Source organism: Xiphophorus hellerii, chromosome 15 (assembly GCF_003331165.1).
Source record: "Xiphophorus hellerii strain 12219 chromosome 15, Xiphophorus_hellerii-4.1, whole genome shotgun sequence".
NCBI classification, from domain to species: domain Eukaryota; kingdom Metazoa; phylum Chordata; class Actinopteri; order Cyprinodontiformes; family Poeciliidae; genus Xiphophorus; species Xiphophorus hellerii.
Window position 1 is genome coordinate 14944111 of NC_045686.1, and position 270826 is coordinate 15214936.

Consider the following 270826-nt stretch of genomic DNA (forward strand, 5'->3'; position numbering starts at 1 on the left):
GTAAGGGAAGATTTATTTCACAGTTGGAATCATGATCTGGGTTTCACTCAAAGTGAAACAATGAAGGAAATTGCAACTTAAACTCAATTCTTTCAAATGGAGCAGGAGATGGATGGACAGATTGAGCCTTTGCAGTAATGTAAGTATCTTAATTTGACCTCTGGCCTTTGGTAATTACACCGTGTTCCAAATTAGTATGCAAGTGATATTTTCTCAGATTTTCTTAAATTGTCAATGGTCAGTATAATTTTCAAGTCATGAACTATTACAGTATAAATCAAATTTTACTGAACAAAGCTCCCCATGAGAACAGTATTTTTTTCAAAAAGAAAAAACTCAAAATGCATTGCTCCAAATTATTATGCACAGCAGATTTTCTAAACATTTTATGGATAATAAAGAATTGCAAACGGTCGTTCTTTGAATGTGCAGCATTAAGTGGTCACATGTACTAAAATCAAAAGCTATTTCTATCAAAAACATCTTAACAGACCAAGTTACATATTAACATAGGAGCCCTTCTTTGATATCACCTTCACAATTCTTGTATCCATTGAACTTCTGAGTTTGTGGAGTTTCTGCTTGAATTTCTTTGCAGGATGTCAGAAAACCTTCCCAGAGCTGCTGTTTTGATATGAACTGCATTCCACCCTCAGATCTTCTGCTTGAGGAAACTCCAAATGTTCTCAATAGGGTTGAGGTCAGAGGAGGAGTACATCTTGTTTTTTATTTCAGACTTCAAATTCATCTGTGTTTTAGTCATTTTGTATTTTTTTGTTGCAATTTTATTTGTAATACCTTTTCATATATTTGCTTAACATCCCTTAAATAATAGCTTTCCCAAAAAACAAACAAACAAAACATCTTACAGAAGGTTAGAACTGCCCTTTGGAAATCATATGCTTGTAAAAGTCATGAAGGATTATGTGGTTAATACACCATGGCTCCTACACCAGATTAGATGCTGGAACATTTCCTCATCTTGCTCGCCCTTGGATTTTGGAAAACGACTGGAAGAAAAACATTGTAATTCTGGTGTAACAGCAGGAAAAACAGAAGACAGCAAAATGACTAACCTTGATTTTTTTTTCCTGTGTTGCTCTTACTGAAGAAAAAAAAGCAAGAGAAAAACAACAGCTGCAGAAAAAAAGCTCTCTCTCTCTCCCCTCTCTTTTGTGTGCACACTGGAAAGAGCAGACGATGACCTTTGGGTTTTACCACTGAAAGGATGAATATGGAAAGACAATGTCAAGTGGGAACAAATTCTCATGCACGGCCCATCGGCAGGAATGGAAATGAGATAAGCATGAGATTAGCAGTTGGTCTGAAACAAGAAACCAATGATTCAACTTCTGCGTTGGATCAGTGATCAAATCTTGTGATTTTCAGAGATTAAAAAGTGAGGCTTTGCAGATGCCAATTTACAACCCCCCCCCCACACACACACCCACGCCTGCTCACAGCGACAGACACCCCTTTAGAATTATTCATTCATAAATCTAAAGGTTGCGACTGGAATTAATCTCAAGACGCGGGTGAGTGTAAGTCACCGGATGCAAATATGACAGCTTTATTAGAAAACTAGATTGCTTAGATTTGTCTGAATTAATGTGACACTTTCTTTGATTAAATACCACTTTTTTCTCTTCACTTACTGTGGATTGGGACTGAAGGGGAAAAGCAAAGAACGCAGAAGAATATGGACATTTCACTCTCAAAATAATTTGCTTATATTGCTTTTGACCGACAACCTAATGCACAACGCTGCGATGGCTTTTAATTAGGTTTTCTTTTGTTTATGGAGCAGGTGGGCTCTGACTATCATCTGAACAAACAGCTACATTTGATTCATATCATGTGCAATAACACTAAATCTGCCTGCAGGGTCACTACAGAGCATCCACCTTTCTGGACGCAGCATCGATCGGAGTATCGATCAGTCTGCTGAAGGATTGACTGGAAATAAGTACGCAGCAATTTTGTCAATCAATTAATTGCTTTAACTGAACTGCATTCCAGCAATTCAAAGACAGCAATACAAACGATTGTTCGAGGAGCTCCTGATAAGCAGCAGCGCTTTCTGGCAGGAAAGCAACGTTGTGCAGATGTTTGGCTTAGCGTGAGCTAGATGACACGACTTTGAGATGTTCAGTTTTCTTAAATTATACAAAACAACACGGAAACGGATCACGCAAGTGAGTCTACTGTTGCTTGGTAAGATAAATGTCCACTCCTCACTGGAGTGGACAACCTAGGTGGCAGGTTCGGGTTGGTGACAATTCAGACAGACCGATGCTGTGGGTTTCTAGCAGCAATAGGATTCGATTTAAAAAAAACACATAATTCTTGTGGATCCAGAAGCGGTACCGTGAGACACACTGGGTGGAGTAAGAGGAGGAGGACAGTTCTAAATGTGAGTGTTTCGGAAACTGAGCCAGTAGGGACACTGTCGCAGCCCAGGCAGGATGACTAAAGCATGAAAGGAGGGTTGGGCAGATTCCCTGGAGAGAGATGGGAAGAGGGGGCTGGCATGGAGGGGGGCTGGCATAGTGAAGGTGTAGCAGGAACATTTGCTGCAGCACATCCACAAATTGATGGCTGAGTTCATCAGATGCAAGAAACAGGCAGAGAACAACAAGACGATCACTAATACATTTTGTTTTCTACAATGTAACCGTGAGATGTCGCTCCACTGGACGAATGAGCTGTCTTTAAGTGGAAATCCAGCACTGATAGATGAACAAAATACATTCGAGTCAAAATATCTCAACCTCAATTTTATTTCGCTCGTCACAAAGAAGTTAAAAGTGATCTGAACCACACAAGTTCTTATGCAAAACCGTAAGAAAGAAAATACTAAGATTATTCCAAAAATAATATTGTTTTCTCTCTTTTTGTCTCTTTTAAATGCTGTTTGAGCTCCAGCTGGTGCTTCACTCTCATGTGGGATTGGGCTTTGCAGCTTTTCTGTGTTCATCAGTGTGTGTTTGTGTCCATTCCTTCACTGCTGTGCTCACAGCAGGAGCCAAGCTTCTTAAGGGAAGCACACAACATCAAGCAGCAGCAAGATTTGTGTGTAAATGTAAGTCGCAGGGCTTGCGCGAGTCAGGGTTTGAGTGTGCGTTTGTGTGTGTGCTTGGGTGTGTGTCTGTGTGCTAAACGTGCCGGGGTGTATTTAGGGGCATCATTGTGCCGTGTTTTCCATGTGGGCCTTGGTGCGTGGTAGACATGGGAGTGGGATCCCTTTGATCGTGACAGCTGCATGGAGAAACAGATTACCTTTCACTGCTGCAGTGACAGAAAGCCACACTCTGTTTGACAAACCTCACCAGCAAATTTAATATCCTGCTCGTTTCCACTGACAAACACTGTCATACAGGGAGCTGGATGAGGAGTCAGATGAAATAAATAATCTGACAATAGGTGTCCTTCAATGAAAGAAAACCAGGAGGGGGGGACTGAGATTTGATGCACTCTTTTAAAATTAGCATTTTTTGCGTAATATCACGAGCCAACTCCATTTTTTAAATGAGTCACTGACTAAACTCATACCTGTTGCTGTTGTACCGCCTTTGACTTTAGGTTAGCAACTTACATGGGCCAGTACCGCTACTTTTTCAGTCTTCTGCCTGCTCATATGGGCACAGAGCAGCAAATAACGCATCTGAACTGCTAGTTATTAAACTTTACGATGTTCTAAAAACATTTAATTTGGCAATAACACCATTTTATTCACACCCCAAAATACATTTTTAGACAAATAATCCAAATGGAAAAAAAAGAAAAAAGTATCAGTACACATACTAGCATTAGCCTAACATAGCTAAGCACCTTACATTGAAAACAGGTATTGTAGGAGCAAAACTTAAGCTATTATAGAAGTTTGTAGCTGTTTGGGTCTTGTCAGCTTTAATTTTAAAGAAAAGATGTTCAAATTATGAAGCCACGAATGTTTTACCTGTTGGATTTTCAAGAGTATGCATTACTTGTAATGACATATTTGAATTTAGACACACAGTGGCACTGTTGACCCAGCCAGAAGGTGATGTGTTTGAATCCTAACCAGGGGTCTTTCTGCCTGGAGCTCACATGTCCATTGAAACCTAAATGAAAGAAAACAAGTTAAATAAGTTCCTTAAAAAGTCAGATATCATCTAACGCAAAGGTTTTTAGCACAGCTGTGTTTGTTTGCTTAAACAAATCCAGTTGATATAAATAGTAATGCCTGCTGCTCATTGAATGCATTTGGTTTTTAAACTAAAGCATCTCTAAAAGGAGCTGCACAAAGAATAATAGATCCACTTACTTAAAAACTAAACTTAATGGTTGTTTCTCAACCTGAATGAGGCCATAACCAATTCCAACAATGAGGGATTCAGTCACCTAATCAGGAATTTGCACAGGTTTTCCACTGAAACAGAGCTGATGTGTGCAGGTTGAAGATCAGATCAAATGATGACTTTTCTGCTTCATATTCAATTTAAGCGTAAAGCCTTTATTCTGTCTCTGATGTGATGTAGCTTTTCCAAACAAAGGTTCCACAGTTCAAGACCCACATCAAAAGAAACTATACTCTCCTCCTGAACTCCCACCATTCTCAGTTCTGTCTTCTTCTTTTTTCTTTTTTTCCCCTTTCCTCAACATCACCAGGATCAAACAGATTTGCAGAACAAAGTGGTGGATAGTTTCTCTTCCTCCAAATAAGGTCGGAGAGGCAGCCTCACATTGTGTTTATTTGATCTGTCAAATTACCAATCACAGCAGCCTAAACCTTACAGGAGTGGGCTTTTGAAAAGGGAAGAGGACAAACTGAGCTCTTCAGACTGAATTTGGCAGTGGACGGTCGGGGCAATGAGAGCAGAAAAATAAATAAATTCTGCCAAAAGAAGTGTTCAAATATTGATTCCTTTATTGATGTTTGCATTGTCTGGAAAAAACTGTAATTTAATTGAAGTTAGCTACAGGTTAACACCAACACAGCTCTACTTATTAAATAAAAATACATCAGCCCTTCTGACCCCATTTAGCTGAAATGACTTCTTGTAACTACTAATTTTCTGACATCATTCTGAGGAAAGTTTGTCCCAATCCTTTCTTTGAGCTGTGAGACGTTTTAGGAGATCTGTTTCAAATCACCCCCACAAAATGTAAAGTAGATCAAATCTGGGCACGGCTCTTTCCGTTTCCATTTTGTAACGGCATTTTAAAGCTTTTGGAAATTTCTTTCAGCTTGTGGCGGTCTGCTTTCAGAGTGAACTCGCACAGATGGACAGACCTCGGGCTGGTAAGGATTGTTTTGAAAGTCCTGCACTCTTTTATTATTTTCCATACAGGAAAAAAAAAGCTGATTTCAAATTCTTTCGAGATTTTCTAAAATGCCTCACAAACCTCCTTGACGTGATACTCTGTGTTTTTGTTTTTTTTTAATATGGAGGGGTTCCCTTGTTGATTTCTCACCAAAACTTGCGTCTTTAAAATAATTTTATTCTTTCCTTTGGTTTTTGTTATTTATAATATTCAAATACTAACAGATGAGTAGAGAAAAGGAAAAGAAATCCAGTATGGGAGAAGTGAGCACAAACTGGTGTCTGACAGAGGTAGACTGATGCAGGGACATTATCCCAGGTGGAAACAGGATAAGTTGAACAGAAATACAGAGCAGGCAGTAACAGGGGCAGCTGGAGCAAGGGCGGTAGAGAACGAGTAGAGTATGACAAGAATCACAAGAACAACCTCAAGCAAAAACATTGAACCAGGTAAAAAGAAATGACAAACCCCCCCCCCACAAAAATTAGTCGTTAAAAAGATAAAAAATAATATGTGTACTCCAGAACTTGCAGATATATTGACAATTTAGAACTGACATTTTGAGTGCACACGGCAAATTTCCTAAATTGCAATCATGGCAAATGGATGTTTACAGTTCTCCGCACTCGCGATGTAATAATTTGGACTTGAACTTTGCGAGCTGTCTTTAGTTGTGAATGTGAAGCTCAGTGTTGCGCAACATTTTTAATAAAGCTCTGGTAAAACAGATACTCCAAGACCTGTCGGGTGAGAGCTGTGATTAAAAGTGAAAACTGAGAACTTCTGGCGATAAATGCTGCCAACGGGAATAATGAGTCATTATCACTTCATTTCTCATCCAGATTTTTTCTTCCAAAACGTGTGAAATAAGTTGCCTCTGAAATCCAATGTAGGCACAGAAAGTTCAGGACCATGCCTCATACCTGGCACAGACAGGTGTGTGTCACATCAGCAATGTCGTATGTGTGGGTGTGTGTGTGTGTGGTTTCCTCCTGGTGTGGCTCAGTTTTGTATAATGCACCCAGCCTGAGGGCTGATGTTGCCAGGTTGTGTAAATAAATTAAAGCAACAAATTACGTTTAAAAGCTTCTCCCTCAGGCCAGGGAAAACTAAGATCCATTATTCATAGCTTTTACTGCCGGGAATCCAAACCAGGTGTGTGTGCAGGGGTGTGTGTCGGTGTGTGTCAGTACTTTTTTGTCAATTATTTAGAGATTAACCGCCTTTACCTCATCACATTATCTCACTGATGAAATTAACTGTCATCTATATTTTGATGGCAGCGATGAAACTACAACAGGGGCTGTTGAACCTCTTTTTCCATTTTGACACTTGTTATGTTGGTGTGGTGTTTCCATATGCATCAGTTTCAGGTAAACAGAATCAGAATATATAGTACAGACCAAAAGTTTGGACACACCTTTTAATTCAATGAGTTTCCTTTATTTTCATGACTATTGACATTGTAGATTCACACTGAAGGCATCAAAACTATGAATAACACGTGGAAATATGCACTAAACAAAAAAGTGTAAAACAACTGAAAATAGCCCTTATATTCTAGTTTCTTCAAAGTAGCAACCTTTTGCTGTGATTACTGCTTTGCACACACTCTGCATTTTCTTGATGAGCTTCAAGAGGTAGTCACCTGAAATGGTTTTCACTTCATAGGTGTGCCCCGTCAGGTTAATAAGTGGGATTTCTTGCCTTATAAATAGTCATGAAAATAAAGAAAACCCATTGAATTAGAAGGTGTGTCCAAACTTTTGGTCTGCACTGTATATATTAGTGTGATTTAAAGCGCCACATTTGATTTGAAGTAATGAAAAACATGAGATTTTGTACCAATTTCTTTAAGAGTTCAATGGACTTGTAGACTTTTATTTAATGCACTTTTTCTACAAGACTTGTAGATTTGTAGACTTTTCTGCTTTTCGTAACTAAATTGACTCTTACTTCAGTTGCAGATCATTAATGTCACAATAATTATTTGGGGCTAGTGCATTAAACCATGGGTGAAATGATGCAATAAACAATTCTTGATTTTTAATAAATTTAAAAAACAAGAACTGGATGATGCCTACATGTCAATTTTACTTGGGGTTTTTCTTCTAGCCTATACTTTGCGGGCTGGAATGTATATATGACCCCTCACAAATATTGTCCCTCCGCATAAACAAGCTTCTGTCATGATTCTAGCTGGATATATGACCTGTCTTCTTGGTGGAGCTCCTTTAAAGTGGTTGTTTTATTGGCACAGACCCAGCTCTTAAGCATGGTTCATAAATTTTCAAGTGTTGTGGTTGGAGCTTTGGGGAGGCCATCCCGGTAGTTTAATGTTAGCCTGCTTTATCCATTCTAAAACCAATTTTAATATGTGATTGAGGTCATTGTGCTACTGAAACACTATTGAATACATTTCCAGCCTCGAATAAAAGAAAATTGATTAGAATTTCAATAAAACACAAAGTTTTACATATTTAAGCTAAATACTTGATAGAAAAAAAACCTAATCACAATGAAAACAGGTATACTTGGCAAAATCAAAGTAAGGCTTTTCAACGTAAGATTACAGTGCAAACTGTTGAGCATGGTGGTAGTGGCATCATATTGATGGTACCTTTGCACTAATATCTCAAAGATCCTCTGACTCACCTCGGATCCACTGCTAGCACAGGTTGAAACATGAACACAATTGGGTGTAAAACAGAGCAATGACTCCAATCATTCATCAAAACTGGCTGTGGGAAGCTAAATGCTGTGTTACATTAAGTTGCATCCTGGCCTCAACCATACCAGGAACCGATCAATTTAAATGATCTCTTCCATTTCTGGTAAGAAGACTGATAAAATGTCCTATCAGAAGTTTGTTGATGGCTGCAAAAACAACAAGGTTTCTCTGCAATCTGCTAAATTTGCATAAACTTAGCAAATTTAGCTAAGTTTATGCAAATTTATGCAAGTTAAGTTTATGCATAAGGTTTTTAGTAAACCTTATGCTTGTTGCCTCAATGCTAGCGTTAATGATTAATTTTAAATTTATTTTTAAAACGTCACAATGGATTAAAACTTGCACACTCAGTTTCTGAAAACATTTTAAGACGACCTTCATAACAAGGGCAAGACACGTCGCTTCTTTATAATTGGGGGGGAAAAAAATTGAAAACTCCTAAAACACACACACAAAAAAAAGGAATGAGCAAAAGTGACTAATTAGAAAAGAAATAAAACTACACATAACAAGTGACAAAAAAATAAATTAGGGTGAAACCATCAGGCACAGTGTACCACAAAGACGCAATAAAATATAAAACAGGAATAAAGTAGCATTTTAAACCTTCAGAGCTTATTGACTTCCAACTTCATATTTTTGTATTTTCCAGAGTGCTTAGTGCCATGTTTCTAGCATTTTTATGTTTCTGAGTCTGCAGGGATCCTCTGCGAAGGACTGGCTCCTTTTCATGCAGACTTCCTCCTGTTACTGTTTATTTTATTTTTTCTTGTTGCCTCATAATTTGGCTAAAGTTGACATGGGAACAGTGTAGCCATAGGTCACATTCTCCTCAAACCACCTGCTGCGAGGGTAAATGGAAAGACTGGAGAGCGAAAGGGAAGAAGGGAGAGAGAGGTAAATATAGGTTACTGTTTTTCTAATGCCACGGTGGCTAACAGCGTGCTTCTGTATTTCTACAACAAAAAGCCCTGAAAGGCCATAAATTATGTCCAAGTGTTTAAGTAGCAACACAAAAACTGCATCTCAGTTTTTCCAACCAACTAAGCAACTGCAATTTCAAAAGAATACATTTTTGTTGACAATTTAAGACTTACGAATTTGGTTTTTAGCTACATAAATGTGACTTGAATATTATTAAGAAGCTCTTGTACTGTTCAAAACACTTATTTATTCTTTATATATTTGCAAATGGAGATGGCGTGGACTAAAAGTGAAAAAAGGAAACTGTCAAAACTTAGCAGCAGGTTTTTTTGATAAATTACAAAGCAGTTTGTCATGAACCTTACTGCAAAAAGAACAAACTCTTCTGTATCTTCATTTTTTAGCAAGGATACTGACCCAAACTTAGTACTAACATCATGTGAGTCTCTTCCAGAAAAGAAATCAAAGACAATATTTTAAAGTAATATTTTTTTAATGATCAGATGACAGCTAAGGATAGTCAGAGAATACAATTTCTGATGCTATGATGTGTATGATTCTCCTCCACCTCCTTCCAGTTCCTCACATCTCCCTTTTTGGATGCTTATCGTTGCCCAGTGCTTTCCCACCTCCTCTCCCTCAGAGTTCTTCTGAACCGAGAGCTGCAAAACAGTGAGAGAAAAAACATAAATAATGTATGTAATGAAATACGTCCAGCGATTTAAATTCTCGCAAATGTAGTTCTTTAAATGCAAAAACCCCTCCCCAAAAAACCCCACTAAGAATAACTCAAAAGCTGAATGCATAAATTTATTATTATGCATGTTCTTTTTTTCTGTTTTGTTCATTGGCCTTGAACATATCCACCTTTAAATAAAGTTTTTCTTCTGCCTGTTATAATTAACCAGTAATTCTGCTATAATAAAGCAGTTAATTACTACAAATTTTTTTTGAAGAATTAAACCTGATAGTTTAATGTTAATCTTGAATAAGAATGTTTACAGAGTATTTTCACCGTGTTATAATGAGTTATAACTTATATATTTATGTTAATTAAAACTCCTGACATGTAATTATGAGGGTAAAAATGTATGAGCTTAATAAATGATCAAATGGGGTAATAAAAAAGACTATTCATTTTTAGTAAACCTTATATTTTTGTGGTGGTGAATTAGTGTGAGGGATGTTTTCTTACATGTGAAGGTTTCAGTAAGCTGATGAATACCTTCCTCTTCCTCATCAGGAGCCACCAAACTTGCTGCGAAGGACCAAATCATCTCCAGCCAGTCGTCGCTCTCCTGGGGCGTGATGTCACTGTGAACTCCAGCCGGGCTTGGCTTTAGTGAACGAAGAGCAGCTGAAATAAAATACAATTTAAGAGAAAGAGGTTGCATAACTCTGAATGGCTGGAGGTGAACTTTGATCTTCAGCTAATTGTACATTGAGGGTACTTTTATCTGAAGTGGATTTTTTTTTAGGCTTTGTGTGAACTTTGTGTGTGACTCACATCGACTGGTGATCATCAGCAACAAAAAGTGAGTTTTCTAACAAGCAGCTTTTGCACCTTTTTTTTAAACAAAACTCATGTGTGAACACAGTATGTTAACTATTTTTTACATCTGCTCATTTTTCCATCACCTCCACCCCTCATTATACTGTCCTACATTCAGGGACGTTTAAGACTTTTCAGACATCACTAGTTTGCAGCCAACTTTATGTTCAATTTCCTCTCACACTGCTACCAGTACCAATATCCCGTCCTGCATTTGGATATTTTATCACTCTTGGGAAAAATTTCCAGTTAAGTATGGGAGGATTTGGCATCTGTACCATCACTTTCAGCTTTGCGGTGGAGAAGGAAGCATATTTAACAGGGAATCCTTCCCTATAGTGAGGCATAAATATAATGGGCCTCCTCTTTGACAGCAAAACGCACTTTTTGCATTTGAGCTGCATTTAGAAAATTTCACAACTTCCTTCGATCTCTAAGCAACCACCCAATTTGGAGTTGTGTGCACTTTGTGCTGCATACTGATTGTGCATTTCAGCTGCTTTGTGAGGTACTCTTTGGTTTCATCCAGTGCAGTGGTAGAACAGGATGGAATATAAATCCCTTGAAGCGCTACGAAGCACTGTGCGTGTTGTGAAGTTGTAATCTTCTTGTCATGAGAACAGTCTACTTCTCCTCCTTAAAATCCTTCTCTCCTTACTACGTCCTTGATGTATTCCAGCAGAGAACATCCATGTTTAATGTCACAGTGAAGGAAGCCTTAAGCAACCTCACAACTTAGTTCATATTAAATTGAAATAATTTATTTAGAGTTTTAAAAATATAATGATTTAAGATCACGATGCTATTATATTCTGTAGACTCGAGAATTTTTAAGCCACAATGTGCCTGGGATCGTGATAAAAGTTGTTTTTTTTTTCACAGTCAGATGTGTGAGAAGGACTTGTACTCTATCATGTTACATAAGTCGAGTGTGACACTAACAAATGAAGGGAGCGTGTTTCATCTTACCTCGAGCCTTCAAGCCTCTCTTTGCGATGGCAGAAGGAGGAGGGAGCCCTGGGCAGGAGACGCGGGTTAAAGACAATCAAAACAACAGCATGGTGTGGAGAGAAAGCAAGAAACAAGTAGGCAAAAAAAAAGAGAGAAAATGTACAGAAACATACAATATGCCCACAACATGTTTTATCAAAATGAACAATTTTGTTGAGAGTTGGAAAACAAGAAAACATCACGCATAACTTTTCAAACGTGCTCCTATATGTTGCTGATTGCATGCAGAATAATACAATTGCAGGAAAAAGCAACACACATGCCAAGAATAATGTTAAGCATTTTACCTGGTCTTCTGTCTCTGACATTGTCTGTACAGATATAAGGCAATCTCTCACTGACATTTTCCATTACAGTACAACAAGCAACCAAAAAATAAATAAATAAATAAATTCCACCACAAAACGATTGGTACACATGATGAATGATGACACAGTCTTGTTTTATTTTAGTCTTCAGACATGTGCTTTTTCGAACAAATATTTTATTGAAAAAACTGTCAATCAAAAAAAAACCCTGTCTGTATAAAGGATAAAGAAAACCTATCAGAGATTGGTGTAATCTGTCTCTTATTCTGAGCATGCAAGATTCTCTGTCTATGTTTTCCACCACTGTCAGAATCAGAATACAAGATTAGAAAATATGTTCAATAATTAGCAGTATTTCACCAATTTCAATCAAAAATTAGTATTTATAGGCGAATTGAACATGCACAGCAAGAGATAAGCAAATGTCATGGGAAAATGCTTCAAAAAACATAATTCAGGTTAAATTTATAGTGTTGACTAAAGGTTTTAAATGTGTCACTACAAATTATTTTAGAGGTTTTTTTTATCTTTTAGATGTATCCAGTTGACAGTAATTATATGATTTCCAACTGTAGTTGGAAATCATATAGTCAAGTTGAAATCAAATCATCAAGTTGAATATCTCCAACTTTATTGGAAATCATACAATTTCCAATAAAGTTGGAAATTATAAAAAAAATATAGAATTTTTTTCTAATCACCAAACTTACGATATGTAAGCACCAGCAAGTGGACACAAAACAATCTAAGAGACCAGCTGAACAGAAACATGTTCATTAAGACTGTGAGAGAGCGAGAGAAAGCAAGACTTCTATCGGGGAAAAAACCTGAAGGCAAAACAGCGTACAAGCAGCGTACATGTCCAAATCTGAGAGCCACCTTGACCTAAGAGATACACAGTTCTTACTACAGCAAAAGAAAAGGATGAAGGGATTTGTCAGCAGAATATTGACGCATTTTTTAAAAAAAATGTAATGTTCTCCCTCAGAGATAAATCAAACAGAAAATCTCTTCTTAATTTCTTTTTTCAAACAAGCTTTGCTGCTGTTATTGTTCTTCTGCTTATCATCTGACAGGTTGTCTTTGCCACTGTGGATAGGTGGGACTGTCACAAAAATCTTAGCTGCTGCTAAAAGCATCTCTAGAGAACCCTAGAAGGCCCCCGGGGGCAGGTATGACAAATTTCTGGTCAAGTGGACATCAGACAAGGAGATATATATATATAGAGAGAGAGAGAGAGTGAGAGAGAGAGAGTGAGTGAGTTCGGAAACTGGCCTTCTACTCTACTTGGTGCATTTTGTAATATTTCCAAATGCAACTGTGAGAATGTGAATTGTTATCTGCGTTAATTTAAGAGGCTGCATAGCGTGTGGCTGTTAGCACAATTCCTCCAGAGCAACAGGGTTTCTGGTTTAAATCTTCCCATGCAGAGTATTCCAGTCTCTTCTCCTCATAACACCAGAATTTGATTGGCTCAATTTAATGTTTTTCTGCGTGTAACCAGTTGAAATGTTACGCCTAATGTATTTTCTAGGCTTGCTCCCTGGTAATGATCATAAAAAAAATCCAATTAGTGGTATGTGGAAGGTAAATCCTGCAATAATTACAGTCAAAAGCATTATTTTTATGTGTGAAAATAAATTATTGTATTATTTAAGGAGGAAATTTTTACTGCAGAAAATTACAGTTGTCATTAATAACCATGGCTCGGTCCTAAAATGCTTTAATCCGTAAGTTAAACGCACAAATATCTTTCACTTGGTGCTTACATGTAAAAATAACCATTTAATCATCAAGCAGTAATCATGTAGCATTTCTGCAGTGCAGTTCTTTTCCATTTTCTCTCAGGGACTAGTGAATTGGCAGATTCATCACTTGTGTCTGCGTGTTGTGATAAGTGTCGCCTCCAAAGTGCTAAATGCATTGTTTTAATTATCTCTGTGGATCTCTTTAATTTTCCCTCTGGCAGATGGAAGTTGCTTTCTGCCTGTTTCTCTCTCAGTGTGGGGGAGTTGCAAAGGCTAATGGAGCCTCATAAACAACTGATTAATGTTGTAACATCTCTTTGATTGGCACTCAACCCACAGGCAGAAAATCCTAAAATGGATGGACTTTCCTTTTGATAATTACCTTTTCTGTGATATCATTTGGTCTCCGTTGCTTCCTTAAAGCGTCGGCTCTTTCCTCTATTATCTTTTGAAATGTATTTCATCTCGCTTTGATGTCGATTTCCTCTGTGTTTTTTCTCTTTTATTCTTCCTGCTCTGCAAAACCGCTTTCAGATTTTTTAAGTCTGCTAAGAATCTTGAGATCAAAAAGGTATAAACAAAAGAGAAGAAAAACGATACATTTTGCTCCGGCAGCTAAAAACTGTAAACAAACCAGAAGACAATGGGAATAAATGAAAGCAATTGGTTAAAAAAGTAATATGATATTTATTACATGACATAATTCATTTACAGGTAACAGATATTGAACTGACAATAGCTTGAAACAACTATATTTTGCTAAGAACCAGTGAAAAAGTTTATTTTTCACTATTTCCAGTGATCTTGCTCAATGCATCATTTCTCCTCTTTTCCATTTCATTGATCTCAGTCAATGTCTCCTCTAAATTACTTTCTTTTTTACGTAGTTTGTCAGTTTGTGTTTTTATCTTCTATCTGCTGCTTTTACACTCAAATACATTTTATTTATCTCTTTATTATTTATTTATCTTTTATGTATATATTTTTGCATTAATCGGGACCAGCTATTGACACCTTTACCCACGCCTGATGGTTTCAGATAAGGATTAGGGTTCGGTATAAGCAGATTTATGTTCATGCCTCATTTGGTATGAGGCTCCAACAATTTTTCTGCAGGATTTTCAACGATTCATCTTAGCTTTCGTATAAAGACGTCTCTCTATGTTGTCACATGCACCCACTGGTGTTTTTACTGCCACGTTGTTGTTTTTGAGATCACTGCATCCGACTTTTAAACTTTTGCATCCATGCATGCATGCGGCACTCCGCGGGCAGTTAGTGCAGTCAAACAGTGGTTTAGTTGTTGGTTTACCAGGTGATAAACACACGGGGTCGTCACAGTATGATGTGTAGTCTTGGTGTGATGGGATGGCATGAGGATGAGGAGGGAGTGATTGGGTGGAGGGTCAAAGAAAAAGGAAAGTGAAGACAAAGAGTTAAAGATGGGTTTGTTGAATGTGCAGGACAGGAGCATCCTTCCACTGAAGGATTATCCAGGTACATGAACAGGTGAAGTGGTGGGATGGAGAAATCTATGCAGCAGAAGATTTGCCGCATCATTTTTCTCATGTTGGTATGTGAACATCAAGGGGATTCTAATAAGGATGCTCTTTAAATACTATATGCAGCAAATTTTGGGGGGAAGAAAAACCATAGATTGTTGCTGCCATAGCAACATTGATCAGCTAGATAACTTCGCAAAGCTTATTAATATTTTGTAAATACTTAGAGATAGATTACGAGGTACATCGTAGAAATAAAAACACACACAGAACACTTTGTATCATTAATGTGTTTGTTTTTTTAACAAATGAAAAGGGAAAACTAAAGTGCGCTCTGGTCACTGATAAAATATAGCATGGCCATGTGGTAGTAAAGAGCAATAAAGGAGTGTGACTGTGTATTTCTCAAAACGCTAATGTTATCTTGTTTCTAATTAAAACAACCTCATCGTGTATCATCTTCTGATGTTTAGCACCCCTGAGGCGTTATAAATATAGCCAGAAGGATCCACTGACTGTGTAAAAATAGCCACACTGTGGGTTTTCACATAAATTCATATGCACAATTTTTTGGTGAAAAATTGTCTGGACTGAATAAGGAATTTCTCAAACTTGATCTCATCATGAATCGCAAACCACAGTTAAGTTAGATAAAGCAAAAAAATAAATAAAAAAATCACTTATTTATATACGTATAAGTGCCTTTGAGCATGATCATACATCTGGTGCTTAAAGTGTCTTTTTAACATTTTAAAGTGCTTTATAAACTTATTAACCTCTTCAATTTGTTCACATTATGACAGCTCACAATCACAGACACCGATGTTTGGATTTTATGTGACAGCCAAAAAAGTTGCACACAATTATGAAATGGAAGGCAAATTCAGGGAACTGTAATGAATCATTTCTAGATTGGATTCATGCTGCACCTACAGCCAAAACATTTTGAGGTTATCTCTCTACGAGCTTTGCATATCTAGAGACTGAGGAGTTTTTGTCCATTTTTAATTTGTTAAAAAGTTCAAACCTATTCAGTTTCAGTAGAGAGTGTCTGTAAAAATCCATTTTCAAGTCTTGCTGCAGAAATCTAAAACATCTTCCCTAAAACTCCGACCTGCCATTTTTCTCCACTCTAAAAATAATAAATTATAATTTCCCTTCCCCATCACAACTACGAACTGCTTTGTCTTGGTCAATCACATAAAACTCCAACAAAATGTGTAATTATGGAAAAGGGCGATTTATTTATTTGGTTTTTACTCGTCAGTGGAGCCTCATCATGGAGCCAATGGACAGACGATCTCATAAGAAAAGAGGACATAAAAAGAAGAGATCCTAATTGTTACATTCGCTTCAATCTTTCACTAACGTAGCTGCAAGCTCGATGAAATTCACTTACCCGTTATCTCGTGGCAATGAAGTAATTAAAGCGTGATCACAGAAAACCAAATGTGATCACTCAGTACAATTAAGTTGTAAAATGAAGACAAGATATGTGAGGGGGAAGAAAAACGCTCCTAATTTCTGCACCAGAAAACTGTGTCGACTGTGTTATTAAACAAATCGCGCTACTTTAAGCTCTTTGCCCTAATCATAAAGTGTGGTTATGGTTTTAAAACACGTCTTAGCAGCGGGTGGTACCCTTTGAATCACTTCGACAAGCTGTGTGAGTCAGCTTTTTAAACGGGGGGCGAATGTGGATGGAGCTCAGCGTACAAAGAGCTACTGTGCTGCTGTATTAATTGCACAAAAGAGGAAGCTAATTAAAGTTAACTTGGAGCCGAAGGTGTGAGTGGGAGAAAAAAACAGGAAAGAGTCATTTTCAAAGTATCTCCTTGAAATGAAGGGGAAACGCCTTTCATTCTGCTGCTTTAACGCCTTAACTTGCAGTATCCCATCCATGAGACAAATCTAGTTTGTGTGAACACTCTGCCTTTTTCGTCGCCAGTTAAGGGGTTAACCAGCTACAGTTGAAGCAGTGCAGATATTAAAGTTGATGAGTTTAATAAAATAGGGGGGTGAAAATGACGACCATCACGACAGCACGTCCACTTTTGAAGTCGTCTTCAAAAATGTCTCACGGGTTTATCGGTGGAGAATGAATTTATATGACTGCAATGCAAAAAATACATCAAGGGTGAGAAGGTGAAAGTTGTTATTAGGTGCAAAGAAAAAAAAAGAGAAAAAGAAAAATCTTAAAGCCACATTATAATCCCACTTAGATGGCATTATAACAATTATTTAAAAGAATTGAGCATAAAGGATATTGTATGAGGTTACTGGGTGTTTGAAAATACATAATTGTTACCTGCTAGGGTCTTATAATCAAGCAGATCAAACAGTACGATGGCCACACCCGACCATGTGAGGACCAGGGCCACAACCAGCAGCCAGGCCATGGGCGAACTGAAGGTTAAAATGATGTCATCCAAAAACGCCCTCTGATTGGACCGGGACGGCGGGCCAGCCTCTCCACCTCTGGTCTGACCGCTCATTGTTGAAAGGAGCTGGAGACAAATTGAGAAAAAAAACAGTCATTTTACACAAAGTCATAATGTTTATTACCAGTTTATATAAAGCTGAAACCAGATGTTAAGGTGATGATGTCAGCAACACTGGCGTTAAATTAGGAATCAAAAGTCCTTTAAGGTCAAAAGCACTGCTTTACTGTGCTACAGCAACAAGGTTTTGTCTTAAATAATATCAGACAATCAGCTTTAATGTGTTACTTTTTTACTGTGATTGGAAATCTGGTAAAAAGCGTCACACACACATTTTGCCATCTTAGAGCCAAACCTGAAATGATTCTGATGCCAAAGTAATAGCTTCTTCGATGCAACCTTGATCAAAATGGACGTCTTACTCCTGTTAGTTTATCTAGAGTTTATCTAGAGAAACTTCTACAAGTTTATAAATTATGAATTGCTTAGTCTTATTCCTTAGAGAAACTGTGAAAATGTGAAGTACTTTTGTTGTTGCTTTGTTTTTTGCTTTTCTTCTGTTTTCTTTGTTTTGTTTGTATTTCCTCTAATCCATGCAAAGCACTTTGAAATGCGTTGTTGCTGAAAATGTGCTACATAGATAAAATCACCTTATGTTACCCCTTGATTTGATAAAGATTGCATATTGCTGCTCAAGCTATTTTAGTATAGTCAACATTAAAATGAAAATGTTTTTCTTGACGATCGTCCAAGACACAAGACGCATTGCTTAAGACAAATCATTTTTTAAAACATCTTTTGGTATTGTTGAATCATAAGCAAACTGTATCATGTAGTGCTGGGCTCGTCCCACAATAAATTCATGTCAGCGAAGCCAAAACTGTGCAGCTTCAGTCTGTGCAAACTGAAATATAAACTGTATGATTAACAAGCCAACATGCAGGAGGTGTTTATTCACGCAGATGATGGTGACTCATTAGAATATGTTCGGTTTATCCACGCAAGTGTGCGCGATATGAGGAGGCACGATGAATCAGAGGGAGAGAAAATAATGAGAGGGGAGACAGATTACATCAAGAGCGTGAGATGAATTACTTCTCCAAAGAAACTTTTCATCATCCTGTGGCAGAGAGGATGAGCTCTGATAACACGATTATGTGCAAGTGTTGAGCTGTTTCACTTAATTTATTTTTCTGTTTCCTTGTTTGACTCTCGTAGTCCACATCCATCGTTACAAAGAGATAATTACTTTTTGTCACATGCACAAGGGCTTCTCTCTGAAGGTACAGCCGAAGTGTTCATTACACCTGTCTAGTTTAGAGAATCAGGAGACAATTCTGTGTAAGTGGAGAAAATGTTCCTGCCGATAGACATGCATTAAGGGAGGCATAAGTTCAAGCCAACTTATGCCTGCAATCTGTGTCTGATTGGGTAAATTAGCTACATTATGGCATCTTCTATAGCTTCCACCTTTGATTGCAAAGAAAAGATTAGTTTAACTGCACTTATGACAGCAGGTCCATGCACAAGAAAGAAGACCACTGTTAGAGAAAGATGATAAAAACACTGTTCTGGTGACATCTATCAAAAAATTCTCTATGTATTACATAATTATTTTGAGATAATAGCCAGTAATGCATTTCCTTAATTACCCCTCTGTGGGACAATAAGGGCTTTCTCTACTCTATTCTTTTTCAAAAATAATAAGCACAACATGTTTGCCACGCGTTCTGGTTTTAACGTCACGGTTCGGTACATTTTTGGAACACTTCACACAAGAAAAATGAGTGAAAATATATTCAGTATACATTAAGTTTGGTCAGCAGAAAAGAAAAAATATTTCAATTTCTGAAATTTATTTGAAGGTTCTAAAACTTAAAAATGCAAAAAAAAAAAAAAATGAAGAGCTGAGTGGGGAATTAGCGTTCTTAGAATAAAGCAGCATTAGCAGGCAGAGCCAACGAACACATGCGCAGATGGACAGAAGGACAGATTAATATAACCATCTAAAAATTGTCAATGTTGAGAAGAAAACATGTTTAAAAAATTTTGGAGGTGTTTAGAAAACCTGAATGCAGCTGGCTTTGTCCACTGGTCTCTAGGAATCCTCTTATTAGAGGTCAGCCTTTGCCCTTTTGTTGGCAGACCTGCTGTCACCTGGAACCTCGTCCTCCCTATCAGAGGGCTGCATAAAAGCTTCAGTGATCCAGGGGGACATTCCTTCCCCCTGGGCATTTCTGTGATGTGGTTGACTCTAATATAGAAATTTTGTTTTCTATTCAGATAGGACTTAGATAGGACATTTCGTTTTCAAGCCAGAAGGAGTGCAATCCTCTGTTGTTTTGGCCTTGGAAATCTTGAAGTTTTCTTCTTTATTTGTGCTTCCCTTCTGTTTGTAAAGCCTTGAGCCAGTACTAAAATAAATAACAGAGATGCTAAGTTGAGTTTTTGTTTTTTAAGTTACTGGATTCACTTGTGTTACCCTAGACTCTATCTATAGGTTGTAAATTAAGTCGGGGCTCATTTGAGATATTTTTATTGAACAAGGCAATGTTTAACAAGATTGAATTTTGGGTTTGTTTTATTATCTTTAGTGAAAACTGTGCCGGATAAGCAGCTGTTAACAGATTGTGACATGCTTTCTGAAGCATTTTGGTCCAGTCTGACATTATTCCTCAGGAATTAAATTCTGCTGTATAGGAATCACCACAGATCAGGCAAAGAGGATACAGCAACTTAAAGGGATTCAACTTTATACATCAATGCCATAATGACTCTAAAGTTCAGCAAAGCATGATCCATACCAATGTGAATGCAAAGGCTGATAGTGTTGAGGTTTTTATTTGATTGATTTCCTCACCTGTCTTTGTCTCATAAACTTTTTATCCTACATTTACTACCTTAATTAGTTATGTCACACTTGGATCATGTTCACTGCTTATACTTGGGTAACTGTTTCTGTGGACCCATTGTAAGTTTGTCTGCTTGGTGGGGGACGCTGCATAGTTGATGTTTTCAAAATCAGACTTATTCATTTTATGGATATGTTTATCTTTACAACCTACTTCCATGCCCTTTTTGCCAAAGTATCTCACGGATGGCTCACTGGTTTTCCCGCAGTCATACAGAACACAAGTAAATACCACTAAAGATCAAATGTCAACAACAAAAAAAAACTAAACAAGGATGAAAGCACAAACATTTGTATTTTCGGCTCATTAGCGATTCTTAGCAACACGCTGCCATGTAAACTAATGTACTGTGCGATAAAGGAAGCGTATTATTTTATTCAGATGGGGAAACGCTATGTGAAGTGATTTGGTTTCGTAGCAAAGTCTGGCCAGTAGTTTTAAGATATATCTGTTGTTAACAATGTGGAGAACTGATGTGCTTTGATTTTGTGGTTGACCTTTCCATTGCTCCATTCATTTAACGAACTGCAAAATCAATTTAGCATAGCTTTACTCCCACACACTGATGTACATTTCTGCATGCGTCTGAGTGACGAGGGCCAAACACTGGTGTGTAAAAAAAAAGCAAGAACCCCCCCCCCCCCCCCCCCCCACTGGAATGGATAAGATATTGCTGAAAGTAACTGTGCATGTAATCAAAGGATCTCCATCGATCAAAGGAAGTGCTGACCCATTGAGCATTGTTACAATGATTGAAGACTGGAGTGTCATCAACGTGTCTTGCAGCAGACTGAACACAAAGCTGCATTTTGCGAGTCTCCTCGTGTGCAATGTATCATTTTCCCCTTTCAGACCAAAATCCATGCCAAAGTCTGCGGCTATTTTCTCTTTCAAATGCGTCTGTCCTCTTCGCAAATGACCCGGCCCACCTGTTGTTTCTGCTACATGCTGGGCTGATCTTCACACACGCTCACAGACACCAACTGTTGTTGCCTTGCTCGCGCCACGGGAGGGAACAGAATTAGAACAATGTGGGTGCAGTCTAGTTTCTGGCATTTGAGGGCAAATGAAAGGCAAGAAAAACTCTTGACAATGTGACTGACTGAGCAATGTGAGAGTGTGTAGAACAAAACCCACAGCTAACTGTTCCTCTTTTAAAGAAGTACAAAGCGTCTTGGAATAAAAAACTCATTGTTCACTGTTGCAGCTTAGTCACCTGAATGCAAAACAAATTATAATTTGAGTGAATTTATTCATTATTCATACATTCAGTAGTTATCTTGTTGTTCCTCTACAAAATCACTAACACCACCTTCGCCAACAATCCTTACAAAACAAGTGCAAGTGAGGCTATTTTACCTTTTCTTTTCCTTTTAGAAGGACCCCTGATTTTCTCATAATACCTAATTGTGATGTTAGCTAAATAAATCTATTCCATTTAAAGATTAGATTTTTTTTAATCTATAGTTTTTAGTTTGAGGTTGTGCTACTGCAACAAACAGATACATTTATTTTAATCAACTTTTTACGCAGCTCTTTCATTGGTGCCGATAAATATACAGGGTCATCCGGTGAAAGAAAAAAACATTTTAACCAAATAATGTTTAATTAACTGATTATTATTGAATGGGATAACGCATATGTTTAGTTTTTACTGACGTTACATTTTGGGTTCTTTTCTTCTTCTTTCATTTTGTTGGACAAGTTCTCCTGAAGGAGAACCAGAGAACAAGCAATTACCAAGTCGAATCATTATCATCTGTTCACAGAACCTGTGTGCAATGATCACTCCAGCCTGCTAACACGGCCTTTTCTCCGGTGACACATGAAGCCGTTAAAGGAAGAGTGTGCATACTCCTAACACTGTACATTTTAGAGGATGCAGTCCATATTCACAAACAATTAAAGATGCTATTTTGAAACTACATTTTAAAATCACTTAATGTTGCAGGGAAATAAGTTAAAAAGGAAAAGAAGAGGAGAAAAAAAAAACAGTTAATGATTTAACATCAAAGTAGGATATTTATAAAAAAAAACTGTAATTTCCAGCCTGGATTTCACAGTCCCCTATGAATACCAAGACACTTCCAAGAGATCTCAAGTTGTTTAAAGGAAAGAGGAAATGTGCTGCATAGATATCTACTGTTTGAAGTTCTTTAGAAATACCAAATACTTTGAACTCCTCAAGCTGTAGAAATAGAACATGTTGCTTCCTTTTTATGGGGTCATGAGCTAAAAGAGTTGGAAAGCGCTGGCGGAGAAGAAGCAAAACAGAATAAAGCCTGAATATTGTCTGGTATTGAATTATAGAAATGGGTGAAATTTATCAGAGACTGTCATCACCTCAATGAAAAAGAAGACTGACTGAAAAATCCTCCGATAAAAGGATCTGAAATGTGAGTCAGCGCCCGTCTGACTTGAAGTTTCATCTCAGAGAAGTCAATACAATTTAATCCATCTTCCTTTCTAGCGTACACAAAACGGCAAACTCTGGTTTTGAACGTTTTTTCGCGACATCTATGTATCAAAGTCAACATAGCAGTAAATAAAACAGGTGAAGGTGGTTATGAGGAAGGCAGAGGACTGAACAATCCAAATGGAGCAAAAAAAAAACAACAAAAAGAAAAACAAATAAGGTTGGTAATCAGGTCAAGAGTCATACACAAATTAGTGTTGACTATGGCCAGGTCTGTTAGCTTTTCTTCATTACTAACTGAAATATTTGTATGTATTCAGATTATCCTAATCTAAAGATTAGGATAATTAGGAAAGAAATATATTTAACGGCATAATAAAACATCAAAACAGAAGAAATCTTTGAGCGGGCAAGTACTTGTTTAAATTAATTTTTTATGAATGAAAATAAAAGAAACTACCTCTATTTAATTACGATTTTAATATAAAATACTTAATTATCTGAATGACAAGTGAAAGATGAGAAAATTGTAGAAGTATTTTTGTAATCATATTCTTCAAGCCCTAACAAAAGGTCGAACTTGAGTCCTAATACTTGGTGAAAACAATAACATGCAGCTTTTCCGTCATGCATACTTTAAAAAAAATAATTGTACAGAATAACTTGGAACGCCCTCACCTTTCACACAAATCAATATGATCACAGCAAATATCAGGCAGGGCTAAATAGTTTTATAAGTATCTTACTTTTTGAGTTTGACGAATGTTCGCAGACAACTTTTGGTCCTCAGAAATCCTGGGAAAGGCTGCGTTACCAGGGAAACCAGCATGTAACTCCTTCCTAAAATCACTTTCTGTCTCACTCGATTGAAAGAAAGGCAACGTTCAAATCCGGCAGCAATAAGCCCGCAACAGTTGTGCTGAGCTGGATCACAGCAGGTCTAATAATACACTGAATAGGCCCCCCAGCAGGAGAAAATGAAAGATCCCTTAAAATAATGTTGCTTTTACTCCCCGTTGTGGTGTGTATCTCTTGACTCTTGCGGCTTATATCCAAGAAATTAAGTCAAGGGTTCAGAAATTTAATGGAATCCCGAAGACAGGCAGAAGTTTTGGATGAATAGAAAGGAGCAGAGAGAGGGAGGTCAACCCTCTGAGAGTCACGCCGCCCCTCTGAGGGTCCAAAATAGAGGTAGAGAGTCAATGAGATAGGAGAGCAGCGGGGTTGAGAAGGAAAACACTCTGGTTTATTAACTTGAAGTTCACATGTTGAAATCATTTATTTTATTTATGTAACTGCATGTTCAACATAATTTAGCAACATTACTCTTTTGACTGTTGCCTCCATAATAACAAATGCATTAGTTGTCTCTTCCTGCTCGCTGGATTGTTATAATCTAAATGGTGGCAATACTTTACTCTACACTGCTCTAACTACAAGAAAGTACTTTAAACCATGAAATCTCTCCTATATTTTATCCACGGAACGTTTCTTAAGAACTCAGGCTGGTCAAGCAGAGGTCAATCTGAGGACTAAATAAGTGAATAAATATTCTGCCAAGCCCCGCGTGAGTTTCTAAGCCTTGTCAGAAGCTGTTTCCGAGGCCCATTTGAAATTACGCTGTGTGTGTCCATGTGTACGAGCTGTGGGAGGGAGTAACCTGACCCCCAGCCTTGCCCTGGGAGCCCGCACTGCCGAGGCTATAATTAGAGACGCAGACAGCAGCTGGTGTTAACATTGGGCTGGACTGCTTTAGATGTAGGGCGCGTGGAGGCACAGGAACGCTTGCCGGCACCAAACCAACACAACCTGTGTTTGCTCTGAGGTGAAACCACACACCTTTAACAGACGGAGAGGGACGCCACCTGAAAATTCTGCTTAGACAATTGGCTGAACTTTGAACTACAAAGAACCAAGAATAGGTTTAAGCTAGAAAACATGCAAAAAGTTACTGTGTATCATGAAAAGAGACATTTTATTATTAGTTTTGTTTGCATTACAGGATGTGAAAAAAAGAAATATCCTAATATTATGTTTTTTGATTAGGAAGTTTTGTTTTCTTCAGAAGGTATCGTCTTCATTATGATTAATCCTTTCTTAATTATCCAGTCACATATTTTTTTTCTACATGGATGAATCCATAGATTCTTCTTATATAGTCATAAATTTCACCAAGGGCAACAATATAATATAAATGTGAAATGTTTTCTCCATAGTGGGCAGCTAAAACAAAACCTGGTTCTTAAATTCCCGTCCTGTAATCATCGTGTAGCATGCAGCTTTAGCCAGGTAGGTTTATGAGACAATAATTACTTTTTCAATTAGTTAGATGGCATCACTTCTTATAAAACTATAGATAAACTTGATCTGACACGGATTGGGAATTATTTTGTTTTATTAATAGCTAAAGTGACAAATCCATCGTGTTTCTCTACTCGCTTGTCTGAAGTAAATAACTGTCAGGATCTTTTGTATTTTTTCTGGGTTTGTAGTTTCGTTCATTTGTTATCTCTGTCTGCCTGAGTTATTTTTATTTCGTTAAGATCAACCTCGTGTCTGTTGTACTTTACAACAGTCCACTCTTAGTTATTTTGTGTGTTTGCCATGTATTTCATGTCTTGTTGGCGCTATCTCTCCTTGCTCACCTGCGCCATCTCTCTCTCTCTCTGTTATCTAATTTTTTAGTAACCTTTCAAAATCTATTTGCTGCCTCTGCCTGTTTGCAGAAACATAACAATGCTGATTATTAAAGATGAAATAAAATGGCAAATGCACTTTATAATTTCTAATAATATTTGGACATGTTACAGAAATTGCACAGGGATTCACCTTAAACTTTATTAAACTTACTCTAATCAACTGTACTTTCTGAACAACTGTAGTCATAAAAGGAGCAGGTACAGTACAGTACATGCAGGTAATTTAAGACTGCTGTTTTTTCTCCGTATGAATCAGGATTTTGAAGAGATCTGACATGAAACTCCATATTTATATATTATATATTATTATTTATATATGCATATATGTTTTCAGTTAATCCAGGCAATCACATTCAAATATGAGGGATAATCCAGTTTCTAAGGAGGGAGAGTTTTATTGCTTCTCAGTGCCTGGTACAGGAGAGAAGACTGATTGTAGCACCGGTATCACACGGCTAACTGCGCTACTGGACCAGTTCTAGGCTCTAAGGAGTGGGGAAGCAAGAATAACAACACCAGAGACCGCTGCTTTAAATGCAAAAAGCCGGCAATTTACTGAATGCAAAACACACATGAAACACAATACACAAAACCCCCCTAAAAAAAGAAGAAAAAGAAAAATGTATCACTTCTTTTTACTCACTAGTTCACCTAGCTTATTTCAGTAAAACTAATCTAATTTAGTTAGACCAGTCTCTTTTTCCTAGGTTATTTTAGTCAAACTAATTTAAGTTAGTTAGACCAGTCTCCTTTTCTTAGGTTGCACCTATTTTAGGATTCCTATTTTTCTCTGAGTTAACTCGCTTTTCTTTCCTTTCACAGGTAAGGAAATACCTTCAAACAAATCAAAGTGGACCACAATTATTCAATTCACATTCAGAGACATAACATATGAAAAGCCAAGTATGCCACTTTAAACTCAAGTTCAAGTCCAAATGTGAATTCAGGTTCTCAGTTCAATGAAAAGCTTCAGTTTTGATTCAGTCCAAAAAAATAATGATAATTTCACCAGTTCTTAAATCAGTTCTTAATCCTGTTCTGTTCGGTTTGAACCAGTTCCTGAAGTTCCTACCGCTCCGGCAGCGAATTATCATACGCAGGAGAGTCCTTCCCTGATATGATGGAAAAGATGAATTGAAGGTCTAGGTCTGGCTCGCCATCTTGAATCCCGTCTGTGAATGTGGACGTCGCACACGGCAGACCAATCTTCGCTCCGACCGAGCTTCCAACCGAACAAAAAACCTGACCTGTGTAACAGGCCACAAACACGACAAAACTCTTTTTAAATCCTTAAATTATACAAATAAATTCTTCTTCATAAACTCAACATATTAACTGGATAACCGTTTATACATTAACCTGATCACAGTTTATAACGGAGCATTTCTTTCAAACAGCTACGTCTTAAGCGTTAGCTTTCTGCCAAAAGGAAAAGTACAACACGGTGAATACGTAAGAAAATAAACACAAAACTCACCAAAACCGATGTAACTCAGTTCTCATAAAATCCCAGTCAGTTTCCGACCAGGTAAATTATGTCTTCTTAACTATAATATTAACTTTTTTTTTCCGTTAATCAATCAACTGCTCTTTTCCTCCGATTCCTCCTCTGCTCTCTCCCTCTGGTTTGTGCACCGCAGCGTCACCCAGGCGTCGCGTCTGTGACGCTGGTTCCTTAAAGGGGCAGCGACGTTATTCTCTGTTCAGACTTTTAATCCGCTATTTATTCTTATTTATGTCAGATTTTAACATGGGCAAGTATTTATTCCTATTTATTCAGATTTTAACTGAGCAGCTATTTATTCCTATTTGTCAGATTTTAACGTGGGTTACATGATGTTTTATCCAACCACATTCAGTCTTCTCTGCACCTCGGCTTGTAAGCAAGGACAATTTCACACCGCAGGCAGCTACAAGATGCAGCTGGATATGATGTGACCAAGAAGTTGCTATAGCGCCTCCAGGTGAACTTTCGATACTCATGTTTGGAAATTCAGACCTTTTGATGTTTGCCAGACAGGCAGATAATCCAGCTTGTTCTACATAAATGATGTGAGGATGACACCCCGAGGATGATAAGCCTTTGGATTTGACTGTGGAGACTGCAGGGCGGATAGCACACACACTTTTGAAGACATGGATGCAGCCTCCGGATTTCTGGGTTCAACAACAACAACAACAAAAATAAATAAATAACGAGACAAATATAACCAAATATAGGAAGTAGGAAGAACATGTGAACAGATCATTACGATGACCTTTTTTGTTAAAGAATAAGAAAATATATATATGTTTTTGTTAATCGTCTGTACCTCACAATGATACATAAAACTGCTAGAAGGGGTTGTAAACTTTATTCAGTCTCTGACAGACACCAAATCAGAAGGGAACATCAGAGTGCTGTAACCTTTGAGTGAACTTTCTACAATTCTTACTATTTTTAACAAACTCGTGCCTCAGGCTTTTTGGGTGGTTGAATGGCCAAATTCAGGGCAAACATGAGCGTGTTTGTGTTTAAAGAAATCAGACGTTTTGCTTTGCTTATATGTCTTGAGCTTCAAAGTTACCTTTAAAGGTCAAACTAAAGTAGGACTCTGCGGAACATAAAAAAACAGGACTTAGAAAAATGTTAAATCTTAATGTTGCCTTTACATTAAAAATGTTTCTAAAGCGGCCTAGAAAGTGAAAATGTTAGACTTGAAAGTGGAAACATCTAAAGAAATGTGAATATCATGAAAACGCTAGAAATGTTTGGCTGCCCACATCAGAAAGTGAAACTTATATGCAGCCGATACACATAGTTAATGTAATTTTGATGATTGTTGCATACATTAATAAAAGCCCACAATTCAATGTCTCAGAGTCCACGAATTGCTTTATCTGCTGTATCTGACATGAAAGTACTTAGAGAATTAAAATGCTTGTATCTTCACTGTGCAGCGTGTTAGAGGTCTTAACCCAAAAAGCACATGGTGAACATGAGGGAGTTATTGGAGCAGATGTGAGGAACACTAAAGTCATTCATCATGTGTCTAGTTCTCCATAACTCTCTCTACACCCTCTTTACTGCCTGACTTCTTCACCCTCCAACTTTCTTTCCTTTCTAGTCTTCATTTCCCTCCACACTTTCTTCAGCTGCTAACTTTCTGTTCTCCCTTCACCTTTTGGTCCCTTCCGCCTTCGCCTTTCTATTTGTTTTGTTTTGTTCTTTAAAAAAAAACTTGTTCTTTTTACTTGTGTAATCCTTTACTGATTACTTTCATCTCTCTGCATACTTTGCTCATCTGTCTTTGTCACTATTTATCTACACTTTGCCTTGCCAGTCTATTCTTCGCACTCTCCGAGCAAGAAAACACACACGCCCAACACTTCTTATTAAATTAGTAATAATGTCACCATGCTTCCTCCCAGGAGGCTAGTGTTATTGACTTCATTATGCAAATGCAAGCCAGCCCAAAGCTATACCGCTGATGGGGTAGGACACACATGCACAAACTGTTTGTAGGGCAAGTGAGCTGGCCAGGAATAATTTCTTGCTGCTTTTGATAATTATGTCAACCAGTGAAGTTGATGTGTGTATTAACATGAAAATCTGCTAAGCCCAAAAGTCCTGCGGCTTGTGTTGTCTCTCTATTCATGCGACAAAGAGTCAGACTAGAATGGAATCAAAGAGAGAAGTCAATAAAACCACTTAATTATATTTATATATCAAATATCACATCAATACAATAAAATAGCATCAGTTGTCATTCTTAAATGTGAAGATTAAACCATAAGTTTACATACACTGAATCAAAAGACTTTCTCTCACAGCCTGAAGTTAAACCAGACCAAAGTTCTCTTGTTTTACATCAGTTAGAATCAACCAAATTATTTCCATTTGCAAAATTTCACAAAGGGAACAAGATTAGATTTATAGGTTAGCTGAGACATTATCGTTTTTAACAGTGAAACCTACGGTGGCCCTGAGGTGCAAACCACTTCAGCAAATTGGAAGCACAATTACAACATTAACGAAAGCACTACAACATTAACGAAAGCACTACAGCATTAATGAAAGCACTACAACATTAACGAAACGGAAGAGGTATGTCCCATTGGGAGACCTAAGAAATCGCTGATTGGACTACGGCTCGTTTTATTTTGAGCCGGAAGTTACTCTGGTGTGCTTCGTTTTAATGAGAAGCAAAGCAAGCGGGAGTATGGTCATGTTGCCATGTATTGCCCAAACTGTGGAAAAGAGCTGGTTGAGCCGTCACCAAACTTTTGTAGCAGTTGTGGCAAGAGGCTTTGGATCACCGAGAACATTCATGTTTTTAAAAAACACGTTAAAGCCAGAATAACCCCCGGTTCAAAAGTAAAAACGAGCTGAAGTCCAATCAGTGATTTCTTAGGTCTCCCACTGGGACATACCTCTTCCGTTTCGTTAATGTTGTAGTGCTTTCATTAATGTTGTAGTGCTTTCGTTAATGTTGTAGTGCTTTTGTAATTTGTAATTGTGCTTTCAATTTGCTGAAGTGTTTTGCACCTCAGGGCCACCGTAGAAACCTGTCCTGCACAGACACCGACTGAAAAGCCACTCAGAGATGAGGAAGCCATTACTCCAAAGAAAAATAAAATGGAAATAAAAAAAAAGTCAGATTACAGTTTTCAATTACACACATAGAGAAAGATCTTCATTTTTGGAAACATATCCACTGATCTGATGGCTGTAATGACCTTTGGCTTTGTATGAAAAACAAATACTTGTACCATCTTAATTGTGAAGTAGGGGGGTGGCAGCATCATGACAGGCTGTTCTGAGTTGGTACGCTTCATAAAATAGATGCCATCATAAGGAAAGAACACTATGCAGCAATATATCAACCATTAAATCTTGTGGACAAATGAGTCTTTGAAAAATTAACCCAATGCATACAGCTTAAATGGTTATGAAGTGGCTTGGACAACAAAGTCAGTGTTTTGGTGTGGCCAACACAAAGTTCTCATTTTCATCCTATGATGAAGTTGTGGGCAGATTTGAAAAGGTGGTGGGTGAACAAGACGGCCCAAAAATCTGACTCATTCTATTCCGTTCTGAGGTTTTGATCCACTGTGGAGTCACATTTTTGAGCCGTGTAACGCCATTGGTCGCTGCCATTTCTAAAATTCCCAGTGATTTTGTAACACTCCAGGGAGCTAAAAAAATCAACAGATGTAAAAGCCAAAATGGACGTGTCCAACAAGCACCTGTTTTGCCAGAGAGCTTCCACGTCTTTTATAGTTTGGCCAGGAAAATGAAACCCTCTCATCTCTGAGCATGATCAGCTCATGTGAACTGCAGCTCTCTCTGCAGTTCTGGCACCGGCTGCAAAGAGTTGAGCCACTATGCTGTGCTTTGACACAAATTCACAGACCTTCAAACATCCCGCGGTGCGCACAATACATGCATAGGCCTGCGTATACAAGCACACAGTTTCTGCCACACTATTGGCAGTGGTAAGGAGGACAGATGGACATACGGCAGAGAGCAGAGACAAGACGGAAATTAAAGTCACAGTTGAGTAATTACAGTTTGACGTCTGACTTTATGTGGCGTTTATGTAGACCGACTGAATAACATTCAGGAGATGTTGTGTTCTTGAGCGTTATCTGTGTAGATATGATATATTTTCTTTTTTATTATATTGTAAAATAATATATTGTTAAAAATATATATATATACAGTTTGGAGTAAGTGTTCTTGAGTCAAATAGTTTATTCAACTTGAAGCCCAAGGAAGACTAGAAGTTATTTCTATACTAAAACGTCTCAGAATTCATTAAAAAATAAGGTCAAAGGAATTAAACATATTTTTGGCAGAACTTCTTATAAATGTTTAATTCCTTTGACCTTTTCTTAAATGAATTCTGAGGTGTTTTAGTACAGAAATAACTTCTATTCTTACATCACAGGACAAAACATACCCTCACCACATCTTTAACAAAATTTATTTATTACTTTCAGTGTTCATAGATTTGATCCTGATTTAAATCTCTGTGTATCCGAAGAATTCCTACTTTTCAAATATTTTAAAAAATAAAATATCCCAGGCACAAAGCTAATGTTTTACCTCCAGGCTGTCTGCTCAAAGAACATTAAGAGTGAAGAGCTGCACTCCAAAGAAACCCATCAATATCCTCTCGTCTACATTTTTGTCTCACATTTTTTTCTCTCACATTTTTTTGTCTTGTGTCATCTCTCTCAATCTGTTTGCTTTTGGACTATAGTTTTACAGAACTTCTTCCATAAATCTATTTTCAGTGGCTTAAAAAAAATCTGTCAAACATTGTACTCTTCAAATAACATCTTGTCTTTTCATTACTTTCCTCCTTTCTTCACTCTATGAAGAAGTTTTTATATGACGCCTATGCTCATATAAAAACTCTTGATAATGAGGTTCTGTTGGAAGGTCATTTGAGGTTAATATCTCCGTATCACTGCAGTATATAAAACTGTCAGAAATGAATTGTTTATTTGTTGAATGCTTCATTGTGTTTTTATTTATTGTTTCAATGACCGTGAACGGATTACTGCCACCACTGGACTCAAGAACATTGGAGGCATATTTCTCTAGTGACAATTGCTGCCTCTGCTTGCAACTCCAACAAATGAGTCTTGGTTTTTAACACACCCCGCATTACATAATTACAAAAAAAAAATAGCCTGGTTTTGTTTTGTATAAATGAATTTGTTTGTAGTTTATATCAAAAAACACTATTTCATATGGACATTAAAGTCTTGAAGTTGTGTAACAACCCATAAATTTAATGTTATCTGCATGCATATAAGGAACTATGTGGCTCTTGTCCACATATATGGCTCCTCCTAACTTCAGCCCTGCTGTTATAATTCATATGTTTGTACTTGAGTCTGGAAAATAAAATTATCTAAGTCCTTCTTTGAATACTGTATCACATGTATCAACAAAGAATAAATGCAAAAAGCCCTCTCCATGTCCCCTTCAATTACCTTTCCCAGTCTTGTTATGAGCAGAGACTGCATTTAACTTTAATCATGGTTACCGCTCGTATCAAAACAACTTCCTCACCAACATCACTATTGGAAGCTACGGTAAGTACACTAAATATATGACAAAATGGAAAACAAAGAAACAAACAAAAAATCTTCTAAGATATCATAAATAATCTCAGAACTTTTAAAACAATGGGACATGGGATTCTGAAGCTGCTGCTTTTCTAACCGCCTAAGGAGGCAGATGTGCCGCCATGACTTGGGTGGGTATTCGTTTTCACCATTTTTTTGGTTGCCCAATACAATAACAAGCTAAAATCATTTCTGTTTGCGTCTCTGCTTGTCAAATTGCATGATGCTAATTTCATCTCTTTCTTTATTAAGGGAAGCAACCCACTTTCCATATCCAAGGAAATCCACAAATGGCTTGCTTTAACTGCAACAGGAAAGTGTGTAATCGGCAATTTAAGCACGCATAAACTGACTGTGGAAGTCACAAATATAGTCACAGTATATACTATCCTTAGTCGATATAAAAGCACATAATAGAGCAGATAATGTCGAAATAGAGCCTTATTGAATTCAGGTGGAAAGTTCCAGAGTCTTCAGAAATCAATTTACTCTTGTATAGACTTAGAGACAGTTTAGTTGTTCGGCATTACAGCGCTTTATATAACAGAAACTGATTCAAAATTCAGAGACAAGGTTTCTATGCAGACTTTAGGTTAAGTTCAAAAGTAGAGATATGATCATCTAAGTAAAGTGGATGTAAATGGGCATCCTTGGAAGAAAATGGGCTTTTAGAGCCAAATGCATTCAACAGAAAGCCATCTGGGAGTGGATTTAATAAGGTGACATATAAAGCTCCCTGTGATTCTCATTATGCTTTTTGTTTAAGATGAAAATGACAAGCACACTGAGTTGCATTCAGCTCGGGTGAGCCACTGCAGCAATATCCAGGCCTAATAGCACTTAAAATTCTGCCTGCAGGCACACACACATGCACACACACACACGACTGAGTGCGTGCTGCTGTGCAAGCCCTCGAACATCCACGCTTTTTAGGCCAGCCTGTTACGAAGGCGAAAGGCTTCCTCAGACAGGGAGCACAAATAAAACCGAATTAGCGTGTGAATCATGGAATAAATGACTGCGCCCACAAAGCAGAGGTAAAAGATAGACACGGACTGACACTAACACACACAACCTGTCTTTGTTGTGCTGCACACACAATACACTTTCTAAAAACCAGTTTGCTTTTAAAGGATGAGGTTTGGGTCTTTGTCCAGTGGTGTTTTCTGAAGTTATGTCGTCCTTCTCAGAGGTGGACAAAATATCAGAATTATCCTCTTGAAGGACTAAAGTTTTCCTTATTTTTATGCAATTCAACATGCCAGAGAAGTAAAAATAACCTCTGAGACGCAGGAGAGGGAATAAAGTAACAGCGGCTCACCTCTCAGTTTTTCTTACAACATTTACTGAAAGCACAGTTGGTTGTAATAAAATTACAGGAACACCTGCAGTGCTGTAATTAATTACCTGACTAATGATCATAGTTGCAAAGAGACCTTGGCTGTTAGAAGAAAATAACATAATTCTTAAAGGGAAATAAATGCTGGTGTTCAAGAAACCCCGTCAATTCTTTAGCTTCTTTTGAAATGTAATAAGGCATAATTCATTATTCCGCTATTTGATGTAACTTTACCTTATTATCTTTACACCTGCAGTGATAAAGATGTCCAGAAGCTTTCAGATTTCAAGGACTAAAACTTCATCAAACAAATTCCAAACCATTGCCACATTTCCTGATTGTCATTGTAAATCCCCTCGTGACTCAACCAGCAAAACCTTTTCATCCAGTAACTACTGACTGTTCTCCACAGCTGTTGCGCTCTAAGTGCATTTCAGAATTGCTGGTCAGGTAGGAACCATGCAGATCATCAGAGACCTGGAGGCTTAGTATTATCTAACTGGCAGCGTTTGGTTTCTCTGTCTTCTTAAAATATAAGTGCAGAAACATTTGACTATTTCCCATAAGATTCGCTATGGATTCACAATATACATGTATAGATGCAGACAGTGCCAAGCCACTGTCAAGAACAAATTCACCACCATCTTGAGGACTGGGAGTGTTTCTGAACAAAGCGAATGATGCTGAGTAAGGCGAAAGCTGTTTTCTTGCTAGACAAGCACATCAAGAGATTAGAGGCTATCTTTTAACGTGTTGCTGAGTCTGGACCTCTGTGAGCCCGTCCTAAATATTAGAGCAGAAACGTATTTGTCAGATTAAACAGCTTGACTCTCTAATAACAACAGCAGAACATTAAGCCCCTCCCACCTTAAGGGATTTCTGCATTCTGACTTTCCTATGTGTACAAGAAAATGATGAAGAAAGCTTTTGCTAACAATTTCTGCTTTTGGTTTTACTTAATCTTTTTCAGTTATCACAGTTAAGTTAGTTGTTTTTGCTCTGTACCGTTCGCAGTTTAGTCCTGCTTGTTGATGAGATTATGATCCTTGGATACATGCGCTGTACCATCTCTCTTTGTTGGAACAAACTTAAATCGTTGAATATTTTTGATTTACATTGAGTGGAGTTTTTTGTTTTTATTGTATAATTGCTTAAGTGCAATGTAACCATAGACAGTATCAGCTTGAATTTATGCCAATCCGTACAATATTTGACTAAAACATTAAAATTGGTTTGGGAATGAATAAAGAGAACTAATTCTAAGACTCTGGAATTGACCCGACCTGAGCTTAATTAAAAATGCATGACCTAATCCCAGTCTGTGCCAGAAAACTATTTAGTTCAAATAAGATCCAATATTTCTTATCAGAGGTCTAATATCTCTGATATTAGACGATCCCAAACGTGTGTAGTTTCTCTGCTACTTATCTATCTTAATGATATTGTGAGTTTATGTATTTACAGTTTTGACCATTTGTGCACCCAGTGTTTGTTCTTTGTTGTGAGATGCCGGTATGTAAATAAACTCAGTTGCATTGAACTGAATTTCAACTGCACATTCTCTGTCTAATTCATTTTGTATTTTCATCTTTTTAATGCTGTCTGTGTTTTTAGTCTGGTGTTAAATGAAAATAAAATAGGCTTTTCTTCTCGAGCAGTTCCCTGCTCCTGACCCTCTTGAGCTTCACTCCCTCTACGTTCCCCGTTTTGTGAACTATTTTTTCTCTTTATTTCTTACTCTCTCTTCTCTGGTTCCATCTGTGCTATGCCTATTGGATTTAATCCGTTCATTTTAATTTTATCCATTTCAATTGTCATCACGAAAGGACAAAAGTAATAAGTTTCCAGCTGCCTAGTCACTGGAAAGGACACACTTTGACATATTGCAAGGGATCTACATGCAGATTATTTTTAGACAAGCAAATGTGAGGAAACAGAAGAGGGTCTGTGTTTTTCTTGAGTGTGTACGCGTGGGCTGAGAGGCTGACAGGAGCAGCAATCCTCTGACATCTGGCTCAGAGAGATAAAGTTATGAACACATACTATCTAGGTATCTCTAGGATGCTGTTTTCTATCTTTCCCTGTGTTTTCATTTTGCTGTTTCTCTCCGGCTCTTTCTATTACATTTTATCGGTGTCAAACTCCAGCGTGGACTTGCTGATGACAGGAATATGTTGACAACACCGCAGACTTTCAAGCGGACAGTAATCTGAAAATGACAAGACAATTTAGATCTTATTCAGTGTTTATTGGCCAAATGTGTAGAGTCTAACACAGACATATCTAATGTCTACTTGCCTTCTTTCAGTGTTAAATTCTTCTTGGCCTTGTGCGTGACGCATTCAGTGTTTGCCATTGTGTCAAAAATAGTCGTGCAAGAGTCTATAATGTATGTATGAACTTTTGTGCATTTTTTTTTTTGCTTTTCCATTTTACATCACACCAAATCTGTACTGGATCCTATCACTAAATGTTCCTGTTCAAGCTGTTTTATTGATTTTTTATTTTCCTTATAATAAAAAAAATCAAATAAATATTTGTGTGTATATGTCAATGTGAGTTAGTTCTGTTAATTCTGAAAATGTGACATACAAAATAATTAACTCCCCCCTAATCCTAAAAGAAACAGAACAAATAAACAAACATTATTGCTGTTTGGATGAAACACAAGCAGTAACAGACTGATGCGTTTAAAAACTTTAATCATAATAAAAAGATTCCGCATTAATTATTCATTTGGGCTGTTCCTATTTCACATGGATGATTATAAAACAAATAACCCTGAGTGATTTTTAAAACCAGAATTGGATGTATTAATTTCTTTAATCCACATAGAATCAAAATTATGCACACAGCCTCAAATGTTTCCCTCTTAGCAGTTCGCCATGAACACACAAAGCAAAACAGACCCCTAGCATGACGCTACCGCTGCCGTGCTCAACATGCTGAACATTCCTTCTGTCATAGTGACCTAATAGCAAAAAAAACCCATGTACTTTGGAAGTGATAAGGTAGATTAAAATTGAGTTTTTGGAATGATCCTGACAACAACCCTGATTAAAACGTAGACCAATAAAAGATGTCTCATGCCTACATTGGTTGTATGTATCATCACTGTAAATTTATTTAAAATATATACATATCTGTGATAAGTAATTATTAAAGATATTAGATTTTAAAAAAAAACATTTTTTAAAATATGATTACATCCATTGGAAATTTATGTTTACTCTAAAATCAACCAGTAATTATTATCTTCAGAGCACCTACTTCATGTCGTGGCATCATCTTCGGGAGGCGCAACCCCAATTAGCCTGGTCAGTGACCTTAATAAAGAGTAGATGATGATGTGTGGCAGGGAATAAAAATTGAACAAGCGAAATTGCTGAGCAACGGAGAGGAAGACGGCGAAACAGAAAGGAGGGGAAAGAGCAGGGAACGGCTGAAGTAAGGCTGACAATGTATAAAAAAAGAAGTTTAGAGGGAAACGTGGCGGTGGATTTGATGGATTGATGACTAAGTAAGACGATAAATAGAAGAAGAGACTGAAGGATGAATGGGTGGATGCCTCGACACATGGCCCCAGGGAATCAGTCATTATACATGCACCTGTCACTCAAGATTAGAGGCATAATTAAACTCCTGTCGCACGGCGTGGGGCTCCGGAGTGTGCTTGCGCGTGAATGTGTATTTGTTTGCGCACGCATCCTTATACCTGGGAGTTGTTTTTCCGTGTGTGTGCGTGCGTGCGTGCGTGGGAGGGACACACTGTGACAGAGATTGATGGCGAGGGGAAAGCAGGCCATTATGTTGTGTAGCTAAAGCACTGATACCCTCTCCACCTCAGTGTCTGTTTAAGCTACTGGCCATATTATAGGCGTGGCACAATTGACCCCTGAAGCGCGCAGACTTTCACTGACTCCTCCACTTTTAAATTGGAAACAAAGTGGTCAATTTTATATGAATCTGGGCTCAATCCACAACTGGAGTGCCCGCTGCAGGAAAAAAAAAACCCACAAGACTGTAGAGTGAAATTAGGTGTCATATACAGACGAGACACTCTAAAACGCTCAGCCGAGACAATTTCTAATTTAGAGGCAATCCGGGGCAATTTTTTGACAAGCCAAAAGAACCGTTCTTTATAGCTTTAATAGTGAACCCTTGAGGTTGTTTTTTTTTTTTTTTTTGGATATATGTAAAAAGGGGATGGATACGCAGTCTTTCCAGTCCAAAGAGGAGTCCCCAGTGAATCAGGGAGGTGACACACTTGATTCACCAGTTTATCATCAAGGTTCAGAGGGCCGTGCTCAGCAGCAGCTGCAAACCGATGCAAAAGAAGCATCTTTGCCCTGTCAATGTTTGTGTTTTGGAGAGTAAAAGAAGCCCACTGCTCCCCCGCAGAGCCGAGCTTCAGCCTCAGCAAGTCAGCCAGCAGCAACTACAACAGGGGAGAACCTCTTTAGGCTGCCCTTCAAAGTAAAAGCTTCACTTTATCGGCTGTGGCTCCATGATGCAGGACAGCCAGAAGAAAGGCGTCAAGCTAAATATTAGCTGAAGTTATACCTGCGTTAATTAAACAAGGGTAAAATTAGCGTCGACAGCTAGCATGCAGCACTTGTCTTGCTCGTTTGATTTTTCACATCTTCAAGGACGCTGCAGAAACCACATGAACGTCAGGAAATGTGAAGCCCAAACCTCAATTTGATCAAATATAAATTAGTACTGACTCTGAGGCTACGAAGGTGAGTTTTTAGTTTCTCATTAATGTGGGTTGAACAAATTGTGGCTAATGACGCTCAAGTTTTTTTTTTGTTGTTGTTGTTGTTGGGTTTTTGTGTGTTAGTAATTTTGGAGGTTAACACGTTCACACCGTACAGAAACCACCTTTTGACCTTAACGTGAAAGCTTTGTCTGGATACTACAGTGTTTTGTTTTTGCACTTTTATGACTATGTTCTTTGATTAATTAATTAACTCTACTCATTTTAATCTGTTGGCATTTACCTCGCAGATTATTTAAATATGTATAATTTTAAAGCAACTCGTGCTGCATTATATTGACTAAAAACTCGGCGCAGCTTCAGGAACCTCGACTTACTTCAGGTTAGCCATCCTGCAGATTCTTCCAAGGTGGATGTTGAAATTTCCTACTTCCGACAAAACATACACAACTTGCCACTATTAAAAACAACCCCTTGTAAAAAAAAAACAAAAAAAAAACGGAACCACGTCAAAGCAGCGAAAGAACAAGTTACTTGTTCTGCTGTGTGAAAAAGAAAAAAAATTAATAATAACGCTGTCACATTCGGCACCTTTATTTTGGAAATCCGCACCAGAACAGCAGCATGGAGGAGTGCTGTTTGACTTGACAGATGGCAGGCGGGAGACGCTCCTCACGGCTGTCTCTCTCGGTCCGTTGGTCCATCCCGGTTCCCATTGTCTCCCCCTCCCCAGTTCTTCAAGACAAATCCTGAGGCAAGAAACTGAACCCGGACGTCATTTGGCTCGGATCCGCTTTTGCGCGTCACGTCTGGAGACTTACTTTCGACCTGGAATTTAACAACGCGAAATTCTGCGCGAAATTCGGACACCAGTGTGTTTCTTTTTGTTGTTGTTGCTTTTGTGTTTATTATTGTGGAAGTGTTTTTTTTTGTTGTTGTTTTTTTTAAATCATAAAGAAGAAGGCTGGGGATAATCGGATCACGGTTCTCACCAAGAGAGAGAGAGAGAGAGAACTGGTTGTGGACCTGAAGGGGAGATGATCCTAAGGAAGGGGACTCATTAGACAGAAGAGCCACAGAAATCATCTTCCAGGAGGCTGACGTATATCAGGAGACCCTATCAACGCTTCCACTCTCCACTGCCTGTCTGGATAGAGTCAGGACATTTAGTGGAAAAACTCGTGTGGAAAGAAGACAGCGGTGTTTAGGAGAGGATGTTGCCGCTACGTGCCCATCCCCTGAGATAAGAAGAGGAGAGGAGCCCGACTGTGCGTTGGGGAGGATTAAAGAAGAAGAAGAAAAAAAAAGATAGACAGATGCCAGAACCACTTTCACTTGTTTCCTCCACCTGGAAACATATTACCCTTACCAAAACAGGCAATTGGGGCTTTTAATCGGATTATTGAGCGAGAGATCTGAGAGATCTGTGGGAATATATCCAGCCAGTTCCACCATCTGTCTGGTGCTGTCCAGGATTGTGCCAATTCAGCAGGGATAACGATGAGCTGAGCCCTGAACGGATTACCGGTTCAACTAGGTGAAGTCCGGAGGAGCCGAATGGACACAGCTGGAACATTTTCTCGTCAATGCAGTGGAGTTTTAATTGAGTTTACAATAGGAGAAGACCTGTTTGATTTTTCTCCACCTCCCCTGCTAAAGATGCTCATTGCCTGTCTCTTATTCAAGATAAATATCAACTTGTTGTCTTGAATTGTGCTAAACTGTCCTAAAGGGCCTCTTTCCACACTCGATCCCTGACCTGTGTTTTAAGAAAAGGAGACCACTCATCAGCTTTTCATCTGGATGAAGTAGTCAGCCCTGATTGCTGTGAGCACCAGAGAGCACAGGGGCTGTGCTTTGCTCTCTGAGGCCCCCAAGCAGTGCCTCCACCCGGGGCTGCCAGACAGCCAGACAGCCCCTCGCTGGAGGGGCGGGTGGAGGTGAAGGAGAGACTTTGGGAATTATCTAGAGTTTCTGGACTTCTGCATAGAAGGAGGAGGAGGAGGAGGAGGAGGACATCATGGGGTGTTGCAGCGGCAGGTGCACCTTGGCCTTCATCTGTGGCATGCAGCTGGTAAGTGCCGAGATTACTATTGATCCTGTAACGGAGATGATCGATCAGGAGGGAGAAAAGCGGTTTTTTTTTCTTTCTTTTTTTATCTTGTAAGAGCTTGACAAACAAATAAGCTGTCAAGTGGCAGGAGGATCCTAGACGTGGCAGGGAAGCGGGAGACAGGTGGGTGCATGGATTACTCAAAGGTTACAAATTCAGAAGGTAACAGGAGTGTAAAAGGTCACGAAATAGGAGGTGAAATAAATGAAAGGTGATCTCAAAAGCAGTGTGTGGGTGGGTGGGGGGGTACTCTTTGCTGAGTTGCGAATGGGGGGCTGGGGAAGGAAAGGGGACAGGAGTGAAGCAGGAAAATATCCAACGCAAAGCATCACCAGCTGCTTATCTGCTCCTTGGTGTACCGCTCTTTCTCCTTTCACCATCTGGGTCGTCTGGAAGTGGTACCAGGGTGGGATGAAGGGGCAGGGCTGTTTGCATGCATCCCCACCCGAAAACTCTGGAAATGATAACAAAGAGCTCCTTCGTGGTTTGGCAGGGACCTGCTGCTGTAATGCAGAGCACTTCATCAGTTTATGGGATTTTTCTCCTTTTTCTTGACAAATAAGATCAGATATAGAGACATGGCTGTAAAAATATTTGATTTGAGTAAATTTATTTTCACTTAAGTTAAAGAATCCAGTGTTTATCAATAAGTCTTTTTTCACAAGTTTGCTTTAAAATGAAGGTCTATTTGAAGTTCCGATTAGTAATCTACAATTATTTTTTTTAGTATAGACCTGACTCGGCACAGCAGCCTGTTTATTTAAGCCATTGGTCACCGGACTGGGCGAGGATCCGTATTTATCTAGTCAACATGTGCAGCAGAGTAGGTTAATGATGGCAGTAAAGAAGGACAAAAACCACGAGAACAGCAGCCAAGTTTGTCAACTGGAGGAAAATCAAGTCTAAATAACCATTTGACACCAGATGCCAACTGGTTGTTTGGGAGTGATAGCAGAACAAAGCTTTTCCTCCATCATTACAAACTTAAACATGTGGAGTTTGTTGAATCTTACTGGGACTTTCACTGGAAGTGTGGGCTTTGGTTGAATGAGACTAAGATTAAGACAAAGATTGTTAGATTTGAATCTCTTGTAGGGTTTGGTTAATTATATACAGAAGCGCCTCATGCCCTGTAAAGTAGAGTTGCTGAACTGTAATACTGTTGGTCTCCTTCAAATACCAAAATGTTCTTAGAGTGCATGACGCCAGGGAGTTTTTAAACATCAGGAGATTTGAAATAAAAATATGTAGTGGTTTGTGCCAAAAAGAAAACAGAAAATGGAATAAAGTGATAATGATACATGTAACCAAATCAACAAAGAAATACTTCATCTGACACAAAATCAACCTGTTCAATGGCTGCAGCATTCCCCAGAGCTAAATCCCATAGAACAGAGAGGAGCCAGTTCTCAGGATGATCGATGGAGATTCTGCAAAGAGGAACGTTTAAGAATCCCTCTCCCTCTTTAGAAGATATTCTTCTGGCAACATTACTGACAATAGGGTTGCCAATAATCGTATCACTGATTTTGTACAAAACAGTTATTTTTTTTAAGTTCTATTTTTGCATAAATGCACTTATTTCAAAGGTTGAATTTCTCTAAAACTTATTCAGAGACGGATTATGCTTCTACAATAAATTGTGACTTTATTCTAATGCTTTTTAAAAAAAATTACACATCTTTATGACAATAAACGTGGACCTGCGTCTAAAAATTCAGTTGCTTTTTGATTTAAGAAAGGCACACACTCCCGTCTGCGCCGTGTCAGCTCTAACCCTAACCGCAGTCGCCCCACCTGCCAATCGCCTGCCAATCAACCAGTGTCGCCTCCCCCTTAAAGTTTGGAACGGACCCACTTTCGGCCTGACCTCGGGTATAAAACGCGGTCTTGCAAACAATTTCCTGTTGAACTTTGACCACAGGTCTGTTGTTAGTTCTGTGCTGGCGGATCAGCAAACTGCTGCGTTTTGCAAGTCTCCTGTTTGAACCGATGAACCGTAAAGTCAGACCCAGGCTCCTCCTGGGAAGGGTTAGATCTCACTAAGTGGGCACCCAGGACAGATGAGCTAATAGAGCAATAGTGTTTGTAGCAACATTTGGATGGAGCACGCCTGCTGTTTGTGCATTCATTCATTCATTCATTCATTCATTCATTCGTCCATCCATTCCCTTTCTTCCCTTAAACCACCGCTGGAGGGATGCTGAAGTGGGAGCGTGCTAAATATGTTGTAGCACAAGTGGTGCTGGGAGCAGACATTGCCCCACTTCAGGCCTATAAATAGTGTTATCAATTATTATTATTAGATGGCTCGGTTTCTAACGGATCTGAAATCAGCTCAAAGGCTCTCATGGAAAATCTTGAAAGTGATCACTAACTCTAACACAGCCTCTAAATAGCAGTGGAGCTCAAATCCATCACTATCATTAAACAACAGACTTGAAGAAAATGCAGTAGTGCTCTGTCAAGTGTGCTCCCTCGCCTGAGAGCACATCTCGAACCGGAAAACATACGTGACGATGTTAAAAAAAATCTCTGTAAAGTTTTTTTTGTGTGTTTTAAGAGTGCAGTTTCTTCTTTAAAATGGACAGCTTGTCCTGCTTTGTACAACAGATGCTAGTTGTTTCACATTCCAAAATAACAACCTAAGTATTTCTGAGTATGAGCATTTTGAAAATGTGTTGCTTTTTTGTTTTGCCAAGGTTATGGCAGAAAACAAGTATCTCTACAGTGCATTGTGTCTCTCTCTCTGTGTTTGTGTTTTCCACAGATTTTTTTCAAATAGCATCTGAAAAGTGGTATGTGTTATGCATTTGAATTGAGCTCTCCTGAGTAAATAATTTGCAGAAGCACATTTAGCTGCAAATACAGCTGCAATCCTTTGGACTGTGTCTCTACTGTAAAGTATATATATATATATATATATATTTTTTTTTTTTTGTAAAATAACTCAACCTGATTCAGAGTGGATGGAGGGCATCTGTGAACAGCAATTGTCAAATTTTAACACATATTAACAATTGAAATTAAGTTTGGACTTTGACTAGGCCATGCTAACACAAAAAAAATCTCTTGGTTTTCAGGGCTGCTTTTCAAGGCTTACCGTCTGCCGTGTTTTAGATGTGTCACATCTCCAGCACATTTGATTTAAAGGAAGGATTTGAAGATCATGCAGTTCCATTCCTTTTCAAGTGGTACTTTGTTGGTAAAAATAAAAGCTATAGTAAAGTAAATGTTGCTTTATATTAAGTATGGACCAGCTGCAGCTGTTTTCACACTGAATAGGAGTTAGAGAGATTCCATAAGTGCCTTCTTGCCCCATTCTAAGAAAGATACTGGAACATCACCTAATTCAAGATTTTATGTGCATGACCCATATTGTGAGAGAGCGCGCTTGGAAAAGACCCATTGTGCTGTGAAATAGCACAACGCTGGGCACATTGTGACTTGAAAGACCGCGACACAGCTGTGTCAGGGAACTTGTTTACATCAGAATGCTAATGATATTGCCTCATGCGGCGCACATACATGAAACACACCACTGTGCTGTAAATGGGGGTGCAGCGTCGGTGATATAATGGTAGCGCTCGCGCGTCTGCATCCGTGCTTGTGAATGAGATTCTGTCACAGAGATAGTCATTGTGTCTAATGCAGTGGAACTAATGCTGTGCCACAGTCAACAACATGTTTTGCTCTGTTAACTGTTGTAATAGCTAAGCCGGCTGATACAACCACTAGCTGAGCTCGAGGTCCAACGCTGCTGTATGTTTACAGCTAGGTGTGTGGTTAGCACCGTTTCGGCTTTCCTCGGCTAATCTTCAATATGTTTGCCCAAAACGCACAGTCCACTCTGTCCTTTGTTTTTAATCGGTGAGGGTCTTTTGAACAGGTGACCCAGGTAAGGAAAATAGAACAGTTCTGGTCAGAGTGTCTGAAGTACTAGAACTGATGGCCTATGTAACTTAACAGCACCTTTTCAACCCGCCTCATTAGCCAGGTTAATTGCTAAGACGCCATGTCACTACAGCTGAACAGGGATCAATGATCTGCGTTTGGACATACTGTATATCTTCATGTGCAAGACGTTTTTAGTCTAACCAGCCGACTTTCTGCTTGATTCAGATTTATATGCGGTAAGCTTATTAATTATTTCTAACATTACAAAGGGATTTAATAGAGTTGCAGTTTGCTTTTCTGCAACATGCAACTGTTGGTCTTAATAATTGGTTGAAAAACCTACAGAAACATACTTTGTCTTTATTTGTCTCAATATTTGTGTTTGAAACGCTGTAAGCATCTAAAACTAGAGCCTGAAATCATAATAGGTTGTCATCAATTATTCTGTTAGTCATTTTCAGTTACACTTTAGTAAATAATTTGAGGTAAACCTTTTGTCCTACACTATTATTGCCACTTTTGTAGAAATGTACACAGCAGCTTTCAATGAATTTCTTTTCTATGGACTTGCAACTTTTTTTATTTTATGTCCTTTATTTATTTATCTATTTTTTTGTCCTTCATTGTGTAATTTTTGTTACACAATGAAGGTCCTTATTTTGTACCAATATCAAGACCACCGGAGACACGGCTCATGTAATGAAAAATCAACCTTTTAATTGACCATCAGAGAAAACTGCTAATAATGTGTTGGCATCACTCAGTGGTCTTTGGTCTGCTGCCGCCGCCTGACAGGTTGTCATTCTGCAAGGTGACTGCACTGGTTTGTTTGATCCAGTTAACCGTGGCTGTCTGAGTCCATTCATTCACTTCAGCTACAAGCTGAGAGCCCTCCTAAAGGAAAGATATACTTTAAGAAAAGGATTGCAAAGAGTATAGTTTGATAATAATAAGACAATTCTCTTAAAAAAACAATTTGGATGAGGAGTTCAACAAGAGGACTGCCAATCAAACAATTATTGTTCAAGGTCTGTTTGTAAGAAACATAAAACCCTGAGGTCAATATTTTTAGAGGGATATCTTAAATTAGCAGCTTTTGCTTATTTTGTAATTATAAAGAAAGGACTCAATTTAAAAGTTTTTCCCAGGTAACTGTCGCTGCTGTCACTTTTGCCAGCGCACACAAAGATATGGGCTGCGTGTAGATATTGACAAGAGTCCAGAACAGGAAAAAATGACAAAATTTATTTCCTACTGGTTCTGAGGCTAAGATAGTAAAATGGACAGCAAAGCTGACTTGAAGATGAAACCTTGTTCTGTGAACGTAAATGAAAGAATCTGTACAATTTATCTTACATCCACTAACTTTTGAATCTGCTTCTCATAAAAGTTTGAAACAGCTAAGCGAATCGTCCAAAGGTTTCAAATCCCACCTCTAACATCTATCCGTACAGTATTTCATACCTTGGATTTTTTTGTTCCCTGAAGACAGTTACCAATGACAAACAGTTTCCTCCTATCTAATAAGAAAAGACAACAAGGGAAAACTCGCTGCTCCAGCAGGCAAAAACATGTGCATTTTTAACTTTGTTGTAAATCCTTGGACCTTTGATCTAGCAGTTGCGTCCAGGAATTGTTTTGTTTAATTTTCAATTCAAAGTTAAACATTGTAAAGACCCAACAAGCAAAGCATAAAAATAAACCACGAGGACAACTTTAGGAAAAAATGAACTGTGGGTAAAAAAGATCTGTCAAAAATAAATTGCGATTAAAAACTGTTAGCTTAGGCTACTTAAGTTCAAAATATGAGTTTAGCAGAGAAGGCTGAAACCATGTTGCATATTATCGATCGGGCAGAAAGTTAGTTCTCCTTCTGCACAACTCACATCTCTGTCATATAAGCTGGTAGTAATACACTGATGGTAATATTACAAAGGGCCCACAAATCCCTGTACCGATAGTCCATTTGTCTACTTGGCAACAGCACAGAATGGATTCTTATAGGATGCTTTCAAATGAAGGTGGAAATTCTCACTGAAAAGCCTTTTTCGGTTGCACTATTCCTTTGGAAACTAAGTATATTTTACTTTTAAAAAAGTAATATTTTTGTAATATTTTATGTACTGTTTCTTTTGGGTTAAATGAAGAAAAAAATCTTGATTTATCGGGTCTAAATCCTACTCTAATAAAGAAACAAGAGGCATGTGAGCCCCTTAAGCGCTCGTACAGTAACACCGTCAAGAACAAATCACGGAGTTATAAAACTGTGCAGTCCGATAATTAACCCAAACTGTCCAGTGCCGAGGCCAAAACCAAAGACAAAATCATAAAGATTAATGGAACTGAACAGAGCAAACAGACTGTAGCAGATCAGATGGTGTTTACACCGACACCTTTCCTCTCTCACACACACAGACATTCCTCAGCACTGGTGACTCACCGTCTGTGTCCGTGGTGGAGGTCCTCTTGGCTATATCGGTCCACATCTCCCACCAGCAGCTGTCACAAAAGCGATGACTCAATTGTCCAGTGGCTCAGCGGGGGGAATAATAATGTCATCAAAGGTCTCAGGGGTGCATAACGTTGACACAGCTATAATTGTGTTGCATGTGTGCGTGTTAATGAAACGGTGTAAATAAAATGAAATTACAAGTTTGTAATTCAGTGTCTATGATAAACTATAATGCAATGTCAAAAGAGACAATTAATGTTCAGCATATAAAACTATGTAAATTAAGATGCTGTCACATGCTTGTTTGAGACAGTCATACCGAATTTGCCTGATAATGAATTGTATGTGTATGAATAACGTACAGTGTGATTATTGGACACAGGAAACTTAAATCCAGACACACAGAGTGGGCCACAGGCTATCTCAGATGCACTGTTTGTCTGTCAGTGGAAGTACATTCCTGTGACATTTCCACCACTGAGGGACATAATGAATAATTTACATCTTGGAAGTGACATGAATGCAGAAATGGCATCTCTCTGGTAGTGCTGATTGAAGAAACAGTGACTGTGCAAATCCTTCTAGAACCCAGAAATTGATCTAACGAAAGAGAAAACACAGATAGTGAAAAATAATCTCTCTTTTAAAAAAAAAAAAATGAAATAGCCCAAACAATACAGGGCAACATCATTTTGCATCAGTTAGGAAAGGAAATAAGACTTCCTGTTGAGTTTGCTTCATTACCTCAGAAGTGATTTGGTACAGTTTAACTTTGTTATTGCAGCTTTTTACAAAAGGTCCCTCCACACGGCTGAATTCAAACTTAACTCCCAGATCATTTTTATCGGAGATACTCGGTCACCTGTTATTTTGCGATCAGCATTCCTCTCATGCTGTTCACGTTATAAAGCGTATCCGCTTTAAGTGTGCTTGAGTCAAAAGCAAATGCAGCCCTCATCTCTGTGTGGAGACTAGCATAATCTTTACTCTTCCCTCCTCATTGCAGCAATGTAAGGAGATAAAGAGGCTTTCCTATCTTTTATGTACGACACTGCATTCAACAAGGCCCTCGCACAATCTCAGCTCTGGCTCTATAGATTTCCTGTCGCGTTCTCCTTTTCACAGCTCTAATTTGTCAGCCTCTCTCCCCCCAGGTCTCAATCTTTTTATACGTGCCCACCTTTTGTGTCGGCGCCTTCCTGGCCGTTTTCATGTCTTTATTTATCTCCACCTCATCTGCTTTTCTTTACGAGGAATGCAGCTCCTCGACCAGTGACTTGACTGGCGGCTCGTTCAATGTGCTCAAAAAGAGTCTGTGCACAAAACAAGTTTCCTCTTGCTGGTGCTGATGAGGTGCATGTAGCTGGAGCGCTAGAGCGCAAACCTTTTAGATCCCTGACAGCTCCATTCCTATTCTCAAGGTTGCTGCTTCTGACAAAGGAATGTCGTGCTTTCCTGGCTTCCAGTTGTCAACAAAAAACCAAATTCCTGATTTTATTTAAAATAGGACACTTTTTTTTTTGTTTATTCTTGAGTTTTAGGTTTTCCTCTTTCCCATTGGAAAACTTGCATAACCAATGAGAGTTTGGCTCTAAACTTTGCGGTGATATGTACACATGTATGTTAAAATTTAGTACATGTATAGAATATCCAAGAAAAGGAAAATATAAGCAAGTATTTTTGTCTTTTTTTGAATTAGAGAAGTAGGAAAAGTAGAAAACTTGAAAATTTCACTTATAAAATACAGGAATATTTCTAGAGTACATTAACAGTGCCACTTTTGTTGATCTTTTTTACATTTGAACTTGTATGAAATAATATATGTACTTGATTATGTTTCAATGTATCAGACAACACAATTCCATTGAAAACCTCACATTCATGACTGAATTTAATTTGCTTTGTTTTGATTCCATTCAATTCAGTTTAGTTCCTTTTAGTTAAATGCAGCTAAATTTAATTTGGTTAGTTTCATCATGATTTGATATTATGTTCAGCTCAGTTCAATGCAATTCCTTTCCGTTCAATTCAGTTTAACTTGAATTTGATTTGGTTCAGTTCATTTTAGTTTAATTTAAATCAGTATGGTTTGATTTACTTCAAATCAAACTGAATTGGGATGTGTTCAGTTCAGTTTTGTCCTAATTCGGTTTGATGCAATCCAACTTGGCTTGATTCAATTCAGTTCATTTTAATTTGCTCTGATTTGATTAAATCCAATTCGATTCACTTTAAGAAAATTTCAAATTCAAGTTGTTTTTACACCAGTTCCATTGTCAGTTTGTTTCAATTCAGCAATTTCATCACAAAAAAAAGCCTTTATGAAAAATGTTAAGAAAACTAAATTTTAATCAGAGCTGCGAAAGGTTATTTAAAATCTGTTGGGTCAACTCCATCCACTGAACAAACCTAAACAGAACTGAACTCAGTCAGTGTTTTGATAATGCTTCTAAGTCTCATATGATTATTTTAAAAAGCATTTATTAACTTGTATGCAGAGGCCATGTGGAGAAAGAAGAGAAATGAAGGACCCATGCTGCTTCCTTAAAAAACCCTTAACTTAACTCTGTGAAAATCTAATTATTTCTCACCAGTGCTAACAAAAACACACAGAGTCAGTGTCTCTTATCATAGTTATCTCACACCAGCAACACAGAAAGTGCTCAGTAGTATATTACACACATGCTGCCTGTTTGGCTAAAATGGACTTTGACCCCCTATTTTAAATTTGGACCAACCCATATGGCACAGATGGATAATGAAGGCACAAAAAGCCTGGGCTGAATAGGTCACATGAAAAGAGGTCTGAGTCATCTGAATCATATTGCAGCATTTCAATATTCAAAGTACACCCGATTACTTGGTTTGCGCAGTTATTTAAAGCTTTTGAAGCCTTAATGGAGCCTGTCTATACAATGCATTCTTAGCAACTGTATGCAAGGCTCTGAGAGACTGCTATTAGAGTCTTATATTTGTTTCTTTACCTGCTTTATAGCTAGCAAGTAACCATTTCCAACATGATTTAGTATTTCCCCCCCCCTCTATGTTCATTGTCATTTGTCTAAAGGTTTTATTTAGACACATCACGACTACTGCAAGCTTTCGTTGCTGAGCTCGTTTGCAGGTTTTTCTGAATACAGAGACGAACACTAAAGGTTTCAACTAGCCTGCCTCATTCCTTGTTACAACGCAGAGGTAATGTTGTTGCTGCACTAATTATTCCCACACATTTACATCTGCAGTGGCTAATCTCTCCCCAGATGGTAACTCTTCTATTAACTGTCAGCTTCTCTGAGAGATTTCAGGGCACAGTGCACGGCCACCGTCAGCTCAGACAATACATCACCTCTGCTCCGGCTAACAGATACTTTTAATTACTTAGCTGGAACATCTGCTTCCTATACTTTTTTTTAAAAAAATGCTTGCAGTCAATGAAACTAGTTCTCCTTTTCTTAGTTGTCAGTATTGATTTTGCTCTGTTGTGCTTCTTGCACCCACATATGCCTATTTATTTTATAGTTGCATACTTCACACAAATCAATGGCTAAATTGACAGTTTTCCATATCTGGAGCATTGGTGGACAAGCTCTACACTACAACTTAGTCGAAACTGGTTAGTATCAGTAAAGATCTCTGCAGTTGTAAAGTGTCTTGATGATCTCAAAAGACCCAATATGTCTTTCTGCCCCATATCATACCATATGTGGTTACTTTAGACCAGGGCATCCTGCATGTTTTAGTTCTCTCCCTGGATCAAGTGATGGCTCGGTAGAAGGCCTAGGAGAACACTGACATGCTGAAAAGGTTGTTACTACCACCAGGAAGAGAACTAAAACGTGCAGGATGCCGGCCCTCGAGGACCGACTTTGGGCACCCCTGCTTTAGACAGATTTCCCTACTGTGCTGCACAATAATTGCCCCTTGTGAATATTAAATATGACTCATTGATTGATCCCCAAACAGCTCATTAAGTTCTCAATTTCAATTAGTACATTTAAACCTGGATAAAATCCTGCTGTTGGAACAAAATGCAGTCCGATATAATATTTATACCTTTATTTCTATCACCTGAAGACTAGATGTGTTCTAAAAATGAGCTCTCTCATGATCCGTCCTCGATGGATGTCTTGTGGCTGTACACACTCATATCCATGTTATCATCTGAGCGCCGAGACGCCGTCTTGGCTTGTATTATATTTAGATTCATTAATCACTGTGACAACGAAAGAATGTTACACCAAGCAATGCTCATGTTCCAGTAGCATTTATTGATTTTCATACACGTCTTCTTTCTGAAAAATCGTGAAAGAACTTTTAATTACATCTCTGTGCATTATAACAACCACAAAGCATCCATTTCAGAAGCTAATATAGGAACCGAAGAATACTTTATTATGAAATAGATCAAATGTGATGCTCATGTAAATGAATGGAATATTATGGTTTGTTTTATTTGCAGGCAGACTTGGCTTGCCTGGTCAGCACAGTCTGCTTTTGGTTAGATTGACAGGAAAATCAGCAGCCTTATTAAGGACGTACTAAACAGCAACATTATGCGAAATTAGCACACTGCAACGTGCTAAGTTTAGCAAGGAGCGGACTCAGTTGATTTATCCAGTTAATATTGCAACTTAGCATCCAAATAATTGGAAAGACTATGAGCAGCTGATAAGAATGCCAATTTTGTTGCTGGTATGTAGGTATTTAAGTCTTTTTATTTTATGGTTTCTAGTTAGATGTGATTCAGAGGATCCAACAGGAAAACTGGATTCCAGACTGAAATGAGACCATCCCATTTTCTGTTTCGGTACAGTGAGCAACAACTTTGAGGAGAGGCTGATTGATGGTGCTGATTAATGTTTAAAGACTCATGAATCTGATGGCTGATGTTCCAAGAAGATATTTTTTACACTCAACACAGTGGACCCCCTGTATTTGTGGTAGTACAACCACCTTCATTTGGCCACTTCTTAGCAAAGATACTTTGCATGTGTCTGCAGTTTAATCATCTTTATCGCAGATCATTTAACTGAACCACCAACACATTGAAACCAGAAAGTTTTATTTATTTATTTTTCATTTAACAGAGGTTACACCTCATGACACAAAGTTGACATTAGTTACGTTGCTTCTAAAGGACTTGTCAGCACCAGCTACAGTGCAGAGCTTCACTTTCCCTTTTTCTTTGGTATAAATATGAAATACCCCCTTCCATATGTTTTAAAGATAATATGTTACTTTCGGGGGACATGGTTGCAACGCTTGTAAATACATATAAAGCCTTCCAGAAATGTTACAAATCTATGATTATGTATCAGCTGGCACTGTCATTTCAAAGCCGCCTGTAAAACCCTGGAAGAGTGGAATCAGTAGAAAGGAAAACCTTTTTGTTCCACACTGAAAAGCTGACTCAATCTATATTCTTCTGCAGCTCAATGAAGGCTTTAAATGTGATCCCTTACTACACAGTTGAATTATTTGTTTTATAGAGTCAGTGATCCTGACATGAATATTGTTAAATCACTTTCACAGCATAGACTATGGTTGTGCTTGTAGAACCATCCATTATGTCATTTTATGAATGTAAATTATTCTATGACTTTGAGGATATATTTTCAGTCAGTTTTGGAAGTATCTGCTTAAAAACTAATGTAATAAAAAAATGTACCAAGTTTCACACAGTGTATTTTCACTCTTTACACATTTTATATTTAAGATATAGTCAGATTTTTTTAAAATTACATCTTTCCAAAATAATCTATAATGACAAATTGAAACAAGTGTTTAGCCATTTTTGCAAATTAGATGAAAAAGTCAGCATTTAACTAACCAGGTATTTAAGTAATAACACCCTTTGCTATGACACTTAAAAATTTGTTCATTTGCATGTGATTTCCACTTATCCTGAAGAACCTTCTGCACCTCGATTGAAGCCAGTCTGTTGTACATTTATGATTTAGAATGGATCAAGCTTATCTGTACAGCGTCTCACTTTAAGCAGAGCATATCAGAGAAGATACTATGCAATGAATTCAAAAGAGCTGCCTGTAGGCCTTTGAGGCCAGATTGTGTGTCAAAGGGAAAGATGCAAAAAAAAAAAAAAAAAAAGATTTGACAGCACTGAGGATCCCCTCAGGTTTCCTTTGTATGGAAACAGAAAGAGTTGGACTCTGAATAATCATGGGTAACGATCCTGGTCACAAAAGTGACCAAGAACCCAACAGGGGTTTAGGCAGTGCTGCAGTGTTTCAGTGTGGGGATAGGGAAACCATCCATGAGGTCACGCATGGCAACTGCCTTCCAGCAATTAGTCCTTTATGATGTCATGACCTGACATAAATTTGTTATAAAAGTATTACTGATTAAACTTTAGCTTTAATAACATAAAGCTACATCATTTTTAAAGTTTAATCAGTAATACTTTTTTAGCTACAGGATTTTGACATCAAGGTGATACAAGTGCAGGAGGAAACACTGCAAGTTGCTCCCGAAACCACATTTCCTGCTTGCTGCCTCATCTATAAGCGTTAACAGCGTTTCCTGCTTGTGTGACCCTTAACCTTTACTGTGTATCTCATGGTGGCCCCCTGCTCCGCCATTATGACCAGTAACTTCCTGTGAGTCAGCCCATGACACAATAAAGCACTTCTCAAAAAAGCCTGATTAAAAAGCATTAAATACATAAAACTTAGATTCACATGAGCGCTGGGTCAACAGATTATTACGAAAAGGTACATTTTAATTTTTTTAATAAAAGAATTTACAAAGGGAAACATCCAATATAGATTTCTCATCGTCAGTGGTATATTTCAATTATTTCTGCTTATGTGCTTAGATAAGATGCTTATGCTGTCTCTGTTTTAGGAATGACATGACACAAAAGCTATGACAGATGTAGTTGATGTCCAAATAAATAAATAAATTTATTGTACATGTTCTCAATTTTATGAGAACATGTACTTTGAGTTTCCATTAGCTGTAGACTTAATCCTCTAAAGTGTCATAGATAAATTCTTGAAATATATCTATTTATGTTTAGTGAGTCTATATGGCAGTTTCCCCTTATAGCTTTTAAATACTGAAACAAATTAAATTTATTGAAATGTACCTGTGATGAAATATTCTTTTTCCACAAAATTCAAAGGGAAATACATTGTGTCAAATATTTTATTTTAATTTCCAAATATTTTATAAACAACAAATAAATCACATTATTATTATTATTATTATTGTTATTATTATTATTAATAATAACAATAATTAATATTGTTATTAATTATATTAATAATTATATTAATTATATTAATAATTATTGTTAATTAACAATAATTATTAACAATTATTATTGTTAATAATAACAATAATAATAATAATAATAATATTGTTATCATTATTATTATTATTATTATTATTATCTATCCATCCATTTTCTGTACACCCTGGTCCCTAGTGGGGTTGGGAGGTGCTGGTGTCTATCTCCAGCGAACGTTTCGGGCGAGAGGCGGGGTTCATCCTGGACAGATCGCCAGTCTGTCGCAGGGCAACACAGAAACAGACAGGACACACAACCATACACACTCACACCTAGTGAAAATTTAGAAAGACGTATTAACCTAACAGTCATGCTTTTGGACAGTGGGAGGAAGCCGGAGTACCCGGAGAGAACCCATGCGTGCACAGAGAGAACATGCAAACTTATATCTTCGTGGCGCGGTCCATGCTAGCGAAATTAAGTTAATATGTTAACTTAAGTTCGGAAGCAGGGCCACGTCCAGACCACACCTCTAATTATAATATAATTAGATAAATACATATTATGTATTTATCTAATTTCATCCCTTTGTCCCATCCATCCATTTTCTTACACCCTTATCCCATTGAGATCTGTGCTGGTGCCCATCTCCAGTGGTCAACTGGTGAGAGGCAGGGTACACCCTGGACAGGTCGCCAGTCCATCACAGAGACAAACAATCATATACACACAAACGCAGACCTAAGGAGAATTTAGAGAGACCAATTAACCTGAACACATTTCATGTTTTTGGACTGTGGGAGGAAGCCGGAGCACCCGGAGAGAACCCACGCCTGCACAGGGAGAACATGCAAACTCCATGCAGAAAAAAGGCCTGGAATTGAACCCAGGACCTTCTTCCTGCAAGGCAACAGTGCTACCAACTGCACCACTGTGCATCATGCCTTCTTTAATAGATCTTTAAACTTATATCTTTGCGGTGTAGTCTGTGCTTGTGAAAGTCAACATGTTACCCCCACACTAAGTCTTCACTTCTTCACCTCCCTTGATCCCCTCATTCCCCCATCCTTTCATCCCTTCTTCAATAAATCTTTAAACGTCAATCTTTATGAGGTGGTCCTTGCAAGTGGATTGCAAATCTTCATCCATCCATACATCCATCCATTATGGTGAGAAGCTTCATGATCTTGGCCCCTAGCATAAACAAGCGTTACTCATTTTCTTCAGCAGGCTGCTTTCTCTTCCATTTTTCCGGTTTCTTCAAACCCAGAGCATGTCGAAGCTTTTTCAGTAAAGGCTTCTTTACCGGGAGGGGAGCCATTGCTTCGGCAACTATCTCCTGATCCTTCCGTTTTAGCTCCTCAGAGAGCTCATAATTGCGTGAAAGTTGGCGTTCAATTTCAGCTGTTGACGCATCCAGCTCTTTCCTGTATTTGACTTCATTTAAAAAGAGGTCGCGTTTAACTTCATCCAGTTCCTTCTGTAGTATGTTCTTCTCGGCGTGGAGGAATTTGGCTCTCTTTCCGTTACGTATCTCGACCTCTGCATGACGATATCTCTCATCCCTATGCTCCTGCTCCATTGTTTCTATTTCTTTTCTAAGGGCTAAAATTTCAACTTCAAACTTCTGGACCATTTCTAGACTTGCGTCTTTGGCTTGGTCCAGCTCTTTCTGGATGCATCTCTGTGCCTCTAGGGAATCGTCTTGCACTGAAGCCATTTTTTGACAAAGAGTTGCATTCTCAGCTTGCAACTCTGAGTAAAGCATTTGGTTGATTTTCACTATCTCAGCATGAGATTCTCTGTCGTCTTTCAGCTCCCTCTCCAGTGAACATATCCGTTTCTTATGAGTTAAAACATCCATTTCAAATTTCTTTGTCATTTCCCGGTTTGCCTCTTTGGCTTGGTCCAGCTCTTCCTGGATGTATCTCTGTGTCTCTAGGGAATCGTCGTGCACTGCAGCCATTTTTTGACAAAGAGTTGCATTCTCAGCTTGCAGCTCTGAGTAAAGCATTTGATTGATTTTCACTATCTCAGCATGAGATTCTCTGTCGTCTTTCAGCTCCCTCTCCAGTGAACATATCCGTTTCTCATAAGTTAAAACATCCATTTCAAATTTCTTTGTCATTTCCCGGTTTACCTCTTTGACTTGGTCCAGCTTGCTCTGGAGACATGTCTTCAGTTCTGTACTCTGTCCTGTGTTTCCATCTTTTATCATCTTAAAAAACCTCTTGTTCGTATTTGTTCGAGAGTTAGCTGTTCTTTCTATGTCCAGCTCTTCCTGTAAAGTTGCCACCTGTTCTGACAGATTAATAATGTCAGTTTCTAGCTTAGCAAGGACTTCCTGATATAAGGCCGTACTTTCCTGCATTTCTCGCTGTAAAAGTGCCTCTTTTTCTTGAGAAGATTGTAGCTGATATTGGAGGGCTTTATTTTCCACGAGGAGCTCAGAAAACACGATGTCCTCACTGGCATTGGATCCTTGTTTTGCTTCACTGCACACGCCAACGTCGTTTTCACTAAACTCGCATTTTTTTAGTTTGAGTTTTGCGTCATGCAGTTCTTTTTCCAAGTTGTTTGCTCTTTGGTGTTCCTCGTTGAACCTGGCTCTTTCTGAATTCAAGAGCGTCTTTAGCCTGTTAATTTCCTTTTCAAAGGAATCACCGCTTTGGGTATCTTTGCCTTGGATCCAGGCATCCTGACTATGCTTGTTTTTCCGTCCGTCTTCCTGGCATTGAATCTCCTCTTCGAAGAATTCCTTCGTCTGAGTCTCCATTTTTCTCAAAAACTGTCTCAAAAATTATCCAAACAGGGTTTTCTGTAGAAGCAGTCGTCACTGGACCTTGTGCTTTCTGACAAGCACAAGAACTAATCGTTGAACTTCAAGTGAAGTTCTGTGGTGACATCACAACATGTCTTGTGACATCATAGGATTGTCCAGGCTATGGTAACCTTTGACAGTGTTCTAGAATTCTGCACCTTGTTTATTTTTAAAAAATGAACGTGTAATGAAGAGATCTTCATTATTCTATTCATTTATTTTTACTTAAATCACTGTATAGCACTTTCAAAAGCACTTTTTGCACTTTATTAACAAGCACTTTATTTAGCACTGCACTTTAAGCATAGATTTGCACATAAATAACAATTTGCACACAAGAAGTCTTAATTGTATTTATTGAGCATTTTTAGTGATTAGCATGTAGCCTTTTGTTCTGGGCTCTGCACAGCTGCTCCTCATTGAGAGGTGAGGTGGTTGCCTGTGAAGGGAGGATAATTGTTACTCAGAGCAATGAGCTACTGGTGGGTAAAACTGAGCAAATGTTTGTGCGTAATCTGTTAAGTGTGGATTTCTAATATGAAGTGACTCACCTGTCTTTTCTGTGTCCTCTCCAGGGTGTTTGGACAAATACCGCCCCAGGGCTCCAGACACCACATATAGTTTCCGGGAGAGGCCATTGAAAAGTGTGTGTCGAGGGGAGGAGATTGTTTATGGGTTTTGTGGTGTTTCATTATGGTGTACTGTAATGATAAAACATAAAATATTTATAAAAAGTGAAAATATTTGTATTTAGTAAAAGGTATTTTATTTAAATAGGTGGAGATTGATGAATTGAGACTCCCCCGTGAATTAAAGGTGGTTTGGTCCGTCACAGCTGGGACTATTTAAGGCTGCAGTTTCACCTGTGAAGTGTTGTTGATGCTGTGTGAAGAATAAACCACTGCTGTTTCCACCTGACTGCCTCAGCTTTTCGTCCTCACTGTAAAATCCAACCGCAAAAGGCCGCCTTGTTATAGAATGAAAATGAATTAAGAGTTCCAACCATATTTTATACAAATAATGAAATGAAATGAAATCATCCAAAGTTTCTGTACTTTCTGTGCTTTTTATTCAAGAATATGATCTGATAACATTATCTTGAGTTGATTTTTATTTTTTACACTTTTATATCCTCATTATAAAGTAATTACTAACAGTCTGGTCTCGCTGAGAAGCAGCAGTCCTGCTCACCTCCCTCTGCCCACCCTGGACATTTTGAGCCGTGACGTATTTACTTTCGGGAGGACGTGATTTTTCACACAGGTGCATCATCTGCTTGCCAGTGCGACTATTTGGGGAAGATAAGCTGCGCCTCTTCACTCCTGAGCCGTTTTATGTTTCTTCCTTCAGCATCCTCACTGGTTGATGCGCAGTTTTAGTCTGTGCAGCCAAAAAGAAAAAAGAGGAAACAAATTGCTACTTCTGCCTGCGAGTTTGTGAATAACTCTTGAGATTTTTAGGGCACCTTTTCCAAAGCAAAAAGATATTAGACAGACAAGGGCTGAAAAAGATGCTTTATTGTTCTAAACAAATAGTTCACTCCTTGTTCTTTGGATGCCTGGCTTTTCTTGCTGTGACCTCTGTTGTGAACGCAGAAGGTAAGAGAATATTTCAAACTTTTATTGCTAATGGAGTCATATTTTGGAGACTTTTTAAGGTAGTTTTCAAAACATCGTTTTAGGTGCATGCCAAAACATAAAAAAATAAAGATGTAAGCGATAAGAAATAGTGACGCACAAAACGTCCGCTTTTGCGCCCTGGTGCGCAATAGTTTGGTACACTGTAAAACACAAACTGTTGGGATAATAACAGTGACAAAAAAATTATCCAAGACATTTAAAATGGAATAGTTTTACTCATGACATTGAGGTGAAATTGCATAAATGTTACCCCAAAGGACCTCTAAGTTATTTCATTGATCAAATTTCAAAATGACAGAACAGGTTAAAATATAACTAGTATTAAAGATATAACTTGCTGTTTTCTCTTTTGCAGTAGAATCACAATTAAGAACCCTTGTTTCTTTTATAATGTAATCTTGTGGTAAAAAATAACAGAAAAGAAAGCTTGGTTTTAGCTAATGTATGAAATATGACTGAAATAATACTGATAATAAAGCTTTTAAAATATAATCTAGGAAGGTGGCATATAAATTTTTAAAAAAGCGTTTGTGAAAGCACAGTTAGCTAGAACTGTCACTAAACTAGATAAAACTTAAGTTTTTGATCCACTCATCTTTCTTAATCAACAATCTTTAAAACTTTTGCTAGGCTATTTTGTTTATAATGCAACCCATACATAATGTGAAAAATGTTTACTGTGTTGACACCCTGAATAAATATGCAATGCACTTTTCAAGTAGTAATTTTATTTCTTAAGCTAAAAAATAACCCAACCTGGCTCTCCAATAAAATATGGCTGCCCTTCATGTTAAAGGAATACATTTTTCACCTTTTATTTGAAAAAAAACAAAAAACTAGGCACTTTAACTGAGGTTGTAAATGAATAGTTTTAATGAATCTTTATCACCCTTCAAATCCTGTTAAAAAGATTAAAACCTCATGCAAAAAATGTTTTTTGTTGGTCCAGAAATTACTATTCTAAAAAAAAGTATTAAAACGATGATTAGAAACATGTAAACAGAAGCATTTTTGCGAACATCTCTTGACAGATTCAGAGCAAAACACTACATCTCCTTCTCAGTGTTAAAAGCTGAGGAGTACCAAACAATTAAGAGTGTGAATCCTGTCCTTATTTTTATACGTCAAACTTACTGGATGGAATAGCTAGTGCATGATACAGTGGGTGGTAGTGTAAAAAAGGCCAAATGCCTGCATTAACTGGAGGCTAAAAGATGAGGTAACTTTAGTAATGCAGAAAAAGATGCAATCTTAAAACCTACAGCGTACCTATAAAACCTGAAAAAATCGATTGAGACAGCAAAATGGAATATGTAGAAAAAACAGTCCAAGATGCTCGAAGGTACTGTGACTTTGCGTGATCTAGATTTTGTAAATGTCTTTTTCAGAGATTTTATCATATATCCAGCGTATACCATCCAGGACTATGTATGGTATAACAATCAGACAAAAAGAGATGTTACATATACGTTTAGGAAAACTAACACTTACATTGTTTGTTTCCACAAATTTCTCAGAAGCAATTTGTAATAAATGTAAAATATTTCCAATCTAAATTTGACTAGTCAGAAATGCTTTAAAAATGTCCTCTGTGTTTTTACAAATAAAATGAAGCTTTCATAAATTTTAAAGCGCGTTTAAGAGTTTACAGTATGTTCATTGTGAAATTATCCAGATTGGGTAAAGATCAAATGCAGTCCAGGCTAATTAAAAGCCACAATTGGCGTTTTGTTTTGCGCCAACAAGAAACTCCAGAAGCAGATGCTATTTTTTGAACTATAAGGCTGGCCAGTCGTGGTACTTCACCTACAAGTCCTTCATTTCTTGTGGCCTTTTCTTTCTTCTACCCAAAACTCTGAAATCTAAATCATTTTTCGGGGCCAAATCAATGTTTTTATAACTGAGTGAAATTTTTATTATGGTACATTTGATTTGTCTCGGAAGCTGAAGCTTAGAAATGAGCTCACACCAAAGTTGAGCCTGTTCTAGTTTAAGTCTGAAAGCCAGTGGGATTTGTTTGTTGTTGTTTCCTGAGGAACGTAACGCAGAATTTGTTTCTGTTTATGCACATGGACAAAAGTGAGTTGTTGCTTCATGTGTCAATGATTTAATAAGTTTTGAAAGGCGAAAATAAGAAAAGTTAATGAGAATAATATCAGAAGATCGAGGTGCCTGAGACATTATACCCATCTTAATTTTTTGCTTCCAGGCTTTACTCATCCTGTTGTTCTTAACTGCTTGTTCCTGGTAATAGTCTTTATGGATACCAAATTGAAATACACCTGCACCAAATAAATGATCTTGATCCAATTTAACAAAACAGAAAAGGGTGCATAATCTGGTGATTTGTGCTGAATGCTTGGTCTTTTCTCTTTGCTGCCGCTTAGCAGACATTCTGCCGTGTCTTTCACACAATTTCTCAAGGCCACTTTCGCATATAAGTTCATTATTCAAATTTAACTTCTTTTTATGTTCTATTAATTAAATGATTTGCCTTTACTGGCTTTTAGCTGGTTGCAGAGCTTTCTGTGTGCTTTTCAGGTGTTGTTTATTTCCACTTTTTAATCTTGGTTTATTTTTTTCTACTTTTACCAGATGCTTTTTTAACTTAACCTGGAATATTATTTACTCCCATATGACTGTCCTTTTTTCAAAGACACTGGCATTTTTTCCCAATATAGTGCGATTATTTGTTAACATTAACACTAACATCACGGATGGTTTCATAGCTACATGTCACATCTGCTAATTAGACGTTTCAATGCAAATTTTCCTAATTGCAAGTTGGCAGTGACCACTCCATTTCATAATTTCTGTTCTTAAATTGCAGAACAATGTGTGATTGTTTTTATTTATTTATTTTTGCTGAAACACAAGGGATTGTATGAAAAACAATGAGAAGCATCACAGTTCAGAAAACAGTTAAATGGTTGGCCTGACGTTCTGTGACTTTAAATCAATCAGCACTGAATCACAGAAAGTGGCACTTCGAGCCCTTCACTCCGTGGATGCTCTTAATCAGCAGAACTCCAATTGTCTCGACAAGGTTCTAAAGAGATCTCGCATGGTTCATAAAAAAGGCAGTAAACTTCCCTTTGAGAGCATTACAATTTTTAGACTGCTTTCAGCATGCACAACACTTCAGTGGTTACATGGTGGTTGATTATTGTGGTGTCTGAAAATCTGGGTCACGAGTGCTGTATGGAGGAGTTAGATAGTAACAACACTTTATTTATGAAAATGGCCCATCCGGATTTGCATTATTTGGTCTTCAGAGAACTTAAAATAGCACTGACCACACTAGGTTCATTCCAAGATGCTGAGAAGGAAAACAAAGTAAAAAAAAATGTTGGGAAGAAGCACACACCTCCAAATTGGGCACATGAGTAACAACAGGAAGTTGTGACTTCCTCATCCTTCAGTTCAGATGCAATTTGTTGCTGTCATTCCGTTAAAGAGACACCCTTATCATGTTCAGTGGTGAGGAAGAAAGATGGCAATTCAATTAATTAATATAGCCAATTCACAACATGTCATCGCAAGGCACTTTCTAAAAAAAACTGTCCAATTAAATCCTAGATCCTTTCCAGTTTCACCTAGTTATAAAATAATAATCAGTTTATTATTCAAATTGGTCAAAGAAAATTCTTTCTAAGGAAACCCAGCATATTGCATCAAGCCAATAACTTTGCAGCAAATCCTCATACATGCATGTAGTGGCAGTGGAAAGGAAAACTCCTCTTCAACAGGAAGAAACCTCCTGCAGAAACTCACTCGACCCATCTGCCACGACCAACTGGGAGTTTGAGAGACGGAGCACATACACAAAAAAGCAAAAGGAGCACTCACCCAGAAACATTTCTGTCTTTCTATGTTGGAGAAAAGTAGAAAGTTAATGGCAGTAGTAGCTCCTTTATCGGCTTCATCTAGGAGCGAAACACTAAAACAGATAAACTCTGAGCCATTTTTCAAGCGTACACTATAGGACAAAAGAGCACAGCAAAAGCTCAGTCGATAGCTTTGTCTACAGAAGAAGTGGTTTTACAGCTTATATAAATATCTCACAATTGTCACATAGCTCATGAAAAACTGCTTTAATCGTGACAGAGTGGTCAGCTCAGATCACTCAGTGAAATCTGATATAAAATTACTGTGCAGTACATATCATATTCAGTGACATCATTTCACAATGTTGATATACTGATGGAAAATGTTGAAGGTGCTACTCCCTGACAGTGGAGGTTAAGAATCCTCTCAGACTGTGCAAGACGCTTGTGCAGATGGTAACCATCACAAGGACTGTTGTGACATGACAGCCAAAAAGCTGCAGAACCAACCTGTGCATCAGGATCATAACCAGCTTCACAGTCAGATGAGGTTGTACATGGTAAATGACCAGCACATGTATAGTACTTTATCAAGTCCACAGGACCCCGCAGTGCTTCACACTACATTCCCAAGCTGTTGCAGCCACAGCTGCCCTGGGGCGGTTTGATAAAAGTAGGTTTTCTAGATTCAGAGGTGAATGACTTGGAAGCAGTCCTAACCTTGTGTGAAGAGAGCATGATCAATAGTCCAATTGCTCAAAAATGATTCTTTGGTAGAAAGAATCTGTGTTTTCAGCGGATTCAGATTTTCTAAGTCACCTTTTTTAACCTGCTGGATTTACAGTACATCAACACACACTGGTCTGGTGACAGCAAATTGAAACAACAACATGACGCAGAGGTCATGTGCTGGATTTGAGCGTGTGATAGCAGAGGCGCATAGAGCCGCAGAGATCCGTATCGATGGTGCTGGAAGCTGACCTTGTGTGTGACCACCACTGATGGATGAGCTGGGATTCTGTTTGGTCAAATGCTGCCTCAGTATTTATTTACACACAGGCAGGGAGCTTGTTTTTTTTATTTCCTGCTGCTTTAGTTTATTACACCTCAAACTTTGTTGCTGACTTTTTCTTTACCTTTTTTTATTTTTTATTAAGCCCCTTTTTAAGGTGAGAGTTATCCTATTTCTCTCTAAGAATTTATATCCTGTCAAAGCCGTTGTTGCCGTTGTTGTTGCGGTGGGTCCCAAAGTCTCCACCCGTCCTGTTGTTTTGAACTCATTACGTCAAACTGCTCTTCAAATCATAATGGGCAAAAAAATAGAGCCCTGAGTTTCATTACACTTAATTATGAGAGATCAATGTGACGAGTGTAAGACACACACCTTCTGTTTCGGGGTAAAGCTGAATTGTTCTCTGAACAACACTGCTATTTTGCTGAGCTTAATACATTTTGGGAGACACTTGTTCAGCAAAGAGGAGTTTAGATTTATCAAAACTGTATATGCAGCCTAGAAAACAAGATGAATGAGTCACTGGGCTTCCAGGTGGGAGTAGTAATATCATTTTGTTTTGAGAATTTTTCTTGACATGTGCTACAGAATTACATTCTATTTCCACCACCAGCTACAAACCGCATCTCATCTTATCTTAGCAACAAACATCATCTAATGCTGTCTGAAAGGTTTTTCTTACAGGTGCCGCGTGCAATGCTATAAACTTGTACATTTATGCTATGTCCCTTTTCATTCTGTTCACAGTCTTTCTTTCTTATGCTGCCCTCCTGTATGTTTCTTTACTCATGTAGTAAATTTTTTCCCCCCCTTCATCTTTCATTGTTTTCCTCAAGGCCATTCCTTCTCCTGTTCCTTATTCTCCCTTTCACTGTTCTGCAAAGTCTCTCTGGGGACACTCGAGTTGCTCAGGGAGTTGTGGAAACAATGTCTGTGTCTGCATCCTGTAGGGACAGCCTTTGTGTAGTTGTCAGCTTGTGTGCGTGCGTGTGCGTGCATGTGTGTTTCCATGCACGGACAACGGAGGTTGTGGAGCGTGATAAGTCGTGCCCCAGAAGCTCTTCAACTGGGATAAGATGCCAAGGGATTGAGCCTTATAAGAAGGGATTGTTGGATGAAGCAGATTTAATGTGTGGGTGTGGACCAATACTGGCATTTGAATGAATGAATTAGTGAATAAATGAAAGAGATGGGATGGGGCCATGTGATTTAACAAGTGGAGGACAATAATAAGAAGAAATGAAGTGATGATGGATAGGAAGTGAAGATATGGAGTACAGTTGAGACCAGATATTGACATGGATTCCTCACTTTGTTTCTGTAACTAAGCCTTTCCTGTTATTGGTTAGTAATGGCTGCCAAATGCCAGAATCATGACAGAGAATGTCTTCAAGCTCAAAGGTTTTTATATACATTTTCTTAATATTTGCCTTTTTAAACTGTATGACTAGGTTATCTCTCCAACAATTGGTTTGCTGGACTTTCCTCCTGTCAAAGCTGCCAGTTTTGTGGGACACCTTCCTCATGTAGACCTTTCAGCTTTACATCTGGATCTGCTTCCCGCTAATTTTTCTGTGCACTTTGAATGACAACAAACAATGCCATTAAACACTACTTTAAAAGTCTTCCTTTTCAGGTCAAACCGTATACATTCCAGCAATATATTATTGAAATTTGTCATATTTAGGATTAAGAAAATTGGATCTTTATTGTAGGACTGTTGTAAACAAATATTTTAGTAATCTAGTCATCTATCGATTATTCCTATGATTAATCGAGTAATCGGATAAAAAAAAAGATAAAGTAAAACATTGGTAAATCTAACATAACAGCAGTATTACTATTGCATATCAACATCAGTAAAATTTTTAGCAGTTGAGCGTCCCTAACAATAACTTTTCTGTAGTTTAGAAAATTAACTCGTAACAATAATAGCTCACTTTCCAAGTTAAATTGAAGAAAAGTTATACAAAAATCTGAAATTATATACAATTTATTAAACACAAATACGCTCATAAAAAATGTCTATACTCCAGCTTTTCGTTTATGCATTCATCTTCAGTCAATTTAATAGATGAACTCTCACCTTGCCTAGACATTTACAGCTTTTGTGTTCATGTTAGCGACGGGATTTGACACCTTTGTTCCATGATGAGCTTCGCCACCCATTTGTTGAGACCGGGATGATATGAAATAAATTTTCCGGTTCGTCCGTAAAGCCACACTTAAGTTAATCATCTAATGCACAGCCGCCTGCAGAGTTCAGTCTATCCGCTCACCTGTATAGATACACCTGCAGCGTTCTTCCCCGCTGTTCGCTCTGAACACCGGCCACCAGGCAGCAGCTCCGGGAGGACAAAAGAGTGCTGTACTTCAGGCATCGCGCCAGTCATTTTAAGGATGCTTATTGGTCCCCCGAAAAATGACAAAGACTCGGACATTATCATCAATCAATAAAATCCTCCCAGGCCGAACTTGAAAACTGGACGTTATGCTGCTAACACTTAGCTTTTGTCAACAACTCAGAAGTCAGAGCGCTGCGCAACGCAAGTAATAACCCGGTGCGCTAAATAATTAAATATAACTTAACGAAGCTTTGAAGCAGATACATTTTCCTCGAGGAATTTTAATAATCGAGGTACTCGAATCACTCGAGGAATCGTTTCAGCCCTACTTTATTCTATATTCCTCTGTGTCTTCATATACTCTCACAAAAGGACTTGATAACGGTGCACTCTATCGATGAGCTTAGGAGGATTTTTTAGATCTAATTTTCTTAGTCAGTTTGGCGCTAGTACATTGCTTAGCACAGGTCTGGGTTCTGCAGTACCATTTACCATTAAGGACTGAGCCTTAGTGTTGGTAAAATGTAAAAATACTCAGGATGATTATTATGCAGCTCTGTGGCGGCTTTTTATTCTTCTTCTTAACAGCTACTGCTCATAGATTCACAGACAGATTTGATAAGCTGGTTTTACAAGTTGACATAGTAAAACATTTCTGTGGTTACATGCAATTGTTAGGGGAATCGGTGCAACCGTAGCATTTGAAAAGGTTAGTCTTGCTGTTCAAAGTCAGAAAGTTGAGGTTTGGTTCAATAATGAGATGGAAAAATCCAGAAACATATTCTTGCAGCTCTAACAGTTTTTTCTGCTTTGTTCTGAAGCTAACTAAATAATTACCTCCCTCTGTTTCAAAGTAAAATGCTTACAAAGCGTTACACTGTAAATCTGGCACCTTCATCTGGGTCTTCTTGTACATGTCTCTGTTCTCTTTGCCTGCTGTACAGAAACACAATGCGGTACCATTTGCTTGCAATCACAGGAAGTAATCTCTTTTTAAAATGACTAGATCAAAGGTGATCGCCAGCAAATCGATCGATACGTGTGATGATAATTGATACATCAGCACACAAAGTAAATTAGTGTGCAAAAAGTCTACCGTCATTCTTCTCTCCTTTATGTTTTGCTTTATTTCTGATTTTCACTGGATTTGTTGTAGTACTTTTGAAGGAATATGTTGTTCGACCACCAAGTTATAAATCATTCAAGCACAAAAAAGGTCTGAAATACAAGGATTATTCAGTGAAGGGTCATCACTCTTCCTTATTCTACTTAAGCGGTGCACAAACGTTTTGGCTTGGTGCAGCACCATCACTGGTAAAATACAGGAACAGTGCAATTAAAAACAGACATCTAAATAAAGATTCGCTCTAGCTTAAAAGTTTAGCTTGACAAAAATTTAAAAAATTTGTCTCCAGAGAGAAAGTTCTAGTCTCCAGTGAGTGGAGGGTTTCTGCATTCTTGTAGAATTCAGACTAATCACAGGAATACATGTTGGTCTCAATTGCTAACAGTAGAAATACTGTTTTCCACAGTGACAGTTTTGGGAGCAAATTGCTAGACATGGGCTGGTATCCAAATTAAAGACCTACCATGGTATTTAAAAAGTCACCATCTCACCATTTCTGCACTTTAAGCCCTTTTCATGACATCCGAGAGAAAGAGAGAGGGCAGGGCTCTTTTTCTCTCCATGTAAACAAAGCACTTCCCTTCTCCCGTCTGTTGCTGCATGCTGTCAGTAGATACTTCTTTTCACAAGTGAAACCTTGACTTAAATGCTTTTTGACAAACTGTGTGATTTCTGAAAGGACAGAGGCAGCAAGGAGGGCTTGAAGTCAACCTGCTGTTGTTCCGCCTCTGAGCTGGCCGAGTGGGGTTGTAGTAGCAGCCTCGCAATGATTGACTTATGAAAGGTTAAGCCGGCTTCTGCAGATCCAGGTTTTGATGAAGCAATGACAAAAGGTCTGAGAGAACAGCTGGCTGCAGGACTTAAGGCTTAAAATACAATGCCGCGCGGCGCGGTGAGTCTTTTGATGCTCGTCGAGTCTTGCCTTTGGCACATTGTATGGGTTGTGCTGAAGTGCGGGGGTGACTGGGCAGATCACTGGACTCCAAGCATTGTGAGTCCAGTGACCTAAATTTAGGTAAAACAACAATAGATGGATTTTTTTTTTTTCTCAAGTCACATTCCTACTAAATCTAACTTTTCAGAAATGGAGATTTCTGACAAATGTTAGGGCTGAATTATGTGAAGCTGTTCATAAATAAAGCCAGTTTTGTTACCTATATTAGTGATTTGATATGTTTAATTGTATCACAATATTTGAAAAGAAAGTAGATTTTAAGCTTTATATTCAGAGCATCTAGAGCTAACATAAATTGAATTTCACTCAATAATTTATGACTCTGGCCATCAGCACACTTACATGTGTTCTTATGAATTCGTACTATTTTTGTCCCTCAAACTTAACATACTTTCAGAACTTCATAACATCCCTACAAACAACTGAGTGAACCGAACATTATCAGCTAATAGTTAAATTAATAATGCATAGCACCCTAAGAGCTTGATATTTCTGTTGGTTACTATTATTAGTTCTTAATTGATTAAATCTCCTGAATGTGTTTCTGACAATTAATCTAAAAGTGAGAGCTGAGTCCACCTCAAGGATGATGTCAGACAGGACTAGAAATCAGTTTTCTCTTCGTTCTCATCTCCTTCCAAGAAAAAAAAAAGTAGTAGTTTGGCTACCACTGTAGTTTTTTTAATTAAGAGAAAAAGCTATTGCATCTCATGTGATTTGCTTTCTGGAAAAGTATGGTTGAGAAGAAGTTGATGGTTTTAGTTCTAATTAAACTTCAGTGCATTTGTAAGATTGCATAGCACCATGCATAATGCAATGACTTCCCAAACAAACACTCGCTCGTTATTCTCACAGGTTCGCTTATCATTCAGAGTTTAGCTTGAAATAAACATATTTCTGCAATGTCTGGGAGGATAATTAAAATGACAGTGCAGCTGTATTTTGAAGGAAAAAAAAACACATCTTTGCTCATTTCTGTGTCTGACGCTTTATCAAATCTCCCTGTTTCCACTTACATAACGGATTTATTTTTTCTTGTACTTCATCTAGTTAGTTTGAGATGCTTCTGGGCCAGAAAGCGCTCAGAAGCTTCAAAACCTCAGCACGTCTGGTGATGTCTTGGCCTAGTTGGTGCATCAGAAACTTGTCACAATTATGCCAAAATTATCCTCCAGTGGGATTATTAAAAAATAAGATTAATAAAAGATCTTGACTGTTTCCAAAATGCTGAGACAAACAGCAGTCGATATTTAAAGGTTTAGAGCACAAGCTTGCACTGGCCTCAGTTAATTACTGCTATTCAGGTTATCCGCTAGCATCTCTTTCTTTAATAAATGTACAATGTTTCTATAATTGCAACTGAGATTTTACAGATTAAATTATCATAATAATCTCCTATGCTGTCAAATGTTGTTGTTAATGTAATTAATACGATAGGGACACGCGAATCAGATTAAATCTCCTAAAAGTCCTTCAACTTCCTTAAAAATGGATATAAAATGATAAAAAGGGGTATCGAGCGTTTCCACTGCTTCCATTTTGATGAGTACATTTATTTATTCTTTTAAAACTAAAGATCAAGCGCATCATTTTACAACCCCGATAACAGTCAGACCCCGCTTTTTGGTCGCATGAAAAGGCTTTCTTATCTGCAGTGGGTCACATTTCCACTCCTGCCTGCCAAGCTCTTCTGTCACCACTCCAACAGCAGTCGTTATTTTGATCTATAAATATATCACTTGGCTTTGTTCTTTGAGAGACACAAATGACAAAAAAATAAATAAAAAAATAAAAAAATTGTCATGCAAGACACACATTCATATTCATGCGCACACACTCATGCAGATACAGTTTTGGTGTTGTCGTCTGCAGCAGAGCCTTTGCAGAATGAATCCGAAGAATCCTCTTCACCTCACATGGCCCCCAGAAGATGCCAGTAAAGGAGAATTTTGTTTCACTTTTGAATCCCTTTAAGGTACAAAGAAGGTATTGAGTGATGCATGAGAGCAAAAAGAGCTTGGCATTACACTTTCATCCTCACCTGTAATAATTTTCCCTCCACTGCTCATTCCCTCTCTCATGCCCTCCTTTCGTCCCTTTCCTCTGCGCCCCTCTTCCCTCTCAGCATGAATTGATTTAGTCCTATTACCTTACACACCTGCCATCTGCTTTGGCTCCACATCCATCTCCCTTTCACATAGATACATAGATTTCCCAAGTAATGCTTTTTTATTTGTTTTTTTCCAGCTCTCACTGTCACACACAAATACGCAGGTGCTGTAGTCTGATCCGGCGATCTCCTGTATCTTTGAACGTGGCAGCCAAAGAGAAACGGATACAGGCGAAACGGATACAGGCTCAGCTTACAGCAAAGCTTTGTATCAGCATATCACACTACAGATCAGTCTTATGGAAACGGAAGCCCAGTTCGGGCTTCAGTACGGTGGCAGTGGAGAGAACGCTGTATGCTGTTTTTGTAAAATTTCAAACAAGATTTGTCGATCATGTGACTGATTGTTCTGCTTCACCACCTGGCTCACATGTATTTGAGATTTTAACAGTGAAAGAATTGATTTATTCTTTTATCTGTGCAACTTTTGATTCATAATACGAGGATCCCGGTTTTGCTGTTTAAGGGTAATTCAGGATTGCAGGTTCACAATCGATAATATCAGTGATATATTTGGTTACTTGGATGGATTCTATCTGCACTCGAATCCCAGACCTCTTGTATGTTTTGGTTGCTGAGATGCTATCGCTCTTAGAGAGAGTGGCGGGAACTTTGTGTAAAATTCAGACTAATCACAATTGATATTTCAATAATAGCATCACGGTTACATATTTTTCTGATACTGTGCAATCCCAGAAACAGAGATTTATATCATATCTTTATATTATCTATTTATAAATTTAAGTATAAAATCCAAATGCATGTGTCCATCTAATTTTGACATAAGTAGTCACCCAAAAACAAAAGATATTCATTTTAAGAAAATCTGATTTTCTGATATATTTTTTTAAACTTCATCCTCTTAAATATATATATATATATATATATTAAATATTTAGAGATTTTGAATCAATTTTTGATCACTCGAAAAGAAAGTTGCTTAATTACAAGTAAATAAAAAATAATCTTGTTTTACTAATTAAACAAAATATTTAAATAAGTACAGGTAATGTGATATCAGTGATGGCTAGTCTGACCACTTTTAGCTGAAATAGCATCATCTTGTCTCAGCCTGATAAAAAGTTAGCTCCACTTCTCAGCTGTGAGGATTGCCTGGATGCACAGGCTGTAACAAGTCGGCCCACTATGAGAACAACTGTGCCCAGTCTATATCACGCCTGATATAGACTCATATGTGAGCACTGTTATTTCAGTGCTCTCATGAGCACTGCGCTGAGGCAGCGGTTTTACTGAGGATCACAAAAAACTGAACTCATAATACCCCGAAAAAAAACCCAACAAAAAACCCCCCAAATCTCTCCCCCTGAATTCGACATAATCACTCACAAAGTCTGATGAAGGCTAACCAATATCATTTGGCAATCTGTGGGCCTTTTGCCGGCCTTTGGTGAGATTGATTGATATAAAGGGAGACGATGTGTCATGCCGATACTGTCAGCTGTCCAATCCCCAGAAAGGATTTTATGATTGATGGCGGGCAGTCAGCACTGAGAGCTCTCACACCTCTGCACTGCACTCTCAGCACTCACTGTGATTACATCTGAGGGCGTGTGTGTGTGTAGGCGGCGCACCACTGTAGCGATGTGTGTGTGTCTTCACGTGTTGGGTTGATTACACTGGCAAGTGTCTGGCTGCTTATATCAACTAGTGCCGCACGTGTGAAGGTGATGATGCACACTGGCCATGCGTGATTTTGTGAATTGGTGTGTTTTTGTTCATGTTGCTGTGGAGACCTGAGTACTAGTAGCGATAATGTGTGACTAAAGAAGAAGGGATGACAGTGAAGGACAAGATGGGATGTGGAGAGAAAAAGGGGCGAAATGCACACAGGCCTGGGTTGAAGAAAGGAAAGCAGGAAAGACGTATAGATAATCTTAACTGGAAAGAAAAAGGAAGGGATGGATAAAGATTCAAAGTGGAAGAGAAGAGTATGGAAGTAATGTTAAAGCGGTGTTGAAAATTGATGTAATAGAAAGGTGGGATGTATGCAGAAAGTGTGGCAGGAAGGCTCCTATATCACCAAGTAGGCCTGGGATTCTTTAAAAATAAAGTGCTTTGTGTCATTTTGTGGTGTTATGTGCAGCTTAGCCGATTTATATTCATGTCCTCAAAGCATGAGGCAATAGGATCAGTTTGCATGAGAACCCAGAAAACGTTACAATGCGTTTTAGAAATCGCCTCCATTTTTCAAAGCTGAAGTCCCTACCTACGTAAAATATTTCATACTGCTGCAGGCTGCTAGCTTACAGTATGATCCAAATTTACTTTAAGTACATTTGCTAAGTAGAGAAAAAACTATTTTATGTGTTGTTTTTGTAAACCATTGTAACTAATGTTACTAATAATATTTGCTGTAAAATAAATGCAACTGAAACACTTTTTTATCACACACATTACTTTTTAGGTTGATCTGCGTGTCAAAGAATTTCTGAGTGATAAAGCTGCCCTTCCAAATTCCCTACCGCATAAAAATCTGCAAGAACTTCAACTATTTCCTTTACCAGTAATCAAAATGGGAAAGACAATAGTATCATTCAGATTTGTGTTGCTCTTTATCATTTGAAAAGTTTGAGTCTTTGTCAAATAATGAAGGATTTTTAATAAAAAGATGAATTTCTTTTTGGGTTTTTTGTGATTTCAGCAGCTATGGAGGGCACTGTAACTGAGAAACATTTCCTATCAGTGAAAGCAGTTTGTCAATGTAGTCGCAGTATTAAATCAGCTGTGGAAATACAGATTTAATTGAACAAGATCCCACACCGGTGGCGCTTTCATTTGGCCTTGAGGTCATTTGAAATGAACTGAGATGAAATCCCAGCCACCATGTTCTCCATGCTAACAGAGGAGAGGGACTGCACAGCTTCTGAGCTGCACAGAGTTCAAAGCTGCAGCCTCCATGACAACACGGGGCTGCATCAGTGCTCATGGGTTGGACAGCGTCTTCTCACATTTGTGAAGGTAGCATTAATGACTACCTGTAGTGCAGGTCTGTCGCGTAGCTCATATAATTGCTTGACCAAATTTTTGCAGGTTTTCGACTGATATTTTAAAATTTATCATTGGTAATGAGCTGCGAGGCTTTAAGGTCGGCACGCCTCCTGGCCGTCGCCCTGATCTTTAGCTCCCTCCGCCAATTCTTATTCAGAGTCAAGTGGGATCTCTGGCCAGTCCACTCTAAAATATTAAAATTACTTCCATTCAGAAGAGACATGCAGATAAAACAAAGACAGAGGTATGGATAATTTTGGGCTTAACTGTATCATTATGTATGAGCTGAGTCACAAGATTTCTGCAGCAAGCTGTTCTTATGGTTTGATGCCATTTTAATGAAATGCCAAAGAAAGTGCTGGACTGACTGAATTTTTTTCCGGCTCCATGGGATATATGCTCTGATTCTACTGAGCGGTACGGCGTATCAGTGAGATATTTTGCCTGTTTCCATTATAAAAGCGGCCAATACCGCACCATTTCTGGGTCCCCATCAGTTGTGGCTAATGGTATGGTACGGTCAGACAATACAGTCCGTTGATTGGGGGACAGGAAGATGTACCAGCACGTTTGTTGTCGCGCTAGTATGACAGCAGTTTAGTCGTTTGAGTTTTGCTCCAGTGACGGCGGAAACGCAGTCCTGAATATGGATTGAGGACTGAACCACACCAACCCTTGGCATACTGCACAGTGGAAACGAGGCGACAGAGTAATACTGCGTCTCCCCACCCCGACGTGTTGCTACATCCTGCCAATCAGGTGGTTGATTAAAAGATCCTACACTTTTTCTGGGACTTTTTGTTTTAAATTCTGTCCAAGAAGAACTTCGAAATTACTACAAAATGTAAAAGTCTCTTGAATTTCACTACAAATCTTAAAAGGGGCATTGCATGCATAACCCCTAACGCTAAGCAGAACAGGCCTCTAGATTTAAAACATCATAAATGGCTTAAATGCAATATGCTTGTGTGCGTTTCTGCACAGTAAACACTAAAGAGTTTTCACGTTTACGTGCGCCCTTCTGGTCGTACGCCACTGAGAGCGAACGGGTCCTCAGTGATAGCAGTAATATAAAACACAGCCACATTTTCTGCCCCATAACAACCGGCTGGAGGGAGAGAAGTGCCTGGCGTCCATTGATGTAATGAGTACCTGGAGCACAATAAAACGTATTTAAATGATGTGACAGTGGCGGCCGTTTGGTTCATTGTTTGGCCAGAAAACTACAGGTTCTATTCATGTCTCCCATTAAGGCTGGGAGACGAGAGTTAATTTAGGTTTGGCCTCGACCCGCACACACCAAATCACACGTGTGTAATTGTCTTCTGAGTTAAGGAGGAAGCTGAAACACTTTGGTGTAAACCGAAAGTCGCTGATGATTTTGACAACTGCAGCCACCTCTCTGCACTGCTCGAAATTTAGATCAACAGTTTCCCAAAGGTGATCCATTTTTTTTTTTTTTTACCCTCAAAACCCAACACACACTTTGTAGGCTGGTCACGTGAAGACACACATGCAACACAGCACAACCACTAATGATGTGGTTGATTTCATTCGCCTCCCTTGTGGTTATTCCGAGAGAAGGAGAGGCCAGTATCTACTTACCAATCGGTGTGTGCGCGAACTTAATGTTCCCCAGCCCGCTGGGCGTCCATCTGTGGGTTTATCTGGTGTCATTCCTACCTTTTCCTCCCAGCACACGTGCACACACTCAAAATTACTAAAAAACACTCGTGAATCACACTGTGTGCGCTGCCATTACTGTGCTCAGGCACACACACAAGCCGGGCCAATGCACTCATCATCAAGCATGCAGACCGGAGCGCACATACATGCACTTACGCAGTAAACAAGAACCCACGAGTACAATGCAGGTACTTCCTAATTCTTCCGATTTATCATGCAGAAACCAAGCCACTCACACACAAGCCTACACAGTCGCCAGCGCACATTTTATTCTCATAAAAGCACTGCCTGCATAGATCGGCCATTAAGATATAAGAGTGTATGAATGGAAACCCATTGGTGGGCTTCTAATTCATTTACGGATTGACTGAGGAGAGTTGCTGGGTTTGTGTGGCTACCTCGAATAGTGACACAGAAACTGATTACGAGAAGGAGGGGATGATGGAGGTGTCGGGAGGAGGAAGGTGGGGAGGGAAAAAATGGGTAAGAGAGAGATAATAGGAAAGGGGGAACATTGTAGATGGGGAGAGCAGGTAAGAAAGAGAAGAAGATGAAAGAGGGATAGGCAGAGGCAAGCGAGCTGGAAGCCAGACAAAGAGGACAGGTTTTTATTTTTTATTTTTCTTGGTGGAGGGGAGAGAAAAAAAAAGAATGAGAGGAGAAAGGGAGAGCCACTGGAAGGGATGAAAGATAAAGAAGGGGAGAAAAGACAATAAGCAAAGGAAGCCAAAGCCATTAAAGAGCCAGGAGACGAAAAGCACAAATTGCATAACTCCTGACATATGCTGGATATCACTGCACCTTTACTGGGATTCTACCTTGCACCGTTTCAGAATCTGTGAACAAGCTTTAAATAAGATATCCTTATAGAAATCTGAACTTCCAGTAATTTTTTCCAGCATTTGCCTTTGCCTGTTTGTCCTCTTTTATCAAGACCACTCAGAGTTAAGGACAAATAAGCAGGTACAAATACTTCAACAACTCAGAGCTTCTTGTTGTTAAAGTTTTCCTAAATCAATGTCCGTTCATTCATGGTTTGGGTGTGTCAGGCTAAAAAAGATTGACTCAGTCATTTAACAGAAATTGTACATTTTCCTCGCCTGTTATTGGTGATCAGCGGGGCATAAACAAACAAACAAAAAAAAAACAAGTAAGGATTATACATCTGTCTGACAGAGAGGAAGGTATCGAAGAATCCAGATTCCCAACTCAATAGTTAGTCTGCAGCATTGCAGCGCAAAGATAAGATCCCAGCAAAGAGTTCGAGGAGGTGGTGGGAAACAAAAGAAACCAAAGAAGAGCAAGGAAAGGGGGAGTTGATGTGTATGATATTAATGATAATCAGTTGATCAATCACTGCAAATGACGATAAAGAGCTTCTGGTGCAACCTGCAATTATTCCTAATGATACCATTCATCCCAGTATCAGCACACACCGAGGAGCAACACACACGTTCCTGTTCAAGGCAGGATAATCATATCTGATTGATAGTCTGAGAGAGACGCTGTCCTCCAGCTGTGTCTGCATGTCTGTTTCCATGCTGTCTGTCTTTGTTTGTGCTTAACCTGCTGTATTGAGAATAACGTAAACAAGACTAAAAAAAAAAAAAAGTTAAAACCTTCATTTGGTTTTGGGGAAATTAATGATATGTAATTAACCTGGAGAGATAGTCATGAGATAACAGCTTTGAGCAGAAATCCTGCTAATCCTACTGACTAAATTTCAGCCAAAAACGACTTGAATTCAAAACCAAAATAGAGTATTAATATTACTACTGCCGATAAAAAAAAAAAAAAAAAGGTGAATGGTAAATGAACTGAACTTGAAGCGTTTTTCTGGTCATACTGACCACTCAAAGTGGTGTGGTTACTAATAGCTATAATAATGTTTTATCACATTATTACCAAACCTGACACATTTGTCGGTTGCCATCATAAAGTCAAAATAAAATATGTCAATTTTTGACAGGTAAAATTTGCATCTTCTCAAAAATGTATTATTTTCCTCTAGACATGTGACATTAAAAACTAAACCACAATAAAAAAGAGCAAAGTGTAAAGAAATAACTTTAAGACCAACAGTATTCAGTCATTGCTAATGTCATCCTAGTTATGTATTAAATGTCTAACAACTTTCTATGATGGATAAAGCTCTTGCTTATCTTGTTGAACATTTTATTCACACATTAAAGGAAGCAAGGATACTCTGTATGTCTCTCTGAATTGAGAGTCTCTACCCTCAACCCAGTTAATTACAAGTAGTAAGGTTTATATTTTTATTAGCCTAATTAAGGTATGATCTCATTAATAAACAACAAGACAAGATAAAATGAAACATTCTCCATTGCTGCCCCTACCGAGAATGGGGAATGTTTTCAAGAGCTTTCAAAGTAATATCTAAGCCAAATAAATATTTATTTTTTATAATAAGTTTATTGCATTCTCAGAAGAGAGAAGATTTTGACAGCCAAATTTACTAAATTGTGTCACTGCATTAATACCTAACATTAATATGAGGGTGTTATTCTAGGAGAGAGGGAAAAGAAAGAGATATTCAGAGTTTTAAAACGACACAAAATGTTAATTTCACAAGCACTGGAAGACGTGAACGCATCTTGATACTTGTCTCGCATCCTTTAGGCAAGAGAGGAAGCAAGAATGTAAACAATATATGATTGTAGATAAATCATTTCCAGGCTGCCAGAGCCAAGGGTTACAAAATTCAAGATTTCTATTAAAGAAAAAAAAACAACTCGCATTGAAGGTTTAACTCATTTGTCACCATATGACGTTCAGTATGGATTTTTTTTAAAGCCATGAATTTCCAAATTAGCAAAAAAAAAAAAAAAAGATCCGCCAAGAGGAACAAAGGTATTTTGATGTTCCTTGGTCAGAGCTTTTGTTTTTCAGGCCACTGCATGTTAGAGTGAAAGTTTTACTGGTTTTCAATTCGTCACTTTTCAAAAATTGTGGGATACCTCGATTGCCCCAATACGTCTTCGCTAAACATAATTTAGTGTGATTCTTACAATGCAATCTACAATGTAAAATTAGACCCCATCCCATAGTGTTTTTGTTATAGCTTTTGGACAGAGTGAGAGCAACATCCTGGTGACAGAAAAACAAAGGGAGCATTTGCAGAAATAAATAAAGACAGAGGGGTGGACAGTCAGAGACACAGACGGGTGGAATGCTCCAAATACCAGACTGATTACCCGGTGTTTCTGACATTTAAATGCCACGTTTACATAAAGAAATGTTTCCTAGGAATATTAATCACTCTGCTTAATTTGCAAAGAAATGTGAGGCGCATCCACAGTGCCGCCGGCAGTGAGGAGCTGAAGAATTGAGGAAAAATGAACTTTTGAAGAATTAAATGTAAAGTTAAATATGAAGTTAAAACACACTGTATATAATGACACATAAGTTCTGTTTTTCCTCACTCTTTGAGATAAAATCAGACAAATTTTATGTTTCATGTCCGATTGGATTCTCAATTCTTTATTTCTAATTGCTCGACCCCAGAATAATCAGTAAGTAACTTTAAATTCAGAAACACAAATAAGATTACTTTGCCTTTAAACAAGCTAGGAAAGCCCCTATAATGCTTTTATGTCTTTTTATGCTCTGATAGAGAATCTAACAACGTTTGAGTTAAACGGAGGCAAACCGGTGGACGTATTTGAAACAGACACATCACTTCCTTGCGTGACATCCTGGAAAATCAAAGACAAGATATCTGGAAGAGAACTGTGGACCTCTACGAGTTTGATTCTTGGCTCCAATTACCAGATGCCTAAAGGTGTGAGATTCATCTGGAGGCAGTGCGACTGAACCTCAGAAAAAGCAAAAAACATCTTGTCAAAATGTTGGCTGAAGCTGGTAAGGGATAGTTATTATCCACTGTGAAATGAGTCTTTTACCAACTTGAGCAGGAAGGCTGCTGAGAGAGGAAGACGCTTTTACCACAAAGTGCCATAAAAAGGCAGAGTTTGAAAAAGCACTCAGGGTCAAACATCTTGAGTTTTGGAGACATGTCCCGACTGATGAAACTGAAAGTAGCTGCGTAAAGACTGCTGCTACATTTGGAGGGAAAAATTGGAGAAGTTTGCAAGCCAGAGAGAACACCATCTCAACTTTGAAGTGTGGTGTTGTCAACATCTTTTTGCGAGGGCGTTTTGCTACAGGGTTCCTCCCATAGAAAAAAAAAAACAAAAAACACCTGACGTAACCTGACCCAGTTACATCAGCCCTTCTAGGACCAACGGGCCAAAATTCCAGCAAACAATTGTCAAAAGCTTGTTAAAGGATGACCAAACCGTTTCACCCAAAACATACAACTTAAAGGGACAATTCCACCAAATATGTGAAATCTGCAATGTTTTCTCTTTCATTATTCTGCCATTTTGGAATTAGGAATAAGTTTGGTTTAATGTACTGTCAAAGAGGGAAGAAAACATTTATTGTACATTCACATTTAGTTAGGTCAACAATACATGGCAGGATAGAGTAAACATTTTCAGCAGACTCAAGGTTATTTCAGCCTGATTGTTATCCTTTAAGTAAATTGTGCGAACACGGAACAGCCCTTTGAGTTAATAGGTAAAAATCATTCTGTCTACTTTGAAACATCTTCACCATACTGCAGGCTCTCAACATCTGCCAGTGTGTTTTGTTTATTACTTGCTCAAAAGTGAGCTGGAGCCCCGAGTGTGTTCCAGAGCTGGAGTACTTCGTCCTGTATTGTTTCAAGCTGAGAATAAAAATGGCAAAAACAGACACCAAGACAAGTGCAGCACAAAGGGAATAAATTTGGTGGTTGAAGGGAATATTTTTCAAAGGTAAGATTTCCACTCAGACGCTTTGTGAGATCCAAACCTCTGTCACTTTTTTATTTTTTTCGGTTTCGGGATTATTATAGTAAATTAGGTGAGAAAATGGATTTTGCCTCAGGGCCAGCCAGTTCCTCATCACGTTTCTCAGTAGACCGTCTAGGGATGTATAGTAAAGATGAGTGACCATAATGACAGCCCGGCAGTGCTTTTTCTCTTCAGCTCTTCTTTTATTAAGATACTGCCATCTTGATCCATGTCGGTTGTTTCACATGACACATCAGGGTGCTTACTGAGTGGCGCTAACTGGCAAACACCGCCTCGAACCTCTCTGTCCATCTGCTGACTGCTTTGGCAGCCAGATTTATGAGACCTGACATTATGACAGGCCAACAAAAGTGTGGACCCAAGGAATCGAATGCCAGACGGATGGCGATATGAGCTATGACTAATGGAGTGCCACTGTTTTTAATATAATCTGTGAAGCACTCGTGTAGAGTGGTCACCTTTCATAGGGATGATGAAATTGGGTTTTATATTTTATTCATATTGACCGTTTTCTATGAAATAAATTCTAGAAGAGATGTTTTATGTCTGAGTTTTGCTGGTGCTTGAGTTCAAGGATTGGTCAGGGAAAGTGTGACCTCAGTACATGGAGAAATGCTTATTTTACTTAAAAGCCTTGCATTTCGTTGAAGAGTTGTTAAAACCTAAAAGAAAATAATCATCTGTAGCGATGATAAAAAGCATGCCTCATTCACTGACTAAAACAGGCACCCGACTTGAAATCATTGAGTTTCAGGTTTTATATCAAAACCTTGAACTTCTGATGAAAGTTTGAGTCTTGATAGCTCATCCCTAAGGTCATCAGGCTCTAAAGAGAAATATTCCCTGAAGCCCTGTTCTTCTATATCCCCTACTAAAGAACAGAAAACATGTTAAGACTATGACAAACAATACCATACCAATGAAACAAAACAAACAGAGCGGAACTGCGAGTTAATTTAAAAATGAAAAACTGGCTCTTTGAAGGGAACCAAATCTTCAGGATCCATTTTTGAAAATGTGAATTTCTCCAAGAACACGCCATTTTATCCCCCAATATATGTTTATATTAATTTAGAGAATCATGTGAGAAAAAAAAAGTGATTTGATCGTCTTCTGCACCATTAAATACAACAATTAAGGGAACACACTCATGGTAAACAGCACTGAACAGAAACCATGTTAGGAGCAAGAAGAAACACCATGTCTGTCCTTCTTCTTATATTTCTGACTTTCTTTTCCATCCCCGTGTTGTTTCGTTAACATAATAACTTTGGAATATTATTTACACTAAACGCTCGTGAGCTTGCAAACATATTTGATTGTTTAGGCTGACCAAAATGTTTTAGTGATTACACATTAAGCTACACCGGTAGCTAATGATCTGGTTACATTCTAGCATAAACTTGGGGAAACTTACCTCAGAGTTCAATCTCTCGCTAAGCTCTAGGGTCATTATCTTCCTAAGTGTTTTTAATTCTGCCGTTTTGTTTGCAGTCGGGAAACTTTCCGAGCTTCCAAGTCTACAAGTGGCTTTTCTGCAAAGGCAACTCGAGTGGGAATTTCAGGTGAAACTTTATGCATAAATGACTGAGGAAATTATGCCCATTACTGATACGATTGAACAGTTCTGATGACAGTGAGTGGGCCAGAATGGGGGAAATTGGATATTTAATGGAGAGATTTTCACCTGTGATCGTCATTGCGCTTCTCTGTCGGCGCTCGCATTTTGTCTCCCTCTTTCACTCCACCGCTGGTCTCTTCATTCTCCCTCTCTTCTCATTTCTTTTCATCTGGTCGCTCTTGCTTTGCTCATCCCCCTCTGCCCCCCGCCCTGCTGTCCTAGCTGTTTTCTCTGGGAGTAGTCTAAGTAGCCACAAACGCTCCCTAATAGCCTCCAATGGAGATGAATTGATCCCTGTGTGAAAAAAAGATCAATGGGGGATTGCTTTTGCTGCACACAGTGCCGTAATGTGCATGCTGGCAGACTTAATTAAGTTAACAATAAACTTTATTAGCAGGATAAAAGTTAATGATAACAGAGGCAGACATAAATGTAGGTTCGGTGAGAAATGACAGGGAGGTGAGAAGAGCGTTCACTTCAGTGTGATTCTTCTTGGCTTATGTGTTGATAGTCGTGATTCTTCCTGTGTGACTCATGAAAGCAATTTTGGACATTTTTGAGCTTCTTCTGGCCGTGCTGAGCTCCACTTTCGATATCACCTCTCCTCCTCCACCACTTTCGCCAGCCTCTTCTTTCCAGCTATCTCATCCATTCGAACTGATCTTTGCCTCCCTCGTTCCTCCACCCCGTGTCCCTCGCTCCCTCTCTCCGCCGTCCTGTAATGGGTTGAGGAGGAGAATTTGATCAGCAGTTTCCAAAGGTCACACAACCAGGCGAGAAGTCTCAGCCAACGAGCCGGGGTGAGGCATGAAGGATGCAAGAGGAGAGAGAGAGCGCGAGAAGGACGGCGCTTTTACAAAAATATTCACACCTACTACTGACATTTTTAATATCTTGTCACATTACAGACACAGTCAGATCCTATTTGAAAGACCAACAGAAAATAGTAACTGATAGGTGGCTTGGGAAGGAAAGTGCCTCAGAATTTCTTTGAAAAATAAATCTCTGAAAGTGATTTGATTATATTAGCTGGAGAGCGTCGCTGACCATTCATTTTCAGGTCTTGCCACGGTCTCCGAATTGCATTTGGGTCAAGACTTTGACTTTGTAGTTCCAACATAAATGTGATATAATCAAAACAACTCTATTATACTAAAGTCACTGCATATTTTGTTGTCCTATTGTTGAGTCTTTTGCAGCCTCTCAAAGATCTTTAATAGGAAATGGTCCTGTATATACTGTAGCTTCCAACAGACTCTGATTAGGTAGTGATTTTGAAAAACAATAAAATAAAATAGCGTCCCCACAGCATGACGCTGCTGCCACCATGCTTCAAAGCAGGGACAGTGACATGAGGTGTATGTTTTTTGGACTGACGCAGCGTTTTGATATTTTGTATCGCCTCAACGTTTAGCAAACTGAAAATATGACTTTTCATTCCCAGATTTGATTCTTGGTTGGATTTCAGTTGTCCTATATTCTTACTATGTACATTTGATGGACTGAATAGTGCTTCCTAGATGCTTGGTATATATATTTTTTATAACCCGGCCCTGCTTTATCCTTGCATCATTTTCCATCCACTACACAGTTTTTCTCTTCTCTCTCTTCTTGTTTATCTGTTACATAAAATCCCACCAAAACACATTGAATTTAGATTTGGTTTTTTATGTTACAGAATGTTAAAAAAAACGATAACAAAAAACTATATATAGCTGTAGCAAAACTTTTGCTAGGCAGGTAGGAGAGAAGTGCAGAGAGACGAGAAGGAGAGATGGAATATTGGCAACGGAGACAGTGGAAGTAGTAGCGAAGGAGGGGCGAATCTGTGCAGTAATGGAGGGAAAATGGGAGGAGGCAGATGAGGTAATTTACTGTTTTATGACACAACATATCTGGTAACAGATGAACACATATTAAATATGTAGGAGAGCAGAGTAAGGAGAGTGGGGGCTGACGATATGATTTGGAAAAGAGGATGGGAGGAAATGAACAAGTGGAGAATAAGAAACCAAAACGAGTGGCCAGGTGAAGAAGGAGCTGTGGCAGAGCACAACATGTGACGATTCATTTCATTCACTTACCGATTCTGTCTCATCATCCTTCCCGGCGACAGCCGCATCTTAATCACCCCCTGATCTCCTCATGCCCTCTCATCAGAGCTCCCAGCCTTTCTCCCACCCTGTCTTATTTCCATCTCTTTTCCTACTTAGGATAAAAGACACTTTCATCCCTCTGCAGGGCCTCATAATAGGCACAGAGAGACTAAACTGTCTGGAGCAATAATAACTCTTTCTTATCATTCTATCATTCATAATCAAACAGAGCAAAATCTTTCCCAAAAGCAGCGGAGGCGCCTTTCCTCCCGCCTCCACTGCCCCCTTCATCAGACACTAATCTATTCAGAGGCTGTTTGAGCATCACTCTCTCTGTAACAACAGCTACATATGTGGTCTATTTGTGGCCAAGGAGAAGAATTAGGTAACTAAATATAACATGCAAACCTCCAGTCTGGTTTTTATTTTTTACTTGTATTTTTAGATGCAGGCATCAAAGTGGTGCTGCTTTTTGACCCTCCCGCCTAAAACGACGGAGATTCAGACCGACTTACGGGCGTTTTGAAGTTCGGTTTGTAGATTTTATTTTATTTTTTAGATGAAGCTGTTTCTGTTGAACAGTTATGATTAGCAGGGCTGCTTTGCATTAATATTCCCATCTACTGTATATGCAGCGCACAAACCAGTGTTTCAAGGCAAGGAGAATGAAGCTACAGCCAAGCTAGCCGTTACATGTCAGCTGTGTGGTGGAAATAAACCAAAGCACATTGTTTCTTATTTCGAAATATTTTGAGGCAGTCCTTTTTACAAAAAAAATAATATCTGCATAATGAAGTGTGCATTATTCAAGCCAACAAAACAGTATGAAGGTTAACAGGTTGACCGAAGGCGGCATACCAAGTCCTTCTCTGCTTTCTCAACCATGCTCAAGCTAAACAATGTTACACCGAGTAAAACTCCCAAAGGCATCGGAAATATTTACAGTGAAATCCAGCCATCTTTCTAAATCTTTTTGCCATGAACACACGATGTCCACTGGTGGATTTCCGGTTGCAGCACAGGACAAGCTTAATGTAGCTCTGCTCCGAGCGACAGCGCCGAAATGAACATCTCTCTCTGCAGCTTCAAAGCGCGTCGCAGCAGATCCCGCAGGACCATGCGAGGCAGCTTGAAGCGCCACCTGTACCAGTCTTTCATCAGCTGCACGTATGGCAGAAAACCTAGGATATCTGCTAATGTATCTGCTGCTACCGAATAGACGTCTCATTATATCCCTCCCTCCCCCGCGTTTCCTCTTGGATTTAATGTTACAGGGAAACCGAGGCGATTTCACACTTTATTCAAAGCTTTTCAGTCGTTTGATAGGTGCAAAGGATGCCGACTTAAGGGGGCCTGTGAGCATGCTTTCCTTCTTTCTTTCTTTTTTTTTTTTGTGTGTCAGGAGAACTGAGAGGCCGGATAACAAAGAACGACAAACCAAGGAGGTTGATGTTGGTTGTTTTTGCAACTGAGCCATGTAATGAGAATTTCACGTGAAAAGATGAGTGCGACTCAAAGGAACAGATGGTTTGGGTTATTGCTCTTATATGTTCCTATATTAGCCGAAGTTAAAGCAATCTGCAGCGGGGAACGTTTAGTTTTGTCATGACTAATCCATCACCGTAACATCTTCTTTATCCCTCGCTCTTGCATTTTGTGTAGCTTAGAGTTATTTCGGAGCAGAGCCAGTAAGTAAATGCATCCCCAGCTGGAACGAAGACTGTTTATATTATTGGTGATGAAAGAAGGTGGGGGGGGGCCCCCCAGGGGCCTCTGTAATGGGCTGGGAGGCCTTTGACTTTTTTTCTAATGGCCTCCGTTTCTGTGTGTGTCCACGCTTTGCGAGAGAGGCACACAGTTGCAGCACTTTATAATTGTCAATAGGAGGACACACTTCCACATAATACAATGAAGCAAGCACACAAAGAAGCTGAGAAAGAGAGCCTGCGCATAAAGGCTAGTCACACAAAGAGGCACAATGTCCCTCATTCGTCTTCTCTTTTCGATCTTTTTCCCTCCTTTCTCACACACACGCACACACACGCACGTCGTGCACTCTGTGGTGCCAGCTGGGCCCAGTGTGTCCAGTAACAGCAGGTGCTGTCAAGTGCAAGCACAACAGACCTCCCATGACATGGAAAAACACACACACACCCACAGGAGTGGATGCACATATGTCACCGCACCAAACAGAATAATTCATCCACCTTCTTCTACCTCTTTTAATTCTTACATTCCCTGCCTTGTAATTAAAACTCATATCTGATTGCTTTGGTATTGCTCTGTATTGAGACACAAAGTGTGTGTGTGTGTGTGTTTGTGTTTTCCATTTGGCTGCAGTGTTACCATATGGCCTCACATTAGGGCTCTCTAGACTCATTCGTGCAGAAAGTTGTGTGCCAAGAGAATAGAGATAACTCAGAATAACATTATCTCTTTTTTTTTTAAGTTAAAGTTTGTTTTGTATTTTCTCCGCTTGCGTCTTTCTTGTTTCTCTGTGTCGCCACCTCACTAACGCCCTCTCCCTGTCTCTGCGAGTTCATAAATTTAGCAGCGCTGCACCGACTTCATTAACCATCTCAGCATGAGGCTCCAGTGACTGAAGGATAATAATCCCAAACACACACACACACGCGCACACCCACGCACAAACACTGTACTCGCTCCACACTGAGCGCTTGAAAGATATGTATGTACAACTGATTACAATTTACTTCATTACAATGAAGCATTTGGGATTCAAGGTATATTCTGATTAACATCTCCCTTCCTCTTGAGGGAGTTCATTATAACGGTGCACACTCATTTGAAGTTTAGTGCAAAACTAGGCCTACAACTAACCCCCTGGGGCAAAATTACATTAAATAGAGCTTTTGGTTTAAACAATGTAAAAACTAGGTTGAAATGTGACAAGTAGAATATGTCATCAAAAAGATGTCTACGTGTGTCTAAATTTAATTATTTAGACACTATTACTCCTTAAAAAACTGTTTTTTGTACAGCAGTACAGAACACAGTACTGCACTGTTTATAATTAAAAAGACAAACACTGTGTTGTCTTTTTAAAGCTTAATACACATTATGCACACAAAAAAATTGTATGTGCAATCAAAAATATTTCTATAGCTATTTCTGATAACTGTACAGTATATTTTTATTGTAATTGTGTTTATTTTGTATTTTGTATTTTATTTTTTAACACTTTTGTGTGAACCTACATACAGTATTTTGATTTTGCTGTTACACTTGAATTTCCCCACTGTTGAGCTATAAAGGCTATATCCATCTCTATTTGTATTGGATAGATTTTGACTTTTATGATTTGAAAAAATGAGACCAACATAATTCAATGTCATATATATACATTTTGATTCAGCAATAACATAATAGGAGAAGAAATGTAAAAAAGTTGTAATGCCAACCCTTTGATGAAACATTATTTCTGTTAAATGCACACTTAACTTGAATAATAGTGAATGTTGTCACTTGAAATAAAGTTAAACTTTCCTAGCAAAATTATTCTGACATTTCAAATGGTTAAAAATGTCAGAATATCATTCATAAAAAAATTTAAAAAAAGATCTCTGATTGTCAATTTGGTGAAGAGGACTAACAAAATCCCCTGCATATTTTCTACGGCACTGTAAAGACAGTCATCAATAATTTGAGAAGATATTGGCAGCATTATAGAAAGCAAAGGTGTCTTAAAAATGGATAAAAAGACAAAACAGAATCTGGCTGATGTGGCTGTGAAATGTCCCGCAGTAAAATATAGTGGTGCTGGCATCCTGACCCGACATTACGTTCCTTCAAACTGAAGCAGGATGTTTGTCGGGGTGAATGAAATTATGAGCCGAACAAAATATCAGTCGGTTTTGATCTCAAACTTTCAGGTGTCTGCTAGAAAACTGAAAGAGAGAGTTTCTTTTGCTTGATATGGACTAAGCCATTAAAATCACAAAAAGTCTGACTCTGATGTGTTTTATCAGTTTGTGGAGCAGTGAGAAGTCTTTAAATATTCTGTCTTAACCAAAAGAGGTGAACTTTGTACGTTTCTGAACTCATGGGATACTTGTGAGAAACATACCTAAAAATCTCCTTATAGTTTTAAGTCAGAGTGTATGCCTATGTGTGTATGCCTGTGATAAAATGTTGGCCTAATGGTCTTCGTGATTTTGTAAGTGCGTTGAAAATCAGCGGTACAGTAATAATGGAAAAAAATCATTCTTGATTTAATTAGATCTTGTTTCCAAGGAGCTTGCAGTTCTTCTCATTATTTTAAGCGGTCTTGCACAAGACTGTTTTCAGAGAAAATTTCTTTTATTTGTATTTTGTTTAGACTTATCCCTGACCTATGAATCATTCAAGCATAAGAATGCTACAAAGTTGAAGGCATAGGTGGTTTAAATCCAATGGTGAGCCTAAAATCTGTGGCAATTTTGGTCTTTTTGTGATTTATTTGACCTGCTCTTCTTCCTGAGTTTAGCCAGCCCATTTTGATGTCAAATGGACTGACTTTAGTCAGTCAAACTGATAATTAAAATAAAAAAATTGGGGTCACAATTTTTGAATTTATTCTAGATTATTTAAAATCAACTTCACTTTGGTGTTTTATATTAATTTCAAGCTGGGAAAAAATGTCCAACCGTACAGTTATTGTTGTTAACACTGCACGGTATGTAGCATTTTATCATCATTAAAATCTATGGACTGTTTTTATTTGATATAATTTTTTTAGTATCATAATAGTTTCTGTACATGTGGCATAACGTAGGACAATGATCCATCCATCCATTTGTCTTTGTTCCGTTTGGTCCTTCATCCATCACAGTCTGTGTTTTTTGCAAGTTTTAAATCTATAAACGTAGTTAAAAATGACAAAAAACTTTGAAAATAGGTGTGCAAAGAAAAAGGAAATTTATTTTGAAGAACCCTTCTCTCTATCTATACCTTAAACCAGGAGCTAGCTACTCAGACACTTTGGTTCTTGCCACTTCGACCGTCTATTTACCCCGTGTGTTTTTTTTTTTTTTGTCTCCTGTGTTGTTAGTCAGACTTTTGACCAGCTATATTTGTGATTCTGAAACTATAACCTTTTAGAAACTTTGTTAAAATGAAACACAGTTGAGCAGTGCCATGCCTGAGAGCGAGACGCCACTTCCTTTTGACTTCAGTGTTGATTCAGTTTCTGTTCTTTGACTCACACCTTCATATTTCATGTAAATCAGTATGGTATCGTTTCATGCTAACACCCACTTAATGCCGATAGTTTTCTTGTGGAGACGACCCACAGCTGTCAGATTGTTTTAACAATCTCCTGTGTCCCTCCCACAGGTCAGCGTGTTGGAGCGCCAGGTGATCGATTTCCTGGGCTACCAATGGGCCCCCATCCTGACCAACTTCCTACACATCATTGTCGTAATCCTGGGCCTCTTCGGCACTATTCAGTTCAGGCCCAAATATGTCACTGGAGTAAGTTTTGCACACTCAACAAAAAAAAGCCCACACAGTAAGCTATATCATGAATTCATCAAAAGCTTGTTGTTCAGTGATACTGGTCCCTGCTTTAAGAATTACGGTTCTGAGTGATGCTGAAGTCAGAGTTTAACGGTAGGATCTTTTTATCCCAGAGGACCTCAATCTAGAAACGACTCCCCTACTTTACTCTTACAGACAACGCTTAGTGAGATGACTCAGACGATGGAAGCTGTATAAATCCTTTCTTTTCTTCCTTCCTTCCTATAAGTCTCTTTTTTTACGCACAGAAACTCACCATCCATTCTCTCGTCCTGTCGGATTTGATTCAGGAGATTGGTTGCGCTCTCCGCTCTTGTTTTTCTTTGTCTGCGTTTTAATAACATCAAAAGCAGAGCCTCCCTCTGTCTTCTTTTTTTTTTTCTTCTCCCTCCATCTCACTCTCTCCTCAAGCAAGACGTGACCATGTTTTCCTTTTAATTCAACCAAACCACAGCTTGTCGGATCTTCTTTTCTGTGTCTGACTCTTCTCTCCTCTGTGTGTCTCCCTCTGTGTGCGCAGTATGCGGCCTGGCTCGTCATCTGGATGACCTGGAATGTTTTCATCATTTGTTTTTACCTGGAGGTTGGAGATCTGTCCAGAGTAAGCAAACATTTTTTTTTTCATTCTTTCTTGTCAAAGTATTTCTGTTGCACATGTCTGGAATAAGGACGACTCTCACCGAGTTGCGGAGTTTCGTCATTGTTATTTGAGAAATTTCTGAGGTTAAATCTAAGACATGCCGGTCTTAGACATCTAAGACTAAAAAGCAGAGTACAAACTATTCAATAAATTCTTATTAAAGGGAAAAGCCCAGCAGTGCATTGATCCCTTTAAGAAGAGTTGTTCCTCACCCTCGTATGTCTTGCTCGTCTCTGCCGCAGCTGTTATCCAAGAAAGCAGTAAACACTTTCCTGAGACAATCTGTTCAAACTTGAGCAATCACCCGAACAGCTCTGCTGTCACCAACACCAAATTACTCAGCGGGTCTTGGTATGCTACTAAAATTATGCATCATATGGCTCTTTGTGAGAGTAATTTTTTTTCCCACATTTGCATTATCTAGTCAACTAGTGGCAAAAACAAGTAAAACAGATTTTTTTTTAAAGATACTCTCAGGTTGAAAGGCAGTTGAACACATAACACAAACACAGCCGAGCAATGAAGTTCTGGGTTTTCACTGCAGGATTTCACAGTACACACATTCAGGACTCAGTCTTATTGTTGTCTGCTCATATCATATTGTCACACTTATTAGATCAGTAAATGTCATATTCTGCTTCTATCACCTTAAACAATTACAATGTTTACCAGTAATGGCAAATGTAATGATGTGCTGCTCTGTAGGTGCATTTTATGAGACAACAGAAATGATTGGACTCATTATAGCTCTGCTCTGTCTGCTATGGAACAGAATTGCCAGACCATAAGGCTTTTTTTTTTTTAACCAATTGGCTCAAAATGATCACTGATTATTTTTGAGAATGAAATCGGCCTTTTCCAGAGAGCTCTGGATTTCCACGTGCTTTATTGTTGCTAAATATTTTCTGTATCTGCGAGAGCAGCAGGCACCAGCTCAAGTAAATATCAAAATGTTGCCTTTATCCTTTAGTGTAGCAGCAGCGATAGCTCTCATGAAAGATCATTTCTAAATAATTAAGCTCCCGTGTTGAATAAAGATGATAGTTCTGTCCTTGATTGGAAAAAGTCATTTGATTTTGGCTGGAAACCATCTCCAGCTGCTTTGACAGACTCTTTATCTGTGCTTTACTTTAGATTAGACACATTTATTCATCCAGCTGTTAGATGTGCTAATTTACACCTTGAATCACCTTCTATGGGCTTAGAATGATAACTGAACCCAAAGTGGTTTGCCCAACTAGAGCAAATAAACCTTTCTTTAACTTTAGGCATATTCTTTTTTGAATCAGTTTTAGTGATAAAACTAATTATTTAGATGCAAATTTAAATAATCTTTTTTAACTGTAACAACAGTGAAATGATTCAAATTAGCGTTTTCGAATCTTCTCGTCAGCCTTCCATTACTGATTCCTTATAGTAACATTAGAGGTGACGTCACACTGTGTGGGAGTTTAGTCACTGTAAAACAGGGATTTATGATCCGTTTTTTAAAAAAATGATCATGTAGTTGACATTTTCTTTAGCGTTTATATTGGCAATTAGTGTGGTAAAGCCAGTTTCTGTGTGTTTTTTCTAGAAAATGTAGATCAGTACCTTAAATTTCGGACAATAAAGCCAGCCTTCGAATTATCTGCTAAAGTCTTTTTCACAATTCAAAAGTCTGGGCCAGGTTGAACAGCAGAGTTGTTTCCAAATAAAATGTCATTTGTATTTAAACACTTCACTTATTCTGAAAATAGCTAACCTTTAGACTTTTTCCATCAGTAAAAATTTGAACACCAAAGAGTGCCGCCCGATGCTCTCTCTTAAATTTAACGATTCAGTAAATAGACAAATATCCATTTTGTTTAGCGTTTGACCTCCTGGTCTACAAATTCACAAGAGGATTTTTCATTGCCTCCCTACTGAGTCAAGATTTTTAGAAAATTATCTACACAGACGTAAAATAAAACATTATCATCAGCGTTACTTAATAAATGAATGCATGCTAGATTTATGGGAATACCTTGGAAATATTTAGGAACGCTAGACATCTGAACTAAGCAGGTAATTTAAGCAATAAAGTAAATTATTCCAAAACTGCAGACAAAGATTTATTTGATTTGCATAACTATCTTCTGAATTCATCACATGAAGTGGATGAATTATAACCACATAAAACATGAGTTGTGGAAATGTTTTCAGATTGAGGAGAGTCATGGAACTTTGCATTTTCCTGTAACCACATTTTATACTTGTAGACAGATGCAGATGAGCATCAAAACCCATCAATCAGTCTGGACTTAGATGAAATCTTTCTGTATGAAAACAGAAAACTGTATCTATTGTAAAGAGAGACACTATTTCCTACCACTATTGTTAAGAGATTAAGTCCACCAGCATAAGTTATTACTGCTAAATCATACGATGTACTTAGTTTTCACACACTGAAAACTTCAGTGTGTGAAACTTCAGTGTCTTCAGTGGCTAAAAATCATCAGTCTCTTGTTTTCTCTTGTTCTCATTGAACACACTGAGTCTAGTACAGCTGGTAAAAACTGGATCATTTTTAGGATGTTTTGACATCTAAAACTCAAAAGGGGATGCAGTTTCTTTTTTTTATCAACTCTATACATGTTTATTTTAACTGAAGTTTAATCAACTTTGACAGTTGATTAAAGCAATCAGTACCTCCATAAAGAGTCAAAATCAGTGGATGAGTGTGCTGATTATGTTTGATTGCACTGTGGAAAAAAAACAAACAAAAAAAAACAACGATTTTCCCACCATAATTTTCAGTGATTTACTTCATTCTGCTCAATGCTTCTGTAACATGTTTCTTGTTGGTTTGTTAAATTGCATCAAATTGCATTTCCCAAACACACATCATTCTTATTCTTCGTCTTATTGCTCCCCCCATCTTTCCAATCATAAGTACAATTTATCGGGACTTGAGTAAATGCTGTAGTTGATTTTATTATTTATTGGCTCTTTCTCTCTTAGGTGCCTAACCCCTGGTCGATAGACTCACTCCCCTCTTTGACATTCACACACACAGGTGCACCCCCCCCCCCCCCCCCCCCCCCCCCCCACACACACACACACTGTGAGCCTTGTTAAGTTTTGTTGCCATCCAGACAGTACCTAAAAGTTTTACAGTGAGCCATACACCATCTTCCTGTTTTTCATTGATCATTTATTCTCCTCATTGCCCAGCAGTTGTAAAAAAAAAACCTCACTTTGTTTTGGAGCTGATGCTTTGTTTTGTTTTTTTTCCTTAATCATATCAGTCGTATGAGCCAGTTCATATGTCTCAAATGTGAGATAATAACAATGTTACTCTTTCATTCTGGTGTTAAATTACAAAAGTAATTTGAAATGGTTTTATCTCCCTTGACCAGAATCAAAATGTGGATTTTATTAACAGCAAAGCACCCTGTTAATTACCAACACATTTATCAATTATCTTCTGACCAATTAGAGTCAAGCACACCCAGATCAGACGGCAAACAGATTTTTTTTTTTATGACCGGAGCTGTTTCTGTTCGCCTCGCTCAAGGACTCGACAACCTTGACCCAGTTAGTGTTGGAAAAGGGGGCCACAAAGTCCCAGTCAGCCCCCCCCTCCCCACCCCTTTACTCCGACTGGTTCCACCAGCTGCTGTGCAGCGTGAGACGCACAGATCAGCTCCAGATGCTGGGTTTGTTTACTGATCTGAGGGCTAATATTGCACTGACTCACACATTAAACACATTTGGCTGAGGTGTGATTATTTTTTTTATCGCTATAGAAAATCACACTATTGCAGAATGCATTTCTGAACTTTACACAGCTGCTGTTGGAAGATGATGTTGTGTTTATTAGATTAGAGATTGACATATTTTGGATACTGGAAGCCAACGAAAGTCCCTGTACAAAATAAACTTTTATTTATTTTTACATTTAACAATTAAAGTCTATCAAGATAGAGAAGTAATATGTGACAAAGGCGTGATTTTAGGCAGTTTATTTGTATGTTGCTTTGGGGTGAAACATTCTTAGTCTTGGAAATTTTGGGCAAATATTTAATAAAAAATAAAGATTGTGGACTCCAATTTCCAGATGTATTTGAAGGTGGCACGTTCATCTGTTATTATAGACAAGCATAAACACCATGATGATGTCCAGCTGTCATACAGTTCAATAAGGAAAAAGCTTAGTAAAATAACAAAAAACCGAAGTAAAGATACGACAGCCTCGTGGGTGTGTTTGCTGCAGGACGGACTGGTGCAATTTTACAAAACAGATTGCATCACGAGAAAATAACATTACGTGGAAAAATAAACATCTTAAATAATCAGCCGGGAAGTTAAGGCTTGGGGGCAAATGGATCTTCCAAATAAGCTATGACTCCAAGCATGGACCTAAAATAGTTGCATTTTGGCTCAGGGATAATAAAACCGATGTTTGGGAGGATCACAAAGCGCAGACCTTAACCTAATAGAGAATTTCCCGTCAGAGTTGAGTAGATGTGAGCGATTGAGGCAGCCTACAAAGCAGACTCAGTTACAGCAGTTCTGACAGGAGACATGGGCCAAAGTTCCAGCAAGCTATATTGTGGAAAACTTGAGAAAGGAAATTCAAAATATTTTGACTTAAATCATGTAGTACAAAGGCTACAGGATACAGATTAAATGTATAAAAAGAACAGTTGAGTCGGATTTTACATCAGACTTGGAGAAAGAAAGGTTGCCTTTTTACCGTATGTAGACTTCTGGCCTTACCTGCGGAGTACATCTCATTTATTCCTCATAAACGCAATTCACTGTCAAAGTGATATGACATTTTCTCAGTCTTCTCTCAATTTATGCATATTGCACTAACTTGTCAGTATTCAGTAGGTGAATCCTGGGATGTAAATGAAATCTCTATCAACCTTCCTCTCTTTCTTTCCTCTTTTCTTCTCTGTCTCTCTTCCCCCGTCCTGTGCATCGCTCTCTTCATCTCGACGTAATTCATTCCTTCCCTCCCTCTACTCAACCTATAATCAAGTCTTTTTCATGTTGCTGCGCTAAGTGCCATGTGAGTGTGTCGCATACACCTCTTCATCTCTCACCCGCTTCGGCTCTACTTCCTTTCTTTTGCCGAGACCTGACAGTCAGGAGACCCGCTCCCTGTCATGACGACACCGCCATATATGATCAGCAGCAGCTGATAATGCAGGTTTTTGCGTGATGGCCAGCAGATAAATTAAGTGATAAATTAAGTGATTACTTTATTCACTCGGGCCAATCGTTTCGGCTTGCATCGTTGTAATGAAAGTGATGTCCTCCATTTTTTCTTCGTTCCAAAGATCTGTCATCTGTTTATGAAACGAATTGAGGCTGCTTTGATTTTTGCCATTTCATCAGTGACTCTTGGATTAGTGATGTTGCTTTGATGCTATTTTCAGAGCAAACGCCCTGCTTTCTTTTTTTTTTTTTTTCTCTTTTCCATGAATAGACCTGATACCCAGACTCGGTTTCCGAGCTCCAGCAGCATACTTTTATCAGAGCAATAATCAGCCTGTTTGCAAGCAGAGAGAACGCCTGAAGCCCCAGATTCAAATCCCTAAAAACATTTATCCGTGTTGCATTACAGAAAATATTGCAGGTAACCATAGGAAGCGGTTTCATTCTAATTCATGATGACACTTGTGCCTGCTGTGTGTTTCTCTTTTTTTTTTTTTTCTCCCCTGACAGACTGATGTCTCATCAGTGAACCTCAAACATCCTCTCTGTTTTGTTGCATAACAACAAAGCCAAAAGTATTCATGAAACCTGTCAGACACTTCTGACATCTTCTCCGGAAATGGAAGCAAAGGTGGAGGAACAGAAAGATGATCATTGTGACGGGAAAAAAAAAAATAAAAATAGCGAAGTGAGTTTCAGGAGAGCGGATTGTTTCTCTTCTGGATGAGTCATCGACATTTTCTTCGAGGGAAGTATTTCATAATTTCATAATTATTCAGGATTGAGGATTGACTCTTGACATTAATAAAGTTCAAAGTCCAGTTCAACTTAGAGTTTGGCTGCAATGCAGTCAACACAATGTTTGTTGGTATTAACTTTGATCGTCTGAAGAAATCACTGTAAAAACAAACAGAATGTAACAGGATATTAATATTGAAATGGTTTTAAAAGGAGGAGCAAACTAGGTAATTCAGTAGAAAGCAGATATTCACATGCACTTAAAATTTTCTTGCACTTTGTCTTGTAACCTTACTTTAATGGCATGTTGTCTTGTCTTTCCCATTTTGAGGAGCGACTAAGAGACATTATCCTCTGGTGTGACCTCATAGTTATGCTCAAAGAAAATAAAATTAATGGAGTTTTAACAACATTTAACACCACTTAGTATTTAAAACACTCAGTGTTTTAAATAGTAAGACATTTAACATTATCTTTACAAGAATTAGTACAACTATTTGAGATTTTGTGATTTTTAAAGAAAAAAATGTTAAAGTGGGATTTTTTTTAAAAAAAGTGCTTAAATTAAAGGTCAGATTTTTCTAAATTTTTCACTTTAAATTTGCAGATTGTTGTGAATTTAAATTCATGTGATTACAGTTGAGCTTTCATGTCTTCCTTTTTTCAGTCGGAGGCATCCCTCATTATTAAAACCCAAAATGAAGGTCATATATTCTTTTTTGAAATCTATGAAGTGCCAAACCAAGAGCGAAAACCCATTTCATACCCTCCGTAGTCTTTCAACACAGAGCACATTTATTAATATTCTGGTCATTTTGAACCAGAAATAGTCATAATAATCACTATTATGACCAGGAAATAGTGTCACTTTGCGACTCAGTTACATTTTTAGACTCCTAAAAATTTTTATATGCACTAGGAGGGATATTTGAAATTGGTTTTGGTTTACATTTTGACTTAAATTCTTGACAAACAACTTAATGTGATTAGATTTAATGTTAATTCATTTTTTTAACCAGCGGTATTTTGTTGGCACTTCCAATCTAACGTGGACATCCACTTTCCACGGGGCCCCCATGGAGCCCCAGAGGCGAGATAAGGTATCCCCTCCTGTCTTGACAGTAATTTGAGTTAAAGCCCAAGATTTACACCACATATCACTCTGTCACACTCCCATCCTCCCTGTCACTCGCTACCACACTATCTAATATAGCAGCAACGCCACAAAATTAATCTTGAAAAAGATTTCTGTTGTGGCATGCCTGACAGGTTTGGAGAGGAGCCGGTGGATGTAGAGCTACTGTCAGTGGAGCTTGGCAACACACGCACACACACACACACCCCCACGCCTTCACGTATGCAACACATACTGTATACGCGCTCACTGTCAGACAGCTAACTGTCACGAGTCCAGTGTGTCACATTAAAGATGTAGCCACCCTCTGGGCGTCAGATGGCACCCGGGTGCAGACGCATGGACACATACTGTACATGCATACACAAGCTCAGCTGTCAGTCATCCACCATCGAGGTGGGAGGTTTGTCCCACATGATTTTTAAAAATTGTTTTAGCACAAAAAAGTGTGAATATGTGAAGTGTGTGCATGCATGTGTTTTTTTATTTTTTTATTTTTCTTTGAAGCTGTTATTTATTGCATAAATCACATGAAAAGTGAGCGTACTCGCGTCGACATGTCGAAGTCTCAAAATGACGTCGGACTTCCACATCCGCTTGGATAATAACAGTCGGACAAAGAGGAGAACAGTGACAAGAAGGCAAAGATATGAAAAGTGAATTACAAAAAAAAAAAAAAAAAAAAACAATGAAGAAAAGGTGTCTATAACAAGAGTGGCATCACTCTTGTTATAGACCTTTCTGGCAGCCAGAGCGTCAGAAAGGTTTAGACAGGCGAAGGTGTGATATGAGTTATTGAAGATGATTTGTTTTGGAAGAGAAGCTGCATAAAAATGAGGAAGAGTTGTGAATTTGGGACAACAATGAGTTGAAACTAAAAGTTTGCTCAAGAAAAAAAAAAAGTCAAGACATCTGTCATGTCAAAGGCAAGACGAACCAAAAGTACCTTTCATATCGGTTTCATATCAACTTCAATGCCTGTTGTCAGCTTCTTACTGCTGAAGATAAATGACGCCATATGATCAAGCTGCAAACCGTAGTCTTTCTATCCTGGGAGAAAGTAAAAAAACAGATAGCTGGGACCAGTCTGAATGCTAATAGCTACTTACTTTACCTCAACTTCCCCCGCACCCCTCAGACCCGCGGTATTCATTCAGCGCTGCCGATTGAGACGATGAATGAGAGGATCCCACACATTTAATCACAGGCGTTCTAGTTAAAACATCCACCCCGATTCACTGAGTTAATCCATCAACCCTGACCGTGTTTGATCAATGGATGCATTTGCTGAAATCATGGCATGAAATTGCCCTTTTGTCCCCCCATCAACACCTCTCTAGCGGGACCTTTTTCTACTAGCTAATTTTTATCATTTGAGCCCTGAGCTCTTGTTACTGGCGATTCCATTTGGTTATTCGTTGTTTGCTCTAATGTGAGAGAACAAGAGGGTTGAACACAGATTGCCTGTGAAAAATATCTTGGTATGCTGAAACTACAGAAGCTAATTTCACTAGGACTAAAACACACAGCCCAGCTCCTGAACAGTGGACCCTCGCTAACAGCCCCTCTGCAAAACACTTTGAACTTTACACAGTATAATCAGGCAAAATCCTTTCTCCTGGCAACTGCCAAACCCAGACTCTTCTGCTGGATTGCCAGACAGAGAGGAGAGATATGACTTGTCTCTTCAGAGGAAAATGTCTTCACTGATGCTCTTTTTACACTATTATGAGACAATATGAAGGCCACATGAAGTATGGAGAGGTACTGACACTGCAGGGAGTGGGAGACCTTCGCACCTCAGCATTCACCGAAACCACGCAGTCGTTTTAGGATTCCTACCACTTCGTGGCTGAGTTTCTGTCATTCCCAATCCGAAGAGCATGATGGCCTGAAATACCGTCTTGCAAGGCACGCCTGTAAAAATGGGTTATGGTATTTCAAAAGGTTATACACAATGTGTCCACATAGCTGGAAATGACAGTAATTAACTAGAAATGGTAGTTAATTTTACTCAAGAACAATTGGTGTTTTTTATTGTCGTTTATTTAATGTTTTGATTTATTTTCAGCCTTTACTATGTGCCTTATATAAATGTTTTATTTCATGAGATGAAACTCACGCCTTTTCAAGTAAAGTGGATAAAGTTATGTTTTTGTAAGATATCGAGGAAGTGAGCTGAGTTAGTTAAGCACAGCAGCATATTTTCAGAATCAGTGATTGTGGAGAGAGATAACAAAGATATCTTGTCTAGTGCTGTAAATCTTAAGTTCTGACCAACATTTGAATCGTTTGATAAAAGGCTTTCTTTGTTCTTTGTAAAGAACTCCAAGAAATAAAACCTTCTTCACACATCGGTTGCACCTTCTTGGAGTAAATCAGATACTCCGCTGGCAGCCTTGTGATTTGTAATTCACGCATGGCAAAAAAAAACAACAAAAAAAACGTGGATCAGAGAAATGTCGACTCGTTCTCAGACACAACAGCAGACATTAGATTTTTTTAAGGATTCAGATTTATTGTATAACCCACTTAGTAGCACTAGAAAATCGTATTTTAATGGGTTAAATGTGATTGGAGGGATTACAAGCAACCTCTTTCCACAATCTCTGGCCTTCATAAAAATTGGATGCCTCCGGAGTGCTTTAATTGTTCCACCATTTAAAAGATTGACGACATTAGAACGACTGCGTCGGAGCATTTTATTAGAAATGGTAATGGGTTTGGTATGGGTAAGGTCAGGGTTAAGACCTCATCGTTATGTACCCTCCAGCAAATTTGCAGAGACAGACCCCGCAAACAATTCCCCAACACCTTCACCCCCAACCAACCTGATACGAGAGAAGTGCTTCGAGCATTACGGGTTAAGACCTCATCTGACACCCATGGGAAATTATGGAAAACCAATGTAGTGAGATGCACCGTGACTGATTGTGCTGGTGTGAAATAACACAGACACAAACACATGGAAAGAGACAGCGGAGAGAAAGAATCTGAAGGAAAAACAGACAATGCAGTAGATAAAGATACAGATTTAAAAAAAAAAACGGGCTCAGGAGAAAGTAAGTGAAATGTTAGAATCAATGAGGTTTTTATCAATTCCAATGGACTTTATTTATTTTTTAATACCTACCACAGAGTGCAAAACCTGAAGTTACTCTATCAACAGATAAGCTAACCTGGGTAATGGGCATGTCAGTGTAAGTGGATGGACATGTCTCGCTCTGGTCGCAGTTGGTCCATACTCTTTGGATTTTTAGATGATGGATGAACAGCGTTTTGTGAGATATACATAGGATGTTATAAAATTTTATCTCATCTTTGTGCTTTAAAAATCTCCACAACTTCATCACCAATCTGTCTGCAAAGTTCCTTGTTCTTTGTGATGCTGTTTGTTTATTAATATTCTCTAATAAACCTTTGAGGTCTTCACAGAATAACTGGATTTATGCTGAGAATAAATGACAGGACTTCTGGCAAATGATTATGGTACATTATATTTAGGGGTGTTGGAATAAAGCTCACATAATGTATATGCACTAAACTGAGAAATTTGAGAAAAAAGGTCTCTAATTTACGGTAAAATTCCAGAAGCCATATAAATACGGTAAAATCTGTATATGTTTAATGTATAAATATGATAAAATTCTGGCTGCCTGATAAAACAGCTGCCTGTGTTTTACCATAAATTAGAGACATTTTTTACAGTGTACACTACAGTACTACACTGCTCAAATTATGTATAGTTTTTCATCCACTTCACCACTGTGCACTTCTTAGTGTTGTTTATCTTATCAAACCCAAATAAAACACACTGAACGTTGCAAAACGCAAAAAACAGTTAATGTCCAAATCCAGAAGTTGTTGATCATAACAAATGAAATAAGTAGAACTAAAACTCCTTTACTGAAGCACAAATAAGCAACAAGTTGCTAGAAGAAAAGCCGGTCACAAATTTGTCTTATTTTGAAACACATCCTGTGAGTAGGAAAAGGAAATAGGAGCATGTTGTTAAAGATCATAAAACCATATCTGGATGTGTTCCAGTGTTACACGTGTTTAGCACAGTTTTTCCAGCTGGAATGCACACGGAGAAAATTAGATTTTCCTCTATTTTCAATTTGTTTATACAGTAATTGTTTGACCCCACTCTCCGGGGTTTCAGGCATGATTAAAATGCTGCCACTTCTCCCCTCGTTGACTATCAGACAATCAGATGATAGACCATTCTGAAAGGTCTTTTTTTTCACCTCTTCTCTTCTACCTCCTGGGAGTGAAAGACAAAGGAAAATACGGAGGTGGGAAATTGAGGGGAAATTGAGAGAGAGCGGCAGACGGGGAGGGAGAAGGCCGGGAGGCATGAAGAGAGGGAGAGGTGAGGAGGAAGGCAGAGCGAAAACAGATGTGGCTCATTGAAGCGGTTCTAGCCCACAGTCAGAGACAAAGACCTGAGAGCATGAGTGCATGATCCTCCACTGGCACACGGGAAATTATAGATAGTGTGTGTTACGGAGAGTGTGAGGGGAGAGAAGAAGGATAGATTATTTTACAGTATTTAGAGATGGTGTTTGCTAATATTTTTTTTTTCCTATGGCTGAATCCCAAACATTTTATAAATCACCAAGCAAATTAATCTCAAGATGTTTTCAGAGCTATGACTTCATCCGCCTTGTATTACAAATTCAAACAAATAGGATCAATATATCTCTGCCAGGGCTCAGCTGCTTTTTAATTTGTTTATTTCCCACTGTTGGTAAAGGAGTTATATGGCTGCTATCTGCTGCATCTCTCAATATCTGCAGGGTTTCATATTTGTGAGGTATAAGATTAATTTGTAATATATTGTAAGTATCAAATTTCCACCTGTTCTGCTTTGATCCTAGCATCGGTGGTGCACAGACACACTAAAAATGACTGAGTTGGAGGCAACATTTTATAGTTGCATTGGGGGAGTTAAATATGAGGAAAGTACCTCCTCTTCCAGTTCTGTATAACAGCACAAACACACGACATATGCAAAACCGCTATTATTAATTTGCCAGAAAACAAAGTCGTAATGAAGAACAATGTCTCGAAGCCAAGTAAACCTTTGCTGCTTCCGTAGGGTTTGAGAGCAAAAGTAGCAACCAACTGTGACCAAATGCAATGACAAGAAGGAAAGACATGAGCAATGACCACAGCTTGATGTGGAAAGCATTTAAGACAGATGTTCAGACCTACAACACACATAATGCAATGTATTTCTGCAGATGGCAGTAGGACCACACGGAGGAGACAGAGGAACACAGATATGTTTATTATACTCTTAGGATATGGTAACAGTTTTGACATTCATGTTAAAGCATACTGGCAGATATTTTACTTTTGTCTTTATCTAATAAATAATGACGTTTTGTTTACATACTTTGATATTAACATTATAAAAACAAGACCAGATCATTTTTATTATGTTTATGTACGCAAAACCTAGACTTGAAGGAGGACACCTGTTCCCCTTGAGTGTCCCTTTGGAAACACAAATATTTTTTACTTTTGGACTAGTTCCTAACAGCCTCAGCAATGCAAACATACGTATAACCAAATAAGCTAGCTCATATTTGAGATGCTAGAAGCTGCTTTTTGTTATTGAGCAGTAAAGTAAGGAGAGCTAACCTTGATAGCATAATGATTTACTGTGCAACCACAATGTTGTTTAGTGAAAATTTTTCACCAAGTTATTACAAATTCTTTTTTTAAAAACTGGCCTTTTAAAAAACTAGAGGTTTATGCTGGCAAGCAGCTACCTCACTGGGTTGGGTGAAGTGAGTGAGGTATTTCAACTGCTTTTAGCCAATTTCCCTTTCTATTTTTCAAAATCCTATTTTGTTAAGCAATTTTTATTAATCAGAAAATTGTATATTTTTTAGCAGGCTGAAATGTTCCTAAAATCATTGTTCTTATGAAGCTTTTTTTTTTTTTGTCCCAGTGGGCCACAGGTGGTTTTGGACAAATAAATGCTGAACAGTTTGACCATGTTGTGGCACTTTTCTTCTTCTATTCACATTTTCATTACACTCACAAATAAAGACTGTACAGCAGAATTAGCAGCACTGAATCCCGCCTGATCTTAATGACATTTTGCCAAATTCAGCCTTTAACTGTGGAGTACATTTGTGTGTGTGTGTGTGTGTGTGTGCGGTTCTTAAATAGCCTCATTAGGTAAGCACTGATGGATAATACCTTAGTGAAATAATTACTACCCTTTCCTGGCCCCTTTTAACGGAGAGTAAAAGAGATTGAGCACAGAGAAAGAAGGAAGGAAGGGACATGAGGGAGGGAAAGGAATATAAAGAGAAAGTGGGGAAAGCTATGAAGAAGCCAGTGACAGACAGAGGAAGAGTGATGGCAAAGAATGAGCAGGGGAGAAATTTGCAGAGACTTTATTCATTAAAAAGAGGAGCACAACAAGGGGAGATGGTATTAATCAGAGCTCTGTGCTAATGAGGCATTTACTCATTATACAGAAATAGAGAGAGGCTTAGGAAGAAAAAGACAAGAGAGGGAAGGATAGACTGCAACGCAAATTAATAGAAAGCGAACAGGGGTGAAAACAGGGAGGCTGTTGCAGAAAGGTGAAAGAGTCAAGTGTGTTTGAGGTGAAGCCCGAAACGAATCTGAAGAGTGAAGCAATGCTCTCTGAAAGCAATCGGGAGCCGCCACTGCTTAAATTCACTTTCAAAGGTTTAAAGCTCGAATGAGTAATTTAAATAGAGTGACAGTATACGAGCGTGACAGTAAAAATTACAACTTCCCCGCGTTTATGGGAGAGTGGCTGCAGGCTATAGTTTTATCACAAATGGCACAATTTCTAGGAACAAAAAAGCTATTTCATTTTGATGGCAAAACACAAGAAATTATGGCTTTCATAATGGTTTTTATATCATATTGTCATTTTTTTCTCTTTCAGCATAACTTTAAAGAACAGAGAGGCCTTTTATTCAGTTAATAGCTGATTGAACATGTTAGATGTCTGTTTCTACCATTGGCAGGCAATAATCTGCAATAATCCTTTTTTGGTAACTTAGTTGTTATTTTGCTTTATTTGGCACTCTTAGCTAATTGATTGGGTTTCTTTAAGACGATTCCAACTAAAAAGATCGAATGGGAACCTGATCATACAATTTGATTTGTAACTTCAGAAGAACTTCCTGTGGTGTAATAAAATATTACAAAACATGATAATAAGGAAATTCACATGAGCAAAATCACATATTATGTCCATCTGTAACCTTCAGAGCTACATAAAATATGGTAGCTTGACTAAAATTGTATATATTTTATGTAAAACATTTTGTTATTCTTTCATAAAAGAAGACAAACTCTCCATGATTAGAAATTTTATCTTATATGAAGCAGAAAAAAGGTGACTTATTTCTTTTTCTGAACTATTGGCATTGATCAAAGCCATGCTGTGATTGTGAGATCTGCTGGATAACCACAGGTTTGTGTGCAAGACGGTTCTTTTTCTCTGCAGTGACTAAAACCACTAACTCTGATCCCAGTAACGACATGTAAACAGTGAAACTAAACGATTGCACTTGATCAAGTTAAAAATGTTTGTGCATGTGCACCAAGTGGCCAGGTGTGTGAACTGTAATAGCCCAAAATGACAGATTGAGATTGCTCCATCGTTGTTTTAAAATATGATCAAAGATGGATAATATGTGTGACCCTTGCTGTCAGGGCAGCAACAGGTTGGGCAGGGGCAGCACTGGTCTGGTCCTTACTACATCCTTTGTTTACCTTGATACCAAAAATCTATTTTGATACCAAATTATGTTTTTAATTGTGAGAGAATTCAGTATTGGTCTAAATGGTTGATTTGCTTTGGCATTTTTTTTGTCGCCGTGCAAAAGCTGCTACACCACCCATAATGTACCACTTCATCCCCATGGTTTTCAGTTTTCTGCATAACTTTTCCTGTGCCTCAAACCAAAAGCAGTTGCCTTTCAGTTGCTGACCCTTACGTGACACCAGAAACAGAAAACCTCTCTACTCTCTCTGACTGAAAGCCTGGAAAACAGCCTTTAATAATCTGCAAACCAAACTCTACTCTGTTTTTCTTCTTTTTTTTTCTCTAACCTCCTCCCATCATTTTTCCCTTTTCCCCGACCTAATGTACGTGGCGGTGCATGATTCAAATCTAATCTCAGTTATCCTTCATCATTAGAATTATAAATTCCACATCTATTTTTAGTTCTAACCCCCACAATCCAGTTTGATTAAGCCACGGTTAAAGCTTGCTCTGACTTTCAGTCTGCTCTGTCCTCTCTCTCAGGATGTAATTCAACTCACCTTCTTTCTGTCTGTCTCTGACCGTCTGCCTGTCTGTCTGCCCTAGGAGTCTGACCTTGTCCTGACGTTCAACCTGTCCATGCATCGTTCCTGGTGGATGGAGAACGGCCCCGGGTGCAGGGTGACACCTATCACCCCTCCTCCCTCCTGGGCACCAGAGGACCATCGATATATATCTATATCTGACTGTCTTATGAACTTTGAGTTCATAGAAGTGGCTCATTCCTCACTGCAGATACTCCTGGCTGTGAGTATTCGTCTTAAATGAGTGTTCTCTTGAGTCTTTTTTATTTTTTTTGGCAAAAGTCTTAAAACCTACAGAAATAGGAAGTGTTTGCAGCATGTGCTTCTGTAATTACAGTTTGCAGCAGCTCTAAAAGATTCTGCATCTTTTTGCTTGTAACACCAACTTTGCTTTCTGAATTTTACAAACAAAAAGTGGTAATTAGGTTATTGGAATATGAAATATCTTCGCCAAAGTCTGGGAGAGCTATTTTAACACCAATAAATGAAGAGCAGCTGCATAAAACAGCCTTGACTTGCCTTTTTAAATCTCATGACCATCCAGGGAAGGAATAATTGTTGTGAAGAGAAGTTTTTGTTGAAATCCAAAACGATTTTATTGAACATCCTGATACATTGAATTTCTCATTTTCTAAAGCATTACTGATTACTTTGATCATCTTTGAGATGCTGATAGAAATCGAGAGTGAAACCGGTTGACGCATGATTTACTCCTGCACTAATCACCATAATCATCTTCCAATTCTGGACATGTTTTTAGTGTATTCCTACTTTTGCATTTTTGAACTTCGAACTGTTTTACGAATGAGTGGTTTGCAGATTGGAGCGGTGAAATACACGCTAAATTATTTTGTGAACAGTTGCCTTTAGGTGAATATCGAGTTGATGTGTTTGTGTTACACTGTACAGTATTTCAAAATTCCTTAAATTACACAGCAGCAAATCACGCCTCTTTTCTGTTAATGGAAAGTGCCACTTTATCTGTGTTCTCCATGTTTAACTCTGTGCAATTTTTACATATTTGGTTCAAAATCAGTCATTCCCTGTTTTCTTCCGCTTTTCTTACCTATTCCCTAACGAAAAGAGAAACCAGGAGTAGAAATGAGGCAGACCTGACACTTTTTATCTTTGTTTCCTACGTCGCCCAGCTCTTTTTTTTTTCTTTTTTTTTGCTGAATCCTCACATGCAATAAACAAGCGGGTGTTTTTATTCAGTCTGTATGCATCACGACTCTTACAGAATGAGTGAAAGTCTTTTCTCTCTTTTCTTTTTTTTCCTTTTTCTTTCTGGATCTTTGTCCCTTATGCACCGCTGTTCCCTCTCATCATGTGCTTACTGTGACTCTCCGTAAATCGATAGTGGTACTTATATCGTGGCTGAGTGCCAGGCTACCAAACAGCTTTACTACTGTCTCACAGTAATTGGTGTGTTGAAACACTGTCATGCTCCCTGAGCACAAACTCAGCAGTCTGACGGGTTCACTGGCTGACTGGCTGCCTGGTTTAAGGCCCATCACTAAGTGAGCGGTTAGTGTTTTATTGGGCTGCACAATGAACTGTAGGACTAGTTGTCTCCATGCCTACTAGTTAGGTGCCTGATTTCCAGATAACTGACAGGGAGAAAAATTAATAAGGGGGTGGGTGTCAGTTGGAATATTTTAGACTTCAAGAAAACTGAGTTCATGTGGATAGAATTACTAAGAAAAGAAATCTAATGAAGATATTTGTGGATAGTCTGTCTGGGGGTGGGAGGATACCCACTGAGGCTCAGCAGCTGTCAAGATCTTTTCCAGAGCATGCTTTTGTTTGGGTCGGTGGTCTTTTGGGCAAGATGTGATGGACTAGTTTGCCTGTCTGACTGGCTCACTGGCGGTCTGATTGTCCATGTAGCTCAACCAGTTATGATGTACTCTGCCACTACTTCAGCTCCGTAAGGTGTTCTGTGTTTCTACAAGTGACACAGACATTTTTCTCAAGAACTGACAACAGCCTCCATATTTGGCTTGTCTCACAGATTTTAGTAAGCACATGTACTTACATGTAGCAATACTGTACAGATGCGTCTAATGGGATGTTAATAATTTCCCAATAAAACCTGCTGTTCATGGAGTGCTAATAGAAAGTTTTGTGGAGGGAAAAACTGTGGTAGAAAATATTTCACAAGCAACAAGATCAAGGCTGTGGCGTCCAGGGCGTTATAAAGTTGTCCTTGTTTTAAAAGGCTTCTGAACTAGAGATAGCATCAATCAGAGTCATGTCAGCTACAGGTGTGTGTTTTATTCCAAGTCCAAAGTCTGAGCAGCGGTCTTCAAGGAAATTGTAGGTCACTTCATGCTGTCCTCTGCTGACAATGAAGAGACCTGACTCCAGCTCACTCTGCCAAAAAACTAACACTACCTCACTAATATCCCTATGAAGTTTGTTGTGTCTATGTCTGAGATAGTCCAGATTTGAGCTGTTTCTCCATACCTGGTGAATTAAAAAATAGCTATATCTTACTGTAAAAGAGTGGGCAGAATATTTTTCTTCTATGTTCTGATGTTCACTTGTGCTGAAGCAGAACACAACTCCTTCTGGGCCATTGCTGTAACACACCGGGGACATCTTTAATCACCCCTTTTTTTTCAAGCTCTGTTTTACCTGCTAATGGAAAAGGCAAGTAATAATTAAATTAGAAAAAAAAAGACAAATACCTAAGTAGAGGCTTTCTACAGGCGCGGTGGTGTTGTAATTGCAGTGATTAACCAAAGTGGAGGAACTAATCAGTGAACTCACCTACTGTTGTTTGTTTTGTTGAAGAAAACCTGCAGACAGTCAGGCCTTCGGTGCACACGACTAAATAACCTTGGCTAGAAATGATTCCAAGTGCTCACACTTGAGATGATCATCGGCTGGTTTGAGTGATTAATTTGTCAGAAAATAAGGTGCAAGTCACAGTCGTTCAGGTGAAACTTTATACACTGAAAAATATGTTTAATTTATACGACACATTTAAATACAGCTTAACCTGCCCAAAGTAGCAACACACATCATAATTGTACAAATACTTCAAATGTTAACAACAAATAGTCAAATAAATTTTGATAATCACTGAGAAACCAGTCATGTCCCCAAATTGGGCGAATTGTATCTTCGCCCAATACAAATGAAGCTGGACTATGTCATCTAGCCTCAGCAAGCACTTGGACTAGTGATTGGAATATGCTAACTTTGGAAAAGTAAAGCAAACTTCATAAAATACCTATTTCCATTTTAAATTTTACTTTTAGAGAACAAAAAGTCACATAACTTATTAATTTGACAGTCTCCTTTTCCTCACTATTAACATAGTGGTGCAACAAGCAGCGCGCAGAGTAAGACGCTCATCCAACAGCACATTTAGAGCACACAGCACAAGTATTGCAATGACCAGCTTCTCTTTAACTAAACAGCTCTGCAATGCGTTAGCTTCATCTGATTTATAAATGAATCTAGCAGCACAAAACCACGGGAGACGTGGAGCGGAACCCACTGTAACTGATGTGGATCGAGTTGCTGCTCATTTTGTACTTTGAATATTTTTAGTCATCTCTTACCTGTACCTACTGTACCTCAATATGTTTTGTACCAACTGCATTAGTTAGAACCAGGCTTTGTGACATTTTGTATCCACTTTGAAAACCAATGTTTCTACACAATCTACTGGAGTTTACTTATGTGGTAATGTAAGACCATCTACCAGTAGGAGTTTGCTCAGTTATTTTGGTTATAATTTGTTATACCGCCTAAAAATATGCTCTCTTTCTAAAATTAATTATCTTCATAATTTATGAAAACACCTAACCAACAGGAGATATAAAGATATGCTCTACAGTACAGTACATGGCCATGAAATATTAGCCCAAACTTCTACAAAATTTAATTAGCTTGCTCTAAAAGGGAAAAGTGTTGGTAAGATACGGGGTTACAAATTGCAGAAAGGTTGGGTTTACCTGACCTAACCTCATAAATATCACAGTAAAGTGGGCACACAGACCGCTATCAATGCTTCATCATCACACAATCAAACCACAAACCTGACTTGCCCTTTGAAACCTTGATCGTTACGGCGCCGTCACTAGCTCCTCAGCCAGAACTCACAGGAGATTTTCTCAGTCCTGGCTGAAAGTGTTTTATGAAATAAGCTCAAGCCATTCACCTCCTTCTTTGCTTATTATCACATTTAGCTAGCTCTTGTGCCAGTGAACTGGAAAGGAATGGGCCACCTCTGATTATATGCGTTTTCCATGACATTTTTACTAGAGTAGCTCCGATACATCGTTCCATCTGCACATGCCTTTCTTTATACATCTTTGCTTAATATATTGAGCATTGAAGGTTTATACAAGCATTTTTTTAACTCTCGCTGTTTGCAAACCCACAGAGAAACATTACAATGCGAAAATGTAATCTCTTTTTTATGATTTCTCGTAATATTTTATGCCAATTCACAGAAAGTAGCTAATGATTTTCTTAGAATACAGAGGGGGGGAAATGCTATTTTGTATTGGCAATAATGATGAAATGTCTTGTTTGCTCATTCTCCGAAAAGAGCAAGCATTAGTATGTGTAAGTGTTTCATTTTCATTTTAACAAACCGAACTGAATGTCACCAAAGCCAGAAAATAATGCAGCGTTAATGCCAAGCTGTATTCAGTCCAGACTGCTTATCATTCAATTATCGGGGAAGAGAAAGGAAAGAGAAACCACAATGCTAAAGAATTGAATGCCAGTCAAGCAAAGCAAATGTCGTGCTCTGCAGGTTTAATTCTGTTTTTGCTGAATAAGTTAAACTCTTCATTCCTTTTGTTTGTTTCTAGGATGTACCAAAATTCCTGAATCATTTAAACAAAGATCAGAAAGAGGAGCAAAGCTGTTCCATGCAAGTTTAAAGTCACCAGATGAAAACCCAACACCCTCCGAGGACGCCGGCTTTCCTTCCGTTTACTTGGCGCCGCTGCAAACTGTGCATAGTTTTTGCACAAGCATCAAAGTGTACAAACACGTTTAGATGAAAGCGATTAGATGTAATCACTGATTGAGGCATTACGGGGATGTGTCGGTGCAGCTCACAGAGGCAAAATATTTTCATCTCGAGTAATTTATCAGGGAGCAAAGAGGTGGGGGGCATCTGGAGGGGGGGAACCCAGGCGAAATGTTAGTTTGTGTTAGTTGGAGTTATCAACACATAAGCAGATTTAATTCAGTGGATGTGACACCTCCATCACAGCACAGTTTATCTTCTGGAGGAGAGCACAGCTGTAATGGACTCTATCGCTGCAGATGAATGCATTTTCCATCACAGATTAATGTTTCCACCACAAAGCAAGATTACAACAATCACCTACAACATTAAAAACCTTGACAGGTGAGGCAAATTCTATTGATTATCTCATTATAGCCCTGTGTGTCAAGAAAGGGGATATATTAGGCGGCTCTTGAATCTAAAGCTGAGGCGGTTGGATTACGACACTGATGTTTTGTGTTTTGTATGCACTGATTACTAAATGGTGGTTTAAGCAAAGGCGGACAACGAATTAGTGGCGGTCCATGGATAACCGAGCTTCGCTGATGAGTTTAGTGATTAAAGGCCGGATGCTCTGGTCAATTCCCACAGAAGACTCACTGATCTGTTGCAGAAACAACTAAATGACAAAAAAAAAAAAATCAAACATATATAATTGTAAACCACAAATACCTTAACTTACAGGATTTAGGCCTTTCAAAGTCTATCAAAGAACCAAAGTCATTTATTTAATGACGCTAGCAGGTTTTTAGATCAAGATTAATTAAATCTGACCAACAAGATGTAAAAGTTTAATTAGGATTATGTAATAGAGCCAAAATAAAACAACCTTTGGAATCATGCCTACCTAAAACAAAAAAGCATTATAAAATATGAATACTGATATAGCATATATAACAGTGGCGAGAGACGGCATAAAGCACTAGAGGCGTCAACAGTCAGATCATCTGGGGAATCTTAGATGTTGTTTGTGAGCATAAAGTTCTGTAGGTCAGAAAATGTGTTGTTTTATCATGCTTTTTACATCTAATGTGTCTTTCTCATCATAACACATCTGCTGTGGTACTTGGCCTCAATATGAAAATAAAAGCAGCATAGTCACTCACAATAATTAGCAGAAGGAGGAACTAACATTTTCTCAAATGAATGGTGAGTTATGTATAATTACTTTGATCTCACATCCTACCACAGCATGTGTTTGATGTGACTTTTAGGACCAAACTACATATTGATTTTAATCAACCAAGTGCAGACTTACGTACTTTCTGATTTGACACCCAGTGTCCTTAGAAATGCATTTTCAAAATTATGGTATTTTAACTCAGTAATACTCTCACCATCAAAACATGGATTGTTTATGAGTGAAATAAAACAAAAGTAAAAAATATGTTTGTTGTGGCACAGCTGAGAGAGAGTAACTATGCTGGTCAAAACTGGAGAGGAAAGCTTGATATTGCCAGCTCCTGGGTTTCACAAGAGAAATTATTTAACGATCACCAGACCAGTGTTAATGTCGTAATTCTTTATTAAGTAAAACTTTGAGGAAAATTGTCACCTTCATTGCAGCTCTCTTACCATTTGTTGTATTAAAACGTGTGAAGTTGGAAAACCCATTCACACATACAGACATTCATAAATGCCAGTGAAGTGAACAGGCCTGTCATTCCTTTTCTGTATTTCCTTTGTAGAGCTGTTTGACAGCGTAAGGAGAGATAGTGGGACATTTGACTAATGGCGTGAAACGTTGTCACTAATACATCCCGCAAACAAACATATTTGCTACAATTTAAGTTTCAGCAGAAACATGTTGAATAATGTGGGACAGATAACAGGAAGTTAAACTGTATCTCTTTGTCATGTTGGGAATTGGTAGTTATGACCAGCGTGCTAATTGATTTTTTTTTTTTTTCTTTTGTCGTTCTCATTATGGTGTGAAAAAAATGCTGTACAGTCAGCTTTCTGTCCTGCAGCTGTTTTGGCGAAATGCTGCTTCACCTTCCTCATCTCTGCTGGAGGACAAACCGTGCCACTGGGTGAGTGGCCTGCAGATGCCCTCCTCTGGCATCTGTCCCTGCTTTCTAAAGGTCTCATCCCATGATGCTTACTCTGAAAGTTTTTTGGGCTGTGGCTATGCAGAACACACGTAGATTCTCCTTCCCTGCTGAACACCAGCTGTTTGACATTCGTCTAAATACTCCCTTTGCTGCTTTCAAAACTTCCAGGTGCTCTCGGTGTCTTTGCCAAGTGAGCATTTGGGACTTGATTATTGTCGGAAAGAATGATGATTCAGTCATCTTTTTTCAGTTTAATGGGATCTCTTTGCCAGCATTGCTCACTAAAGATGTAGAGTAGCCCTTGTCCTTAATGGGATTTCCTCTGCAAGATGACAGAAATCCACAAAAAGCTGACATGTCCAGGCAGAGACTGCACCACATTTTACTTTGGTTTGTATGACAATACTCACCTTGAGGAGTAAATGAACACATGTATTTTCTTGGTATAAGAAGTAAATGTCATAAATGTTGATTCTAATAATTCATTGGAGATAAATAAACTGCTCTATGCCTAATTGAATTGGACATCTAGTCTAAATACAAATAATTTTCTTGTCCTCTTCTTATTCAATGAGGGCTCATCTTCTGATTATTTGCAAAAGCAAATAATTTTCTCAAACGATTGGAGGATACTAGTATTTTGCAAAGGAAGATGAGATACAGTACTTGCCACTAGGAGTGAGCACCGATTGCAATTTTCTGGCCGATAATCAATTACCGATCTTTAAAAAGCCTGACCTACCGTTTCTGATTCTGGCTGACACTCATATTTTTGTCTTAAATGTTGCTAAATATAGCAAGAAAGTCAATGAGTCAGTGGAGTGACTACTGTCCACTGCAAATGTGCAGACATGACCTGGTGGGCCGGTCTGTCAGTCAAAGTTTTCTCACGGGACAACAGAAGAGGACAGTGGTTGATTTTTAGACCTTTGCTGAGGTAGATAATATTGGTAGATAAGATCGGCTTCATATGTAAATATCGGCCAATCTCCATAAATTAATGAAATCAGCGTACCCCTACTTGCCACTTCTATTAGTAATAATGTTGAAAAGACATCCAAACAGCATCTCAGCTCCACTGTAAAGTTGTCTACACTTAACTCTAAAAAGGTTGGTAGATGTGAAAGTGTTTGTTAGAGCATCAAACAGATGGCTACATTTAGCTAAAATTAGCTGTAATAATCATGCGGCACGGACTTCAGAGTCACCTTGGATCTGTTTTGTTGTGAGGGCACAGCCTGCACAATTCTAAAAAGAAAGTACTCCAGCTGTCAGTTCTAAGACGATCTGACCTTTGCAAGATTCTAAAATTATTTGAATCCCACAAGACTACAAACTCACACACCGCGGTTTTCACTATGCTCCAATGCACGCTGCAAAACTCTAGATGCATGCACAATATAGTAAGCTTTAAAATTTAGAATTTTTATTTGATGTTTATGTGACAGATCGAATCCTGCAAAGTTCAAAATTCTGCCTATTTTAGTCTCCTTTTTCCAATTCTCAGCTGGTCGAAATGTGAATGTTTTTCTTCTTTCAGCTGGTCGAAATGTGAATGTTTTTCTTCTTTCAGCTGGCCAAAGGGATTGTCTATTTAATCATTAACATTGCCATTTTTTCTCAAAAAATAGCCAAACAAGTGAAGAACCGTACAAATCAACCTTTGCGATCAGTAACACTTTTAAGAAGTCATTTGTTCTGATCCTGCACCTAAGTGTGTGGTGCTTAATCAGAGGTTTGTCAAAGCATATTAGTGTCCAAAACACTGAGATTTTACTCATGTGCAAAGTTGTGATTCTTTCATCTCATATTTGAAAATTTGTCAATTCGCAATACATAAAAAAGATCTTTACCATGTAGATTTGAACAAAATATGACATTCTGAAGAGATTTCACCATCTCAGAAAGAAAAATGAGGTCACTGGTCGTGTAAAAATGCTTTGTGAAAAGGAGTCAGTGGCAGAAATAATTCCAAGGAGACACAGCTTGCTTTTTTTTAAGTTTAAAAACCACATGAAAGACTTGAAGCGAAGCAAACCTTGAACATTTTAAATTCACAAGCTCACAAGGTGAGTGTTTCAGTTTGATTTTTAGAAATTATAGGTCCATGTCTTGTTAAAAAAAAACTCCATGTTGCTTACCAGTCCAAAAAAAAATGAACTAGAACTTGCATTACAAAGTACAGTGCTCAAGGACAACACTAAGGTTCTTACATAGTAAAATTATGTCACCTGTAAAATATACTTTTCATGTCCAATGCACTTTTAAGCTTATGGGCCATTTATGATCAGCTTGTGATCAGGCAGTGAGGTGCAGTATAGCTTATGTATGATTAGCAAAAGGGATGATGATAGAGATGAAGAGGCTGACAGAAATATATCCATATATGCTATGTGCAGACCACCTCAAGGTACGGTGGCGCTTCTTTTCACGTTCCTGAGAATTGAAATTATCCCAACTTCCTAACTCAGACCTCCCTTCTAGCAGATATGGTGCCACACAGCCATGCCAATTAGTACATTGAAGTTATGAGGGCAGTGACGCTTGAGTGGACTTATTTCTGTGCGAGCATAAATGGACCTTCATCCTCCAAAGTGATATTGGATTACCTGTTGCCTACTGGAGGTAAAAATATACACCAATCATAACAGACAAATCAAAACAGTCGTTTCACCAGCTAAATCCTCAGCTAAAAGTTAGGCAACCTGCACTGTTTTGAGACTAGCCACAGTTTGTATTGACTGTTTTTAATTATATCAGTTTAGTTCATGCTGTACCAGCAGGTATTAATGCTATCTATTATTTCACAGTCGTGGGGGGGCGTCTCCAAATGCGAATGACACACCAGAGTTACAACGCTGAGCTGTCACAGTTGTTGCCGTTTTAATCACAAAGACATTCTCACAGGCAGATCCACACAATGGGAAATAGGCACACGCCCCATCTTCAGTAGAGACAAAGCCTTTGCTTTTTGACATCAGTATTTTAAGCCATGATCAGGTCACGGTGGAAATACTCCAGGCCAATAAAACCACTTTTTAAAATTTTTTATTAATCTTTTCTGAAAGGCAGCGAGGAAATAAAGATAGTCTTGTTATATCTTTCCAGGTAAGAGCTTTGCCATGTCTCATTTCATTCCGTTTAATCTGTGCACTTAATTACCTTTAATGCAGACTAATCTGGTATTAATGCCAAATGGAAGCCATAAAATAAATTTACCAAGAAGCTTTGGATGAACTTATTAAGGCTAAGCTTGATAACATGGCTGTAAATAACTGTGTGTATTACAGTCACAAATTGAGAAGACCTTGCGGGACTGGAGGGTTTAAGCCCATTTTGCAGTCATTTTACTTGCTAACATTGGTTCAGGACGTTCTGCTCAACTCGAGCTCTGAACGAGGAACGTTTTTTTTTTTTTTGATTCAACCAAACAAAGACAGACATGGAAGAGCATCTATTACAGGTTTTTATTCCTTAGGCTTTTATTACCTTAGGCTGATGCTGTGAGATTTGCTGACTTCCTGTTGAATTACTTACATTTAACATGTTTACCATGGCAACGGGCATCTGCTCTTCTGTACGTTTCAGAGACACTAAAAGATTTTTTTTTAAAGTACTCCAGCTGGGATTTTTTTTCACTTTCCCTATAGAAACAGTCTTTGCTGTGTTGCAAACTGCTATGAGCTGAAGTGGACGAGTGCAACAAGATTTTGCTTGTCAGGCCGATCACTGCGAGGATCCTGTCAGAGCTCATGCTGAAGTAGAGATATTTCCATTTCTCACCCATCACACTGAACAGTCGTCGGTTCGTATTCAGTAAGTATAGTTCAGAGACAAAGTAAAAAGAAAAAAGAATCATACAGCAGCTTGCTTGAATTCAAACCCATGTGACTGTGACCTGAAGCCAGAAAACAGAACAATTGCCTTGACGAAAAGCTCAAATGTAACAACTTCTTCATTCTAGATACACCTTACAAATGTTTTATTTTATTTTTTCACATTACAATAGCAAACTTGGATTGAATTTATTGCGTTTACGAGGCACCAGTAGTGCATATTTGGGGCGTAGAAGAAATATCCTATCAATATATAAAAAGATACAAAACAATTTCCCAGGCTTTGTTCAAATTATTGCTTAAAAAAAAAAACAAAGCAGTTTGTCAAAACTGCAAATCTACCGAGGCCTAAACTGTAAGAAGAGCGTTCCTCACTGAAGCAGCGAAGAGGCCCAGGTAACTCTGGAGGAGCTGCACGGATCCACAGCTCAGGTGTGAGAGTTTGACGACAGAACAGCTTGAAATTTTCAAACCACGTGTGATTTTCCTTCCACGACTACACAATAATGAGCCACTTTTGTGGGGGACCTATGACAAAATAATGACAACAAAATCTAATAAAGTTTGTGGTTGAAAACATACAAACAAATTCAATGGGTTCAAAAACTCTTATAACGTTTTGTTCAGACTAACTCAGACAAAAGGTCAGTGTCTGCTAAGTTAGGGAAATCACACATCTTCTGACAGAATAAAGATGTGATTTATTTAGCTGCAGAGTTAGATAATAACAGAAACCTTGTTGAATTACATATTCCATTAGTTTTAAAATCACTTAACGTTGTAGTCTGTAACTTGTTAAAGTCAAAGTGCTGACAACTTCATTTTTAAAGCGGTGGGATCAAATGATTAGAATGTGACAAATTTTCAGCTCAGTGTTAGTTTCAATATAATCACTTTATAAAGATAAGCTCAGTTAAAAAAAATTATGATAGCAATTTAAATTAACTGATTTATATCTCTTCATATAAAATTTGATATCACAATAATTGATTCAATTAGTTCTTCCAGCTAACTTTTTTGTCAAAAGGACTTTTCTTCAACGTGGTTTGGTTTCATATTATACTTAATGCTTTCAGAGTCAAGGAATGCAGTTTCTATAGAAGCAAATACAAATCATTCATATTCCCCTCTAAGTTTATGTGAAGTTAATATAAATATTTTGAGTTGAGATGTGAGGATGGAGTTTGTTCTTAAAGACTTTAAGGCTCCAGAAAGGCTAAAAACTTTTTTTTTTTACAGAGGGAGAGATGCTATAAAAAAATATATATATATATATTTTTTATCTTTTTATGCCCCACAACTTGTTAGGCTGTTGATTTAATTAAACTTTTGCAATGTGACATATCTAAGAGAAGAAAAGTAGCCTGTGAATCTCTGCTGCCAATCTCGGATGTGGCTCTGCTGTGCTGCAGTATCTGCAACTACATCTTTTATAGTAACTTTTTATTGGTGCTACACATCAACTCCTCTACACAGAGCAGCTTTCACTCCGAGGTGTTAGTCGGTGTTCGCTGCAGGGTCTCTGCCGTATTTAATCTAAGTTCATCGTTGTTGGACTATTTCACAATCAGTTGTTTCACAGGGAGAATGAGGTTCTTCCAGTTGAATCCAGTAGTTTATTGTCCACAAAATATAACTTTTCTTGCTTAAGGATGAAATATCTGTTCATGGACAGGACTTCTTGCTTGAGAGTCAGATGAGCTGACTGAAGAGCTCCCTCCTTTCTACCGGCACGCCTCCTTTCAAATCGACAGTGGGGCATTTCAACTGGAAAATCAGGACTGGGTCGCTCCGGTGTTGGTGGACATTCGCTCCGAATGAATTGGAGCTTGTCTGTGCATAATATTCAATGGAGAGCAATCAGGCTGTACACACATTTACAAGTGTTTTGTTAACGGACTTCCATTTGCAAACAGCAGAAGCTGATTGAACAAAAATGCCTTGTTGGGTGCTGTGTTGGTGCAGGGATTAAGCAGAACCCACATGAGGAGGCCTTAGTCCTTGCAGGGATTCAAACCTGAAATGGTTTGAACCATTTCAGGTTCAAACCATTTCAGGTTTGAATCCCAGCCTGGTGACTTTTGTTGCATGTCTTTCCTCTCTCTCATTACCTACTTTCCTGTCTCAGGATTCAAATAAAGTAACAAAAAACTTTAAAAAATACCTTGTTGATGCCAGAGAAGAATTGGCAGTCTGCTTCAAGAAGATAGCAAAACATTAGTTGTTAAAATAATGTCTTGTTATAGCAAAAGTATGCAGAATGCCATCTTTGAACACACAATATGTCAAATCTTGAAAAAGACAGGACTAAGACCTTACTGACTCCTACTCATGTCAATGTAAAATGTTTGATAGTTGTACTGATTTGGTCTTCAGGTACTTGATGTATTTCATACACAGTTATGCATATAAAGTTTCAAAATCCTTTTAAAAATATTGCAGCCTTTGTGACTTACCAAACTCACATAAAATCTACAAGCACAAAACATTCCCAGCTCTGCGACATTGAAAAGATAAGCCATGCATACCACAAGCCCGCATCAATATCGCCACATCTCAGCCGTCACATTTGATTTTTCTGCCTTTGTGGTGAGATAGAATCAGATTTATTGTAAACAGGATATTATGTTTACATGTAGCAGCAACCCTTGAGTTTGTGGGATATTAACAGGATATTGATGTGCAGAGTAAATGTGCTCTTCCGAGGCCTAACGACGGCTCTGTATCACAAGGGTGGGCACGACTCTGTGCCGTGTTCGGTCACGCTAACTAAACTGCACCCTAAAGTCATTTTCAGAGGCAATGAGCCTGCAGAAACCCGAGCAGGCTCCAGATCTACTCCAACTCCAAGTGCCTCCCCAAACTCTTTATGGTCTCTTAAACAACATTCTGACTTTGTAATGGTAAAAGTCTCCTTTAGATGGATGCTAATAAAAAAAAGAAATGCTTCCTGGGGGATCGGCAGCCTATAGAAGAAGCTGCATGTGAAGCTGATGTCATCTTAATCTTTCAAATTCTGAACGTCACCCAACAGCATTGACAGCTGAGATGTTGCAGTCAGGAAAGGTTATCTGTGTCTTCTCTCAGTGGTCATATCTGCTATGTAAAGGCCATTGATTGTTTTTTTTCTCTCTCGTTGATCTGTTGTGCTGATAATGTTGGCTTGTTGTCTGAAATGGACTGGAGAATGATAAGAAAAAGAGAAAAGTTGGAAGGATTTAATGGTAACAAAAACGGAAGAAGAAAGGAGGAAGGGCTGTGTGAGAAACTGAGTGGGAGGAGTGGGAAGGGGGCTTTGGGAGCTGAACATTATTTATACTAAATGAGGTCAAGACCTTGAGATATACACTGAATCCCAAATGCTGTTTCCCCACAATCACCGTCTTTGCCAAGTGTTTGTGTGCGCCCGTGAGGATGTGCTGGCATTAGTCCACGCAGTCGATAGAAAACCTGCCGGGTCAATGTTATTTTCCCCCCATTACTTAAAGGCTGATTTGAGCATTAGAGCCTCTTTATTCCAGATAATAATACTTCAAACAAACACGTATGGCCACATGCTCCTCTCTCCGCCCACATTTTCTCCTTTCTGCTCCTTTAAAAAAAGTCCAAGGGTAACAAGGTCGCTAAAACGCCGACCTTACAGTGACTGCACCTTCCTATATCTTTGCCTCAGTTGGCCACTTGCTATCTGTTACCTTGGAAACAGACAACCAATGAGAAAGCCGATCGGAGAGGTAAGGTGCTCTCACCAATTTGGACCGCTGCATCACTTTCTAAATACCACTGACAAGCAGAGCACATTATTAACTGTTCCCTCGTTTTGGTAACAGCAGAGCAAATCTGCTGTTTCTCATCACATAGCACCTGTTTTTATTTATTTATTTTTAGTTAGTTCATGATAAGGGAGTGTGAGGTGAGGACATCTGTTTGTGGAAGGTTTTCCTAATAATACAGGAAGAATTACAGAGCTCTAAACCTCAACTGAGAAACACCAATTTAATTTCCGTTTTTGTCAGTTTCTTTATTAAACATATGCAGCATTCTGCATGCAAATGTAGATAAGACTATTTCTTTTAAGTTTCAAAATTGAAGACGCATATTAAGGCACTTTTTGCATATAGCCCCGGCATTAAAATCAAGGCTAACCTTGTGGTTGTTTTTGAAGTTGTTGTTCAGTGTAGGTGTGAGCGTGTGTGTGTGTGTATATGAGAGAGGAGATTCAAGTGCTCTATTTTGGAGCTGTTCTGCTCCACTTACACCAGCACCTGTTTGCCCTGTCTGTTCCAACTATTGCATTTTTCTAAACATACTGCCTTTTTTTTTGTCACTCTTTCTGTGTTGCGTTAAGAATAATCCTCATTGTTTTGCACTTGTTTTGTTTTCTTGCTTCTGTCTTCATCTGCAGTTGGCGGGGTTTATCTACGCCTGTTATGTGGTCAAGCTTATTTCTGAAGAAGAAGATAGTTGTAAGTACCAAACACACACTCTCAAATGCATGCAAATAAAAATACATGCGCAAAATGAAGTGGCTTGGTGCTGTCCTGTTTCCATCCCAACACCAAATTGACTAATGGTTAGTAAAATCAGAACCAGTTTGCCTTGGTAGATCCTGGCAGAGGAAAACTACCCTTGACAACACAGCTCCTTGGGTCTTTGCAGCAATCAATCACCTGACTGTGTTGAAGTGGTGATTCACAGAGGAGTAAAAAAGTGACTTGTGAGTGAGAAATAAACAGTGTTTCCATACAAAGAGACAGAAGCACATGGAATGCAAATTCAGCTAATGATGGCATATTTCCAATTAGCTTGCTCACCTAAATGGATTTTTTGTCATGTACTGTTACATAAATTACATCAGGGTGGCAGCCACTAAAAGCAGGAAAACATTGCACACTGTCGGCTATCACAAAGGTATTTTAAAAACTATAATATCATAACATAATGAATGCCCTTTAGTCCTTCTTTTGTTGCCAAAGCAGTCCTGACCCCAACTTTCCTGTGTCTATCAAAACAGTGTGTAACCAGTTTAAGAAGGAAACCTCCAATTAGCTTTTCTCAGCTAGCTTAGCAACAGCAGTCTAACTTGTAACTTACTTTACAGTTATTCCTGATGCAGCAAGATGAAACTTAAGCTTAGCTACAACTGCAAATTGGACTCAAACATGGTAATGAGAGCAAAAAATATGTGGGCACAAACTGGCTACCATCCTGATTAGCTAAACTAAGCTTTGTTCAATTGGCGTACATGTTTTATGTGGTAATCGTAGTTCTGTATGTAACTTAGCTCCAACCTAATCACACATTTTAATTGAATAGTTTTAACCAAGGCAATTTACAAAATATGCATTGCAGGGTGTTGTGAATGGAGGAATCCCTAACATCTTTTGCCGGTCCAGATTTATTACGTATAGTCGGGTTGCTAATGGAGATATTTAAAGTGAACACGCAGAGTTGATTGGGAAAAGCTCCTGACTTTTTGATGGTGTTAAGCCTTTAAGTGGTGACATAAAGTTTTTATTTACTCTTCTTTGTGGAGTAAATGCTGATTTTACAGTATAATAGCCAGAGAAAGATTGCCCTTTTGGAATAGCTTGTAGCAAAATCAATTTCCCCTCGTTTTAGTCTGCTGCTGGGTGCAGAATAATCAAGGGAAAAGAAAAGCTCAATTTAGACCTTTAAATAAGTGCATCTGAGTTTTTGTCTCTAAACTTGGTAAGCATTCGATTTTCATAAGAGGTGTCAATGTAGCATATTTTCTTTCAATTTGCAAAATTGAAAATGACAAAGCTGCTCTGTGGGCCTTTTACCACCCATGTCAAATAATTTTAGTTTTTATTTTTCTATCAAAGACTAAATTAAATGTGCTTCGGGTCACTTTAACGCCACTCCACTTGTTATTTCTATGCACAGATAATGCTCAAATTAAACTACTAATGCTCAGAAAATGGCAAGCATTGTTGTTGGAATCATTTATGTGAGTATTTTTAATTTCACACCAGATTGCTAAAGTAATTTGTGGAGCCAAACACTTAAACTTAGACACAGTAATGCTCTTTTATTGAAGCCTAAAGCAAAGCCCACTCGCCCCCTTTATTGCCAAGGTGTCCAACTCTCACAATTTTACTGTGAAACCTGTTACCTCACCACACACTTAAACCTCACGGCATATAAAAGGAAATAATTCACTTTTTACTACAAATGGAGCAAAATCTGCGAGAAAAAAACTACAAGGTGGAAAAAGCTTTTTTTCTAATTTGGTGTGAAGTAATGTTCAGGGTTTTTATTTATTTATTTATTTTATCAAACAGCGAGCAGCGTCCAGGGCACAGGGCATTTTACACAGATGGTACATCTACAGTAACTGCATTAGTGGCTCATAACTATTAATTTTCCCTGACTCGTAAAAAGGGTAGGTCACAATCAAACAGCAAATTACCCTGTTGTTTTCTCTTCCTCACACAGGTGACCTCCTTTTCTATGGTTTTACTGAAGGATCCAAAATATTTGTCTTAAGACTTGATTTCTGACCATTTTGGTCTAAAATGCCTCAAATAATTAGATTTTATTGTTGTATTCAATTAATGCTGGAGGCAGCAAGTTCTATTCTTTTCCTCCTCACCTCACCAAACCATTATCATCCATTCATTTATCCTGATTCATCCCTATTTACCAACCAACCTACCCATCCATCCATCCAGCTGGAACATTGAACTTTCATTCCAAATAATCAGGTGATCAATGGGCTAGGGAAAAAATAAAGGAAGATAGTGGCATCCAACAAAACCTACTCAGTTGCTACGCAGTTGCACCATGTAAAGTTTACATCCTTCATCCTAATAAACATAAATAACAACATGCATTGCTCCAAATATTTCACAAAATGCACCTGATTTCTTCAACTGTAGACCAATGCCAACATCACTTTTAAATATGCCATCATTCATTGCAAGATGAGGAACAGTGTGACAGGTACGTGCAAGAAAAATTGAGCTAGTTTGTTGAATGCCAAAAAGTTAGTCAGCATGTCAGTAAATAAACATAGTTGTACCAATTCTTACGTCTGAGTGTTTTCTGCCCTTACAAGGTTAGAACATAAAAACCTCTTTAAATGTCAGCTGTTGTTTCAACCGTCTCATTATAAGTGCAAATCTGAATTTTGGCAGACCTGCTGTGCTTACAGACAGCTGCTCAGCTCTGACCACACGCTCTTTGGAGAGGTTTAGCGAATGGCTATGTGTGGCAAAGTAAGAGCTTTAAGTGGTTTTACATCTGAACCATTACCCTTCTTTCCCGTTCAAACATCTTTCCCTCATTGGTCATTCTCTCATAACAAAGCGGACAGCAGGAACGAATGCACTTTGGGCTTTTGTAACGTCAAGTGAAACTTTTACACAAAGGATAATTGTATTAGAAAAACTCAGAGAAAGTGAGCAGGCACAGAGTGTGGAGGATGGAGTGATCTTCGTAGATTCTTTCTTTATGTTGTTATGCTTAAAACCAGCATTCCCCAAGCAGTGCAATAAAATAGATGTGAAAACATTCGCCAATCTATTCAAATCTCTTTATTTTATCTGTGCATCAGTGCAGCAAATCCAATTTATGAGAGTGCAGGAAGGACACTGGCCTCCAGTTAGTATTTTAAGTCAGCAAAAATATATATTTAAAGGAATAATAAGAGATTGAAATGACTCAATGTTGCATGTCAATTCTGTGATTTTTCTATTTAAAATGCAGTGTGCGTGTGTGCATTAACATTAATGAGCCCATTAACCCGAGACCATCGTTTCCTTTATTCAGTTAAAGTTGGTGGGGCTGCTCTTCCACTAGATCAATACCCAGCCATGTCTTATTCAACACCGGGCCAAAGATGCTGTTTGCTAACGCATAAATATTGATAGGTAATGCATGCAGATGGGATGAGTGGAAATGGATTTCTGAAGTGAGCAGAGCAGAGAGGTTTTTCTGTTTTTCCTCCATGCTTAAACCTGATTGGGGGCTGAGATTGACAGTGTGAAATTGTTTCCGTCCCTTTAAAAGGAAAACAAAAACTGAAGGTCAGCGCAGAAAGGCTCTTTATGCACCCGGAGCTTCTTAATGAGGTCCCAGCAATATTTCACACTGTCACATTGTTAAAGTTAGAAAAACAGCTGTAATTTATCACTGTTCTCATCCCATTTTATTAGGGAGTAATTGAATTTCAGTGAGTTTTGAGATAAGGGTTTTCTGTGGGGGGTTTTTTCCCCCCCCAACATTGGATTTTAACAAGCTTGTGGATGGCAATAAACCAAAAATGCCACATTAGCTTTTGCCTTCCATTTCTAAATAATTAATGTCTAACAGTTGTCTGTGTTTGGCCTTTCCTCAATTGTTGTGTTTTGCCCTGTGGCTATTGGTCCCGTGAATTTCTGTTCATTTTCCATCCCCAAAGAGAGTCTGTTGGAGCTTAAAAGCAGACTTTGATAGGACAGAGCTTGAGGGATGTGTTTTGTTTTAATTTGAGCATTTCACTGCTTGGCGTTGTGGAATAATACTGCTTAAAATGTGCATTTATTCAAATGGGAAGAAGTTTGAAATGATTATCAGCTTCATCTTTGTTACTGCATCTTTTTTTGAAGATTTGGTTGTTGTCCATCCATCTGTCTATCCATCCATCCTTCCTTCCTTCCTGTTTACATCCAACAAATAGGGCATTGTTGGGTACATATTAACGAGGTCTCCAAGCTATTTTTGGCCCACCTTGTTGAAAATAATTGATAAGTGTTTGTTATTAATTGACATAGTTCAATAAGCACATTATATAATCATTCATTTGTATTTGTTTGAGAGCTTTGGCTTTGTAACATCTCATATATGGGAACTTAAAGTTTAGATTGTCTTCATGTTTTTACTTTTTTTCTTTTTTCTTTTTTTTTATCCTGAATTGCAGCAATGACCACATTAGAGCACCAAGTACTTCTTAACTGCTCAACATCAACACACTGAAATAAATTGTAATTAAAAATTAATAAGAATTAACAAGTGTCAGAAGCATTATATGCTTGTAATACACAGATAAAACTCTCCAGAATGATTAGGATATCCATGGTAATCTTCTTGTTGCTGAGCCTGAAGTCTTGCACGGCTTGTGGAATGTGGTGGGTGAAAAATCGTCCTGATAATGCAGCGTGGAAGAATAAACACTAATCAGCGGGCTTTGTGGGTAAATGTGCCTTGGGTGAAGAAGCTAATACTCACTTAAGGACAGATGAAGGTTTTAAATTGCTGAGAAAGCTAATTACTCTGATAATTATTGTATGTGTATATATGTCTGTGTGATACTTTGTGCAGGTAGAAGTGTGCACTACTTTTCATTACAGTCAGTCTTATCGCTCTCAAACCAGCGCAGACAGATTTCTATCAAACACAGTGGTAAACAAAGCCGCACAGGTAATTAGGGTTATATTCAGGAGATCAGTCTGTGAGAACAGAGTACAATAGGACATTTTGGTCTCAAGCAAATATTGAAAAATTTAATTAGGACAGCTATTTTATTTTATTTTTTTTAAATGGGAATCTTAATCTTGCTGCCACTCCCATCCAATTTTCTCCGATTGTGGAGAGAATGGGACAGTCCATACCCGTCTGAATAGCTTATCTGAGGCTTAAATTGAGTCTTAAAAGATTGACAGGCAGCACATTGACAGGTTTAGAGGCTCCATTTCCTCTAATGTTTAGAGGACGAAATTCTGTGGAGACAATTTTACTGCAGCATGAATCAGCAGGAAAGTCTTACTTTCTACACCCATGCTTCCCATAAGAGGGGTCCAGTCATTTGACAGGACAATCACAATTAGTTTGAGCTTTAGAAGTGGAAGTATGAAACCACTACTGAGTAAATGTCATCTGATTATTGCTGTTGTGAAGCATGAAATGTCTACAGTTCTTAAGGAGGTAGAAAATGTTGATACATTTTGACAAGTAATATAATCATTTTAATGAGATAACATGCTTAAAGAGTCAGACATTTACACAAAACACCACTTATTACACTGCCTCTTTGCAAGCTGGACCACAACCACACGTTTTGTTGCTAATAACAGTCTGGTCACATAATTCTGGTCATTCTCTATATCAAAATAGTTTGTTTATGAAATGGGTTTCCTGCCATGAACCCGGATTTTGAACATGTATTACAACATTTTTATGGTGTTTGTGTATGTGCATGTTGGCTTAGTGTTACCGTAATGTAATATTATCCTTCTTTTCATCATAAAGCCTAATTTCTTGAGTGTATTGAATTTTCCCAAGTGGGTAGCTGAAAATGTTAAAACAAGTAATAGGTCTTGTACTTGTTAAGTTCAAATACATTCTTGAGTCAATCAGAACCCCGTACTAAAAGGATTTTGGTGAATGTATGTTGTATTTGAGCCTGGATGTATAATCTTTCTGGACACTAGTTGCCTCTCCACCAACAGAAGGGTTGTTTTCCTTCTCAGAAACACTTCTAGTTGAACACATCATTTTTTGTTATTTTTATCTTTCACACCAGGTGTCCAAAGGCATGTGGAAATACAGTTAAGTCCAAAAATATTCATACCCCTGACAAATTAGGCTTTATGTAGTGTTTTAATTTTACCAAGATGTTTCGGTAACACTTTATTTGACGGGTTGTGAATAAGACTGTCATGACACCGTTATAAACATGGCATAACACCTGTTAAACTTTAGATTTAATAACATAAAGCTACATAATTTTTAAAGTTTAATCAGTAATACTTTTATAACAAATTTATCTTAAATCATGATTTCTTGGTTAATGTCAAGTTGTCATAACAAAGACATTTTGAATAACGTCAGCTTTGTATTAAAAGTGTCATGATTTACCAAATGACACTTTATGACAACAGTCATAAATATTCATGAAGACTTACTCATGTTCATGACAGGTTGTTATGTCATGTTTATGACGGTGTCATGACAGTCTTATTCACAACCCGTCAAATAAAGTGTTACCGATGTTTCTTCTGGCTAGACGTAATATAAGTACTTTGGAGTGTACTAGCTAGAGTCCTGACTTGAATCCTATAGAGCATCAAAGATTTTTTAGGTGACACCTCTTGGCTCTTCCAACCCAAAAGACTTTACCATCAAATATAATCTAAAAATAACACTGGAAACATTCAGAAAGCTTAAGGGGAATCATTGTTGTAATACCACAAAAAGATGCATTTCAGTTAATTATTGGGAATTGCATTAATAATTTTCAACATGTCATCTTTTTGAATATAGAAAAAAAGCAAAGAAAGTGTTTGCTTCTTTTACATTGTATTGCCTTTTGAGAGACGTCTGTCTCATCTCTCAACGGTACGACTAGGTTATAATCAAACTGCTTCCATGGAGTGACTCCTAGCTCGACAATGCCAACACTAGTGTCTTGCACAGCGTGCTTCACAGACGTTGCTGGAGGCGCTTTAGAAGAGCTCCTTTTCAGATAACAACTCTCAGCCAAAGCAACAGAAAATTCTGAATGGTTGAAGTCATTCTTGAGTCCATCTTGACGTGCAACATTAGAAAATAATTTATTCTATTAAACTGGGACAGTAGCATTTATTAATTTAGAACACAATCAGTGTTTGTCCAACATCTGAACCTGATACATTCAATGCCTTCAATGGATTATATTTAGCATAACATTCTCTAACACATTCCTTCAAACGTTGCCATTCAGAGCTTGTTTCTGTAATAAAATCACCTCTCTATGCATGGTGCTTGCCGCAGTCTTCATTTTGAGGCTTACATTTCAGATTTATTGAAAACTTATGAAAAAAATGATACCTACTTTTCATCTCCACAGTGACATGCAAATCCACATTGTACTTGATGTTACGAAACCTCGCTGAATAAATGAGAAAGTGTCCCGCTGATCAAGACAAGAAAGTACTCTTTTATGAGCTCTACAACATCAAAGAAAAGGCAAAAATGGAAACACTTCCTCTTTTCAAAAGTCCGGGCTCTCTGCTTCAGACAGAGGAGAGCACCCACCTGCTGGCAGCTTCTCAGCTCAGGAGTCTGTGGAGTTATTCTAGATAATTTAGAAGTTAAGTGCACTCCCTGGGCATAAATATATTTCTGCATAATTCTCACTCTCCCTCTTAAAAATGGAATTAGATTTGCATCAAAGTGTTTTCATACAGATGGAGCCAAATTTTCTCTGGAAGGCATTTAAAAGACTTAGTGGTTTGAGTATAAGATGTACCAACAACACCTTGGTAGGTGTGAAGCCTAAAGAAATAATTCATTCATGGCAGGAGGTTAACCCGTCTAATCCCACATTTTTTCCTGCAAAATAAGTACATGCATTTCAATCCTTGGACCTCCCTAACACATGTTATACAGTAGCACAGTGCTGTCTATGTATTATGCTAGCGGCAACAATTGTTGCCAGGCTTATATTCACTCTTCTTATGATTGAAAGATGAATGAATTAATATTTTTTTCTTTATATATCAGTAGAAGACACTTGAAAGAACATATGTACAAAATATTTCATTTCTATTTTTTTATTAAAGTATTTTACTGACTTTCTCTTGCACACGTTTGTGACACACATTTACCTCCAGTGTTACAGGCAGGAAGTAAAGAGGTATGGTCATGTGACCTTTCACACTAGATACATGGAATTGATATTGCTTAGAGTAGACACTCTATTATTTGATTTAAAAACTTCAATTAGCTGCTAAAAGTCAAAACAATTCTTCTACAGCTTCCAGAAGTTAGAAAAAATGTCTGGCGACAGTTGTTGCCGGTGGGATTAAACGAGTTAACAAATGTTAACCAACAAAGTAGGCTCTAATTCAGTGTTGTATAAAGTACTGAAATCTCAGAGTCAAGTAAAAGTATAGGTACCTCTCCAAAATATGACTTTGGTAAAAGTCCAAGTCACTGACTGAAATGTTACTTGAGTTAAAGTCTTAAAGTATCTGAAACTTCTTGTACTTAAGTTTGGAAATTGCTGTAAAAATGGATGTACTCAAGTAATGTAATGAAAAGTACAAGTAAAAAGTAAAACAAGGCAAATGCAGTTTGAATGACATTTTTGTATATTTTGGTAAACTTGTCAAATACACTTAAAATAATGTACACAACCAAGTGCAGGCAAAATTAAACCTGCTAATAAATATACCTGCAGGCATCATTTAGTTAAGAAAATTAGGTGCTTTACCTATAGCACAAGGTTAACTTAACCTGCTTTACAACTGAACCAGCTTCTTAGTAAACCCTCCAGGACAGAAAATACAAAGTTTTTGTAAGCCTTAAGTTTTCCCTTCAAGTAAGGTCAGTGCTGAAAATGAGAAAAATAAATAGTACAGAAAATGCGGCCAACATGAAGAAAAAGAGCTGTTACGATTACTCTACTTCACAAATCAGTGAATCAGTCAATCCTACAGTCAGTAGGTGGTGCACACAACTGGTCATTATGCAAAAGAAAAAAAGAATTGGGAGGGAAATGCAGCTTATTGGCATCTGTAAACCTGGTTTTGAACTTGCATGCCTTTCCTATATTCGTTAAATTTAGTCTAAATTGCTATCGCTATGGCTTCTGTCCCCCCTTGAACAGAGGAGTCTAGGTAGCCTGCTACAGTCAACATTAGGCCTAAGCTAAATACACCACGTGTGGAACTGAAACAATGCCAAACAAAGTTCATTTATGGTCAAGATTTCACAATACAGTAGTGTCTAGTGACCAAGCTATAGTTACTGAAACAGGAGGATTATAACCATTTCATAAGAAGTTACCTCGATGTGTTTCTTCAAGTTGGACGGGGAGTTTTTGTAAGATTGAATTTCCACATCTTCGGGCAGGAATAACATACACTGCATGCGGTACGACGAATCTTTAACACCCACGAAAGAGTGTATTGTGTTTAAATAAGGCCATGGGCTCTCATCACCAGCTGGTGGTTCCCCTGGAGCCGTGTCCGACGTAGTTGCAGTCGTTGTGGTCTCCCTCTCCTCCTCCATGTGACTGCTGCTGATTGCGAGACTTGCTTTGTGTTTAATGGGAGAAGCGAAACAGGTGTATTCTATTGGTGGTGATGAACAAGCCCAGGCAAGCAGGCTACCGACTTTGTTCGGTAGCCTGCTTGCTACTTGCTAATCAGTAGGTGGGGTCAAAACACTTGCGTTTCTCTCTCTCGCTTTTTTGTAACGAGTAACTAAACCACACATTGAAAATGTATCGGAGTAAAAGTATGCGATTAAGTTCGGAAATATAGTGAAGTAAAAGTGAAAGTTATCAAAAATTTTCATACTCGAGGAAAGTATGAAGTACTCCAAAATATACTTAAGTAAAGTAGTGAAGTGTTTTTACTTCGTTACTATACAACACTGCTCTAATTACTATTGTGTGTTTGTTTCTGTGTAGTTGATTTTATAGGAGGATTTGACTCCTATGGTTACCAGGGACCCCAGAAGACCTCCCACCTCCAGCTACAGCCTATGTACATGTGAGTATAGTTGGATTGTGCATGTTTGCCTGCATTTTATGTCGCTTTTTGCTTTTTGAAATGTTACATCCAGTCAGATGGGGGGGTAAAATACCATGTGCTGGTCAGCTACATCAATAAAACCACCAACTGGTAAAGTGTATAACATTGATTTTCTTGTTTCAGTGCAAAGTTCTGCTGTAAAACCTTGAGTGTTGGCATTCATTTGGATGTTATTTCGATAAATACCACCCGCATAAGGTGGTTTCAGACGAAAGCATATGGCCATAGCAACAGCACCACATAATAGCGGCCAGCCACTGCAGAACAATGCGCTCAGCCGTATCGCTGGGAGTGCATAGAAACAAGAAAAGCCTCTAAACTCTACAGAATTTAATCCATGAAACTGTGGTATGTACTGGAACAGCGCTAATCAATGCAGGCTGCACATCTAGTAATCCAAAAAATAAAATCAGTGAAAATATTTATATGTTGTTGTTTTTTTTTTTCTTCTCATAGACATTAAATACTAGCTCAAACATTTTTTTTCATCACAAATAGTACCTTGAAATGTACCCAGAATATGTAATTACTTCATCCCTCTTCAGCTTTTATAAATTGTATGATGTTACAACCACAACATTAATGTGCAGTTTTGTAAGACTTTTTTATGTGTTAATCCAACACAACAACTTTTAATTAACGTAGAGGTTAAATAAAAGGAAATATTGCAAGATTTTCAATTTTTTATAAAAGTCTGAAAAGGGTGTTAATAATTGTTGAACCTTTCACTCACAGCTGCAATTCTTTGGGGCTATCTCTTCACCAGCTTTTCCCATCTAGAGACTAAATTTTTGCTCATTATTTTTTGCAAAATAGCTCACACTAAGACTGGATGGAGAAGAACTGTGACTGTTAATTGTCAAATCTTGCCCCAGTATGTTTTTTGACAGGGCGATTCACATAAATGTGTTTTTATCTAAATCATTCCATTGTAGCTCTGGCCGTGCATTTTTGGTCTTTGCCCTGTGGGAAAGTAAACCTCAATCCAGTTTCAAGCCCTTTTCAGCATCTAACATATTTTTTTTCCAAGATTGCTTTGTATGTAGCTCCTTCTATCTTTCTATAAACTTTAACCAGATTCCCTATCCCATAGCATGATGCAGCCATCACCAAGATTCACAGATGATGTTACATATAATAGTCATGTCAATTAGATTCTCACAACAAAATGAAAATCATGCATAAATAGCCATCCATTTTGCAATGATGTGCTTTTGGTGTTGTCCTAACACAGAAGATTGAAGTTGATGGTTTAGGCACTAGTACTATAAAGATTGTATGAATTAGAAATCTAGCTTATTTCCATAAAAAGACATAGAAATGTTCCCGGATTTTACTTTCTATATTAGTCAGCTGTGTTCAGGGTTCAGGTTTCATTTATATTTCCTACATACATAAGCCACTGTGCATAATATGGCATGAACACATTGAGTGTTGAAGGATAGCATTTACCAGACCTTGGTCAGTTCTTTCATCACTTAGTCTCTTTAAAGGAGGGTTATCGTCTAGCTGTGAAGCGGATTTTGATCCAGTAGAATTTTTTGTTTCTCTACTTCTTGTTTTTATTTAAAATTTAAATTGTAGCTTCCTGTTTTTCTTGAGCCATTTGTGGGACAGAGTGCCACTAAGTTGTCTCAGAAATGCATCTAGGTGCAGACTGGCACACCATCTGCATCAGCCTCAAAGTCTAACTCTGCCCTGCGGGAAGCGCTGAGCCACACAGATAAAGCTACTGTAATGTACCAAACAACGAGATGAAATAACAGTGATTTGGCTGATGTGCACCAGACAGATTATCAATACCAGTTTGTATTAGACAAGGGCCGGAGCAAATTAGAGGGAGATGCAGAGGTGTGGAGATGGAAGAATGGTGGATGAAGAGAATGAGAGAAACAAAGTGATGGATGACACATAGGACTAAACAAAGAAGAAAGCAATAAAGGACTATTCTGTAGTTTTATATGTCCCCAGTGGAAGCCATAACCCAGATCATAAATCACCAAGCCTCTAAATAATGCCTGGAAACACAAACACACCTCAGCTGGAGTGCAAATACAAATATCTATGCACAAACAGTGCATACACACTCCTCACTGTGCACACAGACATCCAGACACAGTATTTGTGCTGATAGACAGCTTTTGCTCATAAACATGTTAATCCACGCGTTCTCGCAGACGAACCCTGAAATGCACACTCTCATCCACAAACACCATCAATATGCTATCATTGTTCTCCAGCCGTCCTCCCCTCTGTTTGGTGTTTATTGGCTCTGGCCGGAGGGAGTAATAAAATAGCATCAGCCATCCCATCCCAAAGGAATCTCTCTGTGCCATGGATATATACAGACACACTACCATGACACATGAAGCTAATAACACAGCCGTCAGCATCTCTAAAGCACTAGAAACATATTTTTATTCAAATCTCCGGCATTACTTGCTTGTTAACCATTGTAAGATGAGAAGAGGAAATAAAACATGACACCTACAGTTGCACCTATAAATAATTCAATCCCCTCTGCAATTTAGGTTTGCACATCAGGTCTGGTCCCAGACACTCCTGATGCAAACAATCAAGGGCTTCATCTGAAGAAGGTGTTCTTGGAATAGAACACGTAAAACCTGGTCTGGTTTCATTGCACGTTAGAAATATAGCTAAAAAGTTCAAAGATGACGTCACGGACTTGCACAAACAAGGATAATTCTGAAAAGAGACAGCAAAGGCTCCGCCGGATACAGCTGGAGCATTGTTTGCAACTTTAAAGTCTTCTGAGGAAGAGGAAGAGGAATCCTGAATCCTGAGATAATAGGTGGTCTAAGACCCTTTACTGACGACCTTCAGCAAGATGTAGACAAGGTGTATACCAATCGCTTGACTTGGACTTTAAGTCATATACCGCTGCTGACCCCAAAGCATAAAAAATGCAGCTCCAATTTGCTCACAGCTTTATACATTAGCCAAAGTGTTTGGGGGGATTTTGCCTTATGGATCAATCAGTTAAAACTGGAACTTTTAGAACCTGTGGATCAGAGTTAAGCACTGAAAAGAAGCATGGTGGTTGCTAAGTGATCTTCTACGGCTGCTCTGCTTCCTCTGGCACAGTAAATACTGGGTGAAAATGTCATGCCTGCTGTGAGGATGCTGAAGGTTGGGTGCCATTACCCCTTCAAAACAGGACAGTGAACACAAGGATAAGTCCTTTGCAGCTAGGCTGGGAAGATACTAAGATTTCCATTATAGCTGCCTGACATGAACTCTACAAAAATTGCTGGGGGGAATCAAACAGGAGGGCAGCCAAATGCAAACCCAAGAAAACTAACACTCTGGAGTATTTTGTTCATTAGGTAGAGGCCAATAAATGCCTCCAGAAGGTGATGTCAGGCTTTGAATCACATTTGCAGCCATACCAGCTGAAGACTGCTCTATAAAATACTTAGCATACTGGACATGATTGCAGTGTCGTGGAAAAAAACTATTTCCAAGCACTGTTCAGGTAAAATCACTCAATCAGGTTTATTCATGAATTGCGCACAACTCAGAGAGCTCACAGGACAGTCAATAATGAAGCAAGTCTGAAACGGAAAGCTCTGCCAGTCAGAGCCAACACATGAGTTTTGTACAAAGGGATAAGGGATCCAAAGCATGGGAATCAGACTGGTTCCCATGCAGCTGGGGAAAACCAATGTCCAACCTTGTGCATGTAACCCAAACAGCTTTAACTTGGTGGGAATATACAGAACTTAGAATAAACATATAGCAATACAACTAGCAGGTGTGACCTAATTGTAATTTTTCCACATCAGCAGCAATTATTATTAATATAACATGTTTTAATTTGGAGCAAGCAGTTACAATATCTGTTTATCCTAGGAGGCTAATTGTGATTGGATCTAAGTTATTGTCTCTGAATGTCGACAAATGCTAACAAAACATCAAACTGGGAGCAAAACAACATATTGGGCAATAAGGCTCATATAACAGATGTTCAGTGTGGCTCAACAGAAAACCTACTGTAACATGGCCATCCACCTAAACTCATAAGAATTCAATGAAGGCATTTGGCCCTTAGTCAGAACCAACCAGGAAGCCCATAACTCTGGAAGAGCTGCCGAGATCCACAGCTCAGGTGGTAAAGTCTGGACAACTATTAGGCTGCTATCTGGTCTTTGAGCGGAGAGAAAAGTGTGAAGAAAGAAACTTTCTATAAGAAACTTCCATTTTAAGTTTACTTAAAGATGGGACACCAGCTGAACTTGTTATGTGCAAAATGCTACGTGTGGTGCAACTCTAATATTCCTCTATCAGCAGAGGCAGAAAAGCAGATCAGTGGTACACTTATTATTTTGACAATCGCAAAAATGTGAGCTGCTATCTGTTTCTATGAAATGCACCAAATATATTCTTCTCTCATGTACAGTATGTTTAATTTTTAAAGGAGAACCGCTCAAGAAAGCCAGTACACCCACCAGAGTGTTAAGACGTCTCTGGAGTGTTATTATCTCGCACGGAACACATGGGACAAGTACTTCTGATGTTCTCTTCAAGCAACATTATGCTGTTAAGCTTATTTGTCAGAGCAATTACTTACTCAAGGATAATATTGAGCAAAATGAGTTGTGCAGTATTTCATCATAAACCCATTAGCCTTCTATCTTTTCAGTTTTACTGAATGTTTCTGCTTTACAGGCTTCAAAGTTCTCATTGTTTGATAACATCTTAAGTATGCCGACGTATATTTTCAGTGAATGAATTTATGCTATAAATTTGCATCATGGCTGTCAAATCTGATTTTGTTGTTCTCCTCTCTTTTTTTGAAGGTCAAAATAAACCCAGAAGCCACTCCAGAGGAGCTGCCTTACCAACTACCACTGCTAAGAGCCCTGTGTTTACCACTCCAACTCTCTTCTAACAAACAGAGACAGAGGCATAGGCAGAGGATAGATCACAGTCTCCATTTCTTACCCCAAATACCCTGAAAAGCTCAATCAGATGGGATCCTCTGGCTCCGGTTGTCTACTGATGGAGTCCCTGATGAAATACTGGCATCATGTGGCCGAAAGTGGTAACTGCAACACTTGTGAGCCGCACTTATTTCATATTTTTGGAGTCCTGTTATTATTTGCCTCTGTTTTTTTTTTTTCTTTTTTTTTCTTTGCAAACGAATATCAGTGTTGTAAGGGGATGAAATAAGGTTGGCTTTTCCTCAGGCCTTCTGGAAGAATCTAAAATCCTGCTGACAAATCTCAGAACTGAGTCCAGTACCTTCAAGATACAGTACGAAAATGTTCCGGCTCAATACTCCTTGAGTTGTTTCACGCAGATACGCCTGACCAAAGACTTAAAAAAAGAGAAAACACTCTAAAATCTAACTGAGCTTTTTCTGCTCTCGGTGCCTGACAGTTTACTTACCGGACTTCCTACCAGGAACCTGCAAAGGAGGACAGACATCGCTTTTCTAAAACCTACCTTTTCCTGCTGCATTCAGGATCTCATCATTGACTGCAAAAGGTGAAACTGCGAAGGAAGCCCAGGCTCGCTTTTCACCTGTGTTTTATGAATGTCAACTAACGGTGTGATGTGACGACTTACAGGCTCGCAGCTCACACATGCATGTGGACAAGATAAGCACGCATGCACACTTACACAGGTCCTTCTTACTAATGTGAATTTTAACAATGTTTACAAAAAGTGATGCTGTCTACTCGACAGAAAGTGTGGACAGAAATGGACAGAGGTGACCCAGTTCCTCACCTTTAAGCTGCAGCGTATCGAGACGACCGAGGCTCGTCTTGCCGCCCTGTCTAAATATTTTGTCTTCCACTCAAGACAGACGCAAAGAGGTCGACAGAAAGAGCAAAGCTCCTCCTATCCGTCCTATCTACAGACCCTTAAAAAAGTAACAATTTGAGTTTTTTCACATTAAAGGCATAAACTTCAACATGTTTTAATGTGATATACAAAGACAAAGTAGGACATTGGTGGTAAAATGAAGGAAAAAGGACATGTTATTCAAAATATTTTGCATAGAAAAATCTCAATCATTTTATGTGCTTTTGTAGACAATGCCTTTTAATTCAATACCCCTAAATAAAGTCCAGTCCAACCAACAGCAGTCACACCTTAATTAGCTACTAAGTAGACACCACTGTTGAGTGATATAAGCTCAGAAAATCTGTTTATTATGGGAAAACAGAATAGAACAGCATCATCATGGCCAACCAAGACCATCCCATTCACCTAGGTGGAACAAGGGGAGCATGAATCAGAGAACCAGCTAAGAGGGTCATTGTAGCTCTGGAGAAGCTGCAGAGACTGGCAACTTCTCCAGTATTCCAGGATAATATTTTGACAGGGTAACTATTAGCTAGGAACAAAACAACTCTGGCCTTTGAGAATGGGGGGAAGAGTGAACGGTTGATCTTTACAACATTCAATCCTACTTGATCAGTGCTTGGTCAAACATCTGGGCGACAATGAGAGTCTTCAAATAAATAATTGGTGAGGGAGATGCGACAACCAACTCATCTCAGGGGACTTGCCAAAACCTCTGGATAAACAACATGCGTGTTGTTGGCATCACAGGAAGCTCGGGCAGGCAAGCCGATGAGAGTGATCGGAAGAAAGTTAGAAGCTTTGAAACCTTGGGACTGATGCAGAGGTTCCACTTCAGTCCCAGAGAAATTTCTTAAATGTTAGCCAAAGCTAATATGGAGTAGCATATTCATGTATTAAAGTGGTCCAGTGAAAGTCCAGATGTAAATTCAATTGAAAAATCTTTGACCACACTTAAAAATACATGGTCCCAGATGCTCTCCATCCAATCTGACTGAGTTTGAGCTTCTTGGCAAATATACATGTGAAAATACAAATCCATAACAGACCCTTATGACTTTTTTTCTTTAAAACTTGGAAAATGGCATGTCTTTATCCTTCAGTGTTACAGCTGTGCTTTGTGTTGGTCTATCACATGAAATTCCAACATAGTATATTAAAATTTGTAACTGTAGCATGAAAAATTTTCACTTTTTCACCATTTTATCAGGTGAAAATTAGCTTTTTTTGCAACTTTTATCAACTGGCAAACATTAATTGTTCAAATCAGCTGAAACTAATGCTTACACACATCCCCAGTAGAAAAGACAATCGCAGTCATTTGAGTCTCGACGTGAACTGAAGCTTTAGGTACACATGGAAAACATAACACAGTTCTAAATCAAACAATTTGGTTTGTTATTTGTTGATTTATTTCAAATTCCTGATTTGACAACTGATGAAATCATGACAAGCAGAGGCTGATTGCTGAAAGAATCCCGCATACTGTATTTGGCCTCTTTTAAACAGGCAGGAGGTTTAGCAAGCCCCTTCTGTCACCTCACACCTCAAATTTTTCTCAAGATGAAAGTGCCAACTAATCCCGCTCATGAGCCACAGACTGGGACCAAAAACAGGTTGAGGCTTACTTTTTTATGATTTATGTAAGAAAAAGTGAAGATGTTGCAAGAGAAGAAAACCCAGACATACACCAGTTGTTTTTGCTCTTCTACCTTTGTTGGGAAACACAACTAAAGTCTTACACATTTTCATTAACTGGACCAAAAGTTTGAGGCCTTTTGCTGAAGACACCCTCCTCTCGACGTACAGAAGGACTGCTACCCTGGTTTAATCTGCAGTTCTCTTCAGCAGTTTTACCCGTTTTGTAACAAAACTTTGTGGTTTACGTTCCGAGTCGCTCCGCCTGGAGGACACAGACGGGCATTTTTGTGTGTTTGCATGAGGTGTTTCCAAACTGTTGCATATTTAATCTCATGCCTCGCGTGATTCACTGGCTTCATAAAAACAAGCAAAAAACAAACAAAAAAATAATAATAGGGGGAGCTATTTGGATTGCTGGGTGCTCCTCGGCTTTCTTCGAAGGGTCCTCAATGTGAACTTTGTGCGTTTTTTGTTGTTTTCTATAAATACGAGTCTGCAGAGTTTAGGAGAACGTAGGCACCACAATGTACAATGATGAAATGTAACTTTGATCTTCTAGACGTTTTTTTTTTTTTTAAATTAACATGTGGCTGTGTGTACTGTTTTTTCTAGTTGACTATTAATGTATGATGTTGTGTATAAGTGGGGAAAAAAACTAGATTTTATTTCTTCTAACTGTACAGAATATATGAAATGAGAGAGCTTGAGAAAAATAGACTGAAAAAACTTAGCTGGACTAAAGTCTAGTTATGTCAGGGGTGGAAATTCATTTCAAGTACATTGCTAAGGCTGCAAAATCCGTTGTCATTTCAATGTTCTCAAGATATTTCTTTTATTAACTAAAACTGACTTGTGGTGAAATGTTTTTGCTCCAAGATTTAAATTGGATTAGTATTATTCGGACCAAAAAACAATTAATTTATTTGCCTCTGAAGAAGGTACTTAATTTAAACTCAACTGATACTGTAACAAGTAACAATATCAGCATTTTAACAGGAAACAACCCTTCAACAAGTCAGAAAGGTGCATAAAAAAGGTGTGAGTGTGTGTGTTTGCTCTTTGTTTTCTGAGTTATGGTGAACTGTACAACCCTTAACCCAGACCCAGGAAAATCCAATCTGGACCAGACCACAACGAAGCAGAAATTTAAACTGAAGAAGGCAGAGCTCCCTGCAGGTCACTGACCAGTAGCTGGAGAAATAACTGAAGACTTTGTGTAGATCTGAATCTTTACTACCATAAAAAGACTAACAATACCTTTTAAATTTATTGACCCTTAAAGATGTGTAAAAAGCCATGAAGCAACTAGATCCTTTATTGCAGTAGCATCATGATCTAATTTAACAAATTCCAATTTTGACTAGAGTAAATTTATTCAGAGGGAGAAAATGTTCCTCATCAAGAGATAATTTGTTTTTAATAAAATCATTGTCACCACTGTTAATGGCATCCATAAAGGTGAGCAAAAGATGCGGAAAAACTCCTTTCAGATTTATTTTCTGTTTTTGTTTTACACGTAAAGGTTTCAGTTTATCAAATAATGCTAACATCCAATAAATATAGCAAAAAAAACAAACGGTTTTTAAAGGATGATATTGTGGATTAAAGGAAAGGCTTACCAAACCAACCTGGCACTATGTGAAATAGTAATACTGCCTACTTACTGTAATCCTTACTGGCCACTTTGCTTTGTTACGTTTGGTGAACTTTCACTTACCCAATTACTGAATGAGCTATAGAATCAAGACATTGATTAAGTAGAACCTATTTGATCATGTGAAGCAAGCAAAAAGCCTCATCAGTGACCAAACTTTGACTTAAAGAAATCCAAGACAGGTGAGAAACAGTCATTTAAGTCTGCACCAGTCTGCAAAGAGTTGCAAAGTCCCACTTAAAATACCTCAATGTTTTTTGGGGTTTTTTTTCAAAGTCGCAACAAAAAACCCAGAGTAAAATTTAGAGCACTTTAAGACTTACTTGTCTCAACAATAAGACAGAGAGATTGGGCAAAAATTGTATTTATGGGAGAGTTTCGAGGTAACTGCTGGCCAAATAAAGCACAAAGACCTTACATTTGTTTTAGAACATCTTAATGTTCTATAACAACATTATAGAATGTTGTTATAGATAAGACTTCGAGATAAATATTCTTTAGACTGAAGAGACCAAAATACTTTTCTGAACATGTGCTTCTTGTTACATCTGGTGCAAAACTATCAAGGCATTTCAAGAAAAAAAAATATTTCAAAAGAACTTGCACATAACTGCAATTTAAAAATAGTGGCATGTTTAAAACAACAGAAATATGGACCTGGTAGGCCAAACATAAGTTCATATTGCTGCAATAAAAACTGAGGGTGGCAAAAAAAATCTCCATTCCTCACTCTGGGCACATCCAGGAATTTTTTCAACGTGAGTATATGGTTTTCGCCATAAAATATGAATTTATTTACCAGTGGTGCCCATAAATTAGGAGGGTGCTGCAAAGCCTTATCAATAAACATTTATTCAAGCTATTACAAAGTTCTGATGGAAATCCCTTTATTTCCAGGAGGTTTCTCAAGAGTGCAGCTCAAATATTTGCTTTATCTTAACTGATTTAGTGCATTAAGGTGAATATTTTGGTTCTGGGTTGATTTGTTACAGTTTGCCACAGACTATAACCATGTGTGTTAGCTCCTGTTTTTATGCTGGTTTTCCCACAGGTGACTGTACATAAACTAGACAGCTGGGATTAAAGTAGAGTGTGGAGAATGAAGGTGTGCTTTGTCCTCTCTTCTCTGTTATCACCTCTGACGGCTTACAACATTTATTTTGAATGATGTTACTTTTTCAGTGCTGTGGAGTTCACTGCTTTAAAACCTGAAGCAAAAGACAACAACCAAAATTTGTAGATCATTCATGGAACAATGTTGCTGTTGTTTTCCGCTGTTCTGGCAGTAGAACATAGCAAAACATGCTCCTCTAGTCAACAAAGGGTCATTTAGAATAATGTCAATGAAGTAAAACTCAAACATTCAATTTTATGCTACACAAATATCCAGTTTTATGTGGAACAAGAAAAATAAATAAATTGGGGATTTTCATAAGTAGTATGCTGCTTTTTACACTTAACGTTACTGAATGCCTGTTCTAAAAATCCAATCAGAACAACTAAGACCGTTGATGGCAACAAAACATTCCTGCAGAGCTATCAACCCAAATAGAGAGGCTGCTGCCAAAAAAAAACAGTCCAAAAAAGTGTCCATTCAATATACTTTCATTCCAATATTTGTCACTGGAATGAGATAAGACCATTTCGAGTTAGAGTAGGAGTTTTAGAGTAAAATGATGCAATAGCAAGCAACAACCAGCATCAAGCTAGATTGGTTCAAACAAAAGTTCCTTGCTCATCTTTACAGGACCCTGTGTTCTTGCAGCTGAAATATTTTTCAAACTGTTGTAAATCATTGTAAATTTGATTTCTGCTGATAGGCGTCATCTGCCAAGCCAAGGTATCTCTCTCCTAACCCTCCTGTACACACCTCATTAGCGATGACAAACAGGCAACAGCAAGGTTTTCTTTCTCAAAACTACTAAAAGATCTTGTACGGAACAAAAAGACATGCAATACAGGAAGTGTAAACTGTAATGTAAAAAGAAACATATACCAAATATGCTAACCTTATTTTCTTTACATTTATCCAAAGTGACTTACAAGGGAGGATCAACAATGCAATTCATAACAAAAGCTAACAACAAGTTAGCTGTACATCCCTGCTAGAGTTGGCAGGTATGTAGAGTATAGGAGCAACCACTGCTAATGTCACTTTCAAAATAAGGTCTGTCAATTTTTCAAAGCATCCTATTTAGCATAAATATAATCTTTTTCATCCAGATTTTGAATCTCAGTATGTGCAAGGGATAATAAGGTGAGTGGTTTCAAGAGAAAGTGACAGTGAACCATGAGTTTAAATGCTATATGCATAAAGCAAAATCCGCCTGCTTAAGAATATTTAGTTGGCACAGAGTTGAGGAGGAGTCAATGTGATCTTTTCCTGTCAATAACGGCCCTGGACAGTAAGGGTCATCCTGATAAGAAGCCCCAGTGTCTCAAGTCAGAAATGTAAACACTCAAGGTTCCCAAGACAAGGAATAATTGCCAATGTGACATTCACTTTTTATATAACTACATGAGAAACACTTTTAAATTTAAACTGACTTTGTGTAATGTCAGTTGATCTTGATCAAGCTTGAATTTATTCTAACAGTTTCATAAGAACATGTTCTTTATTAAAACACAATGACTGACTAGTCTTTTTAAATGGTTAACAGTTTATAAAAAATAATAATTGAACTTTGGAAAAGTAAAGAGCTGAGGAAACCCTGTGGCATTTTTAGTAGAGAAACACCACTGAAAAATGGGACACGCACTACAGTTATCCATGCAAAGTAATAATAATCATGTTGTGCTATGCAAATGCTTTGTCTGTGCTCATGAAGATATAGATATCACATACAGCGCATGCCATATCTGAAACCCTCACAAGGTGATCAGGCAATCATCAAGTTTAAAAAAAAGAAAAAAGAGAGATGACACCAGTGCAAAAAGTTATTTACTCTGTCCTTATAACACACACCACATTTTACACCCTTCATCCCAATCAATTTGGAGGAACATTGTACCTGACAAGAATTAATTTTCTGCTAAATGTTTTTCTCCCAACGTTTGACTCTCAAAAAAATGTTTTTAGATTTTCCAGTATGTGGTAAGCAAGACGTGTAACAGTCCAGGGCACTCCAATAGCTTAACAATCTTAATAAAACTAAAACACAAGTAAACAGAAATAAGCACTTCACTTCAGACAAATATAAGCAATTTTTGAAATCTTACATAGAAACCAGGCTAAATAAAATAAATTACACAGTAATAATTAATCAAAGGTTAAGATATTTCAAAGAGAAATGGTGAAGTAGACTTTTTTATTTATTGTTTTAAAACTTTTATCTACATTTAGCATAGGACAAGGACCTGTAACTTTTTCAATCCAATGCTGACATTTTTGCCCCCACTCCTACTAAATAAAATGTGTCCTGGAAGTAAAGAAACAACGAAGGAGCGTAGGAAGGAAAGAAGGAGGAAATGAGACAAACAAGGGCAGAAGAGATTATATGAGGCAAAAAACAATGAAGAACACAGTTTTAAAATACTAAGGTCAGGTTTTGTACTTTTCCAGGTAACACTGTATCTCGTAGTTACTTTTCCTGATCTGATTCAGCTTTAGTCGTCTCTTGGTTGCAGCACCTCCTTTGGCCACTAGGTTTCCCATCGGCCTATCAACGCTCTCCTCTGTGCTTACGACAAAGTCGGGAAGCAGCAGGCTGCTCGCTTTGTTTTGTTTTGGTAGTAGGAGTTGGAGGAGCAGAGGAAGGCCGACAGACAGAGGTCCTCGTGGGGCAGACCTGCTCGCTAAATGGGGAGAGCTAATTCGGGGATGGAAGATGACGAACCGATAGCTGACGCCTGCGAGATGCCGAGCTTTATAAGCGATTTCGAAGAGGGAAGGGGGAAATTGTCCCGCAACCAGCCGACAGGAACTTCCATCACGGACGGTGAAGTTGAGGTGCCAGTAGGGGGCCTGAGCCGATCTGTCATCCGTTCAAACTCCCGCTTGTCCCTCGACGGAGGCGACGGGAGGACGTGGAAGAGGAGAGGCGAGGGAGAGAGGGATGCGGAGGGCAACAACAACAACAACTGCAACAGCGGAGGAGTCGGAGCAGCAGGGAGGAGGAGGAGGGCGAGCGCTGTGGAGGTTCTGAGGAGGAATTTCGGCGATACCAAGTCGCCCTCTCGCTGTTTCAGTGCAAAAAGTCGGATGCAGAGCGGAGTGGAACATGGAGCAGGCGGAGAAAGTGGTAATAACGACTGTAAGGACGTAGATGGAGCAGAATGTGGTGAGTGTCCAAAGTCGGACGTAGAGACGGGAGGAGCAGGTGATAAAAACGAGCTGCCTTCAAACGAGTTGACGACTTCAGATGTTACAGGAGTTAAATATTTAACGGTCAGAGAGAAGTGCCACCCTAAAACTGAAGACGACAGCAACACTGTGACTTTAAGTGAGTCGTTCAGTGCCAAAGAGCACGTTTACTGTACGGTATACTGCATTGCCAACGAGACTCATCGGACAGATGCTGAAATCACGGACCGCTACGATGACGCTGTCACATCTGACGAAACAGAAACAGACTTGGAGACCGTAACGGTGGGGGACCAGGGCACCGAACCGGTGCTGTACACGCTGGATGACCTGGTGGACCCGTTCGGGGACATATCCCACCGCCTGGATAGGGTGCAGGCCGGTGCGGAGAGTCACATAGAGGATTGCCGGGTGTGCCTGGAGGAGAAACCCATCGCATCCCTGCCCTGCTGCGGGAAGGCCTTGTGTGAGGAGTGTCTGAAAATCTACGTCAGCTCCCTGGTTGGTGTTCTAGTAGTGGCGTTTCTTTCTTGAGCCCATTATTCTGCACCCGGTCATACAAGTCCAGCTCAGTAAATTAAAATATAATCAGATACCTAACTCGTTTCTCACGGTCAAGTCAAAGAGTACAAGTATTTGTTGTTCTCAGGATGACTTATTAACAGATACAACTTTATTGTCCACCAAGGTGGAAATTTTCCTTCGGGTCTCCAGCCGTAAAATGAAAAACATTCATATAATCACAGTATCAACTATTTCTACATAGAATAAAACACTTTCTTTAAGGATTTTTTTTTTTCGATGTATTGGCCACAAATGAAAACAAAACATTCATTTTCTTAAATAACATAAATGGGGACAAGGCCACTGAAATAGGATATTTAATACAGAAATACACAATAATTCAATAATGAGAAGGACTTTTGTGTAGCAGATAGTCACTGACACACTCCACAAGGAAGGAAAGCGGAAAAAGATGCCTTTTCACAGAGTACTTTATCCTAGTATATTAATAGAAAGTAGAGTGGAAGGAAAAAGTGTGGTTGAAAATGTGTACAAGTATCACAGGCATTGTGAAGCAAAGCCATTCATTATTTTTAGGGAGAGTCACAAGTTGTGAACTGCAGCTGGAGTCAGTGTTTTTTTTTTTAGAGCCACTACACAAAGATGTATTCTGGATATGTGCTACTACCGCATTGGGGTAAAGGCACTCCTGAACAAGTTATACAATTAAATGTTTTGCCTTGGGTGTGGAGATAAAGTACTGGACTGTTACTTAGTGGCCCAAACTTTTCTTTTCAGATGAAAGCAAATTTTGCATTCCATTTGGAAAAGAAGGTCATGGAGTCAGGAGGAACAGGGGGGAGTCACAGAATCTGACATTTTGTTGCATCTTAGTTGCGCCACATGCTTATCATCTCCATGCTGTGCTGATACAGCAGGTCCTGCACAAAGAGTATGTTTTTTAAAGTAATGTGTTTGCACACATTACTTGTGTAAAATGCATTTTACATTTTTAATGTAAAATGCTTCTTGTATTTTACATTTTTTAAATGTTCAGAAGGCTGCTATTTTTGTTTTTAAAATACCCATTTAAACAAGTGGTCTTATGTAATATTGGAATTTTCTGAGAAAAACGTTTTTGGGATTTTCAAAAGCTGTAAAACAGAAACATCAAAATTTAAACTCTTGAAGTACATTAATTTGTGGAAAAATTAATGTACGTGACATATGAGTTTGCCTCTGGATTTTATTATTGCAACAATAATTTAATGATATTAGCAGTTTTGGAACTTTGCCTGTCTACAAGTATTTATGTACCAGTACAATTACACAATAATGAGTTCATGAGAATAAGATAAGCTCATGATATTTTTTATCAACTTCAAAGACATACATTATTTTCTCTTATTTTTTGAGAATAGTATGAATGCATTCATTTTATTTTCGACAGTATTTTCAGACAGTGCTTCTAGAGTCCATAATCATTGTAGAATAATTCAGCCAAAGGGATTGCAATACAGCGCAGCAGCCCTGACTTATCGATGTAACTTCAGGTTCTATTCTAGACTTTGGATACTTCACTTCCTACATACACTGTGGTCATTTATGCCGGAAACCTAATATGCTCTGGGGCGGGCTAGGTTTCCAGATTAGAGGTCAAGAGCATTAAGCACATCTCTCAATCAATACGCTGTGAGCAGTGAAAGGTGAAAGAGATGATAATGCAAAAAACGAAATTTCCCTTTTTGTTCTCAAAGAGTTATTGGGTCTATAAACAGAGCTCATAACTATGTAGCTAAAACAGAGACCAGTTCCTCTGAAGTTTGGTACTGTTAGAAGCTGAAGATCAAGAAGTAAAATCAAGGACTTTATACTGTTAAAATTTCTATTTCTGAACATATCTATATTTATCTAAATTTAAAAGTAGAACGTGCCATACTCTTCAAAGGGTGGTCTTTGTACATTTGTGTTAAATTCACAAATCACCTATAACACCACACGGCAGAAACTGAACTTAGACATTTATCATATCCCCACCAACTCGAATGAGTCACTTTTACCTTTAAACGTTGTTGCACAAATATCACAGTGGCACCTGCAGTGTGTAAAGTAAACAAAAAAAACCCCATGCAAATACAAAACATTAGACACATTCATGCTTGGATCATTTGACTGCAATATTAGTATGTTTTTTATTATGTGTATTTGTTAGCTTTTCGTATTGATTACTTCCTGCACGCTTCTCCTTTGTGATTGGTCCTTTCTTTGCCAGCTGCTCCTGTTTTCCAAGCACACATCCTGTGTTGTCCTGCAGCATAGACGGCTAGCTTGGCGATTCATCTGAAAACACAGTTTTCAATGTTAGGGTTAGTTACGGTGGATCTTTTAAGAAAAACCTGAACATGTTGAACCTGCGATGTTGAATAGGAACTATGTTTGATCTATTTTTGAATCTAGCCTCAATTTAAGATTATATCTATGCCAATAAAGCATTGAAGAAGATTGGTTTTGCTAAGTAGATCTTAAATTGTGTTCTTATAAGAGTAGAATAATGTTGTCCCAATTTGTTTAAAAATAATAAGGTATTCCTCAAATTAGCACCAAATAAAAGTCTTATTAACAGAGTGACGCACTGGTTGAGCCATATTGTCCCTATCCATATTGTGATGGGTTCTGATGGCGGTTGATCATCCGCTCCTGGATAAGTAGGGAAAAGGAGGGTTGCTGTCGCCTATCTTAGATACAGTCACTGCTGAGAAGTATCCAGCAGCTGGTTGATGAGTCTTAGAGCACGTTCTTCTTTGTCACGCTTTCATACGCCATATTTAGCATCCCAGAGGCATTTGAGTCCGGCCTCCAGTTTTGGGAAATTCACCAGAAGCTGACCCCACTTGTTTAAAATACTTAATAGAATATCTAGATTAAGAGGTCGACCTAAGATGTTCACTATTAACTAACAAGCGGAGGACTGTGTTATGAAATGTTAACTAAGAAGTTAGAAGTCAGCACCTGAAGGTCTCTTTGTCTTGTGACAAATACATATTTTGTGAATCTAGGTCAAGACACCAGAAGAAGCTCAAACAGTTTATATAACAGCCGACTTTGGAAACTGTGGAGAGTATTCAGATCCTGGCTCCAAATGGTTTGCTTTTATTCTGAAGTACATCATCTGATGCTGTTAACACTTTAACAAAGCGACAGATGAGGGCCCATCCTCTTCTAGATTACTTCCTAAAGACACGTCTTCTTTGTAGATGCCGGGAATATTTTTGTTGGCACACCAGCAGAACCATTTTCCCAGTAATTTAGTGTGATAAATCAAGCATATTAATAATCGACAGGTGAAAATTCACTTCCTTTAATAAGCATTTTACAGTAGAATAAGAATCTGCTCTTACTTTAGACCTCTTTGGATGGATTATTTTTGTTCTTAAAGCCTCCCTTCTGTCATGAGATGGTATCTTCTAAACACTTTCCCTGGTTCAATAAACATTTATGCAGCTTCCCAGATCACTCAGGCCGCATGGAAGTTGCAACCGTTGCTCTAATCTGCTTTAATCTGTTTATGTAAAACTATTTAATCAGTCATTTGAAGTAGATTTTGTCTGCTGTTGTGCTACTTTGATAACAGGTCGTGAATAATAGTACAGTCACAGCCAAAGGTGCACCATCTGATAAGCAAGCCAAACATGAAAACGGTCATGAAAAAACTTGCCTGGAGGCGGTGTTCTTATTCTGGTGAATGGACTGCAGGCTGATTTTAGCACACAGGCCTGGTGTCGAGCATATAGAGTAAGCATTATGTCAGAGAGGGTTGGTGGAGAAGGGGTCGTGCTGGTTTAGCTCCAAAACCATGTTTCAACAGTGATTAAAGTTGCAAAATACTTGCTATTTTTTAGCCACTTCGTAACGGTGGAAAATTTTTAGAGAATACACATTCAGTAATATCTTACCACACAACAAATTCCTCATTATCAGTGGTTATCAAGCAAAGATGAAGCCAAATGGAAAAAAAAAACTATGTGGAAATTTTTTTTACCTACTGTCACAACCAGACCCAATTGATCAGATGAATTTGCCATCAACAATTACATCAAATGCAGAAGCTTTAACAGTTTGCTTCTTTGGCGCATACGCTGTATGGTAACAGTTTAAAAATGGAAAATCATCTGAATTAACATAAGAGATTTTTACTAACCATTAAAATCAGTCAGTTGCATCATTCCCAAGGAATTTGTAGTTTATTATTCTGAAGTTAGACAGATTATTAACTACAGGCAATCTTTTAATACAGCTATCAGTCTTTTAAAAGCAGACATCCCATTAAATCCAGACCAAAGCCCAGATAAAGTGAAAAAAAGCCACAAGTGCTTAATTTTAGACTGTAAGGCACATTAAATGTTACAGTTCATCACAATACAATAACAAAGACTGGACAATACATTCATGTTTGAGATGAGATAAAACTATCTTTTTCTTATCCAAAGAAAATTTTACCTGGTGCAGGCACTTAGGTACAAAATCCATAACCATTAGCTACATTCGCATTTAGAACCAAGGTTTGCGCATAATATCAAGTTTTTACCTGTTTTTAGCAACTATGAGCTCGACTGTGTAATATCCTAAACAAACCTCCCAACAGAAGTGTTGCAATGGCCCAGTCAAAGTCAAGACCTTACTGTTACAGTAATGCTGTGTTGGAACTAAAGAGAACTAGTCATAAACAGATACTTGAGAAACTCGATGAACCAAATAAGTTTGGGACAAAATTCCTCCCTAATGGGGGTGAACTGATGAAGTCATGCAGAAAACAGCAGCTTGAAACTATGACTGCTAAAGGTTAACGTAAGACCTGCTGAATTCTTGGAGGAAATCGATTTCCACTCGCAGCTTTTTCTTTTGAGCTTTGCTTTTGTTCAATAAATAATCCTAATGGGAAATATGTTGTGTAAGGTTGGGGTTGGATTTAGCTAAAAATAACTCAGCTCCATTCTTGTGTGAAATGAGAGGCTACGAGAGGGGTCACTGTAGGTTAAATGTCAATTTTATTTAACATCGGATCACCCTGTTGGAAGTCGCACAATAAAAATGCCTTTCCAGGAATCAGAATCTATTTCAGGAGTCAAACGGATCTTATCGATATTTCTGGTTGCAGCATATTATGTTGACCTAGTTTGATTCATGCCGTTGATGCAAAATATTTAGCACCCGTTATCTAAGGCTGGACACATTCGGCCTCATATCACACTGTCCACACAATAATGTGGCGCGTGTTTGTGAGAAGAAACCCGTCGAACCAGTCCCACCAGGCAGTGCCCTGTTGTATTTGAAAACAAACAACACGGCTTTCAGGCCTGCAAGGATAGAGGTTCATAGTCAGTAAATGGTGCTTATTATGTGCATGAGCTTGCAGGTGTGTGTGTGGGTGGGGGTGTGTGTCTGTGTGTGTGTGTACTTATGCACAGGTTCCAAAGCAAACATTTAGCATGGCTCCATGAAAGGCTGCAGGTATTTTCTGAGAACCACAATCTCCAGGGGGCTTGATGGACAAGTGTAAGAAGCCAGGCAGGTTGATAAAAAAGAATATCATTCACAAAAGAAAGAATGGACATAGGAATGATTAGATCCTCTAAGATGGATAAAAGGCAGCAGGGCAGTAAGTGATAAAGGACTGATGAAGACCTGATTCCCCTACTTTTGATCTTCACTGTTGGGTCATGGGATAAGAGTACTGTTCCTTGCTAATATCAGGTTTGGTAAGTTGATTTGCAGTGATACCATGCTTTTTCAATTTTTGGAAGATGGGATTTCAGGATAGTCTTTAAGATTTTAGTTTGAGATATTGATCTGGTGTGTTGTTTTTATTTTAATGATGCCGTTTGTCCACCAGAGTTCTGTAAAGGTGCATTCACATCAGTCCTATTTAGTTTGCTTTAATCAAACTCTAGGTTGACTGCCTAGAAAATCTATTTTGTTTGGGGATGTGTTAATGCGCAATCAAACTCTAATTTGGTCAAAAAAAAACAAACAAACTGTGGTCTGACTACAAATCTAGGTTTCAGTTCGATTAAAGTGAACTCTGCTGCTGTTCAAATGCACATTTGAATGCCAAACGGGTGAAGACCACTCCAAAAACAGGAAGTGGACTATAGCAGAGGGCATAATGAGTAAAAACAACCAAAGCAAACATGAGTCTGCCTCTAAGAAGAGAAATGGTTTGTGGTCTTCTACCAATGTCTAAACAGAAATCCTACAACCATTGACATCTGACACTTCTCTACTTTTGCTTAGATTTCACGAAGAAGGAAATTGTGCTCTTTTCTTTTTCTGAGATTCCTGTGTTGTTTTCTTCAGTAGTTCTTGATGCAGTGTCACCGCAGGTTTTTGGGTTTTTGGTTGATTTGCACCAGCTGAAAACAAATGTTGCAATTTTGGTCATCAGTCGAACTGCAGCTATCGGCCTATCAGGTGTGGAAGCACCTAAGAAACCTCTGAGGCCTTGACAGAACAATTACACACAGTCGGATTAATAATTAGGCAATCTCTGTGAATTATTTTTTTTGGATTCAGTTTTAGATTTAGATTTTTTTAGGGGTCTCATAATACAAAAGTACACACGTATGGAAAAACTATGCATCAAACTCCACTTGGTGCTGATAATCTCATGAAAAATGAAAAAAAAAAAGTGAAAAAGTTCTAGTGGTATGAATAGTTTTTTATACCTGTGCCTGTCTGACTATAATATTGATCAACTCCAGTGCATTAAATTATTAAAAATAATAATTCCAGCAGATTTTGTAGTAAAGCACACTAAAACATCAAACCTCACATTTGTGTATTTTTATCTTCCACGCTGTTTCATTCACCATGCCACTTATCTACTTTGCACTCCTATTCTGGGGTAAATTATTCACTAGGTTTTGTGAATTCATTCAGCATGTACAGTAGAAGCTTCCTAGTCAGACAACCCCACCGTGGCCAAGCCCTCACACTCATACACTGAAGAACAGCTGATGCTGCAGAAAAGAACAGACGCGTTGCTTCTCATTGAAATTGGCAGCTCTTTTTTTTTTATTATTATTTGATTTATTTCAGGTGAAGGAGGGCAATGTTGTCATCAACTGTCCAATCACGGAGTGTACCGGCACCCTGGAGGAGGGATTAATAATTTCCCACTTGAGCAGGGAAGGGGTGGTAAAGTACCGCTACTTTTTGCAGCTAAGTCAGCTGGACTCGAGCACAAAACCCTGTCCCCAGTGCAGCCACTTCACCTCTCTGAAGGAAAGCAGCACGAACCGCAACGACCACAAATACAAGGTAAGATTGCACGCTCGCCTTTGACTGCTAAATAGAGAAAAAAGAAGCAAGAAGGTATATCTGCGTTCAGGGACCTGTGCGGCAGGCTTTTGTCACTTCTAACGGTCACCAGGAAATGACTCCAGTGGATTTGATTGTGTTTCTGTCCACATCAGGCATTAACATACATTGACAGGTCTGTTTTTCCGGTCTAATTGCCAGTTAGCTTGCATTTCCACCTGCCTCCAATGCCACTTGTTGTCACTTGTGTGCTGCATGTGAACAACAAACAGGATATCAGTGTATCTAATATATGGTTTCAATCTAATATCTTAGTAAGCAAGCGGGTAGCAAAACCCAGAAATCTCTTTCTTGAGGATGTTAAAACATTCTGTGGATGAGGTGATGCATAGTTAGGGAGTTTCAGATCTGCAATGTGATCTCCACCCAGTGGGACTTGACTATCCTGATTAGCTCCCTTGAATCACCTCCATTAAGCAATGCAGACGAGCAGCAACTCCCATGTGATGACTTCATCTCTAAGCCCAAGACTAAATACCCTACAAGAAAGTTCGTTGGATCTGCTTGTGCCGGGACTTTGCTCTGCCATTTAATGACCAATATATCAACACTAAAAGTGAGCACTGGGATGTCGAAGAATGAAAGTAACCACCTCTAGGTGTATCATAATTATAATGTGCTTGGTTGTTTTCAATGACTTCCCTTCTGTTCTCGTAATCCCTTTCAGTACAACCATTTGTCTCTTTAAAATTGTTTCATCGTCCTGCTTTCCTGCCATAGATCCAGTGCATCAGCTGCCAGTTTGTGTGGTGTTTTAAATGCCACGCGCCCTGGCATGATGGAATCAAGTGTCGCGACTACATTCAAGGGGACAAGCTGCTACGAACCTGGGCGAGTGTCATCGAGCATGGGCAGAGGAACGCCCAGAAGTGTCCACGGTGCAAGGTAATAGCTCAGAGCAGTGTTTTGGGTTGTAGCTCTCGTGCTGATTTTGCATGGTAGGCTGGATCCGGCTGCCGCATCGGTTGGGAAGTTGATTGATGAAACGTGGGAGTGATATAGAACGAACGAATCATTAAAGGTTTGGAAGCATGAAAACTGGGATGGGATGATGGATGAACTGCTGGTGGGAGGGAGCACATGTGGAACAGATGAGTAACGATGCACACATGGGTCTCCTACGTCGAAAATCAGATTCTGCTGCATTAGAGTTATGGTATTATCTGTACAGCAACTTGTCTCGTGATTCAAATTTGGTTAAGTAGGCTTTTTTTTTTTTTCTTTATTCGTCTCTTCTCTTTAGATCCACATCCAGCGAACAGAGGGATGTGATCACATGGCCTGTTCCCAGTGTGGCACTAACTTCTGTTACCGCTGTGGAGAGCGTTACCGAAGCCTCAGGTTCCATTCTCTCTGCTGCTTTTCACTCTGGCTGCTCCCTTTGTCCGTTATCCCCTTTCTGAGTCCATCTTTCGCGATCTTGCGACAGATTCTTCGGGGACCACAATTCCAACCTCAGTGTGTTTGGCTGCAAGTACCGATTCTTCCCTGATAGGCCCCACGTCAGGCGGCTACTTAGAGGCTCTGTCTTTGGTGAGTATTTATTCTTCTATTTTAAACTCTTCGTTGCTCTTGTCAACTACAACTACACAAATAGTTTATTGAAATTTTTCTCAGGTCATACACCATAATAAACCCACTCCTCTTTACCCAGTCAAATCGGGAGAGGGCTGTAATCATAAAAAATAAAAACATTTGCTCAAAGAGTTTCAACCCCTATATTTACATAGACAAAACAAAGGGACACATGGCACTTTTTTTTGCATTTAATCTTTTTCTGGTATTTCATAGAATTGCATTTTTAAACTGTATAATAAGTGATAGTTTTTAGTTATTGCTACAGAAGCTTTTCACAGCAGTGTGCAGGAATTTTGTCTCATTCTTTGTGACGGAATTAGAATAACTGAGTCAGGTTAGGAAGCTCTGTTGAATTGAATTATATTTATTTTGGTACGGACAAGTGTTACATTTTCACACATATCATACACTTTACTGCTAACTAAAAAGCTAGCTACACTAAACGTAATGTAAAAGATGATTCATAAACATTAGCTCGGCTTACTCTGAAGTGCTATACCAACTTGATTTTTAGCAGAAGCTAATGCTAAACACTAAATTCAACTATATTGATAATCACCATGTGACATCTTCTACAGCATAGCTTATCACCCTCAACAGGGTCAAATTGTTATTGTACACATGTCTGTGTTTGCACTTTAGGAAATGATTATTTGGAACTGATGTTTTGCTCATTGTTTCAGTTCTATAGTTGAGTATTGCTAGCGTTAACTTTGTTGCTGATTTTGCATAATTGACCTCTGTAGGGCATCGGTTGAAAAGGTTAAACCAACAGTGGAAGAAAACTTGTAAAAGTAACAGTCCCATAATTGTTTTATTTATTTGATAAATAAAACATCATCATGTAAAGTGTAGTGCATGTACTAAATATCTGATTTCAGTTGTAAATGACCTGCAACCTCACTCAAAGTCACACTGGCATTAAAGTTAAACGTTTCTCCAGCCACTGCCAAAAGCCACTGAGCTTATGATCCTGTGCTGAAAGCAAGCAGATAAACAAACTGTTTTTAGCAATTAGCATGTCTTTGCTCAAGCTGATCAAGGCCGATTCTAGTCACCAGTCGTGCAATCCGGTCGTTCTTACTGCCCATAATTTACAGAAAACATAGAAACCTATGTTGTATATTCTTTAAAGTACACAAACAATCTGACAGTCGGACAATCTTGCAACATAGTAGATAGGGTAAAATCTATCTGCAACAATATTATTTAAATAAAGCCCAAAGTTTTAGCAGCATAGAGTACATTTACCTTACTTTCATGGTATGTTCGCCCATTTTTTCATACTTAACACAATTTTGTCTTAATCTATTAGATTTAGCGCAATAGTTATCAGTATGCAAATGTATATCAAATATATCAGATCAGAACTTTGCCAATATTGATTTAAACATTACTTTAAACCTTCAACTATTGTTTGACTTGCCTTTTGTGGCATGTCTTGCCGGTTTTTAATGAAAACAATGTGACATTTTGCTTTAAAGTTCTCAGATATAACTTGTGTTCCTCACTGCACCACCCACATAGCTTTCTGTCCTGAACCAGAGAAGATCTTGCATGATTCTGTCTTAGTTATGATAATTAACAGTTATCAGATCTTTGAAGCAGTGAGACTCGGAGAAGCTGGAATCCTGACACGATTTTCTTGAACTCGCCAAGAAAAATGCACAGTTATCTCAGCGGGTGGCCACCAGTTTTACCCTATAACAGGAGTCATTTGCACATTGCAGCTCTGATTTTGGATTTAATGAGAAGGCAGAGCCTTTCGTTGGTTGTTGCAGTAACCTTGTTTCCTTTCTCCTTCTTCTCTCTTTGCAGCTGCTAAATCGCTGTTAGCTCCGCTGGTCTTCGTGCTGATGATAGTAGTTGGAGCTCTCGCTCTGGTGATAGGTAACACAGCTGCACACATGAACACACGTGCACCGGCCAAACACTTCCTCGCTAAATGCCTCATGTGACTAAGAGAAGCATAACGCTTTCTTAGTGTAGCAAAGCAGCTGCTCTGCACAGGGGAGGCTGAAGTTGTAGATTCAAACTGCAACTAGCCTCTGATGATGATGGTTTCCTTGGGTTGCATTTACATCATCATCGACAGAGATGACACTGACTCATTCGTCGGGGTGCACTGGGAGCTATCTATACTTCAGATGAACTGTAATTAGTGTTAATCTTTTTACTCTGTTGGTAAATCTGACAGATGATCTTCTGAACACTAATGTGCTTTGATGGAAGATTTATATTTGCTTTAATCCAATCAGTTTTGCGCTGCTGTCTTTCTACTTCTCAGCTCAATTAATTTTTCATCTGTGGGATAAGCATGAGTGTGGAATAATCAAATTAATACCTTATAATTACATGTTCATGTCGTTAAAAAACGTGTATCTTTATATTCCTATATATGGTGCGGCTGGGAAAGTATTTGCCCCAATTATATCACACATAAAATTAATACCTAAGCAGTCCTAAAAATTATGATTTGATTTATTATAAACAATTTTTAACTATGCTAAGCTTTCCAAACCAACCTGGTGTTGTGAGGTCACTTAAAAGAACATGTCTGACAACATGAAAATCTCAAAAAGCAACATATCATGGCACACCAGAATTCAAGAGCAGATTCCAGGCAGACAGGAAAGGGCGACAAAACTATTCCCGAGGTTTTGAAACTTGGAAATAGATCCATTATCCACAAAGGGAGAAGACGTGGAACGTCGATAAACCGTCCCAGGAGTGGCCAGCCTGCAAGAATTACTCCCAGAGAGCATTGATAACTCATCCAGGAGGTCACAAAAGAACCCAGAACAACACCCAACCTCACTTTCCTCAGTTTAGGTCAGTGTTCATGATTCAGCAGTAAGAAAGCGCGAAAGATTTCCAAGGAGAAAACCACAGCTGACCAAAACAGCTGTGGTTTTGGCTCATCTTAAATTTGCTGGAAACATCTAGATCATCCCCAAGACTTGAGAAAATATTTCCCGCCAACTCACGAGACAAAAGTGCATCCTGTTAAAAACTAAACTAAACTAAAACAGCATTTCAGAAGTCGAAAATAAAAACAGAAAGTCATACATGGTGGTGGCAGTGTGATGGTGTGGAGCGCTGTACCATAAAATCCTGAAGGAGATTGTCCAGCCATCAGTTTGTGACCCAAATCTCAAACCCCCTTTGGTTATGCAGCCGTTTCGGTTTTGGGTAGTTTTTTTTTTTTTCTCTTAATAAAGTAAATCGTCATTTAAAAACTAACTTTTGTATTTCATCAGTTTGATATTAAAAACAGAAGAAATTTTTTAGAAGGCAAAGGCTTTTTCACACCATATCTATACTAATTGGAAAATGGCAATTCTCGTCCATTCTCTGTAGGTTTGTTTGTTTTCCCCGTCTACTACTTTTGTAAAAAGAGGAAGAAGGAGCAGGAGCAGCAAACCCGAGGCTCCGGGCGCTGGATCTAGCCCCCTCCTTTCCGAGAAAAGGCCGACACCCACATCTCCTCAGGGACAGATGCGCCAGCCGAGAAAACTCAGAAGAGTCAGACTTCACAAAACACACACGGGCTGTTGGAGTGGTACTTTCTTGGAGCGGAGTGAGCCCTTGACAATTGCACACCAACACATGGAGTTTATTTATATTGCATGAGACCGCTGTTGAAATATGAAGGCTGGATGTCGAAGCAGAAGAGCAACCCAAATCTAGTTGGACTGAATTATAAGGCAACAAGAGCATTGTCGCATAGTAAAGAAAGAATTGTGGTCAGGTTATAGCACACGCTCTCCACGTTTGTTTTTATTATTATTATTTTGCCTCAGATTTAATGACAAATAACACAATCCAAATCAAAAAACGAAGTTTTTATGTTTGAAGGAGGCTTTGGGGAGTTTTGGATAAACAAACTTTCCATACACTCTTCATGGGGATAAATGCCGTCATTAATTCTGGGCTTTGAAAACTCATTTGTAGAGTTCTCAGGTTGTCAAGCAGCCCAACTATTGGCTTAATTCTGGCCCTTTTTTTCATATCAGAAAAAGGTTTTATAATCAGATGAGGCAGAGACTGAGCTGTCCGGTCTTAATTATAAGAAGGGTCTTTGGAGAATTCAGGATGAGGCTTGTAAACCTCTGGACTGGTGAAAGAACAATTCACAATCATTATTAAAGGCCTATCATTAATATTACATGCAGGACAGTGATGATTGTATGTAAACGTCTGACCAGAGTCGTTGGAGAGCAGCAGATACATGACAGACAAATTATTCTCATGCGCTTCTTCATTTTTCGCTAATCTAGTCAGGACCGAAAAATTTTCACTGCGATTTGAGTCTCACACTCAGGAAGATGATGTGAAAAAAGTCTAGTGATACATGAGATAAATTTGGATCATAATTTCTCGTTATAAGGTGTGAAAATCAGTCGGGTGTGTGCGCCCAGTTCTAGAAATTGAGGTTGAGTCCTAATGAAACGCTGAAAGCAGCAACCCCCTTCCGCCTGGTTTGTGTTCTGACACTCCGTCTGTCCTTCCATCCCTGTTTTTGGCTCTGATACAGACGTCATCCATTCTCCACCTGCTTTCCGTGTCATCAAAAACAGCTACCAAAAAAAAAAAAAAGGCAGCTGTGCCAAAACAAAATGCTGAATGTGGTGCAACATACAATTGATCTGGTTGCCGTGTTGTTTTGTTATCTTTTAGGATTTTTTGTACCGTTGCTCTCCTGCCATCCCATTCATGCTGTCTGAACTTTTTCACATTTTCTCATGTTACCAAACATTAAGGAAAAGAAAATGATAGATGGTTGTAGTTTAACAAAAAAAACTTGTGAAAGGTGTGACATGCGTTTAAAGTCTACTTTATCAGGCTGTAATACAACAGATTGTCTTCAGTCAGAGGCTTCTTCAGATCTGCTGTAATATAGACTGCTTCAAGAGATCCTTCCTGCCCACAGCCATCATCATCTACAATAAATCTCTGGAGAAACATAGATAATATGAGTCACAACATTCATTTTCCTTTTGAAATTAATTATTTTATTTATATTAATTGACACTGTATTTTACTTAGTGGTATCAGACTGAATGGGCTAAAAGCAAATGTCTGATGCCTTTTTCAGATTTTTTTATACATTGCTCCCTTCTTAACTCAAACTCGCCTACCAGATGCTTGGTGCGGGTCTATCCCATAAAATCAAAATAATATAGCTTGACAAAATGTTAAAAAGTTCAATGGTTCTGTAGTTGTACTTGTGCCTCCTGGGGAGACAAACTTAAAGGTCGAAATGTCAGTTTAGTGCAGATGAAAGAGTGCAGAGAATGATTTAAAAAAAAATACTGCCCTTTCTATTTACCTTGTGCAGCCTGGTTAGTGCTTTATCAATGAGTTCAACAGGGTTTTGTATAGCGTTATTATTTCTAAGATAGTCAGATTTCATAGTTTATAAGATGTGATCCAGAAGGACTGGTTCTTTTTATGAACCTGAAATATTTTTTTTTAACTTTGAAGGAAGAATGTAAGTCTCTGCCAGGGAATCGATTTCAAAAGGTTTAAAGGTCAGCTGACGGTCTCCTATCGCAAGCTTCTCTCTGAATTTTAAGGAAGTTTTATTATAAAAAAAAGAAAAAAAAAAAGAAAGGTTAACCATCTTTATGCTCCTAAGCTTTGGGTTTCTATGAACACCAAATTTGGAGTCATTCATGCCTGTCCTTTTAACGATCTGCTTTTGTTTCCGTGCTCTTTCACGTGGAATTCACAAAAGAAAGCTGAAAATTGATGGCCGAGTTGTGTCACTGCACCTGTAAATCTGTAAATGTCGCAGCGCTGAATCTACACTCAAGGATTAATGACATCAATTTAAGAAGAAAAGACAGGATTTATCTTTGTGCTTGTCAAACATTTGTCAGTAAAAAAAAAAGCTTTTAGTTGAGCTTTATCCCAGGGACATGACACATTTTCTACATCTGGAGTGTTAAGAAGTGTCAAATAAAGTTACACTGTAATAATAGAGTTCACAACGTACACTCACATTATATCCCTGCACGGTCCTTTTGTGTAGTTTTTAGTAGTCCTATAGGTTTGGGTTGAATCCTCTCTCAGGGAGTTTGTTTTGTGTTCACTGGACCCAGATCCCAACCCGGACATTAGCTGTGCCAAAGAAATTGCTGAACAGCACCGTGGACTCTGAATGCTTCCTGGTAGGCTTGCCAGCTGCTGCCGCGCTAAACATATTGGATTCCAGGAAGCAAAGTGCACTGCGGCTTCAAAAGGAGATCAGAGTTGTGTTTTAGTGTTGCCAACGCTGACTCTCTCTCCCAGCCTGACTCAGCTGGATTGTGAACTCTTTGTTGGGGGTGAGAGGGATGAAATCCATGATTGAAAAGCAGAATAATAAAAACAGGCATACGTGTTCGCAAGACAGAAATTGGAAACTGTACAACCCTCATTCCCATGTACCTTAATAACAATCACACTGCTCCACTAGTTCTGCACTGTCATGTTTCACAGCTGCTTTTTAAAGGTATTATTTATAATGAACATGTGCATCTAAAACTGTCCCCCATTAGATAAACATTATTGTAATTTTCTAGATTCTTTCTGCAGAGTCAATGACATTGTTTTATTTTGTTGTTGTTTTTTTCAGTGCCATTTTACCAGAAGGTTGTCCTTTACAGCGCCTTACATAAGTTCCCGGACCAAATTTTTACAATGTATTTTACTGGGAATTCATGTGAAGACATCTTCATAAAATCTTAAATGAAATACACAAAGATAAAGAGTAGCATGAGAAAAAAGTTTGAGAGGTATGAAAACTTTTGCAACAGACCGTATTTGGACTTTCCCCACCTTTGAAATTATAATTGTGCTAACTTGGCTTGTTACCAGAAAGTTTTCTGTAAAATGGACGTGAAATTTGAGGAACAAAAGCTACTTCCTTGGATAATATTTTTCTACGTGATTGATATTGCATTTTATGATAAAGTTTTTCCTTTGTTTTGTCATAGTTGATACAAATGAATCAGGTTATGTCATAGCAGGGCTGCTGAGATGTATGTGTATATATTTTCCCAGTAAAACTACAATATCTGGCATAATCGGTGCCGTTGCCATGGCTGGAGATCAGATTTTGAAAATGTGTTTTAGAGAGTTGCAGAATGTATCACACCCTGGTCTTTTATTTTGTATTTATTAAGCCTTCATCCTCAACGAATTAATATAGTCATGCATAAAAACATGATAAAAATTATCTGAAAATTATCTGCTCAGTAATCAAAGGCAATAAGTTTAGGTGTGACGTCCCAAAACCACAATCCGGGGTGTAGCCTACATCCAAAACCTGCCTGTAAATTTGCACGTCACTTTATTTTGGCTCATGTTTTCCTAACTTGCACTTTGAGCCCTGCCTCAAACATTAGATGGTCTGTGAAGGAGGAAGTGTTGCAGAAAAATGTGTTGCTTTCAGTTAATTAAATGTCTGCATATGGAGCTGTAAGACCTTAGAAGATGTTGTGACTGCTAAACCGGTGAAGGTGGATTGATCAGTAATCTCAGGGTGGGATTCCACCTCTTGGACATGCAAATCTGTTGGAACAATAGCAGTGTGTTTATATGTATATGTCAATGTTTTTTCCAGGTATCTCTTTACAAAGACATGTTAAAGATAACTTCCCCCTCCCCCTCCCAAACGCTGCCACTGTCGAAGATTATCTGCTGATATTACTGTTGCTAACTTAGCAAAGGCACAAACACACTTTTATCAAAGAATCTGAAGGACAATAAACAAAATGCCAAATGTGGTTGTGGGGTTTTTTTGTTTTTTTTTTGTTTTTTTTTGCCTTGATTGACAAGACTTTAATATCTCTCCGGTCACAGTTGTGATTGCATTTTTACGTCAGTAGGGGTCATCATTGTACATTTTTACTGAGCACCGCAATTACAGTTAGGCTGAAAATGCAAAAACAATGTCTAAAAAATATTTTATGTTAGTAAAAATTAAGAGTTAACATGAACTAGTTTATGAATTTGGCTGAAAATATTTAGGTTTTGGTGAACCATGAATGTGAAGGAATTTAGTTTTACTGGAGTTAAGTTTAGAGCTAGTTTTTGTTAAGGATAATTTGGTATAGCACTGTGAATAAGATGATAAAATGTTTTTAGGAAGAATAACTTTTGAGATATTGAAAATTGTGGGTTATATATTGGAGCAAAGCTATTAGAATGTAAAAGTCATATTGATTACAAACAGTGAATCCCATTTCTTATGGTTCATTGTTTCTCAATAATTTCTCTGCTGATATTACTGATATTACTCTCTGCTGATAATCATAAAATCATAATTTTATGATTTTTATGCATATAAAAATGCCTGAAAATCAAATGTATTTCATTGCACTTAAATGTTAGTATATTCCCAACATGCAGTAAGTTTACAGTTGTTCAAAAATAGATGACTAAGTTTACGAACCTTCAAATATTCTCTATTTTTGCTACAGTGATTTATTTCTAAGAACAAGTAAACTATATTCTATTGGGATGGTGAAATTTTTTCAATAAAGAAATATCAGATGTTTCCTGTATTTTATAACTGTGATATCAAACATAGCACAGTGGAAAACTCCAAGTTAGGCATCACAGTCTGCTGCTTGAGAAAATATTTATATTTTTGTTAGAGGGTTTGCAAATGCACCATCCTCCCCTTTGTTTCTAGATGTGCCAATGAAATGTCTCCTTTTTTTAAGGGCTGCAAGCCCATTCCCGTTAGCCTCCAATCTCCGTTACATAAATTAAGGTTTAAGAGCGACCAGCAAGTGTTGAAATAATTTTCAGCCTTCGACATCTGCCTTTAAGAGCTTCTGTATGCATTGTATGATAAGCCGCCTTGCCATACTTGGAGCCTATTGGCCGATAATCAAAGCTCCGCCTGTGAGCTTGCTCGGCGCGTGACACTTCGGCGGTACTGTACTGATCTTAGAAGCGGTGCTGCGCGTGCTGTTTGTCTCTGAAGGTTACGTGGAAAGTTCACCTGAGCGTCGCTGATGGAAACCAGACAACAAGGTGAGTCGGGGTCACCCACCGCAGGTCACGGCACTTTTCTCATGTTTTTGGCAGCCATTGCCGTATTTAAAGCCTTACTGTTGTTAACTCTGCACCTAGTAATCAACTCAGCAAGTAGAAGGTTTTCTTTAAAAAAGGGAAGAAATCCTGCTTTTTTTCCCTCTGAAAAAAATACAATTAAGAAAATGTTTTGAAAAAGAGCAAGGCGTTAACGACACATGTGGTTAAATGCAAATGAAATAAGGAAAATTTCCCTAGCTTACCTTACAGTTCTTTAAGTGTTAATTTAATATGTTGTGGGTGTGTTATTTCTGTTGGTGTTTGACTGGATTAAGAAGCATGGACACGGCCATGAAGCTTTAGAAGTCCACAAGAACAAAGTTGGACTTTGTGTGAGCTCCACCAGGCTTATGGAGGATTTTCTTTCCTGGCTGAGGGGGATCTCTGATGTTTCTGTGTTTTCATCTGTTTTTGCATTTTTTTTTTATCAATAGTTGCTTTCCTGGAAGTCCACTTCCTCTGAACTTCCACTGCAAAAAAAAGGTGATGATTCTGTACTACTGTTTTGTAAATTGTGTAAAAATGGCTTCAGTGGACAGAAGTCCTCTTAAATGATGGAAGAGGGCTGTATGCCAACACGAGTTATACATGCAGCGGGATAAAGGTGTATTTATTCGGGTAGGTAATTGCATTCCTTTGCATTCCAAGACTAAATGAGTGGCTGTTTCTGCTAGCAAGAAGCCAAAGAAGGCCCTAAAGTTTGAGCCAGATGAAAAAAAAAGACTTTCATTTTTTAAGGATGAGTTGCTTTGTATAGTTGAAATATGAAATGTTCCTAACTTTCTTCTAAAGTTGTCTAATCATCTTAGTTGCTGTTGATTCAAGTCTGGGGTTTGAGCCCTTGTTAGTTTTAGGAGCCTGAGATGCTGTGTACAGAGCTTGTAGTACCTGACCTCCTTTCAGCTTTAATTGATTTTTCTGACCATATGACCATCCCCCGGCCTCTGATTTAGCGTTGCCCCATGACCATCGAGCCAAATGGGAGTCTTGTGACCAAAGATATTTCATTCCAACACAAAGCAAAGGGAGAGACACTTGAAGTAGGAAGAGTCAAGAAGGAGGTAAATATCCTTCCATGATTAATTATTGGATTTTGTGGGTGAAACAATTAGTCTTTTGAGTTGATGTGCTCATTTTTTATTTCATTACTTATCATTTTGGTTTACAAAAATGCATATAAAATGAAATGGGAGCCCTTTTTGTTGGTTTTAGTGTAATTTGCAGACTCCACTTCCCTAAAAATCACTTTACACATCTGTTGGTCAAATGTGGAAGTAGAAGGAGCTGATTGTGAGTGAAACTGGCTTTTTGCTGGCTTATTTCCTCCTGTAGTGTGTTGTAATGAGGTTTTATCTATAACTAGAGGTCATCCATTCAATAGTCCACCGTTGTTTCCTGACGTCAGGAAGTTTAAATTTTAGAAATCAGGCATATCCTGTTTGAAAAATGTTCAGGAAGTCACTCTCCGTGTCACTTACATTGAAACGTCTTGCGAGATGCAGATAACCTGGAGTGAAACAGACCTCACTGGGTCTGGCAGGAGGGGAATGGATGCAAGAAGGAAACACCATAACTATGTGATTGTGTGTGAATAAATAACTTGTTTTTATCCAATCTGCTGCCTTGCTCTGCTGCAGAGTTGTACTCTAGTGTTCTGAGTGAAGCAGTGGTGGACTGGGCCAGCATGGGCCCTGGAGAGGAATGGGTTAACTCAGCCACACTGGGTAAGACTCAACTCTCTGAGTGATAAAGGAAAATCCACACTGAATCACTGTAAAACAAAGGGAAAAGTCCTAAAGCCCACCCAATCCATACACTGGGATCAGTGAAGCAGCACGTTCTGCTCCTGTGTGATGCAGTGTTGATTTAACTAAAACTCGAGAGAATAATGGAGTGTGAACTGAGTGGAAAACAATCAACACAACGGAAGACAATGATGGATGTAAAAAATGAGTTATTAATCATAATGCTTCTATTTTTCTTCAATTTCTTAAAACAGTAAGTTGTCCATAAATTTGTCTAATCTGAGAAACAAATGTTTTGTTTTTAAGAGTATGAATTAAAAATAATTACCGTAATTCTATGTCAAACTAAGTTAAAAGTCAAGATGCACCAGTAAGTCCACCAATTTTCTCTTGATCTGTTCTGACCAATGATCAGCAGGTCCAATTCTAAAAGTTTTTTTTTTTTTATTGTTATTATTAATCCCCCACCATTTTTGCTCTGCAAACCAATTGACCAACATAATATATGGTTCTGAATGAGAACCTGCAGCATATTTTTATTCTTTTTTTGTATTGCGATGTTTTGAAACTTTTACTTGAATCTGTGAAAGTCTGAATCGGCAGCTCCTGAACCAAACGGCCGGGTAAATCTTAATCAATTCGTTTCGACTTTGCTCTTTAAAATATTATAACTGTTCTCATCGGCATAAACATTGGTGTCAGCTGATGTTAGTCATTTTTTTGTGTGTCGATATCTGCTAAGTAAAACTTAATATTAACCAGTGTTTATTTCCGTATTGTTGCTGTTTGTGTTTCTGGAGGGGGATGGTCATTTGTGATGAAGCGCAGGATTGTGAGGTGTTTAATGAGTTGAAAAGTCAGCAATGTAGACATTTTTTCATGTTGTTGAAAGGGTAGCAAAAAGTTTATATCCATACATCCGCAGTTAAAATGCCGAACCTCTAAAACAGCTTTTTTTTTTGCAATATTGAAAAAAAAAATCAATACAGATACCAAAGGTCACAAACTGTCTCTGCATTTAGATTGGCATAATCCACTCCTTGTTTGGCAAGACCAAGAGTTTTACATTTTAAATTTGAGATAATCTAAGTTGTCCACATGCAGCAAAAGTTATGTCCTTAACCCATAATCTGAAAATTGGAATGCAAATTCAGCATTATGTTGTTTGTGGAATATACAGATAACAAGAATATAGGAACCCTATACTTGGTACTAACAAAATGACACCAAGTAGTTATTTTATAGGAAAGCTTAAGTACCACAGATTAAGAATCGCTAAACGCACTCACAGTGACTCCACTGCTGTACAGTACGCTTCATTATGTGTTTCTAACAACCTCTGACGTCTTGGTCCGTTTGAACACAAGAGGTAGCAGTATGTGCAGAGTGCCGTGATTCTCCTGGGGGAAGGGAGTGCACCAGGTGAAACTAGTGAAATTTACTCAACAAGCTACTACCCTGTGTGGTGGACCAGGATCTTTAGAGGTCCTGGTCTAGCGGCAAACTGTCTACAGTGAAGAAAATAAAACAATTTAATGAAATCAATGTGAACATAAGAGAGCATCTCGTATCTTAGTTCTGTTTCTTTTATTACCATGAAAAAAATGGAACTGGCAGCTTACAGTTTGCAATTTGTGCATCTGACACAAATGATCACATCCCTAAGTTGAATAAAATGAGATTGTGAGATTTTCTTTCTGTTCCAGAGAGCCCTAACGATTCATATTTTGAGTCTCTCCCACAGCTTGGCAAAACATGTCTACACAACTCGGTTGATTCCTTCGTTTTTTTATTGATTAAGTTACAAATAATCCGTCTTGGCCTTGGTGTAACAGACTCTAAATGCGCTCACCTGTCACTTTGTTCAGGTTTGGATAAGTTTTACCACTCTGGTGGTGAGGAATCCAGTCGGAAGAGCTCACACGGGGAGGACTTGGTCCCGTTGGTCCAAAATGGGGAAAACCTGACAGACTGGGGTCACACCACATCCCATTTGGAGGATCAGTGGTCGCACACATCAGGGTGTCAGTCTGACAACTGGGCCATGTCCACCACTTGGGACATGCAGCTAGACAGCACAGGTGAAAAGGGACATAGACTAGAACCTGGAGAGTAGATGACCCTTCACTTCGGTTGAATATTGAAACCCTTTAGTACATGTTTTTATTTTAGTTGGGGTTATGGGAGAGAAGGAAGGCTATTATTTCAAGATGTTTTTATTTTAATCTGAATTATGGTGACATATTATTAGCAGAAGATATTTAAGTTGATGGGCTTTCTGTTCCACCATATTCCACCACCATAATTAAGCTGTGTTTTTAAGAAATGAGCTTCCCAAATGCAAATCTTTGAAACTTATAATACAAAGGGTCCAGTTAAAAACACTTGGGTTACCATCTCAACAAATGTGAAAGGTGCTGCTTTTTTAGCTCATTGTTACATTGCATGAATTAGCATACAAGATATTTAATTCAAATGTAGCATGGCATCAATATTTTGTTTAGCTTGATTATAAACTAGTTTAGAGATGATACATTTTCCAAAACCCCGACTCATCATGCTGCAACTGAAAGCCACAGCTTTGTGCTGGCCATGCAAGCTAAATGCTAACCAAGCTTTTTCTAATGAGCTTTTTTTTGACAATTTGTGTATGCATATGCAATTTTTTAGCCTCTATGACTCACACTGACCAGTAACTTTTGCTAGGTATTTCCACTTGGAGAAAATTTGTTTTAGCTTAAAGTAATGGACAAAAAGATTTTGCAAAAATAAACCTGTTAAAAAATATATTAAGCATTTTCAGTTAGTATTTACTGACTCTACTGTGTAGAGTTATTGGCTGTTGGCCTCATGCGAATACATCTACATTTTTGAAACTCTGTAACAAGCAAAAGGTTAAACTGGGACTTCCTCTCCTCTCCCCGGATTTTGCTTTTAAAACATCTTTTCATGCAAATCTAAACCGGAACAAATCCTAAATGCACTCAGACATAAAAAGCCTTGGAGCTGCAGGGGTTTAAAAGTCTCATTGTCCTCCTGCTGTGTAGCGTTGGCTGAAGTAGCTCCATGTTATAGAAATGCTTCTGTTGAAGAGAGTCGCTGCATGCTGTGCTTGAGTTGACTGGTCTCAGTTGCCTGTTTTTGTGTGTTAGCTACCTGAAGTGCTGCTGTGCCCCTTTTAAGGGATAAATAAACGTGTATCAGCCTCTACTGACCATGTCTACTCACATGTTTTATAATGCACCCTCGTGAAGAGAGAGGACACCTCACTGCAGGTACAGTAAATCCCTTTCATCTTGTTAAAATGGTCCAAAACTGCTTCAGGGCCACAACACACACCTTGAGGCTACAGTCTACATGTCTCTGTCTTCCTTGTTTTGTGTTTACATAGCCATGCTGGTGTTCCTTAATAAGTTTTATTATCTGTTTATCTTAGGCATGAGTTGATCTCTGGTTTCAGTGCATGAGTTACTTTTAAAAAGCGTACTATCCTTTAACATTTTAAATTGTCCTATTTGAAATCCTTTTAATGGGATATGAGATGTAATGGATAGTTTTCTCTATGTAAAGTAGATTACTCCTTTTGCTTCTGTACGCTGTCAGTCAGCTGTATGTGAGCTAATGGAAGTAAAAATGGCAAGAAATATCTCTTGTTAAATAACATTCATCACTCTTTTGAATGTAGCTGTGGTCTAAAACAAACCTTGGCAGTTAACTAAGAGAACTGCTCAGTTTTTATTCCAGCAAAATAAATATTTTAATGTTGACTAGATACCAGAGTTATTAGCAGAACAGGGTGTGTTTTAAAACAAACTGACTTGGATCATGTGGGCAAGTTTACTGACAAGGTGACTACCAGTGGATTTTAGTGCTATTTATTACAGAGATTAAAAAAAAATACATAGCCATAAACTAAATAATGTACCAACTCTTGGACCTCCATTTTGCATGATTACTATGAATACAGTCAAGTGAAAAGATTTTTCATTAAATGTTTCATTAAATATTCAGTGTTTTAAGAAGTAATCACATATTGATGTCTAACCTCATTTTTTGTTAACACATAAGATATTAATAGAATATTCCTTGTTGTAGTGTCCAAATAAGTCAGTTTTGGACCCATGTATCTAGATATTATTCTGATAGTCTTGGTCTTTGTCTAGTTTCTCTGGCAAACTTTAGCATGCCTTTTTGCTTTTCTTAGAGAGTGAATGTTTTTCTTTGTAAACGTTACATGAAATTAAGCCAGTGCAGGTTCTTTCTCATTACTCCGGGTAAACTTGCCTGAACGACCAAACTTGAGAGTGATGACAGTTAGTTTTTAACATTCTCTAATTGGAGATTTGTTCTCCTTTCATAATTAGAATTGTCTGGGGAAAAAAAGTCTTTTGAGACTTCTTTAAATCTCTTTTTAGACTCATAAGCCGCTGCTGCCTTTTGTGAACAGTCAGGAGCAGGCCAAACTTAATATCTGAGAAGAACCTGAAATCCATTCATTCCTGAGAAATTTGACAGCATCTGGTCAGTGTAGGTTTTTGTGTCGGATGTCAGACTGTAGTGTTGGCTAGCAGAGAGTTAAGGCAAGATAATCCACATTAGCCAAGGCAGATTAAACCCTGCAGGCTACAGCCGCAGATTACATAATGGTCAGAGATTCAGCCAGTCATGGAGACAAGACGGTCAGACCTTTGGAGGCAGACACTATTAGGCAGAGGACAGCACATAATTTACACATAGGAGAAAAGGAAGGCATGTAAGGTAGAAAAATAAGCAGAGCATGGGGACTTCCTTTCTGCTTTGGCTGTATGATGACACTGAACACAACTCTGGTATTATTTACACTGAATTGAAATGCAGCACAATGTAAAAACTGGAAGTCATAAAAGTTGGAAGTAACTCATGTTCCTCTAGAAACAAAAAGGAACAGATTCATGAGATTGTTTGGTGTTATCTGACCAAAAATCTAAGTACATTCACAGTTCTCAAAGCCGTAGATTTATTTGAGATTTACTACATCCATGCGTTAAGTTTCCAAAGGTCTCCATGAATGTCTTGCTTCTCAAACAGGTTTTCTAGACTCTCAGCCTCTGAGGGAGGCTGATGAGGATTTGGCGTCAGAAGTCAGCCTGAACAACTGCAACATGACCGAGGAGGAGAGAGAAGAGATTCTGCAGGAGCTGACTAAAGTATGCACAGACACATAAGCAGATCACAAAACCCTGTGATCTGCTTATCACACAGGGTTTATGACAAAAGAAATAAACAAACTATCTGTCTGTGCGTGGCCAGCTGGAAGAAGAGATCAGCACACTGAAGCAGGTCTTGCTGTCCAAGGAGAAGCAGCACGCGGAGCTCAAGCAGAAGCTGGGCGTCACTCCTCTCAGCGAGTTCAGGAACAACTTCAGCAGAGGTTGGCACGACATGCAGAGCTCTACGGCGTAAGTTAACAAGTCCCTGTGAGACGTTGGTGTCAGGGTAGTACATGGCAGACTGTTCGCTGTCTACATAAACGTGCTTCATAAGCGCTCAAAAGTTAAAACACAGAAATAATGGGTGGTTTATTTCCTGACAGTCTGCAGAGGCTCCCATTTCACACGGAGTCTGTTTGCAAAACATTGATTTTAAAACGGGAGCTAAAAGCACAATCCTTGTCTAGTCGCTGCACAGCGTGTGTGTGCCGGTTGTTATCTCCACCGTCTGAAACAGACATCATTAAACTGATTTTAAAAACTCTGCTGGAGGCTGCAGTTGATCTCAGAACACTGTTAACAGGATGTGCTCTTTGCAGGCACACTAATCCATTAAATGTGTCAGTTTTCTACAAAAAAGACCACTGAATTCTTGTTTATTTTTACTTTTTTTTTGTACATTTTCCCAATTCGTAAAAAATTCCAGTCACAAAGATATAGAAAACTGTAGGTACTGTACATCAAGCGCCAGTAAGAAAAACAAGTAATTTACCATATTTGAATCGTTCTGTGTACTGATTAACAATTGAACGTCCCAGTTGGGTGGTAGAGCAGAGCTTTAGTCCAAACACCAAGAGACAGTACAGAACAAGAGACTATGGTCTCTGAAGGTTGCTTCTCTTATCCAGTTACACTTTACTCTGAAGATCACTTTACACACACAGCCTCTGCCTCATCTATAATGCATCGGTGTGGCCACAGGAGGATGAGGTCTCCTCATTGGAAAACACAGACATTTGACTGCCTAAATTTGCCATATTTGATCCAGATGTTAATACAAATCCAAATGCCAAGGTAGTGTTAAATACCAGAGGTGAAATCAGAAATTGCTAAAAAAATATTTACAATTGAAGTGTTGTTATTGAGTCTAAACAAATAATCAAAACGAACAAAGACGTAATTGTTAGATTTACTGTGAGATGGCAAAATTAATGTTTTTCTCTCCCTCGTATATGGCTTTTGTTGTGTTTGTGTGTGTGTATGACAGTGACATATTTCTATGGGTGTGTGTGGGGGATTCGAAGAAAGGACCTCATTGTCAGATACAGTACATGTCATTGTGTGTTTGTCAGATACAAGAAGACATCAGAGACGCTGTCCACCGCAGGACAGAAAACCTCAGCTGCCTTCAGTAACTTCGGGAGCGCCATCACCAGGAAGTTTGGAGACATGAGGTAAACAAAATATGTCACCGCATTTAATGTTGTTTTCTTAATATTAGCCAAAGATTTCTATATAGACGTAACATTCCCAAAGTGCACATTTCAGAGCACTGAGCCCTGTCAGTAGAAAACAAAGTAAATAGGATGCTGACTTCAGTGATGACCTTAGTTTAACATTAATCAAACTGGAAAAGAGGAAATGCCTTGGCTTATTGCTTCTACAGACAGCTAAATTGGATTTTTGGTAGCACAGCACACTGGACAACATTTTTTCCTCACAATAAAGCTCATGTGCTTTCTATTTACTGCAGGCATCTCAGCTGTAATATGCTTGATTTAACTGCCAGTGTTACTAATTCCTTGTAAATTTGTAATTAGATTTTCTGAAGGTCTCTCAATGGCTTTCTTTGGAGTTTGGCTGCTATTGCTATCATTTTAAATCAGTGGGATGATGTGGGATGTTTCTCTACTAGCTGAGAAACTAGTTTCTTTACTACTTTCCCAGCACTAGTTGGCAAACTTGTCTCTCAAGTTTGCCAAGTTGAGTGACAACTTGGCAAACTGTTGTAAACTGGATCTCAGGGATGTTACATTTCTTAAGCATTTGCTTGACTATTTCCTGTTTATGTCAAACACACATTTTGAAAAAGTGGCCAAAATCTGAAGTAAAAGTTTAAAAGATCCTCAAGAAGCCTGTAGAAAAAAATAGTTAAGCCAAGTTTAAAAGATTACAAGAATACCTAGCTGATTGGAAGTAAAATATAAATTAATTATAGGGGTTTAATACCTTTGCATAAGATTATAGTTTCTTGACAAAATAGTATTTTCTGTCAGTGTTATTTTTTTACTTTAAAAAAAGTGAAGCTCCTTGATATTTTAGTTTGGGCTAGCGTTGTGTAGCTTAGTTTTTTTTGTTTTTCTTAGTTTATCCTGGCTGAGTTTACTTTAACTTAGTTTATGTTGGTTTCATTCAGGGTTGGTTAGCTTATCTCAGAGAAGTTTTGTTTAGTTTATACTAGCTTTGTGTATTCCAGATTAGTTTGAACTAAAATGAGCTTTTTTAGCCTTAGATTTTATTTTATTTTGTAGTTTATCTCAGTTTTTCTTGGCTTACTGTAGTTTTGTCTTATCCTAGTTAAGGTTAAGTTAGGTTAGTTTTTAGTATTCTGTGACTCAGCTGTAACCAGTGGAGGAAGTCCATCCTCTATGGATTAATAATAGTAAAATATGCAAACTACATGAACAAAATGTACCACAGAATTTAGTTCCTTCAACCCTACATATAGAACATCTTGTGTATTGAAAGCTGTTGGTTGTTGCTTCATAACTGTCAACTGTCAAGAGGAAAACCTTTAAAGACTGCAGACATCCATCTATAGGCCTACTAAAAATGTTTATTCTTTTATATTGCATCATTGCAGTATGACATCCATAAGGTACTTCCCAAATGTCCAGACCAAGCTGTAGTTTCAATTAACAGCATATCCTCAATATTCAAGAATCACTCAGAACAATCATGCAAACATACAGCCGCCATCAGTTTATCCACTAATCTGCATGACTAACCCAGTTTGACCTGTTTTACCCATACACCATCTGATGCACTTTGGTTTCTAGTTCACTTACATCTTGTCTTTTTTTTTTAAATCTGTTGTCACCATCTCTGCATCCCAGAGACCAGAGTCGTAACTCTTGCTCTGAACAATTCAGGGAAACGTGTGATTATGTAAGCCAACATTAAGCTGCTTTCTGAGGGAGCTGAAAGGCTCATGGCAAAGCCTGTCTCCTTCAGTCACACTCTTGTCTTCTCTCGTTTCCAACAGACTGAGTTGTTTGGCTCCAAGTTCTTGGTGTAAAATACAAGACATGATATGTGTCTGGACAGACTTGTCTGAAACAAATGAAGCAAAGTGCTAGGAAAGAAGCGTGATCACACATTCGGTGCTTTGTTTAAACTATTTGGATAAATGACAAAACAATATTGTCATTTACAAATAACGGACTAGGATGCCGAGATGGACTAGTCTAGTGCTAGTCAGTTATCAGTCTCCACTTTACATGCTCAAACCTTATGTACAGGTTTATGTGGAGGTTACTTGTTTCTACAAACAACATCATCCAGATACTAACAGATATTTCACAAAGCTCAGTCAGGTTTAAGTCCAGAATGTGGAATCACTGGCGGTCTAGCCTTTCTGTAAATCAGTGACTTGTACATGCGATTATTATCTTTTTATGTGATTGTTTCTTTGTTTAATTTTCTTAAATTATCTTTCTATGGACCCATTTGTGTCTTTAATAAAGCTGCTGATGATGATGATGAATATTTTATTGGTAGTTCTTGTTACCTGACAAAGAGGGAAAGGATTTTTAGGACATGGATTTTCTAAAGCCAACTACTTATGTCAATTCTTCCTGTATTGCAGCATGGCCGGTTTAGAGTTACTATTTCCGCGCAGGTAGATTTCCACCGTTTGAATAAAATCTATTTGCTGTGGGTGTTTCACATGGATTGCAGTGTATCAAAACCTCTGAACTTTTGTTCTCTCTTGTACTGTATGTATCTCTCTTTTTAAGAGAGATACATATTTATGCTCATCTGTGAGCATAAATGTGCGAGTTCAGATTGTTAGAAAAAGCTGAAAAATTCTTCTGCTGTCTGCTGCCTGGACTGGTTTACCTAAATATGCAGAATCCCTCCAATTTCTTAGCCAGAAAAATAAGCGCTACAGTTGCCAGTATACCCTTTTAGCTAGCAGAGCAGTCATTGGTCTTCTGCTATGATATCTCATAGGTCCAATAATGCATGGGGCGAGATATTTGACCGTTCATCTATGAATAATTCTCTCCTCTTTTCTTCAGTTTTTCCTCAGGTCTCCACTGTTTTGTTGACTGGGGCTGTGGAGATTTAGTTTTGATTCCTTTACTAAACTTCTGAGTGGTGGCAAGATAAACTTTGGGCCTGTGTGTCAAGTTAGGGGGTGTTAATTAAAAGTTCAAAGACATTAGATCAGGTTTGAAGTGTAAAGGATTAGTGTGCCAGTCGGTGTGCAGTACAGTGATAAACACTGATTAAACAAAGAGTGAAAATAAGGATTAAATGAATGATGGGGAAAAGATTTTATGTTTTGATTAATTTCTCCTTTTAAATAACTTCTAACTTTTTCTTCTTGCTGTGTGGTGGGTGTTGTCTTTAAAAACCATCCTCATCATTTTAATGTCTGTTTTGCATGTGACTAAAGATTTCTCTCACTTGCTTCCCTTTGCATTTATTATTGCATTCTTCTGTTTGTTTCCTCTTTCTCTTGTTTTTGAAATGGCTTTGTATTTCTACCATCCCCATTTAAATGGATGAATTTAAAACCACATGATTGTGCTGGAGGAAGCGTCTAGTCTAAAGGTTGTAAAAGCATCTAAATTGTTCTCTATTCCCCTTCATGCTTTCGAAGATCCAACTCAATAGGGTAAGAATCACTCAGCTGGTTATGTCACATTAGTTGCTTCTTACTAAGACTTCTTAACTCAGTATATCTCAGTCAGATCAGCAGTGAACACCAGCTGGATGGCACCAGTGAGTACTTGGCCAGCCTAGAAATTGCTGCCGTCACGCCCGGTGACTGAACTCAATCAGCTGTTGTATTCAGCAACGATTCAGAAAAACTAAATAAACTTAAATCTGGTTGGAGATATGATAGACTTCTTTAAACAATATTGCACAGGCAAGATGAGAAGTGAAATCCTCAGGTTTTCTTAAAGACTCTCGCAGCAACATAAGAAAGTTCCTGTTGGCAAAGATTTTTAGCGTCTAAGGGGAAGCTGTGGGACTAACGCTGCACATGCAAACTGTTGATGTTGCTGCTGTGTGTGATCTGAGCTAATCATTGACTCCTCTCTCACCACGCTCTCTGGCGACAGATACTCTGTCAGGCACTCTGTGAGCATGCCTACCATGAGGTAAAAAACTGTTTGTGTATCTGTGTGTGAGATGCTTTTTTATTTTTATTAATTTTGGCCCTTTAAAGCAGCTTGAAATACCTGAAATGTTTTCACAAGTTCCCACCCTCTCTTATCAGTTGCCACCCCTGTTTCCTCCTACTTTAAGTTTATACAAAGTTGTTTAAATTTGTTTAGCTCTCCCTCTTCTATGTAAGTAACAATTTCCCAATTGAATCTGTGAATTCAAACAGGTAGGTTTCTCAGAATATATTTTAAAAAAAACAACATTTTCTAAAATTACGAACACATTTTTAATGTGTTTTGTCCAACAGAAACTCACCCAGCTTCAGATCCTTTGAAGAGAAAGTCGAAAATACAGTTTCCACCATTAAGGTAAGCTGTATATGCATTTTTTAAAGGTAGAGTATTAGAACTGTGGTATTGCTGTCATATTTAAGACAGTTGTCCCATCAGAATACAACTTGAGGAAACTGTAAACCTGCCATGTAATAGGTTGCACAATTATATTTAAATAAGTAGTGCAACATTTTTTTCCTTATTCAGCATAAAGATTTTTTTATTCAGGTTTTTTTCTTTTTAAAAGCATAACCAGATAAAAATGAGATACTTGGAAAGCTAAGTTTTTTTCTGTAATTAAAGACATGCATGGTTATATAACAAATCAAGCACTTGCATCCATCATCTGATAAAGGATGGACCACTTCTTTGTGTTCCTGTTGTTGTCTACTCTCATTTGACATTTAGTCATTTTTAGCTCTTTTTGGTGTTGCACTTGTTTTGAAGTGATTGCTTCCTGACTGTGGTCATCAACAGGTCAGGCCCCACGCCACTATAACACAGTATGATTCCTCTGTGAGGCTGAAAAGGTTCCTCTCCCACATGTTACAGAGGAACAGTGAAATGGAGCGAGCCAAACACTGTAATCTGCGTGTAATTACTATCATACAGTGTGACAGTGAGAGCACGGATTATTTATACACGCTGTGGTGTCCTCTGGTTGAACTTTTGTGACTAACTTGTGTTTTGGGACGACTTGTTTCTGCAAGCTGTAGGGTAAAAGAACTAGATGCATGTAGTAATAACGCTAATTTACTAATTTAGGTTCTAAGCTCTAGTTGTAATGCTGGTGATAAAGAAGTTGAGTTCATTCCAGTCCACAGTAGAAAAGCTTGATGGTGGTGTTTTTGATAGCTTAAATCCTTATAAGCTTTCCTTCTAATTTCATCATGCTTCTGTTTTTGTCTTTCCTGTGTCTCCCCTCGGTACCAGACTAAAGTTGGAGGCACTGGGACCGGAGGCAGCTTCGAGGAAGTCCTCTCATCTGCAGCCAACGCCAGCTCTCAGGAGACGCCCACCAACAACCTGACGGACATCTCCGAGAAACCCTGTTAGGACTCCGGACCGCCGTCTTGCTGTATCACAGCACATTGTTGTGGATCTACTAGAATTTCTGACCAAAGCGGAAAGCGGTGTTTTGATTTGCAGACAAATCTTGTGTAAATTCTGTGACTCCGACAAAACTCCTGGCAACGCCACATTGTTTAGGCTTGGCTAAAATACCTATGTTTTTAATTTCGATAATCAGGAAGGCTGATTTTTAAAAGTATTTGAAATCTCATAAGGCAAACGGTGAACTTCTAATATTGATCATAGTCCATTTTTCAGCTCTTGCTCTGAAAAAATTGTTCGGCTAAAATTGATCACAGGTCAGTCTGACACTATTAAAACTGCTCCATCTTCAGTCTGCTGCACTATAAATAATTCTTCACGTTTTACTTCAAGAATTTTATCCACAAAACCAGAGTGAAGCTTTCAGTCACAGATGTTACACTACCAAACCTCCAGAAGGTCAGTAAGAAGTAAAATGTCTTGCATGTTACAGTGTCCTATTAACTTTGTTACACATTAATTAAACACCGAAAAAATATCTGTGTATGTGTGTCATGTGCATAACAGTATACGGCTACGATTTCTCAAAAAACAGATTTACTAAACAGTGACTGTAAAGCACGCCGTATTTCTTTTTTTTGTTGTTGTTCTTTGAATCTGTGTGGGCTCTGTAACTTTGCCATGAAAATAACTTTATTACTTCATAGATTTGAACTGTTTAAATGTTTTCAGACAATGAAGGATTTCTTTCCCATGCCAGAGTTCAACTTTTTTTTTTTATGGAACTCGCATCTGGATTCAGGTTCTAAAAGAGTCATTTGTCGAGTCTGAGGTAATGTTTTGTGTTAATGGAAAATACAAAGGATACAATTTGCATTTATGTAATAAATACAGCCATAAAAGACTCCATAATCACATGTCTACATAAACGGTTAACAGTTATCAACCCAAAGAAAATGTAAAAACAGCGACACTGAATGTACAAGCCTGATTTAACTCGGCAAATATGAAATTAATGCAAAATTTACTGACGTATCCTGAAGCATGTAAAAAAAAAAACAACAAATTCACAAATTCATTTTGTATGCCGTTCTGTTCCTCCCAGGCATATTCCGCATGAAAACTCCATATTATGGAAGAAACCGTTGGTGTTATGACATTTACTTCTTTTTTATAGATAACTTTTGTGACGTTGGATTTACCTGTTATGTATCATGTTTAAGTATTTAAAGCTCATCAATAAACCTTTCAGTTGGAAAGTCCTTTTTTTATATGAAAAAAGATCACAGATAATGCAGAAAAACTTCCACTTTCACATTTTGCCGACTATTATTAGCAGCTACTACAATAAGCTGAACAAAATCCTTTCTGTCCAGTAAATTACTGCACATATTTGACCATATTAAAAGCAGCAGTCTCTATGGTGGCACCATTTTGCAGGTGACTCATTTGTAGAAAAAAAAATCATGAACTTGATTTTGATTTGTGGTAAATCCAAATCTGCTAAAACCCCCCCAAAAGTTTCATTATTTGCTGATCTGAACAGAGGATGAAGCAGGATTTTGCCTCCTCTGATTGGCTCTTCTTGTACATGCAGGCTTCTCTCCTTCCTGGTTTCTCCATCAACAGAAATGTTTGGGGGTGTTTTCCCCTTTTTTTTTGCAGTCAGGACATTTGTGACATTGCGTGTTAGTATTGAGATTCTGGGCCGTCAGTCTGTGATTCCTTCAGCTCCTTGGCGCTCCTTCCTCTTTGTTCGTTTAGGGAGCTGACCAGCTGGAGGACATCTGGGTGGTGGAAGCGACCTTCAGTGGTAGAAACGGGAAAAGTCTAAAATCAGACTGCTTTAAAAGTATTACACGCCAATTCCTTTATACAAAGTAAACGCTGTCAAACACCCGGAAGGAAAGGGAGAACGTTTCACTGGGGCTGGACTCCTACCTGCGGTGGAGTCAAAGAACTCCTGCAGCCTTCCTGGCGTTCCCTCCAGCTCTTCGTACTCGTGAGCCTGAACGATCATCTCCAGGAGGTCAAACTGTTTCACCAGCCTGGCCTCTGAACTGCTCTGGGATTCATATTCCTGCTCCACACACAAAAATCCCGTTACAGATTTCTTATTGTTGCTTTTTAGTCCCAATTAAATGTTTCAAACATGGTTTGACAAAAACATAAATACTGAATATGGTTTTTAAATGGCATTTGCATGTATGTAGGGGGAAAAAAGGATATTCATACCAACCTGGCCTAGTTTGAAAAGGTAAATACTTTTTTTTTAATAATAAAGATAATATCTCTTTAAAAGGCAAGCATTTGGTATAAATGCCTTGTACATGATTTTAAAATCCTGACCAAATTAAGAAGTGTGAACTGATTTCTTGAGTCTACGGCACTCAAAGAGATTTGGTGACCGAAATTGAACCAGACAAAGAACTAAATTAAGAGTGAAACAGTAATTTAACAAGGTTGGTTTGGGTCCTTTTTTCCTATAAAAGTTGAAATCATCTTTAGAAAACTGCATTCTAAATTTACTCAGGTTATGGCAAATTTTAAAATCTGTTTGATCATGTAAAACATCTAAAAGTGATTAAATAGCAAAACAGAAGTAACAAACAGTGTTTTCACAGCACTGTATGTATAGCCTTAAATGTAGTTACAGTACAAAGGAAAGGTCAAGAATACACAAACATTACAAAGCCTCATCCAAAGTCAACATACCTCCCACAGAGCATAAATCTCCTGTTTGAGACCGTCCGGCAGCAGGCTTGACAGATGCTTCATTGCTTCCTGAGTGAATGACAACAAAGTTTGCTAAAGTTTGTTTTTCATATGAAAAATATGCCATTAGTACAGTTTTCACTTGCCTCCTCTCTCCTGTGTTTCTCTGCTTTACTGATGTTGTCTGACGGTGCAATATCTCCCACAATGCACTCTGCCATATCATGGACAAGTGCAAGTTTTATGCACCTGAGTGTGGAAATGAGATATGTAGGCAGGTATAGGTGATTCTCCCTTTTAGTGATTTGATCATTTCTCTCCTAAATGTGATCAAAAATTCCACAAAGATCGTTTGTATCTGCAACTCACCTGTCTCTATCTACTGTGGGGTCAGTGATGGTCAGAGACATCATCGCCATCCTGTACATGTGGTCTGACACGCTCTCAGGATTCTTCACATTATTGTACACCCAGCCAGTCCGTGGGACCCTCTGTAAGCAACATTAAAATCTGGAAACGTACGTATATAAGCCGCACCGGGCTATAAGCCGCTGGTATCTCAGCCGCTCCCGGTTTTTCATAAGGACCCAGGAGAGTGCAGAGTCCTAATAAATCTGCTGGATATATTAAGGACGCGAGCTGCACAGTGGCAGTCTTTCTCCCTGTGCATGCATGGGTTCTCTCGGGGTACTCCGGCTTCCTCCCACAGTCCAAAAACATGACTGTTGGGTAAATTGGTCTCTCCAAATTCTCCCTAGATATGAGTGTGTGTGCATGGTTGTACCCCGCCTCTTGCCCGGAATGTTAGAGATAGGCACCAGCACCCCTCCCGACCCCACTAGGGACAAGGGTGTAAAGAAAACGGACGGATGGATATTAAGGACACAGCCCTCCTTCTCCATGGTTTGTTCACGCAGAGCGTGCGGAGGCTTTATTTCCCTCCTGTACTGCTAGATCGATATCCTTCAACTTAAAAGCTGCATCATATGAGTTTGAAAACATTTCTCCGCCGTGCCTGCTGCTCTGATTTCTAATTTTGACTACCAATGATACATTTTCTGCTAAAGAGCCTGCTGGCGGTTGAAGAAAAATCCACAGAAAAGCCGCACCGGGCTATAAACCGCATGGTTCAAAGCATAGGAAAAAAGTAGCGGGCTTATAGTCCCAAAAATACGGTATATCCTTGTGATGGATCAAGACAATGCAGAACAGAATTGTGAAGAGGAAGAAAATTAATCAATGTTTTTGTTTCTACAATATAAATCTAAAAAGTAGAATTCATTTATTTACTAAACACAAACTTTCAAAACACAAGCTTTACTAACATTCATCAATAATTCATTTTAAGTTAATTGATCAGATCTACATCGGAAATGTATTAAGTCAGTATATCAATACAGCACTTATTTGACTAAGACAAACGCTGTGTTGTACATTTAGTCTATTCTCTTAAACTTCGGCATTAATGTGGATTGTATAGATGCCTGACTCCAGCAGAAGACCAGCGTTTCATACGTGCTTTCAGTTAGCTAAATTGCAGATAGAATAAAAAATCACCACATAAATCTTACTTTTAGCTGTCCGACAAGTTTCATAAATTGCAGCATATTACTCATGCCGGCTGATTTCTCACTGTGGGCTGCCATCTTTTACCTGCTTACCCGGATGTAGAAGACCAGATTGACTCATGTAGTACCTGGAAACAGCCGCGAGGTGGCAGCATTAATCTGATTAATCAAAGGGAAAATAGTTATGCTTTTTATTCTTCATCTTTGCCTCTGGAGTTATTTTTATTTATTTATATATATGTATAAATATGATGCATTTGTATTTTAACAATAAATATTCTTTTTGAAAAGCATCCAATGTGTAATATAATAATTTTCCATCGCTTTGGTCGAAATAACTGTTCAAAAACGGTAGGAGGCGCGGCCACGCTGGAAGGCACACAAGCGACTAAAAAGCACGAAGAACTAATTACACCGGAAGTCAGAGGAGCGGGAGATTGGAAAACGTAAACAGACTAAACGACCTTGCGAATTGCAACCGGAGCATTCACGAAAAATGCTGAAAAAGCCGTCGAAGCTGAAGAGCACCATACGGTCTAAAGCAAAGGGGAAGGTGAACATCGCAGCGGGCTCGGAGGCGATGGTAGGCGGATAGACCATGCTCGCTGATAAGCGTTTTCGTTTGTTGATGCTAGATAAACTGCTAAGTGCTTGCTACTTAAACAGTCGCTTTGCTTTCCGCCTCCACTCAGATTGAACTACTGACGCTACTGTTCCTGAACAGGCTGGCGGAAGAGGCGAAGGCCAAGGCGCTTGAGGAGAAATCTGCAACAATCAGAGCTCACCATGTCAAAGCAGTGGCTAAGGTCAGCGCCTTCTGCTTTCCTCTTAAAACCAGGATTACATGAAGGCCAGCTGGGTTCATTTAGATTTTTATGGCTGTAGGATTCCCCAGAAACAACAAGTACTTAGTAAGTGATCTTGCTCCCTTTCTAAAGACGATTTAAACCTTCAGTATTAGGCAGTTTTTCAATAGTATTTTGTGTTTTTGACTACAAAAACACATGCTAAATAAATGTGAAAAACGTGTAATCAGATCAGGGTTAGTTTTGTGTTTACCAGATATTGGGCGTACCTCAATTAACGAATCATAGCGTCAACAATGTATTCAAAGAGAGAAGCACTTAATAGATTAAATTCAAAATGGTTCGTTTTTAAGAAAGTAGCATTTTAAAATGTAACTTAAGAATTGTGGCTTATTTCTATTTGGCTGTTTTGGCATGAATTACTGCTTCAATGCGGCATGGCATGGACCTGATCAGCCTGTACCTCTGCTGACGTTTTAAGAAAGTCTAGGTTTTCTTCTTTTTCATAATTCTCAATAGACTCTCTATTATATTAGGTGATATACTGGTACACTTTCAACTACCAAGCATTGGTGCCAACTTTTGTAACAGAATCTGTCAAAAATGCTTAGGGATGTTTTTCTTAGCTATACTTTTTCCTTCCATTCAGCTTTCCAGAAACATGCTAGGTTACAGCACTCAATTATCAGGCACCTTCTAAAGCGGCACCATAATATTTTTCTTCTTTGTCGTCATCTCTTCACAGAATTTTTATTTATTATATCAGGATGGGCAGTATGAACAAAAAAATTTTGTCACGATATTTCCCAGTATTTATTCATAAAAAAAACCACCCAAATTTCATTATAATCTTGTTTTACTTCAACTCATCATTGCATACAGTTTGGGGCCTCACAAACACAAATATTGCTCTTTAAATAATGATAGTAATAAAAAAAAGGAATGCCCTAATTTACTACAACAGTTACATTAATCCTGCAGGCTTATAATTCAACTGCACACAGTAATAACAACTGTTATACCGACTGGAGACCACCACCAAGTCAGGATCTGGAAGCTCTAGCTGGAATGTCCATCCATCCATCCATCCATCCATCTTCTTCCGCTTATCCGAGGTCGGGTCGCGGGGGTAGCAGCTTCAGAAGGGAGGCCCAGACTTCCCTCTCCCCAGCCACTTCTTCTAGCTCCTCCGGGGGAATCCCGAGGCGTTCCCAGGCCAGCCGAGAGACATAGTCCCTCCAGCGTGTCCTGGGTCTTCCCCGGGGCCTCCTCCCGGTGGGACGTGCCCGGAACACCTCACCAGGGAGGCGTCTAGGAGGCATCCTGACCAGATGCCCGAGCCACCTCAACTGGCTCCTCTCGATGTGAAGGAGCAGCGGCTCTACTCTGAGTCCCTCCCGGATGACTGAGCTTCTCACCCTATCTCTAAGGGAGAGCCCAGCCACCCTACGGAGAAAACCCATTTCGGCCGCTTGTATCCGCGATCTCGTTCTTTCGGTCATGACCCAAAGCTCATGACCATAGATGAGGGTGGGAACGTAGATCGACCGGTAAATCGAGAGCTTCGCTTTTTGGCTCAGCTCTCTCTTCACCACGACGGACCGGTACAGCGCCCGCTTGACAGCAGACGCTGCGCCAATCCGCCTGTCGATCTCCCGCTCCCTTCTTCCCCCATTCGTGAACAAGATCCCGAGATACTTAAACTCCTCCACTTGGGGCAGGACACCCCCCCTGACCCGGAGAAGGCACTCTACCCTTTTCCGGCTCAAGACCATGGCCTCGGATTTGGAGGCACTGATCCTCATCCCGGCCGCGTCACACTCGGCTGCGAACCGCTCCAGCGAGAGCTGCAGATCACGATCTGATGAAGCCAAAAGGACCACATCGTCTGCAAAAAGCAGAGATGAGATCCTAAGGCCACCAAATCGGATCCCCTCAACACCTTGGCTGCGCCTAGAAATTCTGTCCATGAAAGTGATGAACAGAATCGGTGACAAAGGGCAGCCCTGGCGGAGTCCAACTCTCACCGGAAACGAGCCCGACTTACTGCCGGCAATGCGGACCAGACTCTGACACCGGTCATACAGGGACCTGACAGCCCGTATCAAAGGGCCCGGTACCCCATACTCCCGGAGAACCCCCCACAGGGCTCCCCGAGGGACACGGTCGAACGCCTTCTCCAGGTCCACAAAACACATGTAGACTGGTTGGGCGAACTCCCATGCACCCTCCAGGACCCTGCCGAGGGTGTAGAGCTGGTCCAGCGTTCCACGACCAGGACGAAAACCACACTGCTCTTCCTGAATCCGAGGTTCGACTATCCGACGGACCCTCCTCTCCAGGACCCCTGAATAGACCTTGCCAGGGAGGCTTAAGAGTGTGACCCCTCTATAATTGGAGCACACCCTCCGGTCCCCCTTTTTGAACAGGGGGACCACCACCCCAGTCTGCCAATCCAGGGGAACTGCCCCCGATGTCCATGCGACATTGCAGAGTCGCGTCAACCAACACAACCCTACAACATCCAGAGCCTTAAGGAACTCCGGGCGGATCTCATCCACCCCCGGGGCCCTGCCACCGAGGAGCTTTTTAACCACCTCGGCGACCTCGTCCCCAGAGATTGGAGAGCCCAACCCAGAGTCCCCAGGCTCCGCTTCCTCAGTGGAAGGCATGTTGGTGGGATTGAGGAGGTCTTCGAAGTACTCTGCCCACCGGCCCACAACGTCCCGAGTAGAGGTCAGCAGCACACCATCCCCACTATAAACAGTGTTGGTGCTGCACCGCTTCCCCCCCCTGAGACGCCGGATGGTGGACCAGAATCGCCTCGAAGCCGTACGGAAGTCTTTCTCCATGGCCTCTCCAAACTCCTCCCACGCCCGGGTTTTTGCCTCAGCAACCGCCCGAGCCGCATGCCGCTTCGCCCGCCGGTACCCATCAGCTGCTTCCGGAGTCCCACAGGCCAAAAAGGCCCGATAGGACTCCTTCTTCAGCCTGACGGCATCCCTCACCGAAGGTGTCCACCAGCGGGTTCGAGGGTTGCCGCCGCGACAGGCACCGACAACCTTGCGGCCACAGCTCCGATCGGCCGCCTCGACAATGGAGGCACGGAACACGGTCCACTCAGACTCCATGTCCCCCACCTCCCCCGGGACGTGTTCGAAGTTTTGCCGGAGATGGGAGTTAAAGCTCCGTCTCACAGGGGATTCCGCCAGACGTTCCCAGCAGACCCTCACAACACGTTTGGGCCTGCCAGGTCTGACCGGCTTTCGCCCCCACCACCGGAGCCAACTCACCACCAGGTAGTGGTCAGTGGACAGCTCCGCACCTCTCTTCACCCGAGTGTCCAAGACATACGGCCGCAGATCCGATGAAACGATGACAAAGTCGATCATCGAACTGCGGCCTAGGGTGTCCTGGTGCCAAGTGCACATATGGACACCCTTATGCTTGAACATGGTGTTCGTTATGGACAATCCATGGCGAGCACAGAAGTCCAGCAACAGAACACCGCCCGAGTTCAGGTCGGGCGGGCCGTTCCTCCCAACCACGCCCCTCCAGGTCTCACTGTCATTGCCCACGTGAGCGTTGAAGTCCCCCAGCAGAACAAGGGAGTCCCCAGGAGGAGCACTCTCCAGTACCCCCTCTAAGGACTCCAAAAAGGGTGGGTAATCTGAACTGTCGTTCGGCCCGTAAGCACAAACGACAGTCAGAACCCGTCCCCCCACCCGTAGGCGGAGGGATGCTACCCTCTCGTTCACCGGGGTAAACCCCAACGTACAGGCGCCGAGATGGGGAGCAACAAGTATGCCCACTCCTGCCCGACGCCTCTCACCCTGGGCAACTCCAGAGTGGAAGTATGTCCAGCCCCTCTCAAGGAGACTGGTTCCAGAACCAGAGCCGTGCGTCGAGGTGAGACCGACTATTTCTAGCCGGAACCTCTCGACCTCACGCACTAGCTCCGGCTCCTTCCCCACCAGAGAGGTGACATTCCACGTCCCAAGAGCCAGTTTCTGCAACCGAGGATCGGACCGCCAGGGTCCCCTCCCTCTGCTGCCACCCATCCCACACTGCACCCGACCCCTTTGGCCCCTCCCACGGGTGGTGGGCCCATGGGAGGGGGGGCCCATGTTTCCTCTTCGGGCTGAGCCCGGCCGGGCTCCATGGGTAAAAGCCCGGCCACCAGACGCTCGCCATCGTGCCCCCCCTCCAGGCCTGGCTCCAGAGTGGGGCCCCGGTGACCCGCGTCCGGGCGAGGGAACACCAAGTCCAAAGTTTTCCTTCATCATTGGGGTCTTTGGGCTGCTCTTTGTCTGGTCCCTCACCTAGGACCTGTCTGCCTTGGGTGACCCTACCAGGGGCATGAAGCCCCAGACAGCATAGCTCCTAGGATCATTGGGACACTCAAACCCCTCCACCACGATAAGGTGGCAGCCCATGGAGGAGTAGCTGGAATGTGGTGGTGAAAATGTTCCAACTTCTAAGGTGGTCTGATTTGTTTTAGACTAAATATAAATAAGAGCCTAATGTCTATAAACCAGTCAGACGCCCTTTTATTTAAATTGGACGTCAGCAGGACAAGAAAAATAATAAAATAAAGAAAAATACATATATTTATATTTTTCTGTTTATTAAATTCTTTCAAATTGAAAACTTTTTTTTCTGGTCTGTAACCATCAACATGTTCTTTGGTGCACTTTGTTAAAATGTCAGTGATAATTACATACAGGTTAGGAAGATATGCTTTAATGCATACATGATAATTTTGTAGTTCTTTAAATGGTCAATATTTGCTTAATTCAGTTACTGAACTGAAACAATGTTTACAGTTTGTATTATTGTCCTCAGACTGTATTCACATGAATGCTTAAAAATGCAACTTTTAAAAACATTACTAAAGTATTTTGTGTTGATTCGGTGAGATTGACCTGATTGTTTTTCTGTCTTTGTAGGTAGTGCTAAGAAAGGCAAGAGGATGAAGAAGACGAGGATTATTGTAATTAACTTCTTCATAAACGTCTTTTCATGCTTTTATTTTTTGAAATTTCTTTTGTTAAAATGTTTTTTTTATTTCTCTATTCACTCTGTCTTTGTTAGTGTGGGTTTTTGGTTTTTTTAATAAATTATTTTAACTTGTATTCTGGCTCTCAGTTGAGTTTTTTTCTCTCTCTCTCTCTCTCTCTCTCTCTCTCTCTCTCTCTCTCTGTCTCACAGCTATAACCCAGATGATTCCAGACTAATTTTATAATGTCTGAGTTTATTTATGACATGAAACAGGCTTGTATTTAGGGGCTTCTTCACAGCGCGTTAGTGCTCGACATCCGCTCGGCTCTCGTCTCGCTCTCCGCTCATCCGTCATGGTTTCTGTCTTCAGCTGCACGCTTCACGGCCCCCTTCGAATTCCTCGCTTCGTCACGGCACACAGAATATCTGCACCATCAGATGATATCCTGCTAATTCCTTATCACCACTGAGTTCTTTGCGATCAGACGCCAATCACAACAGGAAAGGTCAAAGTAAAGACAAATGTTTTCAGCTTGTTCTATGAAAGAAATAACAGTTTCTTTTTTATTTATGGATCATTTTCCAAACGCAGCAAGTTCTGTTTAAGTGATTGTGTCAAACATTCATGTGTTCATGTTTTGTAGGATCCTCTTTTGTCATTTCAGCTGTGATCTGTGATGTTATATGATACATCAGCACAGAATAATGTTTTTTTTTTGTGAAGTGGAAAGAAAATTCAGAATGTTTTTGTTTTATTTTCAATAAATAAGGATCTGTAAAGTCTGTTCTCTGTTTGTGTTCGCCTTTATTTGTCTCCACCAGATTTAAACATTTAGACACTGGATTTTTATTTTATTTTTTTTGTCCATTCCTCTTTGCAAAATATCTCAAGCTCAGTCACAGTGGATGGAGAGCAAGTCTTTACGCAGATTCTCAAGTTTCTTTTAGAAATGGACTTTGATTAGGCCATTCTTGAACATAAATCCGCTTTAATTCTATTGTAGCTCCGGCTGGTTGTTTTTAGGGTTGTTGTCCTGCTGGAAGGTGAACTTCCATCACACTTTCAGTCAAAATCAAAGACACTTTATTTACCCTAACGGGAAATGAAATGTCGTCACTCAAATCATCCAAGAGTCGCTGTGGATGACAGCGCTGCCGGTTGTAGGATGTCCAGTAGCAATAGTAGAATAAAAATTCTGAAGAGGCCTCTGACTGAAGACTTGCTCATGACTGGCAACAGCTTAATATCTGGGCAATAGAAATGGTAATTCAAGGAAGCACTGCTTATCTGCCTCATTTGCTTTTGCTGCTCTTTAAATCTCAGTCTGGCCGTACGGTTAGAAAGCCAGACAGAGAGACGTTAGCTTCCAGAATATGATCCTTGTCGATGATGATTGATGGAAGGGATGGTTTGAACATCCTCCTTTTCTCTCTGCTGTTTTCATCTCTGCTGGCATTACGACTCATAGTTCAGACATCATTTGAGCTTTTGAGATGCTAATCAGCTGCTACCAGTTGTACATCCAGTTACATAATCTGGAACTTGTTTGGCAATTTAGCTCTATCCATCTTTTCCTCCTCTGACCATTTTTTCTGCTACTGTAAGAAGAAAAACATCCATATGATCCACCACAGCTTTGTTTCTCTTGACTGTATGATCATGCAGATGAGCATTGTTAGTTTTCTGACACACAGGGCAAATTTTGATCTCAAAATTAATCTTCTTGCAAAACCTGTCAGTTTGGGTGGACAGCCAGATACGGTTGGTGTCACTGATGTTTCATGTAGCGATATCAGAGAAGGCTGAATACAAATGTATGGAAAACCCTTCAGATTTTAATTTGCTAAAAACAAAGCTTGCAAAAGATTTTCTTTCACATTCACAATTGTGCATCACTTTAGTTAGGGAGGTTGAGGTGTATGAATACTTCTTCAAGGACCTTTGTAATTCTCCTCTTCCTGTCACTTATTCGGGCCTCGATGAAGACATTCCTTGCCCTTATGTCGTTTTTTTTTTTTTTTCTTTTCTTTTTCATTCCAGAATCTGATCTGGCACCCCTGGGAGCATTGCCTTCTCATGTTTATCTCCCTGCTCAGATTTGGGGAGGTGTTACTCGGTCGCCCGAGCCTTCCACATGTCTCTCAGGAGCAGATTTGACTTACTGCTCACTCAGTGATTCACATATTTTTATACCGGAGCCTCAGATAACACATCTGCACATGTTTTCAAAACCCAAATGTAACTGTTTTGACTTCTTTTACTTGCACGCGTGTTGGCTGCAAGGTAATTTGAAATAAATAATAATAATTAAAAAAAAAAACGTTGGTTTTTAAGGGGGGGTTTAGAGACTCTAGTTCAACATATGTGCTTCACAGAGATGGTCAATATATCTATGCAGTTTTGCTCCCTGCTGGTTGATGGATGATGTTTCTCTGCAGCAGCTGGCTGGACATCCAGAGGCTCCTCTCACGTGTCATTTTATTGTCCTCTTTTCATGCTTTGCTTTCGCTCCTAGAAGAAAATTGGGCTCTCATTATATATGTGTTTGTTCTTGTGTATTAAAGCTGAAGCCAAACTAAAATGACGCCTTGTCCAGCTCCTCTCTTCAGATTCCTTCTCTTAAATCATTTTTTCCAACATGAATCCTCTCCGGAATGAAGTCCCTCTGCAAATCTCTGGCTGTTTCCTCCTGTGACATTTTTCCAGACAGACTCAGAAGTAAAAAAAAACCTTCACGTTTCTTAACAAGGAACACATGCTTTGTCCGCTTTGCTTAAACTCTATTGCATGAAATCGATCTAGGAGCGAACGGACGAGGGCTTACGGGGGGAAAAAAGTACGCTTTTATCTCCACATTTTGCCTCAGAGCCAGAAGATGATGGGATGTGAATTGACAGGGTCTGAAAAGATTGCGGGAGAAATGTGAAATAAGTAGGAAAAGGCATTCCCAGACCCCTTTATGGATGTGAGTAACTGTTTTGGGAATGTAGAACATCTCAGAGTTCCCAAAACAACTGATAATACACACTGGGAAGGCAAACAAAATCTTTGACTGTCCTCCAGCTTTTTTTTTCTTCTCTCGCCTTTTTAGCAAAGATCCTCTATGACACTTGCACATCTCTAAATTTGCTTTCTCATTGAGAGGTAGTCAAATCATCCAGCGAAGTTTTGGTTCTCATTTTTTGAACCAGTCTCTTAATGGAAAACACACAGCTGATGGCTGCTGGTAGCCTTGAACAGAAAAGGTACGGACGCACATTTCCTCTGTATGTGGTTTCAGTCGGCCCGGTCGTGACGGGCGGAGGAAAAAGTGAGTTTTAAATGAAAAGAAACAAGAAGTTGTTTTCATGAACTCACTTCTGGTTCCCTCCAAAACTCACCAGCAACTTTAGACGGACTTTATTTTCTAATTCTGTTTTTTTTTTTTTTTAAAGCACACCAATCCATACAGTTAAATAAAAAAAAGTGTATTATTGTATAAGGTAAATATTTTGTACTCAGACATCCACAATTGTATAAAACAAGCAGAGAAAGATGATATTCTAAATTTTAAAAGAAACATGTTGAAACCCTGATTTTAACATTTTTCCTGGTGTCCTGATGCTGATGCATTTCCATCTGTTTTTGCAGATAATCAACTGATAAATTATTACTTCATTTTCACTGTAACAATGCTGCATGGCTACGTAACACACAGGCTGTAAACGCTACATGATGCAATAGATAATCAGTGTCACAATATTTTTATAAAAGATGAATGAATGACGACTAGTTAATGTGGTGAGTTTAAACTGCTGGTGAAATATGAACATGTACGAGTTCAGTTCTAACCTGTGTGAGCTGCAGTTAAACCTGGTTCTTTTGAAGGGTGACCTTTCACCTCGGATCAACCTGAACTCAGGGTGACTTCGGATCGACGTCTGTCTGAGTTTGTTAATTTCATTTCTTTCTGTCTATATTGCCACATCAGTTGCCCGTTTTGAAAAGAGACGCTAAAGTTTTCGTAGTTTTCACACATCCTGGCAAAGTAACATGTCGTGAGGTGAGTTTTGCTTAAAAGTAAAATGTTGTAGTTTAGGTCAGACGTGCAGGAAGCGGGTTTTCCTGCAGCCACGTGGGCTGCGACAAGCAACCATGCAGCAGCACCGAGAAATTTCTAGAGACCTTCTGCAGCACATGTGCAGAGTCGTGAAAGCTTTGTGCTTTGCCTTTTTTATTTGTATCTACTTTACTTCCATAAACTAGATTTGTTCATTGTTATTTTTCTAGACTTACCACAAATCTGATCATCTGATTCTTGGTCCCAGCAACCAAGATCATTTACAGTTGAAGACAGGGAGTGGGGGTGGAGATGCACTTTAAAGGTGGGAAAAACAACATAAACTAAACCAAAGAGGGAATCTACCTTCAGAAAGAGCTGGGGGAAAGTTCCCGTCTGTGCACTGATCCACAGCAACAGACACCGTAGATGTGACAATGGATTAGAAGGAGGGATGAGGAAAAAAGGAAAGGAGGGTGGGAGTGTGAACATGTGTGGGAAGAAAAAAAGAGCTTACTGAAACCTTGCATTTGTTGGAGGCTTGACTATCTTGTGATGGCTCCTCTTCTGTCCGCTTTCTCCACGCCGTCCTGCCAGCTCGCGTAAACTCATGGAACGCACGCTGGGCTTTTTCTTGGAGAAAACATTTCTACACTTCACCGCTGCAGTATTTGCATGGACCCAACTGAAGGAATACCATGGAGCCCCACAACGACTCATTCAAACACGTCCCTGCTAGATTTTGGGTGTGACGTGACGCCTCTCTGCATGACTGGATGAACTTAAGGAAAAGGAAAATGCAAATACCAGCGTTAATCTGGATGCTGCAGCTCCTGAACGTTGCAAAAGGCCCGGACAGCACAAGCGTTCTGAGATTTAAACGTGAGTCTGGTGTTTGCGTCGATTCTTCAAAACCAACTGCGAGTCTTTGTGAACTCTCCTGCTAGGGGACAGAGCAGACAAGGGGGTACATATGGAGACGATAAGCGTGGACTGTTCAGCTTTCAGGGAAGGATGTGGTCATAGATTTCCATTTGATTTACTCGCGTGCAGGCAGAGATTTTACAGCTCAGATCACAACTCATAAAAGCAAGTAGCCTGGAATATTTGCATGCTGCAAAACAGAGTCTGTTGAATGGAGTGTGTAATCGGAACCTTAATAGTTGTATTTTTATTTATTTATTTATTTTCCAGTCCAGCTCCTTCCAACAGCTCTCATGCTGTGCAGGATGAATTTTAATTCCTTGTTTACCTCTAAACCTATGACAGGTAGTGATCCGGCGGGCAGCGGCTGTCAGGTAGGATGTGCAACATGCTCTCCGCTGAACGGCTGTCTGTCCTGTAAGCCTCGCTTCTTCTTCCACCTGGAGCTGGACGGCATCCAGCAGAGGGGGACGTGCATGTCCTCCTGTCCCCGAGGTCACTATGGCATGCGCTCTCCCCACATCAGCACTTGCATCAGTAGGTACCCACAAAATTAGAGAACCTAGGTTTAATCAAAGGCTTACAAAATGATGGATATATTTATATATATAGTGCTCTGCAAACGTGTTCACACTATATTGGCCGTTATTTTTATTTTATTTTTTTTAGTTTGTTACATTACAATTGCAAGCTTTTTTTTGTTATATTTTTGATTTTATGTGAAAGAGCAATGTGACTGAGGGGCATAAGGAAAGGAAATGAGAGATTTTGGATGACTAAATCTGAAAAGTGTGGCATGCTTTTACAGCGGCAACCATTTGGGATATGTTTCTATGATCTTTAGGGTAAGGTTAGGGCTAGTAACTAAAACCTTTGCCTGTTTTTCTTTGTATAATAGCTGAAGCTCGGTCAGATTGCCTAAAGAGCCTCTGTAAACATTAATGTGCAACCATTGCCACAGATTCACAATTGGATGTGGGTCTTTACTTTATCTAGGCTATTTTAACTTCTTTTTTTTATCTGAAGCCTTTTATTACATGTTAGATGTTTGGTTTTGTTGTTCTGCTGTAAGGTCAGCCTTAACCTCTAACAGGTTTTCTTCTTGGATATTTGGCTCCGTCTATCCATACATAATTTGCAAAGTAAAACAAAAACCTGGTGCTGAAATATTGTTTTTCTGTTGATTTGTTGGGGCTTTAATGTAACTTAATGAATTTTGCATTCATCCAATATTTTTTGTGCCAATCTGAGCATGTTACCTAAAATTGGTGTATTTTATTGGCCTTCTGACATTGGCTTAAATTGTTTTATCAATTCCACAGAACCTTTAATATGATACTAACTAAGTCAATTTGCTAGGAATTATTCCTTAGACTCCTCTTTTAGGTAATCATTCAGTTGTGAAGCAGCCCCACACTACCATGTTTAACAAAGTCTTGTTAATTGTATCGGTAGAGGTTTGTGCTCATCAAACATCTGTGGTCCCCCCCCCCCAGAAATTCAACAAAATAACAAAAACATCCAATTTTATTTTCAAAATGCATTGTTTTCTTTTCTTTTCTTTTCTTTTCCAATATTCTGTATTGTTCTGGCACATGTGGGTCCACCAGCACAAGCAGCAGTATTTTGCTGATGACAATGTGGTTGCTCTGCACTGACCAAGGTTCATTCCTATTGGCCTGCAGAGTGCAAGGTGGATTGCGCCTCCTGCTTCAGCGAAAACTTCTGCACCCGCTGTCATCCCGGCCACTTTCTGTTCCGGGGCAAATGTGAAAGCAGCTGTCCGAACGGGCTGACCGCAAACGCTGCACTGCGAGAATGCACAGGTACGACGCTTCTTCACGGCAACATGAAAATGGCTGAAACTGGGGTCTAAGCAGCGTAATAGATTGCATCTGTCTTTGTCAGAGTGCCCTGAAGGATGTGAGCTGTGTGTGGGGAGGAGCAATTGTACGAGGTGCAGAGCAGACATGTACCTCCTCCATGGCCAGTGCAACCACACATGTCCCAAAGGCTTTGAGCCTGATGTCCAGCTCATGCAGTGCATGCCCCAAGGTGAGAGACACTGTCCTTACCTTGCGTTTTATCCCTCTCGCTCCGATGAGTGTGTTGCAGTTTCTGATTGCCCTCTGTCTCTTGAAGTTCATTGTGAAGTTGGAGAATGGACGAGTTGGGGTCAGTGCGTTCGGAAGCAGAACACGACGGTCCACAGGCGGGGGGAGGAAACACGCACACGACAAATCCTGCATTTCCCAAGCGCCTCCGGTGACCCCTGCCCTCACGTTTCAGAGATCAGGAAATGTGCAACAAAAAAGAAGCAGAAAAGCAGGTCGGAATGAGCTGAGGAAATCACTTGTAAATTATTAAACATTCAGTCTTGTATTGCTCCCTTCCACTTTTGGGGATTTGGTAATATTTCTGAAAAATAAATGATTTTCTCTAAGAGTCCACAAGAAGTGAAAAGAATCGGTTGGTCCATTTAGGATGTTTTTTTGTTGTTGTTTTTTATTAATTGATTTCATGGTTAAAATCTCATATTTAGCTGCCACCATTTCAACATACTACGTTGGTGTATGTTTTTACTCAAACAGTTCAAAGCGACTACAACTTTTTCTCGTGAATGATTCAAACAAATAATGTAGATATGGTGAAACAACAGTGTGAGGAATAAATCTGATCTTTGCACGAGAATGTTACTCAAATATGTTTACAATCTGTAATTTGTAATCCTAGTTTTTTTTTATAATGTAAAATGTGATTACATTTCTGTCTGTTGGAAAAGAGATGCTCTTCTTTATGTCATTTTTTCATCTAGAGTTGTTTGATCCTGAGTGGGTATAGTTCTGCCATTGTACATATAGTAAACCTGTGCGGACAATTTTGTTATTTGTGTTGCTATTAAAATTTGCTTCTAAAGTTACAAACACATGAAACGTTTGCCCAGAAATGTTTGTCCAGTCCAGCTAGCCGGCTGTCACTTTTCTCTGGACGCAGAGCTTTTAAAATATAGGGACAGTCACATTATTGTCTGTGTGTCCAGATGGAGAACTTCTAGAATGTCCTACAGGTCATAAGCTGTAGTGTATATAATAGAATAGAAAGGATTTTTATAACAAACAGAATATATTCCAAACAGAAAGGCTTAATCTTTACGCAAAGACATGAAACATTTAAACAAACTTTAACTCTTCCTTTTGAACACTAACGCCTAAAATAAAATGTCAAATGAATCTACATTAACTTAACACAGGGCACATTATTTAATTAAATAAAAAGGAGAAAAATTTGCTCAAACAATTAGGACCTAAGTGCGCAGCTGCAGTAGTGCGTGTTAATGTCTGTGTGTTAGCGCCTCCTCTGGTCACTAAAGGCATCTCAGGACTTGGGAGGGCCGCCGCCGCACCTCAGGCTCTATCAGTGCTAAAACATTATAATTTCTTGTCATATCTTTATACACAGCGAAAACAAATGACTGGGGGTTTATAAATATCTCCATCTGGACATCAGGTGAAGACGTTGTAGGAGTCTCCTGTTTTCAGGTAAGCTAGCTAAAAGCTAACCCCTAGCCTACATAGGCTAACATAACAATATTGTAGTGGAGGTGAAAAGATAATATTAGTTTGGGAAATGTTTTACTCGGCTGATCGTCTGGCGGTTACATTACTCCCCATAAGACAGAAAAACATCCGAGGTCGCGACAGGACAGGAGAAACTTTATTTTGTTAGCAATTTAACAGTTTGCCAACGTTAGCTTAGCTTGAATGGCTTAGCTGGCTTAAGCTTTAACACTGTTAAACAGCGTTTTGTAGCTTAATCTATTAAGCTACAATTTTGTCATATTGTTTATGACAAAATACATTCTTTCGAAAACAGATAAAAATGTTTGCTACTATAGAATATTTTTTGTGGTTTTTAGTAATTCCGAGATGTTAATGTGGGTTGTGTATGTATGGGCGTTACCAGAAATAAACACCTGTTTCCCCATGACAGCAGAGCGGTAAGAGGGTTACAAACAAGATTTTAAAAAAAAATCACTAGGTTCAAGAAGTTTAAAACGAGCGACATTTATATAAAATACCCAGGTGATTACTTATGTTATAAATTCTACAAGTTTTTGACTAAACATTCGATGGTGACGAAACAAATGCTGAAGAAACCTGAAAGTGGTAAACAGTTTTGCACTGGTAAGAAGTTACCACAATCAATTAACTAGGAATCTAAATCTGCTCATTTTCATTTGACTGTCTCAGATTAAAACCCCAAGATTTATACTTTCTGTTTTTGGAGTTACTGGTCATCAAGCCGCAGATGAAGTAAAACCAGAAAAAAATGGGCATTTCAAAACTATTGTAGTCTCCATAATGTGTACAGTTTGACGTGCTCAAGAAAACTGTCCTGTGAGAGATTTTCACCCTGTGCACTGGCTGTTTGTTGTGTTTCAGGGCGAGGAGAAGGAGGAGGACGGGGCACAGCAACAAGAGACCCCAGCCACATGAGACGCATAGCAAGTATTTACCAAACCAGTTAAGCTGTTCACTTCAGTGCAGAAAGGAGCAAACTTCCCACCGGGTTTACCATGACGGTTCCGTTTCTCTCCGCAGCATGGCCGGGTGTGGAGAAGTGAACCTGTCTGAGAACACCCCAGCTCCTTCCAAGCTTAAAGAAGATACAGAAGACGACTCTTGCAGCTCCACCACCACCGCCACTGTACCGCCGGAGTGCGCCATCTGCCTGCAGAGCTGCGTCCACCCTGTCCGTCTCCCCTGCTGCCATGTCTTCTGTTTTCTGTGCGTGAAAGGCGCCTCCTGGCACAGCAAGCGCTGTGCTCTCTGCCGGCAGGAAATCCCAGAGGACTTCCTGGAGCGCCCGGACCTGCTCTCCCTCGAGGAACTGAAAGCCGCGGCCGCTGGTTTGAGCCGCGGCGGGAGCGAGTCACGCGGAGACTACACGTGGTACTACGAGGGGCGCAACGGCTGGTGGCAGTACGACGAGCGCACCAGCCGAGAGCTGGAGGAGGCCTTTATGAAGGGGCGGAAAAGCACCGAGATGCTGATTGCAGGGTTCCTATACGTGGCGGATTTGGAGAATATGGTGCAGTATCGGCGGAACGAGCATGGCCGCCGGCGCAAGATGAAGAGGGATGTAGTTAATATCCCTAAGAAGGGCGTGGCAGGATTGAGGCTGGACTCTGAGCCTGTCTCCGTCCCCGCTTTACCAGCGGCGGTCTCTGCTACAGGAGAGCGTGTGAGCTCAGCTGACGGCTCCGACTCCGCAGGTCAGTCCCAGCCTTCATCCTTTGGGATTTTGGTTCCTCTTCCTCCTGTCAGACCTCAAACGCTCCTCGGACGTCATCTCGGCAGTCCTCTGTCTCCGTCACCGTCGCCTCTGGAACAGTCTTTCTCTCAGCTGCTAATCAGCCAGCCAGAGGGCGAAGAGCTGGAAGGCGACGGCGAGCTGCAGACGTACGAGTCTGCATCGGGGAGCAGCGAGAGTGAAGAGGAGGAGGAGGAAGACAGCGAGAGGAGAGGAGAGCCTGAGGAGCGACTGAGACGCACACAGAGGCCACTAAGGGAGAACCAGCCAACCAGAGTTCCTCCAAGAGGCATGCCGTCCAGCTCCGGCCTCAGCCTCCGCTCGCGCAGTCCTGATGGACAGTGCACCGTCACAGAAGTATAGCCCACCGGAGGGGTCCCCATTTCATAAGACTCGTTATCAGCTCAGCAAAAAAATGTCTGAAGACGCAAATCATCTCAAAGGTCCGATTAAAAGGAGAAATACCGCTGCTTTATTGTGATAATGTGCCAAATATGATTTTTTGTGTCTGCCTATTTTTCTATGTTAAAATAATTAGTGGGTTCAATTTAGCCTGTCTGCTGAAGCTTTACAACAATAAAAATAATTTGCAGTAGGTAGATAAAATTAGAAGGAACATTTAAAAGGACACATATCATGTGTTAAAGCCTTTTCCATTCCAGAAATATAAGCGGCAAGAAAAGGACTGTTTTCTTACAGATATAAAACAACCTGGTTCTATTACAGGTGGACGCTTCAACAGTTCCTGGACAGATGCTGGAACTCTGATGTATCCAACCCCAGTTCTGTGCTGGTGACAGCAAAAATATATGGTTTTAATTCCTTTAAAATTGAATCTTCAGGCCCCTTAAATAGTTAGATGCATTAAATCTATTCAATCTTCTCTTCATACAGCCTCTTTCCTTGTTGTGTCCTTCCTTTCTTCTCTCTTTCTGCTTCTCTCTGTTTGCCCCTCCATCCTACATTTTTCTTCTTTCTTTATATCTTCCCTTGCTTTATTGTAATTGCTAAATAATCCACTAATAACTCACAGGAGTTCCAGCACATATTTATGATCTGTGGAGCCCCCCCCCGTGGCTGTGTTCTTCGCTGATATAGAGAAACTTATCGTTTTGGTGAGTTTCATTTTTTTTTTTGCATTTCATTTTCTGGCAAACACAAAACTTATTTTCAAGTCAAACCATGCCTTTTCTCCCAAATCGTTTCAGCTCAGTGATTTTTTTTAAACATTTTTTTGGGCTGATAACTTTAATCATTTTTTTTTGTTTTCAATTTCTGGGCGATGAAGTGAAAATTAAGCTAAAATGTAGCAACTTGCATAAGCACCGCGCGGATGCTTAACAGCTGTTTTTCTGTCACGTTGCACTTATTTTTCATTTTGAAATGTAGGTACTCAGGATGTGATCTGCTGAAACTGAAACAGGAGGTTATATAAACGCGACGTGTGCGAGAGCAGAGGGAGGCTGTATTCCCTCTATTTTAGTGTCTTGTTTTAATTATGGACTGTTGGTGCTGTTGTGAACAGCGCTGGGTGCTGAAAAGCTACTGGCAGATCCACTGGAAAGTTTTTGTTTCTATGTTCAGGAGCACACATTTGGGTTTCTATTTTTGACTGAGCACTCCTAACAGAGCCACTATCAAAGTAGCTGCACTGACGTGTTCTTGGACGAGTTCGGCCTGTTTACTCTCTCGCTCGGGTTCTTTCCCTTTTCCTCCTGCTGGTTTTGGTCGTCTTTTCTCAGTTGGACTCTTTTTGTGTGTGTGTGACTACCTTTTTTTTTTTTTTTTCATTTGTGTTGTGTTTCTCTAGTGATGTGTTGTGAAGCTATTAAAGTGTAATCAATGACTTAAAATGACATGCTGCTGAATAACATTTTTTAAGACAAAATTTCAACAATGAAGCATTCATTTAAAAACTAAGGTTGCAAAAAAGAATCAGAATTTCTAGCTCAGGCTTTTTTAAGATTGGTGATTGGCCAGAAAAAACGCCATCAGTGCACCCCTGATAACAACTAGTACATGTTGTATACATTTAAAAAAGTCTGACTTGTGACATTAGATTACGCCAAATATATCCTGTTTATGTCAGGCTGTATTACTAACATTTTTGCAAAATTCCAGAATGATTTTCTAAAATCAGAAGTTAAAACACATTAACCATAGGATTATGGGTTACTGCATAACACATCTTAATATATAATTCAACGTGAAACGAAAATATTAGTCTCTTAACTCATATATTGTTGTTTTCTTTGTTGTTGTGCTGTTAAGTAAATGTGACTTTCCACGACAAAGCCACGAACGCGTCTACTTGGGCATTTTGACTTATTTACAGATTCTGAAAGTGGAATCTAAGCTTTCTAATGATGTCAAACACATGGAAATTAAAAAAGAGTTGTTCTTTACTACCTACTATTGTGTGCTTCAATTACATTTAGGGCTATTTGTGACTTAGAAGCACAATTAAAGAAAAACCGACTTGAATTGCTTTAACAAACAAAAATCCTTTTCTGCACCATTAAATCTAAAAATAATTAACCAATTTCTATCGATGGTAGTTTCCTATTGTGTTTAATTATTTAATTTTATAATTTCAGAATAAATAAAAATAACAATAGCTGTTGATGTGCAAGCAGAGCATCATTCGTTACCAAGCAAAGTCTTAAAAAATAAAGAACAGTTCTCACTAACTGAGACGGGTCCTAACCACTCACCGCATAGAGCCGTTCAAAGGAATCCAATCGTTAGTGTACGACACATCAACACTCAGCAGCTTCCTCTGATCATATAATGTACCTGGTATCTTTCTTTCCACCGGTATCTGCAGCTTTTCTTTCGAGTGACCCGGTTTTAAGCCAGTTTTTCATCATTATTTTTAACACAATCCTTTGGAAAGCTAACAGTAGCGTCGCACTTTGAGCTTAATGTCACGGGAAATAAACGGTCGTTCACATATGCAGTATCTCGAAAAGCTGCCCTGTAGGCATGCTTGAAATGTAACAAAACGATAAAAAGCAGTTGCTTTATCAAGAAAATAAAAAAGTATGTGGAAATACTCGAGTAACATTTCAAAACAGCAAATCATAGCTTATGCACAAGTGGATCTTCGAAATGGTCAGATTATGGACTAGTTAGTTCTCAAATGCCTTAAATTACACAAAGGTCAATGTATTGGAGCTACTTTGACAAAGTCCATTTAAATCTTGCAGAATTAATGCGACAGAGCTGACCAGGTGACTGTAAACAATTCAGTCTACAAACTGGACTCAGTTACACCAGGACTGGGCCGAAATTTCATCAAAATATTGAGAAACGTTTGTTGAAGTGTAACAAAATGGTGGCCCATTTTGTGTTGAAAGACACTATTCAATGTATATTAACATCTCACTGAAGAAAGTCATAAAATCATCTAAAAATATATTTCCTCTTAGTATTCTTTTCTTTTGCTTTTAGCAAATATAAATAATTTTGGTAATCCCGTCTATTTATTCTGGTTCATATCTCGAGTACATGTTGTTTTCCTAGGTGCTTCGATTTTTTTGTCCACCAGGCGGAGCTGTTGCACAAAATAACCTTATTTTAAAAACTTTAAAACGAAACTTTTCAACAAGCTCCTGAAAACCAGAGAAATTAATTCGTGGACCTTTACTTTCACTGTATCCATAGAAGCATATATACAGGCTACAATGCAGTCTAATCGAAATCACATATGCTTCCTTTCATGTGCTCCAAATGTATTGTACAGACTTAAAAAAGTCCACAAAGAGATATAATAGAAAGGTCACAGTTGTCCTCTTATATTCACATTAAACTAATGTGATCAGAGAACTTCATGCCCGACGTTTTAAGCAAAGCATAGATAAATTCATAGCAGTGAAATTTGGATATAATTGGTGGATTAACATGCTGCTCCTGCTAAGCTGCAGCTCTCACCAAGAGAGGGAAACCCCAGGCTGTTTGTCTGCAGTTGGAATGTGAGTTGAATTAGAATCATGACTGAATGGGACAGATTTTGGCCAGTGTCTTGCCTGAGTTTCCAAAGACGGTCTGTGTACTGCATAAAAAGTAACCATAGTAACCAGATGTTTGCAGTTTACAAAAGATACTTTTTCCACATATATAGCTATCTGATTTTGTTTTTCATGTTCTTTTTTTTCATCACATGTTCAAAATGAAGACTAATGAGTTGCACGCAGACTTCAAAATGGAAAGTATGGAAAGATGAATGCAGCCATTTATGCAAAGAAGTCTCCAGTAACTTGGAAAACCATCATTGAGTCAAGAGAAACAGTCAGTCCACATGTGGCTTCAGGGTACATTTGTCTGTTTTTTTCCCCCCATCATTACATCTGCAAAACTGCTGTATACCAAATAGCTCATTGCAAAACAAGATAATATGTTCTCTATAATATAAAGCAGAGTGAACAATCATTAAATAGGTAGAAAACAAAAGGATAAAAATGAAAAAACTAACAGTTAAAACATGCAGTCTTATGAAAAAGTATTTGCCCTTAGAGATTTCTTTGGTTTAATTCACTGAATGTTTTTTCAGGGTGTTTGAGGTCATTGTACAGCATCTTAGTCAGATTTAAGTTCAGTTTTTTACTAGTCCACTCCAAAACCTGTCGTCTTTTAGACCATTCAGAGGAGGAATTACTTGCGTGCTTCAGATCCTGCTTCATAACCCACGTGTGCTTGAGCTTTGGGTCGTAAAGTCTGGACATTCTTCAGGATTCTATGCTAGATAGCAAAATTCATGGTTTCATTATGTGTGGAAGAATACTCCAAATCACTCCCACCATGTTACTGATCAGATTGGTGTTCTTTTCACTGAAATGCTTTGTTATGTTCTGAATGAGGATCCACGTACAGACAGGTCAACTATTTCAACTAGTTAATGGACTAACTTTTGCCACATTAATTCTCAAAATATTTCCATATAATATCCCAAAGTTTTAGGGAATCAAGACGTTTTTTGCTTTTTTTGTGTGAGATGGGCCTTTGAATGTTCTTTTTGTCAGCAGTGGTTTTGGCCTTCAAACTCTCAATTACCAGTCGCTCGCTCATATTGTTGAATGTTGAGCTAGCCAGCTGAAAATGTGTCAGCTAGTCCCTTGATCTGGTTAGCTAGATAGCTAGCTTAAGATAGCTAGGTAGCGCTAGTTAGCTAGACAGTTGGATAACTAGATTGATAGTTAACTAGATAACCATCTAGGTAACTAGAAAGCTATCTACTTAACTAGATTGTTCTAGTTAGCTAGCTCTAGCTAACCAGATATACTTAGTTAGCTAGCTCTATCTATCTGGGAGGGAAGAAGGAAGGGCGTATGAACAAAAGATATTTGACAAACAAAGGGAAGGATGAAGGCAAAGGTACAAGCAAAAAAAAAAAATGAAAAATTACAACAACATGCTGCACTAAAGTCACAGACACCCTGACTTCATGTTTTACAACTTACTGCCCCTTGGTCTGGGCATGCTGTATATGATACGGCCAGACAGACAGAGAGGAGACTATGTTACTATATGTTTTCAGACACCTAGCTGCACGTTAAATATGTGCACCATATTATGGCTGAAGACCTCCTGCTGTCCACTTCTTCACACTCCTGGAAACACGCACCCTGTCTCTAGCACCTCCACAAATAGTCCCTTCATATGCATCTTTCATCACCCTGAGGCTCATAACTGAGCTTTGTTAATGTGGGGGTTATTTATGACCATTTTTATTGTTGAGCAACATGGACTGGCCATGTCTGCTGACTTATATAAAGCATTTTTTTTTTCTAAATTCAGGCTTTTTTTGTTTGTTCAAGACATTCATGTTCAAATATTTCTATTGCATTTTCTTACAGCTTTGCATATTTTAAATTTGATTTATTGTACAGTATTTCTACCCATAAACCTTTAGATTCACAGACAGGGTAGCTCACCACTGCAGGAGCCAACAATGACTTCACTCCTACTGTAACTCTCATCGACCTCACACCATTAGAGCCTATCAAGTGACATGTCTTCCTAATCCTCGGGCTACTGAACCATTTATATCAGCAACATATCATATTATTACTATGATGACACCTAAAATCATAAAGTCCATTGTAAGTCTTATGTCTAAATACAGCAGAATATAATGATGCAATTTATGAGTTCTCCACCTAGAAGCTTAATGTGTAAGGAAAGTGAAATAAAAGATCCAAAAAGTAGGTGCAGTTTGGTGCATGCACAAACAAAAATATCCACCACAGCTCTTGATTACAACCATTAAATATCCCGACTATTAATAAATGTTGAAATTAGGCATTTATCAATATTTTTCTCCCTCTAATTGGAATGGCGTTTTACTATACTGCCACATAAAAGCCAGCTTCTATTCTTGAAGATGAGTTAATCTTGAAATCATAATGTATTTAGCTGACGTAAATGTTTGCTTTACATCACCAGCCTGCACTGATGAGGGACTTAAATAGTTGTAGTGAATGAGGCGTGGCTGAAAGATGGCATCTATGATCTATTTAGTTATGTTCCTCTGATCATGATGGGGAACTTTATTCCTCCTCCTGACCTCGGTTTACATGTAGGAAACGTTTAATGCTGTGGAAAGTAAGTTACACAACATAACACAAATAACACATTTTACACTCTCATAACTACATAATGGATTGCAACAAACCAGATAATTGGGTTGTTGCGATTATAGTCTTCTCTCTTAAACATCTGAAACCCTGGTGAACAACAACTATTGGAGTTATTATTATTATTATTATTATTATTATTATTATTATTCTGTCATGGCTGCGGAAAATTCAAATAAAAATTTATTGGACGGAAGCCTGTAAATGTTTTTGAGGCAGCACCTCAAACAAAATGCTTCCTTGTGTGTCCACAAGGATTGTGGACTATTTCATGAGTCTTTATTAGGAGATGGGTTCTGTATCCTAACATGCATTATGGCCAAAAAATGGTTTGTGCTGACTTAGACTGAAAAGCCACTAGGAAGGAGCCATTACTTCAAAAGTCAGATTATGGCAGAGGCACTCAAGGACATACACTTTAACTTTGAAGATGGGTCCTCTTGTTTTGTGAAATTAAAGTGTTTGGAAATAGCAAGGAACTTTATATTTGTAGAAGAAATAGGGACGCTTTCAACCTTTAGAACATTTTGTCATAGTTCTGAATTATGGGGTGTCATCATCATTTGGATGGTCATTTTGGATGAAAAGCTTCAGAACAATCACTTTTTAGGTATTACAACTGAATTCTAACTGGATTAAGGCCTTCAGTGTTTCAAAATATTTTTTATTGATACAATCATCACCTAAACAGAAAACCTTTTTCTACGCTTTGCCTTTCCTCCCCACATTGGTGTGGAAAAATCTTTTTTTCAGCAATTGTTGTCTTCTTCCTAGTCTTAAGGTCAGATTTGTGACGTGAACACATTAAGTGCCATGTCTCCTTTTCTAATTAGCCCTTTGCATGACCTGCTTGTAAGTTTAGGTGGAGCATGGTAGATTTGTAGATGTATTCTTCCATTTTCGGATAATTGAGTGCCTTGAGAAAGCTAACCACTGCTACAAAGCACTGTAAATTATCTTAACAGTCCTTAGCAACATTGCTGCGTCCTCTTTAAAGCATGCGTTTATGCACTGAGGGAAACAAGGTCACATGAATGGGCCACGAGCCAGATGAGGGCCAATGTAGTTGCTCCCAGCTGACCAGTCCGCTGAAGCCAATTTAAAATTTGTCATTCGTCACAAGATAAATAGATCCCTATAGTCACCTCTGCCAAGCAACACCAGCTAATCCCACGATAGCGCCGCTCTTGTTTTGAAAGGTGACTCTGGTGGGTTGCCTTTCAAAGATGGAGAAATTTAGACCCTCTTTCTATTTTAATAATGAGCTCCGGAATCCTCTGTGCTTTTGACTCCTTCTCTCCGTACTTAATGTCTCTGCCTCTTGCTCTGCTGCTCTCGCCATGTGCCATTTGAGATGGCTGAGTCAATGGACGGATACCAACACACTGACAGTTTGGACAGTTGGACGAAGACAGAGGGAGACAAACTGTGACTAACTGTTCCCAAATCCAAAGGGACAATTTGTACCTTATAGAATAAGTGGGTGAGAGATGGAGTGTGGAGTGGTGGGATTCGATTCTACATGCAGGGTCACAAAAAGTTGACCTGTAGATTTATAATTCAAGCAATCAAGACTCTCAGCTCATGAACACATGCAGAATCTAGATAAGGTATTCTAGAAGTGCGGAGTGTTTAGAAAGTAAATTAACATGATCACTGCATTTTTTTTAGCTTGTTTATTTTTCATATCTTTAAAATACTCTCAATCAAATAAGAGAGGAATACAATAAACTCTGATGCTTGCAATTTGATTAAAATAAAATACAACATGGAGATTGTTGTGGTTTGCGTAGCCCGTGAGTGAGGAAGCCCGGTGCAGTGGGATGATAGACAAATACCACGGCACAAAGTAAACAGGCTTATGCAAACATCTCTTGTTGCTTATGGAAAACATTAGGAAACATTATGAAATATAAAAAGAGCAAATCTTGTAAAGGGAGGTTGTAAAACAACTCTGTTTCAGGCCGTCTGGGCCTCTTAATGCTCAGCTGCCTCAACGAGCAGGGTGGTCCTGTCACCCTTCTCTACACATTTTTATGAGACATACACATAAGAAGCGCTTTACTGTCTATTTTGAGTCTGTTGCGGTGGCAACTGACACATGCTGGGGATTTTATCGTAGACCCCTCCAGTCTATTGCTCCTTTGAGACAGTGATGTCTGACATCAGGAGAGTGATGGATGGGGGATGTGGGTAAGAGGAGGGAGGGAATGTGAGGCTCCAGAGAACAACTAAAGCAGAGTCTGTTTATTTTCATGCTTTGCAATAATATTCTTTGAGCACAAAGTCGCAAAGTTCTGGCTGCATATAAATGTAGATTTGATTTGTGCCAGATGTAGTGTTTTGTTGTATTAACTTCCAAATATCCTATCCTGTCTAGATATCTCTAAAACATCACAGCATCCTGGACACTTGTTGACACTCCCATTAAAAATGTGTTCTTCCACCAATAAGGATCTGTTTAGTTAGTTTTGCTGTTACACGTGTATTCAGTTAGTGTATTTTCCTTGCCACTATCCCCAATTCGTTACAGCTTAGTGGTCCACAGCTGGTCCACAGGCCTAATTGTTCTTCAATGTTTTAGATTCGTCTATGCTTCACCACCATCCATCCATCCATTTTCTTCCGCTTTATCCGGGGTCGGGTCGCGGGGGTAGCAACTTCAGAAGGGAGGCCCAGACTTCCCTCTCCCCAATCACTTCTTCCAGCTCTTCCAGGGGAATCCCAAGGCGTTCCCAGGCCAGCCGAGAAACATAGTCCCTGCAGCGTGTCCTGGGTCTTCCCCGGGGCCTCCTCCCGGTGGGACGTGCCAGGAACACCTCACCAGGAAGGCGTCCAGGAGGCATCCTGACCAGATGCCCGAGCCACCTCAACTGGCTTCTCTCGATGTGGAGGAGCAGCAGCTCTACTCTGAGTCCCTCCCAGATGACCGAGCTTTTCTATCTCTGAGGGAGAGCCCAGACACCCTATGGAGAAAACCCATTTCGGCCACTTGTATGCTTCACCACACCTGATTCAAATGATTGCATTACCTCATGATGCTAATGCCCCATTTATTTAAGTCAGATGTGTGGCAGGGAATCCCTTAAACATGCAAAGGCCACTGCTTCTGGCCTATTACTCTCCACTTGCAGCCTGACACTAATCAAACACTTGCTCCTTGTTTAGTAATCACCTCCCCAGCCTCAATGCTTCTCAGTTCAGTCAACTCCTTGCCAGATCCATCTGCCAAGTTCTGTGGTTTGTTACCCTTTGGTTCAATTGCTCACTTGTGTCCTGTAAATTTAAAAACACAGTTTTTCTCTAACCTGCCTACCTCTTGTTTGTGTTTGGGGCCTCCACAATCTTCACCATTCCACATGGTTTGTATTTATGAAAATAGGTGGTGTTTTTTTGAGTGCGGTCACCGTTGTCGCTACCATTTTGATGTGTGATGAAGACACCTTGGCCTTTGTGTCATGTCATAGGCATACCTCAAGGAATTTGGATGCCATAGACCATCAGATAATTGATCAACTGTCGTAAAAATGTAAGTATAAATGTAGGAAATTTGAGTAATTATGAGAACTTAAAAATCTTAGCTGTCATATACCAGCACGCAAATAATCCAAATGATTGAATGCCACACACTGCTTCTAGAGGCCAGTGCTTCTTTACGAGATGCATAAAATGCTGAAAAGTTGGATTTTTTTCGCCCACACCATTCAATAAACATACTCGAATATCTGTTTTGTCTAAAATCTTCAATAAAATTATACTGCAGTAAAAGTGGAATTTATTTTTAGTCTTTTTTTTTACACCTCTTTAACAATGATGTAAACTACTGAAGTCAGTAACTGGCATCAATAATTTACAGTGGAACTTCTGTAACCCAGAATGTGTTTGAAAATGGTCTAACTTCACCTGTGTATCAAGAGTATTCCAAATGGATTCATAGACCAGTAGAGAGGGGAGGCTAGATTTAAAGGCTGAGTATCGATCCCATTGGTTCAAATGTTCATAGGACACGTATCCCAAGAGGGTGTTCTCAAATGTCTGTGCTGATCCCAGGAAGGCAGCACATTGACACGTAGTTATGATGTACAGCAACTCATTGAAAAGGGCAGATCAGCACTGTTACTTCAACCAAAGCCATAAAATGAGCTGATGTGTGCAACCAAATAATATTGAGGAAGCGCTAAAGTGTATCTGGATTGATAATTGAGAGCACAAACATGAAATGTAATGTAAAAACCAGACATTTCAGTTGAATTAATGCAGTTTTTATTTCTTCCTGGGTCTCCTGCCTGGTCTTGGAGTCGGAGTGGGTGTGTTGTCTTGGCCTGCTGACGTCAAAGAAGCCATGGCTACGATTCAGCTGTCCTCTCTTGTTGTGTCGCCCTTCTTCTCCCTCTGTCGTCCGGCTGTCCGAGCTCTTATGAATAGCCTGCGAAGCAGAGGGACACGCTGTGCCAAGCTCTGCCATCCGGTGTCAGCCTGACCGGATTGTCTCAAAACAGGGAATCACAGAGAAGAGCAGTAGCTGGAGAAGAGGATGAAGAAGGGGGTGAATAAATGCATATCATTCAGAATTTATCCAGTTGTTGATCTATTTCACAGTTTGTTTTATGCAGGCAGGGGGTTAGGGTGCCAGGGAGATTGATGAGAAGTCCTGGCAGGACATCTCATTAAAATACCAGCGCATGAACTAGGTGCCAAACTGTAAGGAAGGTGGTCATACACACACACATTAAATCTAGAATGAGAGAAGACTCCAGAGATAGAAAGGTGGCAGAGAGGAAGTAATATGTTGACACTTGTGACAGAATAAATAACACTTTTACAACCAAAAATAAAAGTAAAACAAATAAAAATCCTTAAGAGTCTAAGAAATTTGAAAATAGTCATTTAAACTCAAATATTACTTTTCTTTTGGTTTGATTTTTTCATTGGTGCAAAGAAATAATGATATCAGAGATAAAGAAAACATGGCTAAAGAGACAGAGGGGAATTTGGGGGGGGGGGACAAAAACTCCTCCTCTTCTTTATTTATACCCCCCAAGACAGCAGGCTAAGATTTCTGGCACCAAAACACACGTCACGCTTGCTATTTTGGTCTGAGGTGCTGCATAGCACCAAGAGGTTGGGTGACAGTACTGAGGCATTATGGGGCCAAGGGACTGTTCATCCTCACACAAAGCATTTAAATTACTTTTCACGGTTGAACTACCTCTATCGGGGTTGAAAATGTGCACCAGACCATGCACACATGTGCATTTGTGTATCTGAAGTGGTCACTCTGTGTGTACAGTAGCAAATAATGGACAGTTTGTGCTCCATGTGTGCAGATGTGGGAACTCGAGAGCGTGTGAAAGCGTGATGCCTCACCCTGCAGAGAGCAGGAGGTGTCAGGGAGGCCAGAGGTTGTTGAAGCAGTCTTATGAGGCGTGAAACACAGAGCAGGAAAAGTGATCTCTGTCCTCACAGCACACTGGATACCCTGATAACGACGGGAAGCATAACTGTTGCTGAATAATGACTCTACAGTGTTAGCGTACTCTGAAGTTTATTCATTGTGACAAATGGTTTTGGAGAATAATCTCTTTAAAAGTGCATTGCTAGATGACAGCCCTTAAACTGCACTATATTTTACTTATTTGAATTCAGTTTAATCAAATCATTGTGTCCTTTCATTATATATATACATATTTCCTGATATGTATATTTCCTGATATATATATATATATATATATATATATATATATATATATATATATATATATATATATATATATATATATATATACACGTATATATTTTACTGGTGAATATTTTTCACCAGTTTCTTTAGAAGTTAAAAGATTTAACTTCTTAATCTTTAGAAGTTAAAGATTTCTATTCTTTTATAGTAAAGCGACACAAGGCAATCCAAAACACGGGATCAGCATTTACTTTAAGCACAGTCATATTTATTACCAAGAAAAATACATGAAAGGCATATTAAAATCAATTGTCACAGCTATTATTTGAACATCTGCAATACTTTGCATCATACAGTCCAACACACTTTTCAGCAGTCTACAGGTCGCCTCTGGGAACTTTGTCCCAACTGGATCCCCCTCTGGTAACGAGACGGCATTTGATTCAATGTATCAACCAGAAAAGCTGAAAGTGCGCACCCTCCATCTGGGGCTGCATGCTAATCCTTCACATAGAAAAACACTTTCATTTTTATACAAAAAAGTTAAATATCTGGGAACAACAAAGCAATATGGTGAAATGTTGGTAGAAGTTAGGCACAGAAGAAGTTTAAAGCTGCAGCATCACCGGTGAATATGGACGTTATGTTTAGAACACATCAGGAGAAAGTTTTCCATTTCCTTTTAGCACTCAGAAAACAGGAGGCCCTTATTATTTACAAATATGTTGTTGTACAAGGTGATGGGGACAGATGTCATTAGATGGAAGATGTCACATAATGATAGTCTCTGTCTGAAGGGAGTAGGAAATGGGAGGCCGATGCTTTAGGCCAGGACTAGGGGTGCGAGTAAGAGGGCTAGGGGGCCTGTAGATTGGGCCTGACGGGGCACTGATTCTGGCAGTAGGCGTACGGTTGGCCCATCTGGAAGGAGGTCTCTGGTTGGCGGGGCGTGCAGGACGAGAAAAACTCCTCTTGGGTCTTGCTGGAGACATCTCTGCAGGATTTACCTGGTGGGAAACATGCGGCTCACAGTTACTCAGAGATTAATTGTTGGCAGAGCTGAAGACATATGAAGGAGAACCAACCTGCTGTGGCTCTTGTCCGTAAACCATGTATGTCGCTCTGGGATTGGAGCTGTACTCATGCTGGATCTCCAGCATGTCCAGCAGTTCTATAAGTCCTTTGTCCCTCAAATAGCCAGAGTCATGTACATCCTGTCTCCTTGGAATCCGGTGAGTTCCAGGAGAAGGACTCGTTGTCCTATAATCTGTTTTGGGCTCCAGTTGCTGCTTTCTTGCTCTCCCTCCCTCTCTGTCTGCCCCGCTGTTAGCCCGGGGTCGGACCTTCGGGCTCCCTGGTACCTGAGATCTCCCCAGGACCTGTTGGGGAGCAGACTGAGAGCCTTTAGCACTACTGCAGCCTTCTCTCTGATCCTTAAAATGATGCCGAGCAGAGTCTAATAATGAACCCCGGTCTTGGCTGGGCTCTGTCTCTGCTGTCAGCACATCAGAATTTGCTTGGCATTTCTGGTTAGGCACGCGCATTGGCGCCTTGCTGGCTCCTCCGGTGGCTCCCAGAGCTCTGCGCTGACAGCAAGGAGTGGGACACTTTGCCTCTGGGGATGGTCCCTGATGGGTCACCACCCCGGATTCGGTGAGTGTCTTGCCCTCATTCTCTTGAAGCATGGCTCCAAACTTCCTAAGAACTGAGGGGCTGCTGCACTTTCTGTCTCCCAGGACTCCTGGAGTGAAGGACTTTTTGTCCAACAAGGGAGACTCGGCTGTCAGGACTGGGAACTGAGAACGTGCTGATGCAGCAGAAGTATCTCTTTGTCCAACAGGGGGCTTCGCACCAGTGTTTTCCTCTCTGTGGGGGGAACCCCTCATGTGAGACACTCGGTTCTTTATGTTTTCAGTTTCCTCAAAAGTGCTCAAATATTGGTCTGGTCCAACCCTGGATTGACAATAGATAAAAGACAAAAAAAAAAAGAAATTTTCAAAACGCAAAATGTAGGTTTCATTCTTTTATTCACTTGACATGTCAGTGAAAGAAGTTTCTACCTGTGATTTCCGGATTGTCTTCTGGCCTCATCCTGGAATGCAGAGATGTCCTGGTTCACCTTAACTGTGTCACTGAAGTGCTGAAAGAGATTAAAAAGTAATTTTAATGTCTGTTCACGGTGTCTACCAAATATTGAGCAACTCTGGCATCATTCAGCTACGTACAGCTAAAATACGTTGATTTTTAAAGACATATATTCAAATTGGCTGTTTACTAGAATTGACCAATGATTGTCCATCCATAGGGACCTCCAGGAGACCAACCCAGGCATCCGTCCCTTCAGTGACCCTCTCCACCTCATTCTGTGTGATCCTGAGGTGCTTCTAGGCTAAGAGGAACTTGTGTTTCCTCCAGGCTGTTTTAGGCACAGAAAACCTCCAAAGGCAGATGAGCAACAACTATCCGGTAGGAGAATCCAAAATCGGACATTTCTTTGAGTAGTAGGTGCACCGTGCAAAAACACTCTTTGGTGTGGAAATTGTTACTCAAGGAAGAAGTCGTGGAGATTACTACTTTCAGTATGAGTGAGGTATTGATAATGAAGTCTGGGGAAGCAGAAAGATATGAGAAGCTATTGAGGAGGAAACTGTTTTTTGAAATCTTTTACAACTTTTTAAGATTCATCTAGATTGCAAGAGAGAGCAAGATGTGATCTGTTTTATCCTTTTGAGCTTTTAACATTTGTCATGTTGAAAATGTTAACATTTTTAAGGGAATGACACACATTGACTACTCCTTTAGTAATGCTAGCCCTGCTAACTGTGGTGATTACTTTGACATCAGCTTTGAATGTCACTTCCTCAATAATTTTATATTGGTTTTCAAATAGTAAAACAGTGTTATGCATGGGCTGCTTTTTCTCACAAACTCACTTTACAAGTAATATCAAGAATCAGTCATCACATCAAACAAACACTTGTATTATTTTAGTTCCTAAACCGAAATCAAAATCTCCTAAAACTGGAGCAGTTAAAAGCTTTACAAAAAACCAGGGATGGAAAATTGGTCATTAAATTCTGACTGGAGAATTTCTACTGATGTCCAGTGGGAACAGAGAGTCTATCATTTCAACCTTATTACCCACTACTCAGTCATGTGCCTACAAAGTGCACTGGGCTACATGAGAAACTAACTTAGCCATGTAAGCACTGTTCAGGGAACTGAAATCAATACATTCCTGTCAGAACCACAGCTCTGGCTCACATGACATCCCACCTGTCTTGTTTTTGCAAATGCCAGCAGAACGAGGCACGAGGGTCAAGGAATCTACTCACCACGTGGCGAGCTCTGTTGTTCTTCCGGCTCGTTTTATTCCCCTTCTCCAGATAATCCTGCAGGAAGTCTCCGATCTCTGAAACCCCGTTGGAGCGGCAGCAACTGTAGCCGTGCCCATCATGACCTCTGACACGATTCCCGCTGTGGGAACCAGGCGCAAACAGGACATTGCTGTGTTGCCTCAGCTCACAGTCAGATGGGCCGCCATTTTTCTGGTTGTCACCAGTGATGTCGTTCGCTCCTCTGCGGGCCTGAACTTCATTGTACAGCTTGAAAACAAAAAGGAAGAGGAGATCATGAAGCCCTCACTGCTGTTTTTACATTGATTTGACCTATTTTCCGCAATTATAACAGATATTACGCAAAATCTGCCCAACCTATATTTGTAATCAACACGTGCTTTTCCACTTTGAAGAAGCATCTGTTTGATACCTCCCTCAGGATCCACTTTCAGGCTATGTGTCTAAGTGACAGAGAGGCTGAATGTGTCCCGCAGGTCTGTCAGCACAACCCAGTTTAATTAGCTTGTTAACATTTGTCTGTACTGCTGCTCCAACGAGGTCATGAGGTCGAGTCAGTCTGTGTGCTGCCAACTGTTTAATATGGAGCATACACACACTTTGCACCAATTACCGCTCCCTGGGGAGACAATCAGGAAGTACCTCTAGTACAGAGGGGTAATATTAAGCTACGCTTGTTTATTGTCTTCCTGTAAAATTTCAAATCTGTTTTAGTGCAAGTGAGTTCAGGGAACTGAGAAGGTTGATGTAAATAGTGTAAAGAATGCTGCGTTTATGAAAGCAAGTTATATTTTTTCCATAATTTGTTTTTTTTACAGTATGGCCATTTTAATGAAATACCAGAGAACATTTTGCTGAGGCCTGAAAGAGGCAATGAGTCTCAATGCTACCCCTCCCCCATTTAGTGCTGCACACTGCCAGCCAGCTGTTTTAAAGGAGAATACTTCTTTTTTTCAAACAAAGAAGAAAAAAACATTGGTTGTTTAGTAACAATTTGTGAACTAAAATAAACAGACAGTCATGGTACTGGAACCGAAAAAGCTCCACCTACCTTTCTTATCAAGGTAACACTGCTTGATTAATTAATGTGCCTAAAAGTAAAAGTTTTGGTTCAAAAAGCTTCTGAAAATCTTTGCTTACTTTTGTTTATTCCACATTTTTGCTTAACTATGTTCAAAATCCAAATAACAGTCAATATAAATTACAGATAGCATCATTTAACTGTCATAATCAGTCCATAAATACAAATAAATCGATTATTTTTGTGAAAATACGATCACAATGACGTTCTGGTTTTACTCAGGGTTATCATACCACAAGAATCTCATATTGGCCAAAATCTTCCTGTGACACTAGTATTTTATATTCTAAGTCTGCATTACAGTTTTTAAAAAAAAAACAAATCTCAACACACCAATTGAGATTACCAAGAACCCATTTGGATTATGTGTAAACTGATTTTCCACTCTGACACTAGATGTGTTTCCCATCGATTCTTACCTCTTCTATTTTCCTCTGGATGTCCTGCAGCTGATCCTCCCACTCCTGCATCTCGGAGTCAAAGTTGTCCGCGGTGTCGGGCCTCTCCTGCCCCCACCCCCGGCCACCGCATTCCAGCCCCAGCTCCAGATCGATGGCTGCCATGACGCAAGCCGTTCGATAACCCTGAGGCTCTGTTGAATAGCTGCTTCCGCCCCTCCTTCTTCTGCTTTGCTCTCTTCCGTTAAGAGGTCACAGCCGGGGTGGCAGTTAGGTAACTGATGGGACCGATGACCTGAAATCACTAAAAAGGACAAATGCATGAAGGAAAATTTGATTTGTCTTCAAGATAACACGAAAATCTAGGCCGCATGTCTATTTTTAACAATAGTATTTAAGGAAGATCGAGATTTTGTTTCAACAGTTTGACTATTTATTCTGTTTCAACACTCAGAGGACAAATATTCACAGCCCCACAGTTTTGGCATTCTCCTTCAAAATCCACTGCTGCCTTCTGTACCACTGCAGCACATGTGTGGACAAGTGTTACAAGACGGATCTTTATCAGGCATTTGACCTCCAGCCTGCCTCTTCAACGCTCACTACATTCAGGAATCAGAACACGCAACGCTACGCAACGAGATGCTCGGAACATGACCAAGATGTTAAAGGTCGATTCTGGGTTTCAAAGCTAGACATTCAAATATCCTCCTATACATTTTCTAGAATATTCGACTTTAAGCTTCCTAATTAATCTTATTTAATCTTAGCAGCATAAAAGAAATTAGGAGGGGAAGGGTTTTTGTTGTTGTTGCCATAATTCAGAATGACAAGCATCCTTGTCGAAAGTGCCTGAATGTACCAGCCATTTCCCTCCCACCTGTGATGTAAGAGTGGAGATATTAATAATCCTGTAACTATGCATAGTAAGGTGACTCAATGTCCTGTGGACAGAGACAATCTATGCCTGGATCAGGGAAGTTTATTTAAAAAAATCAAGTACATGGCTTATAACTTAGCAAAAATATGTAAAACTGGTCAAAACCCTGCTTCTTTCCTCTTTTTTCAAGTTCAGACTATAATAGTTATAAACTACATGTTTAACATTTCCAGAAGAGAAAACACCCGCCTTTTAGTCTTAATGAACCCAGCAGCTCTTACCTTAACTCTACACAGAAATGCTCCCTGTCTTGCAGTAAATATTTCCTCTGCTCTGATCCCTGTCTCTCCAGCACTTTCACTCCCCTCGTTGCAGAGCTGTAAAGTCCCCTCTTTCCGTGTTGCTGCCCTTCTCTTATGCCCCGCTCTGTTACGTAAAGCCCAGCACACTCGATTTAAAGGGTCCCCTTCCTCAGAATTAAGACCCAAGCTTTGAGCTAAAGGGTAAACATCTTCTGTTCCAGCTGGGGTCCCCGGGCTTTATACCACCAGCCCAGTGCGCGCCAATCGGAGTCGGGATCAAATGTCATAATGTCAAATTTATTCCAGCATTCGAAGTCTCATTGGGACGACTGTCGTCACCAGCATCCTGGCTATAATTACCGGTGCACACAGAGAGAGGGAAAGTGTTTACATAGCTATTTCAGCTGCCGCTGCTGTCTCGGCCAATGGGCTCCTCTGTTGCTACTCTGCTTATAGGAGGCCTGGGCAGATTTCGTCTTGTGACCTGACCGTGCTGCAAATCATTTTTCCAAAGGAAGCCAAATGGGTGTGGGTGACACAGTGAGTAATAATGTGTCACAGTCAATAATATCTTTATTGAACACAGTCACGGAAAGGAGACTGTCGGGTGGATGCATGGCATGGTTGGCATATTTTAAGGTCATACTTTGAATTCTTCAAACTTCAGATGTGATTTGTTGTTCTTTTGCACTTATGCTTAATTAGTTCTTAGAACATAAAGGAAAATAAAAATGAAACATCAAATGTTTTTGTTTTAGATCAAAAAAATGACCTTCCGTTCCAAATAAAAAATATATAAATACCACATTAAGTTAAGTTGCAACGAAAAATTTCAAATAATTTTATTGGGATTTATGTCGTAGATTGTTTTGTATTAATAATCACCAACATTTAACATAGGGCCCTTAAATGAAAAAAGAGGAATACCTTAAGAAGTTCTGATAGATGAGTCCAAAATTCAACTTTTGAACTTTTGACCAAGTAAAGTTTAAATGCCAAATTCTATATATGGAGGACAATTAATACAAAAATCATCCTGGCCAATGACTCTAAAAATACACCCGAAGCTACAATGTGATGGTTTAGATCAACCCAAATATGTACTAGGATGGCTAGGATCCAATTGAGAATTTGTGCAAAGACTACACAGACGCTCATCAACTAAATGAGACCAAATGGGGCTAATTACAAAATGCACACAGCTTTCATATTTTTATTTGAGAAAATACAAAAATACATATATAATTGTCTTTAATCTTCACATATTGTCATGAGCTTTGTCTTGACAACATGTGAAAAATGTCAGCGTATGAATACTGTGCATGTATTTATGAAGACTTCACCCTCACTGACAACCGTAGAACCAAATCAGAGTTCTGTTGGCAACTTTAGCATCACCTGAGAAAAACAGCCCACGTTTGACCTATCAGTTTTCCCTCTAGTGTAAATGCCCTTGGATCCTCTCCCCACCTGTTCTCTAATACGATAAATCATCATTTGCCTTGGCAAAAGAACTAACAAACACACTTTGTCATTACTTTACCTTCAGGAAACAACAGCAGGGTGGTAGGACAAGTTTTCTGGAAAAGAAAGAGAATTTTGCATTCACAGCATGTTAAAGATAAAAATAGATTTTTAATCACGTCAAGGACAAACTGTGGTCACGTCTTTTGTTTTGGAAGATCATAATTAGACAAAGATATATTCAGTAACTACAAAATGCCCCTTTCTAAGGTGGACTTCAGATACTAAGTGAATAAAACTATACAAACTAACTGCATCTTAAAAGGTAATTACATCTTAAAACTAATAATTTATACTGCTAGTTAGTTCACAGGTGCCAAATAATATAATTGGAAACTGACTTTTGTGTTTACAAACCAGCTTACGTTTGTCAGGTATTAAAATTTAAGCGCAACAAAAACAACAAAAGCAGAAGAAATCCCAATCATTCCTTAAGTCAGGCAGTAACCATGACAACCATGTATGTTGCAGGATGAATTCATTGGAAAAAACCCCCACACATAAACACTCACCTTCTGTAGTGAGGGATGCTGATAGTGATCTGTTATGATATTAGAGACTCCAGTTGTTGAAGCTAGTTAATGAGCGGAAAGGGTGAGGGCTGAACTTTTTCTGTGCTTTAGATTACCATGGCAACAAATGAGGAGGTTTTTTTGGGGGGGCAGAGGGGTGGAAGAAAAATTAAATCAACATAGCAAACACAAACAGGGATGATTTGAACATAGGGTGGCTTACATCACAGAACAAAGAATAGAGTAAACAGGAAGACTAGTTTAAAGATAGTGGCATAAGAGAGGGATGAGAATAAGACGAGTATAAGGATGAGCAAAATGATTGGTTGGAACATCTGAGGAAAACATAAGAGGTGAGAAAAAGAAGAAAAGTCAGTATTCTCTTTAGGACTTTTGAATGCCGTCATGAAGCTGAAAGATTTGAACTCTCACCGACAGCGGCTCCTCTGCCTCTCTGTCCTCAAGCCTTGGCACCTCCAGTCTGTCAATAAAAGCTTGCAGCTCTTTTCGGAAGGCCTTCATCTGGGCGTTAATGCGATAAAGTAGTTCATGTTCCCTGATCCTGCTCCCATCGTCCTCTCCGCCGTCCTCTCCTGGCCTCCCAAACATCAAATCGCCATTTGAAACGTACACCCTTGCCTCCGAGATGATGGTGGCCGTGTCGGCAATGAGCCTGTCGATGGTGCGCACCAGCCTCTCCGCTTCCACGCGGATGTCTATCAACTGTTGCCTGTCGCGGAGGTTGCAGTGGCCACCGGGCAGGAAGCGAGCCAAGGCAGAGGAGGCGGAGCCCTCCGGACCCGGCGGGGTGTAGAGGCCCCTCGTGGGCGTCATGCATCGGCTGCTGCCGTTGTTGTTTCTCACCTCGTCCGAGTCGCTTTCCCCGCCCACGGGGCCCTCCCGTTTGCGATGAGGAGGGAGCAAGCGGGAGGAGGTGGAGTCCTCGTCGCTCTCGCGACGGCCGCTCGCCGCTCCACCCGCATCGCTTTCCGCGTCGCTGTCTCGTGGGCTGGGCCGCAGGGAGAGATGGGAAGCCAGGTCGTAGCGTTGCATGTTGGAGAGGAGCACACGGTTCTCATATTGAAGCTGCATTACCTGATGGAAAAGAGAGGGGGAGCAGTGAGACAGGAACTTGTTGTGGTTGATTATGCTTTTTACAAACAAAATTACACAGATCATGAAACCATTTAGGATTCATTTTTATCCAACTTTATGTAGGAAATTACCAAATGACCCTCAGTTATTTTCTTAACAATTAGTGCTGATTTGTGTTTGGTGTTGATCTTATAGAAAATAACACAGCCAAATATGTTTGTAGAGCAAATCTGTCACTGACACTGCATGGCAACCCAACCCACTCTGCAGTATCCTGACTGGGCAAGGCAGGACACACACACACTGCATCGCACTTAACAAAGGCTGCCCCCAGAAGGTTTCAAGAGGGTTTGTAGGTGGTGCAAATGATCATCTTGTGGTGACGCTCTTAAAGAAAAGTCATGACAGAATTTCAAGAATTTTCTTTAAACAGTTATCATATGATGAAATGAAGGCAGGGATAGGAGACAGAGACTGATTGTTGTGGGTCAAAAAGAGGACCTAATTGCAAGTAAGTAAATAAATAATATATTTGTGGACTTTTCTGGCTAATTGTTTCAGTCAATGGGTGGTAATAAATTGTTGACCTTAAGTATAAAAGAAGGTGAAGACATCCTGAGCTGTGCCAAAGCAAACTCACAGTGATGCATGAAAGTACAACAGCACTTCTGTCCTGCATATAATGTACGCTAAGTGCGTAAGTGGTCTGTTTCTTTAAATCAAGCATTAGACCCATGCATCTTGAACTTCACAAATTCTGTGATGTTACAACTATAAACTTCATTGTTTGTATTTGGATTCAAAAAGATGAATAATTACTCAGAAGATGAAACGTGGTTTTAACTAGTTTTTTTTCTATTTTTTTCACAAAAAAGAATTCTAAATGCTTGTCTCAGTTGCATGTCATTTGTGGAGTGCATAATTATTGGGGCATGAGTTAGCAATGCATAGGAGAGGTGCACTAGCCTGGGAGAAGGAAATGGCTAAAATGCACCAACACGATAGGGATATTGAGGCTTTTATTTTGAAATTTTCAGTAAGCTTCATTTTAAAGGGCCACACTAATCCCATGTGTAACAGTGGTTGGGCTAAACCAGTCATATAATGCCCAAAACAGCAATTACCTGATGTGAAAAATATGAAGGCTTTTATTTTGTAGGGTGTGATGCCTTTATTTTGACAGTCCAAAGTTATTGTCAGTTTAGGAGCCATTTATCACCAATGACAAAAAAAAAAACATTGTCGCTTTTCTGCAAAATTCACCAACTGCACAATCCTTGTTAAGTTACTACTGTGAGTAGTATAAGATAGGTAGTATTTCAAATGAGCATTTGTTTTATAAACAATAATATAACTTATAAATTGAGATGAGCGTTTTTCTGATAACGAACTGCCAAGAAATATAAATCAGATTTTTAGTTTAGTGTTGAAGGTCTGTTATATAATATATTTAAGTAGTATTTCAAAAGGGCAGAAGAAATCTTATGTTTTTTGAACAATAACAATATATGTTGTTAATCTGTTGCTAAGAGATGAGCGCGTTTTTTTGGTAACCAAGTGCCACGAAGTAAACATTTGACTTTTACTTTTGTGTTGAATGTCTGTTTTATAATACATTTACCACTGATGACACACAAAAAAAGTGACTTGCCTGCCAAATTCACAATTCTTGTTAAGTAGTAAGTACTATAATGTAAGTAGTATTTCAAAAGAGCAGAAAAATCCTATGTTTTTTGAACAATAACTATATATGTTGTTAATCTGTTGCTAAGAGATGAGCGTGTTTTCTGGTAACCAAGTGCCATGAACTAAACATCTGAGTTTTACTTTTGTGTGGTAGTAAGTAGTAATACTTTCTAAATAAGTAGTATTTAGAAAGAGCAGAAGAAATGGAGGAAGTCAATGTAAAACAACATGCTAGTGATGCCCCACATGCAACTGGTAGCATTTAGGCTAACATTTGCATTTTGGCTAATTTTATCTTATAAGCTATTTCTAACATACTGAATGGAATAAGTCCATGTTACTCAACATGCTTGTGACGCTCCACATGCTATTGAGTACATTGCACCTTACTTTCGCATTGATGCTAATTTTTAGCATCAGAAGGCTGAGTTTCAACTGACTGGCACACTTTGGCCCTTGGCCCTTTTAAATTTCTTCAGAAATGTTCTAGTTTCGTTTCCTTCAACTTTGCATGTTGGCCAATCACACAACATCTCATTACCCTGCACCGTAGTTTGTGGTTGTAATGTGACTTAATGAATGTAAAATGTTAAAGGTTATCATCTTATTATAAGTACATACAACATAGATAATAAAATTTCAGACCTTGCCACTGAGATCATTGATCTGCAGCCTTGCAGCTTTCAGCTCCTCTTGCAGATTTTCTGATTTGGCTCCATCAGGCGTTGCACCTCCTGAACCCCCTCCACCATGCCTGGCTCCTCCCTCGTGGGTCCCGGCCTTGAAGCGCAATTTGTTCAGCTCTGCTGTCACCCTCTTGTTCTGCTCCTCAGCATCAGCGAGGTTTCTCCTCAGGAGCTCGGCCTCGTCCTCCACCAGCTGCAGCTGCTGTCGGAGCTCGGTCAGATCGTCGCCCAGGCCTCGTCCCACGCCCGACCCGCCCGTCGCATCACGCCCTGAGCTCCCGGCACCCTCCCCCTCACCGCGGAGATCATCCAGCTCAGCCCTCAGACCTCGGTTCTCAACCTGATTGGAAAGACGGAGACCAACTTGAAAAGATTCCAGAAATTTCCCCTAAAAAAAGCTTTTCACTGCATTGTCTGGTCTTACCTCCAACTCTACTATCTTCCTCCCCAGGATGTTGGCCTCCTCTTCCACCAATCGAAGCCTCAGCTTCAGCTCTGACTCGCGGGTGGTGGGCGGACCCCCGGCCTCCCCTTTGGGATGGGTACTGTCCAGTTCTCCGTAGAAGGAGCGATACTTCTGCAGCTCTTGCTCCAGGAGGTCCTTTTCCTTGTCGATCTTGGCCGCCTTCTTCCTCATGAGCACGGCTTCCTCTTTGATGAAAGCTAACTGGCACTTCAGGTCGTCGTTCTCCTCCTGAAAGACAAAAAAGAAAATCAGTCTCTGCAAAAATCCGCAAAGACTCAAAGACTTAAGATTAAAGTGAAGATTTTGAGCCCCAGCCCATCAGCCAAGAGATTGGGCCAAGACGATTTTTAACTTTCACTAAGCCTCTGCAATTGCTTGAGCACTCCTGTCTACATATGAATGACATAGTTGATCGTAGAAAAATGATTGGTTCAAAACATGAAGATACTTTGACATGAATAGAATTCCAGCTGTTAATGAGAGCTTCTGACCTCAGTCGGAGTCTGTGTTGGCTTCTTGTCAGCCTTCTGGACGTCTTTGCTTCCCCTTCGCTTCTGAGACTAAGAGAGAGAGAGGACAAAGGACAGTTTAGGCCTTCATGCTTTTGTTTCAACAGCATACAAAGACGTACAGTGCCAACTCAAAGTAGTGTATAAATATTTTCAAATAAAAATCATAAAAGCCATAGAACCACATATTGAAGCCTCTACCAGCTTTCCAGATGTGGACACATTGGTTTTTTGCTCAATTTTCTTTGTGAGATAGCTTAAGCTCAGTCAGCTCGGATGGAAAGCAACACAAGATCATCAGTATTTAATTCTTACACAGATGTTTTGATTGGGATGCGATGAGATGCTGTTTGTTCACTGATATTCTGTGCAGCTGTACGTTAGCCTCTTTTTACTAGACGACGTTTGAAGCTGGATTTTATTTGAGGGAAGGAGACTAAATACAACTTCACACTGACATTCAAAATATTATGTGTTAAAAATGTTCATTTTCTTTCCACATAACTTGTACTAGTGACTTAACAGGATGTGAAAAAGTTCAGAGTATGATTATTTTTGTATAAAACTGGATTATGTGCCCATTCCAATTAAAATGGACAATTTTGTTATATTTTATATTTAAAATATCTGCTTTTTTTTTTACATGTTTTATAAACAAATTAGGTGTCAATGCACTGCATGAAAACTTCGGTGGTACCGCATGATAAAGACTACATTTAGTCTTTGCTACCAAGCATGGCCTCACCTCTTTGGTTTTGTCTAGTTCGTTCTGTAGAGCCTGTTTGGTCACCTCCACCTCTATGAGTTTCTGTCTCAGTTTTTCATTCTCCTCTTCTGTCTTTGTCCGTTTCTCCTCCACCTTCTCCAACTCGTGGTGCAGCCGCACCGACACGTCCTTTGCCACCTGCAACAGAATTAGCAGCAGGACTAATAACTCCGACAAATGCTTTGCACGACAGTGTCAGAGGAGGACTGATGGGTTTTGACTGTCGGCTTCTACCTTCAGGTCCTGCTCCAGGCTCCTCAGTAGCTCTTCATCAATCTCTCCCGTCTGGGCGTAGCGCAGCCTCTTCCTCTCGGCTTTGCGCAGTCGATACTGCAGGATCCGGCAGTTTTTATTGGCCCGCTCTAACTCACGCCTCATTTCCTGCAGCTGGCATGTGTCTTCCTCATAGAAGGTGTCTCGCATCTCGTCCATCTCGGCCCTCATCTCCTCGATCTCACACTGGCAAGAATCACACCAAAGATGAGCAGATGGGTCATTAATGTAGAAAAGCATGCTTGCCTGTAGTTTCACATTGAAAAGCTTACTTTAAATAACCTTTTAAATTATTTCTTTCTTGTTCATTCATGAACTTTTATTTGCAACTATACTTTGATTTCTTCTTTTTTTGATCCTTGACTGTTAGTACTATTAATAATACTATTAGTATCATGTATTTAATATGAACTTTTATTTAAAGTGTTTATTTAAGTTTTTCCTGATTTTGTTATCGATAATGCCAATGTGCTCTTTACTCACCAGACATTTGGCACCAATATGCTTCCACTTTAATTAGTTTATAGTTTTTTTTCTTATGCATGACATTTTTGTGGTGCTTTCCACCACAAAACACAAACACACAAAACACTGTAGCGAAAAGACAATATTTTAGAGCCAAATAATTTAAGCTCCCAATTATCTCTCTGCAGTGTGGCAATTTATACTTTGTAAATTTTTTTAACAGATTTAAAGATTTTTCCAACATCTTCTACTACATTTAATATGTATGAAATCCTTGATTGTGACTATCTGATTAGTTCATTTTAAAGACAAAACATTATTGATCCAGGTGAATCAATATCAGTACAAGCTAATGAATAACATTTTGCCCCTCCGTATAGAGCTTAGCCTTCTTCTCGGAAGAATAATCAACAGGCTAAATGATTGATTGCCCATCTTTTAATAACAACGCCAGAATACATACTATTTTTCTCTGTTTTTTTCCTCGTATTTTATAACTGTTAACAAAGAATCATCCAGTGATTAAGCATAAACCTTGAGATCATCATTTTCCTCCAGCAGCCTCTCTATCTCCTCTTCCAGGGCCTGGTCCTGCTGTGTCACGGACGCCTCCTCCGTCTCCCCCGCAGCCGGATCCGGCTCTCCCTGCGCGGCCTCTACCCCAGCAGCGCCCTCCGTTTTGGTCTGCATCTTCACGCTTCTCCTTTTCAGTCTCCTGTGCGGATGAGAGTGAATCGGCTCAGCCTGAAAGCATCCTTCTCTCCCCCAGCCCAAGTCGAGGCCCGCTCCGCAGCCCCCGGCGGCGCCGCTTCTCGTCTCCCGCTGCCTGCTATCCTCTTTTCTCCTCAGAGGAGAGGGTTTGTTGGGCAGGATTCGTTGGTCAGGGCGGCGTTTGAAGCGGGGTGTGCCTGTGGCAGAGCGGCAACCCGGTGGTGCTGGTGAATCTACTCTGGCAGCATCCGCCCTGTTCGGCGTGAGATCAGCCTCAGCACCAACTGGCTGGACAGCTGCTCTGCTGAGCCTCTCGGGCTCCCCCTCTCGGCCGTCCGCGGATCTGGTTTTCCCCGCCTCGGTGTCTCTGCCTCTTTCCGCCCTCAGGGAGGACCTGGACCTGTTCGGATGTTTGGCAGCACGCTTGCTCGCTCCATCTTGAGCTCTGCTTCGTCCCCATGAGCTTTTACCAGCTGCTAATGTTGTCGAAGGATCTGCAGCGCCACTGGCGGCTGGCATAATTTGCGCTTCTACTTAAATCGATTTCACACATCCCCCAGTTTATAATATAAACAGACAAAAATACATCAAATTGCTATACATAATTTCGAAAGTAGTGCGTCTTTGCTTTAATTCACTTTCGTTTTAATGTTAAATGAATAAAGTTTCAACTTGCATAAAGGCGCCACTAGATGCCGCTTTTCTCCAGTAGTGTCCAAATGCATCTCTCGTAAAAATAAAACCAAAAATGTCTGCAGCAAAGGTTTCCACCAAAAACTGACTTTCCAGATGGAACATTAACTCTACAAAAATACCAAAGAAGTTTGGTCGATTGCCTTTTCCTGTTTCCTGGACTTTCGGAAAACCGCAGAACCATTTGGAAAACTGAGGGCACCACCAGGCACCACAAGGGACCATGGCCATGACGTCAGAGAGGACGTCAAACCAGGAAGCAGCTTTAACATTCAAATTCAAAAATACTTTATTAATCCCAAAGGGAAATTAAATAACATAACATGTATAATCACTAATTTTAGCACTCCGTCACTTTAGAGCTATTTTTTTTTCTCCTAAATATCCAGGGTTGTTAATGTAGATTTTTTAAGAACACAAATCAGACAGGTGAGAAAACCTGTGCATAATGTAGTTGGTCCTCATTACATTCGCACTAAGTCTGGTTGATGATAAAAAAAAATAATAATAATAATAATAATACAAAAAACGTACAGCACTTTGCAGAAATATTCACGTAAACGTTTCGTTTTTGTCATTACACCAACACGTTTTATTGTGTTCATTGGAATTTCATATGTAAGTCTAACGCGTGCTGATAGGTGGAAATAAATGTTTTTCAATCAACCAATTAGTATTTTGCTCCATCTGAAATGAAGGACCAAAACTGGTCCTCCATAACATGATATCCTTTGCCTGATCTGTAATATTGTGTTGGTTGAGGGATTCTTAGTGGTATGTTGCAGATTAAGTCGACAAAGGAAACATTTTCTAAAAAAGAAATGTTATAGTCATACTACAAACTAGACAGTAGTTCAGCAGACAGTCGCTGGGACCCTCCAATGTTAATCTGTGAGCTAAATCAGTTACTTATTAGTTGGGCTTTTTAAATTGATATTAGAAAAAATATATTAACTTTTTTAATAATATTAAAATTCACTGAGATAGACTGATAAATATTATCTCAAGAGAAGTTAAAATTTGATAATTCTTGTATTTACCCCCACACGAATGATCCAGAGATAAATATGGTCCAGCAGAGGTCGCTCTCCATACTTCAGTGCAGCGACACCGAGGGTAAGCTGTTCCACAGACCTAGAGCCAGTAAAACGCTGACTGTTTCCACTCCCTTAGTCTCTCTTAGTCATTTAACTGCTAATGAGATGAGTGAGAAGCCGGTCAGGTTTGTAAGGATTTAAACTCTGCTAAATGACCCTTCACCCTGTTTCATACTGTGGTCTGCAGACTATCAGCAATTTCATGCAACTCTAAGCCCCAGCAAACCTGTTGACACACACACACACACACCCCCACACACGCACACACACCACACACACACACCCACACACACACAAAAAAAACAACAAAACAACAACAATGAAGTAAAGACAAATTTAGCAACATGTAAATAGTTTTTCTAAGCCATCTCTGCTGACTCAAGTTGTATTTGAATACAGCTAGTTTTATTAACAATTGCTCAATCCGCTCCATAAGTCTGAGTGCCTGTCCAGTAACGTGCAAACAGTTTTGTTCATTCCTGTTGCAGCATGGAGGGGGAGCAGGTTATAGTGCCCTGTGCTAAAAGCCTTGACCCGGCCTTTGCAATCCTCTTAGTCCTTGGCTTAGATCCCTCTATGTCCCTGAGGAGGACAAATGTGTTCCCTCGCGTTGAACTCATCCAGAATATCTGTCACATCTTTACCTCTAACAGTCCTTTTTACCCCTACTTTGATGCCAGGAGGCAGAGGGGGGTGGTTCACAAAAAAACGTTGTCATTCAAAGGGGGGAATAATGGGCTGAGTAAAACGACTAGGAAAAGAAAAGCAAATGATGCACAGGAATGATAAAATTTACAAAATGTAGTTTTGAAAAACAAACAAACAAACTACATTTTGTAACTGTCTACTTGTTTTGAAGTATTCTTTAAAATCATCCTTTATTAATGCATTTATTTTGAAGAAAAAGCATTCATGTGTATGCAGAAATTGCAACTAGATGTAAATTTCACAGTTACACTCCCGCTTGTCTCCTTTTACAATTGCTACCTGCTGAAAGATTAGCGGGTAGGCTCTCTGACAGTGACCTGCTTCCTTGGATAGCTGGTGGAGTGACGTGGAAATAAGCTCTTTTGGAGCTAAAGCCAATTTGTTTTCAAAGATTAGGGCAGATCTGTCTGAACAGGTTGCAGGTACAGCCTCTCTCTCACACAGAGACCTTCTCGGAGATCTTTCCAACTTGGAGATCCAGAGAAAATGGAAAGACAAAATGAGGAAGGAAAATAGGGAGAACGTTCAAAGCGGATGGTGGGGATTTAGATCTGCATTAGGTATGGAATCAGGCTCATCTGTATTGAGAAGTGTCATCAAAACAGTCATTTCCAATTGATCTACAGTACATGCACTAACACAAGAACACAAGAATCTATGCAGTGCTGACAGTCTCTTTATTTCATTTAATTGTGCAGCCAGGAAGCAGTCACCTTTCTTTAGACAAGACAATAAAATGACCTGCTGATTTCTTGAAAAAAAAAAAAAGCTTTTCCTTTCGGATGAATTTCCCTGCGGTCCTAATTGGCAGTCAGACAATATCCTTGAAACTCATCTATGACGCACAGTAAAAAGAAATAATGTGTGAAGACCCATAAAAAAGATATTTTTTTTACAGGATCATCAACGTTTATCTAAAAATCAAAACAACTCTAAGGTTTTATCCCAAGTCTTTCAAATCAGCTTTTTGTTTTATCTCCAGATGAACAAAAAGGTAGTAGCATATAATTTTGTAAATGCAGCACAGTTGTAGTCTTTGCAAAGAACTGTAGATGACTGCAAAGAAGTAACAATGCCTTGCAAAAGTATTTGTACACTTTGAACTTTTTTTTTTTTTTTACAGTATCAAGTTACAAATTCCAATATACTTTATATGGACTGTACGTGAGACACCAACATAAAGCGGAGCAAAATTTAAAAGTAGAAGGAAAAAGATACATGTTTTTACATTTTTTAAGAGGAGCATAAATAAAAAAAAAAACAGCCAAGAGGCCTCAAAGTAACTCAGAGGGAGCAACAAAGATCCACAGCTCAGTGGGATAATCTGTTGACAGACAACTATTAGCTTTGCACTCGTAAATTATTGTCTGCATGGAGAAGTGTAAATAAGAGACACTTTTTAAAGACAAACACTAAAGTCATAATCTGCAGTTTTGCACAAGTCATGTAAGGTACATAGCGGACATGAAAAAAAGGAGCTTTAAGCTTTTTGACCTCAATGCAAAAAACAACGTATGAGGGAAAGAAAACACATCATCCCTGTGGTGAAACATGGTGTGTGTGCTTCTCTTCCGCAGAGACAGGAAAACTGTCTCTGCTGAGACAGAGACAGTCTCAGCTGTCTCTGAAATAAATCCTGCTAAAGACTGCAAAAGACTTGAGACTGTACAATTTTTTTTGCTAGTTTCACAGAAACACACCAAAGCGGTGCGAAAGATTATTTACAGTGTATATTCTTTTCCTTTTGTAGCCTGAAAAAAATGCTACTTGGTATTTATCTACCACATAAAATCCCAGTAAAGATTAGTGGAATTTGTGGCTAAACAAAATAATCAAGGGGTAGTAATACTTTTGCAAGGCAATGTAAATAAAGCAGATGGCAAACATAAGTATTTTGTAAATTTCTTTGATAACCATATCTAAATCAACTGCATCTGTAAACATAATTTCCCACACACGCCCTCTGCTCCCCCCCCCAAAAGATTTAAATAACAAAAAAAAAAATATTTTGGTAACACTTAAAATTAATCAAAATTTTTTTAGAGCACTAGCAAATAAATTAGCACATTAACTATTTAAGCTCTTAGATAAAGCAGTATTAGAATCCAGAGTACAAAAATTGGAGGTGAACTTTGGTTGTAAATGCTGAGCAGGTGTGCATTTTCTGTGACATTTTGGTCCTAACAGGGTCCAAAACATAGTTGGACAGAAGAGCATGGAGCCTATGTGATCAGCATTTTGTTTTTCTTCATTAACAAACTGTTTTGCAGACAACCAACACAACTGCCTTCCATCTAAAACCAGAAGCTTTTACAGACTTGCCCATAAATACACACCCGACACCTGCTGTTCTTCTCAAGTTGGTCCCGAATCATGTCAATCTACATTATCTGAAGAAATGATTGTCTGGTTGATTTCTCCCCTCCCTTCCCTCCTTTTCCGTCCACTTTTAGATTGTTGCCAGGCACGCGCCTCTTTCTTCGTCACTCCCTTTTCGCTCTTCCCTTCTTTTGCCTCTTCCCATTTTCCTCCACTTCTTCCATGTTGCAGTGGCCGTTAGTCACAGCGGATGTGCCGTTGGCCACTGGCTTGCCGCCTTTGTGCGATGAAGGTTTGCGTCTGTAGGCGTGGTAGTAGAAGTTGGCGAAGAGGATGATGAAGGTGACAGCATAGCCGATCAGAGCCCACTGCATCCAGCAGGGAAATGGGCAGCCAGTGTAGAGCGAATAACCGGCGTGGCCGATGGTTACGTGAAACTGGATCTGTTAAACATGGAAAGTATCTAGATTTAGGAAAATGTATTCAATTAAAAAACAGTTTAAACTCATGTTGAGACATCGCTGTGGTTCATTCAGGCTGCAAAAGACGAGAGAGAGCAAAACTTTCAGCTGAAAATCGGAACAGCAAATTGTTCTGTTTTTTTTTTTTTCCCTCTTTTGAACTTTCAATTATCTGGAAATGTAGGCAGCTTTACAGGAAGCTCAGCTTTAAGAAATTACTGAGAAATACACGGAGATTTCTATTTTAGCAATACTAGTCGTGCTGACAAAGCTGGTAAACACATACGCCAATTTAAGATGCTAAACCAGCTTAAAACATAAACTTAATATAATTTTATCTTTGTTTTAAAATATCAGGTTGTTCAAAATCCTACTTATTTAAACTTAAACTATTCAACTGAATAATTCTACAATAAATACAGATTCTTTAAAACTCTTATTTAGTGAAAAGCACAATATATCTGTGAGTCAACTCTGGACTATTTTTTTCTACTGTGATTACAGATACTTTAAAGTTTATTTGTGAAACCGTTGAATACATCCACCTAGATAATTTTTTTTCTACAATTATTCATCTTTCTGATAAGTTACACAAGACACATCTTCTGAGCGTGTGTTGAGTGACACAAGAGAGGGCTTACCCAGGGTGCGAAAGATGCAAGAACCAACCAAAGTCTGTATCAGCAGGTCAAAGGTCAAACACCAAACATTGCGAATTTGGACATAAAACCCAGGTAAATCTGTCCTGATGTTATGACATAAATAGGAGAACTACAAACAATGCTCTAGAACTTGAAAAATCAGTTTTAGTTTTGTGTGAAATGTATTAAAATATGATGCTTTTTACACAATTTTATGCACCAAAAATATAACTTAGGTTATACAAAAGGTCCACAAAAGGAGTTCAAATGCTTTTAAATTGTTTTATTCACACATAAATCAATGATAATTAATAAAAACTATTCTTGTGACCCAATTATCTATCAAAATAGTACAACTATATTAGGACGTTTCAAATAATCTTGCATTTTTAGGTAAACCTTTAAGGAACATGTTGTCAGGTTTGTTATGCTCTTATTTTGCTTTGGGCTGGCTGATCAACACGGACAGAATATCACTTGAATACCAACAAAAACTAAATATTTAGCATCTGATAACACCAAAGTAATTAGAAGTGCAGCATGTAACAAAAAATTACAGATTTCACAGCCTTTTCCTGTGGTTTATATCCTCCTAATGGTAAGTGACAGTCATCTTTTAGGCATAATATTGTGATTATTAATGAAGCCCTTTCTTTAGATAAACAATATATAATCATTATATGTAAACGCTATTTAAACCTAATATCAGATTTATTCATTTACAATTATTAACTGAGTTCTTACCTAAAAGAGAGACATCACCCTCCCAAAATTATCCCATGCTGTTCATATACTGTACATATCAACAGCAATACTTTATAACTATAACAGACCCTGAATACATGTCTAAACAGTAAAAAGAGCGAGTTTTAAGAGGAGTTTAACAGTGAGATTTTTTTGTGTGCAAGGTGCATCCTTAAATGTGTTACTCACCATCTGAATTATGGTGAGGTATTTCTTCCACCAGAGATACTTCTGCATATGAGGTCCCAAGGCAGCCAGGCCATAGTAACCGTACATGAGGACGTGGATGGAAGAGTTGATGGTTGCACCGAAAAATGCTGTAGACAGGGTCAAGATTTGTTCAGATGTAATTTGTCCGGGTTGTTAATAAACCCCCAGCAAGTACAAAAGATTGGTTCAGTCTGGACTGTAGAACAAATCACACATGCTTTTACTCACACTGTCCACCAGGGACCCACTTGATACCAATCCACCAGAGGATGAACATGGTACAGTGATGGTAGACGTGGAGGAAGCTGACTTGGTTGAACTTCTTCCTCAGTATAAAAAACACCGTGTCCAGGAACTCCACCCCTTTGGAGATGTAATACCACCAAAGAGCAGATGCTATCTGGAGACATAAAGGAGGCAAGAGTTGATGGTAGAGGTCAAACATCTGCACAGTAACACAACTTTTAGGTAATGCAGGTCATAGACATTAAGGATGACAGTTGAAGTGCTATAATATTGAATAACAGTGTTTGCTTTGACCAAACATTGGGTCAGAATCTGACCCAGATTGTTGGGTTAGATAAAATACTAGAAGGAGCACCATCATTTTTGACAGGCCGCCATTTTGAATTATATAAAAGCCTGACCGGACCTAATGGAAACAACTATTAGAGATTTGATAAAAGATTGTAAAATATTCAAATGATGCTGTGGTGTAATGTTAATATTAGTGAGATGTAATTCCACTAATATTACATCTTAGTAATATTAGTGAAAAAGAGTTTTCTCACTTAAGGTAACATTATCCTTTCACTTGCTAAGTAGTGCTAGCTATGTAGTGCTAGTTGTATTTAACTTTCACACTTTGACTAAATAACTGGCTTTATAGTCAATAAAGACAGGCTATATCGTATGCAGAGAAGAGATAAATATATTTGTTATCAATATCATTTAGCTGGTCATGAAAAGTCTATTTAGACTTGTTCAGGTTGTTGTCTTTGTTCTTTGAATCACATAATTTCAATGCTGAGTTCACTAAACATGAAGTCTTTAATCTGACCCTAAATAATTGTTCAGTGATCCAGATAATGGCCTGCTCTTTTCAACTGACCTTTAGTTAATCTTAATGTTAGACATGAACTTCTTTGACTTATTTTTGAATGAAAAAGACATGTCTGGATTGGTGATGTTTCACCAAAGATTAGTAACCCAAACAAGTCAGGGTAATTAGCAAAATGACCTAAAATTTTAATTCAGCTGCTTTTACAGAACTTTATTAAGTAAGAGACAATTTGGATTGCTTGAGGTTGGGTTTGGGAACTTGCACAGTGAGTATCTGACCAACAGAAAACCATCTGTCTGAGTGAACCCAACAGCTTGTCAGATTGGTTTCACTTTAAATTTGTGTAAAATTCACCTAAGTTTTATCCACTATTTTTGAATCAAATAGTTCATGTTCTATGTTGCCATTTACAGGATCTATTTTACAAAATTGCATTCACACAACAACATTAATTAGGAAGTGTGGACCTGCCTTCAGTTTAAATAACCATCAGTGACGCAGCAGTGTTGAAAGTTTGTAAAATAGTCTTTCTATGAAGCTTTAAAAAGTGAAGTTGTTTCAAAATAGCATAAGAACGCTTTTGCAACTGGTCCCACTGACAAGTCAGCTCAACTTTCCTGTGAAGATTAATTTTACCACATCAAGCTGGTTCAAACCTCTGTCTCAAAAACAAAAGCTGTTGACTGCTGACATCTACACTGCACAATCCCAGTTAAAAAAAATACAAACAATACTTTAGGCTATAAAACAAAAAAAATAAAATAAAGAAAAAAAATTGTCATAGAGGTCATTTTATTAGTATTTTTCTTAAAAATGAAAAGTATTCTTATATAACAAATCTCCATCTATACTTTTGTTTAATCCTGATCTATTATTTGCTGAGTGTTGGACATGCACATGGTTCACAAGGACATTCTCTAAAAGTCACTATGATAACTCTGACCTCTGGAGTCCCTCCCACTGAGCCAGAGCATGCAGCGCTGCAAAAGGAGGTGGAGCTGCAGCTTAAAGGTGGTGTGACCAATCACCACACCCTCTTTGTCCTAAAATGCCAGGCTCTCATCATCTCTCTGTTTCTCTCCTGCTCTGATGCCCAGCAGAATTAGCGATCTACTAATCGTCAGCAACAAGATTACAGCATCACTCCACCTGTTAGCTGCAGGGAAAGCGCTCGAGGCCGTGTGCGTGATTAGCAACCGCCTTAAACGTCAACATTTGTTAAACGAATACAATTTTCTCCAGACAAGATAGGATGTGTGGACAGATTAGCTTAGTGAAAAGTGCAAGTGGGGAAGCTTACCCTGACTTCATTCACATCATTTGAGTAGTTGACAGGCTGACACAGGTAGCTGTATCCAGCAGCTCTTGATGCTAGTAGGAGCTGACAAAAGGGTGCAAAAGGCAAAGTGAGATCAGGGTTGGGGAGGGACGGCCAATGCAATCAAATGATACGGTAAGATGATTCACCCCAAAAAGGCAGAGCAACAAGCATTTACAGACATTTGTATCAATAAAAAAGTTCATTTCAGGAACAATATTTATACTTGAAATGCTTCAACATACCGTACATGTTGAAACCCTGTCAAAACCCTGGCTTTTAGCACATGTATTCCAAACAATCATAAACCACTAATCAATTGAATCAATTTTGACTGAATTGAACTGTATCTATTTTGATCTGAACTTTATTATTGGAAAATAAATCAGACTGAATTTTGGAAATAACTTTAGCCTTCTTTTCTTGTAAAAAAGTATGGATTACCTTTGTAATAAATGGGTGCTAAACAATTAAACTGGATTGAATTACTTTTTGTCATACTGTTATACAATAGGCTGAAAACGTATGAATGGCAGAAAATAGCTAAATGTTAAGTAAATTAAATGGATTCTTTGGAGACCAGTTTTATTTTTATCACTCAATGGTCTTTGACATACGTTATAAGACTGTAAATTTAAAACACTGCTATCTGTCCAGAGTGGCACCAACCTCTTTGGCGATGTAGAAGTTGAGGACCACCATGCTGAAGTTGTACACTATGAGGGTCTTCCTGAGTGTAAAGGGTTGGCGGTCCTGCATGTACCTAGGCCCCGCCCACAGGAAGATCAAGTACAGGCAGCTGATGGCCAGGGTGGGAGAGGAAGAAGACATCATCGGCCAGTTCTCCACCCTCTTGTCTGGGCAAAATGGAGGGTTTAAATTATTACTGAGTTTCTACTGTTGTTTAATTAGTTTATGCCTAAACATTTTAATTAATCAGTTGAAATGTTACTCACACCATGTAAATAACATTTAATTTGAAATACACCAATCACCAAGCATAGAGACAGAAGACAACACATTTTTTCTTGATTTACAAGGTCAAAAATAAAAAAATCTTTTTTTTTCTTCATTAAATGCATCAAAACTAAGAATTCCTACTTTTTTCAGTTCATGAACACATCAACCAGCAGAGTGTGCTTTGAAGCACTTTTTTGAGTAAAAAAAAATCAAATAAAAGTCACCATTTGGTGTATAAATGCGAAATATCTTGTAATTGTTGGATTCAAAACCATCATGTATATGAAAGAATCTCCAACACAATTTTTTTCTCTTTCATGTCTTGAGAAATGTGCACCTCCACATTTCAGCAGATGATTTTAACGCAAAAGATACGAAAGTTCACATTGTTGTTTCTGTTTGCCTTACGAGACCACTTCAATACTGTCTTTGCTGTCTTGGTGAAAGAAACAAGAACTTAAAACTTTGAACTATTACTGCTTATTCTAACTAGATATAGCTGTATAACTAAATTCAAAAATGCAGTTTAGTAAAATGTAGCATAGATCCATCCTGTCTATGTCACATCGATGTCGACTCTAAGGCTCAGGCCTGGGAAAGCAATACAACAATGTACTTTTATAAGCTTCAAATTCAAGTAAACAATTACTACATAACATTCAAATCTTTACATGTGCATCATAAGCCACGCTGCTGGTGAGAGTGGATCAGGAATCGGTGAACCCATCTTACCTGCTATAGTAAGGCTCCATTTATAAAACTCTACTGTGTCATTCACAAGATGTGTTACAACCTCCATGGCTCTACCGTTGCTTGTGATTAAACTGCGGAGACAGAAAACACCAAAGGGACACAAAAATTAAATTACAGGTCATGCACACCACATCAGTGGGACACAGGGCTACGCCCTACTAGCTTGAGTGGGTACTAGTTTTGCAAACAGCTGCAAGACACAAAACATTGTGTTTTTAATGCTGCTGTTAGGGACAGTATAAAATTCTTATCTATGACAAAACAGACTTTAAATGGATGATTGTCTATAGACCTAGAAGTCAGAAGTATATCACAAAAGTCAGGTTTACTAACATAGAAATGGAGCTGGGAGCTAATGTCCATCCTCTTATGAGCCCGTATTATATTATGAGTTCTAGAATCTCAAAATTTTTCATCATAAACTAATCAATTTAAACATGTTAAAATATACTTTCAAGCAAGTTACCTCAACACAGGATTACTTCTCGTAGAACGGACTCATATGAATTAAGCAACAAACATTCAGTTAATTTAATATAGCGTGTTGTGTGCTGATTTCATGTTGAGTTTGATTGGTCTGGGAAGCTGGAGCTCAGATCTGGGAAAGAGCTTACATCCTAGCTGGGTGAATCTCAACTAAATGTAGGAAAACCAACACAAGCTATCTCTTCTGGTGCTAACTAGTCATAGCAATTGAAGACGTCCAAGAATTCTTTGCATGACACACGTTCAAACCCTAAAGAAGCATGTTCACAATTAGAGCTTGTATAGTATGTGTAACACTGGAACTATAACACATAAAAGACATAAATGACCAAAGATTTTCTGATAGAGGTCCTAGTTTTAAACTAGACAAATAATTAAGGAACAAGATTTTCTTTATTAAGCCTCAAAACACTAACCTTTATCAGATTTATATTTGAAAAAAGTGCGCCCAAGGACATGCTCCACCTATTTTTTGCATGTTGGTTGCTGCTATAGAAATGGTGAATGTTGAAACTTAAACACATAAAGGTAATGAATTTGGATTCAAAACAATCAGATTTTCCAGTGTTTCACCAGCCTGATTTGGCCTTTCAGAGCGGATCAAAGGAAAATGGTTGATTCCTATCTCTGACTGATTAATTGGGTAGTTTACACTATTTTTCACTACATTTCACAGCCCCATATTGAATACTCAATTCGGGGCTGGTCTGTGACCTCTGGTTTCCCCAGCCTGCGTTTGGACTGCAGGAGACATTTTTATTATATGAGTAAAGTGGAAAATCTAATCTCCATTTACAAAGAGAAGGCACCCACTTACTTGGCTGTTCTAAACCCTAACATTTATGCAGAATGAGTAAAGCACAAATGCTCAAATATGGAGGATGGAAAAGAGCTTTTAGCTGAGTTTTGTGACCCACCCACAGACTCATATTCTGTTAAGGACCCTGTACAAGCTTTGGCCAATTCTGGATGTCTGGCTCACTGAGACTAATTAGGGTGCCTTACATAACAAACAGCTCTTATCCGCCACAGAGTTGAGAGCTTTTGTCTTTATATTAATCTATTATTAATCCAATGAGTCAGATCAGCTGTCCTTTAAATAATTAATAGCCAAGTATACAGTAACTACTTTACCAATGTGAGTGTTCAGGAAAAGAGCTGAGTACTTCAGTCCAGTGTTACACATAGGTGAAGGGATTAAATAATCTGCAGAGACGGACAATCTTTGAGGGATTTTGCATGATAACACATCAGGATGTAGTCCAACCAGCAGGCAGACACAGGCCAGATAAGAGATAGAGGGTGAAGCGTAACAAAAAGACTGGGGCGCATGTGTCAGCAGGTTTCAGCTCTGGCCGCTCAAGAGGCTTAAATTCAATTGATCAACGAGCTTAGATGAGGGCCTAAGTACAAATGCCCAGAGAAACACAGAGTCTGATCAGTGAATATCTAAATGCATATTTATGCATGTGCTGGAAAATACAAGAATAAAACTAGAGTTCCCACATATTCACAGCCAGTCATGGTTTAAAACTACTTTGCAAGCTAAAGCGGCTTGCTGTATTTTCCTTCATGTTTATAACAGGTGGTGGTTGGCTGAAATGTGCTGAGAGATAAGATACAGAAAAATAAGAACAGAAATAGCTAAATGCTATTATAGGTTTAAATTATTTCCTAAAAATAATTTCAAATTAAAACCTGACACAGTTAAGCTCAACAGGTTTGAGACTGGAAATTAAAAACATACCCAACAATACAGACACACAGTAAACATCACAAAAACACACAAACATTAGGAGCTACTTACGTCTTTGATAACTAACAGTGTATAATGACATCCGGTGCAATTTGATGCCCAACCCCGTTCACTTCGCCCCTCTTCTTCTCTGTTTTCCTCTTCTTCTTCTTCTTCTTCTCTGACCAATACCTAATCAGTTTCTGCGTCGCTACGCTCGCACCTCCACATTGAGCAGCAAATATATTTTGGCAAGAAACTAGACAAGGCAAGTGAAAAAATATATATATCTACGTCTAAAGAGTGGCGCGATACGCACGAGGTCCGCTCAGCCGCATCATCTTCCTCCAACCTCCTGGACACTGAGGAGACAGATGGAGGCTTCGCGCATGCGGACTTTGGCGTCTCCCGTGTTGCGACTCTGTGAGACAATTAGCCTATTTTCCTTCGCCTTTCTTAAGTATCCACTACTCGGGCGTTGCACCAATCTTTCCCGAAACCAAACTTACACACTAAACTTCAAATAATCGCTACAGGCAACAATAAATTCCAACTATATAAAATTTTGTCTTTTCAAATGTTTTCATTTAGGCCTTATAAATATGTATCATTGCTTAATGAGGTTCCGGTCTGAATTTAGCTTCATGTTGTGTCTCACCGCTTTCCAATTTTGATGAAACATTGCACAATATTGATAATTCCTTATAGCTATAATAATTTCCAGATGATTTAGCAGACTATAGACAGTTGTTGAAAAAAGGGTTCACAGACAACATAGAAAACCCTGACGAAACAAAAAACTGTTTATTTAAAAATTATTTTAAATTAACTGAATTGTTTACGGGATGATTTCTGCAAACTATTTTTAAAAACACCTATTTTTTGTCTGTTAGTACCCACGTTAGATACATTTGATTGCAACCGAGGTGTTGCAACAATTTCATGCATGTAGTATGAATTATCTAATGATGGCACTTTGGATAAGAGCACTTATTTAACCGATGTTCAAATGTATGTTTTTGGGGTTTGCTGATATATTCTGTCAGGGTTTCTGTAGCTCAGAAGTTTATACTAAGTAAGCAGAAGAAGCAAAGAGTATTGGCAATTTCCTGCTATTGACTTAGTTTTTTAGGATTTTCTGTAGTTGTCCAATTTTAAGTAATTGTACAATGTGGAATGATGAAATGTTGAGGCTATTCAAGGAGAACATGCAATATTTTGTATTATTTCGAATGAATAATAAATTCATTGATGCATCACTTCTACAGAACTTTGCAAGCCTGATCGGTATGATCTTTCCAGTGTTCTTCACTGCTTTTGAATTGGGCTCTTACATCGCCAAGGACCTGGGCCGACTGCGGAGAGTGTTGATGTTTTACTAGTGAAACAATGCTCCACATCCAATATCTGACAATATCAATCAAAAGTTTGCAAATTACCCACATTTTTAATAAAGTTTTTTTTTTTTTATATTTAGCTTTTACATGTAACAGTAGCCAAAAAGAAAAACAAAATATCAGTAGTTACACATACTGAGGATGCCTAACTTAAAAATGTTACATCTGTCTTTTAGTATCACTTTGTAACCTTTTGGGTTTGTTTTGCGCCTAATTTTGATCATTTCTGGCCTCCAGTTGCTCTTAGATTGTATCCTACAGAGATTGTCATCCTTTTTTAAAAATCTTTTCATTTGGTCATGCAATTCATCATTTGGCTGCTCTCTGTGGGAATCTAATTGTCTGTTTAACCCCGTTCAATTTTTTATACTCACATTTGGCCACTAGATGGTGCTGTCAAGTTAACATTGGGCTCATATGAGACCAATTAGATCAATTACCGCACTTCATCCAAAGTATCTCAGTCGGAGAGGTTTCTTCTTGTCTCATGTTTATTCTACAAGATGGTATGTTTTCCACTTTATTTAATAAATATGCTCACGTAAGAGTTAGATTTTATTGTGTTATTAAAGCATTTCCTCCACAAATCCTGCACTCCAAAACTAACATACAACAAATCTTTCCACACTGCAGTCAAATTTTAAACTGTAATCATTAATATGGCTAATTCTGTTTGCGCTCTGCGTCAAGGTGCATGAAAGAAGCCCATTTGTAGAGGATAATCTATTCCATATTTGGCTTCATGGTTCATTTCATGCCTGCAATTGCACTGCAGTTTGCTGCTTGCAGTTATTTACTTTTGGAAACAAGAGTCTCTCATTTCTAAAATTTACAATCCTGAAGCCTTATTTATCCTCAGATCACTGGAAAAACATGAGCAATTCTTCCAGTGCACCTTCGTTTGAATTTTTTTTTTAAATACACTTTTTTCCTATGGTTCAGATCCACTTGATCAATTAAAATAAACGCAATAGGAGAAGCCAAAGAACTAAAGAAACTTTGTCATTTTGTTTTCTATTACACGAAGTTCTAAAGCTTCATCTGTTTTTCTTGCTGGAAACATTTCAGTGTCTCTCTCTCACTCAAGGCCACCGCTTTGCAGGCCACACATGAGTAAATACTGCAACATATATTTTATTTGACTTTATTTGTCACATGTTTATCCTTAGCTTTCAAGAATTTGTACAGACAGTACCTTGTCAGTACAGACTGACTGGGCATAACTGGTTTTACTTAAATCTGTCAAGCAGAAAATGGAAATTTTGCTTAAAGATTGAATTTTATCAGAATAAATCACAGACGGGGCATGCAGTATTATTCCTTTATTCTTTAAGTTACAAATACAAAATTATATATATATATATATATATATATATATATTTTAGCATTTTATGTGAAAGGCTAATGCAAAGTTGTACATCAAAAGAGTGCAAAAAGTTAACATTTTCTACAAATAATGTAAAAAACTCAACATACATTTTTACTTTGGTTGGCCATGTTTTTGGCCAACATTCTACGTGTAGCTTACAAATCAATACTGTACATCACAATGGACATACAGTACCCATGTGTAGGATCAGAATATGGGGATGCTTTTCTTTGGAGCTGGAGAGAACCAAAGATAGGTGATACTAAACGATGGTCATCCTGGAATAAAACCACTTAGAGGGGGCGTAATAATGCACCACTTTGAGACTGTCTATCACAAAAAAAAAAAAAAAAACAGACAAAAAAAAAATCAATTGAAATTCAGTTAGAAGTTAGATTTCTGGGCAATAAAAGAATATTTTTGCAAAGCTCAGTAGTTTCTGGTCAGGGTTGGCCTGACCTCTCTTGTTACCTTATCCACACATTCTTGCATGCAAAACACAGATGTTCATGTTTTTTGCTAACAAAATTAGTCTTATCCATAAAGCGGTAAATAAATCTAAAAGAAAGAAAGAACCTGCTGGGCAATCTATATTGAGAAATGACACATCTAAACCCACATCAAAACAGCCACAGAGGTTGGGCTGGCTGCACTTTGTGAGCGTCATAAAACTGCTCAATATTCAACGAACTCTGAACACTGCCCCACTTAAAATATAAATGGTTTATAAGATGTCCTCGTTCTCTCAAGATTTACTTATTAGATTAGCAGAAATTTAACATTTGTGTAAAATCTAGGAACTGCTTTGTAAATGCAAAAGGTATTTGATTAATATGAAAACCATGCTTGCATGCGAGTGCCCTAAATGAGTTACATTTCTTGTAAGTTCAAATAAAAGAGAAGATCAGGATTTCTATTACAAATGCATCTAAAAATTGGCAGAATGTATCTTAAGCTATTCACTATTGTGTTTTTGAGTGCCTTGCTCTGCTGGAATACTCAAATGTGCCCAATTTTCAACCATTCGGCCAAAACTGTCCCCGTGAGATGAAAAGAAATTTGTTGGAACGTTCAGGAACAATCCATCAACTAGAAATACTCAAGATGATTGTAAAATGGAAATTACTGGAAGACAAGTGCCACTATGCAAGGTGTAATGAGTTTGACATCGGCACGGACTGAGAGGGTGCCAGCCGAGAAACGAGATCTCCTCCACCGACGCCTTTCAGCATTACTGAAAAGTTCAGCTGCACACATGAACAAACCAGATGCCTTCTGAAGAAAAGTGTCATGGTCTAACAGCACAACCACTGAGCTTCTGACCTCAGTGACAACAAGTATGTTTCGAGGACTTAAGGTGGGACTTATAACTGTGTGTCTAATTTTTCTTTACTCTTAAACCACTTCACCCCCTTCAACTTTTAGCTAAAACTTAAGAAAGGCTTGTTTCCTACAACGAGACAGAAAAAACTCAACTCAGTGACATTTCTTTATTCATCGTTTCTTTTTGGATGAATCTCACCAGAAGTGCAACAGGAGCAGTCAATAGCCAATATGAGTGGGTTGATAACCTGCAAACAGATGAGATTAACATTAAACATCAAAACAACAAGCTCATTTTAACTTTAAATATTTAACTAGCTTCTTAAGTCATGCTTTTAATAATTTACGTTTAACTCAACAGTGAATAAATGGTAAACAACCTATAAAGAGTGCATACTAAAATATATTTAGTAAATATATGAGAAGCATTGCATCAAACAATCAATAAATGTCAAACCTGAATCCTGTAAAAGTTGAATAATGCCCATTTCCTACTGGTGGCGTCTTTTGGAAGCTTTTAGCTGAAATTCTTTGAAGAGAGATTGCTGTGTCAGCACATGTGAGCAGGGTTACCTTATAGATTTGGCTGCTAAGATAAAGCAGCCAAATCTATCTTGGACGGGTGCGCTTGATTCTTTGTAAGACTCACCGCAGTTGGGAGGAGATAGTAGAAACATTCAAAACTGTCAGAATTGGTGGTTTAACTTGATAAAGTGGAACAACTGTCAAGTGGTGATGGTGGCAACATTGTGCTGAGTACCAGTGGTAATGCACCAGGTTGGGGTGTGCTGAACTTTAGTCAACTGTGTTGTTTTTAAAGTGCTTTATGAATAAATCTGGAATGGAATTGAATAATCAAGATCTTAATGATTATTCAATAAGAATAATCAATTGTTTGGTTTAATGTCAAATAAACAGCTAGACACTCTAATTTTTACAGAATTGGTGCTTCTATTTGAATGGATACCTCTAAAAAGGCTCTGGAATGGACCCTGCTGAAAAATGTTGGACTGCGATTAAACGTGCAGTTTGTGCCAGGAAAACAGTGGATTTAAAATGCTGCATGTAAAAAGAAGGGAAGTCAAACATCCTGTGAAATGTATGCCATACGCTTAACTTTGGCTGATTACTGTACAATAGACTTGTTTGGGTGTATGTAGAGCAGGGGTCTTCAAATCCAGTCCCTGAGGGATAGTGTCCAGCTACTATGAGACTTGTCTCTTGCCTCAATACACGTGACTCAAATTATCAAGTGATAATAATCTGTTTGGCCCCATCTGGATTAGAGGAAATCCACAGTAAAGTCAAATGTGTGCATCTAACTCTGTCATTGAATTTGTGTAATAATTCCCTCCCCGCAAAAAATTAATGATAAAAAAAAAAAAAATCCCATTAAAAGTTCATAGTTAACTTGTGATTCAAGCTAAAACTCTGACAGGAGCTGTACATCACTAAAGAGCTGCCAACATCTACGTAAATGCTTTAAATGATTACTTCTCGCCGTACACTTTCACAACTCTTCATTTTGATCATATTTCATTCAACATCTGGTTGTGTCATAATCATACAGTGTAAACATTTCACAATTTCCATCCTATAGCAAATGCCAGAGCAAACCCCCCCCCCACCATCCTTTTTGGGGGTTCTTTTAGCTTCCACATCATTCATCAGAGGATATATTAGTCTGAGATTTAAACTGGGACAAACTGTGCAAAAACCACCAAGCACAGTGGGGGAAATTTCCTTCTGCTGGGCACACTCACCGCCAGCATCCTGAGATAAACCATTTTCCACATACCTCTGGAGCAGCGCGCGGCATTAGTCGTCAGTGAAATAGCACTTTTCCAAAACATTCCCCCTGTCCAGAGACTATTTCTGGCAATGGGGGGATAGGTGGGAGGAATGAAGAAAAAAAACAAGTGCCTAAAGAAATATCCACTTTCTTTTAATTGCAAAATTAACAAAGAAATTACCCTGATTATATAATACAATAATATTGACACAAGTAGCGGCCTAAATACAGAAAGAACTCACACAGGCATGAATGACTGACAAAGAAAGGAGGTTTTACCTTTAGCCTCCAAAAACGGCATCAGCGAAAAAATATATTTACACGTGCAAGGAGACGCTGTCACTACCAATGCTGCTGTCTTCACTGATGATGGAGACGCAAAAATAAAAAAAAATATATAAAAAACCCAGTTCGAGCATCACGCATGTGTATGAGACACTGGCTTTTAGTTTCAGACGGGCTGCAGTTGGATCCCACTGGACCGGTGTCATCTTCTTTTTCACTAATTCTGTTTCTTCTACAAATTGTTTGTTCCACTGGAACTTTTTCATGTTGTTTTAATTTACCAGTCATATGAATCCAGCTTAGATTTCATTCAGTAGCAGACTCCTCTCTGCACACTAAATTATGCCATTATGTCACACTTTGTGCCATTTTGTGGATAAATGTTTTTTTTTTCCTTTTTTTTTTTACAGCTTCCCATAAAAACAGGAACAGAGCGGCACATAGAGACCTACCCTGCACACCTACACACACAAACACGTTTGTTTCTCTATCTTTGCAGGGACTTTCCACTAATCTCTACAGCCTCACCCTAAACCTAACCATTACCTGTTTATAAGTAACTCTAAACATAACCAAAACTCAATTCACCCTTAACGTAGTTTCACCTAGTGAGCACAAGGCTTTGGTTCCCACAAGGAGCAGTCGTTCCCCACAATGAAATATATTTTAGGAAAATGGTCCCTGCAAGGTATTAAATACAAAGACATACACACACACACACACACACCCACACGCACACAGACACAAGGTTTGTCCTCGATTGGCCTCTGTGTAAAGGGAAACAGTGTGCAGCCATAAGTGCCAGAGCCCTGACACAGAAAGTCCCTCAGTGCTGATCATGGAGCAGCAGTTTTGTTGTACCAGTTCCTTTTTTTCCCCATTGCTCATTCACAGATAAGTCATCGTATTGTTTTACGCAGTTCTTCAATATTAATCTTCATCTTTTAAAACAGACTATAAAATAGATTATAGGAATCAGTTCCAGAAAGGTTATCTGCTTCAATTCAACTGAGTTCTGTTCAATTCAATTTAGCTAAGTTCAAATTAATTCCATTCAGTTCAGTTTAGTTTAGCTTAGCTTATCTTAGTTTAGTTCAGTTCTTTTCATTTCCATTCTATTCATTTTAAGAGTACTTTATTATTGTCATCTTGTCATCAGCAAATAGAACATAAAGTTATCTACTTCAATTTAATTTAGTTAAATTCAACTCCATTCAATTCCGTTCAGCTCTTTTCATTTCAATTCAATTCAATTACACTTTATTAATCCCAAAAGGAAATAAATAATTCTGTTCAGACTGATATTATCCAAGGTTCTTCAAAGAGTTATTGTATATTCAGTCTATATTACAGCAGGTCTGAAGAATCCTCTGACTTAAGACACTATGTTGATGTATGATAGTTTCATAAAGTGGATGTTCAGGGTTGTCTGTAATGTTTTATATTTTATGAAGAATCCCTCTTCCTGCTTGGGCTTAAAACTGGAACTAAATTATGTTTTACTTCCAGACTTTTTTTTTCTCTTTCTCTCTCTTTGGAATCTGTTGCCTTTTGTGCATTCCTGAAGAAGCCAGTATATTATCTAAGATGAAACACCTTTAAAGTAGTAGTAAAAACACCTATAAATTATCAAATGAGTCCTTCAGGAAAGCAATGCCAGCCATATCATTTACTGTAGCCAGTCTAGTAATTAACTGCAGCACTGAATCCGAGAGTTAACAGGTCTACCTTAAATGTAAAGGTAGAACTGCTTTTACAGCTCTCTTTCACTGAGAGAAGTTCCAGCACTCATATCATCCTTAGAAATCTCACCGGGGATCACATTAAGTTTATGCTAAAAGCTGTGAATGTTACTGACCCTTTGGAAATAGCTCTGCTGCCACACCAGTCGAGAAAAAGTCTAAAACAAACTATAAACTATGTAGAGAATGTGCACAATTGACTCAGCTCTTATCATATTATTGGTATTTTGACAGCACAGCTAAGATAACAACATGTCTTTGAGTGAGTTGTAAACACAGCACAGTATAACAGTCACTTAAACCTAACCAACGTTTAGCAACCAAAGTTATCTTTAACAAGCAGGACAAAGGCTGGAAAAAAACCAGGGCGCATGGTCTACTGTGATATTTTCACTCCCTGTATTTTCAGTTGCAGCTGAATGAGAAACCACAAGATTCATTCACAATAAAAGAGCTCTATTGATGAAGTGCTGCTTGGTATGCTAGCCTAAGTTTTGGTGGGGTTTAGTCTGTATTACTTTTCCATTGCATTGTTACTCTACCACATTAGCTTTCGCAAGCTCCGCAGGCTACACATGGGAAAGTAATGTTAATAGACCGCAGACCTTATTATGCTAATAGGTTTCTGTTCAATAGGTAAACAGTTTTCTCTACATCTGCTAGTTGTTAAATAAACACTTGCTCTCATAAGTTTTTTTGTTTTGTTTGACTGTTAAAGGCATACATTCAAAATGTTGTGTGACTATGTACAGTACAGACCAAAAGTTTGGACACACAGTTGTGTCCAAACTTTTGGTCTGTACTGTATGTGGCAGAAAATTAACAATACATGTCCCCCAGATTAGTTCCACAGTGAAACATGGAACTGGTCGTAGTTCGTGTGGAAGATGGTTACACGCACACATGGGGCAATCTTGGGGTGTCAAGATGTTACAGCAAGTGTGTCCAAAGTGTGGCCCGTGGACCATTTGTTGCCCTTGGGGTGATTTTTTTTATGACCTGTGACCACAGTCATATATGCCCTTTGAAAAACTGACACAGTCACAATTTTAAAAAAGGTGCAGATAAATTTAGATCCTCTTAATTTGGTTTCACACTGAATAAAGACATGCGCAACAAGTGACTTTTGCTCCAAAGAAGCTTGGAAACAACTTTTCCTTTCATTAACCTTTGCTAAGGAAAACAAGAGCTTTAATAGAAAGAGTGACATACATCCTTTTATTGTTGCTGAGAGTAGGGGGGAAAAAAATTGATAAATAAAATGCAATTTAAAATAGGTGTTAAAAAATACAAAAATGATCATGTGAAAAGTGCAGAGGAAATAAATGTGACTTTAGAAAGGAGTTGGAGGCAGATAGCACATTCTTATTAGGTTATCAACAAATATATCATCCACAATCTTATCAGTAAAGTGGCGCCAAAACGTTCCATGAACAAACTTTCAAATATCGACCGTAGATAAAAGTACCTGCAGAAAAAGAACATCCTTATGCAACAGCAAAATCACAGAAAAAGCTTCCTCAACCCACTTTATTTACTCTTACAAAGCAACACTTCACAAAGTGCTTCTGCTGTGTAAATACCATTGTGAACAGTCATTTGGTCACAGTATTTTTAGGGTAAATCTTTTTCTTTCATCCAGTGCTTTTAGGCTAACTGGATGCAATTATATTTTATTCCAATGCCATGCAGTAGGAAGTCTATTTTTTTCTCCCCCTACTGGCACCAAGAGCTGCCGTGTTTTGACTGCACTGAGCAACCGCAGAGTGGATCGTGCGACGTTAACACTGAAAAACAAACACAAACACTAAAGGACACAGCTTGTACATTTGGGGTGAGTCTTCAGCACATTTTTAGGAAAAATTGGGTGCAACAGAAACTTCAAAGAAAGTCTGCTTCAAAATTACACAATTATTATAATTCTGGACCTGCTACGAGTATAAACTGACAACAGAGGCACAGTTATTAATAAAATGTATTATGGCTATGAAAGTCCTCATGGTAATATGGGTTAGTTCCTCATTACAGTGTGATGGAACGATTGTTTTGTTTTAATAGGAACATAATTCTTATCATGTGATGTTCATGTTACTTTCTCTTTGAATGTACTGCTTGTATTTGAGTTTCTTTTTAATCCTAAAGTGTGCATTATGTTGTGGTTTAATATGATTTAAAAACAGCTTTCTCCACTATCTGTTTTATTATTATTATTAATAAATAGAATAAATAGAAGAAGAAAGTTGTGTTTGTGGGATATGAAAGTTGTTTAGCATATTAATTTTGAAACAGCTGCGAAGATTGTTCTAATAAACCACTGAAAGCTGCAAAGAATACATGGATTTATACTGGATTATGTACATTTAGTGTCTATTTTTGTGTCGTGTTGAAGAAAGGGTTCAAGGCAAGCTTCTAACATCATCGAGGGCATTTTGTAATCTAGATACAGCACAGCTTCCTGAAAAACTAACGGATTAAAAAAAGCGTATCTTTGTGCAATAACTAGCCACAGTTCCTGTGGTGCTGAGTTTGTACAAATAAAAAGTGAAACAAAAACCTCCTCCAATAGGTCTAATCAACACAAAAAAATCCCTCAAGTTCAAAATGGTCTATAGATGTAAAAACATTGATCATCTACTCTCTAGGTTTTAAGGACTCAATAAACTTTGAACTATAAACATTTACAGAGCAGATTGTTTACCACAGATTACATTTGAAGAATTTTTCGAGTTTGCCTGAAATCTCATTTCTGAGGCGACTTCTACCTAACAAATCTTTGGGATGCCTTCAATAACGTTTCCAAGCTGAACAGATTCCATACATAAAGCCTCCTCCTATTAACTTGTAGTACGTAATTGGGACGGCATTAGCTCAAGGTGCTGGAGGCGTTGCGAATATAGCAGTCTGATGTTAATCCTCTGCTCCACTGAGCTCAAAGTCTCTCGGCACTGTCACAATCCGTTAACGTCAATCTGAGTTGGATGTGCTCCTAAGGCCCTGACCCACTGCCTGTAACGCTGCTGAGGTCAGAGCCTGACGTCACTCACGGAGGCAAGAGGAACCTTTGACAGCGCGCTGCCATCATTAAGCCAGCGTTTTAATCGCCTGTCACATGGTAGAGTCAAGAAGACGCCGTAAAGATTTCATTGGTGTTAGTAAGCAAAAATCTTTCTAAGAAAGTCTAGGAAGTTCATAGGTGTGTTCACGTGAAACTGCAAGCTAATCATTGCAATGTTCGGAATCTTTGCTCACTTATCTGAAAGATTGTGTGTGAAAACTAACAAAAGTGTTAATGCTGTTATAGGAATGTCTACCAGGTTTTCCTATTTCCTGTGGGTCCTTTAATTTGTTTACACCTCAACAAAACATTTTTTTTAAAAAGCTGTTTTGTTTTTCCAGAAAAAAACAGTGATCTCATCTGTTTGTTTCAGCTAAGAGAGTAGAACTGATTTCACAGATTCTAATGTGGAGGTGAGTAATGGGGGTTTTGTTGCATTAGGTACCATTGACACTCAGATGCTTTGGTTCAGTGTGGGTGGTTGCCCATGCCACCCATGTCAGAAACTACTACTGACTGATGCAATCAAAAAAGCTATACTGACTGAAACTGTAGTGAGGTCATAATTTTCTCAAAATGGTTCGTCAACTGATTACACACTAAAATTATCTTTACTTTGAAAGCTTTTTAAAAATTTCTCCTCATGAAATACGACAACTATAAGCATGTCAGGAAATATTGGAGAATTGAAGTTTGCGTTAATGTATTTTTATATTCCAAATAGTAAATCAAACTGTGTTATTTAATAATAATAATAATAATAAAAAGATATGGATACAAAAAAAAACAACAAAAAAAGCCCCACGTCTGACCTTCTGATGTGTGCCTGTCTAAACTCTGCCGTCGACCCATTAACTTTCACCAGAAACTATGCGGCACTATCTGAACGTGTTTTTTGTTTATTCCTTTCAATACATGCCAACCTAACTGAAAACAGAAAAGCTGTCTCTCTCTCCTGAGCGTAGCTGGTGTTGCCTCCTAGGCATATGTTGTATTCAAGGAATGTAAATCTTTGTTGTCTGTGCTCTTTAATGTACTTTGAGAAACGCTGGTATTTAAGCAGACATCACTGAGTCTGCAGCTAGATGAAGATGACTTTTATTTACTTCAAAAAGAAAACTTTTTTGCTGTTTTCCCACAAACACGTGAAGTTCGTTTATTTCATGAGTCATCGTATGATGTTGTCGACTAACTTGTGGTAATAAATATGGCAACAAGAAATAACCACGTTGTCTCATGAGTAAAGACCCATCTGAGACAGTCGGATGGAGACAATGAGTGTCTGTGACCTTTTGTTCATATGTGTTTTGCATAGTTTCAAGGCCTGTCACAACTGTTTAACCAGTAAAACCTTGATGTAATAGAAAAAGAAATCTTTTCCATTTAATGAGAGACCAACTACCAAAAAATGTAGCCTCATTTTATTTAATCCAGATATGCCTATTAGGTCTGACCAGTTCGCTGAAAAAACCAAAGAGCAGCTGTAGCTGATTTTATAATACATGATCAGCATTTGAGAATGAGATCAACATGGCAGAATAAGGAATGCAAAGAGATTCAAAAGTGTAATCCAACAGCTATAAATTGTTATCCTACTTGTTTAGTTTGTTATATTTATTTAGATAATGGAGAAATCATATGAAAATTAAGGATTATACTTACAGTCATCTTAGTGTATTCTACATTTCCTGGAAATTTTGTAAACGTGATTTGAAAAAGCACTTTAAAAGCTGATATGCTTAAGTACATTTAGACTGACAGAACTGCAAGAAAAATAATACTGTGGAAATTTACTGTAAAATTGTGTATTACAATGATCTATTTATAGGAACATCCCTCTATTTAGATGATGTTACCACAAATGGCAACAATGGGAAACTAAGGATCTCTGACATAGACAGACAGCTGGTTTGCATTTGCTTCTTGAAAGTTATGACTTTTGTTCTTTAGAGTTTGTGTTGTAAAAGCAATGCAAACAAAAATTTGATCCATTTTTAGAGTAAGTCACTGTCAGGGTTAAAAAAAAAAAAAAAGAGTTCCCATTAGATTTTCCTTCGGATCACAACGCTTTCTACATCAAAACAAGCCTTGCAGTACTTTTCTCCCACACCCACAGACACACATGCAGACCATCCAGACGCCCCCTTGAGCCACTGCTGGAATGATTCATGTGAGGACTGATGTGGCCATCGACGACCAGAGCTTCCTTGTTTGCCTGGATTCTGCCCTCACAACCACATAGGACTCTACTCATCAGATTTCTTTCATGCTAAGATATTTCCATTGGTTGGTGGTTCAATAAAATGCTTACCACAGCTGGAAAAAAAAGTGTCTGTTTTAAAACACAGAAGGCATCCTCGTCTAGATGATACCTCATATCTGATGTTTTGCAACAGCAGAGCTTTGGTGCAGTTAGCTGATACCAAACATATCCGACTTTTAAAGACTTTTGCTAAATTTCTCAGCTGCTATATTCCACACAAAATCTAAAATGTACATTTCCCCGATTTCTCTTGAGCTGCCGCTAAACTTTGGCGTTTCTTATGTTTTTTTTTTGTGGGCGTGTGTGTGTGTGTTCAGGCAGCCTAGTGCAGACACCTGTCTTGTTTTCCATCATATCAATGATGGCGCCCCATAAAGGAATAAACCTCTCCTCAGCTGTAAATAAAGTCAATTATAGTGACAGACGACAGAACAGATTGCTACCATGTGCAAAAAAAAGGAGGAAAAGGCTTCAATTTGGAGAGAGGAGACAGTTACATTCATGACTCGTCACATCAGCGTAATTTATTACTCTTTCAGGAATGGGTTATAGGCTGGAGGGGTTGAGGTAGTTTGAAAAGGATGTAAAAATGAACTATGGAAGCTGGAATGGGATGAGCCGCTGTATTTCACCATCAGGAAGAGGCTGGATGGAATGCTGACAGATTTCAAGCACAAGACATACAGACCTTTGCAAAAGTACTCTGACCCCTGGATCTATTCTGTCACACTACAACCATAAACTTCAACACATTTTATCGAGATTTTATATGATCCACCAATGTTGTTCACAACTGGAAGTGGAAGGTAAGGATCTATGCCTTTTTTTTAATGCATTAAGATATCAGATATCTGAAAACTTTATTTCATGTACCCCTAAAGAAAATACGGTGCAAACAGTATGGCACGACTGCAAACCAGAAAGGACATGACCAAAACAGACGGGATCATTAGTCAGGAACAGGGTAATCCTGCAGGAGCTGAAAAGCTCCGCAGGTCAGGTGGAAGAAGCTGCTAACACGACAAGGAAAAGCTTTATATTCCACAAATTCACGAAAGCACAAGAGGAAAGACGTTGTTGAAAGAAATGCAGTTAAAATTCCTGCAACGTAGACAACGTGCACAAAATAGACACTGTCACAAAAACAACAACAAAAAAGCACAAATAAGCACCAACATTACACCTCATTCTCATCCAATGTAATGATTGGCAGCATCATGATGTGGGGGTAGTTTTCCACTACTTTGAGTTGGTCTCACATGACAGTTCCAATAAAATACACTGATGTGTGTGTTTTTGCTTTTACAAAATGTTCAGAATTTAACAGATAATAGTATTTTACATTAGTACATCGTACATTATCAGCTATAAATGTTGAATTGTTTTCATGCTTCTGTAACAGATGTGGAAAGGATCACACAGGAATAGTACTCTGCGTTGGTTTTTATTCCTATAAAACAGTGGGACACACTCAGCACCAGGTATGATACACGCAATCACCGTCACAGTCCTGCGGCCCAACAAACACATTTTGGAGGGAAACTTTATACAAACTTAATAAACTTAACAAATTAACTTTCACCAACACCAACGTTGTTTTTTTTTTAAACACTTGCACAGTTAACATTATATTTTTGCAGAACAAAAGCTGTGAAAACTATTTTTAACAACATAAACATTATTAAAAGTGAGAGGTAGCTTTGGCGCGCATCTTACCAGCAGCTCAGTTAGGCAGCTTCGTAGTGACGTAGCTGGCTGCTGCAGCTACGTCACTGAACGTCGCTTTGTGCAACACTAATAACGTCCCCCCAAAAACAATATTTACATTAGGAACCAAAAATAAAAGCAGTTAAAACATGTCAGCAGACATGTTAATTCGACAAAATAGAAATAAAATGTTTTGAGAAGGTTCATAAAATAATAAATAAATAAAATTAACTCAGCTACACTTCTGTTAGTTAGAGTCTCTTGCTTTTTCTTGACTGGTGAGAAAATGTCCATACTGTCATATTTGTATGTCAAAAAGTACTAACGATACCGGATGCTTAGAGTCATTTAATGGCAAGAATAGCAACCGGTTTTGCCCTTTGGCAAAACCAAAAGCTGGAACATCAGCTTAAGCTCTGTTGAAGTCTATAAAGGGAGCTTTACAGTGTTTGCACTCTGGCCAGAAAGTTTCAGGATGTTACTTTTCTGAGCTGGTGTTTTAATAGCTGAAAGTGTGTTAGCATGGATGTTCAAGCCTGTGCCTCACAGCATGTGTTTGTTTTCACCGAACCTCTTTTCAAGTCCTGATTTTTGTTGCGATAAACAATGTTGTCATTTCAGGGAGATGAGGTAGACGTGACTCCTCTTTCCCTGCTGCAGTGGGACATTAATCAGCTAAACCCAGAAACACGAGTTCATCTCTTTCTTTCCCTCCCCCCATTGTTTTCAATTCCAAGTTCTTTTTATGGGAGCAGTGCATGTTGCAACCACAAATCCTCAAACAGATGCTTTCGACGGTGATATAATTTTCTTTCATTGATTGTCTTGTCATTGTCTGAGAATTATGGGAATTTGTACTGCATGTATTTTTATAGATATTTTTCATGTATAGCATGGGCATAAATTGAAACATCAGTGTGGGATAAATGCAGTGAGGAAATGAAAAGCACAGTAAAAACAAGTGGAAAGTAATACCATCCAGAACACATTAATGTCTAAATAGTAGGAAGTGAGTAGAATTCCATTTTTTAGCTGATTGAATATGAATTAATAAGGTGTAAAACTGCAAATATAAATGTCGGAAATGTTTCAACTGAAGAATTTTTTTCATTGATCTATTTATGACGGTGTTAACTTATTCTGTTTTTGTTGTGAATGTTCTGTAATCCCCCGTCTGCTGCGTCCAGTCTTGGCCTGGATTCTTCTGCAAAAGAGATTTTTTTAAATCTCTGTGGGATTTTCCTGGTGAAATAAAAGGCTAAATAAATAACGATAACAATAAAAATAACATATTAAGCTCAACAACTGGAACCAAACTTCAAAAACACAGCTTTCTCCATTTCCAGATGTGAGGGCTTTACTAGATATTACTAATTCATGATGTTTCTCCATATAAGGTCAGTCGGTCTTACCCCAAATTACCTTTGTTCCTGTAAATCAACCCCCATCTTGGTCTAATTCCCTCTCAGGCTTACTTTTTCGCTCGCTGTCTCTCCAGATATCTGGTCTCCAGCTGTGTTCAGATGGCTGGGAGGAGCAGATGGGATGGTTTTTATAAGACGTCCATGCTCGCAAACACCCACATGGATTCAGAGTCTTGCGGAGTGACCTGCTCCCACAGGGGACTTGGGACTTTTGTCCTAAAGTTTGAATTTTCTTTTTTTTTTTTCTTTTTTTACTGACCATGTCAATAAGAAACAGATGGCCCTCGCTCATAACTTGACTGCAGACACCCATGGATTCTGGTCAGAAAATATTCAGCAATTTGGTCTCTTAACTAGATTAGAATGTTTTTCTTATACTTCTTTCCTAATCCAATAGCTTTAAAAATAGTTTATTTATGATTTTTTTTCCATCCAGGAATAATTAGATGTATATTAAAGCCTTAAGAAATTCTTTCTGAGCGGCAAGGGTGTTAGCAAAGGAAATGCAGTGCAGTACTCTGACTAGCAGTACTGTAGATCTAATGAGATCGGACAACGTAAGAGTACTTTACAGTACTCAGAAATGGTTGGCCCTGAAAACATCATGCATTTTTTCAATGTAAAAAGATAAGAAATGCAGGTGCTGATCCTGCCAGGGTAGTGTTAGAAACACATAATTCATTCTGTCTTGAAGAGAAAAGCTTATTAGAGAATGATCATGTACGTATTTTTAACATACAAAATGCAAATTAGTTATAGCAGGCATTTCTAAAGCCTCTTGTAAGCAGATAGATAATTTTAAAACACAATTTTACAACCTGTTACGCAAAAAGAGTCTTTGGCGGCAAGCCTTCTCTAAACCCTAATAAGGTTGACGTAGCATATGTGAGCATGACTTCTAAATGGGGGTGCACCGATTTATCAACCAGTCGATTTCTTTAATTTTGGGAGATTTGTGATCACCTGATTCTTACATGTGAAGGTGATCTTATCCACATGTCTTACTTACTTCAGCAAAGGTCTAGAAATCATCCACTGTCCACATTTTGCTGTGCCGTGAGAGCGTTTGATTGACAGTCACCCTACTGCTTCCAACACAGCAACTTTCTGTATTTACTAATATTTCAGACGAAAAAATTGGTACTGGCCAAAATTGTAAACGGCAAGTTGTTTTTTAAAAAAAAAATCAGTAATCTGCAACGGTAAGGAAACCCCTACTTCTAAATAATCTAGACATAAAATTGGTCGTATTTTTCACACAAAAGTCTAATAATGTAATAAATAAATAAATAAATAAATAACCACTCTCTCCAGGTGTTTTGCCTGCAAATTTACCTAAAATAACTAGCTACAGGAGCAACTTGATTTTTCTCAGAATCTGAGCCAAATGTTTTACAGACTACATATCAGTATTTCCACTTTCCCTGATATTAGATCAATGAATCATTGCATAAATACAACAGTTCTTAGAAGCGAATGTGTAGCAATAGATTAAAAAGACTTGTTAAGACCAGAATCTTAAAATGTCAATTGATGTCAGTTGGTAAACGTGTATAATTTGACTGACGTGACAGGGTGTCTTCAGGGTAACGCTTTAAAAGAAACATTAGTGCGATTCAGGTGCACTATCACTGATGGAACACAAACTGATCAAATGTAGAAAAGTGAGACTTTCAGCTGCTTCCATTCACTGCCTCTCAGTTTTGCAAAGCCCCTGCAGGACTCATTATTTATAGTAAACTGGTTTCTAATGAAACACTTGTTGAGATAATAAACTTATTCTGTAAACACATTTGAAACAATTCTGATTAAAACAGGAACAGAAATTACAAGATGTAGCTGTGTAGCTACACGCCTGAACAGTTCAATAGCAAAACTAAAATAAAAAAAGATTCTTCCATAATGCTAGTTCTGCATCATGCAACTGATACTTCAGTTTATTTGTTTAACAACTTCCATACTTGTGTTAAAAAACATAACTTGAAGAGGAACAACTATAACAAGTCTGAAATTATTCTTCACTGACTAAATCCAAAATTTTATTGCATTTGCTAGACATGCTTTGAAAAATTACAGCTGTGATAGATCTCTCATTTCGTATTATACAGATCTGTGTATCCCATCTGGGTTGTTACCATGGAGAGCAGAAAGTATAGCCGTTTCCAGACCTTCTGACCTTAGGTAAGCTGTATGCAGCTTTTCAGCTCAGTTTGTCCCCTGATTGACCTGTGGGTGGTTATGCAACTTCTGGGGTCATTTAGTTTTCAACCTACATAGGAGGTGTGCGTGTGGGGGTGGGCGTGTGTGTGTGTTTGAAAACTGGATTTGGGAGAGGGATAGGGGCTAAACACAGTGAAAGGAAGTCACCAGTGGGGTCATGGGACAGACAGACTGAACTGAGTTCGGAGGATGTGAAAGATAGAAGGTCTCATGTGTAAACATAGCTGCCCTGTGACATGACAGAGTACTTCTGAAACTTGCAAGTCTGCTTGAAGTTCGTTTTATGAAAAGGAAGAGTTTTTCACAATGCAATTATCCCAGAGAGTTTTCCTATTTCTCTATAATTTTTTAATGAACTATATGCAATCAGTTAGTAAATTAAACTGTAAGTTTGGTCAAAATGACCCCATGTGTCTCTCTCATTCGCTTCTCCTCTACATTCTCACCTTTACTCTTTGACCTCAGTAGGTGCTGGGCTCACTTGAGACTGTCTGATAGAAGACCATAAATCTGCTGTAAGAAAGACAAGAATCACACTAAGTTTAGAAGACAGACTTTCAGGCCTCCGACATGTTGCTTTTTAAGTTATGAAACATCACCTTCGTCTGATGGTGGGAACCAGACCAAAGCTACTCGATCAGAGGATGATTTAAAATGTGGAGTTCATCTTTGATGGAGTCCAGCTGTAAATTCACAGAAATGGATTTTCTTATTTTCTTTAAACCTTTGCCTCGTGTTCACTATCAGGGTGAATTGAGCCAAGGTAAATGAATAAGCTGATTTTCAAAGCTGATTATAGAAATAGTGTTTCTATCTCCAGCTGTGCCAAACCTCTGGGATGTGGTGTGTGAGAAATAGGAGTAGGTGGGAATTTTACAAAGGACGTGATGAATATTTAAAATCAAAAAGCATTCCAACATATTATTTTTTTCTGAAACACAAGGCAAACAATTGGCTTCAGGAGTTGCCATAAAAAGAAAAAAGGAAAAAAGAAGACTTAATTGGGTATTTCATTACCCAATTTAATTAATTAAATCTGTGAATAAATGCAGCTGTTCCTTGAAGGCCTCAGAGGTTTTCTAGAAAACATTAGTGAGCAAAGCGAATCATTAAGATAAAGGACTTCAGATGGATCAGTGACACCGGTCTGGACAAGTTTAAATCAAGGTTGCTTATAAAACAACGGCCAAAGCTTTAAATTTCACAGAGCTGTACAACTAATGCTCCATCTGAAAATGGAAGAGACCCACGTAACTGCAAAGCTACCAAGACATGGTGGCCCAGCTAAATGAGTTGATGTCAGTAGCAAAAGATGGTTCATCTTACAATTTAGGTAAAATATCAAACACAAGAGAACAAAAAAAACACACAGGGAAGCTTTAAGCTCCAAGGCCAAAATAACAAACAAAAGAAGTTAAATTAAAAGGTGCAAATTCTGAGCTCTCTGTCTATCCACAAAACAGGAGGAAAACGGTTTAGAATAATAATGGCATAAAACCCCTACCAGCTTCCACTGTAAATATCTTAATTAATCATTCACTTAATTCACTTAATTGATATGAATTTCCTAAATGCACTCTTGAATGAGAATGAGTGGGATAATAAATATTGCAAAATACTTACTCAACAAATAAAAATTAAAAGAGCAAAACATATGTAGTTGTTTTTTTGGTACATTGACAAGCCATATGTGTGCAACAACTAAACAAAGTAGGCAACACCATCCTCACTAGATCCTTTAACCACAACTGATTTGCCACAATCACCCATTAAGGGACGAAGGAGAAAACAAGACAAAGAAGAAAAACAAAACAACAACAAAACAACAACCCTTAGAGGTTCTGGAACCTTAAGGGATAAAAGGAAAGTTTCCCTGTACAACTAAGTTTCCCTTTCAATTATATGAATGTAATAAATTGGTTAACTTGGTGAGGATGCCATGGTTGAAGGGAGATTGCAATAACAGTGCACCTTTGATATGGTTTACAAAAATGTGTTTCCAATTAAACTTACATGTTAAATCTGGTTTCTGTTTGGGAGCTCTGGCTTTTTGTTACAAGCTCTCAAAACAACCAAAGGCACCCTGTTTTAGAAAACAGACTAGAAACAGCATGTAAACATCTGATACAACAACTGCGGAGAAAAATGTCAATGTTGTACATTTAGAAATGACTGAACTAGAACCACTGGGTTGTATGACAGATCAGACTGTGAATGTTGACTTGGGTGTCAAACAATTCTAGCTTAAAGCTTCTTGTCTTGGATGATGGTCAGGACCTCATGTAGCATTCTTCAGCAAGTTTCAACTAAAGCCTGACTGAAGAGAATGTTCCAGCACTTTGAACGGTCTATTGCCATGACATCCCAAAAGTCATCTGAAAAAAGACAAAACTGCCAATCTAGCAAGATTTTACTCTTCCACCTTAACAAACACATATTCAAGGGGAGCTTAAATTAGAGAAGCAGCCAATGGACCTATGGCAACTCCGGAGAAGCTGTGAGATTCAGAGCTCTGGTGAAAGAATTTGCTAATAGAATTATTACCAGTTGTGTATTTCACCAATCTAACCTTTACGGAAGAGTGGCAAGCAGAAGGCCATTGTTGAGGTAAAACCACAGGAAGTCCAGCATTAATTTTGCCACAATCTATGTAGAGGATGCTGTTGGATATACATATGAAAGAAGATGATCTGGTCTGAACGTACATGACTGAAGTTAAACTTTTTTGCCTATATCAAAAGCTTCATACTTAATGGAAAATGATCACCATGGTTACTGTGCCCCAACCTTAGTCGAATTGACAATCTAAGCCAGGCGAGACTGAAATGTTTACGTTCACTCTTGTTCTCCATTGAAGTTGCAATGAAACAAGCAAATAAAGACCCAAAGCTGGTAGAAACAGGATATGTATCATCTTCAATTACTTTCATTTTACAATGTTGGTCATTCAAAAAAAAAAGAATCCCAATTAAATGGAAAGTACATTTATTATTGTTCTTGTGCTTTACCCTTTAACCTTTAAAAGGTGAAATGATTTTGCAAAGCACTGTATTTATAATCGCTTGGATGATGAAGGTAACTATTAAATGTAATTTACACTTGGAAATAATAAAGTAATCTTGGTCTGGACTGAACTGAACTCAAGTGAACTTTCACATAACTTGTTTGCTATGCAAACATCAGGGTTATGGAGCCGGAGCTTGTTCAAATATAAAACTAAAGGTCACGCATGCTGCAACCCTGCATGTGTGTCATTGTGTGCCAAAGAACAGGAAATTATAACTTAACCAATGTTCCCAATCATCACTGCATCCCAGCTATGTGGGCTCTGGGTCATGTACTGTCATTTGTTGTGTGACTGAGGAAAATTAGTACAATTATTTTTTGGGGGTGGGGGGCTGGCTTGAAATTACAAATTACACTTAGCTTTGATGCTCTTTCAGCTGGCACTTAAAGGGTGCTTTAGTTGAGGCTTCTCAGGCTGGGTGGTCTGTCCTGAACATTGCCAAGAGGTTTCTCTTTATCTTGTTTGATTGATTGTTACTTTTTTGTTTTGAACAAGAGCTACATAAAAGACATTCAGTTCAATATGACTAGGAGTTTTCAAAGTGTTTAACATGTTGCAAGGAACCACAGTTGTTTCCCCAGTTTTACCATGAGGAGATATTTGCCAAACTTAAACCACGTGGGTGGAAACTTCCCCCACAAAAAAGCACGGGACGAATGACTTGCCAAGCCAAACCATCACCATATGGCTGCAGGATTGCAACACATGCATATTTTCCAATAATCATGGGAGATATAAAAAAAATAAATAAATAAATAAAAAAAGACGTCATCCTTGTTCCTGTGCCATCTATACCAGATGCAGATGTTAAAATTTTGGGTTGGAAGCCAATAACTGATACATGTATTATGTTACAAATGTTCAACTTGAATTGATTTTTTATTCAGTACATGAAAAATTAAACTACAAAGAACATCTGATCCAACAGTGTGTGTTTCACAGGTGACTCTTTTGTTACCTTTGAGGAGTTACCATAACTGTAGAAACAGTTATTATCTAACTTTTTAAGATATCTGTTGATCTTATCCATTTATTTATTTATGGAGCAGGCAAAGCAAAAAAAAAAAATTGTTAAGAATTAGATGCAAAAATATTTAAAGTCCATTTATTATGTAGGACATGTTTGAGGTCCAAATTCTGGTACCAGTAGAGGACTTAGATTATGTTATATAAAAGGGTTCTTATAATTTGTTTTTTAGCATAGGTGAAGGCTGATTTATATTTTGCTTTCAACATCTTAAGGTAATTTTGTTACGATCCTGAAATAGCAATAACACTTTTGGGGAACTTTGTCTGGGATGGCTCCTAGAAGACAAAAACATAACTGTCATGTGGTGTGGTGAGGGTTGGTGAGGCAGACGCTGTAGACCCAGGATGTGGTAAATTAATGGTTTTAATGATAAATGTCCAGCAAAACACAGTCCAAAATAACGGGCAGCACGGCCGAGCGGAAACCAGGGCTCGACACCGGTAGCAACCGTAAAAAGGAATGGGCAACGGAACAACACGAACGCACATCAGACGAGGACCCGACGAGGAACAAAGAACACAGGTGGAGTTAAATACACGGGAGGGTAATCACAGAGACGAGACACACCTGGGAACAATCAAGGGGAGGACAGGACAACGAAGAGACGCAAGGACACAAAAAACTCTAAATGAACACAGAAAACACAGATCCTGACAGTACCCCCCCCTCAAGGGCGGCTACCAGACGCCCAAAAAAAAAAAAACCACAACAAGGGTGGGCGGAGGGGCGCCGGATGGGGGGCCAGAGTCCAGAAAAAACAAAAACACAACAAGGGTGGGCGGAGGGGCGCTGGACGGGGGGCCAGAGACCAGAAAAACAAAAAACTACCCACCATCGTGGGCGGAAACACAAGAAGGGCCAAGAGTCCATAAACAAACAAAAAACTACCCACAGGGCGGGCGGAGGCAAAGGAGGCAGGAACCACGGAGGTGGTCCGGCGGTCGTCCGCGGCGCTGGAGGCGGGAACCACGGAGGCGGTCCGGCGGCCGTCCGCGGCACTGGAGGCGGGAACCACGGAGACGGGAACCACGGAGGCGGGAACCACGGAGGCAGTCCGGCGGCCGTCCGCGGCGCTGGAGGCGGGAACCACAGAGGCGGTCCGGCGGCCGTCCGCGGCGCTGGAGGTGGCGATGAGTCCCGGGGGCCGCCCACAGACGGCGACGACGAGCCCCCCGAGGCAGGGTCTCTGGTGGAGCACAGGGGGTCTCGGTCGGAATGCTGGGGGTCTCGGTCTCGGGTGGAACGCAGGGAGTCTCGGTCTCGGGTGGAACACTGGGGGTCTCGGTCTCGGGTGGAACGCAGGGAGTCTCGGGTGGAACGCAGGGAGTCTCGGTCTCGGGTGGAACGCAGGGAGTCTCGGTCTCGGGTGGAACGCAGGAGGTCAGGGTCTCAGGAGGAACGCAGGAGGTCAGGGTCTCAGGAGGAACGCAGGAGGTCATGGTCTCAGGAGGAACGCAGGGAGTCTCGGAAGGAACACAGGGAGTCTCAGTCTCTGGTGCGCCGGCTGCTACGGCCTCCGGTGCGCCGGCAGGAACGCCGGCTGATTCGGCCTCCGGTGCGCCGGCAGGAACGCCGGCTGGAACGCCGGCTGATTCGGCCTCGGGTGCGCCGGCTGGAACGCCGGCTGATTCGGCCTCGGGTGCGCCGGCTGGAACGCCGGCAGAAACGGCCTCGGGTGCGCCGGCTGGAACGCCGGCAGAAACGGCCTCGGGTGCGCCGGCTGGAACGCCGGCAGAAACGGCCTCGGGTGCGCCGGCTGGAACGCCGGCAGGAGGTGCTGGTCCCGGAACTGGAGCGGGATCTGGGCTGGCGGAGAAACTTTGCGGCTTGGGAGGCAGAGGTTCGCCAGCCATGACGGCTAGAGCCGCCATACGCTCCCACTCTGCCTCCCTCTGCAACTCCACCAACCCCGGGTGCGGAAAGCGAGGAACCCAATAGTCCAGCAACAAGCCCAAACGGATGGCGAAACCGAGGCGTCGGATGGCAGCGTACGGCTTGGCCATCGCCTCCTTATATTCCCCGATGGTATCCGTTAGCTCCTTTAACTCTTCTGGGTCCATGATGTAAAACTAAAAATAGCGTGGGTGGTGGCTGTCGGGGTGTGAATCTGGTTCTTTAATTTATCATAGTCCGACTCCAGTCCCTCTTCCTCCAGCAGCAGTGGAGAGGGCAGGATCTCTACGTCCTTGTACAGATCCTTTTGCGCCAACTCCAACTGCTGCTGGATCCATTCCTCACGGTTATTTTGGGCCATGAGCGCCGCGACCTCACCTCGTTCTTGGTCGGGTCCTACTGTCATGTGGTGTGGTGAGGGTTGGTTAGGCAGACGCTGTAGACCCAGGATGTGGTAAATTAATGGTTTTAATGATAAATGTCCAGCAAAACACAGTCCAAAATAACGGGCAGCACGGCCGAGCGGAAACCAGGGCTCGACACCGGTAGCAACCGTAAAAAGGAATGGGCAACGGAACAACACGAACGCACATCAGACGAGGACCCGACGAGGAACAAAGAACACAGGTGGAGTTAAATACACGGGAGGGTAATCACAGAGACGAGACACACCTGGGAACAATCAAGGGGAGGACAGGACAACGAAGAGACGCAAGGACACAAAAAACTCTAAATGAACACAGAAAACACAGATCCTGACAGTAACTATCACAATCAGAATGTATAATAAGAGTCTTGTGCAACTGCACAAAACAAATACCATCAGAAGTATCAAAGATGCTGCAGGAAGCGAGAGTACATAAACTATTGTCATACAGCTGATGATTTATGGTGAATTAAAGTGAGCCCTGAACGTGCCCACATGTCATTTCAAGAGGCCAGCTTTAACTTTCCGTTTCCTCATATAGTGGCAAAGCCATACTTAGCCACATGCAGGTGTGGTTTTGGCAGAAGTTTGGAGCTGACAGGTGTGTTTGCTGCTACAAAGTGATAATGACTATGATTATAGCCCAGGTGAAACAGGCATGCAGGAGGCCTGGGCGGAGACCGAAAGAACGTGGTAATCCTTTAACCAGGACGTGTGCAGGATGGGTTTTCTGCCCCCTGAACAGTTGTGGAGCCATAGACACCCCAGCATTCACACATATGAACACACAAAGTGAAAAAGAGAGAGATACACAAATAGAAGCCCACAACATGTATCCTAGTAACCTCAGGTGGTATCTGTGTCGATTGGGATTCCTTAAATTCTTTCTATTTGTTAAATGCTAATGAGAGACATCTTTTAAATATTTCTTTTGTTACTTTTTTCTAGGAAGAGTTTGAAAAAGTCCAAATTATGGTATAATAACATCACAGTTTGAACATTAACCATCTGAGTTCAATTGATCTCAGATCTCTGGATGTATTTTAAGACAATAGTGTGACATGATTGGAAAGTCAGAAAACATCCGCTAATACATCTGGAACAGAACCGTGAAAATCCTCTGTTCTATTTGATTTATGGGTATAATTTGCCCCTCTTCCATACGCTCAGTTTTTGAGAAACAATTGTTTGGAGGTCTGGACTCTGTTGAAGTACTAAATGATTGGATCTGATTTTACCCAAATTGTTAATATTTAGCCGTGACGTTTGAAAGGTGCCAGTTTGGTCGTGAAGGAATCTACGCTATGAAGCTTACCGAAAATTGTGTGAGCCATTAACAACCATGCTCCACTGCAAAGAGAGAAACTCCGACTTTAGCTGCTCAATATTTGAGAGCGTGGCCAACACTGACTGAATGGCTTCGATCACTTCCTTTGATGCTATTGCCAAACTACAACCACAGGCAGACTTCAATTCAAAAACAGCAGAGGTGTACAAGTGGGCTGCGACCAGGCTTGTCTTTGGGTGTCAAGAGTTGCTGGATGACAAGGGTGAGGAGACAGACTTTTATCATGGTAAAATCCTACCCTCTCATCAAGCTCCTGCAAAGTGGTTCATTCCTTCCATCCCGTCCTTTATGAAGGAAATTAAGGATTTTTTGGGCAAGCCAGAGTGAGATTACTAGATTACCTCAGCTTGGAAAGAGAAAGCAATGATAATTTGGGGCTTTCTAACCACCAGGTGTTTGCACTTTCAAAATTCTTGTGACCTCCAGCAGAGGTGCCGCTTCATTCTCGATGCGGCAGGAACAATACTTTGTGAGTAAAACGCAGCACTTCACAGCCTCCAATTACCAAAACGCTTACAGGTCTGTTACTCAATCTGTAAAGAATCTGAACCTTGTGACCCTCCTTTCAGCTTGCTAAGCAGAGCTGCTCCAGGAAACGGGACATCCTTTTGGGTAAAGGTACCTTGAATCCTGGCATCTGGGAATAGATTTGTGTCATTACCGATATCTCCAGAGGTGTGCTCCAAAGCTGTGGCTCACCATTTCAGCATGTGAACAGCTGTTTTGGTAGAAAACATCTCTGCCCTCATGTCTTCTATTATTACATGTGCAGCACATCTACTGTATTAGACAGTGGAAAGCCTTTTTCACCTGTAAAATACGTTTAACTGTAATTTTAGCATGACATATACGCTTTGGTAAACCACAAGTTGGACAACATTCTTTGATAAAGAGATTTATGAAAGACTTGTTGGATGCAGTGAGCAGTAAAGCCCCTTTTCCCTTTATAGGATTTACCTGTGGTGTTAGAGGGCCTCACTGGAATGCCCTTCAACCCACTGATTTAATTGATAGAGCACGCTCCATGAAAACTATCCTGCTGCTGGCTCTGGGCTCAGGAAAAAATAAAAATAAAATAAAATGTCATGCTCTGTCTGTGTATGAATCATATTTACAGTTTTCTCAAGGTCACAGAAGAGCAATAATATGCCTCTTTTGTACCAAAGGAACTGTTACAGATGTAGTTCACTTGGCATTTCACCTTCTTCCATCTGCCAGTTATGCTGAGAAACAGTTCAGTTTTCTTTGTTCAGTGAAAATTTTATGTAGATATTTAAAGAAAAATATACATTTAAAAAAATTATCAGATTTTTTGTCTTGAAGTCCTGGTTTGCATATCTCACTGGCTGGTGGAGGATATGTGTGCCATAGCCTGCAGCCTCCTATAAGCATGTGGACTCATTATACCGGAGGTATGTCTACCTCCGTGGCTCTGCAAGGTAACTTGTGTGTGGGATGCCCAATTAGCGCTGCTACTAGCGATATCTGGGAATGCCCAACTAGCGCTGCTATTTGGGCATTCCCAGATATCCACTGTCTGGATTTTAATGCATCTTCATTACTGCACTTAGTAGCCTCGTCTGTTCTTGTGGTGTCAACCTTCCTGTCCTAGGAAGATATTTTTTTTAGGCTACATTTCCAAAAGTCAGATGTCAAGCTAGCTTTGAAAAAGAGTTTGCTTAACATGATAACCTCGGTTCTTTGAAAAATGGGTGAATTATGCTAAGGTGCTGCTTTATTTGTCACTTGGAAAAAAAATATGTGTGAAAATGTCAAGGGTTTTAAAGAGGGATGTTGCCCTCTGCCATCCACATTACTAGTTTGTCACTGATAGAATTAATCATATGCACTACCATGATTGACTAAGCCAGTGGGCGCTTTGCAATGAGACATCTCGCTCAATTTTCAAATAGACAGGGTGACCCTGGTAACCAAATGACATGTTCTGTCCTGATCCCTTTTATTTATTTTCTTATTTTTTTTGCTTCTTTACCATCTGGAAGGAATCCATTACAGATTACAACACCTCCTAGGGTGCTGTAATCAGAAACAGCAGATGTGTCTGCACGTGCGCACAAAAACAAACTTGAATCTTGTAATGCTTGCTCGGGCTGTTTCTAATCTTGCATGATCATTTGACCCATCACCCACAATCTTTTTTTTTTTTTTTTCAGAAATGTTACAACTCAAAAGCACATATATTCTAAATGTTGAAATTTTTACGTAGCTTTGGAAACACTAAGAATGATTTTACATGTTTGGAAACAAAAGTGCACTTAAAGACTCATATGGGTGAAAGTATTTGTTCAAACCTGTTGCTTTAAGCTGCTATGTTTCAGTGGCTAGCACAAATGAGGCCGCATGATAAGCAGAAACTGTACCAGCGATAAGCAATGAAATGTTTTTCCTATCACACATTTGGTAATGATGAAGATTGAAATGATTTGTACACAGACTACATAGATATTTGTCCTTTTTTTCTCTTTTCATTTTAGCAGCTTACTTTTTTGTTGTGTGTTTTCAGTCACTTTGCATTTAAACAGGAGTACATCTGGAGTGACTTTAACCATGCTCTTAGCTTTATTTTGTTTACAGACAGATCAAAACACTTTCTCGCCCAGACTGACCTTTCTGTGCTTTTATTATTAGTCGTGATATAGCTTATGCTTGCAAACATTACTTTAAGTTGTTTGTGATGCAGTTACACTAGAACAAAACAAAACAGCTTTTTTTTTTTGAATAAGGGATTTGGGTGTAGTGGTGGTGGAAATTGTAGTAAAATCTTTTCTCGTGAGATCTGCAATTGACATTTGGGTCTAAAGGTTGCTTTTCATTTTGCTTATTTCACCTTTGCAACGCAGCTCGAATTGCTTGTAAAACTGTTTTATTTAACTACCACTTTGCTTTATTTAGGTGCCAAAATTGTCTGGTTAAATATAGGAAAAAGTAAAGTTAGACTAAAATCCTGTGACCAGAAATAAAGTCACAGGATTTAACAAAATTGTCATTTTCTACCTCTGTTTGTGGCGTGAATTTGCTGAGAGTCTTAGAAATGATGAGATAGAGTTGGATTTTCAGCATTTTTTGAACTCGTTATGCTTTTCTACTTAACTTTTAGTAAAAACAAAATAGGCCAACAAGTGTAAACAATATCAAAAAAAAATATCTTAATATAGTGTCTTGAGTATTGCATTTCACGAAGATGACACTCAAAGCAAGAGATATGAATAAAATGTGGTTGATTAACATAATACAAATCCTAGTATCTGCAAATACTGCAATCTATTCTTAGACACTAAATTCCTTTATTAAGAAATTAATGGAAAGACAAGTAGACAGAAAACACCTACTAAGACTGAAACTGGTGTTAAAAAATATTTAGATATGAAGGCATTCCAACACACACTTTTAGCCTGACATTTAAAGCTAAGGTACAAAAAATAAAAAAATGTCAAAAAACATAAAAAATGTGTATCTACATACACATATATTTCCCCCACACAAGTATGCACTCACGAGTATACATGTCGAAAGAGTTGCTGTTCATTTTGCATTGTGTAATTCTGTGATGTACAACAGGCTGCGCTGCTTTCTATTATTCTCATGTGGCTGTTGGCATGTTTTTATGGTTACTGAATGAGTGAACCTGAACTTCATCTACACAAACAGACTAAGCTGAAACACTGTTGTTCTCATTCTGGCCAGTTAATAGATTTGTACCTCATGTTTTCATCTAAGACAAACATGGAAACAACAAGCTATAAATTGCTTTGGATGTCGGTCAGGTTGCAATGTTTTTCTCTTGTTAGCGGCTGATTTTTTTTTTTTGCACTGGAACAAACGAGTCTGTATTCCAGTGCTGGCCGGGGTCCAACTGGCCAAACAGTTTATACAACCAGACACAAACACTTAACATAATGGATGAATCTGATTTACTGTTCCAGCCAGTCAGTTGTTTGGCACTTGCTGTGATGGAAAATCTCTTGGAGGTGGGTTAGCTCTCCAAGTGTAAATTATTATTATTATTGTCTTGCCTAATAATCAAGAGGATCAAGTTTAGCATACGGCTCAGATTCATGTTTTCTAAAAGCAATATCATCTACAGATGTCTTAGGCCAACAGCTAGACTTAAGCCCCCAAGTAACACAAACACACAGTTGAGGATATGCATCCCACTCTTTATCTCTTGCTCTCAGTTCATGCAGAAGACACACGAATTGAAGTTTCTCACAGTCTCGTCTTGCTGTTGTTTGACTTACTCCATGGCTTCTGACCCCAGCTTGGCTGAGTTGGATGGACTGTTGGCCCCGGCTGCTGCTCCAACTGGTTCATCTCCAGCGTTACCCTGCCGAACCCCCAGTGCGTACATGTGTGTCTGAGTGTCTCGACACATAGAGTCGTTTGTTTCCAGTGTCCTAATAGTTTCACTACAAACATCTAAAATTCCCCTTGTTTTTGAATGTCTTGCTTGTCCCTTTTGGTGGTACTCGTTTCCTGTTTTTTTTTTTGTTTGTTTGTTTGTTTGTTTTTCCTGAAAACTGAATAATTAAATTGGCAGCCTGACTTGATTTGACTTTTATCTGTGAAAACATCCAAACACATTCATGGCGTTTTATTATAACTGAAGTTATATTTATATCAATGAAAATATTTCAAACAGCAATACAGACACTTAAAGATCTGGTCTTGATAGTATTTTGTGTTAGTGGTTTCATAATATATGCACACTTTTCTGATTTTCATTTGTGGAAATGTTCGATAGCATGGATGGTATTTATTACATTTCACAATTATGGTCTAGTTTGTGTTGGTCTATAAGATCCCAATAAAATACATTAGGTTTGAGATTGCGAAATTACAAAATGTGAAAACTTTTTTTTTTGCCCCAAACCCTGCGCAAAGCACTTCCTCGCCAAAGTCCACATGTCAAGACTCAAAAAGTGTTAAAGGTTATGCAGTCTAAGTTAAACTGTGTTAATGAGTTAGCGTTTGTCATTGTGCAACTCTCTGAAGGCCTCAGTCCCGCTCTGTCAGTTCCTCCTAAAGTGTTTGATAAGGAAGTAGACAGAGTTTCTTTTTTTGGATCTTTCTGCTGACCGTAGCCTGAAAGACGGCAGAAGGTGGGACAGGTATGCGTTATAGCTAGAGCTGTGAGTCCATGCTTGTACGGGGAAGCTAATCAGCTTTTTGTAGATGGGCTAATATCCTGATACTAGCTGAGATGGGTGGGGCTATATTTAGAGACTCACTCCCTCTTAACAGGGATAACACTGGTTCTGTTCTCCTCCCAACTTCTCTGCTTAAACTCATCAAGAAACCTCTGTAAGGAACAATGAAACTGAAGCAAATCCAGAAATTATTTAAAACATTTTTTTGAGGTGAGCTCAGAGGAAGAAAAAAATAGAATTACGGTGTAGGTCTAAAACACTAAGCAGAATTATTATTATTTAGAGATAAAGACAAAAAAAAATAGATCTTGATGATAAAAGAAGCTAAAAGACACATTGGTCTCAACGTCAGCAGGGAAAGTGACAGCTGGCGGTCAAGGCTTGCGAGCATTAGATGATGCAGACCTGGATCCGATCCACTCAGCAGGCCAACATGTGTTCTTGGAGGCCAAGGCTCTGCTGGTAGTAAGGTCTTAGCATAAACGTGCCATCCACCTGCTGTTTGAGATTCAGTCAAAGCCAAGGAAGTTGGCAAATGGCGTTATGACGCCTGCTGACGCTCGTTAATGACGTCTTCTGGTGGGGAAATCCTTCAGCTGTCAGTAGCTGGCAGTGAAAGTGGGGATTTTGTGGGCACCTGAGAGCGTTGACTTAATGTGCCCTTTTCTGTTTTCTATGAGCAACCAAGTCTACAAATAAGAGCAATTCAAAAGGGGGAAGGAAAAAAACCCAGAAAACTTTAGATGAAACAAGTCATTTTTGATTTTATTGATCAAGTCAGTCAACTTGACACCTGAACAGCTGTCAGATCATCATTGTTTTGTCTGAACGGCACAAGTCCACAACACCTCAGAGCGCGCACACACGCACACACACCCCGATTCAGAAACACACACACACACACACACCAACACACCAAAACATGTACTTTAATTCAATAAAACCTCCATTCAGCTGTGCTGCTCTTCATCATCTGAAGTAAAACTTACACAAAAAAACATACATCACACGGCCTGCTACCCCAGCCCCGACACGTTCTGTACAAAAAATTGAGATCACAACATATAAAAATAGGAGTTCTGACATGTTTTGGAAAATTTGCTGAGTGCTTTTTAAAATTTTGAATATCTGCACCTGTGTTTTTTTCATGAGAGTCAGACAAATCCAGCACAGGACCAAAGCCAGTTGTTGCCGTTGAAATATCCTGAGCGTGCTACGCGCTTTTTCCACTCATCGAATGACCTCCTCATCAGCTAAAGCCCTCAAATCCTGACTCTTCTTTGTCTTTATGAGTGCATTCATATGTCATGGGGCCATTTTAATCTTTGTTTTACCTCAGTTCATAAGGTTAAGTCAGTGGAAAAACAAGCCAGGAGGCAAAAATGGTCTAAACATACACTTAAAAGGAAACAGGATTGTTCCTTAAATCGGGAATTTATTTTTATCTCTCTACTTAGCAGTGAAGTTTATGAAGTTGCTAGTTTACATATGCAGACCATTTCTTCAAATCCTGCTCTCGATCTTTTTAAGATCACATATGATCTCTGTCTGTCTGTCTGTCTGTCTATCTGTCTACGATTATGTTGGCAAACCCTATAACCAGGCAGAATCAAAAAGAATGTTACTGTTGCTTTTTGGACAGCTTTTTTCTACATTGGTTCTTTGATATTTAATAGTACCGGTATGCTTCGTAACTATTGTGTGTTAGCAGCAGTACAACTGCAGTACCTTATTGTAACTACTGCACTGAATTTGCCTTTTTAGTAATGGGCAGGTTTTATTGAGAGAAGCATTTGTGCTTATGAGACTGCCGGTATTCGGTGGTAGCTGTACTTTCAAAAAGAGAGTGATGCATTATGAAATTTGTAACTGATTTTTCAAATATGAATTTGTAGTTGGTCTTTGAGACACCGTCTCAGTGAGATAGTGCCAGTTACAAAACACAATTCAGGTAAAGAATGACTTAAAGCGGGAGTGTCAAACTCCAGTCCTGAAGGGCCGCTATCCTGCAGTTTTTAGATGTGCGACAAGTACAAAACACTGAATGAAATGGCTTAATTACCTCCTTCTTGTGTAGATCAGTCCTCCAGAGCCTTGCTAATAACCCAATTATTCTATTCAGGTGTGGTGCAGCAAAGGCACATCTAAAAGTTGCAGGGCGGTTGCCCTCCAGGACTGGAGTTTGACACCTGTGACGTAAAGGAATACGTTGCATATGGCTGAATAAATGCAGTTCCTTGCACTTTGCTGTCTAGTGAGAAGCATTTTTGCCTCTGAACTTGTTCCACTGATTGATAGGAAAAAAAAATATATATATATACATATATATGTATATATATATTTTTTTGTATT

The 270826-nt window shown here is 39.1% G+C and overlaps 11 protein-coding genes across 28 annotated transcripts; 6 read left to right on the forward strand and 5 right to left on the reverse strand.

The window, feature by feature from the left end:
• Positions 1-9436: 9436 nt before the first annotated feature.
• Positions 9437-27380, reverse strand: LOC116734434 (triadin). Of its 9 annotated transcripts, none has more exons than XM_032585824.1 (8): positions 27029-27380; positions 26664-26798; positions 17392-17590; positions 14894-14935; positions 11813-11836; positions 11484-11531; positions 10158-10319; positions 9437-9624 (listed from the first exon to the last, which is right to left on the reverse strand). In XM_032585824.1, the coding sequence occupies exons 3-8, from the start codon at positions 17576-17578 to the stop codon at positions 9602-9604; spliced, it is 486 nt and encodes a 161-aa protein (XP_032441715.1). In that variant the 5' UTR covers positions 17579-17590; positions 26664-26798; positions 27029-27380; the 3' UTR covers positions 9437-9601. The 9 variants fall into 9 exon arrangements, with proteins under 9 accessions (XP_032441715.1, XP_032441714.1, XP_032441716.1 ...); XM_032585823.1 differs by having other exon boundaries at positions 26624-26798; XM_032585825.1 differs by lacking the exon at positions 26664-26798.
• Positions 27381-39338: 11958 nt separating this feature from the next.
• Positions 39339-139125, forward strand: nkain2 (sodium/potassium transporting ATPase interacting 2). Its single transcript, XM_032585503.1, has 7 exons — positions 39339-40809; positions 88972-89109; positions 89675-89755; positions 105238-105438; positions 120555-120615; positions 130554-130635; positions 135498-139125. Exons 1-7 carry the CDS (start codon positions 40756-40758, stop codon positions 135505-135507), a joined length of 627 nt encoding a protein of 208 aa, XP_032441394.1. The 5' UTR covers positions 39339-40755; the 3' UTR covers positions 135508-139125.
• A 4361-nt stretch (positions 139126-143486) lies between these two features.
• Positions 143487-161344, forward strand: rnf217 (ring finger protein 217). Its single transcript, XM_032585439.1, has 7 exons — positions 143487-144611; positions 151710-151931; positions 152712-152876; positions 153235-153332; positions 153421-153524; positions 155388-155459; positions 156930-161344. The coding sequence occupies exons 1-7, from the start codon at positions 143607-143609 to the stop codon at positions 157016-157018; spliced, it is 1755 nt and encodes a 584-aa protein (XP_032441330.1). The 5' UTR covers positions 143487-143606; the 3' UTR covers positions 157019-161344.
• A 1129-nt stretch (positions 161345-162473) lies between these two features.
• tpd52l1 (tpd52 like 1) lies at positions 162474-177486 on the forward strand. Of its 6 annotated transcripts, XM_032585446.1 has the most exons (11): positions 162474-162602; positions 164300-164386; positions 166276-166488; positions 167662-167682; positions 169475-169593; positions 169697-169845; positions 170949-171050; positions 174488-174502; positions 174954-174992; positions 175307-175367; positions 176265-177486. In XM_032585446.1, the coding sequence occupies exons 1-11, from the start codon at positions 162584-162586 to the stop codon at positions 176385-176387; spliced, it is 948 nt and encodes a 315-aa protein (XP_032441337.1). In that variant the 5' UTR covers positions 162474-162583; the 3' UTR covers positions 176388-177486. The 6 variants fall into 6 exon arrangements, with proteins under 6 accessions (XP_032441337.1, XP_032441336.1, XP_032441333.1 ...); XM_032585442.1 differs by lacking the exon at positions 164300-164386 and having other exon boundaries at positions 162476-162602; XM_032585441.1 differs by lacking the exons at positions 164300-164386; positions 167662-167682 and adding an exon at positions 173465-173497 and having other exon boundaries at positions 162476-162602.
• hddc2 (HD domain containing 2) lies at positions 177250-180784 on the reverse strand. Its single transcript, XM_032585448.1, has 6 exons — positions 180671-180784; positions 179469-179590; positions 179246-179348; positions 179100-179168; positions 178326-178464; positions 177250-178189 (listed from the first exon to the last, which is right to left on the reverse strand). The coding sequence occupies exons 1-6, from the start codon at positions 180743-180745 to the stop codon at positions 178074-178076; spliced, it is 624 nt and encodes a 207-aa protein (XP_032441339.1). The 5' UTR covers positions 180746-180784; the 3' UTR covers positions 177250-178073.
• A 252-nt stretch (positions 180785-181036) lies between these two features.
• On the forward strand, positions 181037-187259 carry cenpw (centromere protein W). The gene is made up of 4 exons (XM_032584464.1): positions 181037-181250; positions 181360-181473; positions 186423-186466; positions 186685-187259. Exons 1-3 carry the CDS (start codon positions 181164-181166, stop codon positions 186447-186449), a joined length of 228 nt encoding a protein of 75 aa, XP_032440355.1. The 5' UTR covers positions 181037-181163; the 3' UTR covers positions 186450-186466; positions 186685-187259.
• Positions 187260-190893: 3634 nt separating this feature from the next.
• On the forward strand, positions 190894-194371 carry LOC116733715 (R-spondin-3-like). The gene is made up of 5 exons (XM_032584522.1): positions 190894-191396; positions 191784-191975; positions 193124-193264; positions 193347-193493; positions 193581-194371. Exons 1-5 carry the CDS (start codon positions 191291-191293, stop codon positions 193775-193777), a joined length of 783 nt encoding a protein of 260 aa, XP_032440413.1. The 5' UTR covers positions 190894-191290; the 3' UTR covers positions 193778-194371.
• Positions 194372-194782: 411 nt separating this feature from the next.
• On the forward strand, positions 194783-198607 carry LOC116734394 (E3 ubiquitin-protein ligase rnf146-like). 4 transcript variants are annotated; one of them, XM_032585760.1, is made up of 4 exons: positions 194783-194977; positions 195881-195961; positions 196040-197832; positions 197927-198607. In XM_032585760.1, the coding sequence occupies exon 3, from the start codon at positions 196041-196043 to the stop codon at positions 197112-197114; it is 1074 nt and encodes a 357-aa protein (XP_032441651.1). In that variant the 5' UTR covers positions 194783-194977; positions 195881-195961; position 196040; the 3' UTR covers positions 197115-197832; positions 197927-198607. The 4 variants fall into 4 exon arrangements, with proteins under 4 accessions (XP_032441651.1, XP_032441649.1, XP_032441650.1 ...); XM_032585758.1 differs by having other exon boundaries at positions 195881-195946; XM_032585759.1 differs by having other exon boundaries at positions 195881-195946; positions 196040-197824.
• Positions 198608-209306: 10699 nt separating this feature from the next.
• Positions 209307-217304, reverse strand: LOC116734256 (protein piccolo-like). 2 transcript variants are annotated; one of them, XM_032585532.1, is made up of 7 exons: positions 217120-217304; positions 216627-216663; positions 213923-214205; positions 212402-212671; positions 211127-211206; positions 210152-211019; positions 209307-210073 (listed from the first exon to the last, which is right to left on the reverse strand). In XM_032585532.1, exons 3-7 carry the CDS (start codon positions 214064-214066, stop codon positions 209837-209839), a joined length of 1599 nt encoding a protein of 532 aa, XP_032441423.1. In that variant the 5' UTR covers positions 214067-214205; positions 216627-216663; positions 217120-217304; the 3' UTR covers positions 209307-209836. The 2 variants fall into 2 exon arrangements, with proteins under 2 accessions (XP_032441423.1, XP_032441424.1); XM_032585533.1 differs by lacking the exons at positions 216627-216663; positions 217120-217304 and adding an exon at positions 215063-215796.
• LOC116734255 (protein SOGA3-like) lies at positions 217120-224353 on the reverse strand. Its single transcript, XM_032585530.1, has 8 exons — positions 223600-224353; positions 222562-222786; positions 222307-222465; positions 221544-221612; positions 221011-221280; positions 220546-220926; positions 217552-218214; positions 217120-217454 (listed from the first exon to the last, which is right to left on the reverse strand). The coding sequence occupies exons 1-8, from the start codon at positions 224293-224295 to the stop codon at positions 217344-217346; spliced, it is 2574 nt and encodes an 857-aa protein (XP_032441421.1). The 5' UTR covers positions 224296-224353; the 3' UTR covers positions 217120-217343.
• Positions 224354-226932: 2579 nt separating this feature from the next.
• Positions 226933-237377, reverse strand: elovl4b (ELOVL fatty acid elongase 4b). The gene is made up of 7 exons (XM_032584438.1): positions 237037-237377; positions 234723-234814; positions 233700-233887; positions 233013-233093; positions 230878-231049; positions 230629-230756; positions 226933-229036 (listed from the first exon to the last, which is right to left on the reverse strand). The coding sequence occupies exons 2-7, from the start codon at positions 234787-234789 to the stop codon at positions 228758-228760; spliced, it is 915 nt and encodes a 304-aa protein (XP_032440329.1). The 5' UTR covers positions 234790-234814; positions 237037-237377; the 3' UTR covers positions 226933-228757.
• Positions 237378-270826: the final 33449 nt, after the last annotated feature.

Coding starts and splice junctions, on each gene's coding strand:
- LOC116734256 (XM_032585532.1), bottom strand. CDS start 214,066: ATGGCAGCCATCGATCTGGAGCTGGGGCTGGAATGCGGTGGCCGGGGG. Junction 211,207..212,401: donor ACAACAGAGCTCGCCACGTG/GTGAGTAGATTC, acceptor AATCTCTTTCAG/CACTTCAGTGACACAGTTAA. Junction 210,074..210,151: donor ACGGACAAGAGCCACAGCAG/GTTGGTTCTCCT, acceptor GTTTCCCACCAG/GTAAATCCTGCAGAGATGTC.
- LOC116733715 (XM_032584522.1), top strand. CDS start 191,291: ATGAACTTAAGGAAAAGGAAAATGCAAATACCAGCGTTAATCTGGATG. Junction 191,397..191,783: donor AAGCGTTCTGAGATTTAAAC/GTGAGTCTGGTG, acceptor AACCTATGACAG/GTAGTGATCCGGCGGGCAGC. Junction 193,265..193,346: donor TGCACTGCGAGAATGCACAG/GTACGACGCTTC, acceptor TGTCTTTGTCAG/AGTGCCCTGAAGGATGTGAG.
- LOC116734434 (XM_032585825.1), bottom strand. CDS start 17,578: ATGAGCGGTCAGACCAGAGGTGGAGAGGCTGGCCCGCCGTCCCGGTCC. Junction 14,936..17,391: donor TGATTATAAGACCCTAGCAG/GTAACAATTATG, acceptor CATCACACCAAG/ACTACACATCATACTGTGAC. Junction 11,837..14,893: donor CCCCGTGTGTTTATCACCTG/GTAAACCAACAA, acceptor ATATCTGTACAG/ACAATGTCAGAGACAGAAGA.
- cenpw (XM_032584464.1), top strand. CDS start 181,164: ATGCTGAAAAAGCCGTCGAAGCTGAAGAGCACCATACGGTCTAAAGCA. Junction 181,251..181,359: donor CAGCGGGCTCGGAGGCGATG/GTAGGCGGATAG, acceptor GCCTCCACTCAG/ATTGAACTACTGACGCTACT. Junction 181,474..186,422: donor ATGTCAAAGCAGTGGCTAAG/GTCAGCGCCTTC, acceptor CTGTCTTTGTAG/GTAGTGCTAAGAAAGGCAAG.
- hddc2 (XM_032585448.1), bottom strand. CDS start 180,745: ATGGCAGCCCACAGTGAGAAATCAGCCGGCATGAGTAATATGCTGCAA. Junction 179,349..179,468: donor CCCACAGTAGATAGAGACAG/GTGAGTTGCAGA, acceptor TTCCACACTCAG/GTGCATAAAACTTGCACTTG. Junction 179,169..179,245: donor AGAAACACAGGAGAGAGGAG/GCAAGTGAAAAC, acceptor TCATTCACTCAG/GAAGCAATGAAGCATCTGTC.
- nkain2 (XM_032585503.1), top strand. CDS start 40,756: ATGGGGTGTTGCAGCGGCAGGTGCACCTTGGCCTTCATCTGTGGCATG. Junction 40,810..88,971: donor TCATCTGTGGCATGCAGCTG/GTAAGTGCCGAG, acceptor TCCCTCCCACAG/GTCAGCGTGTTGGAGCGCCA. Junction 89,110..89,674: donor GGCCCAAATATGTCACTGGA/GTAAGTTTTGCA, acceptor CTGTGTGCGCAG/TATGCGGCCTGGCTCGTCAT.
- LOC116734394 (XM_032585760.1), top strand. CDS start 196,041: ATGGCCGGGTGTGGAGAAGTGAACCTGTCTGAGAACACCCCAGCTCCT.
- tpd52l1 (XM_032585446.1), top strand. Junction 166,489..167,661: donor CATGCAGCTAGACAGCACAG/GTGAAAAGGGAC, acceptor ACCCTCGTGAAG/AGAGAGGACACCTCACTGCA. Junction 174,993..175,306: donor GTGAGCATGCCTACCATGAG/GTAAAAAACTGT, acceptor TTTGTCCAACAG/AAACTCACCCAGCTTCAGAT.
- rnf217 (XM_032585439.1), top strand. CDS start 143,607: ATGGGGAGAGCTAATTCGGGGATGGAAGATGACGAACCGATAGCTGAC. Junction 153,333..153,420: donor GAGCGTTACCGAAGCCTCAG/GTTCCATTCTCT, acceptor ATCTTGCGACAG/ATTCTTCGGGGACCACAATT. Junction 153,525..155,387: donor ACTTAGAGGCTCTGTCTTTG/GTGAGTATTTAT, acceptor CTCTCTTTGCAG/CTGCTAAATCGCTGTTAGCT.
- LOC116734255 (XM_032585530.1), bottom strand. CDS start 224,295: ATGCCAGCCGCCAGTGGCGCTGCAGATCCTTCGACAACATTAGCAGCT. Junction 221,281..221,543: donor CAACACAGACTCCGACTGAG/GTCAGAAGCTCT, acceptor TTTGTCTTTCAG/GAGGAGAACGACGACCTGAA. Junction 218,215..220,545: donor TCAATGATCTCAGTGGCAAG/GTCTGAAATTTT, acceptor CTTTTCCATCAG/GTAATGCAGCTTCAATATGA.
- elovl4b (XM_032584438.1), bottom strand. CDS start 234,789: ATGGAGGTTGTAACACATCTTGTGAATGACACAGTAGAGTTTTATAAA. Junction 233,094..233,699: donor ACTTCTACATCGCCAAAGAG/GTTGGTGCCACT, acceptor CCCTTTTGTCAG/CTCCTACTAGCATCAAGAGC. Junction 229,037..230,628: donor ACCTCACCATAATTCAGATG/GTGAGTAACACA, acceptor CATGTTTAACAG/ATCCAGTTTCACGTAACCAT.